This window comes from Phyllobates terribilis, unplaced genomic scaffold, assembly GCF_046119375.1.
Source record: "Phyllobates terribilis strain yellow unplaced genomic scaffold, ASM4611937v1 Scaffold_2__4_contigs__length_985480577, whole genome shotgun sequence".
Taxonomy (NCBI): Eukaryota; Metazoa; Chordata; class Amphibia; order Anura; family Dendrobatidae; genus Phyllobates; species Phyllobates terribilis.
Window position 1 is genome coordinate 679,420,568 of NW_027362762.1, and position 260,102 is coordinate 679,680,669.

Here is a 260,102-nt window from a genome sequence, read left to right on the forward strand (position 1 = left end):
CCTCCACGCTCACTACAAATGACTGAGTTTGGAGTGAACTTATATGTGATCCGTGTGATGGAGAAAACAGAGTTTTAAATACCTGGCCTGTAGGTAAGTCGTTTGAACAGCAAACTGCTGTGAATTGCTTTACTGACACACTAAGGCTGTGTGACCACGATGCGTTTTTTAAGCGTTTCCGCAGCTGCAAAAACGCTGCAGAGATGCTTAAAAAACACAATGTAGAAGGCCTGCCATGTTCCCCAATGATAATCCGCATGTGCTGTGCACATGCTGCGGACATTTCCACTGCGGATTATCATTGCGGAAAAAAACGCAGCATTACCAATTATTTTGCGGAAGTGCTGCGTTTTCACCGCCATTGACTTACATTAGAACGTGCCAATTCCGCAAGACTGCATCTGTACTTGCGTAATTGGCGCGTTCTAATATGCGGATGGTACCCGGGTGTAGAGGAGAGGAGAGTCTCATCCACACCCAGGTACCATTAAAAAAGCTGTAAAAAAAGAATAAAATAAAAAATAAATGTATACTTACCTTCTGGCGGCCCGCGCTGCGCTCCTCCTTGCTTCTCAGCACTTTGCGATGGAATGAAGGACCTGCGCTGACGTCAGAGTCATGTGACGTTGGCAGGTCCTTCACTCTACCGCTGCCGGGACCGAGCGAAGCAAGGCAGCGCGGGCCATCGGAAGGTAAGTATATATTTATTTTTGTATTTTTTGACATTCTCTCGGGTCACAATATATAAATCCATGCTGATTTTATTGTGATTGCTATAAGTGGACTTCACTTGGTTAATTTTTACCATGTGTTGCACCCTGTGTTTACTTTTCGATACTACATTGGCATGTGGAATCATACATTTCACTAAATTTCAAGTTATGCTTGATATTTTCTGCACTATCAGAAATTATGTAAAAAGTAACTATTTTTTTCACAACTTGGCATTACTCAACACGTTTTCAACTTTTAAAAATATTATATGCCAGAATTCTGGCTTGGTGAACCACTGCCTAAGTACTTTGTCCTGGTTTTTCCTTTGGCTTTACACTTCTGCCTCTCCTCATTTGTGCACTTCTCAGCAGCCTTTAATTTTGAGCGATTGCTGGGGTAATCAGGACCCAGTACCCCACCAATCTGCAGGCAGTTAAAAAGCCTTAAAAATATACAGTAACTACCTAGTGAAAAGCTTTACAACTCTTTAAAATAAAGGTGTAAATGGTATGATGCGATGAGCTCCATAAAAAAAAATCCACATTTAAGTAAATGAGTTTATTAGGTTATATATATGTATATTTTTTGAAACAAGTTTACATAAAACTGCAAAGCTAATCAATTTAACTGTAATCTTATTGCATTAAAGCATCTTATAAAGAGTACAAAAAAAATCCTAGCCATTTCGGGTCCTTTGGGGTCTCTTATCTGGTGTTGGACTGGTTTGAACAGCAGCATCTGTTTCCCTTTTCTTAACTTCATTGTCCAATTTCAAGTTTTCAATTTGATGGTAGAGGTACTGCACCTGTAGGTACTTAATCCATTCATCTGGGGTAGATGTGCATAGCCGAGCTTCTTCTTGCAATTCCCAGATTTCGTCACACACAGGTTCTATGAAATAAGAACATCAATGACACCAGTCTGCAATAAACATTGATACATCTTTTCATAGCAGAAATAAATGTTCATTTAATGATGTGAAAGAATTTTTTGTTTTTACCATCTTGCTTTTTTCTCTATTTAACCCTTCATAGTTTTAATTGTTAAAACAGCATTAAAGAATAAATGCTACTATATTTTAAAACAGTTGCCTGAGGCTTACAAAAAGTCTGTAGCTCTTTACATAATTTCTGAAGGTTATGCTATATTGTATGGAAAGGACTCTTTTGTATAAAATAGGAAGACAATATTGAAGAGGAGACTAGGGAAGCCAATGATGTCTCATGTTCAACAGATATCAAAGTAGATCTTAGAATATGGCCCCAATTAATCAAAAGTATTTACAACAGAAATCTTGTGTAAAAAACTTTGATAAGTCACAAAATCTTTGCACAATTATGTGACTTTTGAAGTTTTCATGCCAGTTTTGGCCAGCTCCGCCAAAATGGGTGGAGTCAGGGCGGAATGAGGGCGCGACAGAGAGGGGTGACACCTGCTCATCTAATTCATGGCGTGCTGCAGTGTGCCCTATTCTACATATCTTAAGTAAGCTTGGTTTGGGGTCAGAATTTTTTTTTGGATTCCTATAGAAACTTGTCACTAACGAGTGAAGGGCTAAAGATGAGTGTGTCTATCTATGATCATAAGGTGTTTGAGGTGTTTCTGTTTGATGGCACTTTTATTTTCCCTCTTTTTGGTTAAGGATGCGGTATGTTTGGGGGAGTTTGTGGATACTGATTTACAGTACTTTGTATTGTAATGGACATGTTACACAACTTTCAGAACATCTTTTGCAAAATTAATTGAACATGCATTTTAACCCGGCCCTAAATGGCTGAAAAAAAATGCAAACCTACAAATGCAATACTTTTTTTAATTAAAGATTAAAGATTAAACGTCCTTTTAATTTTTATTTCATAAATCAATAGTAATATATTTTATGGGAGAAATCTGCTTCTCTCTCTGCCAAAACTGATCAGTCATTATCATAATTCTCAATTCTGAGATAAAATCTGTACTCAGTGAAGACAAACTTTCCCATTTTCATGTGTACTATTGATTTATGATATAAAAATTAAAAAACAGTTACTTTTTAAATGATATCTAAACACACTGTACATTAATAATACAGTCAGACATTTTGGAGAAGGGAATTACACAGATGGTAATCAGCAAATCATAAAAAAATGCATAAAAATGGATATCTAAAAATGTGTGCTGTGAGTATACAATGAGCAGTCTACAGACTTGAAGAAGACCTGTCGCCACTTTTTAACATGCTCAGCTGGCTACGTCACGATAAAGTGGCTGAAGACCTGAATAAAATATATAATTTTTTTTTTCGCCCCATCTTTTACAGAGATATTAGCTTGTAAAGTTCATATGCTAATTTGTCTGTCAGCCAAAGAGGTGTTAGAGATTCTTCTCTGGGGGTCGTTTACTTTTTTCCCCTAAATGACCCTGCCCAACAAGCAGCAATATACCGGAAAAAAATGCCCCTATAAAAGCTTAGAGTTTACTTTCTCAATATAATATGGTAAGACTGATATGCCTAACAAGATCAGAATGAGATCACATTATGATTCCCTCTTTCTTATTTTTCAAAGTAGGGAGGTATGCAGTTGGGTTCACAATGCTACAGTGCTCTACGCTAAACACTCCTTCGCAAGCTTACATCTTTATCCCCCAAAAAAGGGATCAATATGTGTCCCTCAATATATCCATTTGCTGCAATGATTCAGAGTTCAAAAAACGTGTTTGCTCTCCATTTGAGCTGCTTGCCTTTATCCGATTTTGCAGAAAAAAAAATATTAAGGGCTTTTGTGTCCCGCAAAAAAAATGATCTTTAGGCTTTTACAGGGTCTATTTCTAAAACCTGGTGCACGAGTTATCCATGTGTTAGATCCAGAAACACTGATGGCATTAGTTCTGGATGTGGCCTGTTGGAATATCAAGTACTAGAGATGATCGAATCTTTTGAAATTCAAATTCGCCAGCTTTGCCTCTTTTTTTCCCCAAATTTAATTTTTGACAAATAACTTTGCCAGGAATCTCAACACTGCAAATCCTCTAATTGTCCTTAAAATAGGTGTATAATTCTTCAGCCCTTGGCCACTTGAGAGGAAAAATAACTGTTTTTTTCTTTCCTAAGCAGTCTTCCGGCGTTCTATGGGCATAAGCATCAAGTGCCTTCTGTGCACAATTCTCATGAAAGTATGAACGGAACCCATAAATCACCAAGTAGGAAAAAAGCCACAACATATACTGTATATCCATCAAATAAAGCAGAAATGTCATGATGATAACCTTTCAATGGACATAGGTTTCTATAGTATACATTACTTATTTAAATTAATTAATTGTTTTTACATGTTGTGCTTGTATTTAATAAAGATGAATTTTTTTAATATACTATACCAGAGAAATCTTTTATATCTAATCGGTTCTTCACTATTTTTGACTCCTGTCAGTTCACTTGACTGCATAAGTTACGCGTTATCACCCGAGTCTATTGTAGGAGTGGTGGAGATGATGTTCTACTCTCTGACGCCCCCAAGTTGTAAAATGTATTTTATATTAATGTATGTTATCTGAGAGTAAACCCTCTGGGGCTGCAGTTTAGCGTAGATAGGGTTAACTGTAACAGCTGACCCAGATTAGGGAGGGGGAACTGAGAGTTAGTGCCAAGTTCAGGAAGTGTCGAGGTCAGTTAGAGAAAGTGTGGAGAAGTGGCTGCTGTGGTCATAGGCAATAGGCTGCTAGGGACAGCGTGAATCTGTTACTTGGGGCAGTGGATTGCCAAAGAACCCTTCCGCGCATATCCGTCTGGTGACCTGGGATCCTCAAGATGGATGTCGAGGTCTTTGGGCGCACTAAGCCTGTGGAGCTGCAGGGAAAGATGGACTCAAACACTCACAGGCGAAAGGTGATAGAATCCGGGTGCACTGTTAATGGTGGAGAAGAATTCCTAGGGCTAGATAAGAGAGCAAGAGGGATGCTTTACCCATACCAAGAACAAGGGCTGAAGTTAAGTCCAGTACATGTGGGAAAGACTGTAACCCGTTGGGCCCTATCCTATATGCCTCGTTGTAATGACCATAAGCTGGCAAGTAAAAGATTGACTGTTTTAACAAATTCATTGTCCCCTGCATTGTTTTCTGCGGAGGTTCTGGAAGCTGAAAGCCTGGAGCTAGTGGAGACCTATGGGCCATAAGTAAGTATGTTGCACCGCACACTCAGCAGCACACCGTGACTGGAACACGTTTTGTCTGTAGGGTGCCTGAGCGAGCGGGAGCAGCAGCTCACCCGTGACTACCTCACTCAGGCACCTTACACTATGGTGGGGTCACTTTCACAATACTAAGACCTCAGAATGTCACACATATATTTTCAGGACAATTAGCACTTGTGCAGTGTTGTGATTTTGGGTGAACTGATTCACTGCAAAATGAATTTTTTACAAAGGTGAATTTGAATTTTAAAAGATCATCTCTATCACACAGGTCAGATATGCACTGTGTATTACAGTACCAGAGTTGGTGATAACTTTTTATGAAACATGATTCACTTGCTGCAGATATTGTCTGCAGTGTAACTTGAGAAGCATTGCGAATTTGACAGATGCCGTTCCTTCATGCAATGGATATGAGCAATATATTTGGCTATTCGTCAGTCACATAGACTTTGACTAATGTAGCAATGTGCATAATCAACCATTGCTTTATTTAAATGGACACACAGGACCTCTAATCTCATGATCTGTGGGGCAAGTGACCAGATACTTATTGTCTATCCTATGGATTAGCAATAAGTGTTGATTTTCCGAAGCCCCTTTAAGAAAAAAAAAACATTATAAAACAACAATGAAAGTGTCCCGAAAAATGTGTTGAAATGCTGTTTAAATTCAGCCTAACTTGCATCATTGTCAATATGCACCAACTACGACACAGCTGACATAGTAGTTTTTTCATGATTTTTGTCTTCACAAGGATTGAAAAGACCATTAAAACCCAACGTCTAGAGCAGTGGTCCCCAAATTTTTTTTACTTTGAGAGCCATATTCAGTTCTGAGAGATTGCTGCGAGCCATGTCCAGTGCACCCATCCACCTCCCACTCTAGTGTCACCCAGAGCTTCCAATACCGGTATAATGACAGGCGAAGCTTTCTCACAGAAAACATCTTGTGCCATTCTCCCTTACAGGCAGTATACTTACATCCAGGGTTTCCCACTTTACGCCCATTCGGAGTTCTCACATGAAGCACTCCCACCACACTATAACATAAAGTTTCCACATCCCTCTAATAGTATCATCCTATCTACAAGTTTACCAAATTTATTCCCACCCCCTGCTAGTATATGTGCATCCAGACCTTCTCGTCTGTGCAGAGCAACTGACAAAAGCCACCATCTGGAGACCTTCTGTTCATAACTGTTTGTTAGACCTGGTGCTAATACACCGAGTTGGCAGATGGCCGAAAACCACACTTCATGGGCCTATGTGCCACATGTAGCTCCTGAGCCACAGGTTGGGGACCACGGATCTTGAGCATGGGGTGTTTTGGGGGCAAAAAACAACATCACTAGGGCCAAAGATGGAAAAACACTCTCACAAACAAAATTGTATTGTTTACATAGAACTTAAAGTGGATCTGTGACTAGCTTTCAAGGTACAAACTAAATACATTATGAAATAGGGTTATACAACCAATCTAGTATGGATTTTTAAAGTAATGCACCAGTCCCATAAAAATCTTAATCTGATCATTGTGTGCACATAGAATATCACTGATGTCGGCAGCACCTCTTGTGTACGGGACGAGGACAATGTGCTGCACAAACAATTATAAAGCTAGCAAGCTTAAAATTAATTTGACCCAAAGATTAAGCATTTTGCTTGTTTGTCATGATGATTTATAGCCTGACAGGCCAATAATCATCCAGAATAAATGCATCCCTTATGTCATTGTCTCATGAAGCAAAAAATAATTCAAAAGATACACAGTAGTTTTCTTTGTTGGTACTTTACCTTTGCACACCGGGGGTTTACCACTCCATGTTCCGTCTGCTTGACATTCTCTGTAATTTCTTTTTGACATCATCGAATATCTTGAATATGAATAACAATAAGAGAAAGTGATCTTAATCACATATTTGATTTAAAGAAAATAGTTTTCTGAAGAAGAAAACACAGGCTCAAATGGGTATTTCCTTCTTGACTATTCATGTCTTCCTGTCTAAATGTGACAGACAGCCTTGAATTATGGAAACTGCCAAGCTGACTGTTATGGAAGTGAATGGGAGTCGCTAAAAATGTTTAGTGCTAAGAGCTAAGCCACTGCCATAAGATCTTATACACGAGTCAGTATTTGGTTAGTATTTAGAATCTGTGTTTGTAACCAAACCCAGGATTGGAATATACAGGGAAAACTATAATTGAAAGATTGACACCTGTTCTGGGTTTTGGAGACGCTCCTGGTTTTGGCATACAAACACTGATGAAATACTGATCAAAAATACTGATGTGAATAAAGCGTAACTCTGTAATCCTGGCCACCTCTGGGACTACTTAATTTATTGATCTCTTTAATAAAAATGGTCTAGGTAAAACTGAACTGTCTAACAGAAAAAACTTGCCTTTTTAGCCATAGCAATCAATCAAATTGCAGAGTTTATTTTTAAAGAACAGTTAAAACAAAAAAGTGATCTTTTGGAAAATTGTGGATAATTAAAGGGATTTTATCACCAGGTTTTTCCTACCCCATTTGATTGCAGCATGATGTTAGGGCAGAGACCATGATTCTGCCAGTGTATCACTTACTGGGCTGCTTTCTCCAGTTTTGATAAAATTACTATTTATCTGCTGCACAAGTACAGATCTACCAGTTCTCTAAATGCTGAATGCTATATGACTCTGCACATACCACCGATTGACAAGTTTCTATGTACACTGTGCATAGGCAGAAATCTGTGGCAGGGGTAAGGTTATACAGAACTCATGAATATGGAGGACTACATGGCAGCAAATTTACTAGTCCTCCAGTGATAATCTCCTGCTGATAAAACAGTTCAGTAAGTGATACATCACTGAAATCAAGGTCTTTGTCTCTATATTATGCTGTTCTCAGACAAGGAGGCAAAAACCTGATGAAAGATCCCCTTTAAATAAGATCATAGCACTCAAGTCTATTACCTGAATATTTATCTGTTCAGATTCTAATGGGACTTTCACCAGTTTGGCCACATTATGGAATAGCGGTTACAGAGTTGAGTCAAACGTAGTTTTTATTTTTCAATTCTTCTCTACATTGCGGATATATTAGCTTGTAAAGTTTAGGTTATACCTTATGTTAAGTCCCTGGGGGTGTTACCAGGGATTTTTCACTGGGAGGTGTGTACTTCTTCTGCTGTATAACATTGCCCAACCAGAAGAAGGCAGCAACACACAGGAGAAAGAAGAACACACCCCTTACAATAGCTTAGAACAGGTTTCTCAATATGAAACATGTAATGAAATAACTGACAGTCTGCTCTCCTCACTGATCTCACTGCAGACTTGTATGTGATTACAAAGTGCAAGTCATACAGCAGAGATGAGTATGATTACATATACCTTTCATCTAACGGCAGCCAGTGTGATGGGAGTGCAACACAGCTGACAGTACTATCAGAGAAGGGTTGCTAAGACATTTTTGCAATGAAGCAAAGCTCAGTTCTCCTGTGCTCCCACCCATTACAACTGGCTGTTGTGAGAGGAAAGCTGCCTTTGGTTGTAATGAAACACAGCTGTGCTCTACTCCTGGCACTTTGTAATCACACCCAGCTCTGCATTGAGATCACTGAGGAGAGCAGACTATCATTGTATTATATGCGATTCATTCAGACATCAATGATTATTCTGGTTTGCAAAAGAACGGTGCAATTTTCATCAGTGTTTGGTCAGTATTTCAGTTTTTACCATGAGTGCTTCATCGGTGATTTTCTCGTATGAGAAAAATAAATAAATAAATAAATTGCAAAGCTTATCCTATATATTACAATGCTAAAACTAGACAGCACTTGGATTACACCTGGATGCCAATGTGTGCTGTCATGGACCCATAAAATTTTATATGTAATTTTAATGCATAACTGAAATAAAAAAACATGTGTCAATAATATTAAAGTGGACACAGTCCACAAAAATATAGGCATGTGAGCAGAACCATAGATAATAGTATGTGAAAACACTAACAGAACATGTATATGATGCACTGAAATGTGAATGAGGCTTTGATGTTATGCTCAAACTGGTGAAAGGACGTAATTAAAGCTGTATAGATGACAAATTAATACAGGTCATAGACTTAAGTTATATGATCTTCTTTAATCCCTTACAAACATAGGACGTACTACACTGTGTGCAGAATTATTAGGCAAGTTGTATTTTAGAGGATTATTTTTATTATTGATCAACAACTACGTTCTCAATCAACCCAAAAGACTCATAAATATCCAAGCTTAATATTTTTGGAAGTTGGAGTGGGCTTTTTTTTTAGATTTGGCTATCTTAGGAGGATATCTGTTTGTGCAGGTAACTATTACTGTGCCGAATTATTAGGCAACTTAATAAAAACCAAATATAATCCCATCTCACTTGTTTATTTTCACCAGGTAAACCAATATCAGTGCACAAAATTTAGAAATAAACATTTCTGACATGCAAAAACAAAAAACAAAAAAATTAGTGATCAATATAGCCACCTTTCTTTATGATGACACTCAACAGCCTTCCATCCATAGATTCTGTTGGTTGCTTGATCTATTATCGATCAACATTGCATGCAGCAGCCACCACAGCCTCCCAGACACTGTTCCGAGAGGTGTACTGTTTTCCCTCCCTGTAGATATCACTTTTATGATGGACCACAGGTTCTCTATGGGGTTCAGATCAGGTGAACAAGGGGGCCAAGTCATTATTTTTTCTTCTTTTAGACCTTTACTGGCCAGCCACACTGTGGAATAGTTGGATGCATGTGATGGAGCATTGTCCTGCATGAAAATCATGTTTTTCTTGACTTCTTCCTGTACCACTGCTTGAAGAAGTTGTCTTCCAGAAACTGGCAGTAGGTCTGGGAGTTGAGCTTCACTCCATCCTCAACCCGAAAAGGTCCCACAAGTTCATCTTTGATGATACCAGCCCATACCAGTACCCCACCTCCACCTTGCTGGCGTCTGAGTCGGAGTGGAGCTCTCTGCCCTTTACTGATCCAGCCTCTGGCCCATCCATCTCTCCCATCAAGAGTCACTCTCATTTCATCAGTCCATAAAACCTTTGAAAAATCAGTCTTAATATATTTCTTGGCCCATTCTTGACATTTTATCTTATGTATCGTGTTCAAAGGTGGTCGTTTTTCAGCCTTCTTTACCTTGGCCATGTCCCTGAGTATCGCACACCTTGTGATTTTTGATACTCCAGTAATGTTGCAGCTCTGAAATATGGCAAAACTGGTGGCGAATGGCATCTTGGCAGCTTCACGCTTGATTTTACTCAATTCATGAGCAGTTATATTGCACCTTTTTGGCCAATACGCTTCTTGCGACCCTGTTGTCTATTTGCCATGAAACGCTTGATTGTTCGGTGATCACGTTTCGAAAGTTTGGAAATTTCAAGACTGCTGCATCTCTCTGCAAGACATCTCACAATTTTGGACTTTTCAGAGCCCGTCAAATCTCTCTTCTGACCCATTTTGCCAAAGGAAAGGAAGTTGCCTAATAATTAAGCACACCTTATATAGGGTGTTGATGTCATTAGTCAACACCCCTCCTCATTACAGAGATGCACATCACCAGATTTACTTAATTGGTAGTTGGCTCTCAAGCCTATGCAGCTTGGAGTAGGACAACATGTATAAAAAGTATCATGTGATCAAAATACTCATTTGCCTAATAATTCTGCAGTGTAGATCTTTCGTAGATGATAAAGGTTGAAGTACTAAACGTGATCATGGGGCATCAATGGGTTGCCATGACAGCCAGGAGACAACTGAAGACCCCGTTGCCTGTCATGGCAGTACTCGTGTGATAACCAGACCGTGAGTTTTGCTATATACAGCAATGCTGTGGCATTACTATATATAGCACAAGCAATCAGACGATCGCAGCTTCAAGTTCCAAAAGTGGACTAAGAAATATAGTAAAAAGTGGAAAAAAAGTTTTAAAAAGTATAAAAAAATAAAAGAATAGAAAAGTTCAAATCACCCCCCTTTCCACTATTAAAAATTAAGAAATTCACTTAAAAAAAATGCACATATTTTGTATCGCTGCGTCTGTAAAAGTCAGATCTAACAAAATATCAAACAAATTAATCCAATCAGTAAACGGCGTAACAAGAAAAAAAATTAAAACATCAGAATAGTGATTCTCCAACAATAAAACAAAAAATATGTATGCTTGGCGTCTGTGAAATCATACTGACTTGGAGAATCATATTGTCAGTTTTTCCTGTAAAATAAAAGCTGTAAATAAATAAACCAAATAACAATTGCGTAATTGCGCTTTTTTTCGCTGTTTTGCCGCACGCTTAATTTTTTCCCATTTTCCAGTACAACAAATTATAAAATGGATGATGTTATTCAAAAGTACAACTTGACCTGCAAAAAATGAACCCTCAAATGGCTTTGTTGACGAAAAAATAAAAAAGTTATGGCTCTTGGAATAAGTGGAGGAAAAAACAAAAAATTGCCCGGTTGGGAAGGGATTGAAAGAAATATGTCACCAAGTTTTGCCACATAATCAGCGAGCAGAATAATGTAGAAAAAAAGACCATGATTCCAGCGATGTGTCAATTACTGGGCTGCTTGCTATCAGTTTGATATCACAGTTTTATCAGCAGGAGATTATCACTATAGGACTGTGTAACCTCTTCACTGATTGGCACCTTTCTGCCTATGCACAGTATACACAGAAAGCTGCCAATCAGTGCTGTGGGGTTGGGGGGGTTATATATAGCTCAGCATTCAGAGAACTGGTAGATCTGCAACACATAAAATAGTGATTTTATCAAAACTGCAGCAAGCAGCCCAGTTACATAGCTGGAATCAGGGTATCTGTCCCTTCTTTACGCTGTTCTCAGATGAGGTAGCAAAATCCTTCCCGTTAACTCTTTTTCTTACTTGAAAAACGTTTCAACTTTGTAAAACAAAGATACAAGACTACTAGCTTTTTTATTTTTTCACTTATTAGGGCTGTTTGTTTGGTAAGCTTTAGTTTTATTGGTACCATTTTGCGATATACGTAATGTTTTGATAACTTTTTATTGTGTTTTTTGTGGAAAGTATAGCAAGACAAATAAACTGGCGTTTCGAGCCTTTTCTCTTTATAAAGATCACCATATGAGTTATACAATATTATATCTTGATAAATCAAACTTTTACAGATGTCACATTAATAAATATGTATTTTATTTTATTTTCTAAATGTCTTTATTTTTAACTGGGAAAAGGTGGGTGATTTGTTTTTTTTAATTTTTTTTAATATTTGTAGAAACTTTATAAACTATAAAGTTTTTTTACTTCTCCTCGGGAACTTGAATCTAAAATTGTTTCATCACTTGTACTTTATACAACAATACTGTAGTATTGCAGTATGATGTCCTAATCACAGTCTCATTTGAAGACCATCCTGAGGCCCCCGACTGCCCTTGAAACCCATTGTGACCCTGCAATCACATTGCAGATGGGAAACTGTGTGCCCAGAATGAAAGCCCAGTGAGAATCATGCAAATTAAATGCTGCTGTCACTGACTGTTAGGCTGCGTGTCCAGTATGCATTTTTCAAGCTTTTTTGCCGTAGAATTTCTGCAGCAAAAATGCTTAAAAAACGCTTGGTAATACGTGCCCCATGGTCCTCAATGATAATCCGCATATGCTGTGCACATGCTGCAGAAATTTCCGCTGCGGATTATTATTGCGGAAAAATACGCAGCATGTCCATTAATGTTGCGGACACGAAGCGTAATTGCCGCCATTGACTTGCATTGAAACGCATAATATCCGTGTCAGTACATTTGTACACACGGATATTATGCGTTTCTATGTGCGGATGGTATCGGGGTTTGGAGAAGATGAGACTCTCCTCCAGACCTGGGTACCATAGAACCTGTTAAAAAAAGAATTTAAAATAAAGATTATACTCACCTTCCGATGTCCTCCCGGTGTTTTCTCCCCTCCGTCTGGTCTGCTGTATGGGCCGCGGTGTTTTGAAGGACCTGCCATGACGTCATTGAGTCATGTGACCTGACACATGACTCAATGACGTCAGCGCAGGTCTTTCACACCACCGCGAGCCGCCCACGACACCGGACGCAGCGGAGAAAACACCGGGAGGACATCGGAAGGTAAGTATAAAATTTATTTTTTATTTTTTACCATTCTTATTCTTTTTTTTTAACTAACTTGGTCACACTACTATAAATCCATGCCGGTTGCATGGATTTATATAGTGTGACCAAGTTGTCAAGCACTTTTCCAAGTGATGCTGAAATAGCTTGGAAAAGCGCTTGATAACCCGCATGCAGAAATGCATGCAAAAATGCTTGACAAACGCTTCTACCTGGCGGGAAAAACGCATGTAAAAACCGCATGCGTTTTTCCTGCCAGGTAGAAGCGGAAAAAATATCCAGCATTTCTGCATCGTGGGCACATAGCCTTAAAGGAAAAAAAAAGGTTTTGGTACACTGTTAGCCAGTTGAAAAAAGATTGCTTGTTCTTGATGAAGAGGCCTAAATAGTCTCGAAAGCTTGCTTTGTAACATCACTTATTTTATTTTTATTAGCCATTAAAAGGTATCATAACTATAAGATTATTATTTTGCTTCTCGAACTGAGAACAATCAATCTTTTGTCACTGACTGGAAACAGTATTTAAGAGGATAACAACACTGATCGGAGCTAACTTCAATCGAAGCTGTTGGAGGTAGATGCCGGCTTAGTAGCAAAGTCAGCATCTTCCTCTGTGAAGGCACAGCTCCTGAGACTGCTCCACACATCCCAATCCACTCCATGATGGAGAATTAGGAGGTGATATGTTGTGATAAGCTGTTGTATTGTTTTACATATATTAATTCTACATTGTAACAGTTTTTGATGCAAAATATTATAAGTTGTCTCCTGTCATGATTTTTTATTAAAAGATCAATAAAAAATTGTGACTTCTCAAACATCAACCTACCCTGGATTACACGTGTAGTTGACTCTTGAACCAAAAAAGAAGTGCTGAGATTGCATCTCTCCGTTATCTATTTTTCCTGGATTGCCACACGATATCGCTGCATGAAAAAAAAAAGTTATTTTTGGACTTTAGTTTTTTCAAAAGACTTTTAGAAAACTTTAGAAAACAGAAAGAAACTTTAGAAAACACAAAATATTTAAGACCCATATACACATTAGACTAATGTGGGCCGAACCTGCCCATAACAATAGGTTTGGCCAACAGACTGATGTGTTTGGGAGTCATTGTCGAGAGAAAATAACGATCCAGCATGTCTAATTTCAGACTGTCGATTGTATTGTTTTCCCGGAGATAAGCCGCTACCACAGACATGTTCTCATAGAGAACACAGGAGCGCAAGGCTGAAGAGCACTCCTGTGTATGGGAGAGATAGCGGCAGGATAACCAATTGGCCGAACCATCGTGTGTCCTTCAGACATCTAATACGTATGGAGAGCCTTCAAGTGTACCTCCAGAGATACTTTCCAATGTGAAACAACATCGGGTGTAAACATGCGCAACTTCAGTATAAACAGTAAAATTGGTGAGGTGACAGCAGAGACCCAGTGATTATCACAGGCGTCGGATTTATTAATTAGAGTCGGATCTGTACAAAAGGCACTCAGCTTTTCAATAAAGAGAACTTGCCACCTCGTCAAAGCTGGCCATTTTTTCTCTTATTTATTCCTGCTTCTTCCCTAATCTTTCCAATATTATATTTTTTTATTCACATACAGTTCCAGGGATATGATCATTTTTATTTAGTGATAATTTTTGTGGTGTTTACCCTGTGAGCAACTCCTCCTTGATAATGACCATAAAAGTTAGTCCTAAATAAAAAGACCTATATCTCTGGTATCACTGGAACTGTATGATAGATTGAAAAGAAAAAAAAGAAGAAGGACAGAAAGAACTGGCAGCCTTTCACCTTGTGAAAGGTCCTTTTTAGCCCCTTCACGACATATGACGTGGCTTTCACAGTAGGATCGCATTGAGGCACGGGAGTCATCAACCCATCAGCGCCCTGCGATCACGTCACAGGAGCACCGATTGGAGCGTGAAACTAAGTGCTCCCCTGCCGACGCGTGTTAAATGCCACTGTCAGAGACTCATAGCAGCATTTAACAGATTAACCGCCATGGACGTAACATACATGCATGTCAAAAGTTGTGAAGGGGTTAACTTAGACAACAAACTAAAATTAATGGAGAAGATGTTTAATAAGAGGTCAATTGCAAAGTTACTTGTTTTTACCAGTACTTTGCAATTTTACCCATTTAGCACAGTAATTTTATTATTTTTTACTTTCAAATTTTACACTTTTCATTTGATGCACAAAAAAAATGTTAACTTTATTCTGCAGGTCACAATTATGCAATACCAAATTTAAATAGTTTTACCTATGCTTTAATACTACGTATTATACAATACATACGCATTTTAAAAAAATATTAATTTAATTTTGTGTTCTTGTATTCTGAGAGTTATAAGTTTAATATTTATTCCATCTATAGAGCTATATTAGGGCTTATTTTTTTTACTTGTAAAGATTTAGTTTTCATTGGTCCTATTTGTGACGTTTTGATCACTTTATTCCATTTTTTTGCTTTTTTTTTGCTTGTTTTTGATTTGTTTTACTACTTTTGCACAAGAAAATCACTTTAAAAATGAGAGCAATGTTTTTTTCATTTTTTTGTGTGCAATGCATGTTTTTGAGTAATAGATGTATAAACCCCAAAATATTACCATTAAAAAATACAGTTTATTTGATCATTTTTATTTCATTTTATGTGAGGTGCCATGAACAAAAATGGAATTTCAGGGAAAGTTTGTGTTTTTTTTTGTGGCACTCACCATGATAAAAATAGATTTTTATACTGGTTATTACAGATATGGTAACACCACATATATTGCTTTTTCAAGTATTTGTATTCTATTATTAGATTAATAAACTTTTTATCAGAAAAATTTGATTTCTTTCATTTTCTCTGCATTTTTTACCACTTAAAAACATTGTTTATTTTATTTATTTTTTTAACAATATTTATTAGTCCCCCGAGGGGACTTGAACATGTGATTCTTTGATCACATAGGTAATGCCATGCACTATTTAAGTATTGTGCATAATCCAGCCTGTGAATGTTATACTGACAGGCTGCCTAATAGATAGTGTGTCTTGCACATCTTGCATCTCCACCAGAGTTTGTAAGAGCTAATCGGTGGGCGTCCCGGTTGTAGATCGATGAATGATGATCTGTCCTATAAATGGGTCATCAATATATTAGGACCAGTCAATCATTTTAATGAACTGTCATACATATTTTCTCTAGACACAGTATAGGGAGAAAGCTGCTAGTCATCAGTGTGGGGAAGGATAAGCTTATAAATAGGACCATTTGCTCGGTTCCTCCCACAGCTAATCAGTGATTTCATAAAAAAATGATTAATGGATTCAGGATCTTTGACACTACTGGATTTGAGTGAAATCATAAAAATCTGTTTGCTTCTTTTGTTTTTTTTTTAGCAGAAATAGAAAATGCAGAAACGGCTTACAAAAAGGATTTCCTTTTTCGGCGGCATTCAATTGAACCTAAAATCATAATGCCCATTTAACAATATGACAGATGGAGAGTCCCATAGTCTGCATTTCTGGGTTTGATAATTTTTAAACGGAACCTGTCATGTCAAAGTAGATATGGGGTTAATCAGCAGGTTGAGAGAGGCGCTGCTCCAGTCACTTTTCAGTACATAATGAGTGCCAGCTGTAACCAAACCCTAGCACTGACTGACAGCCTGCTCAGTAGAACATCAGTGTAGAGATGGCTGTCAGTCGGTGTCGGTGTGTGGTTAAAGCCACCGATCACTATGCACTTAGCGATGTCTGAAGCCGCGCCATCCACTCGTATGTGGATGAAAGTTCATTTTCTCCCTGTAGTTGGGCTTTCAGTGCTTTCAGGGACTGCACAGCCTTAAAATACTATTAACCTGCAGATTATCCCCATATTTGCAGGTTAATAGCGTTTTTGACAGGACAGGTTCCCTTTACCATGTGGGGAAAAGATCAGAATATGAAATTACCCTCATATTATTTTTTATTATATAGATAGTCCACAGTAGTAGAAATATGATTGTAAAATATACTTACCTGTGCAGAATACTTTATACTGTGACCATGTGAGGTTTTCAAGACATGTTATTTTATTATTTGAGCCACTAACGCGACTAAAACCTGGACGACATTTGTACTGTAAGCTATTTCCCATGTCAGCATACTCCGGATTGCTAAAATCTATATCCACTACTGCAAAGGGAAGTTCAGGAGGGAATGTGCAGGCATCTGCAAAAAAAAAGAACTGAACTTGATTTATTATTGTATTCAAAATTCTGCAGATTTACCTTGTGCCGATATATTTCATAATTATTACAGTATTAGTATATTTAACAAACTTAGTTATTACCGAATGTGTTTTTTGCTGTGTTTTTGTACTGCTAAGAGACCAAAAACTTATTTAATAAAGACTATAGCTTATCTCATTATACATTGAACTGTACACAGCTGATCTACAGAATAAAGTGGGTTTGTTACCAGATACAAACTATGTACATAACTAAATACTGTAGATCTCTTAAACTAGATAAGGATGTTGTATTTCCTCTAATAATAGAGGAATAATTCTATAATCCATTATAGAAGTTTATCTCAATCTCTGCGGTACCTCCTCAGTATCCCTCCTGCTGCTGAGATCTCACACTGCTCAGTCCAAGCTGCAGCTGTCAGGCACACTGAGTGGGCAGAGATTGAATACAATTGAACTTATGAAAATTATACAATCAGTGAAATTTTTCAAAATTAAAACAACAGTCTCTTCAGGTCTAAGATCTATTTAATAATGTACAGTATGTAGTTTGTATTGTTAAGTCTGGTGATACATATGCTTTAAAGGGAATCTGTCACCCCCTGGGACTTTTCAGACCTCTAATATAGGCATACAGGTGATAGAAATGTGTATCTATAATTACCTGTATGGCCCATATTAGAGGTCTTGTGGCTGTGAAATTGGTTTTTATTTCTTGTGGCTTATGATGTGTTCCCATCTGGGGGATGGGAAGAAATCCATCCTACTTGTTTAATTAACCCCTTCCTGACATGTGACCTAATAGTACGTTATGGTGACCTGGGCCGATTGGACCAATGACGTACTATTAGGTCATATGGCGATCGCGCCCGCACACAAGCAGTGCTGAGCGATCGCCGCAGGGTGTCAGCTGATAGTACAGGGTGTAAGCTGTGACAATGTGCAGGGAGCATTCCTGCACCGCTCCCTGCACATTAACCCCCTCAATGCTGCGATCGAAGTGAGTCGCAGCATTGCGGGGGTAAGGGGAGGTGATCACCGATACTCACCTCTCCTGCCGGCATCCAACGCCGTCTGCCACGGCTCCCGGATGTTGCCATGATGACCCGATGTCGTCATGACAATATCCGGGTCACCAGACAGCAGGGAGATACTTTAGTCATGCGCAGTGCATGACCAAAGTATCTTCTCCCTCTGCAGCAGTGACAGCCTGTATAGCACAGGGAGCTGCTGCTGCTCTCTATGCTATACAGGCGATCGTAAAATAAAATGTGAAAGTCCCGTAGTGGGACAAGGTGTAAAAGTAAAAAAAGAATCAGAATGTGAAGAAATAAAAAGAAAAAAAGAATGCAAAAAAATAAAAATATATTGCACCCATAAATAAATATTATTGTGGAAAAAAAACAATAAAAGTACCAATATATGGTATTGCCGCGTCCGGAACGACCAAAAAACAAGCCGTCACATGACTCTGTCGACTGAAATATGGAAAAATTATAGCTCTCAAAATATGGCGATGCAAAAACTAGTCTTTGCAAAAAAAAAAAGCTTCTTTTACTGTGTGACAGCTGTCAATAATAAAAACCCGATATGAATATGGTATCTCTGTAATGGCACCGACTCGAAGAATAAAGCAGTCTAATCACTTATACCGCACGAGGAATGGCGTAAAAAATAAACTCTAGGGGTAAGGTTGTGTTAGGGTTAGGGTTGTGCTAGGGTTAGGATTGGGATTTTTTCAAAAGTAAAGAAAAAAAATGATGACAATATGGCGACTAGTGTTGAGCGCAAGTGCTCGCTACTTGAGTTTGCATCGGGTGCTCGGGTATGCACCGAGTATCGCGGGTGCTGTATTGACATGCTCGAGTCTCCTCCCCATATGTTTTGCAGCTGTTATACAGCCAAAAAAACCTTGCGGGGATTGTCTGCCATGCCCGAGCGATCCCTGCATATTGGTTTTTTTTGGGTGTCTAATAACCATGAAACATGCAGGCGGGGACTCGAGCATGTCACTTGAGCACCCGCGATACTTGGTGCATACCTGAGTACTCGATGCAAACTGAAGTAGCGAGCTCTTGCACTCAAGACTAATGACAACTTATTCATTATGATAACCTAATGTTATCAAATTCTGTGTCGTACCTCTGGGTTCAAAATGTTCACTATACCCTTTGATAAAATCCTTGAGGGGGCTAGTTTCCAAAATGGGGACACTTGTGGGGGTTTTTCACTATTTAGGTGCATCAGGGGCTCTACAAACGCAACATGGCGTCTGCTAATTATTCAAGCAAATTTCACATTCAAAAAGTCAAATGCCGCTCCTTCCCTTCCGAGCCCTGCCGTGCGCCCAAACAGTGGTTCTTCCCCACATATGGGGTATCGGCGTGCTTAGGAGGAATTGTACAACAAATTGCATGGTGCAATTTCTCCTGTTACCCTTATGAAAATGCAAAATTGGAGGCTGAAAAACATTTTTGTTGCAAAAATGTGAAAATTTTGTTTCTACGGCTCAATGTTCTAAACTTCTGTGAAGCACCTGGGATTTAAAGGTGCTCACCACACATCTAGATAAGTTCCCTGATGGGTCTAGTTTCCAAACTGGTGTCACTTGTGGGGGGTTTCCACTGTTTAGGCACATCAGGGGCTTTCCAAACGCAACATGGCGTTCACTAATTATTCAAGCAAATTTTACATTCAAAAAGTCAAATGGCGCTCCTTCCCTTCCGAGCCCTGCCGTGCACCCAAACAGTGGTTTGCCCTCACATATGGGGTATTGGCGTACTTTTTCAAAATTTTTGCCAAATTTCCGTTTTTTTCACAAATAAACGCAAGAGTTATCGAAGAAATTTCACCACTATCATGAAGCACAATATGTCACGAAAAAACAATCTCAGAATCAGGGGGATCCGTTGAAGCATTCCAGAGTAATTACCTCATAAAGTGACAGCCATCAGAATTGTAAAAATTGGCCCGGTCAGTAACATGCAAACCACCCTCAGGGGTCAAGGGGTTAAAATATTTCTCCCCTCCCCTGCACATCACAGTGCCCTGTGACGTGCAGTTCCTGTGGCAGGATCCCGCGCCTGCGCACTTCACCTTCTTCCGCAAGGTGCATTTCCCTGCCCGTCTGTGTACAAGTGTAGAGCAGTGATCTAGTGCGAGGGCACCGGGAAGTCAGAGTGACTCGCCGGCGCCTGCGCACAAGTTCCCTGCTCTACAAGGATACACTGACGGGCAGGGAAATGCGCATTGTGGAATAAGGTGAAGTGCGCAGGCGCGGGATCCGGCCCCAGGAATTGCACGTCACTGGGCACTGTAACGTGCAGAGGAGGGGAGAAATATTTTAATTAAACAAGTAGGAGGGATTTCTTCCCATCCTCCAGACGGGAACACATTGTAAGCCACAAGAAATAAAAAGCAATTTCACAGCCACAAGACCTTTAATATGGGCCATACAGGTAGGTATAGATTGACATTTCTATCATCTGTATGCCCATATTAGAGGTCAGATAAGACCCAGGGGGTGACAGATTTCCTTTAAAGGTGTCAAAGTAAATTAAAAAATGGCCTTTTCCATTTTTTTTATTAAACAAGATTTGGTATCATTCTTGTTTTTGGATTGTGCTTTGTATATCATCTTATTCCCATTCAAGTGACTGAGACAGAGCTGAAATAGTAAACCAAGCCCATTTACAAGAGTTCTAAACTAACGTACAAGAGACACAATTTGTACTGAATTGTATCCAGACTATCCATATAACACACACACACACGATGTGAGATATTTTCCTGATAAAAGAGAAGTAAAGTGAAATGTCTCACTTCTACACTGTGGTGCACCAGATGACCATTTTCCTTCATCTGTACAGGATATTAAAGCGCTTCCAACAAGTTGTAATGTATCGCACTTGTATGTCACAGTTTCTCCATACAAATATTCATTTTTCTTAAGGCTGTATGATCCATTTTCGAGATCCTCTGGTGGTGAACATTTTTGGACTGAAAGACAAACCAAGAAAATAGTTAAATTGAAATGCACTCAAAACTTGGAAAATGTCTGCAGTTAACCTAATATCCCACTACACCACTTGCTTAATCTCTTAAAGGGAATCTGTCAGCTGATTTTTGCTATGTTACCTGACAGCAGCATGTTGTATGGACAGAGACCCATATCCAGCGATGTGTCGCTTAATTTACTGGGTACAGTTTTCTGTGCTGTAGCTCTAGCATAGCTTGAAATGCTAAGCTGTGTATAACCCCGCCTACACCATTGATTGGCAGCTTTCAGTGTACACTGTATATTGACAGAAAGCACCCAATTAGTGGTGGAGGTTTGGTTGGACCAGGAAGCACGAGACAACTAGTCCTGTAGTCATAATCTCCTACTGATAAAACACAGATTTTATTGAAACAGTAAAACAAATCCCAGTAATTGACACATAGCTGGAATCAGGGTCTCAGCCCCTACATCATGCTGCTATCAGATTACATAGCAAAAGCCTGCTGACAGTTTCCCTTTAAAGATATGGCCTTGTTTGAGACTTAAATAAGTTCATTACCAAACTACTCCTGGGAGGTAAAGAAAAATTGATACTCCTCTATCGAACCAACAATTATTCTGCGTTCACAGCTCTTTGTCAGCTGGGATCAACATCAGGTAGGGCTTTCACTTGAGCACTGCAACCAATCAGCAGCCACTAACTTCCTGCAGGTTTCACATTTTGTCTAACAGGTAGAAAAGCTGATTTTTTTTCACTTAGACAAAGTGTGATCTCTGTAGTAGTTCCAGCATTCATTTAATATTTTAATGCACAGAATAAATAGTGAATTATTTTTGTTATTTATTATTTTTACATGAGTTATTACAGATACTTTTTATATTTTTTACACAAAAGGAAATATGTCAGCAGGTTTTTACTGTGTAATCTGAGAGCACCATAATATAGGGAAAGAAAGCCTGTTTCAAATGAAGTGTCACTCACTAGCCTGTGTTTTACTGTTTCGATACAATCACTGTTTTATCGTCAGGAGATTATCACTATATGACAAGCTGCCTTGTGCCTTTTAGTCTAAGCACAATCCGCCGCTAATTAAGCCGCAAGCTGTCGCTGTACATTGTACACAGAAAGCTGCTGATCAGTGATGTGAACTGGGATTTTCAGGGTTCAACATTCTGAGCTCTGCTAATTCTGCAACAGAGAAAACTGTGATTCTATCATGACTGCTGCACCCAGTAAACTAGTGATTTATCCCTGGAATAAGGATCTTTGTCCCTATATTATGGTGCTGTTAGATTACTTAGCAAAAACCTACTGGCATATTCTCTTTAAGAGGATTTTTGATTGGGAAAATATTTTGTGTCTTTTCTTTTTTTTTGTTCTTATATATTTTTAGACATTTTATTTTCATTTTTCTCCATTCTTTATTTGCTCCCAAAGGTGACAATATCATGTGATCTCTTGATAGCATGTGTATTGGCAATGCATTATGGCTGTCAGCGTAAATGTTTGGAGTGATCAAAAAGAGAAATATAATGGTGGGAAAACCAGATAAAGTGTGGCATAAAGTGATTGGAAAATTTGCAATGAAGCTGAAGATGTAAGAATAATCGTTGTTTTAATTTTTATTTCATAAATCAATAGTACACATGAAAATGAGCAGCTTTGTCATATATATTATAAGCCGATTTTGCTTCTTTCACTTCCTGGCTTGATTTTTTTACTCTTACTTCATGGGTAAAATATGTAAAATCAGTTTTCAATGAAGAAAGATTTTCCCATTACGGAGATAGGAGATGGCAGTTGGTGCTTTTCAAATTCTAAGGAAAGAAGAGGAACTAGAAGCAGACACAGACATTCTGCTGCAAGTTCTCCTGAAATGATAGTTACATTTCTCCATAGAACTTTATAAGCATCAACTGTCATTTCCTATCTCAGTAATGGGAATATTTGTTTTCATTGAAGACGGATTTTGCCCGTTAATTGAGAAATTTGGGAATGAATGATCAGTCCAGGAGGAGAACATTTTTTTCTTTAAAAAAATATATAACTAAGTATGTTATTTTCACGTGTACTAATGATTTATGAAAGAAAAAAAAGTAAAACAACAGTTACACGTTAAGACAATTGCAATCTGACAGCTGTACTAATAATTAAACCAGACCATCAGATAAACATCTAATTTTGGATTTGCATTGTACTGCCAACAAAGAATAAAATTAACAACTTTTCAGTTGTTTTACAATTCTGTATCCCACCACAGACAGGTATTATGGCTCATGCACATGTCAGATGCTGAACTTTTGTACAAAGGGCTTGATTCATACTTTGGCATTGAAGCCTTTTTTTAAAATGTTTTTTGGCCTTTTTTGTGTCTCTTATTCTTCTTTAAAATTTCACTTTTTTCAAGTCTATTTTATACTTTGTCTGTTTTTTTAATGTTTATCATTGTGGGCAGGGTTTGGGCTTCCCAGATGTTTGTGGTCAATTCATTAATTGGCCACAAATTAAGTCACAACATAACAGGTTGAAGACAAAAATAAATAGTATTTTTGATGTTGCACAAGGACAGTTTCAGTAGAATGTAAAGAGCGGAAACCAGATTGTAAAGAGTTGAGAAGAGAGTGATTTGAGAGATAGCGGACCAGACGGGAATGGACCAAGTGTTCCAGGAGTTTAGAGATGAAGGGAAGGTTGGAGACAGGTCTGTAGTTAGCAGCAAAGTTCTGGTCGAGGGATGGCTTTTTAAGTAATGGATGTATTCTGGCGTGTTTAAATGAGGAGGGAAAGATACCAGATGAGAGGGAGAGATTAAATATTTTTTTTTAGGTGAATGGTGACAGCAGTGGAAAGGGACTGCAGGAGATGTTAAGGAATAAGGTCACTGGTGCAGGTAGTAGGGCAAGAAGATGCAAGGAGCCTGGTCACTTCTTCTTGTGTGACTGGTTCAAAGACAGAAAGTGAGCAAGATGCAGTACAAGAGGGAGGAGAATGCATAACATTAGGGGATTTGGAGAAAATTTCCTGTTAGATATGGTCAACTTTTTCTTTGAAATAGTTGGGCAGACAACCAGCACTGAGGTCGGTGGTGAGGGCCTGCACTCTTGGATTGAGGTAAGAGTGAAAAAGTGTCAAAAGTGTTGTTTAGGATTATTGGATAGAGAGGTGATGAGGGTGTTGAAGTAGGTTTGTTCAGAGAGGTGAAGGGCAGAGTTGTATGTTTTAAGCATAAACTTATAATGAATGAAATCTTCGGCTAGATTGGATTTTCTCTACAGACATTTGGCGGACTTGGAGTACTGCCAGAGAAGACGTGTTTGCAGAGTGTGCCAGGGTTGTCATAGTCTGTGTCGAGTTATTCTATATGTAGGAGGTGCAGCTTCATCCAGGGCACATTGCAGTGTGTCATTATAATATTTCAGTGCAGAATCAGGACATGAGAGGGAGTAAATCGTGGCCAATGATTACAGCAAATTCTTCACAAATTTCTGGGTGTTAATGGCATGTATATTTCTAAATGTGTGGAAAGTAGGGGTGTCCTGAGTGGGGTGACAATTCTTGACAGAGAATGAAAGAAGGTTGTGGTCAGAGAGCGGAGTTAGTAAAGTCATACACTGAGCAGTGCCGAGGGAAAACCAGGTCCAGAGAATTCCCGTCTACATGCTTAGGAGAGATAGTAAGCTGTGAAAGGCTGAAGGAGGACATTAGCGATAAAAGGTGGGAGGCAGATAGGGAAAGCGAATCATCAATGGCGATGTTAAGGTCCCCCATGACGATATTCTCCCTTGATAGCTATGATATTCTCCCTTGATAGCTATGATATTTTCCCTTGACAGCAGTGCTTCAAAGTCCAAAATATTCCATGGCATATGGAGATATGGTACAATAAACCCATAGAGTTGTAAATTTCTAGATTATTGCTCTGTACAGCCTGAATGTATGGAAACTGAGATCTTGTAAACTGCGGTCATACAGTGAGAAGGACTCACTGTGCTGCTGTTTAGGAGTCCTAGGAGCGTGAGTGACAGGTCCACATTTTAATTAATATTTTACCTGTACAAACAGGAAAGGTTCCATTCCATTTTCCATTTGATTCACATTTGATAGAATTACTGGGCGAATCCATTTTATATCTAATGGAAATAAACAAATATAATTATTTAGCATTGTACTGCATTTTGTGGACTATATTGTACAAAGTTATTTGTCACTGCATATGAACAGGACATGAGAAAGCTTTTCATTGCTTCTTATGAGTAACTTTTACTACTTGGATTCTATTGTTTTTGCTTCCTTGATCTAAATAAGTAAATGTTCATCCTTCTATGCCATTATTATTTATTTATTCATTAATTTACAGTACTTATTCTTTGTTATCTATCATTTCTGTGCAAGTCAATTTATAGCACTTAATAGCACTTGGATTTAGATTTTTTCATAATGAGTTTTAACTTCTCTGTATAAATGTCACGGGGATACCGTGACAGAGAGAGGTCAGAAGACCGTGGCATTTGTCTACACATGCGCCTGCACTGGTTGGATCTGCTTTTCCTACCAGTTAAGGTAGTTGTGCAGATTTCACTTGCTCTGTTGTAGCAAGGGTTAAACAGTTCTGTTTGACTCCTAGAACTCTCCTAGAGTTTAAAAGACGTCATGTGCGCATACATTTAGGGTGCTATTACACATGTGATGAAGCCACAGGTACCATATGTGGATAACCGGGATGTCCCTGTACATGCAACTTTAACCCCTTTCCGACATGTGCCGTACATGTACGGCACATGGCGGGTCTCTCGCTTTGGTGCGAGCTCCGGTGATGAGCCCGCACTTTTCTGGGGACATGACAGCTGATCTGTACAGCTGTCATGTGCCCCTAACAGCCGCGGGTGGAATCGCGATCCACCTGTGCCTTTTAACATGTTAAATGTCGCTGTCAATCTCTGACAGCGGAATTTAACATGGCCGCAGCGGAAGTCCCGCCCATTGGCGCCCGTGACACATGGTCGCGGGTCGCTGATGGGTTGGCATGACAACCCGGGGTCTGCAGGATACACCCCAGCGGTTGTCATTGCGGGGAAACTATGAGCACCGCCCAACGGTCGGCACTCATAGCCAGTGAGCATTTCTGCTACACACAGGCGAATGATGCCACTCCAGGAAAATGTTGGGGGTATTTTTGCTGTGGTTGTAGGGGAGGTTCCGCTGCCAGCGTCTCTTACTCTATACTGTGAACAATTAACATCGTACTTCTTTTAAGAACTTCAGAATCCTGAAGCAGTTAAAAGATGTGACAAAAGACTGTACTTTTCACAGTAACGTTGTTTTGACATTGCTGTGTTCATTTTATGGAGTGCTTTTGTGCTACTTTTAGGCGGATTCTTGGCTATGTAATAGCATCTTAAATAAAATCTTTCTATAGAGTAATCCGTTTTGCATCAGATTCTCATCATACTCAATGGAGGAAAAAAAGTAGCCCTTTTTTTTAACAATCAATTTGAATTACTTGACTGCAGCGATGTTAGAGACATTTTAGAATGACTTTAGAAAGTAGTAACTACTTTCACTTTCTATAGAAGATACATGTCAATCTGTATTGAGCTACATAAACCTTACAATTTTGCATTGTAAAACACCATTTAATGACTGCCAATGGGGTCATGGTGTTACACGCATGCCGCTAGATTCAGATAGGGCGAGACGGGTTTCATGAATTCTTTGGAATCCTGGGGGAACCGTTACTCAGGGTGACCATAGGCAGCAGCTTCTCTCAGGCGATAGATTCAATTGCTGACCAGACACATCTGACCAGAGTCTTTTTCAACAGTTTAACAGTGGAATTTAATCCAAAGCACGGCCAGTGCAATTCAGAGATATTACAGCAAGAATCTTCTATACAGTACAATCTGAGTTTCTTGCGCAACCGGCTCCAGTAACAATACAGTAGTTTCTTCACAAGGCACAGTATTACAGTCTCCTCAGTAGCATAATTCAGCATAGATTAGATCTCTTAGCAGCACACTTCTATGCATACACAACCACAGGCTTTTCCTTCACAAGGACACAATAGTACAGAGCATTCTTTATCCTGCATGGAGACGGAGGGGGGGGGGGTTTGATGAGGGAGATGATCCCTATGACACAATTACTTCCAGTACTTATCTTCCTGCCCGATAATAATCTGCATTGTTAGTTCAGGGAGTTTATCTGACCTGTGTTTAGTTTCTCTCCTGATCTGAATCCTGTTCAGTTGCCTTCTGTTGGATCCAGATAACACACCACCACCTCTCTCTTTGGCTTCTGCCAGACTACAATAACAAGTTCTCCCTCAATCCTTCTGGGGCTCTGCTAAAACCCTCCCTGTCTCCTGTAACTGTGTTAACCCCTCTAGTTGCTGGATGCTTTGAAGCCCAACACTTCCTATCTCCTGTGCTTGTGTTATTTATCACAGTTGCTGGATGCTTTGGAAGCAACAGCACTACTTCTGCTTGTCACACTGGGGTGTCATGACAACAGTTGGATAAAAAAAATATAAACTTACCAGCAAAGACCACAATGCAAATCTTGTGCTACTGCAATTTGCCTATAACCTGGCTGTAAAATAGTTGTGTTTTTTTCTAGGTATAGGCCCACTTTTATTGATCAGATAAAAACTTTGTTTTGCTCAGTTTGTATGTCATTATTTGTTGCTATACGTGACATGATGGCAACCCGTTCTTGTCTGCATAACTTTTTCATGTCAATCAGTGCAAATTTATATTGACATGGACAGCATTATGTCATGGCCATAGGAAATGTACAGAAATACCAGTCACAGACATACAGTAGTTCTATAAAAAGCTGGTCCAATTAAACAACAGAGTTTTCCAACTGTTGGAGGAGGTTGGAAAATAAAAGCATTCATCTTTTTTATACTTAGCTAGTTTTCATAACCACAACATTATTCTAATAAATGTTCATTTAAAGGCCACTTAAAATATTAAAATACTCTATACATTGGTGTACAACTCACCCCTTTTCACATTCATAAACTGCTTCAGACTGGAATAAAAAGTCTTTTGCTTTCGGTATCGCGTTCTTTACCGCTTGAGGATGGCCACAAGATCTTCCTGTAAATTATGTTTGTGTTAAGACTGGTGACCAAATATAAGTAAATACTTTTTGATCTACATGTTTAATTTTATATAAATATATGTGGCCACCATTTTTCTGAACCATAAAAAAAGCTGTCAAAGTATAAAATTAAAATATCCAAATATCCTTATACTCCCCTTACTACTCACCTCTCCAGTCCCTCCGATCTTCACTGTCACCGGTCTGGTCTGCGTCACATTTTTATATTGCCGAGGCTCATTTTGAATTAACCAGGTCTCTCACACTAGACTGGGGACTCAGGTTTGATTAGGACCGTGAGGGTTCTATGCATGTGGGTGCCAAGTCATGACACACGCCATGAGATCATAACGCCATGACCCTTGGTTTGCGTTTGTACAAAACCTTCCTAGGCCTCTTCAAACCCAAAGTCCAAGCCCAGTCGCGAATTCAACTCAAGTGGCGGTGATCTAAAGATGAGATGAGGACTACATAGATGACAGTGATGAACGGAGTGGCTGGAGAGGTGAGCGGTGAGGATAAGGATTTTATTATTTTGTATATATTACATTTATTATGCTCTGGGGTTTGTGGAAATCCTGGAGCATAATATGGGATATCAAATTTGTGGAGAATTACTTTTCAAAATAAATTTCCCAGGAAAATCCACACATACAGGTGAATTTGAATACCTGATCCACTCATCTCTAATTATAAGCATAGTGTAACTGACTTTTCTTTGAAGTCCGATGAGCTGTACATTTTGGAGTTCGAGCATGGAGGCCTTTAGCATTTAGTATGTGCTTTACTGTGCAAACAGAAACCTCAGAGCCTTCTGCCACCAACTTTTCATTCAGGTATTTTGCAGTCGCTTCAGAGTTTTTGACCACTTTCATCCTCAATAATAGATTCCTGTTTCTGCCACGTCAAGATACCGTAGCCAGTGTTCCTTTAACTTTCGACTATGCTTTCGACTGTATCTGAACATTAAAAAAGTTTGTATTCTTTTGTATCCTTTTCCTTGTTTGTGCATGACAGTGATCTCTTCTCTTAATTAGAGATGAGCGTTGTTCTACTCGAACTGTTCGCCAATCTCAAATTCGAGCTGTTTTGGGCGGTGTTCGAGCCGTTCGGCCAACACGAACAATTTGAGAAAAATTCGGCTGTTCGAGGTTATGTTCGATAACTGTTCGTGCACCAAAATCATAACTGGATTTTTTCTCAGTAATGATGAAAATTAATGTTAATACGCAGTTTGAGTGTACAGCGGGGTGGGGGGAGGGGCAGGGGATGGATCTCTGCAGGAACAATGAAGATCTCCATTTTTTTTTCTCTTTCCCGCATTTGCAGTGGGGAGGTGCAATCTGTCAGCCTATCAGCAGCGCACACACGGAGCGAAGTGCTTTTTTTCACACAAGCAAGGGCATGTGTCATTGGCAGTGTATGTCACATGTCCTTGCCCTATAAGACCAAGCCATTTTCCCCGTCGCCACCATTTTCTCACTGCTGCAGCTGCGTGTTAGACGGCACCGCTGTTGCTGTGTGCGCTATACCTTGTTAATTTCAAGCCAATTTTCGCACAAATATACAGATAGCTTGGGAGTAGGGAATAGTTGTGATTGCAGTCCTTTTAAGGACTAGGTTACAGCATTTCCTACGACTTTTATCAGGGAGGTCTGTGCTCTTAAATAGATAGGTTGTGGGAGTAAAGACTAATTGTAATTGGAGTCCTTTTCAGGACTAGGTTACATGAGTTCCTATCAGTTTTTGCCAGGCAGGTCTGTGCCAGTGCTGTGCAAGTTTTTTTCACAGCATTTGGCTGAATCTAGCAAAGCTAATCCTTTTTGGCCTATTGCAGAGTGTGTTAGTCAGTGGAGTAGCCTATCTGTGTTGCAAGATATAACACCTGTGTATAGAATACCAATTTTTTTACTGCACCTAGTGAAGTAAAATCTTTTGGGCATAGCATCATTCTATTAGTCCATCTATACTGACCTCCATCAGGTTGCAAACTGAATATAATTTTTTTCTGCATCTAGCTCTGAAAAAATATTTGGGCTTCTAGCAGTGTGTGGGACTTGGTCTATTAGTCCATCTATACTGACCTCCATCAGGTTGCAAATTAAAAATAATTTTTTTCTTCATTTAGCTCTGAAAAAATATTTGGGCTTCTAGCAGTGTGTGGGACTTGTTCTATTAGTCCTTCTATACTGACCTCCAGCAGGTTGCAAATTGAATATAATTTTTTTCTGCATCTAGCTCTGAAAAAATAGTTGGGCTTCTAGCGGTGTGTGGGACTTGGTCTATTAGTCCATCTATACTGACCTCCATCAGGTTGCAAATTCAAAATAATTTTTTTCTGCATCTAGCTCTGAAAAAATATTTGGGCTTCTAGCAGTGTGTGGGACTTGGTCTATTAGTCCATCTATACTGACCTCCATCAGGTTGCAAATTAAAAATAATTTTTTTCTGCATCTAGCTCTGAAAAAATATTTGGGCTTCTAGCAGTGTGTGGGACTTGGTCTATTAGTCCATCTATACTGACCTCCATCAGGTTGCAAATTAAAAATAATTTTTTTCTGCATCTAGCTCTGAAAAAATATTTGGGCTTCTAGCGGTGTGTGGGACTTGGTCTATTAGTCCATCTATACTGACCTCCATCAGGTTGCAAATTAAAAATAATTTTTTTCTGCATCTAGCTCTGAAAAAATATTTGGGCTTCTAGCAGTGTGTGGGACTTGGTCTATTAGTCCATCTATACTGACCTCCATCAGGTTGCAAATTAAAAATAATTTTTTTCTTCATTTAGCTCTGAAAAAATATTTGGGCTTCTAGCAGTGTGTGGGACTTGTTCTATTAGTCCTTCTATACTGACCTCCAGCAGGTTGCAAATTGAATATAATTTTTTTCTGCATCTAGCTCTGAAAAAATAGTTGGGCTTCTAGCGGTGTGTGGGACTTGGTCTATTAGTCCATCTATACTGACCTCCATCAGGTTGCAAATTAAAAATAATTTTTTTCTGCATCTAGCTCTGAAAAAATATTTGGGCTTCTAGCAGTGTGTGGGACTTGGTCTATTAGTCCATCTATACTGACCTCCATCAGGTTGCAAATTAAAAATAATTTTTATCTGCATCTACAGTACCTCTGAAAAAATATTTGGGCTTCTAGCAGTGTGTGGGACTATTTGTATTAGTCCATCTATACTGACCTCCATCAGGTTGCAAACTGAATATAATTTTTTTCTGCATCTAGCTCTGAAAAAATATTTGGGCTTCTAGCAGTGTGTGGGACTTGGTCTATTAGTCCATCTATACTGACCTCCATCAGGTTGCAAATTAAAAATAATTTTTTTCTTCATTTAGCTCTGAAAAAATATTTGGGCTTCTAGCAGTGTGTGGGACTTGTTCTATTAGTCCTTCTATACTGACCTCCAGCAGGTTGCAAATTGAATATAATTTTTTTCTGCATCTAGCTCTGAAAAAATAGTTGGGCTTCTAGCGGTGTGTGGGACTTGGTCTATTAGTCCATCTATACTGACCTCCATCAGGTTGCAAATTAAAAATAATTTTTTTCTGCATCTACCTCTGAAAAAATATTTGGGCTTCTAGCAGTGTGTGGGACTTGGTCTATTAGTCCATCTATACTGACCTCCATCAGGTTGCAAATTAAAAATAATTTTTTTCTGCATCTAGCTCTGAAAAAATATTTGGGCTTCTAGCAGTGTGTGGGACTTGGTCTATTAGTCCATCTATACTGACCTCCATCAGGTTGCAAATTAAAAATAATTTTTTTCTTCATTTAGCTCTGAAAAAATATTTGGGCTTCTAGCAGTGTGTGGGACTTGTTCTATTAGTCCTTCTATACTGACCTCCAGCAGGTTGCAAATTGAATATAATTTTTTTCTGCATCTAGCTCTGAAAAAATAGTTGGGCTTCTAGCGGTGTGTGGGACTTGGTCTATTAGTCCATCTATACTGACCTCCATCAGGTTGCAAATTCAAAATAATTTTTTTCTGCATCTAGCTCTGAAAAAATATTTGGGCTTCTAGCAGTGTGTGGGACTTGGTCTATTAGTCCATCTATACTGACCTCCATCAGGTTGCAAATTAAAAATAATTTTTTTCTGCATCTAGCTCTGAAAAAATATTTGGGCTTCTAGCAGTGTGTGGGACTTGGTCTATTAGTCCATCTATACTGACCTCCATCAGGTTGCAAATTAAAAATAATTTTTTTCTGCATCTAGCTCTGAAAAAATATTTGGGCTTCTAGCGGTGTGTGGGACTTGGTCTATTAGTCCATCTATACTGACCTCCATCAGGTTGCAAATTAAAAATAATTTTTTTCTGCATCTAGCTCTGAAAAAATATTTGGGCTTCTAGCAGTGTGTGGGACTTGGTCTATTAGTCCATCTATACTGACCTCCATCAGGTTGCAAATTAAAAATAATTTTTTTCTTCATTTAGCTCTGAAAAAATATTTGGGCTTCTAGCAGTGTGTGGGACTTGTTCTATTAGTCCTTCTATACTGACCTCCAGCAGGTTGCAAATTGAATATAATTTTTTTCTGCATCTAGCTCTGAAAAAATAGTTGGGCTTCTAGCGGTGTGTGGGACTTGGTCTATTAGTCCATCTATACTGACCTCCATCAGGTTGCAAATTAAAAATAATTTTTTTCTGCATCTAGCTCTGAAAAAATATTTGGGCTTCTAGCAGTGTGTGGGACTTGGTCTATTAGTCCATCTATACTGACCTCCATCAGGTTGCAAATTAAAAATAATTTTTATCTGCATCTACAGTACCTCTGAAAAAATATTTGGGCTTCTAGCAGTGTGTGGGACTATTTGTATTAGTCCATCTATACTGACCTCCATCAGGTTGCAAATTCAAAATAATTTTTTTCTGCATCTAACCCAGCCAATAGTTTTGGCCTAATACCACAGTTTGGCCACTCAGCTCTGCTCGGTTACCATCCATTGTTTTTTTGTGCAAACAACTCCAGAGTTGTGAATTAGTTAACCACCAAAATGAGTGGAAAAAGGCCTGCTGCTGGTGGAAAGGGGAATAGGCATGTTGGGAAGGGGAAAAAAGGTTGTGTCCGTGGGGTAGGTGTTAAAGCAACAGTAACATCTGCAGAAGAAAGACCATCTTCCAGCCAAACTAAAATGTCTACTTCTTTTAGCGGACAATGTGATAAGATCCCTTTCTTACGGCCACGCCAATCGCTACAAATTCCAGATGAGGCACAAAAACAGCAGGTGCTTCAACGGATATCAAGTGCTCCTTTAAGTGGGCTCTCCTCCACATCAACTTCAACATCACAAATACTCCAGTCCTCAAAGGTGTCACCCAAATCGCACTTGCTTCCTCACAGCTCCCAAATCTCCAGCTGACCGTCTGAGTATGAGGTAGAACAGATGGTTGAGTCTGCAGAGCTGTTTACTCATACTATAGCCTGGGAATCAGAGGTCGACTCCAGCGCTTCTGTGAATCCAGACGAGGAAATGATCTGCACTGATGCCCAGAATCTTTATGAGTCGGATCCAGGACCAGACGCAGAAGGTTCTGACCATAATGTAGACCCTCATTCCCAAACTGTAACTCCTGTTGGTGGAGACAATGAGGAAGACGATGATAAGACTCAAATACCTGATTGGAGCGACAACTTTAGTTTTTTGTCAGGGCAGGAACAGGTTGGCTCTGAGGACGACGGGTGTGATAACGCACAGGGTGATGATGATGAGGTCGGAGATCCCACTTACTGTCAACCCACAGTCAGCCAAGAGATGAGGTCAGCAGAGGAGGTGGAGGAAGATGCTAGTGACAACAAGGTCAGGTTGCGCCTTCCTGGACAGAGACGTAGTACTGGAAGCACGTCAACAACTGCATCCTCAAACACAACTCTGCCTCTCACCACAAGTCGTGGTGGCTCTTCAGGTCGCATGGGTGCTAAGCCTTGCATAGCCTGGGCATTTTTTCAGATCGATAAAGATGACCCAACTCGTGTTATCTGTAACATTTGTCAGCAAAAGCTAAGTAGAGACCAAAAAATACATAGTTTGAGTACTTCATGCATGAACCGGCACATGGACATGAAGCATAAGTTGCAGTGGGAAGCTCAGTGTGCTACAATGTGGCCTAGCCGGCCGGGCCAATCACCGTCTGCCATATCTTGTGCATCCGCGGCCTCTTCATCCTCTGTGACTGGGGGGACAGCAGTCACACCTGTTTTGGGGCGCAGACCTGCCACCTCTTTACCCGCAACAGCCAGCGTGATTGGCAGGTCATCATTTTCTTTGGAGGTGGTAACACCAGCTGGTGTTGAGCGCTGTCCGACATCGATAGCACCACCTTTGGATCAAGGCAACCTAACATGTCCGTCTGCATCTTCCTCACAGACCGGCAGTTTGCCGGGGACACCCTTATCAACCCCGTCTAAGCACAATAGCCAGCCCTCGGTCCCTCAGATGTGGACAAGTAAAAGACCATTTCCTCCTAGCCATGAGAAAGCTAAGAGGTTGAATTTCACCATCTGCAAGCTCTTGGCTACAGAAATGCTGCCTTTCCGCCTGGTGGACACAGAGGATTTTCGAGACCTTATGTCCGTCGCAGTGCCCCAGTACCAGATGCCCAGTCGGCACTACTTCTCAAAGAAAGGTGTGCCTGCGCTCCACCAGCATGTCGCACACAACATCACCGCTTCTTTGAGAAACTCTGTGTGTGACAGGGTGCATTTCACCACAGACACTTGGACGAGTAGGCATGGACAGGGGCGTTACATGTCGCTGACTGGGCACTGGGTAACTATGGTGACAGCAGGACAAGGGGCTGCTGTCCAAGTCTTGCCGTCCCCACGAGTTGTGCGTCAATCCTCTTTATGTCAAAGTTCCTCCACTGCTTCTGCCTCCTCAACCTCCTCTCGGTCTTCCACCTGCACCCAAAGCCTGTCTGGTCATGCCACAAGCTTTCTAACTGCGCAGAAGGGATCCTGCACACCTCCTTACTATGCTGGCAGTAGGGCTCAACGTCATCAGGCGGTTTTTACATTGAAATGTCTGGGAAATGTGAGTCACACAGCTGAGGAGTTGTGGTCAGCTCTGGAGAACCAATTTCATGAATGGTTGTCTCCACTGGACCTGAAACCAGGGAAGGCCGTGTGCGACAATGCTGCAAACCTGGGTGCGGCCCTTCGCCGGGGCAATGTCACACACGTGCCTTGTATGGCTCACGTGTTGAACCTGGTTGTCCAGCAATTTTTAGCCCACTATCCCAGACTAGATGGCCTTCTGCAGAGGGCACGGTCGCTGTGTGCTCACTTCCGCCGTTCGCATCCCGCAGCTCAGCGACTTACATCTCTACAGAAGTCGTTGGGCCTGCCACTTCACCGGCTAAAATGCGATGTGCCTACCCGGTGGAATTCAACTCTGCACATGTTGCAGCGACTGTGGCAGCACCGACAAGCCCTGGTGCAATACGTTCTGACGTATAGCCTGGGCCAACGAGATTCAGAGGTGGGGCAAATCACGCTGGAGGAGTGGTCTCAGATCAGGGACCTATGCACCCTTCTGCACAGTTTTGAAATGGCGACGAAGATGTTTAGTGCTGACGATGCCATTATCAGCATGACTATTCCGGTGATTTACATGCTGGAGCACATGTTAAACAGAATTCGGAGTCAGGTGGTGGCACAAGAGGAGGTGGAGGAAGTAGAGGAGGAGGAGTTGTATGCGGAAGGGCTAACATCTGCAAGGTCCAGACGGTCGGCAGCACCAAGGCGGCAGGCATGTGAGGGTGGGGGAGATGGTTTTACCAGGGCGCATGGTAGCAGCCAAACTAGTGAGGAAGGTGCAGGAGCCCAGGAAGAAGTGGAGGACGAACTGATGGAAGACTCATCAGATGAGGGAGACCTTGATCACATTTCTGTTGTGCGAGGTTGGGGGGAGAGGACAGAGGAAGGAAGCATGATTGTTACCTCGCCACCAACACAACAGGGACTTGGTGCTCCTGGATGCGCAACACACATGAGTGCCTTCTTGCTGCACTACCTGCAACATGACCCTCGAATTGTGAGAATTAGAAATAATCCTGACTACTGGGTTGCCACACTGTTAGATCCCCGGTACAAAAGTAAATTTGCAGAAATTATTCCTGCCATAGAAAGGGATGCACGCATGCAGGAGTATCAGCAGAGACTGTTGCAGAATCTTACATGTGCTTTTCCACAAAATACCAGTGGTGCACGTAGTGAATCTCACAGTTCCAACTTGCCAACCGTGGGACCGTCAAGTGTTCAGCACTCAAACCGTAACAGAACCACAGTATCTGCTGGTAACATCAATTTTGCGGAATCATTTCACCACTTTTTTAGCCCATCCTTTGCAAGGCCACAGGAGACAAGAAGTCTGACACATAGTCAACGCCTAGAGACGATGGTACAGGAGTATCTCCAAGTAAACATTGAAGCCACGACTGTGTCACTGGACCCTTGCTCTTTTTGGGCTTCCAATCTGGATAAATGGCCGGAGCTAGCCACTTACGCCTTGGAGATCTTGTCATGCCCCGCAGCCAGCGTTCTGTCTGAACGTGTGTTCAGCGCTGCTGGTGGTGTGCTGACAGATAAGCGCACGCGGCTCTCCACTGATAATGTAGACAGACTCACGTTCATAAAGATGAACAAATCATGGATCCGAAACGACTTTTCTACCCCTGTGTCATCCTGGGGAGAGTAAAAGCTTGATGATTGGTTAAAATCACCCTACCAACCGTTTTAAGCTTTCAAATTACTAATCATGTTTATCTGTATCTTGACTGGAAAATAATTTGGGCTTTGTAGCAGTGTGCAGCACTGATCCTATTAGGCCATCTATACTAAAGCTTCACCAGATTTAAAATTAAAAATAATTTTTAGCTGCATCTAGCCCGGAAAATAATTTTGGGGCTCCGAGATGCGCAAGGCACATAAGTGCCTTCTTGCTGCACTACCTGCAGCATGACCCTCATATTGTCAGAATTCGAAGTAATCATGACTACTGGGTTGCCACACTCTTAGATCCCCCAAACTTTTCGATCAACCTTTTCATTTTAATAAAGACCAAAAAAATGGTCATTTTTGAAATTATAAGCATTAGCAGGTTGTTAGAAACTGAAATCAAACAGTTTTCAACTCAAAACTTTATTCTAGGTGATGTTACATTTTCACATAGGACCCCTTGTTCGAAAGGAGCTTCTGAACTCTCTCGTCCATTGAATTTGTCAGGTTTTGGATGGTTTCTGCTTCAATTGTTTTGCATGAGGACAGAATACCCTCCCAGAGCTGTTGCTTAGATGTGAACTGCCTCCCGCCATCATAGACACTCCTTTTAATGATGCTCCAAAGGTTCTGAATGGGGTAGAGGTCAGGGGAGCATGGGGGTCACACCATAAGTTTGTCCCCTTTTATGCCCATATCAGCCAGAGATGCAGATGTTTTATGTGCAGCATGAGATGGTGCATTATCATGCAGAAAAATGATCTTGCTGTGAAATACACGGTTCTTCTTCTTGAACCATGGCAGGAAGTGCTGTTTGAGAAAATCCACATACATTATGGAGTTCATCTTTAGCGCCTTCAGGGATCCTAAAGGGGCCGACAATCTCTCTCCCCATGATTCCAGCCCAAAACATTACTCCACCTCCTCCTTGTTGGTGCTGTAGCCGTGTTTGCGTGGGGTGTCCATCAACCAGCCATCCTCCACTCCATCCATCTGGACCATCGAGCGCTGCATGGCACTCATCCGTGAACAAAACAGTTTTGAAATCAGTCTTCATGTAATGTTTGGCCCACTGGAGCCGTTTCTGCTTGTGTGAAGTGGATAGAGGAGGTCGACAGGATGGCGCATGCACAGCTGCAAACCTCTGAAGGACCCTGCATCTTGTTGTTCGGGGGACGTTGGAGGCACAAGCAGCTTCAAAAACTTGTCTGCTGCTATGACAAGGCTTTTTTGCCGCTGCTCTTTCAACCTGACGTAATTGCCTGTAGGAAAGAGTCCTCAATTTGCCCTTATCAGCACGCACACGTGTGTACTGTGAATCAGCTACATACTTCTTGATTGCCAAGACACTTCATCCTGATCATCGCACAATGTTGATTGTAGTCATGCCTTGACCTAAACACTCCACAATTTGTTGCTTCTCAGCAGCCGACACATCCTTTTTCTTTCCCATTTTGGCAGAAAATGTAGGCTGCTTAATAATGTGAGAGAGCCTTCTTAAGTAGTCTTGCCTTTCATTGGACACACCTGCCAAACTAATTAGCACAGGTGTCTGCAATTGCTTACAGTGATATAAAGAGCCCTGACACACATCACCATCAATGAGTTTAACTGACAAACAAACAAATTCTTCCCTTATCACTCCTAAACACTTTTTGTATAATAATTTGGAACGCAGTGTACATATGCTTTTCCACAAAACACCAGTGGTTCACGTAGTGAATCTTACAGTTCTAACTTGCCAACCGTGGTCTGTATGGAGTTGTTCAATAAAGGGCCCAAAATTAAGATAACATAGATGGGAGAGGTCTCTATGAATAGGAATTCCTAAGTATTTGATACCCTGTGAGGGCCAGGCAAAGGGAAAGTTGGACTGGATTGAATCCTATATGGATTTGGGGAGGGAGACATCGAGGGCCTCAGACTTCGCTGCATTGATTTTAAAATTTTACCATGTAACAAAGTGATCTATTTCAGCCATAACAGCATGGATGGATATATGTGATTGAGTGATATATACTAGGACATCATCAGCAAATAGAGAGCACTTGTACTCGGTGCCTCCCACCTCAATCCACCTAATATTGGGGTTATGGCGAATTGATGAGAGCAGGTGCTCCGTCACTAGGATGTATAAGAGAGGGGACAGAGGACATCACTGCCTTGTCTCATTGGTGATTGTGAAAGGTGATGAAAATGTTCTGACGCACCCCCTGGGCCTTGGGACACCCGGAGCCGGACCCTTTTTGGTGGATGCTGGTGGTTGTAGTCTTCGTGGCGGCGACCCAGTTCCGTGGCTCAGGGCGGTCAAACCAGTGGCGGAACTATTTATGTGGTTTTCATGTTTAAATGTCCGACTACGCCACCCTTGGATTGCGGTCAGAGTGAACCGCCGCTACAGGGCAGACCACTGAGGCTGGTGTTGTGGGTGCAGCAGAGCGTAGCATAACTCCCCACGGGAGGAGTATAGCCTCAGGGCAGTGTATGCGGAGGATGGGGGTGATGGTGCAGGGCAGCAGCAGTAACGACACGGAGTCAGTGATGCAGTTCAGGGCCTTTACTCACAGTTCTTATTATCCAGACCACGTCTGCAGGTAACGGCTGCCCACGTCGTACTGTGCTCACCAGGTGAGGGGCTCAGACAACTCCCAGATAACTTTGGAGCACTTCACAGGACCCCCTTTGTGTGTCCTTTGTCTGGCCTTTCTTACTAACACTTCTGTCCGGCTGCCTCGGGCCTCCTCTTGGTAAACTTGGCGCCAGTTTCCCTGACCCTATGTGGTGCCTTCCTAGCGGGTGTAGCGAGGGGCTGCGCCACATAAAATGTCAGAGCCTCCGGTTTCTAGCTGAGGGTCGTTTCCTGCCTCCACTAGTTCGGGGACCGGTCTCCCCCTTTGGCCTGACCCCTCCACGCAGGTGGATTCGGGCGTGCGGTGGCGACTCGCCCGTCCGCACCCCTGGGATCCCTTCATTCCTCGTTCCTGGAGCCTTCTCCGCTCCTCTTCCTTCCTTCTCCCTCTTCCAGGCCTGGGCCTCTGTTACTAGGCCCGCCTCCGGAGCAGAGCTCATGCAGAGCCCCTGCTCCCTGCCACTTCTGCTCAGACTTCTCTGCACTGAACTAAGATGGTGCCCACCTTTTATACTCCCTTCTCAATGCACCCAGGAACTGCTTCCTCCCTGCTCCTGCACTACAGGGTTCCCCTTCCTCAGTGTTCCCTCCCCCCACTCCAGCCAGGGACAGGGACTGTCGTGCCCATCTCAGGGGCATATTGGTCGCCCTGCCCCACGGCAATGTGGTGTAATGCATGCAGGTGTCGGGTCCTGATCCACACTCCATCCTTACCTGAGAGTGAGATATCACACCTCTGGGTGAGGTGCAATACGTCTGTAGCAACCGAGCCCTCAGGGTGCTACAGTTCCATTTATCTTCAGCCTAGGTGACGTATTGCGATACAGGGCCGTGATTTTGGCTATAAAAGGGTCCCCTAGACCCCTACCCCAAGCTTTTTAAGAGAATCATATATGGCGTGCCAGGAGACTCTATGGAATGCTTTCTCAGCATCCAACGAGAGTATCTAATTACAAATTTTTAACTGCATCTAGCCCAGGAAATACTTTGTGCCTAGTAGCAGTGTCTGCTAGTGAGCGGATTATCCCGGCTGTTAAGCAAGCTGCACCACCTGTAGTTTAGACACTTAATTTTTTCAAAGGAAATGCTTCGGGACCATGGGATACTTAGTGAAGAGCATCAGGAGGCACCCCAAGGCATAGGGGCTGGGACTGGCAGTAGGATGCCTTGCGGTGGACAGCCGAGCTCGATCCTTATAAAAGCTTTTTAACTGCAGCAGCTTTAGTGGACGCTACTGGAGCTGGAATTACCGCGGCTGCTGGCATGAGACTTGCCCTCCAATAGATCCTTGTAAATGGATTTAAAGTGTATTCATTCAAATTAGAGAGACAATTTAAATTAAAAAGCTTAGAGCTGCCTCCACCACAGGGGGGCTCGCTCGACCCACCAGTGGACAGGCACCAGTATTGGGAGAGGGGGGCTGGCCGTCAGGGTTCACCGCGGCTCTGGCACAAACCCGGCGACACGGAGGTGGCACGGGCAGGAGCGGACTGGCCGTGTCGGCTTCTCACTTTTTGGATTTTAGAAGGGCATGACATGCCTATATCTGTGTCTCCCCCTCCTTTTACTCCTCCACCTCTTTTATTTTCGCATGACTATATGTACTTGTCACTTTTCCATGTGTTAGTTATGTCTTCTGAGCAGTTTGTCAGCTTTTGGACACCTTTGAAGGTGTTTTCTATGTGTTTCTATGTGTTTTTGTTTGCCTGCCATTGGTTTTAACGGTGTTCGAAGGTGTTCGACGAACAGTTCGACGAACAGTTCGGCGAACACACGGGTGTTCGACGAACCGAACCGAACTCGAACACTACGGGGGTGGCTCAACACTACTCTTAATGCCTTTGACCACTCTCTTGCCTTAACCATATTTCTATCATGCAGTCAAACATCACAGTGAACAAGCCTCTAGCCAGTCCAGATATTTGATGTGTTTTAGTCCAAACACACATGATGCAATTAATGAAGCCAATGATTATTTGCTTCAGGAGTATGTAACAAGGCCATATGTATTAACAAGGCTATTGACCGTATTAATGCAGCAGAGAGAGCCACAATGTGCTTTGTCATACATCGTTTTCGGCCTTATTCGCCTAGTTAAGGTTGGCAGCAAGATGTCCAGTAGTCTACTATGTCTTGCTGCCCGCCTTCAATAAACGTATAAAACCTAAAATGATGAATGACAGAGCACACAGTAACTCTGTCTGCATTATTACTGTCAATGAAATAATTCAGTACATATGCCTGATTCCCGTTTTGCAGGAGGTTTGGAAGTAAGCTCCAATAGAGCCATTGAACTTAAAGTAAAACACTATATAAACATAAATAGTTGCTCTTATGAAGAGTTTTATTCAAAGTATTGAATATTCTAGTCGTTTGAAGTATTGTATTTGGAGAAACCACTTATTATATCAGTTATGTTGAGCTATTTACATTGTTCTTGTTTGGTTTATTGCAAACAGCAGAAATTTTGTACATTTTGCAAATAAACCTAATTTGTTACTATATGTTCTACACTAACATTAAAATTGCAACACCAAGAATGAAAAGTCGTGGAATTATGAAAATCACAGGATCGGTAAACATGTTAAATACTGTATAATATGAACTGGTATCACAAACTTGGTGGAACAGAGCCTTGGACAGATATTCAAATTTTAAATACATTTTAGCATTCTTTACAAACTACAAAATAATTAGAATACTTACGAATGCAGAACTCCTTGGTTATATTTGACCATTTGGAGTTTTCCAAACAAGTTATACTATAATTTCTGTACATGGTATTCCAAATATATCCACTTCTACATTTGTACTGTACTTTATTGCCAGCAAGAAAGATTGCAATGGTTTGATATTGGACATCCAATATAGCATAATCAAAGGTAGGTGGGTCTTTACAGATGCCTGGTGAAAAAACAGTAGATTTTCTTATTCAATAAATATTGTATAAATCACTTTTTCATAACTTCTGACAGACTTCATTATTTAAAGGGAACCTGTAACCACAAAAATGTGAAAATTATTTCAGAGAAAATACAATGTATGATTCTAAACCCCTTCAGCAATTCACACATTATAGTAGTTCGTAGTTGTTTAATCTGATGACAGGTTCTTTTCATAGAGAATCTGTCTGCAAGATTTCACCACTCCCCCAAACTATTTATATGTGCATGCAGCACTTTCAAATACAAGTCTAGCAATACCTTTACATGGCCAGTCTGTTCCTTCGTTACTGAGAAATCAGCTTTTGTATTAAATGAGGCTGAATAATTATTTGTTGATTTAAAGCCTCTGTCACTCCAGCTCTATTCCTTCCTCAACGCTGCCTCCTCCTGCTTGACTGACAACTTCTGTGCTGCTTGACTTCAGGCAAAAGAGTTGTCAGTCAAGCAGGAGGAGGCAGCGCTGGGCAGAGTATAGAGCTGGAGTGACAGAGGTTTCAGATATCAAATAGTCCTTCAGCCTCTTTTGAATATCAATTCAAATGCTGATTTCTCACTAGGAAAGGTATATTCCTGTAAAATACAGTTTAAAGAGGACCTTTCACCAAATCTTTCTGTTGAGCTGGGGACAAGAAGTAATAGTAACTGTAGAGTGGAGTAAAACGGGTTTATTTTATTATTTTTTTTTTTTGCCTCTCCATTGCAGAGATATTAGCAATCAAAGTATTTGGCTGCTAATGAGTTAACTAAGTCCAAGTGGTTGTTTTCAGATAGCAAGTCATACACAGGGAAGGAGTACTCAGCCCCAGTGAAAAGCATCTGATAATAACCACTTGGACTTAATTAAAGTTACCTCATTTGGTGACAAATAATTTGATTGCTAACATCAATATTAATAATATAGCAATGGAGAGGCAAAATGGAAAAAAAAAGTTTTATGCTACTCTGCAGCCACTATTATATTGTGTACCTAGTTCAGCTTTTGTATGCTGATATCCATTCAGTGTATCATACTACTTGTACTTTAGTGGGTCTCTTCAATTACGTATATTTATTGTCAGTGTTAAATAGTACGACTGAAAAAAAGACATATTTCATAATTTACCGAATAAGTGCCGAAATACTGCAGAAAATCTGCAACAACAAAAGCTCATTAAGCCACGTGCACATGTTGAGTATTTGGTGAGTTTTTTACCTCAGAATGTGTAAGCCAAAACCAGGAGTGGGTGATAAATCCAGAAGTGGTGACGTGTTTCTATTATACTTTACCTTTGATTGTTTCACTCATGCTTTTGGTTTACAAATGCTGAGGTAAAAAATTCATCAAATACTCAACGTGTGCACATGGCCTAAATACTCGTTGTTGAAACATAGCCTTAGGCCATGTGCACATGTTCAGTATTTTGTGAGGTTTTTTTACGTCAGTATGTGTCAGCCAAAATCAGGTGAGGAACAAATCAGAGGAAAAGTAATAGAAACACGTCACAACTTCTATATTTATCACCCACTCCTGGTTTTGGTTTACAAATACTGAGGTAAAAAATTCACCAAATACTCAACGTGTGAACGTGGCCTAAATACTCATTGTTGAAACGTAGCCTTAGGCCATGTGCACATGTTCAGTATTTGGTGAGGTTTTTTTTACCTCAGTATTTGTAAGCCAAAACCAGGAGTGGAACAATCAGAGGAAAAGTATAATAGAAACACGTCACCACTTCTGGATTTATCACCCACTCCTGGTTTTGGCTTACAAATACTGAGGTTAAAAAACTCACCAAATACTCATCGTGTGCACGTGGCATTAAAGTTATCCAGATGTTGCTCAGAGCACTGTGAGCCATGGCTGTAAGCATGCCCTGGCACTTGTATTTCAGAGCATCAATGTATAATCTACTATCAATCCAAGTACGTGGGCATGCTTACAGCCGCCGCTCTCAGTGTTGTGATCAGTGACTGTAGCCGAGATATCACACCTGTATGACTGAAAACCGGCGGATCCTGGGAGGAATAAAGTTCATTTTCTCCTGGGAGCCACACTTTCACTACTGTGGACGAGCACTTTTCTAATGCTATTTACTTTCAGATTAATCCTGTATCTGCAGGTAAATAGCTTTTGACTATGTGCCCATGGTCAGGAGCAGCTGCGGGTTTGAAGCTGTGTGTCTATGCCCACAGCGTCCAGATGTTACAGCATAGTGGATGGGATTTCTAGAAATCCCATGTCCACTATGTGTCCCTGGGCACCTGTGGATCACCCGCGGAAACTGACATACGGCGCGTCTTTCAGACCCGCAGCATGTCAATTTCTCTTGCAGGTCCCTAGTGGACTTTCCGCATAGATTAACATGTATGAGGAAAGTCCACATGTAAATTTGCATGCAACTAATTTGCATAAAATGAAGGCAGAAGCTGCGCGGATATCCAGCAGCGTCAGGGCCGCAGGCGGCTCCTGATCGTGGGAACATACCCTTATCCTACGTAACAGGTTCCCTTTAACAGCAAGCAATTTAAGGAGTTACTTTGGGACCGGTATGCGTGGGTTCAGATTTTCTACCACAGATTATTCACAGCAAATCCACATCAAAATTAGAGTATTTGCAGCGGATTTCACCTTGTACATTACCAAAGGTGAAATTTGTAATAAAAAACACATGTAGTATAAATTGCCATGCTGCAGATTATCCTGAAGGTGAATTTCTTCTGCAGATTTTTTTTCTGCAACCTGTGAATGGGACTTGGTAAAAATGAAGGCAGTATATAAAAAAGTAAACCTTCTCCAAATTGAGTTCAAATAATAAAATTTCAAAATAATCTGAAATAGTGAGAAAGGGATCTGAAAATCTTCAATAAATATTGATCCTGTTTGTTCAAACTAAGACAAAATAGTAGAAATTTACGTAATATTTTTAAAATTATTTTTATGTATCTACAGTATAAAAAATGAAGCAAGTTTGCAAAAAGTCAATGCTGTATATAATTTTCATCATTTTTATCTTAGATAAAAAAAAAAGTAGTTGCATAGGTATACATGCTGCTACTGGATTTACAAAAATCTCTAATTTTTCACTATTTCTCTATGAGTCTGTTATTAGAAGACATACATTACAGAATTTCATTCATTTACCCAAGGTAAAGCTTTATTTTAGTAATTATGCAGACATCTGTGCAAATCGGTGCAGCATGGGCCATTAATGCATGGACTGGCCGCAGCTCTCCTGACTCGAGCGTGACAGCTTCTTATACTTCTATGAGGCTGTCACCCTCAAGTCAGGAGAGCTGCAGCCAGACAGTGCACTAGCGGCCCGTACTCGCACCGATTTGCACGGACGTCTGCATGATCCATAACTCTCATTATCAATAGGAAACTATCATTACTCAAGTACTTAGTGCTGTGGATTTGTTTTCTAAACTCTTGAATACTTTGAAACAGATCTTCAGCTTAATTTGCTGCCCAATATGAGGGCAGCATATTTCAGTTATAGGTCCGTTCTCCTAGTAGCCCAAAAGGCAATAAAAACATTTGTGCCATTTGACTGGGAGAGGAGAATAAAGAATACAAGTGTTCATTAGGGGAGAAATCTATCCACTCCCCCTAGTCCAAATGTAATTTTATTTAATTAACGTCTGTTTACTTGTATAATACTTTAGTCTTAGTCCTCATTCACACATCAGTTTTTTGCTTATGAGTGCTATCCGTTTTTCACGGAGAGCACTTGTACCTATAATAGTGAAGGAAACATTCACATGGCTGTGATTCTTTGCAGACCAAGCTGTGCAAAATCAATCAGTCATGTTCGATATTGATCCGAGTGTCAGATCAAACTCAGAAATTCCAGCCTATAGGTCCATGAAAAAATCAGACAGCATTCAGATGCCATCCGAGTAGGGTTCAATTTTCATGGATTTCTAGATAGATAGCTCATGCACATGGATTTATAATGGCATTGTGTAGGAGATGTACCACGGGCAGACATATCATTAGTTAAACCTATGATAGGAAGAATATAACTCAAAGTTGCAATCAATAATAGGTGTAATTAAGCATAGCCCAAATAGACACAAGACTATAGATAAACTAAAAAGCCATTTGGGACAATGAGGTAAGAATACCATAATAGATTAAATCCATATCAATTTATTGTATTAGATACCACATGACAAACTATGTTAAAAAGATATGCAAGACATAATAATAAACATAGTTACTAAAAAGGAGAGGCAAGGAAATGTCAGCAGCCTTGAATAATAGATGCAAAGTGCTGGCTCAGAGAACAGAACATATTGAATATATAAGAATATAAAGTGCTAGTGCACATAAAGTGACAAAATGCAAAAAACGAGGGCAGGTGTATTAAGATACGTATAAAAGTATCTAGAAATACACAATATTTCTCACCAAAATGTGCATAAGAAAAAGTTACTGACCCAAATATCATTGGTGCAGCCTGTGTGCTCACAAAGAAGCCCAAGAGATAAGGGGCCCATTTCCACCTCCAAAGTCGGTGGAATTGTACTTTATGATGTACTTTATGATGAGCCATTGGGCCCATATACTGTTCTTGCACAGGAGCCAACTTCTGTCTGTGTCCGCCAGTGAGATATTCATATATTTAGAGATAAGGGTGAGATCTGAACCCATTTTGTGAAATCATGAAATTCCTTCTCAAAGCAAATGTACCCAAAGCAGATATTTACCTTTGCATTCTGGTACCTTATAATTCCATCTTCCATCATTGTTGCAGGTAATTTTATCTTGACCAATAAGCTTATATCCTTCATGACAGCCAAATGATATAGTATCATTGTAAAAGTATTGTTTCTCTTCTGGATCAATCCACCCATTATTTGACCATTCAGGGGCAGAACATGTTTGAACTGGAATAAATCAAATAAATATATATAAATATGTGCAAAAAAAATTATCAATATATAATAATGTATGACATTCTTTATTACTGATGACAAACATATGTGGGTTCAGGTGGCTTAGCCGAGTCATTGGAACCAATTCATTAAGGTTGGTATTATGTATAGCATCACTGGAATAAGATGTCACTTAATGAATTAAGCGTATCTTTCAAGTGCCGTGCACCACAGCCAGAAATATTACTCCAGTCAGGGAATTGGCTATATTTCTGGAGTAGTTTATGTTAAAGTGGCATCAACTGTAGTGAATTTGCTGGGCAGGCTTTCACCAGGCCCCACCCCATCCGAGCTACACCCACTTTGTCGGAGCTGTCCGAGACTGTTGTAAAATGCTATAATTGGAAACATTTTCTTGTTCTATAAAATCATTGTATTTGGTGAAATTGTGTGAAGTCACTTTTATTTTTTGTTGACGTAGCTGTATCAAGGCTTGTTTTATTTGGGACGAGTTGAATTTTTCAATGCCAGCATTCTGAAGTACATCTAACTTATTCCCTAACATGTATTAAAAAGGTTAGCCACTACTTTTTAATTTATGACCTATCTTTAGGATAGTCCATCAATATCTGATCGGTAGAGATGTGACACACGGCACCCCTGCTGATCAGCTACAATCGGCGCTGATGGAAATTCTCGGATGCTGTCGGAATATAGCAGCTCCATCAAAACTATAGTAGGAGTGAATTTGCAGTACCTGGCCTTAGCCACTATAGAAATGACGGAATTGCTGTGGTTCGGCAACTTCCGGCCACAGCTCCATCGATCACATTAATGGCTTATCCTAAGAATAGGCCATCAATAAGAAAAGTAGTGGCCAACCCTTTTAACTCTTTTTTTGGCAAAAAATAGAAAGAAAAAAAAACGGCAGTTGTGTTATTTTTTTATGGTTTAAATTTTTTGTTATTCAATTCCTTCACAAATAAAGAGTTAACTTTATTCTTTTGGTCAGCACGACTATGGCAATAACAAATGTATATAGTTTTATTTATTTTTTATTACTTTTGCACAATAAATACAATGTTTGGAACAAAAAAAATCTGTTGTTTTTGTGTTGGCATATTCGGAAAGCCATATGTTTTACATTTCTCTAATGAATGGAGTGTGTGAGGGCTTATTTTTTTGCTTAAGATGCAGTTTTCAGTGGTTTAATTTTCTGGTAAACATGACTTTTTGATAACTTTTTATTCCATTTTTTTCTGGAGGTGAAATATACAAATCAAATTCTGGATTTTTTAATGTTTTTTTATTAACACTGTTCACAATACAGTATAATTTTTATATTAACTTAATTCTGCAGGTTGATAGGATAATGACAATATAATGACCCAAATATACAGTAGTTTTTATAATTTATCCCTATCACACAAAAAAAATGTTTGTTTTAACCATTTTTCCTGGGGTTTTCCACATTCTAAGACCTATAACTTTTTTTTATTTTTCTGTACACAGAGTCGTATTACGGCTCATTTTTTGTGTGGACAAGCTGTAGTTTTCACTGGTGCAGGCCCTTGATTGATGCTGCATGTGGTTCTGACAACATGAGTCAAATGACAGGTTCCCTTCAATTGTATTTTTATGAATGGGATTTGGAGCTCTGGATCATAAAACCAGCTTTAATATTTAAAATAATACATAAAAAAATCAGCTTACAATTTTGGATGTTAAAATCTGCATTGTTGTAAGAATAAGTATATACTTTAAGATGTTCTATTTTTTTCTTATGAGCAATCTCATATGTTCACTGATTTATAGTATACCTTCGCATTCCGGTATGGGCAAACTCCAAGATTGATTTGACAGGCACTCTCTGTAGCTTACGTTCTTTATCCTGTAGCTAAAATGATAAATAATACTGGGTAAATTCTTTATGCTTCACAAGTAAACTAAAGTGTGGTTCGCAAAGCACCTGGCAGAATCATCTTTCAACAACCATGTGCTTTTTTCGGGTTCTGCCCTCTCCTGGCTCTCCATGTCCTATTTCCCACTCCCTGAGCTTCCTATTTTTCAGTACATTATGAGCAGCTTTGGTACGCTCCCGAGAGATTTGCCAAATCTCCTGTGAATGCAGAGGTCCCCTCTTTTTTCGGAAGCCTTCTGGACATTTCGGTAGAGTTGAACAGATGTTTTGAGTTGTCTGGGCTGCAGAGCAAGGAGCAGCAGTCTCATTCTCTACATAAAGAGGAGTGAGAAGAGAAGCCTGTGCTTACAGTACTAGTATGGGCTCTTATTGAAAAGAAAGAAGCCAGAGCAAAATATGCTGTGGGGCTGGGGAAAAGGACAAAAATGATGCTCTGAGGTGGAAGGAAACGGTAAAAGCAGCAATATCAGAGGCCAGCTAACTACACAGCATGGACAACACTTCAAATAATTTTCATTTGATTCATGCTAAAATTGGCCCACCATTTTACACATTGCGCATTATTACCTTAGAAACAGAAGGCTCACATTATCTCAGGCATTACTGTATGGGCTTCTCCACAAAGCATTGCAGCTATCATATATCATAGTATAGTGCAATCAATCAGAAATGACTATCAGGTTCTGTATAAAAGCCGAGGCAGGAAAAGCAGTGGCAATTTTTTGATGATTTAGAAAAGTGTGAGGATGTCAGTGCTCACATCTCAGCAATAGACACAGGAAATTAAAGCTCTATAATGCTAAGCTGTGAATAAGACAGAGATTGAATTGGTTGGGGAAAGAAAGAGTAAGGAGAAGTGATAACAGCAGCAGGGCTAGTGTACTGTTAGGTCCAGAAATGTTTTGACAGTGAGACAAGTTTTTGGCATTTTAGCTGTTACCAAAACACAGTAAAGATACAGTTATATAATGAATATGGGCTTAAAGTACAGAATCAAAGCTTTAATTTGAAGGCAATTACATCCTGATTGGAATAAGGGTTTAGGAATTACAGTTATTTAACATGTAGCTGCCTCTTTTTAAAGGGACCAAAGGTGATTGGACAATTATTTTAAAAGCTTTTTAATGGACTGCATGTGCTATTCCCTTGTTAATCCATAATAAATTAAACAGGTAAAGGGTCTGAAACTGATATCAGGTGTGGTATTTGGAAACTGTTGCTATGAACCCACAACACACAGTCACAGGAGCTCTCAATGGAAGAGAAACAGACCAACATTATGCTGAAAAAAGAAGAAATCCATCAGAGAGATCGCAGAAATGTTAGGATCGACCAAATCAACAGTTTGGTACATTTTGCAAAAAAAAGAGGACACTGATGAGTTTGGGAACTCAAAAAGATCCTGACATCCACACAAGTCAACAGTGGTGGATGATCGCAGAATCTTTTCCATGACGAAGAAAAACCCCTTCACAACATCCACCCAAGTGTAAGGGGGTGTCCAGAACAGTCATGCGCCTCTTCCCTCCTTATGCACAATGTAATATACTCTGTTTATTATATGTATATGAACATGCATGTGACAGTTGACGAACGTGTTAGCTGCAGGGTTAGTGTAGGTTTAGGTAGGTAAGATTGGGATAGTGCAGAAGGGGGGCACTTTAAGAGAGAAGATCGTTAAACTAGGAAATAGTTAAGGAAGTGGGAGCTGCTCAGTGTGGGAGGAGCAGGACAGTGCAGAGAGGGGGAAGTTCCTGTTTGAGGGCAGTTGTTGAAGGACCAGAGGAACAGTAGGAGCATGGTCGGTCGAGCAGCAGAGAACCGTTGACCTGTAAATCTGACACAGGCTGTCCCATAACGTTCAGGACTTAAGGTCCACAAGAGGTAGAAGTGAGGCTTCCTCCAAAACCTCCCAGAGCAAAGGATCAGATGGACGAGGATTAGTCCAAAGAAGGCTGTGCGGGACTCACAAGGCTGCTCAAGGGTCAAAGCAGCCAACTAAGGAAACGAGATAGCTTGAGATGGACAGACGGACGGACGGTAAACTAAGAACATGTGCTGTGTAAAGAACTATAACCCTGCAACGTAACTGTTCATCTTGTTATGCTCTGCTACGTTGAATGGAAAACTGAAAGTAAAGTTGTTTTTTACAAAAAGGAGTGGATGTCCCTTAATGTGTCTGAAGTGGTTCCTGAAGTGACAGAACCAGAGAAAGCAGAGACCTGCAACCAAAACGTGAGTGACATGCATTATACACACAACCAAGGAGGATCGGGACACTTGTCTTTGTTTGGGAGCCGGGATGAAGGTATACAGTAGTCCCTTGCCATCACAGCCACCCTAGGTCCCTTACACAAGTGAAGAACACTCTCCAGGCAGTAAGTGTTTCAGTATCTAAGTCTACAATAAAGGAAAGACTTCATGAGAGCAAATACAGAGGGTTTACTACATGGTGCAAACCATTAATCAGCCTTAAAAATAGAAAGGCAAGATTAGACTTTGCCAAAAAAACATCAAAATAAGCAAGCCCAGTTTTGAGAAAGCATTCTTTGGACAGATGAAACTAAGATCAGTCTGTACCAGAATGATGGGAAGAAGAAAGTATGGAAAAGGCTTGGAACAGCTCAGTGTGATGACATGGGTATGCATGGCTTCCAAAGGCACTGGGTCACTAGTGTTTATTGATGATGTGACTGAAGACCGAAGCATCCAGATGAATTGTGAAGTGTACAGGACTATACTTTCAGCTCATATTCAGCTAAATACAGCAAGGTTGATTGGACAGCGCTTCACAGCAGAGATGGACAATGACCCAAAACATATTGGGAAAGCAACCCAGAAGATTTTTAAGGCAAAGAAGTGGAATATTCTGCAATAACTAAGTCAATCACCAGATCGCCACCCCATTGAGCATGCATTTCATATGCTTAAGACAAAACTTAAGGCAGAAAGATCCACAAACAAGCAACAACTGAAGTCAGCTGCAGTAAAGGCCTGGCAAAACATCACAAAGAACAAAACCCAGTGTTTGGTGACATCCATGACTTCCAGACTTCAGGCAGTCATTACCTGCAAAGGATTCTCTATACAGTATTAAAAATGAACATTTTATTTTTGGTAAAGTTATTCTGTCCAATTACTTTTCAGTAAATGAAATGAGGAAGCTTTCAAGAAAAATGGTAGCAATTCTGAAGCGTTTCACAGGACATTTTTGTTCAACCCCTTTAATTGAACCTCAAAGACTACACTTTAATTGCATCTCAGTTGTTTTTTTTAAACAGAATCTGTCTGACGCCAAGCAATCCCTGTCTATGTGCTTATTATTCCCCCAAATCCCCGCCTATATGCTTAATTATCATATTCCCCCTCCCCTGCACGTCACAGGGCCCTGTGACAGGCCCTGTTACGTGCACTGTGCTCCCTGACTTCCCGGGCATGCGCAAAGTGCCGCTCACATAGAGCGCGTTTTGCTTCATCCCGGCCCCGTCTGCCTGTGCACTGCGCTGCAGGGTTCTATTGCACAGGCACCGGGACGTGACAGTGACTCCTCAGCGCCTGCGCAATATAGAAACCTGCGGCTTAGTGCACAGGCAGACGGGGCCGGAATGAAGCAAAGCGCGCTCTATGTGAGCGGCGCTTTGCACATGACCGGGAAGTCAGGGAGCACAGTGCATGTCACAAGGCCATGTGACGTGCAGGGGAGGGGGGAATATGATAATTAAGCATTTAGGAGGGGTTTGGGGGAATAATAAGCACATAGGCGGGGATTTCTTAGAGTCCCACAGACGCCAAGCATGTACAAAATAGAATTGATTAAAACTCTTTTCTCTGCAATCAAACCTCTACTATTGGCCAAACAGGTATGTATAGATTTATATTTCTATACCCTGTATGCCCAAGGTAGAGGTCTGATAACTCCAAAGTGGTGACAGATTCCCTTTAAATAAAAATAGTGGCATGCAGAGCCAAAATCACAAGGCTCCAGGGTGTTGTGCTTTCAGTACTGCGGCCGGGCACCTTCATAACGCTATTAACGTGCAGATTAACCCTACTGTATATCTGTAGTTTAATAGCGTTACCCATCCTGACAGATTCCCTTTAACATATGTGATAAAATGTTATTGTATTATTATGTTATATTATTTTTGGGGGTGGGCTCTTTATTTTTTTTTTTATTTTAGTAGATAGATCCATAGACAGGTAGATAGATAGATAGATAGATAGATAGATAGATAGATAGATAGATAGATAGATAGATAGATAGATAGATAAATTTTGTTTCTTTTTTTCACATACAGCGGGTGAAATAAGTATTGAACACGTCACCAATTTTCTAAGTAAATATATTTCTATTGACATGAAATTCTCACCAGACAATATATCCAATCCAAACAGGCAAATGAATCAAACCATAGATGTCCATAAATTAAGTTATGTGTAATAATGAGAAATGATACAGGTAAAATATATTGAACATATGAAGAAAGAGGTGCAAAAAGCCATGGAAGTCATGACACTAGCTGAAATCTATCAGTAATTAGAAAGCAATCCTACCACTTAGTGAAAAATATCAGCTGGTTAAACTGATGGCCTATAAAAAGGTGTCTCATTAACAAGGTGCCACACACATCTTATGATGGGTAAAACCAGTGAGATGTCTCAAAACCTTCACAACCTTATTGTTCCAAAACATACTGATGGCATTTATTACAGAAGAATTTCTAAATTAATCATGGTTCCAGTGAGCATTGTTGGGGCCATAATCCAGAAGTGGAAAGAACATCATTTCACCATAAACCGGCCACGACCAGGTGCTTCCCGCAAGATTTGAGACAGAAAAGTGAAAAGAATTATTAGAAGAGTTGTTTAAGAGCCAAGGACCACCTGCGGAGAGCTACAGAAAGACATGGAATCAGCAGGTAAAAAGAAAAAAATAAGTAATGCACTCAACCTCCAAGGCCTGTATTCACGCTCACAGCGCAAAACTCCATTGCTGTACAAAAAGCATTTTCAGGTGCATTTAAAATGGTCAACAACATTTATACAAGTCTGTGAAAAACTAAGAGAATATAGTCTGGTAAGATGAGACCAAAATTGAACTCTTTGGATGCCATAATACACACCATCTTGGAGGCCAAAAAGCACTGCATGTGACCCCCTAAGAAATATCATAACAACAGTAAGGTTTGGAGATGGGAACATCATGGTGTGGGGCTGTTTTTCAGTATATGGCACTAGTAAACATTATGTAATTGAAGGAAAAATGAATGGACAAATGTACTGAGACATTCTTGAAAAAAATCTGCTGCCATCTACCAGGATGATGAAGATGAAACGAGGGTGGAAATTTTAGCAAGACAATGATCCCAAACACACAGCCAAAGAAACCCTCAGTTGATTTCAGAGAAAGAAAATAAAGCTGCTAGAATGGCCCAGCCAATCACCTGACCTGAATCCAATAGAAAATTTATAGAACGAACTAAAGCTCAGAGTTCATAGAAGGAGCCCACGGAACCTTCAGGATTCGAAGAATATATGTGTCGAAGAATGTGCCAAAATCACACATGAGCAATGGCTGCGACTAGATTCTCCATACAGGAGGCCTCTTGAAGCTGTTATCACCAACAAAGGCTTTTATATGAAGTATTAATTACATTTCAGTAAGCATGTTCATTTTTTTCCCTGTTATTTCTCATTATTACACATAACTGAATTAATGGACATCTATGGTTTGATTTCTTTGCCTGTGTGGATTGGAAAGATACCAGCGATAGATAGATAGATAGATAGATAGATAGATAGATAGATAGATAGATAGATAGATAGATAGATAGATAGATGGCAAATCCTCACAGTGCACAGTGCATATGCTGGGAGCATTCTCAAGTCTGCAATCACACAGAGTGACAGTAGACTTGTCATTCTAGACTGGACACCCCTTTTAAGGGAGTGAGAGGTTGTTTTGTACCTCTCTGGAAAAAGCCACTTCCTCAACTCTACACTCAATAGATCCCTTGATGTCATAATAGCCTTCAGTTGCTAAATCATACACCATCTTTTCAGATTTAATGGTTACAGAGAAAAATCTAGTTTCCATATAGAGAAGAATCAGAAAATTAACAACTGATTCAATTGTTATATTTTTGTAATATTTAAATTTCCAGGTTTTAACTTCATATATTTTGCCCTAGACCATAAAGTAATAAAATTTATTCAAGCCTAGACCACCAGATATTAACCCCATTTAACCCTAGACATCAGGAACATGCACCCCTCATATAAACTAAACTACAAGTAGTAACCAACTCTTTCACACAGAAACCAGGGAATACCCTTTTACTGTATTCTAAATTACCAGAACGATTGAAACAATTAGGAGAGTATTAATTATTATAAAATATCTTTTAGTTTGCCGAAACCTGGCAAACCGGCATATTGTACATGGATCTTTCATTGTGTAACAAAAGGCATCTAAATTTATTAGTTTTACTTACCCAATGTCACAAGTATACATTATACGATTACCAAATGAGAGTAAACCAGAAATAATTCTTCCATTAGGTACAGGTTCTGGTTCTACACATGGTTTTGCTGAATGAGATAAAAAGCAAAAAAATTTCAAAAACAGGATCTAAAACTAATCTACAAGATTGGAATGTAATTACCACAACACATTTATACACTGATTAAATTATATTTATGTGGGGCTTGTGCAAATAATAAACATAATGGGTAATTCATTTATACTCAAGTTTCATACTCATGTCTAAATCAAGAGTACACTTGAGAAAAATGTGATTAATTTATTCAGATGCAGGCCTTTCAATCACTTTGTCGCAACTCTGTCTCTTTATGGAGCAGAAAAGCAAAGATACACAGGCTTAGATATGTTTTATAATATATTAGAGTCCCTACCCAGTTTTTAAGCAAAGAAGGGAGAACGACATAAAAATGTAGAAAGTCACAGATGTGTGCCAAAATTTGAAACTTTTTTAAAGTTGCTAATTATGCACCCTTCTTTTGTACTGTACATATTCTAGGTGTATCGGAATACGCATGGCAAGTGATCACTGTATATACAACCCAATTTATGAGTCTACATTATTTTTGCAAGGAGATGTGCCCTGTTATACTGTAAATATACAAAATTTTGATGATAGATTATCATCTATTTTTAAAATGCCCTTAATTCCAGGGCACTGTACATATGAAAAAGTACTAACAAGAACTTATATTCTACAAGGAACATGAGAAGCAGGTGAGAGAAGAAGCAGTTTATAAGGCAATCTAATTCTAGAAGAGTTTTTGTTGGTTGCAGACATTTCTGAAGAGATGGGAAAGTAAGTTCCAAAGAGTGGTTTGTATGTGGAAATCTTGGAGATACTTGTGTTTGAAAGTCAGACAAAGTCAAACACAGAGGCAGTGGATTTCTGAGACTAGGGAAATTAAAAAGCCAAATAAGTGTAACTGATTGGTTTGGTGGGGTGCTTGACTGAGAAAGTGATGATAATGAATTTAATGTTGAGGGAGAAAAAAAGGAGGTGTTTATTTATTAGAATTCTAGATAGCAGATGTTAAGTGTCCCGGCTGCAGCCCTGGCCCTTGCTCTCTTCTCCAAAGGCCACCATTCTTTACAGTAGTCCATGCTGGGTTTCTCAGTTAACCCAGAAAATTCCTATAACATCATAATCCTAGGCCTTTTAAGACAGGCTTAAGCAGAAGTCAGGCACCTAGGTATTAAATAGCATTGTTCACAGTTGCCTCAAGTCTGTCAGGACATTTCTTCAAATTCACTTGACTCTGCTCCAGCGGTGTGTCTATTGCATCTTCTGCTACTCATGACTTCCATGTTACAGCCAGCTTTATTTCCAAGCTCAGTCCAACTTGGTAGTTGTTGTCCACACCTACCTCCCAGCAAGCAAGTTACCAAACTATTGCAACTATTCCCGGTCCTGTTCACCTCTTGACTCTGCAATCTATGTAACGCATCATTTAAAACAAGTCTCTAGTATGTATATATTTAACTGCTTTCCTGAGGTTAACCGTTTCCTTGCTACAAGCCCCAGTTTGCATACAACTCTGCTATTTACTATTTCCCTCCTGGAAGAAATAGGACTAGTTTTACGTCACTGTTACTCCTATGTTTAACCAAGATATCAGACTGCATTCCAGTGATAATGCTTCCCTCCCAGAAGATACCAGTTTCCTATACAATTGCTGTTGCTGTGTGTATGCGCACACATGGCTGTGTTTCATCTGTGTTACCTGCACCGCTTCTTTGTCTGCAATCGTGCATACCATGCTATCTTGTCCTCACTGATCTATGTTTTACCCATCAAGACCCGATCAGTTGCACCATCACTTATAGTCCTTGCTACTCACCCAGAGCTACAGTTTAATGAATCCACCTCACTAGGTGAACCCATAATAACAGAGAGGTGACATATTTGACACAGAAGAAAATTTTAATGTCTTCATGTAAGCGCAGTGCTGAAAGACACGAGATTCTGTGAGCTGCCCAAGGCCAGAGATGTTAATGAAAACTATAAAAATCCCAGGACAGAGTCTTGAGAATACCAACAGAGGGAGTGAGTGTATAAGTGGATTACATTAACGGTCCGATACATTAAAATTTTTTACTTTTTTCGCCAGAATTTTGCTGTAAAATGCTTTAAAATGTTGCACCATTTTTGTGCAACATGAAGTTGAGCAACAATTTTATGTCAGTCTTGGCAAGCTTTGCCTAAGTGGGCAGAGCTGGGGCAGGACAGGGTGCTACAAAACCCACCTATCTAATTCATCATAATTTACACCGCTTTGATGGTACTGTCTGGCACTGGCACATGCCAGTTGTAAAATGCTCCTAATTTTTTAAGTGGCTTGCCTCTCTTAATTAATTACTGCTTACTCCAGTGGTCCTGTTCATTAAGACTGGAGTACACAATGCCAGGCTTAATGAATCTGGTCCTGTGAGATCTCAGAGAGTCTACCTCCAGAGCTTATTTTAAAGAAAAGGGGGTGTTACCAGTATAAGACATTTAATGGCTGACAGTCAGCTCTCCTGATCTCACTGCAGAGCTATGTGTTATTACAACTAATACAGTACAGCAGTGCTGAACTTTAATTGCAAACACATCTGCAGTTGTAGCTCTCCTCTCAGAGTGGTGTCAGCTCTGATGTACTGCCCATCCCCCCACATTGGCTGCCTGTGAGATGAAAGCTAAAGATGTGTTAATAATCATACTTTTGTCTGTTCTATTCTGGGCACTTTGAAATCACAAAAAAACTCTGCAGAGAGATAAAAAAAAAACTGACTGTCAGTCATTATATGTCTCACACTAGTAATGCCCCCTTTAATTTAAAATAAGTTCTTGAGGCAGATTCTCAGGGATTCTCAAATATCTGAGTCTGATCCATAGATCTGATTCTTAACAGCTAACTTACATATTAAAATAAACGTGGATTTCTCTGGAATAAGACATCGGAACGCAGATATGAGGGTATCATTTTATTCAACTTTTTATGACCTGCATGCCCATGTAGACGGCTTAGGAGGGTTGATCCTGTTGACAGATGCCCTTATAGTTCCAAAGGGGGTACTAGCCAATCTGTTTTATGGTCTCTGGAATATATTCAGACATCTATACATAATGGAGAATGATTATATAAACCCCTTTGGCCATAATGTATATCTCTAACAGACATATAAATCATAGCTGTTCCACCTTCTGGGATATCTAGATACGGGTCGGCCACATGAATGCTTTTTAAAGCATTATCCAGAATTAAATTTAGATCCGCACTACATATTATCTTAACATTAGTGAATAGTAGAGCTAAGAGCGCCACCTGATGTAAAATTCAAGACCAGCTGTAGAGGGATTATGGAAACTCATAATTACATAAGGCAACCAATTAATATGTGCATGTACTGTAAAAATAAATTTCACCCTTGCGAATCTGTCAATGTTTGTGTTGCCTCCAATCAGTAGGTATGTGTAGAATGTTTCACCAATTTCACCCATGGTTTAATTAGATAGTTTGTGATTTCAAAAGTCAAGTGGGTCTCATGAAGACAAATAATTTGTGGGGATAATTTCCGAAGCTGCAAGAATAAAGCCGTTCTCATTTTCAGATTCTCCATCCTCCTGATGTTCCGTCTAACCAATCTCATATTAGCCATTTGACCAGATAAAGAAAGGATTTTAGATCATAGTAATATATACAGTGGTGGCCAAAAGTATTGGCACCCCTGCAATTCTGTCAGAAAATACTCAGTTTCTTCCTGAAAATGATTGCAATCACAAATTCTTTGGTATTATTATCTTCATTTAATTTGTCTTCAATGAAAAAAACACAAAAAGAATTGTCCTAAAGCCAAATTGGATATAATTCCACACCAAACCTAAAAAAGGGGGTAAACAAAAGTATTGGCACTGTTTGAAAAATCATGTGATGCTTCTCTAATTCGTGTACTTAACAGCACCTGTAACTTACCTGTGGCACCTAACAGGTGTTGGCAATAACTAAATCACACTTGCAGCCAGTTAACATGGATTAAAGTTGCCTCAACCTCTGTCCTGTGTCCTTGTGTGTACCACATTGAGCATGGAGAAAAGAAAGAAGACCAAAGAACTGTCTGAGGACTTGAGAAACTAAATTATGAGGAAGCATGAGCAATCTCAAGGCTACAAGTCCATCTCCAAAGACCTGAATGTTCCTGTGTCTTCCGTGCGCAGTGTCATCAAGAAGTTTAAAGCCCATAGCACTGTGGCTAACCTCCCTAGATGTGGACAGAAAAGAAAAATTGATGAGAGATTTCAACGCAAGATTGTGCGGATGGTGGATAAAGAACCTCGACTAACATCCAAACAAGTTCAAGCTGCCCTGCAGTCCGAGGGTACAACAGTGTCAACCCGTCCTATCCGTCAGCGTCTGAATGAAAAGGGACTGTATGGTAGGATATCCAGGAAGACCCCACTTCTTACCCCGAGACATAAAAAAGCCAGGCTGGAGTTTGCCAAAACTTACCTGAGAAAGCCTAAAACGTTTTGGAAGAATGTTCTCTGGTCAGATGAGACAAAAGTCAAGCTTTTTGGGAAAAAGCATCAACATAGAGTGTACAGGAAAAAAAGAGAGGCATTCAAAGAAAAGAACACGGTCCCTACAGTCAAACATGGCGGAGGTTCCCTGATGTTTTGGGGTTGCTTTGATGCCTCTGGCACTGGACTGCTTGACCGTGTGCATGGCATTATGAAGTCTGAAGACTACCAACAAATTTTGCAGCATAATATAGGGCCCAATGTGAGAAAGCTGGGTCTCCCTCAGAGGTCATGGGTCTTCCAGCAGGAAAATGACCCAAAACACACTTCCAAAAGCACTATAAAATGGTTTGAGAGAAAGCACTGGAGACTTCTAAGGTGGCCAGCAATGAGTCCAGACCTGAATCCCATAGAACACCTGTGGAGAGATCTCAAAATGGCAGTTTGGAGAAGGCACCCTTCAAATATCAGGGACCTGGAGCAGTTTGCCAAAGAAGAATGGTCTACAATTCCAGCAGAGCATTGTAAGAAACTCATTGATGGTTACCGGAAGCGGTTGTTCGCTGTTATTTTGGCTAAAGGTTGTGCAACCAAGTATTAGGCTGAGGGTGCCAATATTTTTGTCTGGTCCATTTTTGGAGCTTTGTGTGAAATGATCAATGATTTGATTTTTGCTTCATTCTCTTTTGTGTTTTTTCCTTGCAAGCAAATTAAATGAAGATAATAATACCAAAGAATTTGTGATTGCAATCATTTTCAGGAAGAAATTGAGTATTATCTGACAGAATTGCAGGGGTGCCAATACTTTTGGCCACCACTGTATTTAAAAACATCTTGCTGCACATATATTCAGTCTTTTGAGCTTCTTTTAACTGATTCAGACTTCCAAAGACGTGAAACGGTTAAAAGAAGTGACCTGACATTTCAAGGGAAAAGATACTGGCGTGGCGTGTTCTCAAGCATATTCCTTTTAAAAAACTTGGCAGGTTTGCTTGTGCACATCCGCAGGGTGCACATACCCTAAATCTTTTAATGCACATTTCTGAACATTGAAATAGCAGCACCAAAGAAAAGTTGTGTTATTATGGAAATCGCATGATCGATAGAGATGACAATAATGTAAAAAGGTGAAGAAATGGAAACAAAATTATGAAAACATCTTATTAAGAATCGAGTATGAGAGCCACATGCACAAATAAATGCACTTAGACACCTTTGCATGCTATCAATAAGGATATTAACGATTGCATATTCCGCCACACTGAATGGACTTGGGCAAGCAAATCATCGAGATCTGCTGCTGGCGGTTCCATTTGTATTGCCAATTAATGATGTCCCAGATGTGCTCGATGGTAGACAGGTTCGGCTACGTTACAGGCTATGGGAGCACATTTAGGCCACGTAGGTTGTTCACAGTAGCATAAGCAACAAGCGACCTAGCATTGTCATGTTGAAAACCGGCTCTTGTGACACTTCGGAGAAATAGCTGCATCACTATTTCCACCACCAAATTTATGCAACGCCGAGCTGTTAGTGTACCTGGAATTAGTACTAGAGGGGTCTGGCTACCATACATTATGCCATCCCATGGCATAATCATTGGAGTAGAACTAGTATGACATTCCCTTCTATAAGCCACTTCAAGGTATTGCTCACTAATCTTCAAATGGAGTCCAGAGGCTGGAATGGAAATTTATACTATTCAGCGATGAGTCCCGCTTTTGTCCTGGATGCAATGATAGCGGGAGATTAATTTGGAAACCACATAGACAACGCCATGAAGAGCCCTTCAAGAGCGAATGTCACATAAGTCCTACTCCAAGGTGTGGGGTGGCATAATGTACAATAACTGGACCCCTCCTGTCTTCATTAAAAAGTATACTAACAACTCATTGTTACATTGATTTGGTCATGAAAGCTATGGTACGGCCATTTCTCAAAAGTGTCCCAGGAGCTCTTTTTCAACACAACAATGTCTATTGAAGAATGGAGCCCTACACTTGCCACCAAGGCTGGCCAAGTGCCGGGGCCCTGAGAAGACGCGGGGCCCACTCACCATCGGGCACCCCTGGCGCGATATGGGACCCGTGAGCGGTGCGGTGCCGGTGTCAGCGCCCGCTCCCCCCCGCTTGCTCAGGGCTCCGGCACAATACTTACCTCTCCCGTACCTCTGCAGCAGCTCCAGTCTCTTCCGCGGCTGCTGCACTGTGACGTCTCTGGTCAGAAGGCGCGGTGACGTTTTTTATATGGGGACCAGTATCCTGTATGGAGCGTTATATGGGGATCAGTATTCTGCATGGAGCAATATATGGGGCCCATAATACTGTATGGAGGACTATACTGTCAGGTCTGCACTGTGCGTTGAGAGAATTCGCCGGTTTCTGAGCTATTGTAGAATTTACAATAGATATCGCTCAAGTAATGTAAGAAGGAAAATCTTTGGCATTGTACTATATATACAACCCCTGGCAAAAATTATGGAAACACCGTGCTCGGAGGATGATCATTCAGTTGTTTAATGTTTTTGAAAAAAAGCAGATCACAGACATGGCACAAAACTAAAGTAATTTTTTTCAGACCAAGCAGAGGGAAAAAATTATGGAATCACTCAATTCTGAGGAAAAAATTATGGAATCATGAAAAAGAAACACACAAAAGAACACTCCAATACATCACTAGTATTTTGTTGCACCACCTCTGGCTTTAATAACAGCTTGCAGTCTCTGAGGCATGGACTTAATGAGTGACAAACAGTACTCTTCATCAATCTGGCTCCAACTTTCTCTGATTGCTGTTGTCAGATCAGCTTTGCAGGATGGAGCCTTGTCATGGACCATTTTCTTCAACTTCCACCAACGATTTTCAATTGGATTGAGATCCGGACTATTTGCAGGCCATGACATTGACCATATGTGTCTTCATTCAAGGAATGTTTTCACAGTTTTTGCTCTATAGCAGGATGCATTATCATCTTGAAAAATGATGTCATCATCCCCAAACATCCTTTCAATTGATGGGATAAGAAACCTGTCCAAAATATCAATGTAAACTTGGGCATTTATTGAAGGTGTAATGACAGTCATCTCCCCAGTGCCTTTACCTGACATGCAGCCCCATATCATCAATGACTGTGAAAATTTGCATGTTCTCTTCATGCAGTCATCTTTATAAATCTCATTGGAACGGCACCAAACAAAAGTTCCAGCATCATCACCTTGCCCAATGCAGATTCGCGATTCATCACTGAATATGACTTTCATCCAGTCATCCACAGTCCACGATTGCTTTTCCTTAGCCCATTGTAACCTTGTTTTTTTCTGTTTAGGTATTAATGATGGCTTATGTTTAGCTTTTCTGTAGGTAAATCCCATTTCCTTTAGGCGGTTTCTTACAGTTCGGTCACAGACATTGACTCCAGTTTCCTCCCATTCGTTCCTCATTTGTTATGTTGGGCATTTCCTGTTTTGAAGACACATTGCTTTAAGTTTCCGGTCTTGACGCATTGATGTCTTCCTTGGTTTACCAGTATGTTTGCCTTTAACAACTTTCCCATGTTGTTTGTATTTGGTCCAGATTTTAGGCACAGCTGACTGTGAACATCTTTTGCAACATTGCATGATGATGTACCTTCTTTTAAGAGTTTGATAATCATCTCCTTTGTTTCAATTGACATCTCTAGTGTTGGAGCCATGATTCATGTCAGTCCACTTGGTGCAACAGCTCTCCAAGGTGTGATCACTCCTTTTTAGATGCAGACTAACGAGCGGATCTAATTTGATGCAGGTGTTAGTTTTGGAAATGAAAATTTACAGGGTGATTCCATCATTTTTTCCTCAGAATTGAGTGATTCCATAATTTTTTCCCTCTGCTTGGTCTGAAAAAATGTACCCTTACTGAGTACCACATTTTTAATCTTGATTTTTTAGTGTTTATTAAAGCCCTAAAGTTGCCATTTGAAATTACTTTAATTTTGTGCCATGTCTGTGATCTGCTTTTTTTCAACAACATTAAACAACTGAATGAACATCCTCCGAGCTCGGTGATTCCATAATTTTTGCCAGGGGTTGTATATATTTCTCTGCGGTATCTGTGCATCATGAATCGTATGTGTTAAAGGGGCCCACTGAGGCTCTTTCGCCCAGGGCCCACAAAAACCTGGAGCTGTCCCTGCATGCTGCTGTGAGATGAGAGGTGGCCACACAGGCATGGATATCTGCATTAATTTTTATAGGAGTTCAAAATCGTGCCGAGCAAGCATAAATGTACATGACAGGAAAAACTCTGCATTAAACATACATTTTTTAAACCATTTTTGTATATAATAACAAGTAAAAGTATACATACGTGTACAGAATTCATGGGACGGAGACCACTTAAAACTAGAACATGTGACTGTATCTCCTGCACCAGGAGCAAGCTCATAGCCTTCTTTACATTTATACTTTAGTTGGGTGCCTTCAAGGAATCTTGATTCATTAGTAGGTTCCACTATTTCCGCATATTGGAAGCGAGGCAGAAACGTGCAAGTACCTTAAAGAGAAGTAATAACTAACATGTAAATATGCGGCAATCAATAATGATCAACATTTCCAAACAGGGATAGAGCTGGTAAAATAGATGGCTTCTACATGGATATCTGCCATATAACATTTATTAAATATGTATTTGTAAAATATAGAATATATACTTACCAACACACTTTGGTAGTTCAGGTTCCCATTTGCTACTTTGATTACATTTCACAGTATCAGATCCTATCAATACAAATGGTCTTCTGCAAGCAAACCTCACAGCAGAATTCATATAGTATGGGCCAGAAAATCCTGATGCTTTGGATGCGTTGTCTACATATGGATCAGTACACTGAACAGCTAAGAATAGAAACAAATGGAAGGGTAACATTTAGCACTATGCACTACTGAAGTAATCGTCTGTAAAATCAACCATAAAGCATACAGTACAGACCAAAAGTTTGGACACACCTTCTCATTTAAAGATTTTTCTGTATTTTCATGACTATGAAAATTGTACATTCACACTGAAGGCATCAAAACTATGAATTAATACATGTGGAATTATATACTTAACAAAAAAGTGTGAAACAACTGAAAATATGTCTTATATTCTAGGTTCTTCAAAGTAGCCACCTTTTTGCTTTGATGACTGCTTTGCACACACTTGGAATTCTCTTGATGAGCTTCAAGAGGTAGTCACCGGAAATGGCCTTCCAACAATCTTGAAGGAGTTCCCAGAGATGCTTAGCACTTGTTGGCCCTTTTGCCTTCACTCTGTGGTCCAGCTCACCCCAAACCATCTCGATTGGGTTCAGGTCTGGTGACTGTGGAGGCCAGGTCATTGGGCGTAGCACCCCATCACTCTCCTTCTTGGTCAAATAGCCCTTACACAGCCTGGAGGTGTGTTTGGGGTCATTGTCCTGTTGAAAAATAAATGATGGTCCAACTGAACGCAAACCGGATGGAATAGCATGCCGCTGCAAGATGCTGTGGTAGCCATGTTGGTTCAGTATGCCTTCAATTTTGAATAAATCCCCAACAGTGTCACCAGCAAAGCACCCCCACACCATCACACCTCCTCGTCCATGCTTCACGGTGGGAACCAGGCATGTAGAGTCCATCCGTTCACCTTTTCTGCATCGCACAAAGACACGGTGGTTGGAACCAAAGATCTCAAATTTGGACTCATCAGACCAAAGCACAGATTTCCATTGGTCTAATGTCCATTCCTTGTGTTCTTTAGCCCAAACAAGTCTCTTCTGCTTGTTGCCTGTCCTTAGCAGTGGTTTCCTAGCGGCTATTTTACCATGAAGGCCTGCTGCACAAAGTCTCCTCTTAACAGTTGTTGAAGAGATGTGTCTTCTGCTAGAACTCTGTGTGGCATTGACCTGGTCTCTAATCTGAGCTGCTGTTAACGTGTGATTTCTGAGGTTGGTGACTCGGATAAACTTATCCTCAGAAGCAGAGGTGACTCTTGGTCTTCCTTTCCTGGGTCGGTCCTCATGTGAGCCAGTTTCTTTGTAGCGCTTGATGGTTTTTGCAACTGCACTTGGGGACACTTTCAAAGTTTTCCCAATTTTTCAGACTGACTGACCTTCATTTCTTGAAGTAATGATGGCCACTCGTTTTTCTTTACTTAGCTGCTTTTTTCTTGCCATAATACAAATTCTAACAGTCTATTCAGTAGGACTATCAGCTGTGTATCCACCAGACTTCTGCACAACACAACTGATGGTCCCAACCCCATTTATAAGGCAAGAAATCCCACATATTAAACCTGACAGGGCACACCTGTGAAGTGAAAACCGTTTCCGGTGACTACCTCTTGAAGGTCATCAAGAGAATGCCAAGAGTGTGCAAAGCAGTCATCAAAGCAAAAGGTGGCTACTTTGAAGAACCTAGAACATAAGACATATTTTCAGTTGTTTCACACTTTTTTGTTAAGTATATAATTCCACATGTGTTAATTCATAGTTTTGATGCCTTCAGTGTGAATGTACAATTTTCATAGTCATGAAAATACAGAAAAATCTTTAAATGAGAAGGTGTGTCCAAACTTTTGGTCTGTACTATATATATCACATATACAAAAGTAATATATGCCAGCCAAATATGTATGTTTTTACATTTTCTTGTATAAGTCATATGTGTGTTCCAACAGTCCATTTTCACATTATGTATGTTAATTATCAGTAAAAGGGCAAACAATGGGGTGGGACCTAGAGTGTCTAATGTTTTGAGATCCAAATACAATAAAAAATAGAACCATTGGAAGGCTATATTTTTATCATTGTTCTTACTTTACTTGGCAGGATACCCAATACATTTTGTGACCTTAATGAAAAGAAAGGACATCTCTGGATGCCCACCAGAGTGTTTGGATATCAACTAGGCTTAGAGTTATAAATTTGAACAGCCTTTCTTGAAACCGTATGTACAGCATATATAAAGGTTGATAACATACATCTTAGCATATATGTAAGTTGAAACATCACACAATACCTATGCCTTGACGTGGTTATCTAGCAATCCCAAGTTGAACTTTGTAAAATTATTTTGGATCCGTTAGCTTGTCCACGTTTCCTCATTTTACACACCAACTTCAAGAACTGATTGTTCACTTGCAGCTTAAGTGTTCCATACACAAAAGATAGCTGTCGGCCGAAATATTGGTTAGGGTGATCGTTCGGATGGCAGCTATCTCTCCTAACTCCTTCGTGCTCATCTGAGCGCTCCTATGTTCTCTACAAAAGTGCCGGTGCCAGGCTCCTCTCATGGTTTCTTATCTCTTAAAGAATAAAAAGATTGGCTACCCAAAATTGGACATGCCAGATCTTTATCTCTCTTGGCATCACCTTTTGGGAGAGAGTCTGAAGGCTGCCATAGAAAATAAAATACTAGCTGACACCACCGATATTAGCTGTTTCAGCTGACACTAGTCTAATGTGTGTCTAATGCCTTAAGGTCTCCTACCCCCTGATAGTATGTGTATCAGATTGCCCATTGCTCACAGAGACATAGCAGTGACAACTTTAACAAGAAAGAACCTGTACTTGATTTATTCTTATGTAGACAGTACATCCCTCCCCCTATAATTTTGTTATCTCACAATTTCAGCATTTTCACAGAAGTGAATTGCACCCTGGGCATGATCACCACTAGAGACCTCTTCGGCAAATACAGTGGGTATGGAAAGTATTCAGATCCCTTTAAATTTTTCACTCTTTGTTTCATTGCCGCTATTTGGTAAATTCTAAAAAGTTAATTTTTTTCTCATTAAAGTACACTCTGCACCCCATCTTGACTGAAAAAAAACAGAAATGTAGAAATTTTTGCAAATTTATTAAAAAAGAAAAACTGAAATATCACATGGTCATAAGTATTCAGACGCTTTGTTCAGTATTGAGTGGAAGCACCATTTTGAGCTAGTACAGCCATGAGTCTTCTTGGGAATAATGCAACAAGTTTTTCACACCTGGATTTGGGGATTCTCTGCCATTCTTCCTTGCAGATCCTCTCCAGTTCCATCAGGTTGGATGGTGAATGTTGGTGGACAGCCATTTTCAGGTCTCTCCAGAGATGCTCAATTGGGTTTAGGTCAGGGCTCTAGCTGGGCCAGTCAAGAATGGTCACAGAGTTCTTCTGAAGCCACTCCTTTGTTATTTTAGCTGTGTGCTTAGGGTCATAGTCTTGTTGGAAGGTGAACCTTCGGCCAAGTCTGAGGTCCAGAGCACTCTGGAAGAGGTTTTCATCCAGGATATCTCTGTACTTGGTCGCATTCATGTTTCCTTCAATTGCAACCTGTCGTCCTGTCCCTGCAGCTGAAAAACACCCCCATAGCATGATGCTGCCACCACCATGTTTCACTGTTGGGATTGTATTGTGCAGGTGATGAGCAGTGCCTGGTTTTCTCCACACATACTTCTTAGAATTATCACCAAAAAGTTCTATCTTCGTCTCATCAGACCAGAGAATCTTATTTCTCATAGCCTGGGAGTCCTTCATGTGTTTTTTGTGCAAACTCTATGCAGGCTTTCATATGTCTTGCACTGAGGAGAGGCTTCCGTCTGGCCACTCTGCCATAAAGGCCCGACTGATGGAGGACTGCAGTGATAGTTGACTTTGTGGAACTTTCTCCCATCTCCCTACTGCATTTCTGGAGCTCAGCCACAGTGATCTTGGAGTTCTACTTTACCTCTCTCACCAAGGCTCTTCTTCCACGATTGCTTGGTTTGGCTGGACGGCCAGGTCTAGGAAGACTTCTGGTGGTCCCAAACTTCTTCCATTGAAGGATTATGGAGTCCACTGTGCTCTTAGGAACCTTAAGTAATGCAGAAATTCTTTTGTAGCTTTGGCCAGATCTGTGCCTTGCCACAATTCTGTCTCTGAGATCCTTGGGCAGTTCCTTTGAGCTCATGATTCTCATTTGGTTTGACATGCACTGTGAGCTGTGAGGTCTTATATAGACAGGTGTGTGCCTTTCCAAATCAAGTCTTATCAGTTTAATTAAACACAGCTCGACTCAAATGAAGGAGTAGAACCATCTCAAGGAGGATCACAAGAAAATGGACAGCATGTGACTTAAATATGAGTGTCTGAGCAAAGGGTCTGAATACTTATGACCATGTGATATTTCAGTTTTTCTTTTTTAATAAATTTGCAAAAATTTCTACATTTCTGTTTTTTTTTCAGTGAAGATGGTGTGCTGAGTGTACTTTAATGAGAAAAAAAATTAACTTTTTGGAATTTACCAAATGGCTGCAATGAAACAAAGAGTGGAAAATTTAAAGGGGTCTGAATACTTTCCATACCCACTGTAGGAAAATGTAACCATTAGCATTGCTTTGAGGTCATACACACTAAGGCTACGTTCACATCAGCGTATAATATATCATTCCAAGAAAACTGACTATTTTTAATCTATATTGTCATCGATATGCCATCTCTATGAGATCTATGTAGCATTCGTTTTCATACATTATTAGTACTAGGGTTGTACAAGTAACGTCTTTTTTTCCCCACAAACAGCACTGAGACTTAAAACATGGTCATATGAATGTTCCCAAACACTTCCTTTTAAGTTTTTAATTATTTTTTTTTTTAATAGGCTATAGCGTTTAGGGGGAAACCTTTGGATAGTCATTCATTAATGGGTGATTAGTAAGAGGCTTAAAGATCATTAATATCACATCTCAGACAATTTAGATTAATTTCTAGTTTACCACTGCTCACGTATCTAGATGAAATGGCGTATATATATTGTTTCCTATTCAAAGATGTAAATTATTCTAGATACCATGTTCTAAAACATATCTTACATCTGCACTCCGGGGCATTAGAATTCCACGTTCCGTCCTCTTTACAGAAAAGGGTATGTTCTCCTATAATTTGTAGATTTCCTTTGCATAGATATTTAACAGAATCGAGATAGGAGTAATCCTCCTTGTCTGGATTATAATATCCATTTCTAATATTAGGTGGTGAAGGACAGAACTGCACTGAAAGTGATAAAAGAAAATAATATATGGGTTAAAAGTCAAAGGAAAAGATTTTAGAAACTTAACACTAGAAAGAAGATTGTGTCTTTTTCTGTTCAGTATACAGTACATGTAACACAATTTCCAAGGTGCAGAACACAGTGCAATACATTACATGTTATGTAGAGAACTGAAGTTGCCTTATTTTATCCTTTAACAACGAGATTGAATAATATGAACAATCTTGTGAAAAAGTGTTATTCCCATTTTAGTCATTTTTGTCCTATCCAGAGAAGTGATCAATACCTACAGTATCTCAAGACCTGGTGTCTCCTGTAAATGCAATTCCTATAGAATCGAATGGAGGGAGCTGTTCACGTGCCTGTCCATTCATTCTTGTTTCAATGAGGTGGATGGAGGACCCTCCTTTTCAAGATAGATGTGGTTCTCAAAGGTAGAACCTGAATCTATCAGACCCGTGGATATGTCTTAAATATCTGAAATGGGAAAAGCCCTATAAGTCTCAGGTACATGGCAGAGAATGGTGCACTGTGCCTGTACACAGAGTACTAATAGTTCTGTATGACAAAGTCAGAGGAATATTGGGGCAGAGCAATCAAAGTGTTTAATGCCAGAATTCTGTCTTAAAACACTTTGAATGAACAGTCAGAAAATTTTTGCTGAATGCAGAGTTGCGACTTTTGGTGTTTTCATAATAGTTTGAAGCAGCTCTGCCAAAATGGGCTGAATTGGGGTGGGACAAGAGTGGCACATCCATTAAATTCATGGTAGCATTTTTTTACCTGACTGGCAAGTCATAGATGCACGCCATTAACAAGAAGTGCCAAATTCATTAAGTGGCGTGCGCCTCTTAATGAATTTGCCACATCTTATTCCTGCATGCCCTTCATTGCAAATGGTGTACGAAATGCCAGCCCTAATGATTCAGAGGCCTTTGTATTTGGCAATATGGTGCCTTTTGTCCTCTAGAAACTATGGTTCAAAAGGCATAATACCTCAAAAAATAGTCAAATTGAGCTTATCGTACTTTTCTTCCAGTCAGAAGCAACAGAATCTTATTAATGAGAATCTGTCAGCAGGTTTTTGCTATGTAATCTGAAGACAGCATGAGGCAGGGGTTAAAACACTGAATTCAAAGATGTGTCACTTATTAGGCTGTTTGCTGTTGATGACTTACAATGAAGGTTTTATCACCTGGTGATTATCATAAATGTGACTAGCTGGAGCGTGCTAAGTCATCCAACTCCGCCCCTCCTGTGATAAGCAGCTCACTGTCAATAGATTATGAACATAGGGAGCCTGATGTGGGCGGGGTCAGCTTTTTCAGCTCTGCTTCATGCTGCATCTAAGAACTCTGATTGTGTCAGAATGGCTGTACCCAGTAAACTAAGTGATACATTGCTGGAATCACGGCCTCTTTGCCTACATCATACTGCTCTCAGATGAGGTAGCAAAAACCTGCTGACAGATTCCCTTTAAGCCTGTGCCTGACTTATGAGGCATACCGAGATAGAATTAAAGAATGCGATAGCTGCCATATTACATCTTTGTACAATGGAAATGTTATACAGAGCTGTAATAAGCCTCTGGGAATGAGTGGCTGTGCTATATTAACACATGATGTTTTTAGCTATGGTTGTTGCCTTGGGGTTTTGAAAAGAGAATAGGACTTTTTCCTGTCATTTCTTTCAACAATCCATTGCTGAAGTAGCACAGGGAACACATCATAAAAGAAATCTTAGGTATTGTGACAGATAGCAGACTGCAGATAACCCCATAAGTCAAAGAAAGCAGACATAGGTAACTTATAGTGAAGAGGTCTTTTTTTGTGGTTGGGGGAATTTCAGATAAACCTCTTTAGGCTGGATTCTCGATTGTGATTTACCAAAAATTTTTACATTTTTGGAAAATCGCAGTAAAAAAAGGAAAATATTTAGATTTGAGAGTCCTCAGTGGTTGATACCTTTTAATAGCTAACTGAAAAGATTGTAACAAGTTGCAAGTTTTCGAGACTACTCAGGTCTCTTCATCAGGCTAGTATAACACAAAATCTGAAGAGTCACATATTTACACACAATAAGACACACAAGAAAAAAAAAAAAGAAAAGAAAAAAAATGCAATAGGTAAGACAGGTGATGGAAAACAGAGTTATTATGGAAGAAATAAACAGTTCTGGCTATAAATATTTTAGCAGTTAATAGATAAGGAGTGTGAAGGTTTTATTGTCCTGTGTCCAGTGTTGTGATGGCCTCACAGGTCTGAGAGTCTGAGGGGCACATTCCTTAGTTGATGTAGAATGACATAAATCCATGCGACACATTCATTCCTGCTCTGAAAGTGTTAAAGGTCATCATCAGTTTATATTCTGAGATTCTTCTTTCTCTTAGAGATTTGAAGTTACCTTTTAATACCAGTAATTTCATATCTTCTATGCTGTGATCAGGGGAACAAAAATGCTTGGCTACAGGCAGATCTATTCTTTTTTCTTTTATTGTGTGGCGATGATGATGCATCCTTGTCCTAAGTTCTTGCCCTGTCTCCCCTACATACATATTTTTCTATCTACTGGCTAACACGGTACAAGAATATATATTTTCCCTATAAGTAAAAAAAGGAAAACTCATTGGGTACCCATTGTGTGAACAAGCCCCCCTAATGTGTCTTTATTATGCTAACAAGTATATTTCAAGTATTTCTTGCCGTTTTGAAAATGGCACCTTATACATGTTAGGAATACCTGCTGTGGACGCAATCGCCCTTCTCCGGTTTCCAGACTGCTCCGCTGCTATGTCCGTGCTGGGGTTGGAGCTATCACGCCCTTGGGTGGTGCGACTACACACGGTCGTGCCTCATGTATGGAAATGGTGAGTGATGTGGGAACACGGGACGTCGCGCTTCCCAATTGTTTTGTGGCCCTGGAGACATAGGACGCTGTGTCTCCCGGTTGCAGGACGCTGCCTTGCCTTGTGTTAGCCAATGGTGGGAGTGTGTGCACCCTGCTGTAGAGGTGAGCAGAGAGTGGCTCCCTGGACATGACTGGGGGAATCCATCACCAGATTGTTATTTTTAGATTTGGGCTGCTCCTAATCCAGTTCAGTGGTGTTTGTTCAGCTCCCTTGCATAGTGGTATGGTGAGTGCTTCCTGGTACGGTTCTGGTTGCTTCTCAGAAGTTGCTAAAGGTCTTTTCTGGTTCTTCTTCCAAGCTATGGTCTTGGGGTTTCTCTTTGGTTTACATTTGGGTTTTATGCTGCTACCTTTGGATTTACTCTTGTACCTGACTCTACATCGTCCTCATCACCAGATGCCAGCTATCCCGCGACAGCAGTCTGGGAAGGGCTTTTGCAAGCCCCCCACCCCTTTGGGAATGGGTGAAGAATATCCTGGCCCTTAAGGACTTGCTTAGCAATGGTGGCTTGTGCAATGTGCATCTGTGATTGCGCTCTCGCTGGTCCAGCGTGAGTCACTCCAGAGTAGTTATTCCTGCCCATAACAATGCCATTATAGTTCTCTGCTTTTACTTTTTGATGGACTGCACCGTTTTCTGTGTATCAGTTTTTCTTCCATTTCTTATTTTTCTTATTTGCTATCAAATATTGACAAATTTTCAATTAGATATTACCTGTGCACTCAGGGACAGCATTGCTCCATGTCCCATCTGCCTGACAATCTCTGTAATTTCTTTTTGATGTCATCTTATATCTGAAATAGAAGAAACAAGCGTCTTTATTACAGCTTCATCCAAGTAACGAAGCTAGGCATAAAGTTAACACTTTTTCTACCAAGGAAGTATTTCCAACATCCTTGCAAGATAGCAACCCAGGAGCCAAGGGCATGTGAGATATGTCCTACCATTGGCGATATCTCAGGCTGGATTGCAGCTACAGAGGTGTGATTCAAAATTAGATACGAATCCAACTGGAGAAATCAAAAGTTAAAGTGAGATCTTCGGGTTTCTCCAGCTGACACTTCCAACTCTTGCTTTAACCCAGATATCTCCAGTTGGGTCATGACTACAGTGGCTCAAAATCGCAGATTCAGTATTAGCCTTGGATCAACTCTGTTGTTGTGATTCAGGCTGAGATATAGCCAATTAAAATGCTCACCCCTCAACAGCCAGCATGAAGGAGAAGAGGAGAGGCTGCGTGGGAGCTGACAGGCTGCAGCAGGGACAGGAAAAACATTTTTTTTAATCTATTCCTGTGTATCATACCAGCAAAGTAAAAAAAAAAAGGTTTAGAAAACTAAAAAAAAGCAGGTTAAAAAAATGGAAATAGCTCTTTTTAAGTTCTTTAAAATAGAAAAAAAAACATAATTGGCATCACCATATCTGTAACGACCCAAACTATAACACTAACTTTTCACTAGGCTCTCATAATGAACGCAGTAAAACAAAAAGTTAGAATTCCACTTTTTGTCTGTTCGCCTCAAAAAGAAAATTCTAAAGAGCGATCAAAAAGTCACAAACTCAAGCAATATACCAACTAAAATTACAGTTTAATTACAGCAAAAAACAATCCGGCATACAACCCCGTTGCTTAAAAAATAAAGTTGTGGTTCTCAGAATATGGCAACACAAAAAAAACAAAGAAAAACGCCGGCATCTAAAAGAGGCGGTGTGCACATGGCCTTAGAGTGAATTGAAAATGTAAGCAACCACTCATTGTAAAACTCACCCACGATCACAAGTATATGTTACTCTGGAGCCAAAGTCAAAGTTATCAGCCTGCATTTGACCATTATCCACATCTCCAGGGTTACCACATGTTCTGCCTACACGAAAGAAAGTAATAATCAAAGAAAGTGAACCTCTTGAGTACGCATTGTAGCTTTTGAAGAAAACTGAAATAACAAAAGATTATAACTGTTCTGGTATTATTTCGACAATTCTTGCCTAGTAAAATAACACTAATCTTCTGTTGCTGCCCATACCTGTTCCTACATAATTTAATTTTTAGGTCCAAAATTCAGTGCTATTTCATTTTATAACATATAAAACATAACAATTTTGGCCACCCTCATCCATCTGTAAGGGGAGCTTACTTCATGACGATTTAAGCAGTACCTGATGAATTTCAGCTGTAATTAGGAATACAGAGAATGTTGCAGTGAAAAAATTAAAGTTGGAATAACTGTGGCTGTACTAGCTCAAAAGGGTTCTTCTACTCAATAGTGAGCAAAGGGTCTGAATACTTATCACCATTTGATATTTCAGTTTTTCTTTTTTAATAAATTTGCAAAAATTTCTACGTTTCTTTTCAGTTACGATGGGGTGCAGAGTGTACTTTAATGAGAAAAAAAATGAACTTTTTAGAAATTACCAAATGGCTGCAATGAAGCAAAGAGTGAATAATTTAAAGGGGTCTGAATACTTTCCGTACCCACTGTATTTAAGTTAATAAATGTGACCCACCTTAAAAGGGTTGATCAGTAAAAAATAATACTCACCTGCTAATACCCATCTATATCACCTTCTGGGTTCCTCAACGGTCTCCTTCTCTTCCAGTTGTATAGAATTGTGACCACTGCAGCCAATCACGAGCCAAGTGATTGAATGCAGTGATTTTGCACTTGTGATTTGTGCACCTGTGATTTTGCAGTGTTTTGCACCGATGCTGCTTCTGCCTTTATCATAGGGGTCTACTGCATCCTGCTTGTGCTGGGCAGCCCACTTGATTTAAAATTATGGGCTTCATTAACAGGCTGTAAGCCAGACACTGTGCATCACACCTATCTGTGTGACTGGTGTCCTATGCAAGCCCCATCTGTGTGCATTTGTAATACTACACAGCCATCCCCTCCATGAATTGGTAGGTTAGTGACTGTATGTTGCATCAGTATTTTGCACCTCTGCGGCCCCTTCCTTTATCATGGGGGTCTGCTTTATCCTGCTAGTGCATTGGTAATCTGACCTGGTGTTGGTAAGGCTGGTTTCTTTTCTGTGATGTTTTTTGAATTTATGTCCTTTCATAGAGAAAACTTAGCCACAATTAAACTTACTATAACATATCTATTGAGAATTATAATTGGAAAGCATCATGTAGAAATAGCAAGTGTGATCGGTTGGCTCTTTTCAGACAATTTGGACTGTAAAAGGCGTAGGTTGACTTTTTCCCATTCAACCGTGACAGAAGATGTGATGCACATCTACTACAGTATATGTGCGAGGCCTGACCCTTGTCCTCATGTCCTATTCTGCAGCCAAATGTCAGGTTGTAAGCTTTCTTAACCATAATAGTCAGCTTTCTCTCCTGTGTAGTTAAGTCACTTCACCACATATAAACAGTAGCAAAAATGAAAGACTAATAAATAATGCTGTGTGACTAATAGAGAAAGTATTTACAAAACCAAGTGACCTAACTATATTGAATTGCATCATCGATGCTGAAATGGCAGGTTTCTACTGGTCACTCTGAGATGATGCAATACTGATGGTTCAATAGACTAATGATGATGTAATACTGATGATACACTAAAGAAGATGAATCTATTGTTGCACCAAAGTCTGTCATAAATAATTACTCCTGTATCTTGAAAATTAGACCCAATTTGCAAATTTAAGCATCTTTGTTTTTAGTACCCCAAAAATTGTCAAGTTGAACTGTTTCTTTGACTGAACCAATTTGGCTATAGACAAGCGCTTAATTGATTGCAAATGGGATAACTTACGTTGACAAAATACATTTGGTACAGACCATGTGGCATCATCCATGCATCTTACAAGTGCGCTTCTGCCAGGAATTTTTATATAACCAGGTCGGCAAATATAGACAATTAATGCACCCGTAGGAAACAGGGTTTTTTCCAAATTTTCATCTCTAGGTAGTCCATAATCAAGTCGTGGGGGAGATCCACAGAATGTTGCTAAAGTGAAACAAGTAATTATTAATATGTTTTTCACCTACATTCTAATTTTGGCTCCTAAAGGCCATCATATGGATGTAATAATAGCCAGCCAGTATAATCCAATAGTAGTGACAAACTCAGTCTCTCCAAAGTTTTCCAGTGTCCTCGTAGCAGGGTCCTTTGCCTTATCCACATTTCCATACTGTCTTTCATACACACAAGCAACAAGCCATAGCTCACAAAATTTTGTGTGTCAGTTTTACCTACCATTCAAAGGTCTCCAAGCATGAAACATTTCTAAAACATTCATGTCCTCGCCATTTTTTGCTATGATTATGAAATTTTCAGCAAAATAATTGACAAAACTACTAAAAAGTCTTGTAAATATGTAACTGTATGCTTAAAGGAAATTGGTCGCCAAGCTGATGCTTTCCATTCTGATAGCAGCATAACATAGGAACAGAGACTCTTATTTCAATGATGTGTCACTTACTTGACTCTTTGATGTAGTAAAATCACTGTTTTATAGGCTACAGCTCTGCCAGTTTTCTTAACGATGAGCTATATCTAACCTCACACACGTCACTGATTGACAACTTTCTGCCGACATAGTGTGTAGGTAGCAGAGCTCACAAATATCAAGGATTACATAGCAGAAGCTCGTCATAGAGATAAAACAGTGATCATGTAAAAAATACACAAGATCCCCAGTCGATGTTCCAGCTTTAGAATCAGGGTCTATGCCAACTTTATTTCAATCTCAGATGGGGTAGTATAACCCTGGTGACAGATTCTCTTTAAATTAGACATTGCTCTTGCATGTAATTGTATTAGAATGAGGTAAGAGTCAACGAACAATTTAGAGATAGGTGACAATTTTGACCAAAGAGTAATAACCCATTAGCCCGTTTTGCTGATAATAACAAGTATAATGCCTGTGGTACTGCTGCCAACATCCTGGACGTGATTGCAATAGGTCAATTGTCCTAAGACTGATGAAAAAGGATACACAAGTGATACAGAATTAACATAAGAGTGCAAACTACATTGTCCCACTGTAAACAACCTACAACATGCATGTTAGTGCCCTTACATGCATTCCCCAAGCTCCTATAGGATAGTGATAAGAGAATATTGCAGCTATAATTTGCAATAAAGCAAAAGCAATAAAGCAAAAAAAGCAAAGTAGAGATGTAAAATAGAGAATGGTGGATACAGAAGTACTGTAGTAATTTTCAACAAAGCAGGATAATATCAATGAAGTACAATTACCCCCCCCCCCACCAAAAACATGTGAATTTGTTGTTTGCTTGATTCAAGCAGTATATAAAGGTGATGCAACTAGACACAATTCAAAAAAATCTGAACTATGCCATTTCTTCTGTTGAAAACTGAGTATAGTCTCAGCTCTTGTACCTTATATATCCTCTTTTGTTAAACCTTAAAGACGTCCTTTCACCAAATTCTCCATGTTGAATCAGACATGTGATGTAATAATGGCTGCAGAATATATACGGTATATCTATACACAGTGTGTGTGTGTGTGTGTGTATATATATATATATATATAAATATATATATATATATATATATATATATACACACACACACTACCGTTCAAAAGTTTGGGGTCATTTCGAAATTTCATTATCTTTGAAAAAAAAGCACATTTATTTTCAATGAAGCTAACATTAAATGAATCAGAAATACACTCTATACATTGTTAATGAGGTAAATGACTATTCTAGCTGCAAATGTCTTGTTTTTATTGCAATATCTACACCACTCCAGTGTTTTAATGGTACATTGTGTTTGCTAACTGTGTAAGAAGGCTAATGGATGTTTAGAAAACCCTAGAAAAACCTTGCCCAAGTATGTTAGCCCAGCTGAAAACGGTTTGGCTGATTTGAGAAGCTATAAAATTGACCTTCCTTTGAGCTAGTTGAGAATCTGGAGCATTACATTTGTTTGTTCTATGAAACTCTCAAAATGGCCAGAACAAGAGAACTTTCATGTGAAACTCGACAGTCTATTCTTGTTCTTAGAAATGAAGACTATTCCATGCGAGAAATTGCCAAGAAACTGAAGATTTCCTACAACAGTGTGTACTACTCCCTTCAGAGGAGAGCACAAACAGGCTTTAACCAAAGTAGAAAGAGAAGTGGAAGGCCCTGCTGCACAACTGAGCAACAAGACAAGTACATTAGAGTCTCCAGTTTGAGAAATCGACGCCTCACAGCTCCTCAACTGGCAGCTTCATTAAATAGTACACGCAAAACAACAGTGTCTACGTCTACAGTGAAGAGGTGACTCCGGGATGCTGGCCTTCAGGGCAAAGTGGCAAAGAAAAAGCCATATCTGAGACTGGCTAATAAAATGAAGAGATTAATATGGGCAAAAGAACACAGACATTGGACAGTGGAAGATTGGAAAAAAGTTTTATGGATAGACGAATCAAAGTTTGAGGTGTTTGGATCACACAGAAGAACATTTGTGAGACGCAGAACAACTGAAAAGATGCTGAAAGAGTGCCAGACGCCATCTGTCAAGCATGGTGGAGGTAATGTGATGGTCTGGGGTTGCTTTGGTGCTGGTAAAGTGGGAGATTTGTACAAGGTAAATGGGATTTTGAATAAGGAAGGCTATCACTCCATTTTGCAATGCCATGTCATACCCTGTGGACAGCGCTTGATTGGAGACAATTTCATCCTACAACACGACAATGACCCAAAGCACACCTCCAAATTATGCATGAACTATTTAGGGAAGAAGCAGGCAGCTGGTATTCTATCTGTAATGGAGTGTCCAGCGCAGTCACCAGATCTCAACTCCATTGAGCTTTTGTGGGAGCAGCTTGACCTTATGGTACGCAAAAAGTGCCCATCAAGCCAATCCAGCTTGTGGGAGGGGCTTCAGGAAGCATGGGCAGCTAGAATGCCAAAGGTCTGCAATGCTGTAATTGCTGCGAAGGGAGCATTCTTTGACGAAACCAAAGTTTGAAGGAGAAAATTATTCTTTCTAATAAAAATCATTATTTCTAACCTTGTCAATATCTGGACTATATTTTCTAACCATTTTGCAACTCATTTGATGAATAAAAGTATGAGTTTTCATGGAAAACACAAAATTGTCTGGGTGACCCCAAACTTTTGAACGGTAGTGTACATATATATATATATATATATATATATTTATACACACACACACACACCCCCAGGTGCATCTCACTAAATTAGAATATCATCAAAAAGTTAATTTATTTCAGATCTTAAGTACAAAAAGTGAAACTCATATATTATATAGAGTCATTACAAACAGTGATCTATTTCAAATGTTTATTTCTGTTACTGTTGATGATTATAAATGGATATGAATAGCGGTACCAGAGCGCCAATAACAGGGCAAAAATATTAAAAGGACTGATTTATTAATATACACACAACGCGTTTCGGTGGACACAGCCACCTTCATCAGGTGTCATGACACCTGATGAAGGTGGCTGTGTCCACCGAAACGCGTTGTGTGTATATTAATAAATCAGTCCTTTTAATATTTTTGCCCTGTTATTGGCGCTCTGGTACCGCTATTCATATCCATTTATTGTCCCTTTCCCCCTGTTGGGGTGCGGTAGAGCTGCCTTTAACTTATTGTTCTTTCACCTGTGGGAGGAATTTAATTAGAATCACTACCCTGGTTTTCCAAGCTGCGCTGCCCTAACCCCTCCGGAACGCTGCCGGGGGTGTTGGTGAAGCTGGGCGTCCATCTCGGCGTTACATGCAACTAACCTGACCACGTGATCCACCACCGAGAGATCAGGATCTGTGAACGCCGCTGGAAATAGATGACAGCCACCAACAGAGCGGAGCTTGTGGAGCTTTACACTGGGGTTGTGCAGAGGTGCACAACTTCATAAGGTTAGTAGCCATCCTCACACCCCTCTAACAATTGCAATACTGAGTCACCCATTGCGCCTTGTTCTCTCCTCTCTTTACTGTTGATGATTATGGCTTACAGACAGTGAAAACACAAAAGTTATTATATCAGTAAATTTGAATAATTAACAAAAAACACCTGCAAAGGCTTCCTACGCGTTTAAAAAGGTTCCTTAGTCTGTTTCAGTAGGCACCACAATCATGGGGAAGTCTGCTGACTTGACAGATGTCCAGAAGGTAGTTATTGACACACTAAGTAAATGCAAAGTAAAATTTGGAAATGAAGGTCCCAGAGTCTGGAGGAAGAGTGGAGAGGCCACAATCCAAGCTGCTTAAGGCCTAGTGTGAAGTTTCCACCATCAGTGATGGTTTGGGGAGCCATGTCATCTGCTGGTGTAGGTCCACTGTGTTTTATCAAGACCAAAGTCAGCGCAGCCATCTACCAGGAAATTTTAAAGCACTTTATGCTTCCCTCTGCCGACAAGCTTTTTGGAGATGGAAATTTCATTCTCCAGCAGGACTTGGCACCTGTCCACACGGCCAAAAGTACCAATACCTGGTTTAAAAACAACAGTATCACTGTGCTTGATTGGCCAGCAAACTCGCCTGACCTTAACCCCATAGAGAACCTATGGGGTATTGTCAAGAGGAAGATGAGAGACACCAGACCCAACAATGCAGACAAGCTGAAGGCTGCTATAAAAGCAACCTGGGCTTCCATAACACCTCAGCAATGCCACAGGCTGATCGCCTCCATGCCACGCCGCATTGATGCAGTAATTGATGCAAAAGGAGCCCCGACCAAGTATTGAGTGCATTTACTGAACATACATTTCAGTAGGCCAACATTTCGGATTTTAAAATCATTTTTCAAGCAGTTGTTATAAAGTATTCTAATTTACTGAGATAATGACTTTTGTGTTTTCATTGCCTGTAAGCCATAATCATCAACATTAACAGAAATAAACACATGAAATAGATCACTCTGTTTGCAATGACTCTATATATTAATTTCACTTTTTGTATTGAAGAACTGAAATAAATTAACTTTTTGATGATATTCTAATTTAGTGAGATGCACCTATATATATATATATTATTTTTTAATTTTTCTTTTAATTCCGCCTCTCAATTACAGACTAAATATTTGACACCTAGTAAGTCCAAATGGGCATTATTAGAGGGTTTTCACTGGGCGGGGTGTTTACTTCTTCCCCCTGTAGGACTTTGCCCAACCATACGCAGGCAGCAACAAACCAAAGAAATAGAACATGCCCACAATAGCTAAGAGCAGGTTTCTGAGTGTGTGAGATGTAATGACAGACAACCCTGATCTACTGGCCTAACCTCGTGCATGATTAGAAAGTGCTGGGAGTAGAGCACAGATAACTAATACCTAAACTAGTGCAGGCTGTCATTACATCTCAAACAGAAGCCTTTTCCGAGCTATTGTGGGACGTGTTCTTTTTCTTCTGTGTGTGTCTTCTCCCCCCTGTATGACATTGTCCAATCATAAGTAAGAAGTACATGTCCTTAGTGAAAACTGTCTAATAAGGCCTAGTTAGACGTAATGAAAATCAACTCATAAGTGCCAAATATTTTGATTGCTAATATCTCTGCAACTGAGAAGCCTCATAAAAATATTATTCTGCTCTGCAGCCACTATTACATCATGTGTCCATGTTCAGCTTGAAAAATTTGGTGAAAGGTCCACTTTAAACAAGTGTTTAAATAGCTATTGATTTTTTCCATAAACTAAGAGAAACTTTAAACTGTGTGATGTGTGAGGAGTTTCTTGCATCTTCGGAGGATTTGGATCCAGATATGTCCATTCAAGAATCCTTCATTTCCCTTTTTTCAGCCATTCCATAGTGTAATTGATTGCCTGCTTATGGTTTTTGTTTAAGTATCTTGCATTCTTGCCTCATATTGATCTTTCTGGGATGGCCTAGCTTAGTCTATCTACTTAATAATGATTTTCCTCACAGTGGAGGTCTAGTCATTTGACGATCTTTTAACATTCCTCTTTAGACTCATTGGCATCTATAACCTTCCTGAAGCCCTTAGAGATTTCTTTGTATCCAGGCATGGTGATACTACACATTTTAATGACAAAGGACTAATCAAAAAAAAAATCTGAGTTTTCAATAAGATGGTTGCACCAAGATTCTCCTTAGTGCAGTTCTTATTGTTAGCTCTCTATCTTCTAATTTCAGGCATGTTAGGTAGTGCCAAATGAGTATCATGTATTTGCAAAGTTTACTTGCATTTATTTTCAACAAAGGAAATGGCATATGTGTGATTTTTGTTTAATAAGATATCACATTGTCAATAGCTCAGCATATTGTGTACACTTACATGACCTTTATTTAGTGTCTAAAGAGTAACAGTCATCTTAATTTTTATATCATAAATCAATAGTACACGCATAACTAAGAACATTTGTAATATACAGTACAGACCAAAAGTTTGGATACACCTTCTCATTTAAGGATTTTTCTGTATTTTCATGACTATGAAAATTGTGCATTCACACTGAAGGCATCAAAACTATGAATTAACACATGTGGAATTATATACTTAACAAAAAAGTGTGAAACAACTGAAAATATATCTTATATTCTAGGTTCTTCAAAGTAGCCACCTTTTGCGTTGATGACTGCTTTGCACACTCTTGGCATTCTCTTGATGAACTTCAAGAGGTAGTCACCGGAAATGGTCTTCACTTCACAGGTGTCCCCTGTCAGGTTTAATAAGTGGGATTTCTTGCCTTATAAATGGGGTTGGGACCATCAGTTGTGCTGTGCAGAAGTCTGGTGGATACACAGCTGATAGTCCCACTGAATAGACTGTTAGAATTTGTATTATGGCAAGAAAAAAGCAGCTAAGTAAAGAAAAACGAGTGGCCATCATTACTTTAAGAAATGAAGGTCAGTCAGTGCGAAAAATTTGGAAAACTTTGAAAGTGTCCCAAAGTGCAGTTGCAAAAACCATCAAGCGCTACAAAGAAACTGGCTCACATGAGGACCGCCCTAGGAAAGGAAGACCAAGAGTCACCTCTACTTCTGAGGAGAAGTTTATCCGAGTCACCAGCCTCAGAAATCGCAGGTCAACAGCAGCTCAGATTAGAGACCAGGTCAATGCCACACAGAGTTCTAGCAGCAGACACATCTCTTCAACAACTGTTAAGAGGAGACTTTGTGCAGCAGACCTTCATGGTAAAACAGCTGCTTGGAAACTACTGCTATGGACAGGCAACAAGTAGAAGAGACTTGTTTGGGCTAAAGAACACAAGGAATGGACATTAGACCAGTGGAAATCTGTGCTTTGGACTGATGAGTCAAAATTTGAGATCTTTGGTTCCAACCACCGTGTCTTTGTGCGATGCAGAAAAGGTGAACGGATGGACTCTACATGCCTGGTTCCCACTGTGAAGCATGGAGGAGGAGGTGTGATGGTGTGGGGGTGCTTTGCTGGTGACACTGTTGGCTATTTTTTCAAAATTGAAGGCATACTGAACCAGCATGGCTACCACAGCATCTTGCAGCGGCATGCTATTCCATCCGGTTTGCGTTTAGTTGGACCATCATTTATTTTTCAACAGGACAATGACCCCAAAAAAACCTCCAGGCTGTGCAAGGGCTATTTGACCAAGAAGGAGAGTGATGGGGTGCTACGCCAGATGACCTGACCTCCACAGTCACCACATGTGTTCATTCATAGTTTTGATGCCTTCAGTGTGAATGTACAATTTTCATAGTCATGAAAATACAGAAAAATCTTTAAATGAGAAGGTGTGTCCAAACTTTTGGTCTGTACTGTATCTTATTAGAGAAATGGGAGGTTGGGAGGAGCTAGAGGCAGAGCTTGAACTTAAAACCAATTAAATGCGTTCTTCAATTTTATTTATTTTTTTCATTCCAAAGACTTAGTATGTTAAAATACCAAAATCCATCTTTACTTACCTCATGCTGGTACATCACAACAATGACTCTCTGTCGTTGCCACCAATCGTTGACATGATTGCAGTTGTTTTCTCACGATTACAGCACCTGACAGCTGCAGCCAATCACTGGGCTTAGAAATCTTATTCTGTTTAATTCTGCAAAATCACCATGCTAATGGATCGGCAGCAGCATTCACAAGCTGTAGTAGTGATGTAACCTCTGTACGAGTGCCAGCTTAGACCTGTTATATTTTTACACATACCAAGCCTTTGGAGTAAAACATTTTTTTTAAATAGTATAAAATAGAATTGTAAGCACATTTCATTTATTACATGCTACATGTAAATAATAGGGACCGGTATCTTGTAAATAATAATGTTTTGCTCCAAAACAAAGGTAAACTTACATTTACAAAATAAATCATTTGTAGACCATTTTCCATCCTCACATGTTACGAATTCTCTAGTTCCAGGTACATGTTTATAGCCAGGTTTGCATTTGTAACTCACAATGGCACCGTGCAGGAAATCCACTTGTTTCATATAATCATCTTTGAGTTCTGCAAATGGAATATTTGGGGGAGACCTGCAAATGCCTATTAAGAGAGTTATAAGTTATGAGAAATATCAAAAAGTGCTACTATAAATCACACAGTGTATGAACTATAGGTCAGGCTGGGGTCTTTATCTATTTTTTAGTTATTTATTTGCAGTCGCTGAAACTTTGGAATGAGCTGAGCGATGACTGCTGCTGTTAACACTTTAGATGCTACTGTCAATACCTAGCAGTGGCATTTAGAGGGAGCAGTCATCTGTGGAGCCAGTATCAGCTTCCATCAATCACCCACAACGCCGTCACTGGGTACCAATGTATTAACATGGCAGATAGGGCCTGCTGAAGACCTCAATCACAGCCATTTATGCTCTCCTGTGAAGTTCAGACAATGATAATGCAGTACAATTGCAGGATCAAATTGACTGAGGAGACTAAAAAATAAAGTAAAAAATAATTTTTTTTAGAAAAATATAAAAATTCAAATCACCCCCATTTCCCCTCCCCTCTTATTAAAAATAAAGAACTGAAAAATATATATTTAAAAATAAAACGTATTTGTTAACGCTGCATCTGTTAAAGTCTGTTCTATCAAAATTAATTAACTCAAATGACATTAATTAAATTGTCTCACTTTACTTTTTGGTCACCTCAATTCCCTAAAAATGCAAAAAAAAAGCTATAAAAATGTATGCTCCCCAAATTGGTATCAATAAAAACATCAGTTCATCATGCAAAAAGCAAGCCCTAACACACCTTAATGGATTGAAAAAAAAACAAAAACGGAGAATGACGATACAAAAAAAAGTATACTTTACTGAATTTTTTCAACCCAAAAACCAAAAAAAAAGAAAAAAAACATACAATGAATAATGTAGAAACAAACCCCAAAAAACAATGTGGAATTACATTTATTCACGGGAAGGATATATTGCGCTGTGGGGATAAGAGCCATTTCAATTTTTGCAAAGTAGCAGTGGCAAACAGCCATCTTTGGCTAGAAAGTGGTCTGAAATTAAGTCAACTATGGGTATGTGCACACAAAAGCTATAAGTTTCCAAAGTTAACAAGCGGTTAAATGAAGTGAGCAAATCATTCTTTAGGCATTTTCTGCTCTGAATCACTCTATTATTTATATAAGAAGTCAATGGGAAGGCTCAAAAGATGCCTGGAAGACGCCTTGGTGTCTTATTAAACATTTTGCCAATGTTTTTTCTTGAAAAACTGCTAGCGATTTCTTTATTGCTGAATGGAGTTAAAATGCATTCAGAAAACACTAGTAAAAAAAAAGCACCCCAAAAACGATGGAAAAACACTCAAAAAAATTTCAGCAGTCAAAAATTTTAAAAAAGTGTTCAGGAAATGTCGTCCTCTAGAAAAACACAGCAGGTTTGACCACCTGAAAAAGACGTTGTATGCATATACCCTTATCGGTGGTGAACAATTAGACTAGACCATCTAAAGTTGCATCAAATTTATGATCCTGTATGAGCCACTGTGATAAATGTGGTGTCTAGAATCAATGGAGCAGTTATCATGGTGTCGTGAACCTATTTAACCCAAGAGATGCTGACAGAAAATTCCTTTCAGCAACTGTGACAAAAAGTAAAAATATCTAGTGACATAAAGTGACACATAAATTGTGTGTTGAAATTTAATGGGCTCGATGCGAGAAAGGACTATTTATGCTGTTTGAAAAATTGACAATTTGAAACAAGACTGTATTTCACTTTTTTAAACAAATCTATCAGTAGGATCAACCTAAGTTATCTATATGTCCAAGGCAATTTGCAGACCATAGAAAGCAAATTCTATGGGCATTGAATCCCTATTCTCCACAGCATTGTTACATGCAGTGTGCCATATGCAAACTGTCTGAAGAAGGTCCCTTCGACCGAAATGTCACTGTTATTGGATTGCTTTGCTAATAAATCTGATATTATTTTTCTGCAATTCGGTGAATGTCGGATTCTTTCTTCGCTGAGTATATGGAGTGACATCCTATCCTGGCACCATGACGTATATCCTATTTTTATAAGCATGATGATAGGCAATACCCTAAACTAAAAATGATCTGTTCTCTCATGGATATTACACTTGCAGTTCCAAGCTAGACACTCCTGGAAATAGTCTACAAGGAGGAGGAAAGTGTTCAGATGTCTAAAATGCAAACTGTGAGCACTATTGCAAAGATAAAACAACTGCAGCTTTGTTGTAGAAGGGACTACTTTTATGGTCAAATGCACTGTTGTCCTGAAGCCAGGTGGCCTTAGAAAGTGTTTACCTTGTTCACCTTTCACTGCTGCTAAACCAAAGGAGTGCTATTGGAGGTGTTACCAAGCGGAGAAATGTGCAACTTGTCATGAGTTGCTGGAAAGTGAAATCCCATGGCTTGGCAGGCTAAATCGTATTTAAGAACTATCAAGGATGCATCTAAATATATGGTTTTCCATTAAAATGTGCCCAAAGACTGGTGAATCTGTTCTAATTTTTATTGAGACTGAATTTGGAACTTTGTAGCCTTAACTTGCATCATTGTGTTTGCTATTGGACAGACGACCAATATTTTTTTTCTGTCAACAGAAAAAGAAAGAGAGAAGAGGAGAGAGAAGTGGCAGATCTCTAATGAGTCATTAAGTATTCAGATCATAAAGAAGCAGCCAAATGGCCCAATTCTCTTGACCAGTCATGTAAAAAGTGATCATCCTCTCTACAATTTGCATAGTGTTGTCGTGTGTGTGTGTGTGTGTGTGTGTGTTCAGCTTGCTCTGGGCAAGTAACCCACAATAAGTTTACTTCCAGAATGTAGTAAGAAACTAAAATACCAAAAACAAGTTCAAAATCTTATAAAAAGACTTCCCAGAGTAGATGAGAATATTATAGCTGCAGATATGGCCCCCACCATGGGAAGGTAAGGTTTCCATATACAGTACTTTAGGCAATATAATTTATTAATGCGTACATATTGCCTCGGTCAAGTGAAATCCAAGGATTGTTGTGGGGCAATAGAGCAAACCTCAGTGATGACTATCCAATCAAAACATTGCAGCCTTTTCTATTTTGTAAAAACATTCAAACTTGTTATTTAATAATTGCAAAAATGATATATTTTAGGTCAAAATAACAAAGAGGTATACTTACGGACGCAAACTGTGTCAGAGGACCATGTTCCATCACTTAAACACGTTGCCGTTAAAATATGTCCTGGTGTTGGTGAATAGCCGGTTTGGCAATTCAGTGTGACAGTGGTATCTTTAGAGAAGATAGTTTGTTTCGAGAATTCTTCACTAAGCTCTGCGAATGTAATACTTGGGGGAGAACTGCAAAAGTCTGTGAAATACATAAAAATCTTGTGAAATTTCTAAAAGTTGTAAACTTGTATGAATTCTTCTGCAATATGTTTACTGGAGGCCAGTTTTGATCAAGAGTCTTGATTCAAGACCTTTATAGGAAGAAGGTATGTAAAGGACAAAAAGCTTAAAGGGGTTGTCTCACAACAAGTACATTTTAATTAATAAATTGTGGAATAAAACTAAGTTCCACAACTTAATGTGTTAAAAAAATATTCCTGTGCTGAGCTAATCTTATAAGTATGCCCCTGGTGTGTACTGTGTAATGCATACCTCCCAACTTTTGAAGAACAGAAAGAGGGACAAATTGTGCGGCGCAGCAGGCACGCAGCAGCAAGTTTTGGCCATGCTCTTGGTCACACCCCAATGCACGCCCATTTACCATTTCTTCCTACCCTGGCAGGAGGAGTTGTCAGAGGGGTAGTGACAGTGAGGGAAATTCAGAACATGCCCGAGACTGCAGGGTGTAGACCCAAATCTGGGACTATCCACTGTATCCATTACAGTTGGGACTAGAGATGAGCGGATAGATTCACAGGACTCATTTCCAGTGTCCAGGTCAGTGGTACCAGGCAACTGGACAGCAGGCCACGAATCTCTTGCCTTCCAGCATCCCCGGAGCGGATTTTGATTAACCAGAGCTGGAGCGATGTCATTTGTGCGTCCTGCTCATCTCTAGTTCGGACCTGTGGATTTATTTTTTGTTCATTCATTCACAGTCGTAGTCTCCAGAACTCTTTCATCTTTATGTAGCTTCAAGTGATGGGCGAGCACTATAATGCTTGAGTGCTCGTTCCTCGGGTCGAGCACATTGGAATACTCGGGTGCTCAACCTGAGCAACGAGCCCAATGTAAGTCTATGGGAAACTCGAGCATTTTTCAGTCGGCTCCCCCTGGCGGTCTGCAGAGGGCCTAAAAATTGGCCAAATCGATGGGAACAGTGCTCAAATGGCATGGGAACAGCATGGGGAAGACCCCTGGTAGCATTTCTGACTCCCAGGTCACTGCAGTCAACAATGTTGTCAGAGGTGTTAGGCCACTTTTATGGACTCACAATAAAACATACTAAAACGAAACCAAAATGGATTTTCACATGTAGCGTTTTTGATGCGTTTTTGCACTTTTGCATTGCTTTCAACCGTTACAAATGCATTCACTGGGAAATGTCATTTTAATATTTTACAACCTTATTTGGCCATGTGGTGTGTGAGACGTGATCAGACACATCCTGTTTCATTTATGAAGGAGGGACTCTGAAAGTCACAAAGCCTATTTTTATAGGGCCAACAGGCGGCCCTTATTATTCTTAAAGGGCCAGCAGTCGGCCCTCACTATTCTTAGAGAGCCATCAGCCGGCTAGGCTTTGTTATACCCATTACTAAAGAGTGGGTCTCTTATTCTGTTATTGCGTATGCAGTGAGTGGCAGGGCTGCCCAAAATTTGGACGCACCCCAGTACCCCTTTGAAAATTTGGACGCACCCCAATACCCATTTGAAGAGACTTAGAGAAGGGCCTCCTGAAAACAATGTTCTCATTATTAGGAAGTGGGTTAACCATTGTGTTTGCCTATGCAGTGAATGCAAGGGTTGCCAAAAATTTGAAGGCACTCCAATGCCCCTTGGAAGAGACGTAGAGGGCCTCATGAAAAATGTTCCCATTATTAGGAAATAGGTCTCCCATAGTGTTGGCCTATGCAGTGAATGCAAGGGTTGCCAAAAATTTGTAGGCACTCCAATGCCTTTTGGAAGTGACGAGGAGGAGGGCCTCATTAAAACATGTTCCCATTAGAAAGGAGAGGGTCTGCTATACTTGTAATGCCCATGCACTAAGTGTATGGGCTGACAAACATTTACCCCTGGTGGGTATACATGAACATACTGTATACAATAAAGTTTTACGGGCATCATAAACACACATGCAATACACATGCAAGGATTGTCCGCCACACATTGTAATGCCGCAGCCATGTTGGCTGTGGTATTACAGTGATTGGTTGGCCACACAGCGCCATCAGGTCTATATCAGACCTGGGTCCGCCATGCCCATCACAGTCACTCTGGAATCAGACAGTGTAGGGAGAGCTGCTGCTGAGCTAGGGAGAGATTTGCTTGTTTCTAGTTAGTGTAGGTATACCAGACTATATTTGAGACACATATTCATCTCAACTAACAGTCCTTCTGAGGACTAATCCAGCTGCAGAGACATCAGTGCTAGGCAGGAAGGCAGGGTATATAGCAGACTGCAGTGCACATAGCAAGAGGGTCCATTCCAGTTCTGTCTGCTGCTGGCGCTTTTACAGATATTTGTAGAAATAGGCCCAGGTATCAGGGGCCAGGAATAATTTTTTTTTATTTTAATCCTGATTATTTGCTTAAAAAGCAATCCAGAGAACACCGTTTATCTGCGCCATTTGCTTGTTGGCACTGCAGAATACAGCCAGGTCCTTTCCATATTACAGCGCTAAAAATCCAGCTATTTAAAACTGTGGTTAAAACTGTGATTACACGGATCATATATAATTGCGCTGAAAATATTGCCATTTCTGGTCTCCATTTAAATTTTGTTGCAGTGTGTCAGTGAACTGATTGACACAAGGTCGGCGCTGTTAAAAATAGTTACCTACATGCCAGCTATTTAAAACTGTGGTTTGTCCATCACACGAATCACATATAATTGCGCTGAAAATTCTGCCATTTCTGGCCTCCATTAAAATTTTGTTTCAGTGTGTCAGTGAAGCTATTGACACCAGTTTGCTGTTAAAAATAGTTATCTACAGGCCAGCTATTTAAAACTGTGGTTTGTCTGTCACACAAATCATATATAATTGCGCTGAAAATTCTGCCATTTCTGGCCTCCATTAAAATTTTGTTTCAGTGTGTCAGTGAAGCTATTGACACCAGTTTGCTGTTAAAAATAGTTACCTACAGACCAGCTATTTAAAACTGTGGCTTGTCCGTCACACGAATCACTTATAATTGCGCTGAAAATTCTGCCATTTCTGGCCTCCATTAAAATTTTGTTCCAGTGTGTCAGTGAAGCTATTGACACCAGTTTGCTGTTAAAAATAGTTACCTACAGGTCAGCTATTTAAAACTGTGGTTTGCCCGTCACACGAATCATATATAATTGCGCTGAAAATATTGCCACTTCTGACCTCCATTTAAATTTTGTTGCAGTGTGTCAGTGAACTGATTGACACGAGGTCGGCGCTGTTAAAAATAGTTACCTACAGTCCAGCTATTTAAAACTGTGGTTTGTCCGTCACACGGATCACATATAAGTTTTCTCCAAATTCAGCCATTTGTAGTGAGCATGGATCTGATCCTCCTTCCTCCCACCATACCGAGTGCCCGGAGACAACTGATCCCACACTTGGACACTCCGAAGAGCTGTTCACTTTTCCATTTATAGATTTGGGCCTCTCGCCTGGTCCACTTGAAGCGGGGCAAGAGGAGATCGCATGTAGTGATGCTCAAATATTTGAGCAGCTCCGGTCATAAGAAGGCAACGGTGGGAAAGTGTCACAAGATGTAAAAGATGATGAGACACAATTGACAGAAAGTCAGGAGGAGGACCAGGGTGCGGAAGTAGAAGACGAGGTTGTGGACGATATAGTAACTGACCCAACCTGGCAGGAGGACATGCAGAGCGAGGACAGCAGCACACAGGGGGAGGGAGGCAGAGCACTCCAACAGGCAGGAAGAAGCAGTATGGTGGCCTCAGACAGAAGGCGGGCAACCGTTCCCTGAAACACCAAAACGATAGAAGTTGCCAGTACAACTGTTAGGTCTTCCCGAGTCTGGTTGTTTTTTAAAGACTCTGCCGATAACCCCAAAAAGGCCATTTGCACCACCTGCCAGGCCAGCATCAACAGGGGTAGCAAAACTACCAGCCTGACCACCACCTGCATGATCAGGCACATGGCAGCAAAGCACCTGACTTTGTGGGCGGTATCCCAAGGTCCAGGAACAGTGTCTGCAGGTGACACCACTGCTTATTCCGCTGTTGTGCGTGCAAGCCAATCCTCTGTCCATAGTGCATGCAAAGATGCTTCCTGCCCTGTACCTGTCGTTGCACTCTCTCAACTAGCACCATCAGCAAGCATGTCTTGTCCCAGCGCAGCGTTCAGCTGTCCATACCCCAGTACTTGGAACGCAAGCGCAAATATGCAGCCACACTACTAAATTCCCACATATCGCGACTGCTTCCACTCGAAATGTTGCCTTTTAGGCTCGTGGAGACGGAAGCTTTGTGCAACCTGATGGCGGCAGCCGTCCCTCGGTACTCGGTCCCCAGCCGCCACTATTTCTCCCGGTGTGCCGTCCCCGCATTACACAAGCACGTGTCCCACAACATTAACTGTGCCCTCAACAATGCAGTTACAGGGAAAGTCCACCTAACCACGGACACGTGGACAAGTGCTTGTGGGCAGTGACTGTACATCTCGTTGACGGCACACTGGGTTAACATAGTGGAAGCCGGGACTCAGTCGGACCTTGGGACGAAACACATCCTTACGATGCCAAGGATTGAGGGCTCAAGGTCAATCACGGAAGCTCCCACAGTCTACAGCTCCTGCACCTCATTCTCCTCCTCCTTTTCAGCCTCCATCTCCGAAATTACAACATCAGTCACAAGCTGGAAGCACTGCAGCACTGCCTCGGCCAAGCGGCAACAGGCTGTGCTGAAGCTAATATGCTTAAGTGACAAACCGCGCAATACTGAAGAGTTGGGGATAGCTTTGAAAAAGCAGGCAGATCTGTGGCTGACACAGCTGAACCTACAGCCAGGCATGGTCATGTGTAACAATGGCTGGAACCTGGTGGCGAGGCAAGCTCACACATGTATCATGCCTGGCCCATGTGCTTAACCTCGTGGTTCAGCAGTTTCTCAAAAGCTACCCGAAGCTGCCGGATCTGCTTGTCAAAGTACACCGCCTGTGTGCCCATTTCAGAAAGTCAGCTACAGCTTCCGCCACCCTCGCCGTGCTTCAGCAGCATTTTCAGCTTCCGGCTCACTGACTGGTGTGTGATGTCCCCACGCAACGGAACTCTACACTGCAGATGTTGGGAAGGATTTGTGAGCAGAAGAGGGCAGTTGTTGACTACCAGCATCAACAAGGCCGTCGGTATTCAGTTCAGACTCCACACATAAGACCTCAGGAGTGGACATGGATGTCAGACATCTGTTCCATTCTCCAAATCTTTGAGGTCTCCACCAAGATGGTGAACGGCAATGACGCCATAATTAGCGTCACCATTCCGCTTCTCGGTCTTCTGAAACGCTCTCTGCTCACAATCAAAGAGGATGCATTGCAGGCAGAGCACGATGAGATGGAGCAAGGAACCATACAGAGTGATTATACGCAACCCAGCCTCATCTCATCGCAACGTGGATTGGGTGACAATGAGGAGAAGGAGAAGGAGGAAGAACAGGAGCTAGTTTCATGCGCTATAGACGGTACTACCTGCACAACTGTCATACAGTCTATTCAGCATGGATGGCCTGAGGACAGGGAGCAGGAGGAGAGCATTGTCAGTTGTCCTCTTGGTGAGGACATGGAAGTCTTGCCTGTTAGCAGTCTGGCATGCATGGCTGAGTTTATGCTATGCTGCCTTTCCCGTGACCCTCGCGTTCTCAAAATTTTGGGTGACAGTCATTACTGGTTGGTGACACTTCTAGACCCACACTACAAGGAGAACTTTTTATATCTTATTCCTGAGGCAGACAGGTCTACAAAAATGGGGCAGTACCAGAAGGCCCTTGTTGCGGAACTATTAAAAAAATTTCCATCTGAAAACGCTGGCAGCAGAGGTCACAGTTCGTTGGACAACCAAGGAGTACAGCAGAGAGAAAACACAACTATAATCCAACAGAGGCAGGGGAACACTGTCAAAGTTCTGGGAGCGTTTTCTCAGGCCCTCTCATCGCACAGGCCCAGAGGCGCGGGTACTCTTACAAGGAGTGCACAGTTTGGGAAGGTGCTGAGAGAGTACCTTGCCGACCGTACCAACGTCCTCCGTGATTCCTCTGTGCCTTATAATTATTGGGTATCCAAGCTGGACACATGGAATGAACTGGCTCTTTACACCTTGGAGGTCCTGGCCTGCCCTGCCGCTAGCATTTTATCAGAGCGGGTCTTTAGTGCTGCTGGTGGAATTATAACTGATAAGCGCATCCGCCTGTCAACTGAAAATGCTGACAGGCTGACTCTTATAAAAATGAACAAGGGCTGGATTGGGCCAGACTTCTCAGCACCCCCGAATGATAGTAGCGTAACATAAACTCAAATCCAGTGTCTTTTTTTGGGAGGTGTATTCCCATGCACCATTTCACACCCACACATGGGTATACGCTTCTTGATTTTGGCTTTTTGCTCTTGTCCTCCTCCTTCTCCTCATCCTCATCCTTCACCAAAATATCACCAGGTTGACCATGGTCCATGATGCAACACCCCCATAATTTTTTAAAGGGTGTTTATGATGCCCGTAAAAAAAATTTTATACAGTATGTTCATGTATACCCCCCAGCGGTAAATGTTTGTCAGCCCATACACTTAGTGCATGGGCATTACAAGTATAGGAGGTCCGCTCCTTTCTAATGGGAACATTTTTTTATGAGGCGGTCCTCCACATCTTTTCCAAGGTGCATTGGAGTGCCTCCCAATTTTTGGCAGCCCTTGGATTCACTGCATAGGCCAACATTATGGGAGACCCACTTCCTAATAATGGGAACATTTTTTCATGAGGTCCTCTATGTCTCTTCCAAGGGGCATTGGAATGCCTCCCAATTTTGGGCAGCCCTTGCATTCACTGCATAGGCCAACACTATAGAAGACCCACTTCCTAATAATGGGAACATTGTTTTCAGGAGGCCCTCTGACCTCCACGTCTCTTCCAAGGGGCATTGGAGTGCCTCCAAATTTTTGGCAACCCTTCCATTCACTGCATAGGCCAACACTATGGGAGACCCACTTCCTAATAATGGGAACATTGTTTTCAGGAGGCCCTCTGACCTCCATGTCTCTTCCAAGGAGCATTGGAGTGCCTCCAAATTTTTGGCAACCCTTCCATTCACTGCATAGGCAAACACAATGGGAGACTTACTTCCTAATAATGGGAACATTTTCTTTCAGGAGGCCCTCTACTATGTCTCTTCCAAGGGGCATTGGAGTAGGTCCAAATTTTTGGAAGCCTTTGCATTCACTGCATAGGCAAACAGTATGGGAGACCCACTTCCTAATAATGGGAACATTGTTTTCAAAGGGGTATTGGGGTGTGTCCAAATTTTCAAAGGGGTATTGGGGTGTGTCCAAATTTTGGGCAGACCTGCCACTCACTGCATACGCAATAACAGTATAGGATACCCACTTATTAGTAAAGGGAACAACAAAGCATAGCCTGCTGATAGCTCACTAAGAATAGTGAGGGCCGACTGCTGGCCCTTTAAGAATAATAAAGGCCACCTGATGGCCCTATAAAAATAGGCTTTGTGACTTTCAGAGTCCCTGCTTCAAAAATGAAACAGGATGTGTCTGATCATGTCTCACACAGCACATGGCCAGATAAGGTTGTAAAATGTTAAAATGACATTTCCCGGTGAATGCATTTGTCACGGTTGAAAGCAATGCAAAAGTGCAAAAACGCATCAAAAACGCTATGTGTGAACATAGCCCAAGGTTTGGAGGAGTATATTTGGTTTTGTTTTTTTATTTTGGCTTATATACAAGTCATTACCCTGGAAAGGATGTTCCTTAACATATTTCCCAGGAAAATCCATTTTGGTTTTGTTTTTGTATGTTTTATTGTGAGTCCGTAAAAGTGGCGCAATACCTCTGACAACGTCGTTGACAGCAGTGACCTGGGAGTCAGAAATGCTTCCAGGGGTCTTCCGCATGCTGTTCCCATGTCACTTGAGCAATGTTCCCATCGATTTGGGCAATTTTTAGGCCCCTGCAGACCGCCAGGGGGAGCCGCCTGAAAAATGCTCGAGTTTCCCATAGACTTACATTGGGCTCGTTGCTCGGGTTGAGCACTCGAGCATCCCAATTTGCTCGACCCGAGCATTGAGCACCTGAGCATTTTAGTGCTCGCCCACCACTAGTCATGACGCCACTGCTAAAAAAAAAATCTTTTCACTACAACTGATCTGCTAAATACAGACTTTTCTCTAATCTCCCCTTCATCTCTAAACTCTTGGAACTAACCCCGTATAATCTGCTATCCTTCAGATAACTTGGGTTGTGACCGGTTACAATCTAGTTTCTGCTATTTATACTCTAATGAAATTGCCATTATTAAAGTCTCTAAGGATGTACTACCAGCTAAATCATATGGTCACTAATTTCTACTGCTGCCACTTCATTGTAGAATTTGCTGGTTCTTCTTCCCCTAACTGTTGGGATTTCTCAGGGTCTCTATGCTGATGACACCCAATCATACACTTCTCCTCCTAACATTACCCCCTTACTACTACAAAACACCAGTGATTGTCTGATATCTCTAACATCCTGTCCTCCATATATCTCAAACTGAATATTTCCAAAACCAAACTCCTTGTGTTTCCTACCTCTACTAACCTACCTACACCATGATATGTTTTGCCATATTTCTGAGTGTGGTTCTATCATAACTCTCAAGCAGCACACCCTCTGTCTTGGAGTTATATTTGACTCTGACCTTTTTTTCATTCCCTCACTCACAAGCTCATGTTACCTGCAGTTTAAAAACATCTCCAGAATCCCCCCTTTACATACCTTTGAAACTGCAAAAAATATTACTGTCGATCTCTTTCATTCGCAACTGTACTACTCACTGATGATCGGTCTCCCTCTCCTCTCCCTCCCTAAACTCTTCCCTCTCCAGCCTATCCTGATTGCAACAACCAGGGTCATAGTTTTGTTGAGCTGCTGCACTGATGGCTCTATATTGCGCACTGGTTGCCCATTCATTATAGAAGGCAACACAAACTTATCATACTCACCCAGAGGTGCGCATAAGCAGTGACAGCTTCATTGAAATGAAGCATTTTAAAGCCTTGTTATACCCAGACTGATGAATGCTTGTACTTGATGAACGCATATAATGCATGCAAGCAGTATGTGTCTGATTAATGGAGCAGCAGCAAAGTGAATGCTGCTTCATCGGATGGCACAATGTAGATCTCTAGCTCACATGATTGCATAATGGCTGCTACTAGTCAGCTTGAGAGAGTGCACTTTCTGCATCATACCACATTATAACACAGGACAGCAGAACTGAACTTTGTCTCATTGCTAACAAATATGCTTCAGTAGTTGTCCTCTCACAGGGTTTTCAGCTCTGCTGCAGAGCTGTGTCTAATTACAACTAACATGGTACAGCATAGTTGAATCTTGTATCATTGCAAAAAGATTTGCAGTTATCCTCTCACAGCACGGTCAGCTGTGCTGTACTGCCCTTTACCCACACTGGCTGTGTGAAATGGAAGCTGAAACACTATGAGAGGTCAACTGTTGCTGCAAATGTGTTTGTAATGAGACAAAGTTCAGTTCTGCTGTACTGACTGCTGAGTTATTATCAAATACAGCTCTGCAGTGAGTTCAAGAGAGCAAACTTTCAGTCATTACATGTCTCACACGGGTAACACCTCCTTAAATTAAAAAAAAAAGCACTGGAGACAGATTCTCAGGGAGAACAGTGTCCTGCCCATATATCTTAACAGCTCATTTACATAGTAAGAAAAGCACGGATTTCTATGGAATAAGACATTACATATAATTGTATTCAACTTTCTATGATTCTGACAGATTCCCTTTAAATATAATGGGCCAACCATGCAGCATAAAAAGAAAAGCCTAGTAAAACCAACAGTAAAAGGTAACAACAATTGGCATGGGTTACAGCATTTAGACTTCACAAATAAAAAACTAATCTAGGAAATTGCATAATTCACATGGAGAAAATGTGCAGCTAGAATAAAAGAAAAATTAGTAGAGAATGCAGCACCTGTAAACACACTGTCACTATTTGTCTGCTGTTCCTGTACTCTATCACAAATATCTGTAATGGAAAGAAAAATTGACAATATTAACAATGATTCAATAAAAAGCAACAAGAAATCGGTATGATCACCATTTTAATAGCAGAGACTGCTGTAGTTAATCAATTAAAGGGAAAATGTCAGCATGTTTATGCCATGTAATCTGATAGCAGCGTAACATAGGGCAAGAGAGCTTGTTTCCAACAATGTATCACTTACTGGGCTACTTGATGTAGTTTTGGTCAAAATGCTAAGCTGTTTATAACCCTGCCCACACCCCTGATTGGTAATGTACACTGTACATGGTCAGCGAGATGCTAATCAGTGGTGGAGCTGGATTACACAGTCTGACTGTCTTGCATGTGAGACCTAGTCAGGCAGTGATAATCTCATGCTGCTAAAATACTGATTGTATTGAAACTACAGCACACCGCCTAATAAATGACACATCCTTGGAATTAGGCTTACTTATTTATTTATTTTACTCACTTATATAGCGCCATTAATTCCACAGTGCTTTACATACATGCCCTATAATGTGCTGCTCTCAGATTATATGGCAATAACCTGCTGACATATTCCCTTTACGTAAACAAGAAGTTATATTTAATTTTATGCTAAACATTAATAAAACAAGACAGTAAATTCCTGCACAAATTAAATGTAATTACTTCAATCATAGTATTATATCAATGTATGCATTTTTTAAGGTTGTACATCTTATTTGTTTAAGTGAATAAAGTTGGACAACTCAGATTTTGACCACATACAATCAAACTTTTGACACCACCATACCACTGAAACTGCCAGTTTTAACATGTTAAATTGCACACATCATGGAATAGTAACCGCAAAGCTGAATAGAACATATATCTTATTAATTAATTTTTCATCTCCATTGCGGAGATATTAACTAGTAAAGTTTTGAATCTAATTTATGCTAAAGCCAGGGGTGTGTTAGCAGAGATTCATCTTAAAAAGCTTGAACTTGGGGGAAAAAACATCATCAGAGAAGCGTAGAGCTGTCTTTTTCCTGTGAGGCATGTAATGACACACAACCCTGTTCCCCTCCATGATCTCAGCCCCTATTGAGTAGAGTAGATCATAGCTGTGTGTCAAACTCAAACACACAGAGGGCCAAAATGAAAAACTTGGACAAAGTCGTGGGCCAACCAGTATACAGTATAACGGGGCCCTACACAGTCCTTCATACAGTATAATGGGCCCCACATAGTCCTCCGTACAGAATAATGGGCCCCACAAAGTCCTCCATACAGAATAATGGACCCCACAAAGTCCTCCATACAAAATAATGGCCCCACATAGTCCTCCATACAGTATAATGGCCCCACATAGGGGTGGTGGTTATGGTGTCGCTGGCCAAATAAAACCACCATGTGGGCTAGATTTGGCACATGGGCCAGAGTTTGCCATGTATGGTGTAGAGGGAGGGGGAGTAGAGTAGAGCTGACATTGCCCTGAGATGAAAGTTGTAGGAGGTGTTTATAATGACGCATAGCTCTGCTCTACTCCTCTCGCCTCATACTTACTGCCTTCATATGAAAGCTGCAAGAGGTTTTTGTAACGATATGTGTTCTATTCTGCACAGTGAATACCAGCAGTGAGATCATCAGAGGAGAGCAGGACTGGGTGTCATCCCAGGTCTCACCTGAGGAAGCCTCTGACCTTCTCTTGGGGTGTTATTTTTTCTCCCTGCATGAGGCCTCCTGCTTATGATTGGGCAACTTCATGTAGGGGAAAAAAGTACACGCCCCCAGAGAAGAATTTCTTCTAATGCCCCTTCGGTCGTAGCAAAAATAAGAATCCAAACTTTACTATCTAATATCTCTACAATGGAGATGAGAAATAAAAAATATATATACATATATTTTATTCAGCTCTACAGCCACTATTCCATGATGGAGCCAGTTTAACATGCTAAAACTGGTGAAAGGTCCTTTTTAGCCAAAAGTCATCAAATATCTCTTGTGTTATTGTGCAGGCCCTCTCTTTGATCTCAACATACCTCACAAGTGAACATTTTGTGTTTAACACTTGGACTCTTACCTATCTACACCTTTGTCAAAAGACAGCTTATAAAAGTCATCAAATATCTTGTTAGATGCCAAAGCTACAAAACATAACTCTGTACTTCTCCTTCTAAACCTGTCTCTGCCCTCTTCTTTACAGATATTTTCATCTGCTGGCACTGGTATGGAACAGTTTACTATGAAAATGTTTATCCAATATCCATTTATGAGAATCATACCTGTGCATGGTGCAGGAATCTCTTGTTCAGGACTATCCAAATCTATGAAATCTGAAGCAGCTGGAACTTTATAAATAAGAAATATGGCAGAGATGTTAGATTATATTCTATTTTAGCAATTCTCTTCTTGAATAAGTGAGCTAAAAATATAATTCTTAATTAAAAATACATAAAATATAGCCATTTTTGAACAAGAACGAATTAGTGTAATTACTAGAGATGAGCACTCTTTATCCACTCGTATTGCAAATCACAAAGAGGTTATTTGATGCCAATGAACTTTTGGTTGAAAATTCTGTGAAACTGGCAAATTCCAATTTCAAAAGATCCATTCATCTCTAGAGATTGCACTGTATTTTCTTTGCAAGTTAAAAAAAATATTCAGTCAATTATGATTGACACTGGGACAATTTTTGCAGCTGTTGACTTGAATTCATAGAACCTTAAAATAGGTTTTCCATTTTAAGAAATATGTTTCTCAAAGTACTATGGATTTGCAAAAAGGATTTTTATTGTCTTTCTTAAAGGGAACCTGTCATCTTTGCTATGCAATCTGACAGCAGCATGGTGTAAGGACAGATACTCTGATTCTAGGGATGTCTCATTTACTGGACTGTTTTCTGGATTTTTTATAAAATCTCTGTTTTATCTGCTGCAGATCTATCGTTCTCTGAATGCCGCCACCACTGATTGGCAGCTTTCAGTATACACTGCGCATAGGCAGACAGCTGCCAATCAGTGATGGGGGTGGAGTTATACAGAGTAGGATTACTAAAAAGCAGGAGATAGCCAATCCTCTAGTGATAATCTCCTGCTGATAAAACACTGATTTTATTGAAACAGCACATGAACCATTAAGTGTGGATTGGAATCCACTGGAAGTGGATCACTGCAATCATGCTCTTTGCCTCTACATCCTGCTGCTCTCAGAGTACATAGCAAAAACCTGCTAACAAATTCCCTTTAATATACATATATTTGTTTTCATGTTGTTACACTGACTTTCCCTCTATTGCAATTGGGCCCTTGCAACAGCCACCAGTCATTCCAGTATTTGTGCTTATTTATTATTCCTACTACTAGGTAGATTTGCCCTTTAAAGGGGATACCATTAAACTTGAGGCTGAAGTAGGAAAGCATTTATGAGTTCTTTTCTTAAAGTTCAAAACTCATTTAAAGAAGAAATCTGCCTAGTTCTATAGGTTTTTATTAAAAAAAAAAAAGGAATGGCTAACTAGTGCATGCTACTGGGGGCCAAATGCAATAATTGGAAAGTCAGTGTGACACCTTAATATTAAATAAATCCATATTATGAAAGCCAATAAAAATGCATCATTTCAACTCTTTCTGTAATGAACAGACATCATCAGGTAAGAAAAAAATCTTTATTAATTTGAAACTGATTTGTTATGTTATTAAACTTTTTCCATATTGCATAATCAAATCCCTATAAAAATCGCAATTAAAGAGAAATAGGTCACTACTATTAGTTGTCAGTTACTATAGGCAATATCCACAGGTATCCGTATTATTAGAGGAGGTGTCCTGTGTCTATTAGTAAGATACAACAATGTCATTTGTTAGAGTTTGGAGTTAATATTATTCTACACAAATCATGTTGTAAATTTTTTTTCCCATCATCAATGTTTATCATCAGGGGTCCAAAACCAGATGTTGAGAGTGGCAAAGCAGTGACTGCTGGCATGACCCTCCTACAAACCAGAGAATAATGTTTTGCCTACTGCTCATTGAGCGTGTCCTATCCAGGATAACTTGCTCTGTATTACATGGGCATTCCATTGACTTTCATGGGCACTATGTTTTGAATAATTTATCCTGTCGTGATGCTGCAGGGATATTGCATGGGGACTCTTCTAACAAATATTGTGGAAAGCTAACAATCAAAAAAATGTTGCTTAAAGGGGTTTTCCGCTACACGGTCAACCCCTTCTCAATTGCTTTGTTCCCCGTGTAAAATAATAACAGTTCTACTCACCTCCAGTGTGGGCACCATTCCAGCAGTGTTGGCACTTGCTGGCGTGACACTGTTATGTCTCGTGAACCCTGTGGCCAATTAGCAATGGCTTCACTGTCCCATCCTTCGGACATAACTGACATTAGTTTCCATCAAAAAGGTCATAAACATAAACCACCTCAATGAAGATTTTCAATACCCATAAAAACCTGCATTTACATAAACCAGATTTTTGAAAAGAGGATGTAGAGCAAATAATATTTAAAAATTATTTATTTTTATTACATCAAATTTACAAACTTCAATAAAAACCATAAAAAAGCAGTGGCCTGTTGATCCCATGCAAGAAGTCATCCAATTAATGAATCACAATGTTAATACAGAAAACACTGCACTATTGCACAAGAAAAAAGGGGGAAGGGTGATGTAAACATAAGACCAATAAATATAATATTATAGTGTCAATTACCGCTATACACATAGATAGGTCAAATATTAATCAAATAATTATTGTCCCCATAGAAAATATTATAAATATATAATCCACAATTTTTAGAAATATATATAAGTGCAGAATTTCCATTCAGCAATGTGCTATGGATTGCAAAATTGTCAAAGAGTTCATGAAAATATGACTGATAGAAGTACCAATAAATTGATTACAAGTGTAGAAGTAAGTTTCCATCAGTCAAATTATTAAGTCAGACTATTCCAATTTATCAAGTCTGACTTAATAATTTGACTGATGGAAACTTACTTCTACACTTGTAATCAATTTATTGGTACTTCTATCAGTCATATTTTCATGAACTCTTTGAGAATTTTGCAATCCATAGCACATTGCTGAATGGAAATTCTGCACTTATATATATTTCTAAAAATTGTGGATTATATATTTATAATATTTTCTATGGGGACAATAATTATTTGATTAATATTTGACCTATCTATGTGTATAGCGGTAATTGACACTATAATATTATATTTATTGGTCTTATGTTTACATCACCCTTCCCCCTTTTTTCTTGTGCAATAGTGCAGTGTTTTCTGTATTAACATTGTGATTCATTAATTGGATGACTTCTTGCATGGGATCAACAGGCCACTGCTTTTTTATGGTTTTTTATTGAAGTTTGTAAATTTGATGTACGGTAATAAAAATAAATAATTTTTAAATATTATTTGCTCTACATCCTCTTTTCAAAAATCTGGTTTATGTAAATGCAGGTTTTTATGGGTATTGAATAACTGACATTAGGTAGAAGTGAAAGCTGCAGCTGTTCTCTCACTTCCTCTAGATGTCTGATTTTTTCAGAAGAAGAAGACAGAGAAGTGGCCGCTGATTGGCTGCAGGGCTCACATAACATAAAAAACGTCACATGAGCCCGGGGAGAGGAAATGTCAACATTGTTGGAACGGCAAACGGTGCCCACACCAAAATTGATTATAGCTGTTATTATTTTATAAGGGGAAACATAGTGATTGAAAATAGGTTGGCCAAGTAGTGGGCAACCCTTTTAAAGCTTAAAGGGAATGTAACATACCTGGCGGCGTCCTTGCATGGTGGTCCATCTCCCACTGTGCAAGAGGGCGCACTTGATCTCCTGTCCAGAATGTCTCTCTGGCTTCCCTCCATGCTGTCTGTTTGTGTCTGTTTCTGCTGCTTAAGGGCGGCGCCCGATCACTTCCTGCCTTTTGTACCTGCTGTGGGTCACACCCCTTGTGCGTCCTCAGCCTATTGCTGTCTGTCACTTGGTATATAGCTCAGCAGCTCCCTTCTATCCCCGCCTGAGCATAGTGTTTCATTCAGTGTGTGCTTGCACTCTGAAGGTGCCAGGTCCCGTTCTGTGTTCTCTTGTCTGCCTATCCTGGAGGCTGTATTTCCAGACCTGTCTGAACACGCTCCTAGCCTGTTCCTCTCGCCTTCTAGGGGCTGATTACCTAGACCCGCTCCTGTATCTTGTCTGTCCTGTCTGAACACGCTCCTTGCCTGTTCGTCCTGCCTCTCTGGGGGCCGTATTCCCAGACCCGCTCCTGTATCCCGCTGCAGTGTCGGTCTCCTCCGTACACTCAGTTCCAGTCTGAACTCTCTCCTATCCTTTACCTGTTTTGCCTCTACGTCCGTTCCCTTCCTTTTTCTGCAGAGTCTGAACTCGTACCTAACTCCTGCTTGTTGTCTCTGTACTCCCGTTTGTGAGTTTGTGGTCCACTCGCTACTTCACTGCAAGTACCCTGTGGGTGTCTGGCTCTGCCTTTCCCTTCCTGTCTGTTCCGTGTGAACAGAGCCCTGTCCCCCCTACTCAGCCTAGCCTGCTCTGACTCCTTTGCTCACCGCTCCTGCGGTTCTAGCCTGCTCTGACTCCTTGCTCACTGCTCCGGCAGTCCTGTCCTGCCCTGCTTCTGCCCGCTGCTCCGGCAGTCCTGTCCTGCCCTGCTTCTGCCCGCTGCTCCGGCAGTCCTGTCCTGCCCTGCTTCTGCCCGCTGCTCCGGCAGTCCTGTCCTGCTCTGCTTCTGCCCGCTGCTCCGGCAGTCCTGTCCTGCCCTGCTTCTGCCCGCTGCTCCGGCAGTCCTGTCCTGCCCTGCTTCTGCCCGCTGCTCCGGCAGTCCTGTCCTGCCCTGCTTGTGCTCGCTGCTCCTGCAGCCCCGTCCTGCTCTGTTCTTGCCCACCGCTTCGGGCGTTCCCTCTCTGCTGTGGTTGTCTACCGCATCTGCGGTTCTGTGACCCAGTCTGTACTGGGTCTTAACCTTTCTGTGCTCCAGCCCGTCCTTTCGGCCAGTACCTCCCTGCCTGCATACTCGCCTGTATCCACCCATCTGCATACCTGCCGTGTTTGCTTATATCCACCAGTCTGTGCCAGCCTAACCTGCCTGTTCCTGAGTCCCAGTGTGTACTGGGTCCTATCCTGCCTGTGTTCCTACCTGCTAGTGCCTCCCTGTCTGCACTCTAGCTGTGCTTGCCTGTACCCCTCTACCTGTATTGTTCCTGAGTCCCAGTGTGTACTGGGTCCTATCCCGCCTGTGTTCCTACCTGCTAGTGCCTCCCTGTCTGCACTCTAGCTGCGCTTGCCTTTACCCGCCTGCCTGCATACCAGTCGTGCCTGCCTATACCCTCCAGTCTGTGCGCCAGCCTAACCAGCCTGATCCAGTAATCCCTGTGTGGGTCAACCCCCGTGTCCGGAGTTTGACCTGGAGTAGCACCTGGTCCCTCTGCCCGGTTTCTCCCTGGTGCACTGGCGTCGTATGCCGTCGTGCCATCTTGGTCGGATCGGCCAGATACTTAGTCACGCCCCTCCAGGCACTCTCCGGTTCATGGTCCAGTGGAATCACTACAATCACACGCACACGCCGCTCAGCCCGGGCGTGTGCATAACAGGGAACTTGTCAGGGTTTTAATAATGATACAGCTGTAAAAAATTATCCAGTCTAGCAGCTCTGAGAAATAAGGTTTTGATGCCACATGCAAATGTGCCTGGAAGTGCAATGGCAGTATTTTGATTTACTTCACCATGCCCCCAATGTACTTCCAAACTCATTTGCATGTGGTTTCAAAGCTTCAGTTGTCAATGCTGGCACAGTGGATTACTAGAAAACAGGTATCACTTCTATCACACTTCTAGGTCTTATACAGCCATACCACTAATTTAATTATTACAATAGCTCTGAGAGGTTCCCTTTAACCCCTTAAAGGGATGGAAAAATACCTAGAAAGCACTTTAAAAATACTTTTTGTTAAGCCCTAAGCACTTTTGTAATTAGCTTTATTATTAAACTCCCCACATTTCTCCCTGTCCTGCTATTTCCTATATGTTTTTTTTTCTTTACTTCCTGTGATGTTTCACTTGAGAGGAGTCTCAAATGAGACATAACAGAAGGCTGGGACTGCACTCACTTATCTGCAGTGTCTATCATCTTTCCTGAAACAGGGTGTCATCAAGGGGCGGCGCTGCAGTCAGTTACCACAGCTTCTGTCAACGCCGACCCCTGATGATGTCCTGTTTTGACAGGGGGAGTGTGATGAAGAAGTGACCACATCTTCTGTCTCCAACACCATCATAGTCACTGCTTCTAACACTGCAGTCGCTTTCCATTTAACAAATTATCATCAGGAGGCATTGTTTGAGGGCAGTTATAGAAGGTGTGTGGCAGCACTGCTGTCACTCACCCTGCTGTAGAGAGATGGACAAGATAGACTAAGTAACTGTAAGAAAACACCACCCTTTGCTGGAACAAGCTGAAAATGAAAGTAAACAAAGAATTGTGCTAGCAGGAACTAAATGTTGCTGGCAGATGGGCAGGGAGAAATACTTTGTGGCTGGACCTGATCATGTGACCCAGAGAGTCTCTTGGGTATAAAGGCCCTGTGTGCCAGATTGCAGGGGGCTTTTGGCGCCAAGAGAGCACAGGGTACAGATTTGCACCGGAGAAGATGCTGCAGCCAGAGATTTTGGTGCCAGGCTGCAGAGTGGAGCAGACGTGCTCCAGAGGGACAGCAGAGACCAGCGCGACAGACCTCAGTGCTGCACCAGAGTTGGACATCGCCTGAGAGGCTCCGCACTCCTCACAGAAGGCTCCCCTGAGCCCTGCACATGTTGGTCAGAGTCAGGACCTGCACCCCACACTGAGTAAGTTCCCGGGATCTGACGCCGCCTGTCAAGAGCCGAGGTCAGTACCCGATTCCCCCAAGCGCGAGAGACTACCGTCGACGGTAAAGCCGAGAAGGGCTGAGAGAGGACCGTGACAGGAAAGACACGCCAGCAGAAGCGGAGGAACCGCGCAAGTGAACAGAGCCATTGCTTACAACTCTCACCTACAGTACAGGGGACAGTTAGGATTAGGATCTCAGGTGGGGTGGGGGCTGTGTGGTACATGGGAGGCTAAACGGGATCTGATAGACTTTATCTGGAAGAGACTTGCGGCCTAGCAGGAAGAACCGGTGACCCCAGCTAGGGCCATATAAAGAGAAAGAGAACTCACGTGGTGTCTCCCACGACTGGGTGCATCACACTGTTGCAAAGGACTGTACTGTTATTCACTGAAATATTTCTCATTGCTATTCCAAGTTGTTGATTATTACTCTTGCTACTAACTCCCTTTGTAAAATAGTTGTTATACATATAAAGTGGTTATATCGATTCCTGACTGTTTTCATCTTGTGTCTCTGTGCGTTGCATTCCTGCACCTACATTGCACTGCTTCCATCATTGGACCAAGCCACCTTTGCCTTGATGACCAAGCCCTATTTTCATTTCCTACCTGTGTCACTTTGTATAATCAATCTGGAAAACTTCTACATATCCCAGTTATTCAGAGACAGTTTTTTTCCTGACACATTGTAGTTTATGTTAGTGGTAAATTTTGGTCAATAAAATCTGCATTTATTTATGAAATTATTAGAAATATTGTGAAAATTTTGAAAACTTAGCAAATTTTCAAACTTTGAATTTGTATGCCATTATAGCAAATAATTATACAACATAAAATGGTAAATAAATAGCATTTACAAAGGTGTACTTTACGTCAATATAATTTTTATAGTGATCTTTTATTTTTTAGGATGTTAGAAGAGTTTAAAGTTTAACAGCAAATTTACATTTAAATCAAAAATTACATAATCTATTTTTTTATGGAACCTTACAAGTTTGAAGTGACTTTCAGGGGTTTATTTATTGGAGAACTCCTAAAAGTTAAACCATTTTAAAGACTGCACCCCTCAATGTATTCAAAACTTCTTTAAGTTTGTTAACCATTCAGGTGTTTTGCAGGTGTTAATGCAAAGTGAAATAACAAAATGAAAAATGATATTTTTTCCCACTAAAATATTGCTTTAGCCCTAAATTTTTCATTTTCACAAGAGGTAAGAGGAGAAAACAAATCCCTCAATTTATTATGCTATTACTTCCAAATGCGCCAGTATCCCATATGTGGTCGAAAACTACTGTTTTAGCACATGGCAGGACTCAAAAGAGAAGGAACACCATTGGATTTTGGAAGAGAAATTTTGGCTGGAATAAATTGCAAATGCCATGTCTCATTTACAGAGCCCTCGAGGTGCCAAAATAGCACAGCACTCCCCCCATAAGTAACCACATTTTAAAATCTATATTCCTGATACAATTTATCTAGGGGTGCAGTGATAATTCTGGGCCCACAGGTGCTTCACACAAGTTTATAACATTGTGACGGCTCAGAAGAGGATTTAATAAGGATCCTTCTCTTTAATAGAGATGAGCGGTGTTCGACTAGAACTATTCGCCAATCTCAAATTCGAGCTGTTTTGGGCGGTGTTCGAGTTGTTCGACGAACCTGAACGATTTGCAAAAAAATTCGGCTGTTCGAGGTTATGTTCGATAACTGTTCGTGCACCAAAAGCGTGTCCTGCATGTCTGGCGCTATTTAGAGCACCAATCATGCAGGGATTGTCTGCCACTCACTGTAATGCCACAGCCATGGTGGTTGTGGCATTACAGTGATTGCCCAAATCGATGGGAACAGTGCCAACAGTGAAACATGAAAAGCCGGCAATTCATCAGCGGCATACACCGGTACCCGACAATTTAGAACCGAAAGAATAGAGCTTCACACATAGATTAGATAGATAGAAACATGTCAGTCACACATATAAGAAGCACAGTGACAGTGTTGCTTACTGTACTTGTCATTTAGTGTAAAGGATTTATCAAAAAAAATAATAGTGTTTTCATGCACCGTCTCTTTAAAAAAGCCGGCGGGCAATTCAGCAGCGGTACCCGACAATTTATAACAGACAGAATAGAGCTTCACACATAGATTAGATAGATAGAAACATGTCAGTCACATATATATGAAGTACAGTGACAGTGTTGATTACTGTACTTGTCATTTAGTGTAAAGGATTTATTAAAAAAAATAATAGTGTTTTCATGCACTGTCTCTTTAAAAAAGCCGGCCGGCAATTCAGCATCTGTACCCAACAATTTAGAATAGAAGGAATAGAGAATCACACATAGATTAGGTAGATAGAAACATGTCAGTCACATATATATGAAGTACAGTGACAGTGTTGCTTACTGTACTTGTCATTTAGTATAAAGGATTTATTAAAAAAAATAATAGTGTTTTCATGCACTGTCTCTTTAAAAAAGCCGGCCGGCAATTCAGCATCTGTACCCGACAATTTAGAATAGAAGGAATAGAGAATCACACATAGATTAGATAGATAGAAACAGGTCAGTCACATATATATGAAGTACAGTGACAGTGCTGCTTACTGTACTTGTCATTTAGTGTAAAGGATTTATTAAAAAAAAATAATAGTGTTTTCATGCACCGTCTCTTTAAAAAAGCCGGCCGGCAATTCAGCATCTGTACCCGACAATTTTGAATAGAAGGAATAGAGAATCACACATAGATTAGATAGATAGAAACATGTCAGTCACATATATATGAAGTACAGTGACAGTGTTGATTACTGTACTTATCATTTAGTATTAAAATAAAGGATTTATTTAAAAAAAAATTGGCGTGGGGATCCCCATAATTTTAGGCTCTAGCGGAGGTTAACCAGACGGCTGGGGCAGATGTTTGAAGCCTGGGAAGGGGGTAATACCCACGGAGCTTCCCAGGCTACTAATATCAGCCCCCAGCGGAATACCTAGCCTTTACTAGCTATTAAAATGGGGGACCCCCCAAAAAAATGACGTGGGGTCCCCCCTATTTTAATAGCTAGCAAAGGCTAGGCAGACAGCTGGGGGCTGATATTAATAGCCCAGGAAGGGTTCCATGAATATTGGCCCCCTCCCAGGCTAGAAACACCAGCCGTCAGCCGCCCCAGAAATGGCGCATCCTTAGGATGCGCCAATTCTGGCACTTAGCCTCGCTCTTCCCACTGCCCTGTAGCGGTGGCAGTGGGGTAATAGGGTTGGGGTTGATGTCAGCTTATAATGCCAGCTGACATCAAGCCCAGGTTAGTAATGGAGAGGCGTCTATAAGACACCCCCATTACTAACCCCATAGTCAAAGTTAAAAGAAAACACAAACACCCAGAATAAAGTCCTTTAATTGAAATAAAGACACATTCCTTTATTGTTCTAAATTAAACCATACTTACCGTCACACCCATTTCAGCTGAAGCCAACGATCTCCTGCAATAAAAGAAAAATAATAAAGCAACCTCATCCTTACCTTTCCATGGTTCCCACGACAGCTTCAGCTCTGCTACATCGAGATAACAGGCTGGACCGCAGCAGAACGCTGCCATCCAGCCTGTCATCCCGCAGACACTGAGAAGCGCAGGCATGCTTGCGCTCTGCAGTGTCTGGCTGTGACGGCATCCAGATGAGCCGAGGTCATGTCCAATGAACTCGGCGCACCTCATGCATGTCACTGACAGCGTGGGAGAATTCTCCTGCACTCAGCACTTCAGCGTGAGAATTCTCCCACGCTGTCAGTGACGTACATGAGGTCAGCTGAGTTCATTGGACATGAATGAGCTCACCTCATGCACGTCACTGACAGCGTGGGAGAATTCTCACGCTGTAGCGCTGAGTGCAGGAGAATTTTCCCACGCTGTCAGTGACGTGCATGAGGTGAGCTGAGATCATTGGACATGAATGAGCTCACCTCATGCACGTCACTGACAGCGTGGGAAAATTCTCCTGCACTCAGCGCTTCAGCGTGAGAATTTTCCCACGCTGTCAGTGACGTGCATGAGGTGAGCTCATTCATGTCCAATGAACTCAGCTGACCTCATGTACGTCACTGACAGCGTGGGAGAATTTTCACGCTGAAGTGCTGAGTGCAGGAGAATTCTCCCACGCTGTCAGTGACGTGCATGAGGTGCGCCGAGTTCATTGGACATGAACTTGTCTCATCTTTATGCCGTCACAGCGAGACACTGAGGAGCGCAAGCATGCCTGCGCTTCTCAGTGTCCGCGGGATGACAGGCTGGATGGCAGCGTTCTGCTGCGGTCCAGCCTGTCATCTCGATGTAGCAGAGCTGAAGCTGTCGTGGGAACCATGGAAAGGTAAGGATGAGGTTGCTTAATTATTTTACTTTTATTGCAGAAGACATTGGCTTCAGCTGGAATGGGCGTGACGGTAAGTATGGTTTAATTTAGAACAATAAAGAATTGTGTGTTTATTTCAATTAAAGGACTTTATTCTGGGTGTTGTGTTTTTTTAAATACTTTACTAGAAATTCATGATGGTCATGTCTAATATTGGCGTGACCCCATGAATTTCGGGCTTAGGGCCAGCTGATAATGCCAAGCTGGCCTTAAGCCCTTTATTACCCAGTGAGCCACCGCACCAGGGCCCTGGATGAGTTGGGTACAGCGCCAGAAGATGGCACTTCTATGAACGCGCCATTTTCTGGGGCGGCTGCGGACTGCAATTTGCAGCGGGTGGGGCCCAGAAAGCTTGGGCCTCCCTGCGCTGCGGATTCCAGCTCCCAGCTGCCTAGTTGTACCTGGCTGGGCACAAAAATAGGGCGAAGCCCCACGCATTTTTTTTTTTAATTATTTCATGAAATTCATGGAATAATTAAGAAAAAAAGGGCTTCCCTATATTGTTGTGTCCAACCAGGTACAAATAGGCACCTGGTGGTTGGGGGCAGCCCGTCCCTGCCTGCTGTACCTGACTGGACACAAATATAGGGCGAAGCCCCACGTCAATTTTTTTAAAATTATTTCAGGAAATTCATGAAATAATGAAAAAAAAATTGATGTGGGGCTTCGCCCTATATTTGTGTCCAGTCAGGTACAGCAGGCAGGAACGGGCTGCTCCCAACCACCAGCTGCCTATTTGTACCTAGCCGGACACAACAATATAGGGAAGCCCTTTTTTTCTTAATTATTCCATGAATTTCATGAATTTAAAAAAAAATACGTGGAGCTTCGCCCTATTTTTGTGTCCAGCCAGGTACAACTAGGCAGCTGGGGGCTGGAATCTGCAGCGCAGGGAGGCCCAAGCTTTCTGGGCCCCACCCGCTGCAAATTGCAGTCCGCAGCCGCCCCGGAAAATGGCGCGTTCATAGAAGCGCCATCTTCTGGCGCTGTACCCAACTCATCCAGGGCCCTGGTGCGGTGGCTCACTGGGTAATAAAGGGGTTAAGGCCAGCTTGGCATTATCAGCTGGCCCTAAGCCCGAAATTCATGGGGTCACGCCAATATTAGACATGACCACCATGAATTTCTAGTAAAGTATTTAAAAAAAACACAATACCCAGAAAAAAGTCCTTTAATTGAAATAAACACACAATTCTTTATTGTTCTAAATTAAACCATACTTACCATCACGCCCATTCCAGCTGAAGCCAATGATCTCCTGCAATAAAAGTAAAATAATAAAGCAACATCATCCTTACCTTTCCATGGCTCCCACGACAGCTTCAGCTCTGCTACATCGAGATGACAGGCTGGACCGCAGCAGAACGCTGCCATCCAGCCTGTCATCCCGCAGACACTGAGAAGCGCAGGCTTGCTTGCGCTACTCAGTGTCTGGCTGTGACGGCATCCAGATGAGCCGAGGTCATGTCCAATGAACTCGGCGCACCTCATGCACGTCACTGACAGCGTGGGAAAATTCTCACGCTGAAGCGCTGAGTGCAGGAGAATTTTCCCACGCTGTCAGTGACGTGCATGAGGTGAGCCGAGTTCATTGTCGGCTCATCTGGATGCCGTCACAGTCAGACACTGAGGAGCGCAAGCATGCCTGCGCTTCTCAGTGTCTGCGGGATGACAGGCTGGATGGCAGCGTTCTGCAGGTCCAGCCTGTCATCTCGATGTAGCAGAGCTGAAGCTGTCCTGGGAACCATGGAAAGGTAAGGATGAGGTTGCTTTATTATTTTTCTTTTATTGCAGGAGATCGTTGGCTTCAGCTGGAATGGGCGTGATGGTAAGTATGGTTTAATTTAGAACAATAAAGAATTGTGTCTTTATTTCAATTAAAGGACTTTATTCTGGGTGTTTGTGTTTTTTTTTTAACTTTGACTATGGGGTTAGTAATGGGGTTGTCTTATAGACGCCTCTCCATTACTAACCTGGGCTTGATGTCAGCTGGCATTATAAGCTGACATCAACCCCAACCCTATTACCCCCTGCCACCGCACCAGGGCAGCGTGGAAGAGCGAGGCTAAGTGCCAGAATTGGCGCATCCTATGGATGAGCCATTTCTGGGGCGGCTGACGGCTGGTGTTTCTAGCCTGGGAGGGGGCCAATATTCATGGCTCCCTTCCTGGGCTATTAATATCAGCCCCCAGCTGTCTGCCTAGCCTTTGCTAGCTATTAAATTAGGGGGGACCCTACGTCATTTTTTTGGGGGGGGTCCTCCATTTTAATAGCTAGTAAAGGCTAGGTATTCAGCTGGGGGCTGATATTAGTAGCCTGGGAAGTTCCGTGGGTATTACCCCCTTCCCAGGCTTCAAACATCTGCCCCAGCTGTCTGCTTAACCTCCGCTAGAGACTAAAATTACGGGGAACCCCACGCCAATTTTTTTTAATAATAAATCCTTTATTTTAATACTAAATGACAAGTACAGTAACCAACACTATCACTGTACTTATTATATATGTGACTGACATGTTTCTATCTATCTAATCTATGTGTGAAGCTCTATTCTGTCTGTTATAAATTGTCGGGTACAGATGCTGAATTGCCAGCCGGCTTTTTTAAAGAGACGGTGCATGAAAACACTATTATTTTTTTTAATAAATCCTTTGCAGTAAATGACAAGTACAGTAAGCAACACTGTCACAGTACTTCATATATATGTGACTGACATGTTTCTATCTATCTAATCTATGTGTGAAGCTCTATTCTGTCTGTTATAAATTGTCGGGTACCGCTGCTGAATTGCCGGCCGGCTTTTTTAAAGAGACGGTGCACGAAAACACTATTATATTTTTTAATAAATCCTTTACACTAAATGACAAGTACAGTAAGCAACACTGTCACTGTACTTCATATATATGTGACTGACATGTTTCTATCTATCTAATCTATGTGTGATGCTCTATTCCTTCATGTCTAAATTGTCAGGTACGGGTGTATGCCACTGCTGAATTGCCGGACGGCTTTTTTAAAGAAAGCGTCTTCTGAGCAGTTTGTGAGCTTTTGGACACCTTTGAAGGTGTTTTCTATGTGTTCCTATGTGTTTTTGTTTGCCTGCAATTGGTTTTAACGGTGTTCGACGGTGTTCTAAGGTGTTCGACGAACAGTTCGACGAACAGTTCCTCGAACATCCCGGTGTTCGACGAACCGAACCGAACCCGAACACTACGGGGGTGGCTCAACACTACTCTTTAATAAGGATCTAATTTTTGGAGCACAGATTTTCCTAGAATAGTTTATGGACGCTATTTGCAGAGCACTCGACAAGTCAGAACAGCAGAAAAACCCCAAAGTGACCCAATTTTGGAAATGCACACCTCAATGAATTAATCTATTAATGCTGCAACTGTTTGGTCTCACTGATGTTTTGCAGAAAAAAAGCATGGACTGAATATTGCAGAGTGAAAATTGCAAATATGCCATATTAATACCATTGTGCCCAGCTTGTGATTCTGGAGACATGCACCCTGTAAATTGCTAAGTGAGTTCTTCTCAGTACAGTAATGCCAAACATGTAGATGCTAATTCCAGTTTAGGCATTTTTGGGGCTCAGAAGGGAGGGGGCAATTCAGATTCTGATTGATTTTTTTGGGGGGAGCCATGTTGCTTTTCCAGAACCTTTATGCTACCATTAATGTGAAATCTCCTTATATTTACATTGACAGATGAGGGACATGGGACCTGAGAGGAACTTGTTCTTTTGTGGGTTGATTTGAAGTTTTTATTAGTAATATTTTCAGGTACATCAAATTTTTTGATCACTTTCAGTATAAGTCACGGACACATTTATCCTATACTCTATGTTGAGCGCTTACATCGAATATTCCATCTAAACTCCCCCCAAAAAACCTGATTCAGTCAAAACCCCTAAAACAACTGCTTAATGTAATGAGGTGGAGAGAGTCACTTTGGAGTCTTATCATTTTAGACATGTACAAACCTGTTGTCATGAAACTTTTTTATGCTAAAAATATGCGCCTAAAATAAAGAGACACCATCGTATAAAGGCCGGATGGAGTCAAAAGTGATACTATCTGCCTCATCATAGTGAGTGGTTCTCTTTGAGGTTTCATCTGACTCAAGTGTTTTTTTAGATTAAGGTCACGGCCCCACTATCGGTATTTGGTCCGTATTCGATCAGTATTTTTTCTCGGGAGCGGGAGCCAAAAGCAGGTGAGGAACAATCAGAGAAAAGGTATAATAGAAACAAGTCACCAATTCTGCATTTATCACCCACTCCGGGTTTTGGCTCCCACTCCTGAGATAAAATACTGATGAAATACTGATAGTGGGGCCATGGCCTCAGATGGAAACCCAGATGTAAGTGGTAAGCAGAGAGAACAGGATAAATGTGCCTTATTCTGAATTTTGGGAGGCATAATAAACAAATAAACAACAGTTCAAGTAGTGTTAATATTTTATAATTTTGTTTACCCCGTGTGGTATAAGTAATAAGACGGCTTTCTTCTTCAGGTCACTAGGACGTGTCCAGTATTTGGTCAGTATTTTACCTCAGTATTTGTAAGCCAAAAGCAGGAGTGGGTGAGAAATAGAGAAGTGGTGACTTGTTTCTATTCTACTTTTCCTCTAATGGCTTACAAATACTGATGTCAATACTGACCAAATACTGATAGTGTGATTGTGGCCTAACACCTAGCCTGTTATACTCTGCTAATGGCAGGGCTTACTTAACAGGTCACCATAGCTGGCACACCCCAAGGCAATTATCTGGCTTAATAGTTGCCTTGGTAACCATCAAGACTCCATGATTGTGGAGTAACGATCGTAATTAACCATCTAGATGCCGCTGTCACGATCGACAGTGGCACCATGATCGGTGATGACACCAATGGTAACTGAGGCAAGAGGGTGCATAGCACTCCATGGCACTACCTGACAGCCGACTTTGATAGTCTCTGTGACGTCACTTAGAAAATCATAGTTGGAAAAGCAGACTGATTGGTCAGTCTGTACAGACAGATCAATTATAGCGATTGCCGAGCGGGATCAAATCTTATTGGTCCTGTGTCGGCTAGCTGCATGTCTCCTGTGTAGGTGATAGCAGTTTGTATTAAACTGTCACCATACGTGTAGTGACAGTTTAACTCAATCATGTACAAGTATGGAGGAATGCAGTAAGGCACAACTTCCACCGATGTTTATGTATACGATTTTGCATAAGCTTAAAGAGTAACTCCTATTTTAATTTTAATTTTAGAAATCAATAGTACACATGAAAATAAGCAACTTCATAATATATCTCATAAGAGAAATTTGTTTTCTTCTCCTCCTGATTTTTCAGTTTCAATTCAAGGGTAAAATCTATATTCAGTGAAGACCGATTTTTACATTACTGAGATAGAAGATGGCAGTTGAGGCTTTTAAAATTGTAGGAGCTAGAGGCAGACACTAACATTCTGCTGCAAGTTCTCCTGAAATGACTGCTACATTTTCCCATAGAACTTTATGATCATCAACTGTCATCTCCTATCTCAATAACGGGAGAATCTGTATTCACTGAATAAGTAAGTTAGTTTTAATTAATAATTTGTTTATTTCATGTGTATCATTGATTTGTGAAAAAGAAAGTAAAACAAAGGTTACTCTTTAGGCACTCAAACCTCTTTTTCTGAAGTCTAACATTTACTATAACTCAAAAGCAAATGCTAAAAGTTATTATTTGAAAAAGATAAAAATGTATTAAAAATCATCTGTGCGAATTTCACTATGATTATATTTAATTTAATGTTAAAATTACATACCATGACTTCTGACTGTGAAGTTAGCTAGAAGTAACACCACTATGAGTGTGGAACTTCTCCTGATGAGTCCCAACAACTTCATATTCGAGAGACCTAAAACAGCAAATGTTTATTATTAGTTTTAAAAAATGTTGTATACCTAATTTCCAAAATACGTTTTTTTTACGCAGAACCTAATTGAACTTGGCATTTCCAGATTGTTGAATATTTGTTAACAGTTAGGCCTAATTCAGACATCCATGTTATTCTCGTATGCATAAATATAGTACGTGCGTCATCACTGTTTTTGATCCAAGTGTCATAAGTGTTTGATCAGTTTATCATCAGTGTTTTTCACGTATGGATAAATAAATAAAGCATCATGCAGGGGGAAAAGTCATATAGCTTTCAAAATCCGCAGTCAGTCAGTTCTTTGTATGATTGTACTCAGTGGGAGATACAAAATAATAATCTTGTAGTTAAAGGGGTTCTCTGGTGAAAAATGATAAGTCTGCACTCACTCTGTGTGACTGCTAACTTATGAATACCCCCAGCACAGGCATGGTGCACTGCGTGGATTCGCCGGTATAAGACCCAGTAAGGTATGTATGTGTTAAACATACCCCCGGCCTTTTATTGAGCGAGACCGCGCCGTCTAGTCGGACACGCCCACTGGCCGTCCGCGTCACTAAACAGGTCGTGGCCCAAGTGTATGGAGCGAGGCAGCGCTGAATGGCTACAGTAAATATATCACTTAAACATGAGCCACGTATGGGAGAGTCAGAATTGGAGTCGGGAGTCGGATTTGGAAGTCAGGGAAATTGAGAAGTTGGAGGTTTGGCTTACCGACTCCACAGCCCTGGCTCTAACAGACCCTGTTGTGACTGTAGCCACCATCCAGCCTGCAATGTGACAGTAAAGTGATTGCTTGACAATGCATACAGCTCTCAATCCCGACTAGATTTATTAGGCTGCATTATAAGCCTATATCATAGTTACAGCTTCAGCGTAGGTTTTATTTGAAAGGCAGGAATTCTAAATGCGGTTAGGATCTCAAATATATCCTTATTCCAGACTGAGATTTGCGGAAGTATCCCCACCACACTGCTTTTAAGATAGAATTAGTAATGGAGGAGGAAAATCTGTGATGTGTGATCTTCCTCCACTCCCTGTATAGGACTAGATTTTTGCAGGGTATGTTTTGTTTTAAACACACATAAAAAGCATCAAAGGGCTATTCTTTCCTCCTCCTACCAAAAAACAGGATAACAGAATATGAGACATCTTGCTGATTCATAGGATATTGGCTAACTTGTCGTTCTCAGTGGGTCTGACAACTGGGAACCCCAGTGATCCCAAGATTAGTGTTCTGCAACCCCATTTTGAATGGAGCAGAGGACCATGCTATACCTCCGCTCCATTCATGGTCTATGGGATTGCTGTGGTACAGTGACTCCGCAACGCCTGCGCACTAGACCACTGCAGGGAAAAATGGGGTCGGAAGCAAAAAAAAGCGCTCCTAGCCCTAGAGGAGCTTTTGCGCATGCACGGCATGTGAACCAGAAGAGTGCACAGGGCCTTGTAACGTGCAGGGGGGGGGGGGGGGGGATATGGAAATTAAGTAGATAAGCGGGAATTTCTTAGAGTCCCCTGGAGAGGAAGCGTGTCAAAACTAAATGAATAAAAAACAATTTCAAAGCAAGCAAACCTCTAATATGGGACATACAGGTATGTATAGATTTACATTTCTATAACCTGTATGCCCATATTAGAGGTCTGATAACTCTCAGGGGGTGACAGATTCCCTTTAAGCGCGTAAAAATTTATGCTAATAAAATGCAATTAGCATGCATTTTACTGTAAATTGCTGTTTTGTAGTGATTTTGCAAAATGGAATTTTTGACATTGTGTTGTTACAGGTCAAAAACTTATTTGAAAGGTGTTTCACCTGTAAACACAGTGGTGGTAAAAACGCCTTGCCGAACCATTCAATATGTGGTAAAAATAGTTGCGTTTTTTTTAACCCCTTAATGACCAATAGACGTCTTTTTAATGACCTGTGATATAAGAGACTAGCCCTCCCCGACAGGTGACAATCCTATAACTGTCACCTGTACACTATAGCTGGCAACTTACTGCATCAGCCATGATCAGTGTTGGCACAGACCATGGACATTTAACCCCTTGGATTCTGCTGTCAATAGTGACTACAGAATCTAAATAGTTAACAGAGTGTGGAGGCTCCCTCTTTAACCCCATTGGCACCCTGTGATCATGATTGTGTGGTCCTGATGTTTGCCATGGCAGTTCATGGCCAAATAACGGCCTTAGAGTCTGCGGCTATAGCAGCCTGTTCAGAAGTTATCAAAATTTAGGTGGTAAAAATAAACTTTTTCATTCTTGTCATGCCACTTTTAATTGCTTCCTGAAAAGAACCAGAAGGGTTAATGAACTACCTGAAAGCAATTTTAAATGCGGTGAGGGGTGCAGTTTTTAAAATGGTATCACTTTTGGGTGGCTTCCAATATATATGACCCCCAAAGTCACTTCAAAACTGAACAGGTCCCTATAAAAATAAGTTTTGTAAATTTCCTTGAAAAAATGAAAAATTACTGCTACATTTTTAAACGTTCTAAAACGCTAACAAAATAAAACAACACTTTACAAATGGTGCTGATGTAAAGCAGACACGAGGGAAATGTTATTTACTAATGTTTTTGTGTGCTGTGACTATTGGGATTAAAGGGATAGACATTCAAAATTTGAAAACTGCAATTTTTAAAACATTTTTGTCAAATTTCTGATATTTTTATAAAAAAATGCAAAACATATCAACCTAAATTTATAATTATTATAAAGTATCGTGTGTCACAAAAAACCTGCCTTAAAGTCAATGGGATATGTTGAAGCATTCCAGAGTTATTACTACATAAAGTGACATTGATCAGATTTCAAAAAATTGGTGCCATCACTAAGGGGTTAAATCCATTTTTTTGTACTTAAAGGACCGCTCTGGTAAATTTTTTTAATTTTCCCATGTGCTAGCTGTCATGTATATGAGTGTAATTAGTGTACTAACATGCACACTGGGCCCCCATCAGGGCATTACTGTTCTTACCGCTGTATGGGGCCCGGTGACCAGAAGCAAAAAGGGGGGCCCCACCAGCCTGGGCCCCAATCCCACAGCCCAGGGCTCCCCCCTCTCTTTGCTTCTGCTTACCGGGCCCTTAGGGACAACAGTTCGGCACATGATGAACCCGGCAGATGGAAATGAGAACTGTACCTTTAATCCGCGGCCAGGTGCATCATGGTCCTGGTCATGTGACATGATGCATGCTCATCTTCAATCCAGAGCAGCAGCGTACCACATGTGTTGCGAGGATTGCGGGCGGTAAGGCTGTGTGTATCAGTGTGTGTATATTGCGCTGCTGGAGGAGGGGAGGCTGCTGAGGGGATGCTGGTGAGGAAGGGGAGGCTGAAGGAGGGGAGGCTGGTGAGGGAGGTGAGGCTGAAGGAGGGGGTTGGCTGCTGAGGGGATGCTAGTGAGGGAGGGGAGGCTGCTGAAGGAGGGGAGGCTGCTGAGGGGATGCTGGTGAGGGAGGGGAGGCTTCTGAAGGAGGGGACGCTGCTGAAGGGATGCTGCTGAGGTAGCGGAGGCTGCTGAGGGGATGCTGGTGAGGGAGGGGAGGCTGAAGGAGGGGTTGGCTGCTGAGGGGATGCTGGTGAGGGAGGGGAGGCTGCTGAAGGAGGGGAGGCTGCTGAATGGATGCTGGTGAGGGAGGGGAGGCTTCTGAAGGAGGGGATGCTGCTGAGGGGATGCTGCTGAGGTAGTGGAGGCTGCTGAGGGGATGCTGGTGAGGGAGGGGAGGCTGCTGAAGGAGGGGAGGCTGCTGAGGGGATTCTAATGAGAGGAATAGCTAACTTAAGTCCATGTATTAATTTGTCCACCATTTCAGTACGTGATTGTATGATGCAATCATTCCCTCCCCTCCCACCTTCCAACCCACAACCAAAATTTACACACGTGGTCCAAATTGTTGGTACCCCTCGTTTAATGAAAGAAAGACCCTGACCTAAATCCTATTGAGCATCTTTGGAAAGAGCTGAAACATGCTGTCTGGAAAAGGCAACCTTCAAACACGAGACAACTCGAGTAGTTTGCTCATGATGAGTGGGCCAAAATACCTGTCGAGAGGTGCAGAAGTCTCATTGACAGTTACAGGAATGGTTTGATTGCAGTGATTGCCTCAAAAGGTTGTTCAACAAAATATTAAGTTAAGGGTACCATCATTTCTGTCCAGGTCTATTTCAGGAGTTTATTTTATTTAAAATTCTGTGGAAGCAGGTTTGAAAAGCAATGTCTGACTTTCATTTGTTCATTTTCATATATTTTTAATTTATTATTACTTTTGTCAGATTCAAGTTATTTCTGTGACCATTGTGAGTTTTTCTTTCATTAAACGAGGGGTGCCAACAATTTTGACCACGTGTGTATAAGCTACTGGATGATCCTGAGCGATGCTGCAAAACCAAATGCCGAATTACAACATCAGGCGGCAGCGCTCAGGATTCTCCAGGAGCTTATACATTTTGGTTGGGTAGGGGAGGGAATGATTGATGGAATCTGCAATCAGAAATACAGATTATAAAAAAAAAAATTTACAATCTGGTTACAATTAGTTATAAAAGAATGTATGTGACACATTTCCTTAAAGAAAAATAAATAAAATATACCTAAACTAAGATTATTGGATATTTTTAATACATGTTTATTAGGTCAGATTAGAGTAGGGTCTGGCAAGAAGAATATACCTTGTCCTGGTGGCGGCTTAAAAAATCTTTTGGCCAAAACAAAAGCTGATGGCTAGTGTTGAGCCACCCCCGTAGTGTTCGAGTTCGGTTCGTCGAACACCCGTTTGTTCGCCGAACTGTTCGTCGAACTGTTCGTCGAACACCTTCGAACACCGTTAAAACCAATGGCAGGCAAACAAAAACACATAGAAACACATAGAAAACACCTTCAAAGGTGTCCAAAAGCTGACAAACTGCTCAGAAGACACAACTAACACATGGAAAAGTGACAAGTACATATAGTCATGCGAAAAGAAAAGAGATGGAGGAGTAAAAGGAGGGGGAGACACAGATATAGGCATGTCATGCCCTTCTAAAATCCAAAAAGTGAGAAGCCGACACGGCCAGTCCGCTCCTGCCCGTGCCACCTCCGTGTCGCCGGGTTTGTGCCAGAGCCGCGGTGAACCCTGACGGCCAGCCGCCCTCTCCCAATACTGGTGCCTGTCCGCTGGTGGGTCGAGCGAGCCCCCCTGTGGTGGAGGCAGCTCTAAGCTTTTTAATTTAAATTGTCTCTCTAATTTGAATGAATGCACTTTAAATCCATTTACAAGGATCTATTGGAGGGCAAGTCTCATGCCAGCAGCCGCGTAATTCCAGCTCCAGTAGTGTCCACTAAAGCTGCTGCAGTTAAAAAGCTTTTATAAGGATCGAGCTCGGCTGTCCACCGCAAGGCATCCTACTGCCAGTCCCAGCCCCTATGCCTTGGGGTGCATCCTGATGCTCTTCACTGAGTATCCCGTGGTCCCGAAGCATTTCCTTTGAAAAAATTAAGTGTCCAAACTACAGGTGGTGTAGCTTGCTTAACAGCCGGGATAATCCGCTGACTAGCAGACACTGCTACTAGGCACAAAGTATTTCCTGGGCTAGATGCAGTTAAAAATTTGTAATTAGATACTCTCGTTGGATGCTGAGAAAGCATTCCATAGATTCTCCTGGCACGCCATATATGATTCTCTTAAAAAGCTTGGGGTAGGGGTCTAGGGGACCCTTTTATAGCCAAAATCACGGCCCTGTATCACAATACGTCACCTAGGCTGAAGATAAATGGAACTGTAGCACCCTGAGGGCTCGGTTGCTACAAAGGTATTGCACCTCACCCAGAGGTGTGATATCTCACTCTCAGGTAAGGATGGAGTGTGGATCAGGACCCGACACCTGCATGCATTACACCACATTGCCGTGGGGCAGGGCGACCAATATGCCTCTGAGATGGGCACGACAGTCCCTGTCCCTGGCTGGAGTGGGGGGAGGGAACACTGAGGAAGGGGAACCCTGTAGTGCAGGAGCAGGGAGGAAGCAGTTCCTGGGTGCATTGAGAAGGGAGTATAAAAGGTGGGCACCATCTTAGTTCAGTGCAGAGAAGTCTGAGCAGAAGTGGCAGGGAGCAGGGGCTCTGCATGAGCTCTGCTCCGGAGGCGGGCCTAGTAACAGAGGCCCAGGCCTGGAAGAAGGAGAAGGAAGGAAGAGGAGCGGAGAAGGCTCCAGGAATGAGGAAAGAAGGGATCCCAGGGGTGCGGACGGGCGAGTCGCCACCGCACGCCCGAATCCACCTGCGTGGAGGGGTCAGGCCAAAGGGGGAGACCGGTCCCCGAAACTAGTGGAGGCAGGAAACGACCCTCAGCTAGAAACAGGAGGCTGTGACATTTTATGTGGCGCAGCCCCTCGCTACACCCGCTAGGAAGGCACCACATAGGGTCAGGGAAACTGGCGCCAAGTTTACCAAGAGGAGGCCCGAGGCAGCCGGACAGAAGGGTTGGTAAGAAAGGCCAGACAAAGGACACACAAAGGGGGTCCTGTGAAGCACTCCAAAGTTATCTGGGAGTTGTCTGAGCCCCTCACCTGGTGAGCACAGTACGACGTGGGCAGCCGTTACCTGCAGACGTGGTCTGGATAATAAGAACTGTGAGTAAAGGCCCTGGACTGCATCACTGACTCCGTGTCATTACTGCTGCTGCCCTGCACCATCACCCCCATCCTCCACATACACTGCCCTGAGGCTATACTCCTCCGCTCTGCTGCACCCACAACACCAGCCTCAGCGGTCTGCCCTGGAGCGGCGGTTCACTCTGACCGCAATCCACGGGTGGCGTAGTCGGACATTTAAACATCAAAACCACATAAATAGTTCCGCCACTGGTTTGACCGCCCTGAGCCACGGAACCGGGTTGCCGCCACGGAGACTACAACCACCAGCATCCACCAAAAAGGGTCCGGCTCCGGGTGTCCCAAGGCCCAGGGGGCGCGTCAGAACATTTTCATCACCTTTCACAATCACCAATGGGACAAGGCAGGGATGTTCTCTGTCCCCTCTTTTATACATCCTAGTGACGGAGCACCTGCTCTCATCAATTCGCCATAACCCCAATATTAGGTGGATTGAGGTGGGAGGCACCGAGTACAAGTGCTTTCTATTTGCTGATGATGTCCTAGTATATATCACTCAATCACATATATCCATCCATGCTGTTATGGCTGAAATAGATCACTTTGTTACATGGTCAAATTTTAAAATCAATGCAGCGAAGTCTGAGGCCCTCGATGTCTCCCTCCCCAAATCCATATAGGATTCCATCCAGTCCAACTTTCCCTTTGCCTGGCCCTCACAGGGTATCAAATACTTAGGAATTCCTATTCATAGAGACCTCTCCCATCTATGTTATCTTAATTTTGGGCCCTTTATTGAACAACTCCATACAGACCACGGTTGGCAAGTTAGAACTGTAAGATTCACTACGTGAACCACTGGTGTTTTGTGGAAAAGCACATGTACACTGTGTTCCAAATTATTATGCAAAAAGTGTTTAGGAGTGATAAGGGAAGAATTTGTTTGTTTGTCAGGGCTCATTGATGGTGATGTGTGTCAGGGCTCTTTATATCACTGTAAGCAATTGCAGACACCTGTGCTAATTAGTTTGGCAGGTGTGTCCAATGAAAGGCAAGACTACTTAAGAAGGCTGTCTCACATTATTAAGCAGCCTACATTTTCTGCCAAAATGGGAAAGAAAAAGGATGTGTCGGCTGCTGAGAAGCAACAAATTGTGGAGTGTTTAGGTCAAGGCATGACTACAATCAACATTGTGCGATGATCAGGATGAAGTGTCTTGGCAATCAAGAAGTATGTAGCTGATTCACAGTACACACGTGTGCGTGCTGATAAGGGCAAATTGAGGACTCTTTCCTACAGGCAATTACGTCAGGTTGAAAGAGCAACGGCAAAAAAGCCTTGTCATAGCAGCAGACAAGTTTTTGAAGCTGCTTGTGCCTCCAACGTCCCCCGAACAACAAGATGCAGGGTCCTTCAGAGGTTTGCAGCTGTGCATACGCCATCCTGTCGACCTCCTCTATCCACTTCACACAAGCAGAAACGGCTCCAGTGGGCCAAACATTACATGAAGACTGATTTCAAAACTGTTTTGTTCACGGATGAGTGCCGTGCAGCGCTCGATGGTCCAGATGGATGGAGTGGAGGATGGCTGGTTGATGGACACCCCACGCAAACACGGCTACAGCGCCAACAAGGAGGAGGTGGAGTAATGTTTTGGGCTGGAATCATGGGGAGAGAGATTGTCGGCCCCTTTAGGATCCCTGAAGGCGCTAAAGATGAACTCCATAATGTATGTGGATTTTCTCAAACAGCACTTCCTGCCATGGTTCAAGAAGAAGAACCGTGTATTTCACAGCAAGATCATTTTTCTGCATGATAATGCACCATCTCATGCTGCACATAAAACATCTGCATCTCTGGCTGATATGGGCATAAAAGGGGACAAACTTATGGTGTGACCCCCATGCTCCCCTGACCTCTACCCCATTCAGAACCTTTGGAGCATCATTAAAAGGAGTGTCTATGATGGCGGGAGGCAGTTCACATCTAAGCAACAGCTCTGGGAGGGTATTCTGTCCTCATGCAAAACAATTGAAGCAGAAACCATCCAAAACCTGACAAATTCAATGGACGAGAGAGTTCAGAAGCTCCTTTCGAACAAGGGGTCCTATGTGAAAATGTAACATCACCTAGAATAAAGTTTTGAGTTGAAAACTGTTTGATTTCAGTTTCTAACAACCTGCTAATGCTTATAATTTCAAAAATGACCATTTTTTTGGTCTTTATTAAAATGAAAAGGTTGATCGAAAAGTTTGGGGGATCTAAGAGTGTGGCAACCCAGTAGTCATGATTACTTCGAATTCTGACAATATGAGGGTCATGCTGCAGGTAGTGCAGCAAGAAGGCAATTATGTGTCTTGCGCATCTCGGAGCCCCAAAATTATTTTCCGGGCTAGATGCAGCTAAAAATTATTATTAATTTTAAATCTGGTGAAGCTTTAGTATAGATGGCCTAATAGGATCAGTGCTGCACACTGCTACAAAGCCCAAATTATTTTCCAGTCAAGATACAGATAAACATGATTAGTAATTTTAAATCTGGTGGAGCTTATTATAGATGGCCTAATAGAATCAGTGCTGCACACTGCTACAAAGCCCAAATTATTTTCCAGCCAAGATACAGATAAACATGATTAGTAATTTGAAAGCTTAAAACGGTTGGTAGGGTGATTTTAACCAATCATCAAGCTTTTACTCTCCCCAGGATGACACAGGGGTAGAAAAGTCGTTTCGGATCCATGATTTGTTCATCTTTATGAACGTGAGTCTGTCTACATTATCAGTGGAGAGCCGCGTGCGCTTATCTGTCAGCACACCACTAGCAGCGCTGAACACACGTTCAGACAGAACGCTGGCTGCGGGGCATGACAAGATCTCCAAGGCGTAAGTGGCTAGCTCCGGCCATTTATCCAGATTGGAAGCCCAAAAAGAGCAAAGGTCCAGTGACACAGTCATGGCTTCAATGTTTACTTGGAGATACTCCTGTACCATCGTCTCTAAGCGTTGACTATGTGTCAGACTTCTTGTCTCCTGTGGCCTTGCAAAGGATGGGCTAAAAAAGTGGTGAAATGATTCCGCAAAATTGATGTTACCAGCAGATACTGTGGTTCTGTTACGGTTTGAGTGCTGAACACTTGACGGTCCCACGGTTGGCAAGTTGGAACTGTGAGATTCACTACGTGCACCACTGGTATTTTGTGGAAAAGCACATGTAAGATTCTGCAACAGTCTCTGCTGATACTCCTGCATGCGTGCATCCCTTTCTATGGCAGGAATAATTTCTGCAAATTTACTTTTGTACCGGGGATCTAACAGTGTGGCAACCCAGTAGTCAGGATTATTTCTAATTCTCACAATTCGAGTGTCATGTTGCAGGTAGTGCAGCAAGAAGGCACTCATGTGTGTTGCGCATCCAGGAGCACCAAGTCCCTGTTGTGTTGGTGGCGAGGTAACAATCATGCTTCCTTCCTCTGTCCTCTCCCCCCAACCTCGCACAACAGAAATGTGATCAAGGTCTCCCTCATCTGATGAGTCTTCCATCAGTTCGTCCTCCACTTCTTCCTGGGCTCCTGCACCTTCCTCACTAGTTTGGCTGCTACCATGCGCCCTGGTAAAACCATCTCCCCCACCCTCACATGCCTGCCGCCTTGGTGCTGCCGACCGTCTGGACCTTGCAGATGTTAGCCCTTCCGCATACAACTCCTCCTCCTCTACTTCCTCCACCTCCTCTTGTGCCACCACCTGACTCCGAATTCTGTTTAACATGTGCTCCAGCATGTAAATCACCGGAATAGTCATGCTGATAATGGCATCGTCAGCACTAAACATCTTCGTCGCCATTTCAAAACTGTGCAGAAGGGTGCATAGGTCCCTGATCTGAGACCACTCCTCCAGCGTGATTTGCCCCACCTCTGGATCTCGTTGGCCCAGGCTATACGTCATAACGTATTGCACCAGGGCTTGTCGGTGCTGCTACAGTCGCTGCAACATGTGCAGAGTTGAATTCCACCGGGTAGGCACATCGCATTTTAGCCGGTGAAGTGGCAGGCCCAACGACTTCTGTAGAGATGTAAGTCGCTGAGCTGCGGGATGCGAACGGCGAAAGTGAGCACACAGCGACCGTGCCCTCTGCAGAAGGCCATCTAGTCTGGGATAGTGGGCTAAAAATTGCTGGACAACCAGGTTCAACACGTGAGCCATACAAGGCACGTGTGTGTCTTTGCCCCGGCGAAGGGCCGCACCCAGGTTTGCAGCATTGTCGCACACGGCCTTCCCTGGTTTCAGGTCCAGTGGAGACAACCATTCATGAAATTGGTTCTCCAGAGCAGACCACAACTCCTCAGCTGTGTGACTCACATTTCCCAGACATTTCAATGTAAAAACCGCCTGATGACGTTGAGCCCTACTGCCAGCATAGTAAGGAGGTGTGCAGGATCCCTTCTGCGCAGTTAGAAAGCTTGTGGCATGACCAGACAGGCTTTGGGTGCAGGTGGAAGACCGAGAGGAGGTTGAGGAGGCAGAAGCAGTGGAGGAACTTTGACATAAAGAGGATTGACGCACAACTCGTGGGGACGGCAAGACTTGGACAGCAGCCCCTTGTCCTGCTGTCACCATAGTTACCCAGTGCCCAGTCAGCGACATGTAACGCCCCTGTCCATGCCTACTCGTCCAAGTGTCTGTGGTGAAATGCACCCTGTCACACACAGAGTTTCTCAAAGAAGCGGTGATGTTGTGTGCGACATGCTGGTGGAGCGCAGGCACACCTTTCTTTGAGAAGTAGTGCCGACTGGGCATCTGGTACTGGGGCACTGCGACGGACATAAGGTCTCGAAAATCCTCTGTGTCCACCAGGCGGAAAGGCAGCATTTCTGTAGCCAAGAACTTGCAGATGGTGAAATTCAACCTCTTAGCTTTCTCATGGCTAGGAGGAAATGGTCTTTTACTTGTCCACATCTGAGGACCCGGCAAACTGCCGGTCTGTGAGGAAGATGCAGACGGACATGTTAGGTTGCCTTGATCCAAAGGTGGTGCTATCGATGTCGGACAGCGCTCAACACCAGCTGGTGTTACCACCTCCAAAGAAAATGATGACCTGCCAATCACGCTGGCTGTTGCGGGTAAAGAGGTGGCAGGTCTGCGCCCCAAAACAGGTGTGACTGCTGTCCCCCCAGTCACAGAGGATGAAGAGGCCGCGGATGCACAAGATATGGCAGACGGTGGTTGGCCCGGCCGGCTAGGCCGCATTGTAGCACACTGAGCTTCCCACTGCAACTTATGCTTCATGTCCATGTGCCGGTTCATGCATGAAGTACTCAAACTATGTATTTTTTGGCCTCTACTTAGCTTTTGCTGACAAATGTTACAGATAACACGAGTTGGGTCATCTTTATCGATCTGAAAAAATGCCCAGGCTATGCAAGGCTTAGCACCCATGCGACCTGAAGAGCCACCACGACTTGTGGTGAGAGGCAGAGTTGTGTTTGAGGATGCAGTTGTTGACGTGCTTCCAGTACTACGTCTCTGTCCAGGAAGGCGCAACCTGACCTCGTCGTCACTAGCATCTTCCTCCACCTCCTCTGCTGACCTCATCTCTTGGCTGACTGTGGGTTGACAGTAAGTGGGATCTCCAACCTCATCATCATCACCCTGTGCGTTATCACACACGTCGTCCTCAGAGCCAACCTGTTCCTGCCCTGACAAAAAACTAAAGTTGTCGCTCCAATCAGGTATTTGAGTCTTATCATCGTCTTCCTCATTGTCTCCACCAACAGGAGTTACAGTTTGGGAATGAGGGTCTACATTATGGTCAGAACCTTCTGCGTCTGGTCCTGGATCCGACTCATAAAGATTCTGGGCATCAGTGCAGATCATTTCCTCGTCTGGATTCACAGAAGCGCTGGAGTCGACCTCTGATTCCCAGGCTATAGTATGAGTAAACAGCTCTGCAGACTCAACCATCTGTTCTACCTCATACTCAGACGGGCAGCTGGAGATTTGGGAGCTGTGAGGAAGCAAGTGCGATTGGGGTGACACCTTTGAGGACTGGAGTATTTGTGATGTTGAAGTTGATGTGGAGGAGAGCCCACTTAAAGGAGCACTTGATATCCGTTGAAGAACCTGCTGTTTTTGTGCCTCATCTGGAATTTGTAGCGATTGGCGTGGCCGTAAGAAAGGGATCTTATCACATTGTCCGCTAAAAGAAGTAGACATTTTAGTTTGGCTGGAAGATGGTCTTTCTTCTGCAGATGTTACTGTTGCTTTAACACCTACCCCACGGACACAACCTTTTTTCCCCTTCCCAACACGCCTATTCCCCTTTCCACCAGCAGCAGGCCTTTTTCCACTCATTTTGGTGGTTAACTAATTAACAACTCTGGAGTTGTTTGCACAAAAAAACAATGGATGGGAACCGAGCAGAGCTGAGTGGCCAAACTGTGGTATTAGGCCAAAACTATTGGCTGGGTTAGATGCAGAAAAAAATTATATTCAATTTGCAACCTGATGGAGGTCAGTATAGATGGACTAATAGAGAAAGTCCCACACACTGCTAGAAGGCCAAATATTTTTTCAGAGGTAGATGCAGAAAAAAATATATTCAGTTTGCAACCTGATGGAGGTCAGTATAGATGGACTAATACAACAAGTCCCACACACAGCTAGAAGCCCAATATTTTTTCAGAGGTAGATGCAGAAAAAAATATATTCAGTTTGCAACCTGATGGAGGTCTGTATAGATGGATTAATAGAACAAGTCCCACACACAGCTAGAAGCCCAATATTTTTTCAGAGGTAGATGCAGAAAAAAATATATTCAGTTTGCAACCTGATGGAGGTCAGTATAGATGGACTAATACAACAAGTCCCACACACAGCTAGAAGCCCAATATTTTTTCAGAGGTAGATGCAGGAAAAAATATATTCAGTTTGCAACCTGATGGAGGTCTGTATAGATGGATTAATAGAACAAGTCCCACACACAGCTAGAAGCCCAATATTTTTTCAGAGGTAGATGCAGAAAAAAATATATTCAGTTTGCAACCTGATGGAGGTCTGTATAGATGGATTAATAGAACAAGTCCCACACACAGCTAGAAGCCCAATATTTTTTCAGAGGTAGATGCAGAAAAAAATATATTCAGTTTGCAACCTGATGGAGGTCTGTATAGATGGATTAATAGAACAAGTCCCACACACAGCTAGAAGCCCAATATTTTTTCAGAGGTAGATGAAGAAAAAAATATATGCAGTTTGCAACCTGATGGAGGTCAGTATAGATGGACTAATACAACAAGTCCCACACACAGCTAGAAGCCCAATATTTTTTCAGAGCTAGATGCAGAAAAAAATTATATTCAATTTGCAACCTGATGGAGGTCAGTGTAGATGGACTAATAGAATGATGCTATGCCCAAAAGATTTTACTTCACTAGGTGCAGTAAAAAAATTGGTATTCTATACACAGGTGGTATATCTTGCAACACAGATAGGCTACTCCACTGACTAACACACTCTGCAATAGGCCAAAAAGGATTAGCTTTGCTAGATTCAGCCAAATGCTGTGAAAAAAACTTGCACAGCACTGGCACAGACCTGCTTGGCAAAAACTGATAGGAACTGATGTAACCTAGTCCTGAAAAGGACTCCAATTACAATTAGTCTTTACTCCCACAATCTATCTATTTAAGAGCACAGACCTGACTGATAAAAGTCGTAGGAAATGCTGTAACCTAGTCCTTAAAAGGACTGCAATCACAACTATTCCCTACTCCCAAGCTATCTGTAGATTTGTGCGAAAATTGGCTTGAAATTAACAAGGTATAGCGCACACAGCAACAGCGGTGCCGTCTAACACGCAGCTGCAGCAGTGAGAAAATGGTGGCGACGGGGAAAATGGCTTGGTCTTATAGGGCAAGGACATGTGACATACACTGCCAATGACACATGCCCTTGCTTGTGTGAAAAAAAGCACTTCGCTCCGTGTGTGCGCTGCTGATAGGCTGACAGATTGCACCTCCCCACTGTAAATGCGGGAAAGAGGAAAAAAAATGGAGATCTTCATTGTTCCTGCAGAGATCCATCCCCTGCCCCTCCCCCCACCCCGCTGTACACTCAAACTGCGTATTAACATTAATTTTCATCATTACTGAGAAAAAATCCAGTTATGATTTTGGTGCACGAACAGTTATCGAACATAACTTCGAACAGCCGAATTTTTCTCAAATTGTTCGTGCTCGCCGAACGGCTCGAACACCGCCCAAAACAGCTCGAATTTGAGATTGGCGAACAGTTCGAGTAGAACAACGCTCATCTCTACTGATGGCTATGTATGTGATCTGGTGTTCGATGGGAACTATTAATGTGTGATTGGTGAGGATGTGGTGCAGAAGTGGAGTTTTTCCAAGAGTGGGCGGTGGGACTGTGGAAGTTTCAAGGGGTGGAGGTGGAGCAGGAGTGGAGCCTGGGCGGAGTCTCAAGGGGGCCCGGAAATTTTGACAGTATGAGGCCCTGAAATTCCTAGGGGCAGTCCTGCACGTATCAGCCCCGCTCTGGCACTACATCACCGCAGTAAAATTAATGAAGCACTCCCAATCATTTTTGGGACATTTTCTGCCGAGAACAATGGCAGCCTATGCACACTGAATAATCTTTTACTGATCGTTCAGTATATATCTGAAGCACAGTGTGCCTGTGTAAACAGGATATTAAACGACCGCCGACCGGTGCATATTGTAATGTAATGTGGGTCATAAAAAGTCACACCATATACCCACACCACACAAACTATCATCAATAAAGTTCTCTCTTACAGTCACTACACAGTCCAAACCCGATCTGTAGCGTAAAATATGCTGATCAGTCCTAAATCTAGCAACACCCACTACATGCTACATAAGAATTATCACAAGGTAAGAAAGTCCAATGTGTTACGGTCTGCACAGGGGAATAGTACATTATATACCTACATAACTAGGGGGGAGCAAGCCTTGTGCCTGGGCACACTGAAGACTGTAGGGCAGAGGGACACCAATTGCTATTCTTTTTAACTGACTTCAGCAGTCATATGGCTAACACTGTAACAAGGATTGTTTCAGGGAGTGTCTGCTGCTGGGAATTGGGGTGCATACTGACTTTGCTTGGTACTGGAGAGGGAATAATCTTATTCTTATTTTGGTGTAAGCTGGAGGAAGCATTAAAGTTATGAATACAGTTTAGAGCAGGGGTGAATATAGAAGGGGGCAAGATGAGGTAACTCCTAGGCGGTGGCATTTTGCCACCTCCATTCCCCGGTAATCCCCCAGAGTTGGATTTGGCAGTTCTCCAAGCCGGTTGTCGAACTGACAGCTGGCTAAGAGAACATGTCAGATGCTGGCTCCCTACATTTAATTGCACTCGTGACTTTCGCTGCCGGAACTTCTGGGGTCAGGGTGACGTCAGCAGCATGATTAGGTGACATTGTAGGTTCATGTGATCAATTGTATATAGGGTGGAACTTACATTGCAATTGACCGTTGTACTAAGCTTGGAGCTGTAGTCATGTACTAATGATGGTTCTGGTGATGTATTCACGTACTGATGCTGGTAATGTGTTCCTGCACTGAAAGTGGTTGTGATGCGGTATTACTGTACTGATGGTGGTTTTAATGATGTATTCATGTAACAATGATGGTTCTAATGATGTATTCATGTACTATTCATGGTTCTATTTGTAGCGCTGGCGTCCCTGCCCTCTGCTAGGCAGGGACGCTGCTCCCCTCACCGCTCTGCTGTCAGCGCGCGCTCCGTCCCGGCGTCCTCTCCCCGCTCTGCTGGCAGCGCGCGCTCCGTCCCGGCGTCCTTCTCCTGCTCTGCTCCGTGCCCGGCGTCCTCCTCCCGCTCTGCTCTCAGCGCGCGCTCCTTCCCGGCCCCTGTGCTTAGGGCGCGCGCGCGCGCGCTCCCCTCCTCTTAAAGGGGCCGCGCGCGCCGTCCTAAGGAGTCCCCGGCCAATGGCCGGAGGACTTCATCATATATAAGGCACCTCCTCCAAAATGGAGGTGCCCGAGCAATGTTGTTTGCACCTGTGTCTCACCTGTGCTTCAGCCCTCAGGTCCCGTTGCCAGTTACCTGCCAGTTACCTGCCAGTTTCCTGCCAGTTTCCTGCTAGTTTACCTGCCAGTTACCTGCCTGATTCCTGCCTGAATACTTGTTACCTGTCTGCCAGTCTGAGGTCCGACGGTCTGCCTTACTACTCCTGTCAGTCTGTCTAAAGGACCAGCCTGCCCGCTCACCTGGGAGCGCATATCAGCTACCTGCCTGCTTGCCTGAGGTCCGACGGTCTGCCTTACTACTCCGGTCAGTCTGTCTATGGACCAGCTTGCCCGCTCACCTGGGAGCGCTTCTCCGTTATCTGCCTGCTTGCCAGCCCGGAGGCTCCGTTGTCACGTGCTGTGACCACCAGCTATCTCAGAGACTCTTGCCCGCTCACCTGGGAGCGCATCTCCGTTACCTGCCTGCTTGCCAGCCCGGAGGTCCCGTTGTCACGTGCGGTGACCACCAGCTATTCCAGAGACTCTTGCCCGCTCACCTGGGAGCGCTTCTCCGTTACCTACCTGCCTGCCAGCCCGGAGGTTCCGCCGTCACGTGCCGTGACCACCTGCTATTCCAGAGACTCTCACTTGCTCACCTGGGAGCACACATCTACCATCTGCCTGCTAGCCTACCCGGAGGCTCTGCCATCACAGGTCGTACCTACCCCTTACCCAGAGACTGCCCTGATCACTTGCCGTAACTCCCTGTCCGTTCACCCAGAGACTGCCACCCGCTCCCTTACAAGGGCCGCCCCCTTGTATAGTAGCTCAGAGGTTCCGCCTCCCGGACCCGTTACAGTTTGCTCGGGCCATGGAACCCGGTGGCACCCAAGCTCCCTCGCTCTCGGACCTCTGTCTTGAACTGTCCCGTCAGAAGTCCCAACAGGAGGCCATCCTGGGTCATCTGCGGAATGTTAATACTCGCCTGAACACCCTGTCTGATCCTGCAACTACGGCCAGTACCATGGTATCCTTTTCCGGACCCCGGCTCTCTGCACCTCCTCGCTTCGGAGGCGACTCCGTCCTGGCTCGGGGCTTCATAAATCAGTGCACCCTGCATTTTGAACTATTGTCCCACCAGTTTAACTCCGACCGAGCCAAAATTGCCTTTATCATGTCCCATCTCACCGGGGAGGCCCTGGCCTGGCTAAATCCTCTATGGGAGAGAGGAGATCCCCTGGTGTCCGACTTGCCTGCCTTTCTCATGGCTTTCCGGAAAGCCTTCGACGAACCCGGACGGAGGACCTCATCCGCATCTTCTCTGCTTCGCCTCCGTCAGGGAAGCCTCACCGTGGGCCAATATGCCATACGGTTCCGTACCCTTGCCTCGGAGCTGGCCTGGGATAACGAAGCCCTGGTATCCGTCTTCTGGGAGGGTCTGTCCGGCCGTATTAAAGATGAACTTGCTGGTCGGGACATTCCTACCACTCTCGATGATCTAATAACCCTTGCCACCCGGATTGACCTACGGTTCCAGGAGCGTGCCAAAGAGGTCACCCGTGAGGGAAGGATTCCACGTTTAGCTCCTACTTTCCAGGAACCCGTCATTCCTTCCGTTTCTCCCCAGGTACACTCTCCTGAGCCTATGCAGGTCGACCAGACCAAGATGGTCAAATCCCGTCAGGATTTCCGCCGTGCCGAGGGGAGCTGCTTCTACTGTGGCAGTAAGGAGCATCTGATCCGTGCCTGCCCGGAGAGGTCAGGAGAACGCCTGTATCTAGGTTCACTCAGAGGGGTCGATCTAGACAAAAATAAATCCTCTCCATCCCTGCTGTTGTCAGTCTCAATCATCTGCGGGGAGAATCGTTATTCCGAACTAGCCCAACTTGACTCTGGAGCAGCCGGAAATCTTATTTCACAGTCTCTGGTGGAGAAATTCCGCATCCCCACCAAACCTCTGGCTGTACCCTTGTCTGTTGTTGCCGTGGATGGGGGCCTCTTACCTCGCCCCATCCAATTCATCACCGAATCCATTACTCTGCAGGTGGGAATGCTGCATTCAGAGAGTATCTCCTTTCACGTTCTGCCTGGTCTCCCTCACGCCCTCTTGCTAGGTCTGCCTTGGCTCCAGAGACATGCACCCGTGCTTGACTGGCAAACCGGAGAAGTCCTTCACTGGGGACAGGCCTGTCATAAAACCTGCCTGGTTCCCGTCCATTCCGTCCGTCCCTCTCCTATCCCAGCTAATCTACCTGGACTTCCGATTTCTTATTGGTCTAGTGCTGATGTCTTTGTTAAGGAGGAGGCAGAGACATCACCACCTCATAGACCATGTGACTGCCCCATCGATCCCGCCAGAGTAATGCAGGTGGCTCCCGTGAGTCTAAATTGTCTCCCTCCTGGTAAGACGTTCGTATCGGTACCTGATCGGGAGAGAATCCTACACTGGGGTCATTCGTCTAAACTAGCTGACCACGCCGGTCGGAAAAAGACCCTCCAGCTCATTACCCGACACTACTGGTGGCCTAACCTGCACAAGGATGTTATGGACTTTGTTTCTGCCTGTGTGTCCTGCGCCCGCAACAAAGTTCCGAGACACCTGTCGGCCGGCCGCCTTCTTCCTCTGCCAGTACCTGCTGCCCCCTGGCAGCATTTAGCGATGGACCCTCCTCAATTCCGTCCTGGGGATAAAGTCTGGCTCTCGTCCAAATATGTCCGACTCAAGATCCCTTCCTATAAGTTAGGGTCTCGGTTCATCGGCCCACTGGTGGTCATCGGTCAGATCAACCCGGTAGCCTATAAATTGAAACTCCCGGCCAACTTACGGATCCCTAACTCCTTCCATGTATCTCTCCTCAAACCTGTGGTACTTAACTCTTTTTCTAAGTCTATAGGTACGCCTTCTGCTCTGGTTTCTGCTGAGGACAAGTTTGAGGTAGAGAACATTCTTGCCAGCAAAAGGGTAAGAGGAAAGACCTTTTTCTTGGTAGATTGGAGGGGGTTTGGTCCTGAGGAGAGAACGTGGGAGCCCCGGGAGAATATCCATGCCCCTCTCATCCTAGCTAAATTTCTGTCTGGCCTAAAAAAGGGGGGGCCTAAAGGGGGGGGTACTGTAGCGCTGGCGTCCCTGCCCTCTGCTAGGCAGGGACGCTGCTCCCCTCACCGCTCTGCTGTCAGCGCGCGCTCCGTCCCGGCGTCCTCTCCCCGCTCTGCTGGCAGCGCGCGCTCCGTCCCGGCGTCCTTCTCCTGCTCTGCTCCGTGCCCGGCGTCCTCCTCCCGCTCTGCTCTCAGCGCGCGCTCCTTCCCGGCCCCTGTGCTTAGGGCGCGCGCGCGCGCGCTCCCCTCCTCTTAAAGGGGCCGCGCGCGCCGTCCTAAGGAGTCCCCGGCCAATGGCCGGAGGACTTCATCATATATAAGGCACCTCCTCCAAAATGGAGGTGCCCGAGCAATGTTGTTTGCACCTGTGTCTCACCTGTGCTTCAGCCCTCAGGTCCCGTTGCCAGTTACCTGCCAGTTACCTGCCAGTTTCCTGCCAGTTTCCTGCTAGTTTACCTGCCAGTTACCTGCCTGATTCCTGCCTGAATACTTGTTACCTGTCTGCCAGTCTGAGGTCCGACGGTCTGCCTTACTACTCCTGTCAGTCTGTCTAAAGGACCAGCCTGCCCGCTCACCTGGGAGCGCATATCAGCTACCTGCCTGCTTGCCTGAGGTCCGACGGTCTGCCTTACTACTCCGGTCAGTCTGTCTATGGACCAGCTTGCCCGCTCACCTGGGAGCGCTTCTCCGTTATCTGCCTGCTTGCCAGCCCGGAGGCTCCGTTGTCACGTGCTGTGACCACCAGCTATCTCAGAGACTCTTGCCCGCTCACCTGGGAGCGCATCTCCGTTACCTGCCTGCTTGCCAGCCCGGAGGTCCCGTTGTCACGTGCGGTGACCACCAGCTATTCCAGAGACTCTTGCCCGCTCACCTGGGAGCGCTTCTCCGTTACCTACCTGCCTGCCAGCCCGGAGGTTCCGCCGTCACGTGCCGTGACCACCTGCTATTCCAGAGACTCTCACTTGCTCACCTGGGAGCACACATCTACCATCTGCCTGCTAGCCTACCCGGAGGCTCTGCCATCACAGGTCGTACCTACCCCTTACCCAGAGACTGCCCTGATCACTTGCCGTAACTCCCTGTCCGTTCACCCAGAGACTGCCACCCGCTCCCTTACAAGGGCCGCCCCCTTGTATAGTAGCTCAGAGGTTCCGCCTCCCGGACCCGTTACACTATTAATGTGTTCATGTACTGATGTTGATTCTGGTGATGCATTCATGTACTGATGGAGCTTCTGATGATGTAGTCAAGTACTGATGGTGGTTCTGGTGATGTATTCATGTACTAATAGTGGTTTTGGTGATGTATTTATGTAATTTTGATGTTTCTGGTGATGTATTCATGGATAGATGGGGGTTCTTGTGATATATTTATGTACTGATGATGGTTGTGATGTCGAATTTCTTTACTGTTGGTGGTTTTGGTGTTGTATTATATATTGTTATTGGTTTTGATCTTGTACACATGTACCAATCCATAACTCATAAGGACAGCATGGTGGCTTAGTGGTTAGCACTGTTGCTTTACAGCGCTAGGGTCCCAGCTTTAAAGCCCAACAAGGACAACATCTGAAAAGAGTTTGTATGTTCCTCCCGTGTTTGTGTGGATTTTTTCCAACTATTCAGGTTTCCTTCCAAACCTCAAAGATATACTTGTAGGGAATTTAGCTTGGGAGCTTCAATGGGTACAGTGATACTGATGTCTGTAAAGTGCTGTGGAATTAATGGCGCTATGTAAGTGAGTAAAATAAAGAACTTGTGAGATAACATGATACATGGCTATGTTAATAATGTATTGTGCTGTCTGACAAGTTAAGGTTACTATATCTGTATTTATGTTAGGAGCATTAATTATAAAATTAAACACTGCAGCATGTCAAATCCTAATAGCTTGCAATATACTCATCTTCAGGATTTGACTCTGCTTGCTAATACCAGCGGTCATCACATGACCCACTTATATGCAATTTTCATACTTACAGTCTCATGCCAACTAACTTCTCTTTCTGCTTTTCTCAATGAAGCAGAGGCTGTAGTTTTTTTTACTGAAAATTTAGAGAATTAGGAAGAGCAACTCGTTGGCACATGACTATAACTATGCAAATTACATATGAACTTTTATATGACTACTGCTCAAACTGCTTAAGCTTAAGTATATAGAATGGGGTGCCAAACTGAATTTTTGCCCTCGGTGCAAGAAAACCTATATTCGCCTCTGAGTAACCTTACTATAAGCAAAAAACTTTGCAGATAGAGCTCAATGAAGCAGTTTCACCCAGTATGTACAGGGATCACTCAGGAATAATCATCTGGCTGTATTTGAAAGGATATTTTTAAACGTGCAGGCAGCAAATGTAATGTATGTCAGTATTAGAGATGGGCAAATTCTTTAGAAAATGGATTTTTTGCAATTTGCATTTTGTGAATTAAGCAAAATTGTTGCTATCTGAACCATATAAGGCCAGCAAAGGGTTAAATAAACCTAAAACCTTATACTCACCTCACTGTTCACCTGTTGCCCTTCTATTTGATTAAAAAAGCACAAATGCCATCCCACCACTACAAGGTGTACCCTTTGAGATGGTCCTAACCTTGGTGTTATAGTAGGGCCCTGTCCTGCTCTATCCTTATTCATATTGATGTTGTTTGACACATAGTAAGGTTATAATACTAAACACAGGTTAGGACCGTCCCGATGGGTACACCTTGTCATGGTGGGATGGCTTTTATGCCTTTTTGATCAAAATACCATTTACTATATACCCGGTTGTTTACATACACTCTTACTATTTACTTGTAGTAGGGCATATGCTCATTTTTGGTTTTTTTTCTTTGGTTTTGTTTGTGAAATGACCACAGTGTGAACATACTCTTACACTTTGCACATATACTAGCTTATAGTCAAGCTCAGTTTTCATTTTTTTCTGTTAGAAATTGCAATATAAACAGTATAAACCCAATTACAATACAAACTACTTATTCCTAATCATAGTCAAAAAGTTAAAGTGGTTTTTCCCCATTGGGGACAATGCAGGTAATTAGTGCTAAAAATCATTTTTGAAATTGGGTTTCATTAAAAATATTGCACCTTCTATATATCCTGTGTTGCAAAGTCTATTGGTGGCTGCAGAATGGATTGAGAACCTGCCTGTCAGCCCATTATTGTAAACTTCTTGACTGCCTTTCTTTATCTCCTCTAAGCTTACTTGTATTTATGACCACAGATCACATCAAAGTTGAATGTGCAGGGAAACAAAGAACCTGTAAAGGCCAAAGGTGCAACAATTATAACAAAAACTTAACTGCAAAAATGATTTTTAACCTAAATTGCATGCATTTATGTAAAAAAAATGTACCCCAAAGTAGACAACCCTTTTAATGTTTCTTACATTGACTTGATATAAACTTACGTGTGCTCTGGAGTTGTCAGGTTACAAGTATAATCCCAATGTTTAGTTAAATCTCTGCTTACTACTCACTTCAGAAAGTTCCACCGCACTTGGCTTTCTCAAACAGCAACGTTTTGGAGTTATTGAAATTCAGAGAAATACTAAAAAAAAAATGAAATTATATAAATAAAAGTTTAGAAAATAACTTTAAAAAGGAAAAAATAGTAGAAGAGAAAACAAAACAAACCATACCACAGTATGTTTAGAGCTAAGTGAACACTAATTGCAACGGCAAGGCTTATAAATGGGGGCAAGTAACGGTAAGAAGTGAAGGGCGTGTTAAACTAAATCCATGTGTAAACAAGATGATGTTGAAACACATATTGATCCAGGGATAATTACAAACAAAGCAAAATTCACATGAACACTGACTTTTACTTCCTTTAAATTTCAGCTGAACTCACAATTCATTAACTAGAATGGTACGTGAAAGTGGCCATAGATTGCACAAAAAAATTTAAAAATACATTCTACGGTTTTATGCATTAGAACATAATAAAAAACTGTAGTCCTTAGAAGATCTTAAAATAAAGTAAATGCAGCTTCAACTGAACAACACATGGCAAATGATACTGTCCTCTGTTTAACAAAATCGAGACCAAAATGGAGAAGCAGTGTGTAAAAAATTAAGTACACCCCATGAATCAAATAGCACATTTGGCAGCAATATCCTGAATTAATTGTTATGTATAAGGCTAGAATCATACAACTGTATTTTATTTTGTATTTTATAATAATATAATAACAATATAAATAATAATAAAACATTCAGACAGTTTTTTTCATGAAGATTACATAATGAATGCTCATAACTTACAAAATGAGAGGAAAAATGTTGCTTTTTTGCAAACATACTTCCTCAAAAGCATTACACAAGAATAACTTAAAAGATGACTATTTTTACTTTTAGAAAAGAATCTGATGCCTGTGCATTTTATTTAAAAAGTTCATCATTTTATACTTTCTAGAGAGCTATATGCTATCTCCAGTGTCGTATCTAGGGGTGTGTTGGGGGGGGGCACAGCGATCAAAAGTGCCCTGTTGGGCTGTTTGATGTGGTGATCAAAGGTGTTTTCCAGGCGGATGCATTTTGCCACCGCCTCGAGTGGGATTCTGCCATGCATGCTATGAGCCTGCTGTCAAGCTGACAGCCAACTCAGAGAAGGTGGAAAACACTGGCTCCCAATATTCAATTGTACTGGCTTCTTTCAGGTAAGTATGACAAGAGACCGTAAGGGCAGGAGTGAATGGTGTGAAAAGACAGTATGGGCAGGGAGTGGAGGAAATGTGTTAAGAGACAGTATGTGCGGGTGGGAAGAAAATTATGAAGAGACAGTATGGGCAGTGGGGGGAATATGTGAAGAGACAGTATGGAAGGGAGAGAAATTTCTGAAGAGATAGTATGGGCAGGAGGGGGGAATGTGTGAAGAGAAAGTATGGGCAGGAGTGGAGAAAATGTGTGAGGAGACAGTATGGGCGGAGGGGAGGAAATGTGGGAGGAGATAATATGGGCAAAGGGGGAATGTGTAAGGATATAGTATGGGTGAAGGAAGAATGAGTGAGGAGACTGTATTGGCAAAGGGGCAGGAAATGTGTGAGGAGACATTATGGGCAGGAGGAGAGAAAATGTGTAAAGAGACAGTGTGGGCAGAGGGGGAAATGTGTGAGGAGACAGTATGAGCAGGGGAGGTAGTATGGGCAGAGGGGAGGAAATGTGGGAGGAGATAGTAGGAGCAAAGGGGGAATGTGTAAGGATACAGTATGGGTGCAGGGAGAATGAGTGAGGAGACAGGTTTGGCAATGGGACAGGAAATGTGTGACGAGACATTATGGGCTGGGCAGAAAGAAAGGAAATGTGAGGGTACAGTATGGGTTGAGGGGAATATGTGAGGAGACAGTATGGGAAGGGGGAAAATGTGTGAAGAGTCATCTGCATCAGTGTGCGCGGTGTCTTGAGGCGACCGCAAATGCTGAGGAGCAGAGGATAATGACTCGCTGCAGCGAGTGGGCCCCTGAACTGCGCTGTGCTCACTGAGCAGTGTCCTGTCACTAGGTAAGCTCAGTGCAGTTCAGACACCTGCTCGTGGAAGCAGGGGACAATGATGAGGGCAGCGTTCAGCACCCAACACTTGGGAACAGCGCTAACTATACCGCTGTTTCCGGTACGTGTCACACTGATGACACACGGATGTCATCTGTGTGTCATCAGTGTGCATGGGTGTGGGACGTTTTGCGGCCTGTGCGGCCTGCAAAAAAGGGGACATGTCAGCGTGTTTTGCCCACGGACACACGATCCATGGAAACACACTATGTGCTCAGATGGGTTTAAGTGTGTAAGTGTCTCCAGTACGTGTGACAACTGTCACCACATGTACTGTAGGCAAGGACGTGTGAATGAGGCCTTAGGCAGATTGTCACAGATTTTTCTGCAAAGATTTGTCACAAAACCTGAAGGGTTTCCCAATGGCAGCAAAGTGAATGTGAATCCTGAAGTCTCATGCACACATTGCTTATTTGTGACTTGCAGATTTGGTGCAGATTTAAATCTGTAGCGTGTACATTTTTTCAGCTTTTTTGCTGCAGATTTCACCCATACTAATGAGCAAGAAAAATCTGCAATAAAAATGCAAGTAATCAAGCATCAAAAATGTGTCTGCTATAAGCAGCTTTTTTTTCCTGCCAAGATGTGCAGAAATGGTGCAGAAATGTCTGCACCAAATACTTAACGTGTGCACAGACCCTTATACTTAGTGTACAGACATGAGATTTCATACAGTATACACAGTCAGATATATTTATATACATACGTGTGCATTGTATAGCATCTGAGGTCTGTATAACAGTGTATCATATGCAAGTAATATATTATCCTGTAAGGCTGTGTTCACACGATGCGTATTTCATGCGTTTCCGCGGCGTTTTTGCAGTTGCGTAAACGCCGCGGAAACGCATGAAAAACGCATGGTAGAAGGGAAGCAATGTTCCCCAATGGAAATCCGCATGTGCTGTGCCCATGATGCGGATTTTTCCGCAGCGTTAACGCTGCGGTCAAAAATCCGCAGCATGTCAATTAATTTTGCGGAAACGCGGCGATTTCGCCGCCATTGACTTGCATTAGAACGCGCCAATTCCGCAAGACAGCATTTGTACTTGCGTAATTGGTGCGTTCTAATGTGCGGATGGTACCCGGGTGTGGAGGAGAGGAGAGTCTCATCCACACCCAGGTACCATTAAAAAAGCTGTAAAAAGAAGAATAAAATAAAAAATAAATGTATTCTTACCTTCTGTCGGCCCGCGCAGCGCTCCCGCTTGGTTCCCGGCACTTGCAGTGAGTTGTAGGACCTGCGGTGACGTCAGAGTCATGTGACGGGTCACGTGACGCTGACGTCGGCAGGTCTTTCAATTCAAAGTTGCCGGCAGCCGGGAGAACGGAGTGAGCAGGACAGCGCGGGCCATCGGAGGTAAGTATATACACTCTCTCGGGTCACACTGTATAAATCCATGCTGTTTGCATGGATTTATATAGTGTGACCTAGTTATCAAGCACTTTCCAGGTGATGCTAACATCGCCTGGAAAGCGCTTGTCAATCTGCATGCGGAAACGCATGTGAATCTGCATGTGGATCCGCATGTATTCTGCAGGAAAAACGCATGCACAATCTGCATGCGTTTTTTTCTGCCAGGGAGATGCAGAAATGATGCAGAAATTTTCTGCTTCATTTCTGCATCGTGTGCACATACCCTAAGTGTTATACTTTGTGTAAAAACATCAGATGTTTTATAGAAGATAATACTGTATGTGATCGTGTAATACCTGCTGTCTGTAGTATAGTAAAGGTGCATCTCACTAAATTAGAATATCATCAAAAAGTTTATTTATTTCAGTTCTTCAATACAAAAAGTGAAACTCGTAAGCCATAATCAACATTAACAGAAATAAACACTTGAAATAGATCACTCTGTTTGTAATGACTCTATATAATATGAGTTTCACTTTACTGTGTTTTTTTTACCGTGTACTCGTTTGGCTGATGCTTAGATTGTAACAAGGACAACCACCTTAAGGTCTGTGCACACATTGCATTTGTGCTGCATTCTGCCCACGTTTTTGCGGCCGATACCGCAGAGTTTTACAGCAAAGTGAATGAGATATCTGAAGTCTCATGCACGCCCTGCTTATTTTTTAATAGCAGATTTGAAGTAGTTTCATATCTGCCGCATGTCCGTTCTTTCAGCGTTTTTCACCCATTCCAAGTGGGGAAAAATGCATAAAAAACTGCATCAAAAACGTGTGTGTTTTATGCAGCGTTTTTCCTGCCAATGGACATGTTTTTGGAGCAGAAATGTCTGCAGCAAATACTTAATGTGTGCATATACCCTTAGTTTATGTGTACACATTCAGGATTTGCAACAGAAAATTCTGTTGCAAATCCTGATTTTTTGGCATGGAAAATGCTGCATAAACTACACTTGTTTTTGTTTAGTTTTTTACTTGCATTTTTGTTACGTATTTTTCCCCACTCATTAGTATGGGTGAAAAAAGCTGCAAGAATTGACATGCTGCAAATTTGAATCTGCTGCAAATCTGCTAGTTAAAAATAAGCGAAGTGTGCATTCACTTTGCTGGGACAGCAAAACGCTGCGTATTTTCTCTGCTGGAAAAAATGCATCAAACATGCAACATGTGCAAAAGGCCTTAAACAAAATTTGCACCACTAGCTCAGCCCCTGAAATGGACATCATTGATGACGCTTCATTTCAGGGAGGGGGAAAAGGCTGCGGCAGTGACCACAACCTCTGCTCCCTGATGACGATTTGTTTGAGTATCTGAGATGCTCTGACATGCACTGGGATTCTCAAATGACACTTCATCAAAGAGGAAATAATAGAAAAAAATAAAGCACTTAGAGTAGTGAGGGACAGATAGGGAATTTTTAATCAAAGTATATTAGAAAAAAAAAGATCAGAATATAACATTAAATAGCTAGAGATTTAGGAGTAAAATAAAATTTAGTTTCAGGCCACCCCTTTATTGAATCAGAGGCAATAAGTTCAGGTTGCTAATCATGGGCCACTGCTTTGTGCTTGCCCCCCAGGCCAAGCTTTGCCAGCCAGCCCCTGCCTGCACGTCACAGTGTCCTATGACATGCCTTTGCAGCGCTGTAATCTCACGCCTGCACGTTGAACTGCCTCCTCGATCCTCCCTCCCTCTCTCCCTCCCATGAGTCTCCATGACTCACCGGCGCATGTGCAGAAAATTACATACTAGTGTATTCCGTGATCTTCTGCGCAGGTGCATCACTGCTGGCGATGACCCCTGTGCTCTGCCACAGACTGTAAGCAGAGCCGGACTGACCCGTCCCCCATCTTCCCGGAGACTTACCCTATGAACGGCAGAGTGTTAGCGCGTCACTGACGGCGCCTGCGCAGAAGATCACGGGATACACTAGTCCGTGATCTTCAGCGCAGGCACCCGTGAGTCACGGAGACTCATGGGAGGGAGGATCGTGGAGGTACTTCAACGTGCAGGTGCAAGATTATAATCGCAGAACTAAATCCAGCTCACCACCTGTAGTTCCACACTTGTGGAGCACGGATAGCACATGGGCAGAGCGCAACATCCAATAGAGAAAGCAGAAAAATCCAGCTCAGCTCACAGATAAAGTCCAAAAAAGTGCATTTTATTTTCGAAGGTACATGAAGCAAAGATTAAAATCGTATGATCACAAAAAAGTGAATGCAGGCATTTTTTGACGGGGGAGGGGTGCACTATGATAATAAAGAGAGGAGGTGGGGATTCTTTACAGGCCTGAGACCTGGAGCAATCATTACCATAAAGGTATAATATAAGATTTCAAAACATCAAAACCGTTAATATGAGGCCTACAGATAAGAATAGATTTACATTTCTATCACCTATATGTCCATATTAATAGGTTATATACTCCCACAGGATGACAGACTCCTTTTAATATCTAAGAATATTATATAAACCAGTTTTTAAATGTTAATACATTTTCAGAAATGTGTTCGCATACCTATACGTCACCACTACATAATATTTTTTAATTGTTTATGTGGACACATGCACACTTTTCTGATGAAATGAGTACATTCTTTAAAGGCTATGTTTTTTATTTATTTATTTTTATTTTGTTTAAAAGTTTTACAATGTGAGAATAATACCAATCCTTGTAAAATGCATGCTGTGTACGTACATTTTTCTAGAAATTTCTCTGATTTAATTTCTGCATTCCTTTTCATACAGTGAATGATATCACCTGTCGCTGACGTGATAGATATCGACGGGAGCGGCAACAGCGGGTTAAAAGTGGGTCAGCGGCGTCCAGAAAGCAACCATATACCTACATTGATAGGCTGCATTTTCTGGCCCCTATTTTGGATCTTAGACTGTAAGTTAATGATTTTTTTTACCATTTTCCCTTCTTATTTGCAGCTTATTTATTTGTTACCTTTACCAACAACATGACATATTTTAATTCTCTTGCAGAACTGAATCCAACTTACGCAACAGGGAGACAGCATCAGAGTCAGATGCCGCCCTGTTGGAGCTAGTTGCTGAATCAGGAGAGGATGCTGGACCAGCAGCAGGGCAATCCTCAAATTCTGCCCCAACATCAGCCCCAACATTCTCAACCTCAAAAGCACCATCAACAGCAAGACCAGCAGCTCCACCAGCACCAGCCTTGGAGAAAGTGGAAGGCCTCCGGAGCAGCAGCCATATACTTCCTCTGGATAACTCCCCTGTTGCTGCCCCCATCCTCTGAAGGGTTAGGCCCAAGATGGAGCTCCCCATCATCACCACCAGGCGCGAGGTTGATAGTGGTGTTTTGGATTATCTTGCGCACACGATCAATGATGATGGGGACGAGGCATTTATGCAGAGCCTTTCCAGGTATCTGTGGGAAATGGATAGGCCTGTGCATCTGCATGCAAGAAATGCATTTCATATAATATTGGATGCTTGCAGGAGACCCAATAACCCAGTCTTTGAGTGTCTTGAGGACTGGCACCGCTCAGCTCGACACTGTCTGTGCCCGGCATACGAGGAGGATTGCAACGTGGGCTCCTCCCAAAACGCAACATCACACCAGCCCCCTATTAACCAACCCACACCGCTGGATCTTGACATCAGCCCAATGGGTATGAGCGGATGAGTGGGCGAAGGCATGGTGATTCACCTTGTCCAGGAGGCCAAATGTCTGGTTCCTTTGTGGCTGATAGGCCACAACCTTGGTCTATGCATGACCCTACTGAGGGGGAATATTATTCTGGTCATGCTGGCCAGCACCAGCACCCCCATGAGCCACACACACAGAGGCCACTTTACCCTTACTCATCACAGTCATCTCAATCGCAGATAATGGCCCAAAGCTTATCGCCAACACCATCATCTTGGTCTGGCAACGTTTCTGCCTCCCAGTCAAAGTCTCCAACATACCAGAATTTGTAAAGGGGTATTGCTTTTTTTTCCTGTAAATATTATGTTTAGGTGCTATTTTATTTTTGGTTATATTATTTAGAACAAATGAGAATGTTATTCATATATGAAGAAATATTTTTTGGTTACCCAAAAAAATATTTTATTAAACGTTGGTTTAACCCTAAAGCCATGTTTCCTTATTTCCAACAAATACAAAACATTATTTAAGTTAGTAATATCAAAATAACACATATGTTTATGTTTCACACATGAAAGTACAAGAACAAATAATACTAAATATTATATTCTAAATTATTATTTCATGGAACAATAACTTACGAATCCTGCCATAGTGTTTCACCCTCTAGAGTGATGAAATACAAGGCAAAAAGATCCTGAACTTTAATGGCAGAAGGCTGTCAACGTGTAATGGTGCCAGATGGAGCAAGAAAGGAAAGGGAACATCCTGTTCATTTTCATAATGACATTCAGGCATGCAAGTAAAGTTGTGAAACACTACACATACACCTACTCAACGTGGGTACGCCCGCATCACATGTCTAGTTAATTGAAAGACCTCATCTGCAACAAACACATATGGTGCTGCTTCACCTCTTGAACCCCAATAATACATGGAGGTGGGAGAGCAAGGTCATTATTGAGACGTCGCCGACTCATAGCCAATGCTTTAAATATTCTGGAATCGCCTGTTCGGCATAGGCCCCAATATCAACAATAATAAACATTAAATTACTGTCCACTAAGGCCAATAGTACAACCAAAAAATACTGAATATAATTGAAAAATTGTAAGCTGGAGTTTGGCGGCTTCTTGACCCTGATGTGTTTGCCATCTATAGCCCCTAGGCAGTTTGGAAATTGTGTTTTTTCCAAAAAACAACGTGAGATCTGCTCCCAGTAAAGTTGCTCACGCTCCGGCATAACAACAGAATAGAGTTTCAACCAAATCTGGGCACATGTGTTCTTCACAATTGCTGAGATTCTTGATTTGCCTAGGAGGAATTCCAAATGAAGGGCCACAAATGAACCATCAATAAATAGGAACCTATTATAAAAAAAACAATGAGATTGTATTTAAGAATATTTAACCATCATGCAAACATAATAATAAAATGAAAAGCTAAAAACTAAAAGGGCAAGCAATTTGAAAACGTTAAAAAAAAACAAAAACAACATAATAAAGGCAATATGATATTTGAACAAAATAAGACAAGCATAGTATCAAATTAAGCTTTTGACGCTAAACTTGGTAAAATAAAGTCAAATGCAGACATTTACATACTCTATGTAAAAGAATGGCCACATTGATGCTCTAAGATTGAATACATTTTATTATTGAAAACAATGGAGTAATGTATTTAAATTAAAGCATGGTGATATACTGGTAGGTTATTCCCGGCCTTAGCACCTCCAAAAGATGGTCAAATGTGGATACACTCATGCGAGTGTAGGCATAAAACTTTTGAGGATGCATGCGTATGTGGCGCCCCTGAGGGATCGACCGCCACAGGAATGCTGCACTTCTTTAATGAAGTGTGGTGTTCCTCCTCTGAGGTAAGGCCGGTGTGATGGTAGTGACCTAGCCTTTTGCATCCAACACCACATTCCACCAGAGGGAGCTAGTATGCACTAGTGCTGCTCCCCTGGTTACAGGGAGACTGGGAACACAAAGTGGTAGGAACCAGTTAGTGGGTGTGGGTGGAGGAACCCTAGTAAGTTACACTTCTAATTTCTTATTTAATAGAATGCCATCTTTGATCTTGGTTCATGGGCTGTCAAGCGGTCTAAACTACTGTGTGTAAAGTGACTTCCCTCCGGGAGTGCAGATCCTGTGTGGGCCTGCACCGGTATGGGACACAGCCCTCGTACCCCAATCTATGGGACGAGAGGAAGGTTGCAGACAAGGAATGTCTCAACCCAGCCAAGGACCAGGATCAAGAAGGCCCGGGAGCTTTAGAGTGTGGCTCCCTAGCAAATGGGTCCCGGGGAGGATGCAGACGGAGCGGAGCACGCCACCTGTCCTCGCCTACCTGATCTATTCAGAGGGATTCCGGCTGCGAGAGAGGTACCGGCCCCCGACACCCGACCTCACACTCTACGTCCAGGACGGGAAAGCCCGGTTAGGCCCTGAGGATCCCGCCGGGCCTCGGATAGAGAGGAATTGCCACCCGAGCCCTACACCTGAGAGGAGCTCAGAGGGAGACCCGGCCTATCTACACACGTACAGACGGGAAAGGGTAAAGTCTGTAGTGCAGGAACACTCTGGTGTAGGGATGCTACCTCACACTGGACTTCCACGGAGGTAGTTGGACCCCCGTCCCTGGTGGCCGCAGGACTCCGCGAGGAGCAGGGAGAAGCCTTGCGCTGCTTGAGAGAACTGTGAGTAAAGCCTTGGAAGTTCATCCCTATGGCCTCTGGACTGTTCATTACGCGCCATACCACGCGACGCGGTGCCCTTTCTCCCCGCACTACTAACCCCCCTCTATCCTGCCTTGCCTGCCCTGAGGCCAAGCTCCACCTGTGGGGAGCAGCGAGAACTTTAGCCGCCATGACACCGGGCCTCAGTGGACTGTAGCGGCGCTGGTGGCCCCATCACCAGACACCACAGGTGGCATAGTCGACAATTACCACTCAACCCGGAAAGCCCTAACACCATTTTTCTTGTGACGGCCCTGGGCATGGAACGGGTCTAGGCCACGGCTGCATCCCCCTCAACATCTGACCTGGTTCCGAGTACCCCCACCATCTTCCCAGGGCAGGGCTGCGAGCGTCACACGTAGCTCATCATGCCATAGTGCATGGATCCAGTATCGACGTCGCCTCCTCGGATCTGCAACAATTGGGTTGGGCTCGACATAGTGCTGAGATAAGACCCAGTGGAAAAGAATCCGCTCAGTACTGTTAAAGGTCAGGTTGAAGGTCATGTTTTTTAGCAAAAATACACAAAAAACAGCCTACGGGGGTATTATGAGGGAATATCCAAACAAGTTATATGTGCTCCCAGTGTGGAACATGGGAAAGAGTATAGGTTTCTACACAAGGATTGCTTATGCTTTTTAGTGAAAACACATGGATAAAATTGCATGGCTATCGCATTAAAAACGGATGGCATTCGCAACACATACGCTCAGACCAGGAAAAAAAAAAATATGAAAAAAAACGCGTTGCAATTGCAGAGAAACAAAATCGTATAACACTCATCCGACTCTCCTGCATCAAATCAGACCAATTTTAAAAACGCTAGTGTGTCTCCGGCCTGAGGCTGGAATCACACCAGAGTATAACATCTGATGCGGGAGCATTGGATGCAATATGCTAATGACACTCGGCTCCTGCTCTGCTGTGAGCGTGAGCTGAGTATCAGTACGCTGTGCTCCTATCCTCTCACATATGCAGCACAGGTGCGCAGAATACAGAGAAAGTAATTTCTCCATCTCCTCCATTGCCTGTCTCGGCGTATATCGGATTGCACTGGGATGACATTCAAGTGCAGTCCGATGTTTCACTTGCACCCATATACTTGCATGGGTGTGCATGATCCGATCATCGGAGGCACTCGCAGAATGCTGCGATTTTTTTCTCATGCCAAATGAGCATGAGAAAATAATTGCAGAACTGCACTGCCCCATAGTATAACATTGGGCATCAGCTGTATTATACCCTCGTGTGACCCCAGCCTTAATCTGAATTCAAAGGTTGCTTCTGTTTGTAAATGAAAGTGCGAATCATGTGTTTTGAGATCCACCATTTTTTTAAGAAGAGAAATCTCTGAAATCCTGAAGCATAAACACAAGTGTTTACCTACCAAAGTGTGCGCGTTGTTTAAAATAATTTTTTGAGCTGCTTCATTGCTCCAATAGTCTTATATTAGACGCATTCACATCCCACCTGAATACAGCAGCCAGTAACACATGTTTGCTATTGGGACAGGACTCTACCTAGGTCTCCTTGTCCCATCCTATTCGGTAAAGGCAGATGAACTTTTTTTTTTTAAAGAAAAAAAAATACATAATCCTGAAACTTAAACATAAGTTTTTACCTACTAAAGTGTGTATGTTGTGTGGTAGATTGGCTCAGTCGGCTGCACACAGAGGTAGACACAGGAACATTGTTTCTTTAACTCTTCCACTGGTTTATTATACACATGCAGCATAAACCACTGTCACGCAAGGTGTGGGAAAGACTAAGTGCAACACAAAGGGAAGAGGGAAAGGGAGCCCAGACTCTAGGGAAAGGGGGGAGTGGAGACCTCCTAAGCTGGTCTAGTGTCACCCTGTCTCCACTAACGACCCTATATTGGTTCTTCACCAAAGCTAGGGAAGGGAGGAGATGAGCACTCGTCGATCCCCACTGAACACTAAAGACAACAAGGGAGGACAAACAAGGGGAAATTGCTTAGCTTTAGACGACTCCAGACAAATGCGCACACGTCCTCAAATACCAGAGAGGAAGAAGAACTGCTCTTGCTCAAGCCTTCACAAGTACTAATAAATATCGCCGGCACCTCCCTCTGGCACACAGCAGATATATATACACCCAGGCCAGGGTGTTAATTAGCCAGAGGAAGGTAGCCGCTGGGTCCTAGAGACAGCCTCTAAGAAGGTGTCCGTAATGCCAAACATAGAGATCTCCTGCAACCAACTGCAGGGCGACTGTCTGTCACTTCTGACAACCAGTGCCTCCATTGAAATTTTGTTGCAGTGTGTCAGCGAAGGTATTGACACGGGGTAGCTGTTAAAAATAGTTACCTACAGGCCAGCTATTTAAAACTGTGATTTTCCATCACATGTATCACATATCACTGCAGTTCAAATCCAGCCATTTGTAGTGAACGTGGAAAATATTGTCCTCCATTTAAAATGGGCAAGGCACGTGGCAAGGAACGGGAAAGTGGACGTGATGGTAATGATGGTGCATGCAGAGGATGAGGCCGTGGGCTAGCTGAAATTGTGCCACAAAAAACACCCACATCTTCTCGCTCGACCTTCCTGTCCCAATTAATAAGGGACCGCAGAACACCACAGTTGAACACAGAGCAGTGTGAAAAGGTTATTGGTTGGATAGCAGATAATGCTTCCAGTTACTTAGCCACCACCACCACCCTGTCTTCCACACGGTCAAGTCTCAGTAGCCGTGAGTCTGGACCGCATACTCCTCACCCTGATCCTCCTTCCTCCTAACATGCCGAGTGGCTGGAGACAACTGATCCCATACTTGGACACTCCGAAGAGCTCTACACTTTTCCATTTATAGATTCGGGCCTCTCACCCGGTCCACTTGAAGCGGGGCAAGAGGAGATCGCATGTAGCGATGCCCAAATATTTGAGCAGCCACGGTCACACGAAGGTGACGGTGGGAAAGTGTCCCAAGAGGTGGACGATGATGAGACACAATTTCCAGAGAGTCAGGAGGAGGAACAGAGTGCGGAAGTGGAAGACGAGGAGGTGGATGATATAGTAACTGACCCAACCTGGCAAAGGGACATATAGAACGAGGACAGCAGCACACAGGGGGAGGGAGGCGTAGCACCACAACAGGCAGGAAGAAGCAGTGTGGTGGCCGCAGACAGAAGGCGGGCAACCGTTCTCCATAACATCCACACGACGGAAGTTGCCAGTGCAACTGTTATGTCTTACCGAGTGTGGTTGTTTTTTAAAGACTCTGCCGATAACCCCAAAAAGGCCATTTGCACCACCTGCCAGGCCAGCATCAGCAGGGGTAGCAAAACTACCAGTCTGACCACCACCAGCATGATCAGGCACATGGCACAAAGCACCCGACTAAGTGGGCTGAACCCCAGGGTCCAGGAACAGTGTCTGCGGGTGGCACCACTGCTTTTTCCGCTGTTGTGCGTGCCAGTCAATCCTCTTTCTATGGCGCATGCGAAGATGCTTTCTGCCCTGCACCTGTCAATGCACACTCTCAAGTAGCACCATCAGCAAGCACATCCACGTCCTTGTCCCAGCGCAGCATTCAGTTGTCCCTACCCCAGTCCTTGGAACGCAAGCGCAAATACGCAGCCAATGCCCCGCAGGCCTCACTACTAAATCCACACATTTTGCGAATGCTTGCGCTCGAAATGTTGCCTTTTAGGCTCGTGGAGATGGAAGCTTTGTGCAACCTGATGGCGGCGGCCATCCTTCGGTACTCAGTCCTCAGTCCCCAGTCACCACTATTTCTCCTGGTGTGTCGTCCCCGCATTAGAAGAGCATGTGTCCCATAACATTAGCTATACCCTCAACAACGCAGTTACTCGGAAAGTCCATCTAACCACGGACACGTGGACAAGTGCTTGTGGGCAGGGACGGTACATCTCACTGATGGCACACTGGGTTAACATAGTGGAAGCCGGGACCCAGTCGGACCTTGGGACGGAACACGTCCTCCCGACATTGAGGATTGGAGGACCTGGGTCAATCAGGGTTGCCCCCACATTCTACAGCTTTTGCACCTCTTCCTCCTCCTCTTCAGCATCCATATCCGAAATGACCACATCAGTCACAAGCTGGAAGCACTGCAGCACTGCCTCGGCTAAGCGGCAACAGGCTGTGATGAAGCTAATATGCTTAGGTGACAAACCTAACGCTGAAGAGTTGTGGACAGCTCTGAAAGAGCAGGCAGATCTGTGGCTGACACGGCTGAACCTACAGCTAGGCATGGTCGTGTGTGACAATGGTCGGAACCTGGTGGCGGCTCTGAAAAGAGGCGAGCTCACACACGTACCATGCCTGGCCCATGTGCTTAACCTCGTGGTTCAGTGGTTTCTCAAAACCTACCGGGATCTGTCGGATCTGCTTGTCAAAGTACGCCATCTGTGTGCCCATTTTAGAAAGTCACCTACAGCTGCCACCACCCTTGCAGTGTTTCAGCAGCGTTTGCAGCTTCCAGCTCACTGACTGGTGTGTGATGTCCCCACGCATTGGAACACTACATTGCAGATGTTGGGAAGGATTTGTAAGCAGAAGAGGGCAGTTGTTGACTACCAGCATCAACAAGGCCGTCGGTATTCAGTTCAGACTCCACACATAAGACCTCAGGAGTGGACATGGATGTCAGACATATGTACCATCCTCCAAAACTTTGAGGACTCCTCCAAGATGGTGAGCGGTGATGACACCATAATTAGCGTCACCATCCCGCTTCTCTGTCTTCTGAAATGCTCTCTGCTCACAATCAAAGAGGATGCATTGCAGGCGGAGCACGATGAGATGAAGCAAGGAACCATACAGGGTAACTACACACAGCCCAGCCTCATCTCATCCCAACGTGGATTGGGTGACAATGAGGAAGAGGAGGAGGAGGAGCTTGTTTCATGCACTATAGACGGTACTACCTGCACAATTCTCATACTGTCTGTTCAGCATGGATGGCCTGAGGACAGGGAGGAGGAGGACGAGGAGATCATGGTCAGTCGTCCTCTTGGTGAGGACATGGAAGTCTTGCCTGTTAGCAGTCTGGCACGCATGACTGAGTTTGTTATGCTGCCTTTCCCGTGACCCTCGCGTTCTACAAATTTTGGGTGACAGTCATTATTGGCTGGTGACACTTCTAGACCCACTCTAGAAGGAGAACTTTCTATCTCTTATTCCCAAGGCGGACAGGTCTTCTAAAATGGGGCAGTACCAGAAGGCCCTTGTTGTGGAATTATTAAAAAAAATTCCATCTGAAAACGCTGGCAGCAGAGGTCACAGTTCGTTGGACAACCAAGGAGTACAGGCAAGAGAGACACAACTCCAATCCAGCAGAGGCAGGGTAACACTGTCAAAGTTCTGGGACAGTTTTCTCAGACCCTCCCATCGCACAGGCCCTGAGGAGTGGGGTACTCTCACTGCATAGGCAAACACTATGGGAGACCTACTTCCTAATAATGGGAACATTGTTTTTAGGAGGCTCTCCGACCTCTACATCTCTTGCAAGGGGCATTGGAGTTCCTCCAAATTTTTAGCAGCCGTTGCTTCACTGCATAGGCAAACACTATGGGACACCCACTTCCTAATAATGGGAACATTGTTTTTAGGAGGTTCTCCGACCTCTACATCTCTTCCAAGGGGAATTGGAGTGCCTCCAAATTTTTGGCAGCTTTTGCATTCACTACATAGGCAAACATTGTGGGAGACCCACTTCCTAATAATGGGAACATTTTTTTTACTGAGACCCTCCTCTATGTTTCTTCAAAGGGGTATTGGGTTGCTTCTGAATTTTTGGCAGCCCTTGCAGTCACTGCATATGTTATAACAGTATAGGAGACCCACTCGTTAATAATGGGAACAACAAAGCATAGCCGGCTGATGGCTCTCTAGCAATAACGAGGACCGACTACTACTCCTTTAAGAATAGTAAGGGCCGCCTGATGGCCCTATAAAAATAGGCTTTGTGACTTTCAGAGTCCCTCCATAATAAATGAAACAGGATGTGTCTGATGATTTGTTACACACCACATGGCCAGATAAGGTTGTAAAATGTTAAAATGACATTTCCTGGTGAATGCATTTGTCTTAAAAAATAACGTAAAAAAAAAGTAGGATCTCTCTTTAGTATAAAAACCAGAGTCGCCAATGTAACTGTAGCGTCTGCGTCTCTGCCTCCTGCCGGGCAGAGACGCCGATCCCCTCACCGCTGCGGTCCCGGTCCGGCATCCTCCAGCTCCCCTGCTGCATCTGCCTGGGGTGCGCGCACCACGCGCAGTTTCCCGGGCACTGTTCTTAGGGCAGGTGCGCATGCGTTCCCTCCATCTTAAAGGGGCTGTGTGCGCCGTCCTAAAGAGTCCCTGGCCAATAGCCGGAGGACTGCTCCTATATAAGGCACCTCCTCCAAAAAGGAGGTGTCTGTGCAAGGTTGTTGTTTGTCTTCTAACACTCACCTCAACTCTCAGGTTCCAGTGCCCGCCAGCCTGTCTATCAGTTGTGCCCGCCTGCCTGTCTATCAGACGTGCCCACCTGCCTGTCTATCAGCTGTGCCCGCCTGCCTGTCTATCAGCTGTGCCCGCCTGCCTGTCTATCAGCCGTGCCCGCCTGCTTGTCTACCCACATCACCTGCCTGTCTACCAGCCGTGCTCATCTGCTGTGTCTGTCGCCTTTGGCCATCAGTCCCGTGGGAGTCGCCTGCTCTCACACAAGGTCGGTCCCAGAGTGGCACATGGTTCACCTTCCCGGTTCCTCCCTGGTTCACGGAGTCGACTAAGCCGCCGTGTGGCCAGGGTCGGTCCGGGTAGGCACTTAGTTACGCCCCTCTGGTCCCTCCTTGTATCACAGCACAGAGGTTCCACCACCCGGATCCGTAACAGTAACCTCAATGTAATTACATTGTTCAGCTCCTGCACTTCCTCCTCCATCTCCGAAATGACCACATCAGTCACAAGCTGAAAGCACTGCAGCACTGCCTTGGCCAAGCGGCAACAGGCTGTGCTGAAGATAACATGCTTAATGCTTAGGTGACAAACTGCCCATGTGTGACAATGGGCAGAACCTGGTGATGAAGAAATGACAGCTGGAGTAGATACGGTTTCCCTCTATGCAGTCCTTTCACCGAGCTAAAGAATATGGCTGTGGTGAAATACAACTCCCACTGAGAAGCAGTTTCAAACTGAAAAACATTGGGCCCACCAGAGGATTTGATTCTGAGGGCTCACCTTTCTCCCCCGTTCAAGAGCCCCATAGCTGCTGCAAAGTTTGCGCTATCATGAACTCTCCTGATGGAGAAGCCAGGGCCCACCCGAGGATTCTCTGGTGGGACTGTCCAACCCTGCCGAGAAGCAGTCCTGGCTAAGAAAAGTATGTGGGAAGGTTCCAACAATCCATGGCTCCTTTTTTACTGAGGTAGAAACCCACGCAAACATGGGGAGAACATTCAAAATCCTTGCAGATGTTGTCCTTGCTGGGATTTGAGCCAATGTGCTGCCGTTCACACTCTGATATCTAACAGGCTGGAGAAACTTGCACCTACTGCCACTCTATCTTCAGCTCGTTTTTGAGAAAATAATGTATTTGGGCAGCCACTCAGTCTACCAAATATAATTTATGAGAAGGAAATTAAGGATGGCTTTGCTACTGGTACTGGGGGCAGTGCTAATACCATGGCGTCGTACCATATTTCACTGGAAATATTACAGGCTGGTAGGAGGCAAGCAGATTCCCACAAAAAAGTACCAGCAGTAATGTTCAGGGACCCGTGCTTGTGGAAGGTGGAGACGATATCGGGAGAAATAGAGGCGGCTGGGGACCGAGTATGGACACCCGGCCGCTGCCGGCATTAGGTTGTGAAAAGCTTCCACCTCAACGAGCCTAAAAGGCCACATTTCAAGTGCAAGCAGCTTTAGAGGACTTCCTGGGAGAAATGACAGCTGGAGTAGATCCGGTTTCCCAAAAGTCAGTCCTTTCACCAAGCTAAAAAATATTGTTGTGGTGAAATACAACTCACCGACAAGCTGTGGACTGGCTCCATTCACTTGTCCACGTGTTTATGGTTAGGCGGTCCTTCCCAGTAAGTAAACTGGGGAGGGCACTGGTAATGTTGTAGAACCCGTGCTTGTGGAAGGCGGAGACGACACCCGGACAAATAGTGGTGGCTGGGGAACGAGTATGGACACCCAGTCTCTGCCGCCATAAGGTTGTGGACAGCTTCCGCCTCCACAAGCTTAAAAGGCCACATTTCAAGTGCAAGCGGCTGTCAAAAATTTGGCAGTATAGTATTGCAGCCTGTGGGTGGGTGGGTGGCTGGCTGCATACTTGCACTTGCATTTCAAGGAATGGGGTAGGGACAACTGAATGCTGCACTTGGACAAGGAGGTGGACGGTGATTGTTGCAAGTGTGCAACGACAGGTGCATGGCGGGAGGCATCTTCGCATGTGCCAAGGATCACTTATGATGGGCATACTTTTAGGCAGTGACCTGGGAGTCAGAGATGCTTCCAGGGGTCTTCCCCATGCTGTTCCCATGTCTTTTCAGCACTGTATGCATGTGTCTGATGATGTGTCACACACCACATGGCCAGATAAGGTTGTAAAACGTTAAAATGATATTTCCCAGTGAATGCATTTGTCTTGGTTGAAAGCAATGCAAAAGTGCAAAAACGCATCAAAAACGCTATGTGTGAACATAGCCCAAGGTGTGGAGGAGCATTTTTGTTTTTGTATATTTATTTTGCCTTATATACAACTCATTACCCTGGAAAGGATGTTCCTTAACATATTTCCCAGGAAAATCCATGTTGGTTTCGTTTTTGTATGTTTTATTGTGAGTCCGTAAAAGTGGCGTAATACTCTGACAATGTTGTTGACAGCAGTGACCTGGGAGTCAAAAATGCTTTCAGGGGTCTTCCCCATGCTGTTCCCATGTCATTTGAGCACTGTTCCCATCTATTTGGGCAATTTTTAGGCCCTCTGCAGACCGCCGGTTGGAGCCGTCTGAAAAATGCTCGAGTTTCCCATAGACTTACATTGGGCTCGTCGCTCATCACTAATAAATATGTAAATGATCTAAATTCTTGTCCACTGGACATGGTGTGGTGATCTTGATATAGAGTGATCTTTTTCCTGCTAAATTTGACTAAATTTACTATCTTTCACTGACAATCCTTCATTGGCAGTTGCATACTTGTTTACACACTGATAACTGTTCTTGTGAATACAATCATTTGGAAAGCGACAATAAAATATGCTCAAGAGGTGATAGGTGAAGGATAAAAAATAGGTCACAGTATTATGTCAACATTTTACATTTATATTGAATGTTGATTTTCATTTTGAAACAAAAACATTTACTTATACAAAGAACAGTAATTTTCCTTCTGGCTTTGAACCTGTATCTGTGGCAGGGTGCAGTGTTGCTGAATGTGAGAAAAGGGTTAACCTCAGAGGAAATCTGTTACTTTTCACCATTCTTTGAATGAGCTGAAGGCTATGTGCCCACGTAGCGTTTTACAAGCGTTTATGCTGCGGAATTTCCGCAGCATAAACGCTTGGGTAACGCTTGGTAATCCGCCCCCCATGGTCCCCAATGACAAGCCGCACTTTCAATGCTCATGTTGCGGATTTTTCCGCAGTGTTTATGCTGCGCTCAAAAATCCCCAGCATGTCCATTAATTTGCGGACATGCAGCGTAATCGCCGCCATTGACTTGCATTGAGACGCATATAATCCGTGTCAGTACATTTGTACTCACGGATTATATGCGTTTCTATGTGCGGATGGTACCCAAGTGTGGAGGAGAGAAGACTCTCATCCAGACCTGGGTACCATAGAAAACTGTAAAAAAAGAATTTAAAATAAAAAATAAAGTTTATACTCACCTTCCGATGTCTTCCCGGTGTTTTGTCTGCTCCGTCCGGTGTCTTGCAATGTTCGCGTTGATGTGAAGGACCTGCCATGACGTCACTGAGTCGTGTGACCCATCACATGGCTCAATGACGTCACCGCAGGTCCTTCACACTACCGCAAGCAGTGCAAGACACCGGACGGAGCAAACAAAACACCGGGAAGACATCGGAAGGTGAGTATAAACTTTTTTTTTTTTTTTTTTCACCATTCTTATTCTTTTTTTTAACTAACTTGGTCACACTACCATAAATCCATGCCGGTTGCATGGATTTATATAGTGTGAACAAGTTGTCAAGCACTTTTCCAAGTGATGCTAAAATCGCTTGGAAAAGCGCTTGATAACCCGCATGCGGAAATGTATGCAAAGACGCTTCACAAACGCTTCTACCTGGCGGGAAAATCGCATGTACAATCCGCATGCGTTTTTCCTGCCAGGGAGAAGCGTAAAAAATATGCTTCATTTCCGCAACGTGGGCAAATAGCCTAAGGGTATGTGCCCACAATGCAGATTTTAAGCAGAAATTTCATGAGCGTTTTTTCCTCTTCCTGGCAGAAAAAAACGCATTCAGATTTTACATGCGTTTTTTCTGCCAGTGAGAAGCGTTTTTTAAGCGTTTTCACATGCGTTTTTTCAAGCGCTTTTCCAAGCGATTTTGAGCATCACTTGGAAAAGGGCTTCACAAGTTGGTCACACAATATAAATCCTTGCAACTGGCATGGATTTATATTGTGTGACTGAGATTTCTGCTTAAAATACTGCATCTATAGCAAAAAAAAAAAGAATTATAAAGTAAAAAGTAAAAAAAAATATTCATACACACCTCTCCTGCGGTCAGCTCCCGGTGGCTTCTTCTCTCCTCGGCGTTCCGTGGTGTACCGCGGGCCATCGAGGAGAGAGGTCGCCACCGGGAGCAGACCAGGGGCCACCGGAGAGGTGTGTATGAATATTTTTTTTTTATTTTTTACTTTATAATTCTTTTTTAACTTGCAGATACCATGGTACCCGGGTTGGAGGAGAGTCTCCTCTTCTCCAGAGAGGGGTACCATCCGCGCATTGAACCGCATAACATCCGTGTGTATACATGTATACATGCAGATGTTATGCGGTTCAATGCAAGTCAATGGCGGCGCGAACTCGCATAATAAATGGTTGTGCTGCGGATTTTTCCGCAATGATAATCTGCAGCAGAAATTTACGGATTATCATTGGGAAACATGGCAGACATCTTAACAAGCGATTTTACTGTGTTTCCGTGGCGGAAATACCATGGCGGAAAAGCATTAAATCCGCATCGTGAATACACAGCCCAAGGCTGTGTGCCCAGATAAGTTTTTGTTGCATTTTTGACGCATTATCTTACAGTTCCAGCTAAGGGCTGGGATTTATAGAAATCTGGAGCCCACTGTGTATTTTTTATTCAGCGTAAACTTGGCTGTGGTGCATGTTTCAAATCTGCAACTTGTCAATTTCTCTTGCAGGTATGCTGACTTTTATGTTCAGATTTTTCCCATAGACTTGCATTAGATACAAAAAATCCGCACCCTGCTGACTTTTATGTTCAGATTTTTCCCATAGACTTGCATTAGATACAAAAAATCCGCAATCTACCCTGTCCATTGTAATTTAAATTTGTGATTGAGGATAAGGTAACATTTCCATATAGTTGAAAAGTGGGGCCCTGGAGTTGGTTACTGGTGGGCCCTTGGCTAACCAGTCTGACACTGTCGGGAAGTATCAAAAACTAAGCAGCTTTAAGTGATATAGTGTAGATACACAATAAATGTTTAGATCCAGTGACCACTGACGTCTTGTCCATCCCCCCCATTCCTTAGAAGTTCTTGATAGCGTCATAATGAATTAGGTGGTGGGAGAAGACATTATCAGGGTATTATAATGAATTGGGGGTGCTATCAGGTACTTAGCAAAATTTGGAACTGGGACCCCACCTGCATGTTGGTCAGATGCATGGGCCCTTGTAGCGTTCTAGTTCCTATAAAGACATATCTGTTCGCCCCCTTATAATAATGAGTCACATCCTGGTATAATGTGCACATCCGAGAAAATTGGATCAAACGCACAGTAAAAATGCATCAACAACGTTTTATGAAAGCCAAATACCAGGAAGTATCAAAATCAAAGGATTTTCATTTAAAACATGGCATACCAAAAGGAGACAAAAACCACAGCAGAGAAAATGCAATTAAATGCATGTAAAAAATGCACTAAAAAAACACAATAAAAAAGCACAGGTAACCTAATTTAGTTAGTTGGTGCAGAAGTTCTGCAGAAAATCTGCAACATCACCTATTCCTCATCATAGGAACTAAAGGCCCCGTCACACTTAGCGACGCTGCAGCGATCCCGACAACGATACGACCTGTCAGGGATCGTTGCTGCGTCGCTATGTGGTCGCTGGTGAGCTGTCAAACAGGCAGGCTCACCAACGATCAGGGGAGCAGCGACATCGTGGAAAGAATCTTTCCACGATGTCCTGCTCCTGGTTACCAGCCTACTGAAGCAGGAGCAGGCTGGTAACCATGATAAACAGCGGGTTACTAGGGGCACACGCGCACCTCGTAACCTGCTGTTTATTATGGTTACCACTCTGCTACGGAGAGCGGGAGGTTACAGCTCACTTTAGCAGGCTCGTAACCATGATAAACAGCGGGTTACTAAGTGCGCGTGCGCCCCTAGTAACCCACTGTTTATCATGGTTACCAGCCTGATTGCTGCTCCCGCTGGTCACACACAGTGATGTGTGCTGACCAGCGGGAGGGCAGCGACCAAAAAAAGATCCAGGACATTCTGCAGCGATCAGCGACCTCACAGCAAGGGCCTGATCGCTGCAAAGTGTCACACATAGCGACATCACTGGTGAGGTCGCTGTTGCGTCACCAAAACCGTGACACAGCAGCGATCTCGCTAGCGATCTCGCTATGTGAGACGGGGGCTTAAGCCTTTTGGTCCATCCTGGCCTGAACTTTGCTTGTTTATCTTTGCCTTTTATTGCCTACACTAGTCTTAATTCAGTTGATTAACTGTTTAATGAGTTTATTTAGACCTATATCAAGCACATACTTCCCTACAAATTAATATCTAGCCAAGAGGAAGGAATGAGTGTATCTTAGGCCTCATTCAAACATCCGTGTTGCACTATCCATTATAATCTACGGTACTATTCACATGTCCGTGTTTTTTCATGGACCGTGGGCCCGTGCAAAACTCACAGAGACATGTCTGTTTTTTTGCGGTACCATGAATTAAAAGGGCCAAAACAAGTCTATGAGTCCATGAAAAACAAGTACAGCACACGAATGGCATCAATGTGCAATCCGTGTGTTGTACAGATTTAACATTGAAAAGTATAGGAGAAGATTTGTAATTTATTTATTTATCCATCCGTGAAAAGTACTGATGACACACTGGACACATGGATGACACACTGATGGTGACATCGGACATATGGATGACACACTGATGGTAACATCAGACATATGGATGACACACTGATGGTAACATCGAACATATGGATGACACACTGATGGTAACATCGAACATATGGATGACACACTGATGGTAGCATCGAACATATGGATGACACACTGATGGTAGCATCGGACACATGGATGACACACTGATGGTAACATCGGACACATGGATGACACAGTGATGGTAACATCGGACACATAGATGACACACTGATGATAAAAACGGACACACAGATCATGCACTGATGACACATTGATCCAAGACACAGACTAAGTGCCATGTTTGTCAAAGTGCCCTGGCAGTTTAACATTATTATTATTATTTATTATTATAGCGCCATTTATTCCATGGCGTTTTACATGTGAAAAACGGGTATACATATAAGAACAATTACAATAATCTTGAACAAAACTTGACGGCGACTGGTACAGGAGGAGCGAGGACCCTGCACGCGAGGGCTCACAGTCTACAAGGAATGGGTGAGGAAACAGTAGGTGAGGGCAGAGCTGGCCGTGCAGCGGTATGGTGGAGCGACGGTTACTGGAGGTTGTACTCTTGTCGGAAGAGGTGGGTCTTCAGATTCCTTTTGAAGGTTTCCACGGTAGGCGAGAGCCTGATATGTTGGGGTAGAGAGCTCCAGTGTAGGTGGGATGCACAGGAGAAATCTTGTATACGATTGTGGGAAGAGGAGATAAGAGGGGAGTAGAGAAGGAGATCTTGTGAGGATCGGAGGTTGCGTGTAGGTATGTACCGGGAGACTAAGTCACAGATATATGGAGGAGACAGGTTGTGGATGGTTTTGTATGCCATGGTTAGGGTTTTGAACTGGAGTCTCTGGACAATGAGGAGCCAGTGAAGGGATTGACAGAGAGGAGAGGCCGGGGAATAGCGAGGGGAGAGGTGGATTAGTCAGGCAGCAGAGTTTAGGATAGATTGGAGGGGTGCAAGAGTGTTGGAAGGGAGGCCACAGAGTAGGAGGTTGCAGTAGTCGAGGTGGAAGATGATGAGGGCGTGCACTAGTGTTTTTGCAGATTCTTCGTTGAGGAATGTGTGGAGATATTTTTGAGTTGAAGTCAGCAGGAAGTGGAAAGGGCTTGGATATGTGGTTTGAAGGAGAGATCAGAGTCCAGGGTTACCCCAAGGCAGCGAACTTGCGGGACTAGGGAGAGTGAACAGCCATTGACGTTGAGTTGATAGATAGATCGGGTGGGGGGAGGAAGGAGATGGTGGAAAGATGATGAATTCTGTTTTGTCCATGTTAAGTTTTAAAAATCTAGTAGAGAAGAAGGATGAAATAGCGGACAGACATGGCAGGATTTTGGTTAGTAGGGAGGAGATGTCGGGCCCGGAGAGGTAGATTTGTGGGTCATCAGCATAGAGGTGATACTGAAAGCCATGAGACTCAATGAGCTGTCCCAAGGCAAAGGTGTAGATGGAGAAGAGGAGGGGTCCTAGGACTGAACCTGGGGGGACACCAACAGATAGAGGACGAGATGAGGAGGTGGTGTGTGAGTGAGAGACACTGAATGTCCGGTCTGTTGGGTATGAGGAGATCCAAGATAGAGTCAAGTCTGTGATGCTGAGAGATGAGAGAGTCTGTATTAAGAGGGAATGGTCCACTGTGTCGAAGGCAGATGACAGGTCTAGGAGGAAGAGGACAGAGTAGTGTCACTTGGATTTGGCAGTAAGTAGGCCGTTGGCGACTTTAGTCAGGGCAGTTTCAGTAGAATGGTGCAGTCGGAAGCCAGATTGGAGGCGGTCAAAGAGAGAGCAGGAGGAGAGGTGGGAGGACAGTTCAAAGTGAACATGTTGTTCCAGTAGTTTTGAGGCATAAGGGAGAAGTGATATTGGGCTAGTCAGAGAGGATGGGTCAAGGGAGGGCTTTTTGAGGATGGGTGTGATTGAGGCATGTTTGAAGCATGAGGGGAAGACATCAGTTGTTAGTGACAGGTCGAAAAGGTGGGTTAGGGTTGGGATGAAGATAGTGGTGTGGTTGGGGATGAGGCAGGACGGGATTGGGTCAAGTTCACAGGTGGTGAGGTGTGATTTGGAGAGAAAAGAGGAAAGCTGATCTTCCGTAATGGTGGAGAAGCTGGTTTTGGAGGAGGAGGAGGATTGAGTAGGTGTGAGGAGGGGCTGGGGGGACTTTAGGCAGTGGGCTTCATACAGTCTGATCAGAATGTTAAACTAAGAACCACATGTTCAGTTATACATATTTTTGCCAAGAGGCATTAGATCAAATGTATGATTTTTTGGAGGTGCAGTCTATTCTCCTGTTTTTACATTGCATATTATTTCCCCTTTCTTGGACCAGCACTCCTCCCATTTGGCACAGGCGATTTTAATTAGCAGGAGACAGCAAAGAGGGTCTAACCTATTTTTGCTCTCTCTTGTGAGCTTGGGGAAGGTGAGTAGAAATGCTCCTTTCATGCGGTGTTGGTGCAGTGTGTCGGCCATTGTTGCTGTGGTTTTGTGCTTGTGGGGCGGCGCGGTCTGGAGTCATGGGTGTTGTGAGGCACCAGGCCGCCCGCCCTGTTGGTGCATTGTCGCCGTGGCGCTGGTTGGGGCAGTTCGCCGCTACTTTTAGGCAGGAAATGTTAGGACCCACTAAGAGGTTTGCCGTGATGTGGCAACGGGCTTCATACAGTCTGATCAGAATGCTAAACTAAGAACCTCATGTTCAGTTACATATATTTTTGCCGAGAGGCATTAGATCGAATGTATGATTTTTTGGAGGTGCAGTCCATTCTCCTTTTTTTGCATTGGACTTTAGGCAACATCTTCGGCTGAGAAGAGAGGAGAGGGAGGAGGCGCAGGGGGGCGGAGGAGAGAATTGAAGGTGTTGAATAGTTGTTTCGGGTTGTGAGAGAGGGAGGATATGAGAGATGAGAAGTATGTTTGCTTTGCTGTAGTGAGTGTGGACTTGAAGGTAGTGTGGGACCTTTTCCATCTACGCTCAGCTACCCTGGAGGCCCATCGCAGTTCTTTTGTTAGGCTGGTGTGCCATGGTTGCCTGTTGATTGTGCGAGCTTTGGTATGTGTGAGGGGGCGACCGAATTGAGAGCTGCAGTTGTTGTGGTGTTATATAATGCGGCAGCAGCATCTGCGTCATGTAAGGAACTGATGTCTGTAAGAGGGAGGAGGGATTCAGAGAGTGAGTGTAAGTTAAGGTGTTTGAGGTTTCTTCGAGGGTATGCTAGTTTGTGGAATGGGGATTGTTGCCCTGGAGAGGAGAGGGTGGAGAAAGTAAGTAGGTTGTGATCAGAAAGAGGGAGGGGTGAGTTTAAAGAGGTTAGACAGGGAACAGAGGCGGGTGAAGATGAGGTCCAGAGTGTGGCCATCTTTGTGAGTGGCTGCGGAAGACCATTGAGCGAGGCCGAAGGAGTAAGTGAGGGATAGTAGCTTAGAGGCAGCTGAGAGAGAAGTGTCAATGGGGATGTTGAAGTCGCCCATGATGATAGTGGGGATGTCAGCGTCAAGGAAATTAAGTAGCCAAGTGGTGAAATGGTCTAGGAAGGGGGTGGTTGATCCTGGGGGGTGGTAAATGACAGCCAGTTGGAGGGGGAGTAGATGCGCACACAGTGCACTTCAAAGAGGGGAGAGTAAAGGAGGGTGGCAGTGGGATTTGGGTGAAGGAGTAGTTATCTGGCAGGAGAAAACCAACTCCTCCACCATGCTTGTAAATGGGGTGGGGAGTGTGGGGAACATGGCAGATAAACATGACAGAAGACAAATAAACAAAATGCTAAATATTTATACAAACTTATTTCCAGTTTACTTATGCTGCAAAATGTTTTTCCCAATATCTATTTGCTGCATCTATTTTCTAGCTGCTGCTTTCTTTAAAGTTCCCTGCCTTTTCATACATTAAGGGGCCAATTTATTAAGACAGGCTCACACCACTTAAAGAAGCACTCCTCCCATCAAAGTGTTTATCCTCTTAATATATTGTAATCATCATATTATATAGCACTGTGTACTTAAAATTGCTCATTTTGCCTTTCTACTCAAGTAATTCTTCTGCTTTCCCTTATATCTATTATATCACGATTAAAAACTGACTAACTAATTCCTTCTAACTGCTATATGTAGAAACAAGAGATTAATTTTCTTTGCACAAGTCATAAGTCACTGCAAAAGTCTATGGCAGGGGGGAGGGGCAGAGCAACTGGGTCAGGAGGTGAAGAGGTTAATGAATTCTGGAGGGACAAGATACTTCCTGTTTCTAAAGCAGGGAAAGGCAAAGAATTAGCTGGGTAGAAAGGCAAAATGAGCAATGGTAAATACACAGTGCTTTATAATATGATGACTGCAATATATGAAGAGGATAAAATCTTTGATGGGAGTGCTTCTTTAATGAATTCATCACATCTTCTCAGTGGCGTGCACCTCCGTATTTCTCACCACACTTGCATCTCCAGTCAGGAACTGGAGTAACATTTCTAGTCAAAGTCATATAACTTTTGTCAGATTCAGAAAAGCTGCCTGAGACAAGAATGAAAATGCCAAAAATTTGCAAAATTTTGAGGCAGCTTTGCAGTACACAAAATGTACTTCAAAGTGTTTTACACCAGAAACCTGGCATAAACACTTTGATAAATCGGCCCCAAAGTGCACTCTATCCACATCAGTCCATTTCTCCTACCCTCTCCATGTACGGCTCACATGCTCTATTCACATTCTTAAAACATTCTAATCCATGCTCTCTCATAAACCAATAAATCATATGCTGACTCTCTCTACACTCCTTCTCTTAGCAGCAGAAGACATTGCCTCAAAATTTTGCCGACCTTTTACTGCTACATTTAAAGGAAATCTGTCAGCAGGTTTTTGATGTACTCAGAGGACAGCATGGGGTAGGGCTTAAAACACAAAATTCAATGATGTGTCACTTATCAGGCTGTGTGCTGTTGTTTACTTATGCTGAAGGTTTTATCACTTGGACATTATCATTGCTGTTAATAGCTGGCCCGCGGACACTTGTCCAACTACATCCCCTCCTTTGAGAAGCAGCTCACTTTGAATAAACAATATAAATACAGAGCCTGAAGTAGGTGTTTTTATCAGCTCTGTTTTCTCAGCTCTGCTTCATTCTAGATCTAAGAACTCTGATTGTGTCAGAGCGGCTGCACCCAGTAAACAAAGTGAAATATCATAGGATTCAGGGTCTCTTTGCCTACATCATGCTGCACTCAGATGAGGTAGCAAAAAGCTGCTGACAAATTCCTTTGAACTCATTTTTTGACACACACAGAAACCCTGCTAATCTCATTAACATTCATTGCATGCCTTCTCCTGTCTCCTTGAACTATGCCATCTAGGACTCAGCTACATTCACAAATGGAGATGAACTGATCTGTTTGATTCGGGAAATTTAATTTGCAGCAAATTTATTCTCCATGAATTGAATTACCCTTATTATGCTCTGGGGTATTTTCAGACAAAAAAAAACGAATATTCACCTCACTGCTCACCTCCGCTGCTCACTTGCTCCCTTAGGTCCTGAGCGCCTCTTCTTACTGCCACCATGTGCTGAAACCTTGGACATCTTCACGCTAGGCCAGGACTGCCAGTCGCGACTACTCGACCTTCTGACGAGTATGCACAGAGACCTCCTGGGTCTGTTTATGGCCAGAAGTCCCAGTCTATCGTAAAGAGGTACAAGGTTTCAGTTCACAGCGGCAGTACGTAGGGGTGGCAAGGACCATGCAGGGGAGAGCGAGCAGCAGAGGTGTCCAGAAAAGTGAGTGATGAGTAGAGTTTGTTTTTTTTTTGTTTTCTTAACATTATGCTGGCTGACTGTCATTTTTCTGAATTTGCATAGAGCGAATTTAAAATAATCCCTATTTTGTAGAATACCGATTTTTGTAAACTTCAAGTAGAATTTAATTCCATTTGAAAAAAGTTCCCATCTCTATTCAACACTCCTTTCTTTCAAATTCTCTTATCCTTCTGGCGCTTACTGAAACTCAACGGAGGGAAAAACGCCAGTAGAAAGAGAGAGGTTAAATATTTTAGTTATCTCTCATTTTGACCCTTTATAATCTGGTTTCCATTCTTTACATCCTACAGAAACTAGCATTATTAAGCCTCTAACGATCTACTAACGACTAAATCTAATTGTCACTATGCTGTTCTAATTCTCCTGGATCACCAACTCCTCATCCCTATGCTAAGGCCTCAAGCATACACATATCTCTTTGTTCAACTCCTACCTCTCTGACCACTCCTTGAGTGTCTCTTTTGTCAATTTTTCCTTCTCTTCCTTTCACCTTACTGTTGGTGTTCCTTAGGATTCAGTCATAGGTTCCCTAATCTTTTCTCTTTATACAGCACCGATTGAACAACCCATCAACATATATGTTTATCATTATCATCTTTATACTAATGAAAAAACAACTGTACACATCTTCTTCTCACATCACTCCCGTATTACTACAAAATATTAGTGATTGTCTTTCTGCTGCTTTAACATTATCACCTCCCTGTATTTGAAAATGAATCTTTCCAAAACCAAACTTCTTATGTCTCCTCTCTCTACTGATCGATCTAAACCTGATATTGCAATATTTGTTTATAATTCCACTATTCCTCCCAAGCAGCATGCCAGTTGTCTTATGGTAATATTTGACTGAGATCTTTCCTTCACTTCCTATATCCAATCACTCACTAGCACATGCAATCTGCTCACCAAAAACAACTCCAAAATGTGTCCAATTCTTACCTTTGAAACTGTAAAAACTCATATTGTTCCCCTCATTCATGCTCATCTAAATTACTGCAACTCTCTACTAATCAGCTTTTGTGGCACCCATGTCTATAGCGCCACAAAATGCCTGCATGTGTAATATAATTCATATATTGCCAATTATGGTTACATACACACATTGTTACCCAATTCCTTACTGGAGGATTGTGCACTTTTGCCTAAACCAGGAAGTTGTGCACGATCCCTCAGAGAGGGGAGGAGGTACTTTAGAAGTTGCAGTTTTGGTGAGGAAGATGTAGTGTGACGCCTCTACTCGGAAGCCCTTTTCTTTACCCTGGGAGATGGGGGACTCGGAGTCGGGTCCTGTGATGGAGAGATGGGGTGCAGCCGTGGCCCGGAGCCGACCCGTGCTCAGAGCCGTCACATTAAAAAAAGGATGGTGTGGGCTTATCCGGGTTGAGTGGCTGATTTCGACTACGCCACCTGTGGCACCTGGTGAGAGGCCACCAGCGCTGCCGCAGTCCGCTGAGGCCTGGTGTTAGGGCAGCCGGCGTTGTTACTACTCCCCACAGGCGGAGCAAGGCCTCAGAGCGGAGAGACAAGATGGAGGGGGTAGTAGTCCAGGTGGTCTGTTGCTGCGTAGTGCGGTGTAGTGCAGAATAAAGAGTCCGGAGGCCATACTCACGATAGAGATGGCAGTAGGAAGGCGACTCTCTACTCCACGCGGAGTTCTGCGGTCACCAGAGACGAAGGTGGTCCGACAACCTCCGAGTAAGTCCAGTGTTAAATCAGGACCCCGCAACAGAGTGTTCCTAGACTTCAGACCGGGTCTTCTCCTGTCTGTGTGTGTGTAAATATGCCGGGTCTCCCTCTGAACTCCTCTCAGAAAAAGGGCACTGGTGGCAGCGCCATTCCTTCAGATACCCAATGGGATCCTCAGGGCCTACCCGGGCTTCCCTGACCAGGACGTAGAGTAGCAAGATCAGGTGTCGGGGGCTGGCACCCCTTTTTGCAGCCAGAATCCCTCTAGATCAGCATAGAGAGGACAGGTGGCATACACCGCTCCGTCTGCATCCTCCCTGGTATCCATTTGCTATGGAGCTACACTCTTGAGCTCCGGGCCTTCTTGATTATGGTCCTTGACCGGGTTGAGACATTCATTATCTGCAATTTGCCCCTCGACCCCAAGGCTAAGGTACGAGGGCCGTGTCTCCCTCCGCTGCAGGTCCACACAGGATTCACGCTCAGTGATGAAGATCACCATGAAAATGACAGCCAAAAGACTATGAGCCAAGAGCCAAGATGGCTGTGTATTAAATATCAAATATTAAGTGTCACTGTTATGTGAGTCCTCCACCCTCACCCACTAAATGGTTCCCCTTTCTCTTGGTTCCCCAGTCTCCCTGCAACCAGGAGGGCAGCACCTAGTGCATTCTAGCCCCCTCTGGTGAGAGAAGTGTGGTGTTGGATGTGAAGGAAGGGTCCTGACCATCGCACTTTTCTTACCTCAGAGGAGGAACACTACACTCCATTAGAGAAGTGCAGCATCCCTGTGGCGATCGAACCCTCAGCGGCGCCACAGTAGCATCATGGACTGCCCTGTGCAAGGGAGAGAAGTGTGCTCTCTGCAAGGGCAAGCTGCACAAGTCCGGGCCTCAGTCCTAAGAGCACAGAGACTTCCAGGGTCCATGCTAAACTGAAAGACTGCTCAGTCTTTATGACTGGCAGAAGAGTGTTTTTTCCTAGGGGCTCAGCAGTGCATAGAATCAGGGACACTACTGCAAGAGAAAGTAGGTGTTTTCCACAGGATTCCAGCTGCCTGCTCGCTAGAGAGAATCCAGTAACTGTTTACTTTGGACCCCCGGTGATCCAAGAAATAGTCTACCAGAGGTATACTTAGCAGCAGGAAGGCTACACAACCTCACAGCAGAGAATCTGAACCCCCACCATGCAGGTCTGTTCCAAACCCTGTATGTGAACTGTATCGACGCTTCTGGAACTATTTGCAGAACTCCAGTAAAAGATACAAAATGGTTATTACCCTGTCTCAAGCTGATTATTTCCTGCTGCTCCATTCCTGCTTCAACTCCCCTGGGAGCCAGCCCTGACTGGGAAGGATTAATCATCTGGCACTGCTCATCACCACCTAACTCCCAGGGTCCCTCATTAGTGCCCAGCCATACCAGGCCAAACATCCCAACTGGCGTCACAAACCCTTTTTACTACTTTATTATTAACCCCACAATTGACAAAGACTGCCACGTGTCCCCGGTCGGACCATACCAGCACTCGGACAGCCATGCACCAGTACCGTGACTGCAGTGGCCCGGCCAGGGCAGCACACTTCCCTCTTACTAAACTTTCCCCTCTACAATCTATCCTAAATGCCGCAGCCAGGCTCATAATTCTGTCCAGCTACTACACCAGTGTCTCCATCCTTTACGAGTCATTACCCTGGTTGCCCATCTGCTACAGAATACAACACAAACTTATCACTTTCTCCCACAAAACTGTCCCTAGTTTTGCACTGTCTTACATTTCCTCCCTCATCTCTGTCTACCACAGTACCCTTGCTTTCTGTTCTACTAATGATCTAAGACTAACATTCACCATAATCCAAACTTCCCACTCTCATCTTCAAGACTTTTCTCATGCTGCTCCATTTTACTAAAATGCAGGCAATCTGGTTAAATCCCAGTATCCACAGTTTTAAGCATGCCCTAAAACACATCTATCTAGAGGGGGCCTATCACACCACTGAGCTCCTTCAGAATCTGCTCCCTTTTAATGTTCATACCCACACCGCCAATGCACTAAGTAGCACTTAGCACCTGGACATATACAGAAACTGTCTTGTTCCATTTTCATACAGTTTTACTCAAATATCCTTATTTATTAGAATGATGGCTGGACCATACAATATAGACACTTGTTACCTAGTGTTATATAAATAATTATATATATGCACTGCTCAAAAAAATAAAGGGAACACATCCTAGATCTGAATGAATGAAATATTCTCATTGAATACTTTGTTCTGTACAAAGTTGAATGTGCTGACAACAAAATCACACAAAAATCATCAATGGAAATCAAATTTATTAACCAATGGAGGCCTGGATTTGGAGTCACCTCCCAAATTAAAGTGGAAAAACACACTACAGGCTGATCCAACTTTGATGTAATGTCCTTAAAACAAGTCAAAATGAGGGTCAGTATTGTGTGTGGCCTCCACGTGCCTGTATGACCTCCCTACAACGCCTGGGCATGCTCCTGATGAGGTAGCGGATGGTCTCCTGTGGGATCTCCTCCCAGACCTGGGCTAAAGCATCCGCCAACTCCTGGACAGCCTGTGGTGCAACGTGACGTTGGTGGATGGAGCGAGACATGATGTCCCAGATGTGCTCAATCGGATTCAGGTCTGGGTAACGGGCGGGCCAGTCCATAGCTTGAAAAAATGAGAAAACAAATCCTGAAAATCACATTGTCTGATTTGGAAAGAATTTTTTTTCAACTTTTGGTGGAAAAATTAGTATTTGGTCAATTACAAACAAGCACGATTTCTGGCTCTCACAGACCTGTCTGCAACCTCAAACAGTCACACTCCAAACTCCACTATGACGAAGACCAAAGAGCTGGCGAAGGACACCAGAAACAAAATTGCAGCCCTGCACCAGGCAGGGAAAACTGAATCTGCAATAAGCAAGCAGCTTGGTGTGAAGAAATCAACTGTGGGAGCAATAATTAGAAAATGGAAGACATACAAGACCACTGATAATCTCCCTCGATCTGGGGCTCCACACAAGATCTCACCCCGTGGGGTCAAAATGATCTCAAGAACGGTGAGCAAAAATCCCAGAACCACACAGGGGGGCCTAGTGAATGACCTGCAGAGAGCTGGGACCAACGTTACACAGGCTACCATCAGTAACACACTGCGCCACCAGGGACTCAGATCCTGCAGTGCCAGACATGTCCCCTGCTTAAGCCATTACATGTCCGGGCCCGTCTGAAGTTTTCTAGAGAGCATTTGGATGATCCAGAAGAGTATTGGGAGAATGTCATATAGTCAGGTGAAACCAAAGTAGAACTGTTTGGTAGAAACACAACTAGTCGTATTTGGAGGAGAAAGAATGCTGAGTTGCATCCAAAGAACACCATACCTACTGTGAAGCATAGGAGTGGCAACATCATGCTTTGGGGCTGTTTATCTGCCAAGGGACCAGAACGATGTCACGCAAGGTGTGGGAAAGACTTAGTGCAACACTGAGGGAAGAGTGAAAGGGAGCCCAAGACACTAAGGAAAGGGGGGAGTGGAGACCTCCTAGTCTGATCTAGTGTCACCCTGTCTCAACTATCGACCCTATATTGGTTCTTAACCAATCACCACACGCGTTCTTCGCCCTCTCTTTCCCTGGCGTTAGACTCAGGCTAGGGAAGGGAGGAGATGAGCACTAGTCGATCTCCACTGAACTCTAAAGACAAAAAGGAAGGACAAACAGGGGAAATTGCTTAGCTTTTAGATGACTCGAGACAAATGCGCACACGTCCTCAAACACCAGAGAGGAGGAAGTACTGCTCTTGCTGAAGTCTCACAAGGACTAATGAATATCGCCGGCATCTCCCTCTTGTATGCAGCAGGTATTTATACACACAGACCAGGGAGTTAATTAGCCAGAGGAAGGTAGCCACTGGGTCCTAGAGACAGCCTCTTAGAAAAAGTCTGTAATGCCAAACGTAGAGATCTCCTGCAGCCAACTGCAGGGTGACTGTCTGTCACTTCTGACACACCCGTGACAAAATATTTGTATTATTACCGCAGTAATATAGGATCACGTCTGATGACCTTGGTTTTAGGCTGTGACCTGGGAGTCAGAGATACTTCCAGGGGCCTTCCCCATGCTGTTCCCATGTCTTTTCAGCACTGTATGGATGTTTCTAATCATCTCTCACACACCACATGGCTAGATAAGGTAGTAAAATGTTAAAATGACATTTACCAGTGAATGTATTTTTCACCATTGAAAGCAATGTGTTTCCATGTCACTTCAGCACTGTTCCCATCGATTTGGGCAATTTTTAAGCTCCCTGCAGACCTCCGGGAGAGGACGCCAGAAATATGCTCAAGTTTCCCATTGACTTACATTGGGCTCGTTGCTCAGGTCAAGCACTCGAGCATTCCAATTTGCTCAACCCGAGCAACAAGCACCAGAGCATTTTAGTGCTCGCTCATCACTAATAATGACTTTAAACACGCAAGTCTTTCTAGAAAAGATTTTCTAAAGAAGGACAAAGTTAAACTTTTGGAATGGCCAAGTCAAAGTTCTGACCATAATTTTACAGAAATCTTGTTGAAGGACCTAAAGTAAGCAGTTCATAGGAGAACACCAACTGACATAACAGAGTTGAAGATTTTTTGTAATGAGTTCCTTTAAGCAGGACTAAAAAATTACTGAAAAATGTATATGCACTTATTGCTGTACAAGAGGGTCACACCAGATACAGAAAGCAGGGGTTCACATACTTTTGCCACTTAGATAAGTGATATTGGATTATTTTTCTTATTTAATAAATGACAAAGTCATATTCTTTGTTTTTATTTGATTTGGTTCTTTTTATCTACTTTTAAATTTATGCAGAAATATGGAAAATTCTGAAGGGTTCATAAACACTACTGTTGGCTGAATCATAAGCAAATCAAAGTTAATCAACTTTAATTATCTTACAATTTAGTTTAGATCAGCATTCGGGGGTAGAAAGGATTTGTATCATGGATCCTTGTCAAGTTTAGATAAGAAACTACATTAAAATAGCTCTACATCATAGCAACATTTACGTGTTTTTCTAATGCTGCTGCTATAAACAGGTATTTATCATAGACATGAAAAGGAGATTGGTGTTGTGTTTCACCCGATATAGAGGATTACTGTTCTGGTAACATAATCTGCAGATAATAGTGGCATATTGTACATAGTGCCAATTACAGTTTAGGGTGTGCCACATTTCCCAATACGGAACTGTCTATTTAGAAATAAGACAAAACTACTTAAGTATGCTAAGTTGCCAGTTCAGATAATTCATGCTGAACAACATTCCTTCAATGCACTTGTGGCAAAAAATTAGACAATCTTAGGCCTGTTTCACACATCCTGATATTTCCGGTACTGGAAAAAACGGTACCGGAGATATCTATGTCTGTGTGTCCGTGTGTACCTGTGTGGCAACCGTGTGCCACCCATGTGCTGCATCAGTATCACACGTACTGGTGCCTGGGAATCAGTGGTACAGTTCACACTGTTCCCAAGTGCCGGGTGCTGGAGGCATCTCTCATCATTGTTCCCCGCTTGCGCAGAGATCAGAGCGAGCAGGGGACAATGTTGAGAGGTGTATTCTGCCTCAGCTGTCTACAACAAGTGTAAAAACAAGAATAAAATAAAAAACACATTATACTCACTTTTACACCTAATTCCCTTAAGCCATTGTCCCCTGTAAACAAACCAAAACTAAAAAAACACAAAATCCCCTAACCTGTCCGAAGCTGAAATAATCCAGTGTCCCACACTGTAATCCATCTGTTCGATATTTCTACATCAGCGTGAGAGGTGGCTTGAGGCGACCGCACATGCTGAGGAGCAGAGGAGAATGACTCAATGCAACGAGCGGGACCCTAAACTGCACTGAGCTCTTTTGGATAATACAGGTCTGATATGAAATCAGTTGGCAATATGTGCAGGAGTTCATTTTTAAGGGGTTACTGAGTTACATATGTGAGGGATCATATTATTATGAAGATCATCTCTCTAGCGAAACATGTTTTAAATATATGATGGGTATGTACCAACCAATTGATTGTTTGAGCACTGCTGATAGTGCACTAATTAGATCGCTAATTTGAGAGTAAATGTCACTTTCATTTTTAATTAATAAATAAATAGTACACATGAAAATAAGCTACTTTGTAATATAGTAATGGCCAAAAATGTTGGCACCCTTGAAATTGTTCCAGAAAATAAAGTATTTCTTCCAGAAAATGATTGCAATTCCAAATGTTTCGTTATAAACATGTTTATTTCCTTTGTGTGTATTGGAACAACACAAAAAAAAGCTGAAAAAAAGGCAAATTAGTCTTCATTTCGAACAAAATTGTTGGCACCCTCAACTTAATATTTGGTTGCACACCCTTTGGAATAAATAACTGCAATCAATCGCTTCCTATAACCATCACCAAGCTTCTTACATCACTCAGCTGGAATTTTGGACCATTCTTCTTTTGCAAACTGCTCCAGGTCCCTGATATTTGAAGGGTGCCTTCTCTAAACAGCAATTTTAAGATCTCTCCACAGGTGTTCAAAGGGATTTAGATCCGGATCCATAGCTGGCCACTTCAGAACTCTACTGCTCTTTGTTTCCATCCATTTCTGGATGCTACTTGAAGTATGTTTGGGGCCATTCTCCTGCTAGAAGATGCATGACCTAGAACGCAAACCCAGCTTTCTGACACTGGGCACTACATGGCGACCCAAAATCGGTTGGTAATCTTTAGTAATGAGTGAGCACTAAAATGCTCGGGTACTCGTTGCTCGGGTCGAGCAAATTGGAATACTCGGGTGCTCGACCCGAGCAACGAACCCCATGTAAGTCTATGGGAAACTCGAGCATTTTTCAGGCGGCTCCCCCCGGCGGTCTGCAGAGGGCCTAAAAATTGCCCAAATCGACGGGAACAGTGCTCAAATGGCATGGGAACAGCATGGATAAGACCCCTGGAAGCATTTCTGACTGCCAGGTCACTGCTGTCAACAACGTTGTCAGAGTATTACACCACTTTTACGGACTCACAATAAAGCATACAAAAACAAAACCAAAATGGATTTTCCTGGGAAATATGTTAAGGAACATCCTTTCCAGGGTAATGAATTGTATATAAGGCAACATAAATAGCCAAAAACAAAAATACTCCTCCACAACTTGGGCTATGTTCACACATAGCGTTTTTGATGCGTTTCTGCACTTTTGAATTGCTTTCAACCAAGACAAATGTATTCTCCAGGAAATAGCATTTTAATATTTTACAGCCTTATTTGGCCATGTGGTGTGTAACACATCATCAGACACATGCATACAGTGCTGAAAAGACATGGGAACAGCATGGGGAAGACCTCTGGAAGCATCTCTGACTCCCACATCACTGCCTAAAAGTGTGCCCATCATAAGTGATCCTTGGCGCTTGCGAAGATGCCTCCAGCCATGCACCTGTCGTTGCAGACTTGCAACAATCACCATACACGTCCTTGTCCCACTGCAGCGTTCAGCTGTCCCTACCCCATTCCTTGGAATGCAAGCGCAAGTATGCAGGCAGCCACCCACCCACCCACAGGCTGCAATACTATACTGCCAAATTTTTGACAGCTGCTTGCACTTGAAATGTGGCCTTTTAGGCTCGTGGAGGCGGAAGCTTTTCACAACCTCATGCCGGCGGCGGCCAAGTATCCATACTCGGTCCCCAGCTGCCACTATATTTCCCGGTATTGCCTCCGCCTTTCACAAGCACGGGTCCCACAACATTACCCGTGCCCTCCCCAGTGCACTTACTAGAAAGGACCGCCTAACCACAAACACGTGGACAGGTGAATGTGGCTAGGGGCGGTACGGAGCCAGTCCACAACTTTTTTTGCTAAGAGTTGTATTTAGCTCGGTGAAAGGACTGGCATAGAGGGAAACCGTATCTACCCTGCATGTCATTTCTCCCAGGAAGTCCTGTAATTGAGCTTGTTGCAGAAGCAATGGCAGCCCGTCCAACATCAACTCGCACTTGTCGGTGGTGCTTTGACACACACACATCTTTCTTTGCGCATTTAATTTCTTGAATAGTGTTGAGCCACCCCCGTAGTGTTCGAGTTCGGTTCGGTTCGTCGAACACCCGTGTGTTCGCCGAACTGTTCGTCGAACTGTTCGTCGAACACCTTCGAACACCGTTAAAACCAATGGCAGGCAAACAAAAACACATAGAAACACATAGAAAACACCTTCAAAGGTGTCCAAAAGCTGACAAACTGCTCAGAAGACACAACTAACACATGGAAAAGTGACAAGTACATATAGTCATGCGAAAAGAAAAGAGGTGGAGGAGTAAAAGGAGGGGGAGACACAGATATAGGCATGTCATGCCCTTCTAAAATCCAAAAAGTGAGAAGCCGAGACGGCCAGTCCGCTCCTGCCCGTGCCACCTCCGTGTCGCCGGGTTTGTGCCAGAGCCGCGGTGAACCCTGACGGCCAGCCCCCCTCTCCCAATACTGGTGCCTGTCCGCTGGTGGGTCGAGAGAGCCCCCCTGTGGTGGAGGCAGCTCTAAGCTTTTTAATTTAAATTGTCCCTCTAATTTGAATGAATACACTTTAAATCCATTTACAAGGATCTATTGGAGGGCAAGTCTCATGCCAGCAGCCGCGTAATTCCAGCTCCAGTAGCGTCCACTAAAGCTGCTGCAGTTAAAAAGCTTTTATAAGGATCGAGCTCGGCTGTCCACCGCAAGGCATCCTAGTGCCAGTCCCAGCCCCTATGCCTTGGGGTGCCTCCTGATGCTCTTCACTAAGTATCCCGTGGTCCCGAAGCATTTCCTTTGAAAAAATTAAGTGTCCAAACTACAGGTGGTGTAGCTTGCTTAACAGCCGGGATAATCCGCTGACTAGCAGACACTGCTACTAGGCACAAAGTATTTCCTGGGCTAGATGCAGTTAAAAATTTGTAAGTAGATACTCTCGTTGGATGCTGAGAAAGCATTCCATAGAGTCTCCTGGCACGCCATATATGATTCTCTTAAAAAGCTTGGGGTAGGGGTCTAGGGGACCCTTTTATAGCCAAAATCACGGCCCTGTATCACAATACGTCACCTAGGCTGAAGATAAATGGAACTGTAGCACCGAGGGCTCGGTTGCTACAGACGTATTGCACCTCACCCAGAGGTGTGATATCTCACTCTCAGATAAGGATGGAGTGTGGATCAGGACCCGACACCTGCATGCATTACACCACATTGCCGTGGGGCAGGGCGACCAATATGCCCCTGAGATGGGCACGACAGTCCCTGTCCCTGGCTGGAGTGGGGGGAGGGAACACTGAGGAAGGGGAACCCTGCAGTGCAGGAGCAGGGAGGAAGCAGTTCCTGGGTGCATTGAGAAGGGAGTATAAAAGGTGGGCACCATCTTAGTTCAGTGCAGAGAAGTCTGAGCAGAAGTGGCAGGGAGCAGGGGCTCTGCATGAGCTCTGCTCCGGAGGCGGGCCTAGTAACAGAGGCCCAGGCCTGCAAGAGGGAGAAGGAAGGAAGAGGAGCGGAGAAGGCTCCAGGAACGAGGAATGAAGGGATCCCAGGGGTGCGGACGGGCGAGTCGCCACCGCACGCCCGAATCCACCTGCGTGGAGGGGTCAGGCCAAAGGGGGAGACCGGTCCCCGAACTAGTGGAGGCAGGAAACGACCCTCAGCTAGAAACCGGAGGCTCTGACATTTTATGTGGCGCAGCCCCTTGCTCCACCCGCTAGGAAGGCACCACATAGGGTCAGGGAAACTGGCGCCAAGTTTACCAAGAGGAGGCCCGAGGCAGCCGGACAGAAGTGTTGGTAAGAAAGGCCAGACAAAGGACACACAAAGGGGGTCCTGTGAAGCGCTCCAAAGTTATCTGGGAGTTGTCTGAGCCACTCACCTGGTGAGCACAGTACGACGTGGGCAGCCGTTACCTGCAGACGTGGTCTGGATAATAAGAACTGTGAGTAAAGGCCCTGAACTGCATCACTGACTCCGTGTCGTTACTGCTGCTGCCCTGCACCATCACCCCCATCCTCCGCATACACTGCCCTGAGGCTATACTCCTCCCGTGGGGAGTTATGCTACGCTCTGCTGCACCCACAACACCAGCCTTAGCGGTCTGCCCTGTAGCGGCGGTTCACTCTGACCGCAATCCACGGGTGGCATAGTCGGACATTTAAACATCAAAACCACATAAATAGTTCCGCCACTGGTTTTACCGCCCTGAGCCACGGAACCGGATCACCGCCACGAAGACTACAACCACCAGCATCCACCAAAAAGGGTCCGGCTCCGGGTGTCCCAAGGCCCAGGGGGTGCGTCAGAACATTTTCATCACCTTTCACAATCACCAATGGGACAAGGCAGGGATGTCCTCTGTCCCCTCTCTTATACATCCTAGTGACGGAGCACCTGCTCTCATCAATTCGCCATAACCCCAATATTAGGTGGATTGAGGTGGGAGGCACCGAGTACAAGTGCTCTCTATTTGCTGATGATGTCCTAGTATATATCACTCAATCACATATATCCATCCCTGCTGTTATGGCTGAAATAGATCACTTTGTTACATGGTAAAATTTTAAAATCAATGCAGCGAAGTCTGAGGCCCTCGATGTCTCCCTCCCTAAATCCATATAGGATTCCATCCAGTCCAACTTTCCCTTTGCCTGGCCCTCACAGGGTATCAAATACTTAGGAATTCCTATTCATAGAGACCTCTCCCATCTATGTTATCTTAATTTTGGGCCCTTTATTGAACAATTCCATACAGACCACGGTTGGCAAGTTAGAACTGTAAGATTCACTACGTGAACCACTGGTGTTTTGTGGAAAAGCACATGTACACCGCGTTCCAAATTATTATGCAAAAAGTGTTTAGGAGTGATAAGGGAAGAATTTGTTTGTTTGTCAGTTAAACTCATTGATGGTGATGTGTGTCAGGGCTCTTTATATCACTGTAAGCAATTGCAGACACCTGTGCTAATTAGTTTGGCAGGTGTGTCCAATGAAAGGCAAGACTACTTAAGAAGGCTCTCTCACATTATTAAGCAGCCTACATTTTCTGCCAAAATGGGAAAGAAAAAGGATGTGTCGGCTGCTGAGAAGCAACAAATTGTGGAGTGTTTAGGTCAAGGCATGACTACAATCAACATTGTGCGATGATCAGGATGAAGTGTCTTGGCAATCAAGAAGTATGTAGCTGATTCACAGTACACACGTGTGCGTGCTGATAAGGGCAAATTGAGGACTCTTTCCTGCAGGCAATTACGTCAGGTTGAAAGAGCAGCGGCAAAAAAGCCTTGTCATAGCAGCAGACAAGTTTTTGAAGCTGCTTGTGCCTCCAACGTCCCCCGAACAACAAGATGCAGGGTCCTTCAGAGGTTTGCAGCTGTGCATACGCCATCCTGTCGACCTCCTCTATCCACTTCACACAAGCAGAAACGGCTCCAGTGGGCCAAACATTACATGAAGACTGATTTCAAAACTGTTTTGTTCACGGATGAGTGCCGTGCAGCGCGCGATGGTCCAGATGAATGGAGTGGAGGATGGCTGGTTGATGGACACCCCACGCAAACACGGCTACAGCGCCAACAAGGAGGAGGTGGAGTAATGTTTTGGGCTGGAATCATGGGGAGAGAGATTGTCGGCCCCTTTAGGATCCCTGAAGGCGCTAAAGATGAACTCCATAATGTATGTGGATTTTCTCAAACAGCACTTCCTGCCATGGTTCAAGAAGAAGAACCGTGTATTTCACAGCAAGATCATTTTTCTGCATGATAATGCACCATCTCATGCTGCACATAAAACATCTGCATCTCTGGCTGATATGGGCATAAAAAGGGACAAACTTATGGTGTGACCCCCATGCTCTCCTGACCTCTACCCCATTCAGAACCTTTGGAGCATCATTAAAAGGAGTGTCTATAATGGCGGGAGGCAGTTCACATCTAAGCAACAGCTCTGGGAGGGTATTCTGTCCTCATGCAAAACAATTGAAGCAGAAACCATCCAAAACCTGACAAATTCAATGGACGAGAGAGTTCAGAAGCTCCTTTCGAACAAGGGGTCCTATGTGAAAATGTAACATCACCTAGAATAAAGTTTTGAGTTGAAAACTGTTTGATTTCAGTTTCTAACAACCTGCTAATGCTTATAATTTCAAAAATGACCATTTTTTTGGTCTTTATTAAAATGAAAAGGTTGATCGAAAAGTTTGGGGGATCTAAGAGTGTGGCAACCCAGTAGTCATGATTACTTCGAATTCTGACAATATGAGGGTCATGCTGCAGGTAGTGCAGCAAGAAGGCACTTATGTGTCTTGCGCATCTCGGAGCCCCAAAATTATTTTCCGGGCTAGATGCAGCTAAAAATTATTTTTAATTTTAAATCTGGTGAAGCTTATTATAGATGGCCTAATAGGATCAGTGCTGCACACTGCTACAAAGCCCAAATTATTTTCCAGTCAAGATACAGATAAACATGATTAGTAATTTGAAAGCTTAAAACGGTTGGTAGGGTGATTTTAACCAATCATCAAGCTTTTACTCTCCCCAGGATGACACAGGGGTAGAAAAGTCGTTTCGGATCCATGATTTGTTCATCTTTATGAACGTGAGTCTGTCTACATTATCAGTGGAGAGCCGCGTGCGCTTATCTGTCAGCACACCACCAGCAGCGCTGAACACACGTTCAGACAGAACGCTGGCTGCGGGGCATGACAAGATCTCCAAGGCGTAAGTGGCTAGCTCCGGCCATTTATCCAGATTGGAAGCCCAAAAAGAGCAAGGGTCCAGTGACACAGTCGTGGCTTCAATGTTTACTTGGAGATACTCCTGTACCATCGTCTCTAGGCGTTGACTATGTGTCAGACTTCTTGTCTCCTGTGGCCTTGCAAAGGATGGGCTAAAAAAGTGGTGAAATGATTCCGCAAAATTGATGTTACCAGCAGATACTGTGGTTCTGTTACGGTTTGAGTGCTGAACACTTGACGGTCCCACGGTTGGCAAGTTGGAACTGTGAGATTCACTACGTGCACCACTGGTATTTTGTGGAAAAGCACATGTAAGATTCTGCAACAGTCTCTGCTGATACTCCTGCATGCGTGCATCCCTTTCTATGGCAGGAATAATTTCTGCAAATTTACTTTTGTACCGGGGATCTAACAGTGTGGCAACCCAGTAGTCAGGATTATTTCTAATTCTCACAATTCGAGGGTCATGTTGCAGGTAGTGCAGCAAGAAGGCACTCATGTGTGTTGCGCATCCAGGAGCACCAAGTCCCTGTTGTGTTGGTGGCGAGGTAACAATCATGCTTCCTTCCTCTGTCCTCTCCCCCCAACCTCGCACAACAGAAATGTGATCAAGGTCTCCCTCATCTGATGAGTCTTCCATCAGTTCGTCCTCCACTTCTTCCTGGGCTCCTGCACCTTCCTCACTAGTTTGGCTGCTACCATGCGCCCTGGTTAAACCATCTCCCCCACCCTCACATGCCTGCCGCCTTGGTGCTGCCGACCGTCTGGACCTTGCAGATGTTAGCCCTTCCGCATACAACTCCTCCTCCTCTACTTCCTCCACCTCCTCTTGTGCCACCACCTGACTCCGAATTCTGTTTAACATGTGCTCCAGCATGTAAATCACCGGAATAGTCATGCTGATAATGGCATCGTCAGCACTAAACATCTTCGTCGCCATTTCAAAACTGTGCAGAAGGGTGCATAGGTCCCTGATCTGAGACCACTCCTCCAGCGTGATTTGCCCCACCTCTGAATCTCGTTGGCCCAGGCTATACGTCAGAACGTATTGCACCAGGGCTTGTCGGTGCTGCCACAGTCGCTGCAACATGTGCAGAGTTGAATTCCACCGGGTAGGCACATCGCATTTTAGCCGGTGAAGTGGCAGGCCCAACGACTTCTGTAGAGATGTAAGTCGATGAGCTGCGGGATGCGAACGGCGGAAGTGAGCACACAGCGACCGTGCCCTCTGCAGAAGGCCATCTAGTCTGGGATAGTGGGCTAAAAATTGCTGGACAACCAGGTTCAACACGTGAGCCATACAAGGCACGTGTGTGACATTGCCCCGGCGAAGGGCCGCACCCAGGTTTGCAGCATTGTCGCACACGGCCTTCCCTGGTTTCAGGTCCAGTGGAGACAACCATTCATGAAATTGGTTCTCCAGAGCTGACCACAACTCCTCAGCTGTGTGACTCACATTTCCCAGACATTTCAATGTAAAAACCGCCTGATGACGTTGAGCCCTACTGCCAGCATAGTAAGGAGGTGTGCAGGATCCCTTCTGCGCAGTTAGAAAGCTTGTGGCATGACCAGACAGGCTTTGGGTGCAGGTGGAAGACCGAGAGGAGGTTGAGGAGGCAGAAGCAGTGGAGGAAAAATGACATAAAGAGGATTGACGCACAACTCGTGGGGACAGCAAGACTTGGACAGCAGCCCCTTGTCCTGCTGTCACCATAGTTACCCAGTGCCCAGTCAGCGACATGTAACGCCCCTGTCCATGCCTACTCGTCCAAGTGTCTGTGGTGAAATGCACCCTGTCACACACAGAGTTTCTCAAAGAAGCGGTGATGTTGTGTGCGACATGCTGGTGGAGCGCAGGCACACCTTTCTTTGAGAAGTAGTGCCGACTGGGCATCTGGTACTGGGGCACTGCGACGGACATAAGGTCTCGAAAATCCTCTGTGTCCACCAGGCGGAAAGGCAGCATTTCTGTAGCCAAGAGCTTGCAGATGGTGAAATTCAACCTCTTAGCTTTCTCATGGCTAGGAGGAAATGGTCTTTTACTTGTCCACATCTGAGGGACCGAGGGCTGGCTATTGTGCTTAGACAGGGTTGATAAGGGTGTCCCCGGCAAACTGCCGGTCTGTGAGGAAGATGCAGGCGGACATGTTAGGTTGCCTTGATCCAAAGGTGGTGCTATCGATGTCGGACAGCGCTCAAGACCAGCTGGTGTTACCACCTCCAAAGAAAATGATGACCTGCCAATCACGCTGGCTGTTGCGGGTAAAGAGGTGGCAGGTCTGCGCCCCAAAACAGGTGTGACTGCTGTCCCCCCAGTCACTGAGGATGAAGAGGCCGCGGATGCACAAGATATGGCAGACGGTGGTTGGCCCGGCCGGCTAGACCGCATTGTAGCACACTGAGCTTCCCACTGCAACTTATGCTTCATGTCCATGTGCCGGTTCATGCATGAAGTACTCAAACTATGTATTTTTTGGCCTCTACTTAGCTTTTGCTGACAAATGTTACAGATAACACGAGTTGGGTCATCTTTATCGATCTGAAAAAATGCCCAGGCTATGCAAGGCTTAGCACCCATGCGACCTGAAGAGCCACCACGACTTGTGGTGAGAGGCAGAGTTGTGTTTGAGGATGCAGTTGTTGACGTGCTTCCAGTACTACGTCTCTGTCCAGGAAGGCGCAACCTGACCTCGTCGCCACTAGCATCTTCCTCCACCTCCTCTGCTGACCTCATCTCTTGGCTGACTGTGGGTTGACAGTAAGTGGGATCTCCGACCTCATCATCATCACCCTGTGCGTTATCACACCCGTCGTCCTCAGAGCCAACCTGTTCCTGCCCTGACAAAAAACTAAAGTTGTCGCTCCAATCAGGTATTTGAGTCTTATCATCGTCTTCCTCATTGTCTCCACCAACAGGAGTTACAGTTTGGGAATGAGGGTCTACATTATGGTCAGAACCTTCTGCGTCTGGTCCTGGATCCGACTCATAAAGATTCTGGGCATCAGTGCAGATCATTTCCTCGTCTGGATTCACAGAAGCGCTGGAGTCGACCTCTGATTCCCAGGCTATAGTATGAGTAAACAGCTCTGCAGACTCAACCATCTGTTCTACTTCATACTCAGACGGGCAGCTGGAGATTTGGGAGCTGTGAGGAAGCAAGTGCGATTTGGGTGACACCTTTGAGGACTGGAGTATTTGAGATGTTGAAGTTGATGTGGAGGAGAGCCCACTTAAAGGAGCACTTGATATCCGTTGAAGCACCTGCTGTTTTTGTGCCTCACCTGGAATTTGTAGCGATTGGCGTGGCCGTAAGAAAGGGATCTTATCACATTGTCCGCTAAAAGAAGTAGACATTTTAGTTTGGCTGGAAGATGGTCTTTCTTCTGCACCTACCCCACGGACACAACCTTTTTTCCCCTTCCCAACACGCCTATTCCCCTTTCCACCAGCAGCAGGCCTTTTTCCACTCATTTTGGTGGTTAACTAATTCACAACTCTGGAGTTGTTTGCACAAAAAAACAATGGATGGTAACCGAGCAGAGCTGAGTGGCCAAACTGTGGTATTAGGCCAAAACTATTGGCTGGGTTAGATGCAGAAAAAAATTATTTTTAATTTGCAACCTGATGGAGGTCAGTATAGATGGACTAATAGACCAAGTCCCACACACTGCTAGAAGCCCAAATATTTTTTCAGAGCTAGATGCAGAAAAAAATTATTTTTAATTTGCAACCTGATGGAGGTCAGTATAGATGGACTAATAGACCAAGTCCCACACACTGCTAGAAGCCCAAATATTTTTTCAGAGCTAGATGCAGAAAAAAATTATTTTTAATTTGCAACCTGATGGAGGTCAGTATAGATGGACTAATAGACCAAGTCCCACACACTGCTAGAAGCCCAAATATTTTTTCAGAGCTAGATGCAGAAAAAAATTATTTTTAATTTGCAACCTGATGGAGGTCAGTATAGATGGACTAATAGACCAAGTCCCACACACCGCTAGAAGCCCAAATATTTTTTCAGAGCTAGATGCAGAAAATTTTTTTATTCAATTTGCAACCTGATGGAGGTCAGTATAGATGGACTAATAGACCAAGTCCCACACACTGCTAGAAGCCCAAATATTTTTTCAGAGCTAGATGCAGAAAAAAATTATTTTTAATTTGCAACCTGATGGAGGTCAGTATAGATGGACTAATAGACCAAGTCCCACACACTGCTAGAAGCCCAAATATTTTTTCAGAGCTAGATGCAGAAAAAAATTATTTTTAATTTGCAACCTGATGGAGGTCAGTATAGATGGACTAATAGACCAAGTCCCACACACTGCTAGAAGCCCAAATATTTTTTCAGAGCTAGATGCAGAAAAAAATTATTTTTAATTTGCAACCTGATGGAGGTCAGTATAGATGGACTAATAGACCAAGTCCCACACACTGCTAGAAGCCCAAATATTTTTTCAGAGCTAGATGCAGAAAAAAAATATTTTTAATTTGCAACCTGATGGAGGTCAGTATAGATGGACTAATAGACCAAGTCCCACACACTGCTAGAAGCCCAAATATTTTTTCAGAGCTAGATGCAGAAAAAAATTATTTTTAATTTGCAACCTGATGGAGGTCAGTATAGATGGACTAATAGAACAAGTCCCACACGCTGCTAGAAGCCCAAATATTTTTTCAGAGATAAATGAAGAAAAAAATTATTTTTAATTTGCAACCTGATGGAGGTCAGTATAGATGGACTAATAGACCAAGTCCCACACACTGCTAGAAGCCCAAATATTTTTTCAGAGCTAGATGCAGAAAAAAATTATTTTTAATTTGCAACCTGATGGAGGTCAGTATAGATGGACTAATAGACCAAGTCCCACACACCGCTAGAAGCCCAAATATTTTTTCAGAGCTAGATGCAGAAAAAAATTATATTCAGTTTGCAACCTGATGGAGGTCAGTATAGATGGACTAATAGAATGATGCTATGCCCAAAAGATTTTACTTCACTAGGTGCAGTAAAAAAATTGGTATTCTATACACAGGTGGTATATCTTGCAACACAGATAGGCTACTCCACTGACTAACACACTCTGCAATAGGCCAAAAAGGATTAGCTTTGCTAGATTCAGCCAAATGCTGTGAAAAAAACTTGCACAGCACTGGCACAGACCTGCCTGGCAAAAACTGATAGGAACTGATGTAACCTAGTCCTGAAAAGGACTCCAATTACAATTAGTCTTTACTCCCACAATCTATCTATTTAAGAGCACAGAACTGCCTGATAAAAGTCGTAGGAAATGCTGTAACCTAGTCCTTAAAAGGACTGCAATCACAACTATTCCCTACTCCCAAGCTATCTGTATATTTGTGCGAAAATTGGCTTGAAATTAACAAGGTATATCGCACACAGCAACAGCGGTGCCGTCTAACACGCAGCTGCAGCAGTGAGAAAATGGTGGCGACGGGGAAAATGGCTTGGTCTTATAGGGCAAGGACATGTGACATACACTGCCAATCACACATGCCCTTGCTTGTGTGAAAAAAAGCACTTCGCTCCGTGTGTGCGCTGCTGATAGGCTGACAGATTGCACCTCCCCACTGCAAATGCGAGAAAGAGAAAAAAAAATGGAGATCTTCATTGTTCCTGCAGAGATCCATCCCCTGCCCCTCCCCCCGCCCCGCTGTACACTCAAACTGCGTATTAACATTAATTTTCATCATTACTGAGAAAAAATCCAGTTATGATTTTGGTGCACGAACAGTTATCGAACATAACCTCGAACAGCCGAATTTTTCTCAAATTGTTCGTGTTCGCCGACCGGCTCGAACACCGCCCAAAACAGCTCGAATTTGAGATTGGCGAACAGTTCGAGTAGAACAACGCTCATCTCTATTCTTGAATACAGAGTTGGACAATGGCCTGATCTGTAATGCGTTTTGAGAAATAACATGCATAAGCATGGCTTATCCACATTAAAAAAACAGCCATAGAGTGTCCGGGAACCTTCCCCCACACTTTTTTAAACCAGGGCTGCTTTTCGGGAGGGTTGGACGGGCTCAACAGAGAACGGGAGACTCCTCCGGCGGGCCCTGCCTTCTCCTTCAGGAGAGTTCATAGTGCCGAGGTGAGGCCATGATGATGATAGAGGCCACCATCTGCTTAGTTTTCTTTTACTTGGAATGCAAGTGCAAGTATGCAGCCAGACACCCACCCACAGGTCGCAACACTAAACTACCAGATTTCTGGGCAGCTCTTTGCACTTGAAATCTGGCCTTTTAAGCTCGTGGAGGCGGAAGCTTTTCACAACCTCATGCCGGCGGCGGCCGGGTGTCCATACTCGGTCCCCAGCCGCCACTATATTTCCCGGTATCGCCTCCGCCTTCCACAAGCACGGGTCCCACAACATTACCCGTGCCCTCCCCAGTGCACTTATTGGGAAGGACCGCCTAACCACAAACACGTGGACAGGTGAATGTGGCCAGGGACGGTACGGAGCCAGTCCACAACTTTTTTAGCTGAGAGTTGTATTTAGCTCAGTGAAAGGACTGGCATAGAAGGAAACTGTATCTACCCTGCGTGTCATTTCTCCCAGGAAGTCCTCTAAAGCTGCTTGCACTTGAAATGTGGCCTGAACATTACTGCTGGTACTTTTCTGTGGGAATTTGCTTGCCTCCTACCATCCGGGAATATTTCCAGCAAACTATGGTACGACGCCATGGTATTAGCACTGCCCCCAGTAGCAAAGCCATCCCCAATTTCCTTCTCAGGAATTTTATTTGGTAGACTGAGTGGCTGCCCAAATACATTTTCTCACAAAGGAGCTGAAGATAGAGTGGCAGTAGGTGCAAGTTTCTCCAGCCTGTTAGATATTAGAGGGTGAACGGCAGCACATTGGATCAGTGGTTAGCACTGAAGCCTTGCAGCGCTGGGACCTGGGTTAAAATCCCAGCAAGGATAACATCTGCAAGGACTTTGTATGTTCTCCCCGTGCTTGCGTGTGTTTCCTCCTCAGTAAAAAAGCAGTCATAGAGTGTGCGGGAACCTTCCCACACACTTTTCTTAGCCAGGACTGCTTCTCAGCAGGGTTGGACGGTCCCACTAGAGAATCCTCTGGTGTGCCTTGGCTTCTACCTCAGGAGAGTTCATGATAGTGCTAACTTTGCAACTGCTATGGGGCTCTTGAGCGGGTGAGAAAGGTTAGACCTCAGAATCAAATCCTCTGGTGGGCACAATGTTTTTCAACCTGAAGCAGCTTCTCAGTGGGTCAGTGGGAGTTGTATTTCACCACAGCCATATTCTTTAGCTCGGTGAAAGGGCTGGCATAGAGGGAAACCGTATTTACCCCGGCTGTCATTTCTCCGTCACCAGGTTCCGCCCATTGTCACGCACGACCATGCCGGGCTGTATGTTCAGCGGTGAGAGCCACAGATCAGGCTGCTGTGTTAAAGCTTTCAACCACTCTGCAGCGCTGGGCGGTTTGTCAATTAAGCATTAAGCATGTTATCTTCAGCACAGCCTGTTTCCGCTTGGCCAAGGCAGTGTTGCAGTGCTGTCAGCTTGTGACTGATGTGATCATTTCGGAGATGGAGAGGAGGTGCAGGAGCTAAACAATGTGATTACATTGAGGTCAAATTGGTGACGCTGTTTTTTATACTAAAGAAAGATCCTATTGTTTTGGTTTTTTTTCGTTAATTTTTAAGACAAATGCATTCACTGGGAAATGTCATTTTAACATTTTACAACCTTATCCAGCAATGTAGTGTGTGACACATCATCAGACACATCCTTTTTTATTCATGATGGAGGGACTCTGAAAGTCATAAAGCCTATTTTTCCAGGGACATCAGATGGCCCTTACTATTCTTAAAAGGCCAGCAGTCGGCCATAGCTATTGTTAGACAGCCATCAGCCTGCTATGCTTTGTTGTTCCCATTATTAACAAGTGGGTCTCCTATACTGTTATTGCGTATCCAGTGACTGCAAGGGCTGCCAAAAATTTGGACGCAACCCAATACCCCTTTGAAGAGACATAGAGGAGGGTCTCAGTAAAAAAAATGTTCCCATTATAAAGGAGCGGGTCTCCTATAGTGGTAATGCCCATGCTGTGACTGCAAGGGCTGCCAAAATTTGGGAAAAAACCCACTAAGAATTTAAAGACACATAGAGCAGGGCCACAGTAACAAGGTACGACAAGTTCCCATTAGAAAGGAGAGGGTCTGCTATACAGTTATAGGGTATGCAGTGAGTCCAACAGCTGACCAATTTTAGGAAAAACCCCAATAAGAATTTAAAGACACATAGAGCAGGGCCACAGTAACAAGGTACGACATGTTCCCATTAGAAAGGAGAGGGTCTGCTATACAATTACAGGGTATGCAGTGAGTCCAACGGCTGACAAATTTTAGGAAAAACCCCACTATGAATTTAAAAACACACGGAGCAGGGCCACAGTAACAAGGTACGACATGTTCCCATTAGAAAGGAGAGGGTCTGCTATACAGTTATAGGGTATGCAGTGAGTCCAAGTAGTAGTTTGAACAGCAAACTGGTGTGAATTGCTTCAATGACACACTAAAGGAAATTTTTAATGGAGGCCAGAAATGGCAGTATTTTCTGACAATGTATATGTGATCCGTTTGACGGAGAAAACACAGTTTTAAATAGCTGGATTTCTAGCACTCTAATCTGGAAAGTGCCTGGCTGTATTCTGCAGTGCCAACAAGCAAATGGCGCAGAAAAAATGGTGTTCTCTGGATTGCTTTTTAAGCAAATAATGAGGATTAAGATCCAAAGAAAAGTATTCCTGGCCCCTGAAACCTGGGTCTTTGTATAGAAATATCTAACATCAGCAGAAGGCAGAATTGGAACGGAGCCTCTTGTGCTATATGCACTGCAGTCTGCTATATTACACTGCCTGCCTATACACCCTGCCTGCCTGATATCTCTGCAGATAGATTAGGCCTCAGAAGGACTGTTTGTTAAGATGGATATGTGTAATGTACGGTTTTTCTCCCTACACTACCTAATACACAAGCAAATCTGTCCCTGACGCAGCAGCACCTCTCCCAAAACAAGCAAATGGCGCAGAAAAACGGTGTTCTCTGGATTGCTTTTTAAGCAAATAATGAGGATTAAGATCCAAAGAAAAGTATTCCTGGCCCCTGAGACCTGGGCCTTTGTATAGAAATATCTAACAGCAGCAGAAGGCAGAATTGGAATGGAGCCTCTTGTGCTATATGCACTGCAGTCTGCTATATACACCGCCTGCCTATACACCCTGCCTGCCTGTTATCTCTGCAGATGGATTAGTCCTCAGAAGGACTGTTTGTTAAGATGGATATGTGTAATGTATGGTTTTTCTCCCTACGCTACCTAATACACAATCAAATCTTTCCCTGACACAGCAGCAGCTCTCCCTACACTGTCTGATTCCGGAGTGACTGTGACGAACATGGTGGCGCCAGGTCTGATATAGACCTGATGACACTGTGCAGCCAGCCAATCACTGCAATGCCCACATCCAACATGGCTACGGCATTACAGTGCATGGCAGGCTATCCCTGCATGTTCATTGGCTCTCTAAAGAGGGCCAAACATGCAGGGAGGGGACCCGAGTTCCCGCCCGAGCAACCTGGAAATACTCGCCGAGCATCTCGAGCAGTTAGATGCTCAGGCGGGCACCGAGCAGTAGCGAGCATGCTCGCTCATCACTAGTAATCTTCCGATTTATTGATGCGTTGCACACATTCAGCAGAACAACCCCAAAAAATCTTTGAACCTCCACCATATTTGACTGTAGTTACTGTGTTCTTTTCTTTGTAGGCCCCATTCCTTTTTCAGTAAACATTAGAATTATGTGATTTACCAAAAAGCTCTATTTTGGTCTCAGCTGTCCACAAGATGCTCTCCCAAAAGGATTTTGGCTTACTCACATACATTTTGGCAAACTGCAGTCTAACTTTTTTATATCTCAAAGTCAGCAGTGGGAACCTCCTGGGTCTCATGCCATAGCGTTTCATTTCATTCAAATATCGACGGATAGTTTGCACTGACAGTGATGCAACCTGAGTCTGCAGTACAGCTTGAATTTTTTTGTAACTTGATTGGGGCTGCTTATCCACTATCCGGACTATCCTGCGTTGCAACCTTCCATCACTTTTTCTCTGCCATGCACGTCCTGGGAGATTCGCGACAGTACCATGGGCTGTAAACTTCTTGATTATGTTGCGCACCGTGGACAAAGGAACATCAAGATCTCTGGAGATGAACTTGCAATCTTGAGATTGTTGATATTTTTCAGGTCTAAGGGGTAACGTTTCTCCTTGTGGAGAGTGACATACCGGCTCTGGCATGCCAAGGTAAGGAGGCTTATTCGCCGTGCAATGCTCCTCTGGGAAATTTAATATGCAAATTGCCAGTTCAGAGAGAAAAAGGACTTGAACTCTATAGTGAGTATTGGCAGCAGAAATCCTACAAGTCACAATCGACCCTTACCTTGGCATGCGAGAGCCGGTATGTCACTCTCCACAAAAAGAAGAAACGTTACACCTTAGACCTCACTCCAGAGCCTTGTACCTATCCAAATCAGTTCTCATACTTTGCACTGATGAGGGCCAATAGCCCAAAACACCGTAAATTGAAATTCTGATTTGGCTATTATCCTAAGAAATATTGCAAGACTCGTTAAAGGGTCGATTGTGAGTTGTAGGATTGCTGCTTCCAATAGCTGGCGCTATAGAGTTCAAGTCCTCTTTCTCTCTGAAGAGGCAATTTGAATATTGATATTTTTCAATAATTTGGGTTTTGAAGTCATCAGGCAGATCTCTTCGCTTTCTGTTCCCCATGCTTAGTGTGGCACACACAGACACACAATGCAAAGATTGCGTCAACTTCTCTTTTTATCTGGTTTCAGGTGTGATTTTCATGTTGTCCGCACTTGTTACTTGCCACAGGTGAGTTTGAATGAGCATCACATGCTTGAAACAAAGTTGTTTACCCACCATTTTGTCTAGCCCATTTTTGAGGTTTTGTGTGAAATTATGTCCAATTTGCCTTTTTTTCTGTTTTTTTGTGTTGTTCCAATACAGACAAAGGGAATAAACATATGTATAACAAAACATGTGTAGTAATTTTTTGGGAGAAATATTTCATTTTCTAGAACAATTTCAAGGGTGCCAACACTTTCGGTCTTGAATGCATATCTTATCAGAAAAATTTGCTTCTCTCTCTGCCAGAATTGATCAGTCATTATTAAAATTCTCAATTCTATGTAGATGGGAGAAGGGAGCTACAGGCAGAGCTCCTCCCCCCTCCCCTTCCTTTTATCTAGATAGAATCTTATCAGTAGGTACTGCCATCTCCTATCTCAGTAATGGGAAACAGATTTTACCTCAGAATTGAGAATTTTGATAATCACTCATCAATGTTGGCACAGAAAGAAGTAGAGTTTTCTAATAATATATATTACAAAATTGCTTATATTCATGTGTACTATTAATTACAGAAATTAAAATTAAAATGATGGTTACACTTTAACTGAATATCTCCATCTCTCTGGAGTCTGGATATTACGGTTCCAGTGCCGCAAAAACATATGGTCTAAAGGGGCATTTACACTGCAAGATAATTGTGAATGAGGGTTGTTAAAAGTGCTCGTTTCATGATTATCTTGCCGTGTAAACAGGCTGCCGACTTCCCAACGAACGAGCCAAAGGCTTATTCATTGGGTGAAATAACCTTTTGTGCAGCATAAAAGTTCATTGTCCTCGGCGATACATCATCCTGTGTAAACAATACTCTTGCTGCCAAGAATTACAGAAGACGATGCGCAGTGAGTGATCTAGTATAGATCATTCAGTGCATATCATTTACTTTGGTCAAACAATCGCAGATTGGTAAAAGTTTACCGATTGGATGTCGTATCGTGCCGCTGTTCAATCCTTGTAAATGGACCTTAAGTTACGGGACAGGATGACTGGCAGGATCAGATGTGCATCACGTTGGAGGCCGGTAGTTTCTCATAAATGTTCAGAGTCCATATTGCCATGAACGACTCATATCGTGGCCACCAGTCATCATCATCATACATTGTCATCAGTAGCGTAGCTACTGAGGGGAGGTAGAGGGTGCTGTTGTCCGGTGCCCTGCGCTCTGAGGGGCTCACCGCGTGCTACACCACTTTTAACTGTATTGGCGAGCGCAGCGCGTTGATACATTTAAACTCTGCGGCAGGGCAAGATACAATCCAGCAGGAAGATACAATCCAGCGCCGGCACCGGACCCCCCACATGTCATTGCAACTTCAACTGCGGGTACAGTTCAAAACCAATGATGAAGGAGGGAGTATCAGCTGACGCTTCCTTCCTATCATTCTTATTCAGCGTCTGACATCTCAGCGCAGCGGGCGCGATGATGTCACTTCATGGTGCCCGCTATGCTGAGATTCAGAACGCTCGCTGCAGAGACTGGAGCAGTGGGGGGCGAGGAGTAGTGTGGTGGCCATAATACTGTATGGAGGACTATTTGGTGCATTAAACTATATGGACTATGGGGTGGATTACACTATTTAGACTATGGGGTGCATTATACTATATGGACTATGGGGTGCATTATATTATGGGGACTATGGGGGCTGCATTATACTATATGGACTATAGGGTACATTATACTATGTAGACTATGGGATGCATTATACTGTATGGACTAAGGGGTGCATTATACTATTCAGAGTTCTATGGGGTGCATTATACTATACAAAGAACTCTGGGACGCATTATACTGTATGGACTATGGGGTGCATTATACTATACAGAGGACTATGGAGTACATTTTACTGTAGGGACTATGGGGTATATTATGCTGTATGGACTATGGGATGCATTATATTATATGGACTATGGGGTGAATTATACTATCCAGAGGACTATGGGGTGCATTATACGGTATCGACTATGGGGTGCATTATACTGTATGGAGAACTATGTGGTGCATTATACTATACAGAGGACTATGGACTGTGCAGTATACTGTATGGGCTATGGGGAGGGTATTATACTGTATGGAGGACTATGGGCTGTGCATTATACTATATGGAGGACTATGGGGAGTGCATTATACTGTATTGGACTATGGAGTACATTATACTGTATGGAGGACTATTGGGTGCATTGTACTGTGTGCAAGCAATTATACAGTGTGAAGGTTTGTTTTGGTCCATCATACTGTGTAGAGGGCTGTGTGGGAGCCATTATACTGTGTGAAGCTAATATATTGTATATAGGAGCATTATACTGCATGGATGTCTGTGTGGGGGTCACAGTTGGGGGATCATACTGTGTTGGGGGTCACCATACTTTTCCTTAGGATAGGTCATCAATGTCTGATCGTTGGGGTCCACCACTCGCCACCCCCATCAATCAGTTGTTCTCGGTGTCGGCAGTGGCAGCCACTGGCCAGAGACGCTGATTTGTGGAGCTGCTCCGTCTTCTGATAGTGGCAGCGGCAGGGTACTGCACATGCGTCTCCTATCGATTTGAATAGCAGAAGGATGTGCAGTACCCTCCTGGGGCCACTACCTGGAGACAGAGCAGCTCCACAATTGAGTGGTTCCGGCCGCCACTGACACTGCAAACAGCTGATGGGTGGAGTGGCAGGTGTTGGACCCCAACCGATCAGACATTGATGACCTATTCTAAGGATAGGTTATCAATGATAAAATAGTGGACAGCCTTTTTAAGTTAGTCATATTCATTTCAATTCTAGTGGATTTGTGAGTATCGTAAATCTTTGTGCAGCGATAGATTTCACCATTAGAGGAACAAATAGAAAGATTTCATCATTAATTCAACAATAATTCTGCTTTTCAAATAAAGGTCATACCATGTGAGCTATTTACACTGGAGTGATCTGCTTACCGGTAATTCAAGAAATCATTGACATTGCAGACCGACATGTGTTGAGACAGAGCAAAAAAAAAAGCAGGAACAGCTTAAAATAGTCTGATCAGCAGAAAACTATTGGCACACCAATTGTTTTTTTTTTCAATGCCCAAGAAGGAAGTCAAAGGCTATGTGCCCACGTTGCGGACCTGAAGCATATTTTTTACGCTTCTCCCTGGCGGGAAAATCGCATGCGGATATTACATGCGGTTTTCCCGCCAGGTAGAAGCGTTTGTGAGGCGTCTTTGCATGCATTTCCGCATGCGGGTTATCAAGCACTTCTCCAAGCATCACTTGGAAAAGTGCTTGACAACTTGTTCAGAATGGTAAAAAATAAAAAAATAAACTTTATACTCACCTTCTGATGCATCCTCTGCCCCGTCTGGAGTCTTGAGCGGCTCACGCTGTTGTGTGCAGGACCTGCGGTGACGTCATTGAGTCATGTGGTGGGTCACATGACTCAATGACGTGGCAGGTCCTTCAGACAACAGCGCGACGGAGGGAAAACATCAGAAGATAAGTATAAACTTTATTTTATTCTTTTTTTTACAGGTTCTTTGGTACCCAGGTCTGGATGAGAGTCTCCTCTCATCCAGACTTGGGTACCATCCGCACATTGATTCCGCTGCGCTTCCGCAAAATTAATGAACATGCTGCGGATTTTTGACTGCAGCATATACGCTGCGGAAAAATCCGCAGCATGGGCATTGACATTGCGGAATGCCATTGGGGACCATGGGGTGCGGATATACATGCGTTTTTCAAGCGTTTACGCTGCGGAAATTCCGCAGCATATACGCTTGAAAAACGCTACGTGGGCACACAGCCTTAGGACACAGCACAGAGCTTGTTGAGGAGTTTTTTCTTATCAAGTAATCATTATTGTTTTTTTTTATAGGAGGGGGATGCAAATAACACAAAAAGGATATATTTATATATATATATATAGAGTACAGACCAAATGTTTGGACACACCTTCTCATTTAAAGATTTTTCTGTATTTTCATGACTATGAATATTGTACATTCACACTGAAGGCATCAGAACTATCAATTACCACATGTGGAATTATATACTTAACAAAAAAGTGTGAAACAACTGAAAATATGTCTTAGATTCTAGGTTCTTCAAAGTAGCCACCTTTTGCTTTGATGACTGCTTTGCACATTCTTGGCATTCTCTTGATGAGCTTCAAGAGGTAGTCACCGGAAATGGTTTTCACTTCACTGGTGTGCCCTGTCAGGTTTAATAAGTGGGATTTCTTGCCTTATAAATGGGGTTGGGACCATCCGTTGTGTTGTGCAGAAGTCTGGTGGATACACAGCTGATAGTCCTACTGAATAGATTGTTAGAATTTGTATTATGGCAAGAAAAAAGCAGCTAAGTAAAGAAAAACAAGTGGCTATCATTACTTTAAGAAACGAAGGTCAGTCAGTGAGAAAAATTGGGCAAACTTTGAAAGTGTCCCCAAGTGCAGTTGCAAAACCCATCAAGCGCTACAAAGAAACTGGCTCACATGAGGACCGCCCCAGGAAAGGAAGACCAAGAGTCACCTCTGCTTCTGAGGATAAGTTTATCCGAGTCACCAGCATCAGAAATCGCAGGTTAACAGCAGCTCAGATTAGAGACCAGGTCAATGCCACACAGAGTTCTAGCAGCAGACACATCTCTTCAACAACTGTTAAGAGGAGACTTTGTGCAGCAGGCCTTCATGGTAAAATAGCTGCTACTCTACACGCCTGGTTCCCACCGTGAAGCATAGAGGAGGAGGTGTGATGGTGTGGGGGTGCTTTGCTGGTGACACTGTTGGGGATTTATTCAAAATTGAAGGCATACTGAACCAGCATAGCTACCACAGCATATGTCAGCGGCATGCTATTCCATCCGGTTTGCGTTTAGTTGGACCATCATTTATTTTTCAACAGGACAATGACCCCAAACAAACCTCCAGGCTGTGTAAGGGCTATTTGAACAAGAAGGAGAGTGATGGGGTGCTACGCCAGATGACCTGGCCTCCACAGTCACCAGACCAATCTCAATCGAGATGGTTTGGGGTGAGCTGGACCGCAGAGTGAAGGCAAAAAGGCCAACAAGTGCTAAGCATCTCTGGGAACTCCTTCAAGATTGTTGGAAGACCATTTCCGGTGACTACCTCTTGAAGCTCATCAAGAGAATGCCAAGAGTGTGCAAAGCAGTCATCAAAGCAAAAGGTGGCTACTTTGAAGAACCTAGAATATAAGACATATTTTCAGTTGTTTCACACTTTTTTGTTAAGTATAGAATTCCACATGTGTTAATTCATAGTTTTGATGCCTTCAGTGTGAATGTACTATTTTCATAATCATGAAAATACAGAAAAATCTTTAATGAGATGGTGTGTGCAAACTTTTGGTCTGTACTGTATATATATATATATATATATATATATATATATATATATATATATATTATTCTATCAACACTAAACAAGACAAAAAGGTAGAGGATGAAAAAGGAAGGGTTAGGTACTGTATAGGATGAGGATGAGGGATCAAAGGGACAAAGGGACATAGGGGTTATTTAACTAATTAAAATAGGTCAACCAAACTATGTGCACTCTATATAGGTTTACATAAGGTGTGTAATTCATTTTTAACAAAAATAATATTCAATAAGGTTTCTGATACTTATATTACATTAATTCCTAAAGGGACTCTTAGTGGGATATTAAGTGTTCCATAATGACCAATGTGATTCACATTTACGCATAGTATTGTTCCTGATAGCGGATGATAGCTCAATAGTGGGCCTCCTCAAACAAAAAACATCTAAAAAATCGCTCATAAAAATGCTTGAAAGACTCTAATGTAAAGCCTCTTAGCAGCGCATGGCAGGAAGCCGAGAGGTCTAGACATACAGGAGAAATCTCTTAACCGAACAGCATAAATCTTGCTAATCCAGCTGGTTTACCCTACCAACCACAGTCGAAAACCTCTTACCTCACTCTGCTGCAACGGGAGAAACCCAGTGAGCATGCTATTGTGTCACTGCACCTAAGGCATACTCATAAGCCCAAAGCCATGGCCTATTCTTGTGAGCCATCATCCCTCACCAACCTGGAAGTTGCCTACAGCGCTCATCAGCAACAGGACTCGGAGAGACGGTGAGGCTTTTGGGAGGTTGAAGAATTTCTGTACTGTCCAGCCGTTCAACAGTGAATATCTATTTATTCAGGAATAAAGATAACACAGCTTACAATCGGTATTTCTTATAGCTTAGAATCTTGTCTGTCAGCTTGCAAAGTGAAAGTAAAATGTGCATCAGCAATAGAGATGAGCAAATATGTTCGAAAAACGATAGCCAATTTAAAAAATTGCCACAAATATGGCACATTCGGATTCGTGATTGGACACATAAGCATTTTTTCTTAAAATCTGCAAAAATAGGTAAAATTCTGTAAAAGTACGGGAAATTATTGCGTTGCCACTAAAGCATTTTTAGCACTTTGGCTAGGATAGTGGTGGTGGTGTATGATGAGCGGGGTGGACATGTTTGATGAGGAGGGGCTGGGGAGAGCTCAGAGGAGCAGAGTGCTTGTAATTTTTTTCCCTAATTTTATGTGTCCAAATTGCGGCTAGCCAATCAGAGTGCAGGACTAATCCACAATGTCCAGACACAAAAACTTGTGCCATTGGCTGCTGAAATCACATGTCCCTCCCTATATAAAGAGCGGACATGTTGTTTTATCGCCATTTTGTCATTATCACAGGTCACAGAGGCTGCTGCTGATGCTGCTCCTGGAATCAGTAGAGATTTTGGCTAGTTAACTAGGCGGTTGCTTCTAAGTCAGATAGTTTAGGTAGCTAGTGTCCTGTTTGGCTGTGAAATTGACCTTCCAGCAGATTTTTTTTTCTTGTGCCATTAGTGAAGTCCAGACAAAGACAGAAGGGCACATTTTATAGAAGTCTGTTGTGCACTGTTTCTATTGTGCTCCATGCATGAGTACACCTTTAAAAATCTATTTTTCACCTTGTCATTTTTTGGCGGTGAAAATCAGCTGTGTGGAGAGTAAAAAAAAAACTATTTTATCAGTTACTAACAAAAGTAAAAAAAAAATTTTTCTGTGACAAACGTGATACAGTACGCCATATCTCACCTTGTAATTTTTTGGCGGTGAAATTCAACTGTGTGCAGAGTAAAAAAAAACTATTATTTTCAGTTGCTAACAAGCGTAAAAATATATTTTTTTTTCTATGATAAACGTGATACAGTACGCCATATGTCAACTTCTCATTTGTGGTGGTGAAATTCAGCTGTGTGCAGAGTGAAAAAAAACTTTTTTTCAGTTGCTAAGAAGAGTAAAAAATATATTTTTTTTTCGGTGACTAATGTGATGCAGCACTCCATAGCCCACCTTGTCATTTTGTGATGGTGAAATTCAGCTGTATTCAGAGCTCATGCAGAGTAAAAAAATCTATTTTTTTTCTGTGACTAAAGTGATACAGCAGGCTAGATCTGAGATTGAAATTTCTTGGAGCATATATTCTATTGAATACAGGCCTCATCCACAGTAAAAAAAAAAATACTTTCTTCTGTTTCTAATAGTGATGAGCAAGCCTAAAATGCTCGAGTACTCGTTGTTCGGGTCGAGCAAATTGGAATGCTCACGTGCTCGGACCGAGTAACGAGACCATTGTTAGTCTATGGGAAACTCAAGCATTTTTACGGCGGCTCCCCCCAGCAATTTGCAGAGGGCCTAAAAATTGCCCAATTCGATGGGAACAGTGCTCATTTGACATGGGATCAGCATGGGGAAGATCCCTGGAAGCATTTCAGACGCCCAGGTCACTGCTGTCAACAATGTTGTCAGAGGTATTATGCCGCTTTTAAGGACTCACAATAAAACATGCAAAAACTAAACCAAATGGATTTTCCTGGAAAAAATGTTAAGGAACATCCTTTCCAGGGTAATGACTTGTATATAAGGCAAAATAAATAACCAAATACAAAAATGCTCCTCCACACCTTGGGCTCTGTTCACATGTAGCGTTTTTGATGCGTTTTTGCACTTTTGCATTGCTTTCAACCAAGACAAATGCATTCACTGGGAAATGTAATTTTAACATTTTACCACCTTATCTGGCCATGTGGTGTGTGACACATCATCAGACACATGCATACAGTGCTGAAAAGACATGGGAACAGCAAGGGGATGACCCATGGACGCATCTCTGACTCCCAGGTCACTGCCTAAAAGTGTGCCCATCACAAGTGATCCTTGGCACATGTGAAATTGCCTCTGTCGTTGCAGACTGGCAACAATCACCATCCACGTTCTTGTCCCAGCGCAGCGTTCAGTTGTCCCTACCCCATTCCTTGGAATGCAAGCGCAAGTATGCAGCCAGCCACCCACCCACAGGCTGCAATACTATACTGCCAAATTTTTGACAGCTGTTTGCACTTGAAATGTGGCCTTTTAGGCTTGTGGAGGCGGAAGCTTTTCACAACCTCATGGTGGCGGCCAGGTGTCCATACTCAGTCCCCAGCTGCCACTATTTTTCCCGGTATTGTCTCCGCCTTCCACAAGCGCGGGTCCCAGAACATTATCCGTGCCCTCCCCAGTGCATTTACTGGGAAGGACCACCTAACCACAAACACGTGGACAAGTGAATGTGGCCAGGGATGGTACAGAGCCAGTCCACAGCTTGTCGGTGAGTTGTAATTCACCACAGCCATATTTTTTAGCTCGGTGAAAGGACTGACTTGGGAAACCGTATCTACTCCAGCTGTCATTTCTCCCAGGAAGTCCTCTAATGCAGCTTGTCGCATAAGCAATGGCAGCCCGTCCAACTTCAGCTCACACTTGTCGGTGGTGCTTCGACACACAAACATCTTTCTTTACCCTTTAATTTCATGACTATAGAGTTGGGCAATAGCCTGATTTGCAATGCGGTTTCAGAAATAACATGCAATTAAGCACGTCCAATCCACATTAAAAAAAGCAGCCATAGAGTGTCTGGGAACCTTCCCACATACTTTTCTTAGCCAGGGCTGCTTCTCGGCAGGGTTGGATGGGCCCACCAGAGAACCGGAGACTCCTCTGATGGGCCCTGGCTTCTCCATCAGAAGAATTTATAGTGCCGAGGTGAGGCCATGATGATGATAGAGGCCACCATATGCTTAGTTTTCTGTTACTTGGAATGCAAGCGCAAGTATGCAGCCAGCCACCACCCACAGGCTGCAATAGTAAACTGCCAGATTTCTGGGCAGCTGCTTGCACTTGAAATGTGGCCTTTTAGGCTCATGGAGGTGGAAGCTTTTCACAACCTCATGGCTGCGGCCAGGTGTCCATACTCGGTTCCCAGCCGCCACTATTTGTCCCGGTGTTGTCTCCGCCTTCCACAAGCACAGGTCCTACAACATTACCCGTGCCCTCCCCAGTGCACTTACTGGGAAGGACCACCTAACCACAAACACGTGGACAAGTGAATGTGGCCAGGGACGGTACAGAGCCAGTTCACATCTTGTCGGTGAGCTGTATTTCACCACAGCCATATTTTTTAGCTAGGTGAAAGGACTGAATTGGGAAACCGTATTTACTCCAGCTGTCATTTCTCCCAGGAAGTCCTCTAATGTAGCTTGTCACATAAGCAATGGTAGCCCGTCCAACATCAGCTTTCACTTGTCGGTGGTGCTTCAACACACAAACATCTTTCTTTGCCCTTTAATTTCATGACTACAGAGTTGGGCAATGGCCTAATCTGCAATGCGGTTTCAGAAATAACATGCATACTTTTCTTAGCCAGGGCTGCTTCTCGGTAGGGTTGGACGGGCCCACCAGTGAATATTGGAGACTCCTCCAGTGGGCCCTGGCTTCTCCATCGGGAGCGTTCATAGTGCCGAGGTGAGGCCATGATGATGATAGAGGCCACCATCTGCTTGGTTTTCTGTTACTTGGAACGCAAGCGCAAGTATGCAGCCAGACACCCACCCACCCACAGGCTGCAATACTATACTGCCAAATTTTTTACAGCTGCTTGCACTTGAAATGTGGCCTTTTAGGCTCGTGGAGGCGGAAGCTTTTCACAACCTCATGGCGGAGGTGGCGGCGGCCGGGTGTTTATACTTGGTCCCCAGCTGCCACTATTTCTCCCGGTATCGTCTCCGCCTTCCACAAGCAAGGGTCCCTGAACATGACTGCTGGTACTTTTCTGTGGGAATCTGCTTGTCTCCTACCAGCCTGTAATATTTCCAGTGAGCTATGGTACAACGCCATGGTATTAGCACTGCCCCCAGTACCAGTAGCAAAGCCATCCCCAATTTCCTTCTCAGGAATTCTATTTGGTAGGCTGAGTGGCTGCCCAAATACATTAGTTTCTCACAAAGGAGCTGAAGATAGAGTGTCAGTAAGTGCAAGTTTCTCCAGCCTGTTAGATATCAGAGGGTGAACGGCAGCACATTGGTTCAGTGGTTAGCACTGAAGCCTTGCAGGGCTGGGATCCTGGGCTCAAATCCCAGCAAGGACAACATCTGCAAGGATTTTGTATGTTCTCCCCGTGTTTTCGTGGATTTCCACCTCAGTAAAAAAGGAGCCATAGAGTGTCCGGGAACCTTCCCACACACTTTTCTTAGCCAGGACTGCTTATTGGCAGGGTTGGACGGTCCCACCAGAAAATCCTCAGGTGGGCCCTGGCTTCTCCATCAGGAGAGTTCATGATAGCGCAAACTTTGCAGCAGCTATGGTTCTCTTGAGCCGGGAGCCCTCAGAATCAAATCCTCTGGTGGGTCCAATGTTTTTCAGTTTGAAACTGCTTCTCAGTGGGAGTTGTATTTCACCAGAGCCATATTCTTTAGCTCGGTGAAAGGACTGGCATAGAGGGAAACCGTATCTATTCCTGCTATCATTTCTCTGTTGCAAGTTTTGCCCATTGTCACACATGACCATGATCATGCCTGGCTGTATGTTCAGCGGTGAGAGCCACAGATTAGGCTACTGTGTTACAGCTTTCAACAACTCTGAAGCGGTGGGTGGTTTGTCACCTAAGCATGTTATCTTCAGCACAGCCTGTTGCCGCTTGGCCAAGGCAGTGCTGCAGTGCTTTCAGCTTGTGACTGATGTGGTCATTTCGGAGATGGAGGCCAAACTGGAAGAGGGGGTGCAGGAGCTGAACAATGTGATTACATTGAGGTTACCTTGGCGAGTCTGGTTTTTATACTAAACAAATATCCTACTGTCTTTTTATTTTTTTATATATATTTATTTTTACGTTATTTTTTAAGACAAATGCATTCACCAGGAAATGTCATTTTAACATTTTACAACCTTATCTGGCCATGTGGTGTGTGACACATCATCAGACACATCCTGTTTTATTTATGATGGAGGGACTCTGAAAGTTACAAAGCCTATTTTTATAGATCATCAGGCGGCACTTACTATTTGTGAACGGCCAGAAGTCTGCCCTCGCTATTGTTAGAGAGCCATCAACCGGCTATGCTTTGTTGTTTCCATTATTAACAAATGGGTCTCCTATACTGTTATTGCGTATGCAGTGACTGCAAGGGCTGCCAAAAATTTGGACGCAACCCAATACCCTTTGAAAAACCCCACTAACAATTTAATGACACATAGGGCAGGGTCACAGTAACGGCATGTTTCCATTAGAAAGGAGCGGGTCTGCTATTCAGTTATAGGGTATGAAGTGAGTCCAACGGCTACCAGAATTTAGGAAAAACCCCAATAACAATTTAAAGACACATAGAGGTGGGCCTCAGTAACGACATATTCCCATTAGAAAGGAGCAGGTCTCCCAAGCTGTTTGCCTATGCAGTGACTGCAATGGCTGTCAAAAATTTGGAGTCACTCCAATGCCCCTTGCAAAAGACGTAGAGGTTGAAGGGCCTCTTGAAAAAAATTCTCCCATTATTAGGAAGTGGGTCTCCCATACTGTTTGCCTATCCACTGAAGCAACGGCTGCCAAAAATTTGGAAGAACTCCAATACCCCTTGCAAGAGACGAAGAGGTTGGGGGTCCTCCTGAAAACAATGTTCCCATTATTAGGAAGTGGGTCTCCCATACTGTTTGCCTATGCACTGAAGCAACGGCTGCCAAAAATTTGGAGGAACTCCAATGCCCTTTGCAAGAGACATAGATATTTTGATATGGTACATATGGTGGTGACATGGTGGTGGAGGTTGAGGATGAGGAGACAGAGGAGGACAAGAGCAAATAGACAAAATCAGAAAGCATATACCCATGTCTGGGTGTGAAGACAGAAGTGCATGGGAATGGAGTTAGACCTCCCCAAAAAAAGACACTGTATTTGAGTTTATGTGTTACACTGCTATAATTCGAAGGTGTTGAGAAGTCTGGCCCAATCCAGCCCTTGTTCATTTTTATAAGAGTCAGCCTGTCAGCATTTTCAGTTGACAGGCAGATGCGCCTATTGGTTATAATTCCACCAGCGGCACTAAAAATCCGCTCTGACAAAACGCTAGCGGCAGGGCAGGCCAGGATCTCCAAGGCGTAGAGAGTCAGTTCATGCCAAGTGTCCAGCTTGGATACCCAATAATTCTAAGGCACAGAGGAATTACGGAGGATGTTGATCTTCCGAAACCCGAAACTTTGCCCTCCTTGTGAAAGTACCCTGCGCCATTATTAGGAAGTGGGTCTCTCATAGTGTTTGCCTATACAGTGAGATTACCCCACTCCTCAGGGCCTGTGCGATGGGAGGGTCTGAGAAAACTGTCCCTGAACTTTGACAGTGTTCCCCTGCCTCTGCTGGATTGCATTTGACTCGCCCCCAGGGCCATGGGGTGCTCGGCAGCCGGGCCTTATGGCTGCTTGCAGGGGATATCATGGTGGCTGGCCCAGTCCGTGACCCAGGGCGGTCAGTGCAATAAGGGGGGTATTTATAGGGGATTTGTCGTGACGCCACCTGTGGTGTCTGATGAGGATTACCAGTGCAGCAACAGTCCTCTGAGGCAGATGATAGGGCAGCTAGAGATGGAATGGCTCCGCACAGGTGGAGCAGGCCTCAGGGCAGTGTAAATGAATGGAGGTGCGCTGGGCGTAGTAGTGCAGGGAGGGAAATGGCACCGGCGAAAGAAAGGGACGGAGGCAGTACAGTGCAGTCGTCCAAGATTTACTCACAGTTCTTAGACAGTCCACAGGTGCACTGTACTGGTGCAAGCCTCCCGCGTCGCACTGCCTTCACCGGGCAGGGGTTCAGTCCTTCCTCAGGCAGCTCGGGTGTACCTGGCGGAACCCCACTTTCTTATGTACCTCTCTAGACTGACTTCACGCTGGGTCTTACTCCCTCCTGCCCTGCGCTTCCCACTGTGAATCCTGTTCGGGTGCTGCGAGGTCCCCCCTGTCCGTCGGAGTTGCACAGACCTGCTTGACCTTACTAGGATTGGAGCGGGGGTTTGGCTTCTGGCTATAGAAGTCAGAAGCCTCCGGTTTTTCCAGCCGAGGCTTGAAGCTGCACTACTGGGCCAGGGGCCAGTCCCCTTCTTGCGGCCTAGATCCTCCTGACACCTGGCAGGTTCGGGGTGTACAGGTGCCGCCTGCACTCGCCGTACCCCCTAGGATCCCTTCTGCAGAACGGAACTTACTCTGTGCTCCCCTCCTGGGCCTCTGAGACCAGGCCCTGCTTGGGGAGCAGAGCTCCTACAGAGACTCTGCTCCCAGACTGTTCCTCTGAACTGTACTGTCCTGAACTGCCACCCTAAGATGGCTTCCCTTTTTATATCTTTACTGTATGAGTGCTCCCCTAAACTACTTCCTCCACCCACACCCACTACTGGTTCTCACTACCTTTGGGTTCCCCCCACCCCAGCCAGGGTCAGGGCTCAGCAGAAAACTACATTGCATCTTGCCCCTCCTGCTGGCCTGGGGTAGTGTAGTGTTGGATGTAGGTGTTGTGGTCCCGTGCAGCACTCCCTCCTTACCTGAGTGTAGGGAGGCACCACACCTCTGAGTGAGGTGCAGTACCTCTGTGGCGACTGAACCCTCAGGAGTGCCACAAATTTGTGTCTCTCGCCTGTACTCCTTGGATGTCCAACGAACTGTGACCACTGCCACCAGCGTTTTCAGATGGGAATTTTTAAAATAATTCTGCAACAAGGGCCTTCTCGTACTGCACTATTTTATTAGGCCTGTCCTGCAAGGGAATAAGAGACATAAACTTTCCCTGTAGCAAAGGTCTAGAAGCGTCACCAACCAGTAATGACTGTCACCCAAAATTTGGACAACGCGAGGGTCACGGGAAAGGCAGCGTAACATAAACTCAGCCATGTGTGCCAGACTGAAAAGAGGCAAGACTTCCGTGTCCTCACCAAGAGGACGACTGACCATTCTCTCCTCCTCATCCTTCTCCTCTTCCCTGTCCTCAGGCCATCCACGCTGAACAGACGGTATGACAGTTGTGCAGGTAGTACCGTCTATAGCGCAGGAAACTAGCTCCTGTTCTTTCTCCTCCTCCTCTTCCTCATTGTCGCCCAATCCACATTGGGGTGAGATGAGGCTGGGCTGTATGTAATTACCCTGTATGATTCCTTGCTCCATCTCATCGTGCTCCGCCTGCAATGCATCCTTTTTAATTGAGAGCAGAGAGCATTTCAGAAGACAGAGAAGCAGGATGGTGACGCTAATTATGGCATCATCGCCACTCACCATCTTGGTGGAGTCCTCAAAGTTTTGGAGGATGGTACATATGTCTGACATCCATTTCCACTCCTGAGGTTTTATGTGTGGAGTCTGACCTGAATACCGACGGCCTTGTTGATGTTGGTAGTCAACAACTGCCCTCTTCTGCTCACAAATCCTTCCCAACATCTGCAATGTAGAGTTCCAATGCGTGGGGACATCGCAGACCAGTCAGTGAGCTGGAAGCTGCAAAAGGTGCTGAAGCACGGCAAGGACGGTGGAAGCTGTAGCTGACTTTCTAAAATGGGCACACAGGCGGTGTACTTTAACAAGTAGATACAGCAGATCCGGGAAGGTTTTGAGAAACCGCTGAACCACAAGGTTAAGCACATGAGCCAGGCATGGTACGTGTGTGAGCTCGACTCGCCTCAGAGCTGTCACCAGATTTCGGCCATTGTCACACACGACCATGCCTGGCTGTAGGGTCAGCGGTGTCAGCCACAGATCTACCTGCTCTTTCAGTGCTGTCCACAACTCTTCAGCCTTGTGTGGTTCGTCACCTAAGCATATTAGCTTCAGCACAGCCAGTTGCAGCTTTGCCCAGGCAGTGCTGCAGTGCTTCCAGCTTGCGACTGATGTGGTCATTGCGATGATGGATGCTGAAGAGGAGGAGGAGAAGGTTCAGGAGCTGTAGAATGTGGGGGCAACCCTGATTGCCCCAGGGCCCGCAATCCTCGGCGTCGGGAGGACGTGTTCCGTCCCAAGGTCCGACTGGGTCCCGGCTTCCACTATATTAACCCAGTGTGCCGTCAGCGAGATGTACCGTCCCTGCCCACAAGCACTAGTCCACGTGTCCGTGGTTAGGTGGACTATCCCAGTAACTGCATTGTTGAGGGCACGTCTAATATTGTGGGACACATGCTTGTGTAATGCGGGGACGGCACACTGAGAGAAATAGTGGCGGCTGTGGACCGAGTACCGAGGGACAGACTCCGCCATCAGGTTGCGGAAAGCTTCCGTCTCCACGAGCCTAAAAAGCAACATTTCAAGCGCATGCATTCGCGAAATGTGTGAATTTAGTAGTGTGGCCTGTGGGGCGCTACCTGCATATTTGCGCTTGCGTTCCCAGGTTTGGGGTAGGGACAACTGAACGCTGCGCTGGGACAAGGACGTGCAAGTGCTTGCTGATGGTGCTACTTGAGAGTGTGCAATGACAGGTGCAGGGCGGAAGGCATCATCGCATGCGCCATAGACAGGGGATTGGCATGCATGCACAACAGCGGCAGAAGCAGTGGTGTCACCCGCAGACACTGTTGCTGGACCTTGAGGTTCGGCCCACTTAGTCGGGTGCTTTGCTGCCATGTGTCTGATCATGCTGGTGGTGGTCAGGCTGGTAGTTTTGCTACCCCTGCTGATGCTGGCCTGGAAGGTGGTGCAAATGGCCTTTTTGGGGTTATCTGCTGAGTCTAATAACCCCAAAATAACCAGACTCGGGAAGATCTAACAGTTGTATTGGCAACTTCCGTCGTGTTGGGGTTGCGAGGTACGCTTTCCCGCCTTGTGTCTGCGGCCACCACACTGCTTCTTCCTGCCTGTTGTGGTGCTATGCCTCCCTCCCCCTGGATCAGTTACTATATCATCCACCACCTAGTCTTCCACTTCCGCACCCTGGTACTCCTCCTGACTTTCTGGCAATTGTGTCTCATCATCATCATCATCCACCTCTTGCGACAGTAATTGCACTTTACCACCATCGACTTCGTGTGACCGTGGCTGCTCCAATATTTGGGCATCCCTACACGTATTTGGGCCGTGGGGCACTCGGATCCGGGCAATAGGGGAACGATGGGGGTAGTAGTGGCTACCCGGTTCCGTGGCTCAGGGTGGTCAGACCAGTGGTAGTCTGCGACGCGCTGCTGGTGTGTCCGACTACGCCACCCGTGGATTGCGGTCAGTGCGGACCGCCGCTGCCAGGTAGACCGCTGGGGCTGATGATGTATGCAGCTGGGATAGTGTAACTCCCCACGGGAAGAGTGCGGCCCCAGGGCAGTATAATGGAAGATGGGGGTGATGGTGTAGGGCGTCCCAGTACCGTTAGTGCTGGAGGAGCAAGGAGCACACAGACAACAGGTTGCAGTCCAGGGTCTTTACTAGAACAGGTGAACTGACCCACAAACAGTCCCGGCTAGGAGGGGACCTGGATGTCTGAGTGCAATTGGGAAATTGGCCCTGGTCAGGGTGAGGGTGTAGGCCTACCGTGCTCTCTGCGCTCCTTCTGGCTATCTCCTCCTGGTAGCGTAACAGCCCACGGTCCCGAGCTCACCGTGTCCTCTCGCCCGTATGGTATGCAACGTGGGTTCCTTTCTACTCCCGGCCTGGTACGGCTCTGCTGGTCCCTTCTGCTGTGGCAGAGCCTCCGGGCTTCTTAGGCCAAGGAACGTACAGTCCCCTGCGGACTGGTTATCTGCTGTAGGACGTGGAATCCTCACAGCCTCAGACACCAAAGTCTGGTAAATTAGGTTCTTTATCTGCCAGGACAGGCGTACTTCATCTCTTGTCCCTGGCTTGTGGCTCTCCTACTGCCACACGTCCTCTTAAGCTACAATACAACTGTCCCTCACTGCTCTGGGACACCTCTCAATCCTGAGACAGGTCGTCCAGTTCTCCCTAACCCTGCCCCCAGTTCCAGCTTTTATAGGGGCAGCCTGCTCCCCCTACTGGCCTGTGACAGGAGGTATTGCATGCTAATGTTCCCCTGACCAGAGAACCTCCCCCTTGCTCTCAGACACAGCTTTATTATATTTGTGGCATCCAGGCCAGGGTGACACATATTCTCCTCTTGACTCACTTGAAGCTGACCGGGCGAGAGGCCCGAATCTACAAATGGAAAAGTGAACAGCTCTTCTGAGTGTCCAAGTGTGGGATCAGTTCTCTTCGGGCACTTGGCATGGTGGGAGGAAGGAGGAACAGGGTGAGAAATATGCGGTCCAGACTCAGGGCTACTGAGACTTGACCGTGTGGAGACAGGGTGGCAGTGGTGGTGGCCAAGTGACTGGAAGCATTATCTGCTATCCAACCAATAACCTTTTCACACTGTGTTCAATAGTGGTGCTCTGCGGTCCCCTAGTAATTGGGACAGGAAGGTCGAGCGAAAAGATGTGGGTCTTTGTAATGGCACAATTTTTCCTTGCCCATGGCCACGTCCTCAGCCTCTGCATGCACCATCACCATCACGTCAACTTTCCCGTCCCTTGCCACGCACCTTGCCCATTTTAAATGGAGGACAATATTTTCCATGTTCACGAGAAATGGCTGATTTTGGAACGCAGTTATATGTGATATGTCTGACAGAGAACCACGGCTTTAAATTGTAGGCCTGTAATTTACTAATATTATTCTACACGGAGATCTAGTGTGAATAGCGTCACCGACACACTGCAACGGAATGAAAATGGAAGAAATGTATGATTTTTGAAGTCTTTTCGGTGATATGTCTAACAGAGAACCACGGCTTTAAATTGTAGGCCTGTAATTTACTTATATTAAGCTACACGGAGACCTAGTGTGAATTGCTTCACCGACACACTGCAACGGAATGAAAATGGAAGAAATATATGATTTTAGAAGTCTTTTCGGTGATATATCTGACAGAGAACCCCGGCTTTAAATTGTAGGCCTGTAATTTACTAATATTATTCTACACGGAGATCTAGTGTGAATAGCGTCACCGACACACTGCAACGGAATGAAAATAGAAGAAATGAATGATTTTTGAAGTCTTTTTGGTGATATGTCTGACAGAGAACCACGGCTTTAAATTGTAGGCCTGTAATTTACTAATATTATTCTACACGGAGACCTAGTGTGAATAGCGTCACCGACACACTGCAACAGAATGGAAAAGGAGGCCAAGGTTTTCCACATTCAGTTAAAATTTCTGCATTTTTAGCGCTGTAATATGGAACAGATCTGGCTGTATTCTGCAGTGAGCAGAAAAATGGTGTTCTCTGGATTGCTTTTTAAGCAAATAACCAGGATTAAGATAAAAAAAATTGCCCTGGCCCCTGATATCTGGGGCTGTCTAGAAATATCTGTAATTATTACAACAGCAGCAGGAACGTTCAATAGACCCTATTGTGACGTATTATACACTGCATGCATTCTGCCACATACCCTGACTGCCTAAGGCTATGTGCCCACAATGCAGAATTGAAGCAGAAATTTTCCGCAGCATTTGTGCATGTCCTTGCCAGTAAAAACGCATGTGGATTTAAGCGTTTTTGAAGCGTTTTAACATGCGGATTTGCCATGCGTTTTTCAAATGCATTGTGTAGGCAAATCTGCATGCGGATTATCATTGGGGACCATGGGGCACGTATTACCAAGCGTTTTTAAAGCCTTTCAGCAGCCGAAATTCCACAGCAAAAATGCTTGAAAAATGCATAGTGGGCACGCAGCCTTACTCCTGCCTAGCACTGATTATATGCAGATGGATTAGTCTTCAAAATGACTGTTGGTTCAGATGGATATTTACATATATGTTGTGGAATACCTATACTAACTATGAACAAGCAAATCTCTCCCTGAAACAGCAGCAGCAACTCTCCCTACTCTGCCTGATTCTGGGGAAGACTTTGACGAGCATGGCGGTGCCCGGTCTTATATACACCTGATGAATCACTGTAATGCCCACAACCAACATGGCTACGGCATTACGGTGCGTGGCAGGCAATATAAAGAGCACCAAACATGCAGGGAGGGGACCCGAGTTCCCGCCCGAGCAACCCGGAAATACTCATTGAGCGTCGAGCTCGTCGAGTACAGTGATGCTCGGGTGAGTACTGAGTAGTGACGAGCGCGTTCGCTCATCACTAGTTACTAACATAATTAAGTAAGGGAGATGTCAGTTTAAAATTGTTTGGAGCATATCTTCTATGTTATACAGGCCTCATCCACACTAAAAAAAATACTTTATTCTTGCTCTGTATGATTCCAACTAGTTTCACCAGATACAAAAGATCTTTCATAAGCTACCTTATTCAGACTGCTAAGAATATCATTCCTCGTCACTGGAAAAGTACTTCACCTACTCTGGAGGAGTGGTTCTGTGAAATAGCCCTTCTAAATAGGATGGAACATTTGATTGCCCAATCCCTCACTGACTGTGATAGATACTGTGAGACTTGGAGACACTGTATTGAATTCCAGGAATCTGATGCCTATCGTCTTACATCAGACTGATGTGACCCACCCTTTTCTCCGGTGCATTTCTTCTCTGTACGTAATATGCTCCGCGTTGGTTCGCGCCTGGCTGCACATTGTATGGTTTCCATTGGATTTTAATAACTTCATAATTGTAATACTGAAGGCTTAAAATGTTCCCTTCCCTTCTTTTTCTTCCTATAACTTGATGTTTTATTGGACTTTATACTTACAGTTGTGCTCAAAAGTTTACATACCCCGGCAGAATTTTTGCTATCTTGGCCTTGTTTCAGAGAGTATGAATAACAAAAAAACTTTTTCTCCACTCATGGTTATTGGTTGGGTGAAGCCATTTATTGTCAAACTACTGTATTTTCTCTTTTTAAATCTTAATGACAACCAAAAACATCCAAATGACCCTGATATAAAGTTCACATACCCCAGTTCTTAATATTATGTATTGCCCCCTCTAACATCAATGACAGCTTGAAGTCTTTTGTGGTAGTTGTGGATGAGGTTCTTTATTTTCTCAGATGGTAAAGCTGCCCATTCTTCTTGGCAAAAAGCCTCCAGATCCTGTAAATTCCTGGGCTGTCTAGCATGAACTGCGCGCTTAAGATTTCCCCAGAGTGGTTCAATGATATTGAGGTCAGGGGACTGAGATGGCCACTCCAAAACCTTCACTTTGTTCTGCTGTAGCCAATGACAGGTCGACTTGGCCTTGTGTTTTGGATCGTTGTCATGTTGGAACGTCCAAGTACGTCCCATGCGCAGCTTCCGGGCTGATGAGTGCAAATTTGCCTCTAGTATTTGCTGTTAACGTGCTGCATTCATCTTTCCTTCAACTTTTACTAATTTTCCTGGCAGTTGTGGCTGAAATTTTTGTTGGTCTAACTGACCTTGGTTTGATTTTTACAGAGCCCCTGATTTTCCATTTGTTAATCACAGTCTGAACGTTGCTGACTGGCATTATCAATTCCTTGGGTATGTTTTTGTATCCCTTTCCTGTGTTATACAGTTCAACTACCTTTTCCCATATAGCCTTTGACAATTCTTTTGCTTTCCCCATGACTCACAATCCAGAAATGTCAGTGGCTGGATGAAAGATACAAGAGTCTGTCTGGATCACAGACACTCACTTAGCTTTTATGCACACACACTGATTATAAGCAAACAGGTCACAGGTGAAGATGTTACCTTTAGTAGCCATTCAAACAAATTTATGTCAAACTCTGTGCATGTTATTAGGCCAAAATCAAAAGGGTATGTGAACTTTTGATCAGGGTCATTTGGATGTTTTTGGTTGTCATTAAGATTTACAAGAAACAGATGGAGGAGGAAGAGGTGATGGGCGAGCAACTGTCAGGAGATGAAGAGGATAATCATCCCCTCTCTGTTGTTCGTGGTTGGCAGGAAAGGATGGAGGAAACAAGCATCAGTTACCCAGCCACCAACACACATGGGCTTGGACCTCATGGAAGAGCCTGGCATATGAGTGACTTCTTGCTGCACTATCTGCAGCATGAACCCCATATAGTTATGATTAGAAATAGTGCTGACTGGGTTGCCACTCTGTTAGATCCACGTTATAAGAGTAAATTTTGCCAGATGCTTCCCGCCCTGGAAAGGGACCCGCGAATGCTGGAATATCGAAACAAGCTTTTACACAACCTTAAAAGAGGTTTTCCCCAAAACAGCAGTGAGGCACACAGTGTGCATTGCAACTCTACATTTCCACCCTCCGTCATGTCAATTCTTCAACGCCAAAATATTAGCAGCAGCAGCAGCAGTGTAAGTGGCAAAAGCAATTTCTGTGAGTCCTTTCACACATTTTTTAGACAAGTTTGTGCACCAGCACAGCAGAGTACAAGTCTGACACGTGGTTAACGACTGGAGAGGATGGTGCAGGAGCATATAGAATTCAATATTAGGGAAATATCATCTGGGAGGGTTTGGACCCTTTGATATTTTGGTCTTCAAAAATGGATGAGTAGCCTTAGCTCGTCTGTCATGCCTTGGAGGTTTTATAATGCCCGGTATCCGGCATTCTCTCAGAACGTGTCTTCAGCGCTGCTGGTGGTGTCCTGACGGATAATCGCAGCCGGCTGTTCCCTGAAAGTGTATATTGCCTAACTTTCATCAAGATGCACAAGTCATGGATCTCCAAGGACTTTTGCACCCAGTTGCAGACTGTACAGACTAGGCAATGTTGTAGTTTTTAGTGTGCTGCATTGATCTTGCGTAATTGCAGTATGTGATATTTTTAGCGTGGCTTCTGTGCCTGTTCTAGCTGCTGCTGCTGCAGGTGTTAGCACAAATTTTTGGAAATGTGAACACTCCTGGTTGGGTCTCCATCTGCTGGGTTGGCTGTAGTGGAAGAGGTGTCGGTCCCCATTATACTATTTCTACTCTGGTGAAATTGATGCCACTTTTGTAGTGTCTGTCCCTTATTTTTTTTAAATTTGAAGACTCCTGATTGGGTCTCCATCTACTGGGCTGGCTTTGGGGAAGCCCAGTCGGTCTCAATTATACTAGTTCTACCTAGTGAAATTGATGCCACTTTGGTGGTGTCCGTGGTGAAATACAACTGTTACCGAGAAGCAGCCCTGGCTAAGAAAAGCCTGTGTGAAGGTTCACGGACACTCTATGGCTGCTTTTTTACTGTGGACTGGCTCCAGCAATCTGTAAGTCAGGTTTGACAGACAGTCATACAGGATCCAGCTGTAGAAGGTCGCTGCGTTTGGCCTTGCAAACATCTTCCTGATCCTTTCATTATTCTGCTTTCTCTAGGACCCAGCAGTGATCTTCACCTTGCTTGGGGATTATACTTTTAGGACCCAGCGGTGATCCTCACCTTCTGCTGCTAATTACCACACCCTTGCTGGATCCTTAAATGCACTCAGTTTCTCCACAGAGTTGCTGGTGATAGAGTTTCCTCTTCTATTCAGGCCTGGAATTCTAGTAGTCAGCTAGAATTTCCTTGGAGTTCCTTTGTGGATTGTAGCCATGTTTTCTCCGGTGTCATCTTAAAGCTAAGCGTATTCCCTTGTATGTTTCTCTGGTTTGTACTTTTGTTTGCAGTGGGGCTGACTATTGCTTACCCATTCCCCTAGCTACCTAGGGCCTAGTTCTTGGGTCAGCTAGGGCTAAAGTATCCTGCTCGGCGATAGGTGCGGAACCTGTGTAGGGTCAATAGGAGAGTCAGGGTGTCGTTAGATCTGCTTAGGGGTCTCCACTCTCCCTTTCCCTAGTTATAGGGCTCCCTACCCTTTTTCTGTTGTTATATGCTGGGTTCTCCTCATACCTAGCGTGACACTAAACAACAGGTCATGCTGGAAAAACTTGCACCTACTGCAACTCAGTGTCTTCAGCTCCTTTGTGAGAAACTAATGTTTGGGTAGCCAGTCTACCAAATGAAATTCCTGAGATATGGAAATTGTTGATGGCTTCGCTTCTGGTACTGGTTGCTAATACAATCCATGGTGTGCCATAATTCACTGGCTATTCCTGGCTGGTTGGAGACCAGCTCATTCCCACAGAAAAGCACCAACATGCTAAGGAGATGGTGGCCTCTATCATCATGAAGGAGTTAGCTCGTTGTGTAGGAGACCGACCACTGTTGCTGTCTACCTTGTGAACATTGTGTTGAAGCTTGCAAGGATTAAGAGGTTACATTGGCGAGTCTGGTTTTTATACTAAAGATCCTGCTGTATTTTTATCATTTTAAGTGATCACATACAGACCATGGTTTCTGCAGCAGCACATCCAGGCCTTGGTGTCTAGTGGTTTAGTTCTCCATCCCCTGGTGTGTAGTAGTTTAGTTCTCCATCCCTAGCTGTTTAGTAGTTTAGTTTTCCAACCCCTGTTGTCTATTAGTTTAGTTCTCCGTGTTCTGGTGTGTATTTGTTTAGTTCTAAAATGCTAGCTGTTTAGCAAATTAGTTTTCCAATCTCTGTTGTCTATTAGTTTAGCTCTCCATGTTCTGGTGTGTATTTATTTCATTCTCCAACCCAGTAAGCGAGATGTAATGCCCCTGGCCATGCTTGCTTGTCCAGGTGTCAGTGTTGAAATGCACCCTGTCAGTATATTTAACATTTGGTGAGCCGCCAGTCCTGTTTTTTGTGTTTTCAAGTGGATTTATTCTCCTTGAACAAGGGAGGGAGAAGAGGAGAGTTTTGCTGAACACCTGTTGTCCAAGTGTCAGGAAATCCACTAACTTCAAGAATCAGAAAAAACCTACATGACGGAGATCTAAGATGTGCCAGATGAATTGAAGTGCTACAAGTATGAGACGAGCTGAGGATAAGACGTGCTGATCGCCAAAGCCCAGAGTAAAGGACAAGCTGAGAAAGTTAAGACAAAATGGATATTATAAATTCTTTTACTAAGCAAAGTAAACTTAAATTTAAGGTTATTGACGAGACTGACTTAGATGTTTTGTGGCTTAGCTTTTATGGAGAATGTGAATTGGAGAATTTAAAGTTAGATTCTAAGCTGATATCCTTTCATCGAGAAAAAGAGAAGTTGAAAAATATTTTACAGTTGGTTGACGTAGTTCATAAGTTTGTGTCAGAGAAGTCTAACGTTTGTGTAGAAATAGTGTCAAAGGATACTAGTGATGTTACTGATTCTGACTGTAATGTGGAAATTGAACAAGATGTGAGACACGTGTCTGTGAAAAAGAGACTGACATGGGAACAGCCCAACGAGGAACTGACATATTAGGTGATGTGGGCGGAGACATGATTGACGTAGGACGAACTGACATACAAAGACCATTAAAAATGGCTACAGAGGCCCAACTCCAAATTAAAGTTAGGAAAAATTTGTTAAAATTATACAAACTCATGCCAAAATATGATGTCAAAATCCAGGAATTCAGAAATATTTGAGAGCTTTGCAGATAAGTTTGATTTAACCAATGAGGAGAGGAATCAATTATTTAAAATGTGGATTCCTGTGACATTTTCCAGACGTTCCTCCTCACATGTGCGCAAACCTCATCATCAACTACAAAAAATGTCTGACTGCTGTGCTTGCCAGCAAGGGTATTGCCACCAAGTATTAAGTGTTGTTTGCCAGAGGAATCAAATACTTATTTCTCACTGCAAAATGCAAATAAATGTATCTAATTTATACAATGTGATTTTCTTGATTTGTTTTTGGATATTCTATCTCTCAATGTTAAAATTAACCGACCCTTAAAATTATAGACTGTTCATGTCTTTGTCAGTGGGCAAACTTACAAAAACACCAAGGGATCAAATACTTATTTCCCCCACTGTATAAGTATTCATACCTTGGTATGTTGAATGTATGGTTTGAACAGATCTTTAGGACCGTCCTAAAGGTCGAAACGTTGGTCTGTTTTTCATTACTTTGGGCTCACGCCCTGTCTTGTGTAACAAGGGGCATATGTAAATAAAATTTAAAACTCTTTCAAGCATAATTATTGGAGTGCCGAAGTTTTCTTGATACAGAGTATACATATTTTTTCTTCTGAGCACCCACTACAAAACAGTGAGCGACCCCTCATTCTTTTGTTACCATAACATGAATCCACATCATTATGCTATTGAATACATATAACAATAACCTGATATTGATATTATTATTTTTATTAGTATTATTATGGACATTAAAGAAGTTGTTCACAAATTTTTATTATCCCCCCCAATATATCTCTCTGGGGCCCCTGAGGGTTTTTGTAATTACCTTGTGTTGCAGATACTGCCTGTGAGCGGCGTTACCATGGGCCACTCACAGGCATCACGTGACCTGCCACTGATGTCACGTCAAGTGAGGCGTGACATCAGTGACGAGGTCCCCACGTCACACCCAGCACCCACCCCGCGCTTTCCCAATGAATGGGGAGAAGGAGAGCGCGGTGGATGCCGGGTGTGACGCAGGGATAACCCCGTCCACAACCCAGCATCCACCGGTGGAATGCAGAAGAGAGACCCCCGGCTGTATCCGGAACCATGACGTGACATCAGTGGATGTCAGAGCCGGCTGCAGCCGGGGGTCACGTGATGCCTGTGAGCGGCCAGTGATAGCGCCGCTTACAGGCAGTAACTGCACCGCAAGATAATTAAACAACCACTTAGGGACCCCAGGGGAATACATTGGGGGGTATAAAATGTAGTGAACAACCCCTTTAAATTATATTGCCAAGGAAGAAGAAAAAAAGAAAGATGATCCTGCTATCCTACTGATGAACCTATCTACTTTCAGTTGATGTCTGTCATCCTCAAAAGGGGGAATAGTTAAATATTAATTATGGTTATTCATTTTTTATTCTTAATTCTGAAGCACATAGATTGCACGTGGTAGGTATTTAGCTGACACCACAATGTGCTATTCTTGTATTTTTAGCTCAGTGTAAGCTAGTGAAATATATGAAGAACAGGTGCTATGAGGGGCTTATATAACCCCTGTAAGACATAGGGAGGGGCTCTCTTCCCATTCCATACAGCTCAGTCCAAGGATCCCGATGCTGGGGAAACAGCTGACAGGGCCAGACACATGGTCCATCCTGACATATGCTTGAACGAACTACCATTCAGGATTCAAGAAAAGATGGACATTCGTGAACCAATGACTTTGTAACTATTTCACCTACTTTATGTAACTGCTGCAATTATTCTTTTTAATGGACAACGCAAGAATAAACCTCTACATTTTTTTTATAAGAATATTGTGCCACGTTTTCTTGAAGACTCGCATCTGATAAGAAGTCCTCTATAAAAAAATATACGGAAATAAGTATATTTAACACCCACACTCAGTTGGAGAGTTGTGACGCGGGGGAAAACAAGGGTAATTGGGGTGCTACCTCTGAAGACTGTACTGTGTGTGATGGAAAAGGATTAGAGGCCACTTGATGCAATGCTTGTCAACTACTAGAGCACATGTTCTTTCTGGCCCTCATCACAGACTTGGCCTTATCTTGGACCTCTTCATACCTAACCAACCGGACATTCAGTGTCTCCCAGTTCAGTTCTAGGACCCCTGCTATTCTCCATCTACACTTTCGACCAGGGACAGCTCATATTCTCACGGCTTTCAGTATCACCTCTATGCTGATGACACAGATCTACCTCTCTGGATCTGATATCACCTCCTTACTAACCAGAATCTCGCAATGTGTGTCTGCTATATCATTTTTCTTCTCTGCTAGATTTGTAAAACTTAACATGGATAAAGCTGAATTCATCATCTTTCCACCATTTCATTCATCCCCCCCAACTGACCTATCCATCAAAGTCAATGGCTGCCCACTCTCCCAGTAGCGCAAGCTTGACTCTGATCTGTCCTTCAAATGTCATATCCAAGCCCTTTCCTCTTGCTGTTGACTCCAACTCCAAAATATCTTTGGGAGCCGCACATTCCTCAACCATGCATCTACAAAAACACCAGTGCACGCCCTCATCATCTCCTGCCTCGACTACTGCAAGCTCCTGCTCTGTGGCCTCCCTTCTACCACGCTCGCACCCCTACAATCTATCCTAAATTGTGCTGGCCGACTAATCCACCTGTCATTCCGCTATTCCCCAGCTTCTCCCCTCTGTCAATCACTGCGCTGGCTCCCCGGAGACTCCAGTTTAAAAGCCTAACTTTGGCATACCATGCCTTCCAAAACCTGTCTCTCCCATACATCTCCATACATCTGTGACCTAGTCTCCTGTACTTACCTGCGTGCAATCTCCCATGCTTCCAAGATCTCCTTCTCTACTTCCCTCTTATCTCTTCTTGCCACAATCGCGTACAAGATTTGTCCCGTGCAAGATTTGTTCCCGTGGAACTCTCTACCCCAACACATCAGACTATTGCCTACCGTGGAAACCTTCAAAAAGAAGCTGAAGACCCACTTCTTCCGACAAGCATACAATCTACAGTAACCCTCGCTCCACCATACCGCGGCACGACCAGCTGTACCCTCACCTACTGTATCCTCACCCATCCCTTGTAGATTGTTTGTGCGCCCTCGTGGGCAGGGTCCTCTCTCCTCTTGTACCAGTCAGTGACCTCTTTTCACATGTAAAGCGCCATGGAATAAATGGCGCTATAATAATAAATAATAATAATTATACTACTTGTACTCTGGGTCAATTGATGGCACTTTTCTGGTGTCTGCCCCTAATTTGATGTGTTTTGGCAGCTTTTGAGCCCGTTTGAAGGGGTTGTGTATGTGTTTGGTGTTGCCTCCATTTGAATCCAATGCCGTTTAGATATGTTCAGCGGATATTCGACAAATAAATCAGCGAATATTGCAAAATCAGCAATCGTAATCCGAACCGAATATTGAAAAATTCGCTTATTTCTAGTCAGCTGCACATACACAGACTGAGTGAACAAGAATGTCCCATTTTTTTTTTTTTTTTAACAGTGCTTTACTGACAATATAACACTATTGCTGGAGACAGAAACTCATGCACTATTAAACAGTAGTAAATAGTCGTTGATGCTATATATGCAATAATAAACTTTATTCCAACACGGAGGGATAGGACCCAGTACGGCAAAGACAAGTGCACTACTATCAGACACAGAGCTTCCTTCTTCCCAATGGTCTACCCACATATTCTTCACAGAGGGACTGCAGGTGCCAGTGAAGATCCCATACGTGCTCCTTCTACTACCTTTCTCCGCTGAAAGTAGCCATCTTGCGGACAACTTGGCGTGGCATGCCCGAAGACCGTTGTGGTGGCCCCACAAGAAGACACCTACGTCTCTTATTCTATTTTTAAGGCACATCTCCCATAGACTGCTCCCCCAGTAACCCCAAATAACCATCATAAGGGATGAAGGAGGAAAAGAGCAAAACCTTCCAGTTTATTACTACACAATTCATATAACCAGCCACTAAATCTATAATTCTTTACTGACATCTGGTGCCGGTTTACAGAGATGCATAAGGCTTTTCATAAATAATTGTAACACACACACTTTTTCCCCCAAAGGTTGCTTTGAGTTGTAAAAAGGGCCTCCTCCTACAGCAGACCATTAACTAACACAAAGGTCCGCAGTTTTTGTGTGCAACAACTTTTTAAAGGTGTAGCTTCCACCGGCCTCGCTGACTACAGCTAAGGCACATTACAACTCATAGCCTTTAAACAGGCAGCATTACGCTTAATGTGAAAAAAAGCTGGCTCAGATATAAAACCGTAATGTGATGGAGTGAAAACACACACTACTAGCGCCACATGGGCCCAGACATCTGACATGGACTCTTATCTATACACTTATGTTTTGGGATGCCCGGAAAATGCAGAGACTATGGCATAAAATCTTCAGCATCAACTAGTCATCTTGTAGACTCGCAATGTAGGCCATTGGTTGGTTCTTCATCGGTTGGTTACATTGGACAAAACTAGTCCTTTTTTGGCTAAAGTGGCACCAATTCACCAGTCAGTACATGGGGAGTTGCAAAACGACCTTAGGATACTCCATGTATGACTAGGAGCAATATCTACACAGAAGCCACTTTGTCATCCTCATTTTTGGGCATGACAGAGCAGTGTGAAAAGGTTATTGGTTGGATAGCAGATAATGCTTCCAGTCACTTAGCCACCACCACCACCCTGTCTTCCACATGGTCAAGTCTCAGTAGCCATGAGCCTGGACTGCATATTCCTCACCCTGATCCTCATTCCTCCCACTATGCCGAGTGCCCAGAGACAACTGATCCCATACTTGGACACTCAGAAGAGCTGTTCACTTTTCCATTTATAGATTCAGGCCTCTCACCCAGTCCACTTGAAGCGGGGCAAGAGGAGGTCGCATGTAGCGATGCCCAAATATTTGAGAAGCCACGGTCACACGAAGGCGATGGTAGGAAACTGTCACAAGAGGTGGTGATGATGAGACACAATTGCCAGAAAGTCAGGAGGAGGACCAGGGTGCGGAAGTGAAAGATGAGGTGGTGGACGATGAAGTCACTGACCCAACCTGGCAAGATGACATGCAGAGCGAGGACAGCAACACATAGATGGAGGGAGGCGTAGCACCACAACAGGCAAGAGCAAGCAATGTGGTGGCCGCAGACAGAAGGCTGGCAACCGCTCCCTGTAACATCAACTTGACGTAAGATGCCAGTACAACTGTTAGGTCTTCCCGAGTCTGGTTGTTTTTTAAAGCTCTGCTGATAACCCCAAAAAGGCCATTTGCACCACCTACAGGTCTGCATCAGCAGGGTTTGCAAAACTAGCAGCCTGACCAACACCAGCATGATCAGGCACATGTAAGCAAAGCACCCGACTAAGTAGGCCGAACCCCAGAGTCCAGCAACAGTGTCTGCGGGTGACACAACTGCCTGTTCCGCTGTTGTGCGGGCATGCCAATCCCCTGTCCATGGCACATGCCAAGATGCCCCCCGCCCTGCACCTGTCATTGAACACTCTCAACTAGCACCATCAGCAAGCACGTCTACATCCTTGTCCCAGCGCAGCATTCAGTTGTCCCTACCCCAGTCCTTGGAATGCAAGCACAAATACACAGCTAATGCCCCACAGGCCACACAACTAAATTGACACATTTCGCGAATGCTTGCTCTCGAAATGTTGCCTTTTATGCTCGTGGAGACGGAAGCTTTCCGCAACCTGATGGCGGTGGCCGTCCCTCGGTACTCGGTCCTCAGCCGCCACTATTTCTCCCAGTGTGCCGTCCCCGCATTACACAAGCACGCGTCCCACACCATTAGCCGTACCCTCAACAATGCAGTTACTGGGAAAGTTTGGGAAGATGGTGAGGGAGTACCTTGCCGACCGTACCAACGTCCTCCGTGATTCCACTGTGCCTTATTATTATTGTGTATCCAAGCTGGACACGTGGCATGAACTGGCTCTTTACGCCTTGGAGGTACTGGCCTGCCCTACCGCTAGCGTTTTGTCAGTGAGGGTTTTTAGCGCTGCCAGTGGAATTATAACTGATAGGCGCATTCGCCAGTCAACTGAAAATGCTGACAGACTGACTCTTATAAAAATGAACAAGGGCTGGATTGGGCCAGACTTCTCAACACCACCAAATGATAGCTTCGTAACATAAACTCAAATACAGTGTCTTTTTTTGGGGAGGTCTAACTCTATTTCCATGCACCTTTGTCTTCACACCCAGACATGGGTATATGCTTCCTGATTTTGTCTATTTGCTCTTGTCCTCCTTCTCTGCATCCTCATCCTCCACTACCATATCACCACCATATGTACCATATCAACATATCTACGTCTCTTGCAAGGGGCATTGGAGTACCTCCAAATTTTTGGCAGCCGTTGCCTCACTGTATAGGCAAACAGTATGTGAGACCCACCTCCTATTAATGGGAACATTGTTTTTAGAAGGTTTTCTGACCTCTACGTCTCTTGCAAGGGGAATTGGAGTTCCTCCAAATTTTGGGCAGCCGTTGCTTCACTGCATAGGCAACCACTATGGGAGACCCACTTCCTAATAATGGGAACATTGTTTTTAGGAGGCTCTCTGACATCTACATCTCTTGCAAGGGCATTGGAGTTCCTCTAAATTTTTGGCAGCCGTTGCTTCACTGCATAGGCAAACATTATGGGAGATCCACTTCCTAATATTGGGAACATTGTTTTAAGGAGGCTCTTTGACCTCTACGTCTCTTTCAAGGGTCATTAGAGTTCCTCCAAATTTTTGGCAGCCATTGCTTCACTGAATAGGCAAACACTATGGGAGACCCACTTCCTAATAATGGGAACATTGTTTTTAGGAGGCTCTCTGACCTCTACGTCTCTTGCAAGGGGCATTGGAGTTCCTTCAAATTTTTGGCAGCCGTTGCTTCACTGCATAGGCAAACAGTATGGGCGACCCACTTCCTAATAATGGGAACATTGTTTGTAGAAGGCTCTCTGACCTCTACGTCTCTTGCAAGGGGCATATGAGTGCCTCCAAATTTTTGGCAGCCCTTGCAGTCACTGCATACGCAATAACAGTATAGGAGACCAACTCGTTAATAATGGGAACAACAAAGCATAGCAGTCTGATCGCTCTCTAACAATAGTGAGGGCCAACTGCTGGCCCTTTAAGAATAGTAAGGGCCACCTGATGGCCCTATAAAAATAGACTTTGTCACTTTCAGAGTCCCTCCATCATAAATGAAGCAGGATGTGTCTGATGATGTGTCACACACCACATGGCCAGATAAGGTTGTAAAATGTTAAAATGACATTTCCTGGTGAATGCATTTGTCTTAAAAAATAACATAAAAAAAAAACACAGTAGTATCTTTCTTGGGTATAAAAAACAGAGTCATCAATGTATCCTCAATGTAATCACATTATTCAGCTCCTGCACCTCCTCCTCCAGTTCGGCCTCCATCTCCGAAAGACCACATCAGTCACAAGCTGAAAGCACTGCAGCACTGTCTTGGCCAAGCGGCAACAGGCTGTGCTGAATATAACATGCTTAATGCTTAGGTGACAAACCACCCACCGCTGAAGAGTTTTTGAAAGCTGTAACACAGCAGCCTGATCTGTGGCTCTCACCACTGAACAGACAGCCAAGCATGGTCGTGTGTGACAATGGCCGGAACCTGGTGATGGAGAAATGACAGCCGGAGTAGATGCGGTTTCCCAAAAGTCAGTCCTTTCACCAAGCTAAAAAATATAGCTGTGGTGAAATACAACTCACCGACAAGCTGTGGACTGGCTCCGTACCGTCCCTGGCCACATTCACTTGTCCACGTGTTTGTGGTTAGGCGGTCCTTCCCAGTAAGTGCACTGGGGAGGGCATGGGTAATGTTGTGGGACCCATGCTTGTGAAAGGCGGGGACGACACCGGGAGAAATAGTGGAGGCTGGGGACCGAGTATGGATACCCCATTGCCGCCACCATAAGATTGTGGACAGCTTCCGCCTCCACGAGCCTAAAAGACCACACTTCAAGTGCAAGCAGATTTAGAGGACTTCCTGGGAGAAATGACAGCTGGAGTAGATATGGTTTCCCAAGTCCTTTCACCAAGCTAAAGAATATGGCTGTGGTGACATACAACTCTCAGAAAAAAAGCTGTGGACTGGCTCCGTACCATCCCTGGCCACATTCACTTGACCACATGTTTGTGGTTAGGCGGTCCTTCCCAGTAAGTGCACTGGGGAGGGCACGGGTAATGTTGTGGGACCCATACTTGTGAAAGGTGGAGACGACACCGGGAGACATAGTGGCGGCTGGGGACCGAGTATGGACACCCGGCCGTCGCCGGCATGAGGTTGTGGACAGCTTCCACCTCCACGAGCCATATTTTAAGTGCAAGCAACTTTAGAGAACTTCCTGGGAGAAATGACAGCTGGAGTAGATACAGTTTCCAAATTCCTTTCACCAAGATAAAGAATATGGCTGTGGTGAAATACAACTTACCGACAAGCTGTGGACTGGCTACGTACCGTCCCTGGCCACATTCACTGGTCCACGTGTTTGTGGTTAGGTGGTCCTTCCCAGTAAGTAAACTGGGGAGGGCACGGGTAATGTTGTATGACAGATGCTTGTGGAAGGCGGAGATGACACCGGGTCAAATAGTGGCGGCTGGGGACACCCGGACGCCGCCGCCATAAGGTTGTAGATAGCTTCTGCCTTTTCGAGCCTAAAAGGCCATATTTCAAGTGCAAGCAGCTGTCAAAAATTTGGCAGTATAGTATTGCACCCTGTGGGTGGTTGGGTGGCTACATACTTGCGCTTGCATTCCAAGGAATGGGGTAGGGACAACTGAACGCTGTGCTGGCACAAGGACGTGCACGGTGATTGTTGCAAGTCTGCAACGACAGGTGCATGGCGGGAGGCATCTTCGTATGCTCCAAGGATCACTTATGATGGGCACACTTTTAGGCAGTGACCTGGGAGTCAGAAATGCTTCCAGGGGTCTTCTCCATGCTGTTCCCATGTATTTTCAGCACTGTATGTATGTGTCTGATGATGTCTCACACACCACATGGCCAGAAAAGGTTGTAAAATGATAAAATTACATTTCCCAGTGAATGCATTTGGCTTGATTGAAAGCAATGCAAAAGTGCAAAAACGTACGTGTGAACATAGCCCAAGGTGTGGAGAAGCATTTTTGTTTTTGGTTATTTATTTTGCCTTATATACAAGTCATTACCCTGGAAAGGATGTTCTTTAACATATTTCCCAGGAAAATCCATTTTGGTTTCGTTTTTGCATGTTTTATTGTCCTATAAAAGTAGCGTAATACCTCTGACAACGTTGTTGACAGCAGTGACCTGGGAGTCAGAAATGCTTCCAGGGGTTTTCACCATGCTATTCCCATGTCATTTGAGCACTGTTCCCGTCGATTTGGGCAATTTTTAGGCCCTCTGCAGACCGCCGGGGGGAGCCGCCAGAAAAATGCTCGAGTTTCCCATAGACTTACATTGGGCTCGTTACTCGGACCGAGCACTCGAGCATTCCAATTTGCTCGACCCGAGCAACGAGTACCCGAGCATTCATTTTAGTACTTTCTCATCACTAATACCTACACTAACTAATAAACAAGCAAATCTCTCCCTAGCTCAGCAGCACCTCTCCCTACACTGCCTGTTTCTGGGGTAGACTGTGACGAGCATGGCGGCGCCAGGTCTTATATAGATCTGATGACGCTGTGCGGCCAACCAATCACTGTAATGCCACAATCAACATGGCTACGGCGTTACAGTGTGTGGCAGGCAATCCCTGCATGATCATTGGCGCTCTAAAGAGCGCCAAACATGCAGGGAGGGGACTTGAGCTCCCGCCTGAGCAACCAGGAAATACTCACAGAGTGCTGAGCATCTCGAGCAGTGAGATGCTCGGGCGAGTACCAAGCAGTGGTGAGCGCATTCGCTCATCAATAGTAAGCACCTCTTACATGACATTGCTGATGCGTTTAAAAATTTCTACTCTTCCCTGTATTCTCTGGACTCAGCTAACCCTGACACACAAAATGCACACTTTAGGTCGCGCATTCAAATGTATATAAAAGGCTATAAAAGGTTTGCTATTTCTATCCAAAACTGACAGATTCTCTCGAACTGCCCTTAATTGAAGGGGAATTAAGAACAGCTATAAAAGAGTCCAAATCAGGGAAGGCCCCTGGCCTGGATGGCTTCTCTTTACCTTATTACAAACTGTTCTAGGAATATCTTTCCTCATATCTTATCTTGAGTTTCAATGCAATATCTAGAGGCTCATCCTTCTCAGGAGACTTCCTACAGGCCCATATATTAGCTATCCACAAGGAGGGGAAGGACCTATCCCAGTGTGTGAGTTACAGACCGATCTCACTAATCCATGTGGATATTAAGTGAAAATGCTTGCATCCAGGTTATCTCTGCTTTTAACGAACATTATCCACCCAGACCAGGTGGGTTTTATGAGGGGCAGAGAGGCCAGGGACAATAAAACCAAGGCGCTAAACCTCATTCACAGAGCCAGGATTAAATCTCAGCCCCTTATGCTTTTGCCTACAGATGGGGAAAAGGCCTTTGATAGGGTAAACTGGACATTCATGAACAAGACACTACATAGCCTGGGTTTAAAATCTAATATAAAGGTGGTTATCTGCTTTATACACAAAACCGACTGCCAGCATAAAAGTAAATGGGGTCCTGTCACAGGAGTTTGCTATACAAAATGGCCTCTGATTTTAATACTCACTCTGGAACTCTTCCTCAGGAAAGTCCGATCCAACACTAACATTATGGGTCCTTCCATTCGTGGCTCGCCTTATAACACTGCGGCTTAAGCAGATGATCTACTTTTTTTCATTAACAACCTGACTACTTCTCTTCCAAACTTAATGGCAGAATTCAGTACATACAATGGCCTATCAAACTTTAAAATGTTTCTTTATAAATCAGAGGCCTTAAATATCAATACATCTCCTTCCATTTTAGCGCTCCTGAAAACAGTCTTTAGTTTCAAATGGGCTAATTCAGCTATAAAATACTTAGGTAATGTAATGCACACGCCCGGACTGACTGGCGTGTGCGTGTTTAGTGGTTCCACTGTGCCATGAACCGGAGAGTGCCTGGAGGGGCGTAACTAAGTATCTGCCCGATCCGACCAAGGTCGCACGACGGCATATGACGCCAGTGCACCAGGGAGGAACCGAGCAGAGGGACCAGGGTCTACTCCAGGTCAGACTCCGGACACGGCTGTTGACCCACACCGGGGAATACAGGAACAGGCAGACTAGAGCGCAGGCTGGGTAGGGTCCAGTACAGACTGGGAGACAAATTCGGAACCGCAGATGCGGTAATCAAACAGAGTAAAGCGAAACCGCAGGTGCGGTAGTCAAGACCGAGCAGAGCAGAATCGCAGACACGGTAGACAAGGCAGAGCAGAGCAGAACCGCAGACGCGGTAGACAAGGCTGAGCAGAGCGAAACCGCATACGCGGTAGACAAAGCTGAGCAAAGCGAAACCGCAGATGCGGTGGACAGGGCTGAGCAAAGCGAAACTGCAGACGCGGTGGACAGGGCTGAGCATAGCGAAGCCACAGACGCAGTGGACAGGGCTGAGCAAAGCGAAACCGCAGACGCGGTGGACAGGGCTGAGCAAAGCAAAACCGCAGACGCGGTGGACAGGGCAGAGCACAGCGAAACCGCAGACGCGGTGGACAGGGCTGAGCAAAGCGAAACCGCAGACGCGGTAGACAGGGCTGAGCACAGCGAAACCACAGACGCAGTGAACAGGGTTGAGCAAAGCGAAACCGCAGACGCGGTGGACAGGGCTAAGCAAAGCGAAACCGCAGATGCGGTGGACAGGGCTGAGCAAAGCGAAACTGCAGACGCGGTTGACAGAGATGAGCAAAGCGAAACCGCAGACGCGGTGGACAGGGATGAGCAAAGCGAAACCGCAGACGTGGTAGACAAAGCTGAGCAAAGCGAAACCGCAGACGCGGTGGACAGGGCTGAGCAAAGCGAAACCGCAGACGCGGTGGACAGGGCTGAGCAAAGCGAAACCACAGACGAGGTGGACAGGGCTGAGCAAAGCGAAACCGCAGACGCGATGGACAGGGCTGAGCAAAGCGAAACCGCAGACGCGGTGGACAGGGCTGAGCAAAGCGAAACCGCAGACGCAGTGGACAGGGCTGAGCAAAGCGAAACCGCAGACGCGGTGGACAGGGTTGAGCAAAGCGAAACCGCAGACGCGGTGGACAGGGTTGAGCAAAGCGAAACCGCAGACGCGGTGGGCAGGGCTAAGCAAAGCGAAACCGCAGACGCGGTGGACAGGGCTGAGCAAAGCGAAACCGCAGACGCGGTTGGCAGGGATGAGCAAAGCGAAACCGCAGACGCGGTGGACAGGGATGAGCAAAGCGAAACCGCAGACGTGGTAGACAAAGCTGAGCAAAGCGAAACCGCAGACGCGGTGGACAGGGCTGAGCAAAGCGAAACCGCAGACGCGGTGGACAGGGCTGAGCAAAGCGAAACCGCAGACGCGTTGGACAGTGCTGAGCAAAGCGAAACCGCAGACGCGATGGACAGGGCTGAGCAAAGCGAAACCGCAGACGCGGTGGACAGGGCTGAGCAAAGCGAAACCGCAGACGCGGTGGAAAGGGCTGAGCAAAGCGAAACCGCAGACGCGGTGGACAGGGCTGAGCAAAGCGAAACCGCAGACGCGGTGGACAGGGCTGAGCAGGCAAGAACCGCCGAAGCGGCAAGCAAGGCAGAGCGGAGGGGACAGGGCTCTGTTCACACGGAACAGACTGGAAGGGAAAGGCAGAACCAGGTACACACAGGATACTTGCAATGAAGTAGCGAGTAGACTCCAAACTCACAAACGGGAGTACAGAGACAATGAGTAGGAGATAGGTACGGAATCAGATTCTGCAAGAAAAGGGAAGGTACGGACATGAAGAAAAACAGGTAACAGGCTAGGAGAGTATACAGACAAGAACAGGCAAGATACAGGAACAGGTCTAGGTATGCGGCCCCTAGAAGGCGGAAAGAACAGGCTAGGAGCGTGTTCACACTGGCCCGGAAACACAGCCTCCAGGATAGGCAGAAGACAACAGGCTAGAGAGCGTGTACAGACTGCAGGTTAGAGTACACAGGTAGGACACAGTACAGACACGGGAACAGACACTGCAAGACAGGTAACATACACAGGACCTGGCATGTCAGAGACAAGAAGCCAACTGACAGGGCAAGATGCTCAGGCATGGGTTAATTGGAGCAGCTGGTTTAAATACCAGGTGACCGACAGCAATAGGCTGAGGACGCACAAGGGGTGTGCCTGCAGCAGGTACAAAAAGCAGGAAGTGATCGGGCGCCGCCCTTAAGCAGCAGAAACAGAAGCAAACAGACAGCATGAAGGGAAGCCAGAGAGACATTCTGGATTGGAGATCAAGTGCGCGCTCTTGCACAGTGGGAGATGGACCACTATGCAAGGACGCCGCCAGGTATGTTACAGGTATATTATTACCGAGGGATATAAGCTCGACACACTCTCTCAATTTCCCTAAACTTGTCAGATCTGTACAGGAGGACTGCTCAGAATGGTCGATTAATGCCTTTACGTGGTTTGGTAGAAGTGCAATCTTTAAAATGAACAATGTTTTTTTGTGGAACAAGATGTTTTCATTGATACCATTATTATTTACATTCGTCTTTTTGATTGCGTTTTATTGCACTTTTTGTTCAACGGTATGATAAAGCATAGTTTTTGCTTCGTTTTTCATTTATTTTTTTAACGGTATTCACTGAAAGGGTTAACTAGTGGGACAGTTTTATAGGTTGGGTTGTTCCGGATACCAAATGTGTTTTTTTGTTTTCACATAAATAAATGTATAGATTGGATTAACGTTTTTTTTTTTTTTTTGTTCTTTATTTTGTGATTTTTTAAAATATTTTTTAAACTTTTTAACAATGTCTCAGGATGGGACATTAGCTTCAAACTGACAGAGCAGAGCATTAGATCAGCGTCTGACATGTAGGGAAGAGGCGTGTCAGCTTGTGCTCTGAGCATGCCAGGCCACCGTCCCTGGGTGAACCTGCTGCCACCATGGAGACCATCAGCACAGAGGGAGCTCACTCCTTCTGCGATGTCCCATGATAATAGTAGAAGTAATAATAGTAGTGTTGAGGGAGGGCAGTACTGACCCTTCACGTTTAACCAAGTGAGTGTCAAATTATTATGTTACAAGGTTGATTGCGCAATCCAATAGAAAACCAGACGGAGGCAAAGCTCTGTATGGGGGGGATTCAAGAATCTCTAATCTCGCTTATTTCTACTTAGCATTTTATATTGTTTTGAGTTTATCAATGGCCAATCACCTACAGCCATACTACAAGCTTGAACCAATGTTAGTACAATTATTACGGAAATACACATATGGTCATATTATCGTTAGTTCGGTACATGGTGGAAAGTTACAAGGTTATACGTCCCGGCTCAGACTAGCTAGATAACAGGAACAGGGTGTCTCATAGAATGTTCCTGAGAGAAAAGGTTAGTGTGGGAAAGTTGCATGTGAATCAAAAGGAAAGAAGGAAAGAATGTATGTTATGCAAAGAGTATAATAACATGGTTTTGAAGCAAGCAGACAAAATGGAGTTGCCATAGCATGAATATCAATATGTCCTTTACAGTAGTAGTAGTAGCAGCAGCAGCAGCATCGCTTGCCTTTGGCGGTTAGTAGGTCATTGGTGACTTTAGTCAGGGCAGTTTCAGTGGAGTGATGTGGAAGGAAGCTAGATTGTAAGCGTTCGAAGAAGGAGCATGAAAAGTGGGAGGACCTATGGATGTGTTGTTCCAGTAGTTTGGAGGAATAGGGGAGAAGTGATATGGGATGATAGCTAGACAGAGGATGAGTCATGGCAGGGCTTTTTGAGGATGGGTGTGATTGAGGCATGTTTGAAGCATGAGGGGGTTCACCGCAAGTTGCTAGTGATAGGTTAAAGAGATGGGTTAGGGTTGGGATAAATACTGTGGTGAGGTTTGGGATGAGGTGGGATGGGATTGGGTTGAGTGCACAGGTGGTGAGTAGAGCGGAAAGATGATATTCTGTAATGGTGGACAATCTGGTTGGAGAATTATGGAAGCGCCTATTTTCTTTAGGTACTGCCGGGTTTGAGAGGGCTCAGAAGAAGAGTTTACACCAGTGATGAGCGAGCATGCTCACTACTTCTTGGTGCTCGCCCAAGCATCTCACTGATCGAGATGCTCGGCGCTCGCTGAGTATTTCTGGGTTGCACGGGCGGGAACTCGGGTCCCCTCCCTGCATGTTTAGCGCTCTTTAGAGAGCCAATGAACATGCAGGGATTGCCTGTCATGCACTGTAATGCCGTAGCCATGTTTGTTGTGGGCATTACAGTGAGTGGCTGGCCGCACAGCGTCATCAGGTCTATATCAGACCTGGCGCCGCCATGCTCATCACAGTCACTCCGGATCAGAAAGTGTAGGGAGAGCAGCTGCTGTGTCAGGGAGAGATTTGATCGTGTATTAGGTAGTGTAGGGAGAAAAACGTACGTTACACATATCCATCTTAACAAACAGTCCTTCTGAGGACTAATCCATCTGCAGAGATATCAGGCAGGCAGGGTGTATAGGCAGGCGGTGTATATAGCAGACTGCAGTGCATATAGCACAAGAGGCTCCATTCCAATTCTGCCTTCTGCTGCTGTTAGATATTTCTATACAAAAGCCCAGGTCTCAGGGGCCAGGAATACTTTTCTTTGGATCTTAATCCTCATAATTTGCTTAAAAAGCAATCCAGAGAACACCGTTTTTCTGCGCCATTTGCTTGTTTTGGGAGAGGTGCTGCTGCGTCAGGGACAGATTTGCTTGTGTATTAGGTAGTGTAGGGAGAAAAACCGTACATTACACATATCCATCTTAAGAAACAGTCCTTCTGAGGACTAATCTATCTGCAGAGATATCAGGCAGGCAGGGTGTATAGGCAGGCAGTGTGTATAGCAGACTGCAGTGCATATAGCACAAGAGGCTCCATTCCAATTCTGCCTTCTGCTGCTGTTAGATATTTCTATACAAAGGCCCAGGTCTCAGGGGCCAGGAATACTTTTCTTTGGATCTTAATCCTCATTATTTGCTTAAAAAGCAATCCAGAGAACACCATTTTTTCTGCGCCATTTGCTTGTTGGCACTGCAGAATACAGCCAGGTCCTTTCCATATTAGAGCGCTAGAAATCCAGCTATTTAAAATTGTGTTTTCTCCGTCAAACGGATCACATATACATTGTCAGAAAATACTGCCACTTCTGGCCTCCATTAAAAATTTCCTTTAGTGTGTCATTGAAGAAATTTACCGCAGTTTGCTGTTCGAACTACTTACCTACAGGCCAGGTATTTAAAACTGTGTTTTCTCCGTCAAACAGATCACACATATGTTGTCAGAAAATACTACCATTTCTGGCCTCTATTAAAATTTTCCTTTAGTGTGTCATTGAAGCAATTCACACCAGTTTGCTGTTCAAACTACTTACCTACAGGCCAGGTATATAAAATCGTGTTTTCTCCGTCAAACGGATCACATATACGTTGTCAGAAAATACTGCCATTTCTGGCCTCCATTAAAAATTTCTCGCGGTGTGCCGTCCCCGCGTTACACAAGCACGTGTCCCAAAACGTTAGCCGTGCTCTCAACAACGCAGTTACCGGTAAAGTCCACTTAACCACGGACACGTGGACAAGTGCTTGTGGGCAGGGACGGTACATCTCGCTGACGGCACACTGGTTTAACATAGTGGAAGCCGGGATCCAGTCGGACCTTGGGACGGAACACGTCCTCCCAACGCCAAGGATTGCGGGCCCTAGGTCAATCAGGGTTGCCCCCATGGTATACAGCTCCTGCACCTCATCCTCCTCAGCCTCCTCTTCCTCTTCAACCTCCATCTCCGAAATGACCACATCAGTCACAAGCTGGAAGGACTGCAGCACTGCCTCGGTCAAGCGGCAACAGGCTGTGCTGAAGCTAATATGCTTAGCTGAAAAACCGCACAATGCTGAAGAGTTGTGGACAGCTCTGAAAGAGCAGGCAGATCTGTGGCTCACACCGCTGAACCTACAGCCAGACATGATCGTGTGTGACAATGGCCGGTACCTGGTGGCGGCTCTGAGGAGAGGCGAGCTCACACACGTACCATGCCTGGCCCATGTGCTTAACCTCGTGGTTCAGCGGTTTCTCAAATCCTACCCGGAGCTGCCGGATCTGCTTGTTAAAGTACGCCGCCTGTGTGCACATTTTAGAAAGTCAGCTACAGCTTCCGCCGCCCTTGCAGTGTTTCAGCAGCGTTTGCTGCTTCCGGCTCACAGACTGGTGTGTGATGTCCCCACGTGTTGGAACTCTACACTGCAGATGTTGGGAAGGATTTGTGAGCAGAAGAGGGCAGTTGTTGAGTACCAGCATCAACAAGGCCGTCGGTATTCCGTTCAGACTCCACACATAAGACCTCAGGAGTGGACATGGATGTCAGACATATGTACCATCCTCCAAAACTTTGAGGACTCCACCAAGATGGTGAGCGGCGATGACGCCATAATAAGCGTCACCATCCCGCTTCTCTGTCTTCTGAAACGCTCTCTGCTCACAATCAAAGAGGATGCATTGCAGGAGCACGATGAGATGGAGCAAGGAACCATACAGGGTGATTACACACAGCCAAACCTCATCTCATCTCATGGATTGGGTGACAATGAGGTAGAGGAGGAGGAGGAGGAAGGAGAGGAGCTAGTTTCATGCACTATAGACGGTACTACCTGCACAGCTGTCATACCGTCTGTTCAGCGTGGATGGCCAGAGGACAGAGAGGTGGAGGAGGAGGAGAGCATGGTCAGTCATCCTCTTGGTGAGGACACGGAAGTCTTGCCTGTTAGTAGTCTGGCACGCATGGCTGAGTTTATGTTACTCTGCCTTTCCCATGACCCTCGCTTTCTCAAAATTTTGGGTGACAGTCATTACTGATTGGAGACACTTCTAGACCCACGCTACAAGGAGAACTTTATATCTCTTATTCCTGAGGCGGACAGGTCTACAAAAATGAGGCAGTACCAGAAGGCCCTTGTTGTAGAACTATTAAAAAAAGGCAGGGGAACACTGTCAAAGTTCTAGGAGAGTTCTCTCAGACTCTCCCATCGCACAGGCCCTGAGGCGCAGGGTACTCTCACAAGGAGTGCAAAGTTTGGGAAGATGCTGAGGGAGTACCTTGCCGACCATACCAACGTCCTCCGTGATTCCTTTGTGCCTTATAATTATTGGGTATCCAAGCTGGATATGTGGAATGAACTGGCTCTCTATGCCTTGGAGGTCCTGGCCTGCCCTGCCACCAGCGTTTTATCAGAGCGGGTTTTTAGTAGTGTTGAGCCACCCCCGTTGTGTTTGGGTTCGGTTCGGTTCGTCGAACACCGGTATGTTCGTCGAACTGTTCGTCGAACTGTTCGTCGGACACCGTCGAACACCTTTAAAACCAATGGCAGGCAAACAAAAACACATAGAAACACATAGAAAACACCTTCAAAGGTGTCCAAAACCTGACAAACTGCTCAGAAGACACAACTAACACATGGAAAAGTGACAAGTAAATATAGTCATGCGAAAAGAAAGAGGTGGAGGAGTAAAAGGAGGGGGAGACACAGATATAGGCATGTCATGCCCTTCTACAACCAAAAAAGTGCGAAGCCGACACAGCCAGTCCGTTCCTGCCCGCGCGACCTCCGTGTCACCGGGTTTGTGCCAGAGCTGCGGTGGACCCTGACGGCCAGCCCCCTTCTCCCAATACTGGTGCCTGTCCGCTGGTGGGTCGAGCGACCCCCCCCCCCCCCGCGGTGGAGGCAGGTCTAAGCTCTGTAATTTAAATTGTCTCTCTAATTTGAATGAGTACACTTTAAATCCTTTTACAAGGATCTATTGGAGGGCAAGTCTGATGCCAGCAGCCGCGGTACTTCCAGCTCCAGTAGCGTCCACTAAAGCTGCTGCAGTCAAAAAGCTTTTATAAGGATCAAGCTTGGCAGTCCACCGCAAGGCGTCCTACCGCCAGTCCCAGCCCCTGTGCCTTGGGGTGCCTCCCCCGATGCTCTTCACTGAGTGTCCCGGGGACCCAAAGCATTTCCTTTGAAAAAATTAAGTGTCCAAACTACAGGTGGTGTAGCTTGCTTAACAGCTGGGATAATCCACTGACTAGCAGACACTGCTACTAGGCCCAAAGTATTGCCTGGGCTAGATGCAGTTAAAAATTTGTAATTAGATCTACAGGCGGTGGCTACTCCGCTACCTAGCAGACACTGAAGCATTGCAGCAGACCTCTGATTCCCAGGCTATAGTATGAGTAAACAGCTCTTCAGACTCAACCATCTGTGTTACCCCAAGCTATAGTGTATGTACTTTCTTACGGTTAAAAGGGGGGTAGAGACCCGACCCACCTGGAATTGACGATGCCAACGTCATGTAAAACACAGCAAGGGGACTCAAAAAAGAGTCTCCATTTTTTCAAAAAATTGTGGCACAGACACCACTTAAGTGGCATCAATTGTCCCAGAGTTGCTTAAAATGGTTGGTGAGGTGATTTTCCAAAATCCTAAAGCTTTTAGTCTCCCCAGGATGACACAGGTGGGGCAGATGGTGGTTGGACCGGCCCGCTAACCAATGGTGCACAAGCTTATGGCCTCCGTATTGGGCAGAACAAGTGCTGACGAAAAAACAGTCCTGGAACTGTTTCCAATAGTGGTAGCAATAGAAATATGGGGCACGCGCCTGGCTAACAAAAATATACGCTTCATAACAAAAAACACCAGCCTAGCACACTTCATTAATAATATGGCATCATCGTCTCTCCCAGTGCTAGGCCTACTATGCCGGCTAGCATTCCTGTGCCTAAAACACAATGTATGGGTCCGCGCTAGCCACGATGCTGAGGGGTCTAACGCTGCTGCTAACGCTTTATCACAATTCAATTGGCAGATTTTCACAGAGCTCCTCCCCAACGCCCACCCATCGGGCAACAGTTGCCCAGCCTCCCTATGGGATCTAGTAGCGAATAGTTGATGCCATTAATCAGAGCGTCAGTTGCCCCGTCGATGTGGCAAGCATACGGTAAGGCATGGGAAGAGTGGACACGACTAGTAGCAGGCTGACGGGTTGACCAATGTGAACAAGCCAGATTACAAGTCACCATAGAATTTCTCCACCAGCTAATGATGTGGGGCATATCAGGGGCGTCAGCGCAGCGGTGGCTGACCGGAGTAGCATTTCACTTCCAACTACTGAATTGGGGAGATGTGACAAAGAGATTCATCATCAGACAATCCATAAATGGGTGGAAAAGGGGTCAGCCAAGTCAGGAGTGTAGACGTCCCGTCCCGTGTCACTAAAACTGATTTCTCACATCATATCCCTAACACCATTAACATGACACTCACAATTCGAAGCAACACTACTGTCTACTGCATTTGCAATCGCCTTCTTCGGGGCGCTATGCATAAGCGAATTAGTCCCTCAATCCAAAATCACCACCAGTGGAGGCTTATTACACCAGGACGTAGTCATAGCCAATAATGCAATACGTCTACGCATACGCAAATCGAAAACGGTTCCAGCGAGCAGGGGCACTTGGGTACGTCTACAACCCACAAACGGTACGCTGAGTCGGGTAACAATAGTAAAAACATATATAACCATCAGATCACAAAGTAATTTCTTCCTATCACACATTGATGGAACGCCATTATCAAGATACCAGTTCCAAGCTATATTTAATAAATGCCTAACATCGGCAGGGAACCACCCCAAAGATTATGGGACACATTCATTACGCATAGGCACGGCCACGGAAGCAGCAAGAGCAGGACTGTCAGAAACGGAAGTTCAGAGGATAGGGAGATGGCGATCCACGTGTTTGGCGAGATACATAGGACCGGACTTGTTATCAAAACGTGGTTTGTTTCTTTTACAGGTGACGCTAAGCCAACAGTGTGGTTGATAGGCCACTCGTATATATATTGTGCAGAAAAAAGGGCGAACGTCCACCCAGGCAGGAGGAAATTTGAGTTTCATAACACATATTTCAACTGGAGAGGTATTAGAGGCCTGCAATGGCCACAGGTACTAATAGAGGTAATCAAGGTAGGGAGAGAGGCAAGAGGTCTGGTCATCTTAGTTATACAGGCCAGGGGAAACGACATAGGTTATCACAATAGCGCATAACTAATGGCAATAATGAAACTAGACACTGAGCGCTTCAGAGAATTTTTCACAAAAATAACTATAGTATGGTCAGAGATTGTGCCGAGAGCGGTATGGCAAGGTGCCCGAGACATCACGGCCATTGAACGGACAAGGCGGCTAATAAGTATTTGGATGGCAAAATTTATAAGAGACAGAGGCGGTGTAGTGATACGACACCGACAACTGGAAGGAGATAAAGCAGGCCTCATACAGCCCGACGGTGTTCACTTAATGGATACTGGACTGGACATATTCCTGTCAGGACTCCAGGACGGAGTGGAACAAGCGTTAAGAGTGATGGATGGGGGATAGAGTGCTGCATACGAGTACGCAGAATCCTCCGTGGCCTGGAAATAGAAAGGACATGTTGGAGAGTTACACTTGTTGGCCAACTTGCCGGTGTGGAGACACAGGGCATGCTGCAACAAGCTGAATTATTTTAGAAATAAAATGCCTTTCTAATGTCATGAGTATAAACAGTTAATAAAGCTGTGACCGATCCTCACCCATCCAGTTGTAAGAGTTACATGATTGTATTGTCAATGAAAGGGGGGCGGTAGGGGGGCTGAGCATCTGGGTTTGGTTGGGGGTCCCCACAGTCTGCCTAGGCTAGATGCAGTTAAAAATTATTATTAGATACACAGGCGGTGCAGCTTGCTTCACAGCTGGGCTACTACGCTGACTAGCAGACACTGAAGCTTTGGAGCAGACCTCTGAGTAAACAGCTCTTCAGACTCAACCATCTGTGTTACCCCAAGCCATAGTGTATGTAGTTTCTTATGGTTAAAGGGGGGGGGGGGGGAGACCCAACCCATCTGTAATTGATGATGCCAACGTCACGTAAAACTCAGCAAGGGGACTCCAAAAAGAGTCTCCATTTTTTCCAAAAATTTGTGACACAGACGCCACTTAAGTGGCATCAATTGCCCCAGAGTTGCTTAAAACGGTTGGTGAGGTGATTTTACCAAATCCTCAAGCTTTTACTCCCCCCCCGGATGACACAAGGGTAGAAAAGTCCTTGCGGATCCATGATTTGTTCATCTTTATGAATGTGAGTCTGTCTACATTCTCAGTGGACAGCCGCGTGCGCTTATCTGTCAGCACACCACCAGCAGCGCTGAACACACGTTCAGAGAGAACGCTGGCTGCGGGGCACGACAAGATCTCCAAGGCGTGAGTGGCGAGCTCAGGCCATTTTTCCAGATTGGAAGCCCAAAATGAGCAAGGGTCCAGTGACACAGTCATGGCTTCGATGTTCACTTGGAGATACTCCTGTACCATCGTCTCTAGGTGTTGACTATGTGTCCTCCTCTACTTCCTCCACCTCCTCTTGTCCCAGCACCTGACTCCGAATTCTGTTTAACGTGTGCTCCAGCATGTAAATCACCGGAATAGTCATGCTGAAAATGGCATCGTCAGCACTGAACATCTTCGTCGCCATTTCAAAACTGTGCAGAAGGGTGCATAGGTCCCTGATCTGAGACCACTCCTCCAGCGTGATTTTCCCCACCTCTGGATCTCTTTGGCCCAGGCTATACGTCACAACGTATTGCACCAGGGCTTGTTGGTGCTGCCACAGTCGCTGCAACTTGTGCAGAGTTGAATTCCACCGTGTCGGCACATCGCATTTCAGCCGGTGAAGTGGCAGGCCCAACGACTTCTGTAGAGATGTAAGTCACTGAGCTGCGGGATGCGAACGGCGGAAGTGAGCACACAGCGACCGTGCCCTCTGCAGAAGGCCATCTAGTCCAGGATAGTGGGCTAAAAATTGCTGGACAACCAGGTTCAACACGTGAGCCATACAAGGCACGTGTGTGACATTGCCCCAGCAAAGGGCCGCACCCAGGTTTGCAGCATTGTCGCTCACGGCCTTCCCTGGTTGCAGGTCCAGTGGAGACAACCATTCATGAAACTGGTTCTCCAGAGCTGACCACAACTCCTCAGCTGTGTGACTCATATTTCCCAGACATTTCAAAGTAAAAACCGCCTGATGACGTTGAGCCCTGCTGCCAGCATAGTAAGGAGGTGTGCAGGATTCCTTCTGCGCAGTTAGAAAGCGGGTGGCATTACCAGACAGGCTTTGGGTGCAGGTGGAGGACCGAGAGGAGGTTGAGGAGGCAGAAGCAGTGGAGGAACTTCGAGATAAAGAGGATTGACGCACAACTCGTGGGGATGGCAAGACTTGGACAGCAGCCCCTTGTCCTGCTGTCACCATAGTTACCCAGTGCCCAGTCAGCGACATGTAACGCCCCTGTCCATGCCTACTCATCCAAGTGTTTGTGGTGAAATGCACCCTGTCACACACAGAGTTTCTCAAAGAAGCGGTGATGTTTTGTGCGACATGCTGGTGGAGCGCAGGCACACCTTTCTTTGAGAAGTAGTGCTGACTGGGCATCTTGTACTGGGGCACTGCGGGGGACATAAGGTCTCGAAAATCCTCTGTGTCCACCAGGCGGAAAGGCAGCATTTCTGTAGCCAAGAGCTTGCAGATGGTGAAATTCAACCTCTTAGCTTTCTCATGGCTAGGAGGAAATGGTCTTTTACTTGTCCACATGTGAGGGACCGAGGGCTGGCTGTTGTGCTTAGACGGGGTTGAGTAGGGTGTCCCCGGCAAACTGACGGTCTGTGAGGAAGATGCAGGCGGACATGTTAGGTTGCCTTGATCCAAAGGTGGTGCTCTCAATGTCGGAGAGCGCTCAACACTAGCTGGTGTTTCCACTTCCAAATAAAATGATGACCTGCCAATCACGCTGGCTGTTGCGGGTAAAGAGGTGGCAGGTCTGCGCCCCAAAACATGTGTGACTGCTGTCCCCCCAGTCACAGAGGATGAAGAGGCCGCGGATACACAAGATGGGGCAGACGGTGGTTGGCCCGGCCCGCTAGGCCGCATTGTAGCACAGTGAGCTTCCCACTGCAACTTATGCTTCATATCCATGTGACGGTTCATGCATGAAGTACTCAAACTATGGATTTTTTGGCCTCTACTTAGCTTTTGGTGACAAATGTTACAGATAACACGAGTTGGGTCATCCTTATCGATCTGAAAAAATGCCCAGGCTATGCAAGGCTTAGAGTTCATGCGACCTGAAGAGCCCCCACGACTTGTGGTCAGAGGCAGAGTTGTGTTTGAGGATGCAGTTGTTGATGTGCTTCCAGTACTACGTCTCTGTCCAGGAAGGCGCAACCTAACCTCGTTGTCACTAGCATCCTCCTCCACCTCCTCTGCTGACCTCATTGACTGGCTGACTGTGGGTTGACAGTAAGTGGGATCTCCAACCTTGTCATCATCACCCTGTGTGTTCTCACACCCGTTGTCCTCAGAGCCAACCTCTTCCTGCCCTGACCAAAAACTCAAGTTGTCGCTCCAATCAGGTATTTGAGTCTCATCATCGTCTTCATCATTGTCTCCACCAACAGGAGTTACAGTTTGGGAACGAGGGTCTACATTATGCTCAGAACCTTCTTCATCTGGTCCTGGATCCGACTCATAAAGATTCTGGGCATCAGTGCAGATCATTTCCTCGTCTGGATTCACAGAAGCTCTGGAGCAGACCTCTGATTCCCAGGCTATAGTATGAGTAAACAGCTCTGCAGACTCAACCATCTGTGCTACCCCATACTCAGACGGGCAGCTGGAGACTTGGGAGCTGTGAGGAAGCAAGTGCGATTGGGGTGACACCTCTGAGGACTGGAGTATTTGTGATGTCGAAGTTGAGGTGGAGGAGAGCCCTCTTAAAGGAGCACTTGATATCCGTTGAAGCACCTGCTGTTTTTGTGCCTCATCTGGAATTTGTAGCGATGGGATCGGATCACATTGTCCACGAAAAGAAGTAGACATCTTAGTTTGGCTGGAAGATGGTCTTTCTTCTGCAGATGTTACTGTTGCTATAACACCTACCCCACGGACACAACCTTTTTTTCCCTTCCCAACACGCCTATTCCTCTTTCCACAAGCAGCAGGCCTTTTGCCACTCATTTTGGTGGTTAACTAATTGACAACTCTGTAGTTGTTTGCACAAAAAACGATGGATGAAAACCGAGCAGAGCTGAGTGGCCATACTGTGGTACTAGCCCAAAAGGATTGGCTGGGTTAGAAGCTGTAAAACAATTTTATTACATACACAGGTGGTGGAGCTTGGTATAGATGGCCTAATAGAATGAGTACCACACACTGCTACAGGCCAAAAATTATTTTCTGGGCTAGATGCAGCTAAAATTATTATTAATTTCAAAGCTGGTGGAGCTTGGTATAGATGGCCTAATACAATGAGTACCACAGACTGCTACTATGCCCAAAATTATTTTCCGGGCTAGATGCAGCTAAAAATTATTATTAATTTCAAAGCTGGTGGAGCTTCGTATAGATGGCCTAATACAATGAGTACCACACACTGCTACTATGCCCAAAATTATTTTCCGGGCTAGATGCAGCTAAAAATTATTATTAATTTCAAAGCTGGTTGAGCTTAGTATAGAAGGCCTAATACAATGAGTACCACACACTGCTACTATGCCCAAAATTATTTTCAGGGCTAGATGCAGCTAAAAATTATTATTAATTTCAAAGCTGGTGGAGCTTAGTATAGATGGCCTAATAGAATGAGTACCACACACTGCTACTATGCCCAAAATTATTTTCTGGGCTAGATGCAGCAAAAAATTATTATTAATTTCAAAGCTGGTGGAGCTTAGTATAGATGGCCTAATAGAATGAGTACCACACACTGCTACATGCCCAAAATTATTTTCCGGGCTAGATGCAGCTAAAAATTATTATTAATTTCAAAGCTGGTGGAGCTTAGTATAGATGGCCTAATAGATTGAGTACCACACATTGCTACAGGCCCAAAATTATTTTCCGGGCTAGATGCAGCCAAAAATTATTATTAATTTCAAAGCTGGTGGAGCTTGGTATAGATGGCCTAATACAATGAGTACCACACACTGCTACTATGCCCAAAATTATTTTCCAGGCTAGATGCACCTAAAAATTATTATTAATTTCAAAGCTGGTGGAGCTTGGTATAGATGGCCTAATACAATGAGTACCACACACTGCTACTATGGCCAAAATTATTTTCTGGGCTAGATGCAGCTAAAAATTATTATTAATTTCAAAGCTGGTGGAGCTTAGTATAGATGGCCTAATAGAATGAGTACCACACACTGCTACAGGCCCAAAATTATTTTCCGGGCTAGATGCAGCTAAATATTATTATTAATTTCAAAGCTGGTGGAGCTTGGTATAGATGGCCTAATACAATGAGTAACGCACACTGCTACTATGCCCAAAAGGTTTTACATGGCTAGGTGCAGTAAAAAATTCGTATTACATGCACAGGTGGTGTAGCTTGCAACACAGATAGGCTACTCCACTGACCAACAGACACTGCAAGAGGCCCAAAAGGATTTGCTTAGCTAGATTTAGCCAAATGCTGTGAAAAACACTTTCACAGCACTAAAACAGACCTGCCTGGCAAAAAGTCCTAGGAAATGCTGTAACCTAGCCCTCAAAAGGGCTGCAATTACAACTAGTCCCTACTCCCAACCTATCTGTCTATTTAAGAGCAAATTCGCTTGCAATTCAACCAGTTAGAAAGTATAGCGCCCACAGCAGCAGCGGTGCCGTCTAACACTCAGATGCAGCAGTGAGAAAATGGTGGCGACGTGGAAAATGGAGATCTTCATTATTTCTGCAGAGATCCATCCCATGCCCCTCCCCCCGCCCACTGTACACTCAAACTGTGTATTAACATTGATTAACAGCATTACTGTGAAAAAATCCAGTTACGATTTTGGTGCACGAACAGTTATCGAACATAACCTAGAACAGCCGGATTTTTTTCAAATCGTTCGTGTTCGTCGAACAGCTCGAACACCGCCCAAAACAGCTCGAATTTGAGATTGGCGAACAGTTTGAGTCGAACAACGCTCATCTCTAGTTTTTAGTGCCGCTGGTGGAATTATAACTGATAAGCGCATCCGCCTGTCAACTGAAAATGCTGACAGGCTGACTCTTATAAAAATGAACAAGGGCTGGATTGGGCCAGACTTCTCAACACCACCGAATGATAGCAGCGTAACATAAACTCAAATCCAGTGTCTTTTCTTGGGAGGTGTATTCCCATGCACCTTTTCACACCCACACATGGGAATACTCTTCCTGATTTTGTCTATTTGCTCTTGCCTTCCTCCTTCTCCTCATCCTCCACCACCATATTACCAGGGTGACCGTGGTCCATGATGCAACACCCACATAATTTTTTTAAAGGGTGTTTATGATGCCCGTGAAAATTTTTTTTTATACAGTATGTCCATGTATACCCCCCAGGGGTAAATGTTTGTCAGCCCATACACTTGGTGCATGGGCATTACAAGTATAGGAGGCCCGCTCCTTTCTAAAGGGAACATTTTTTTATGAGGCTATCCTCCACGTCTCTTCCAAGGGGCATTGAAGTGCCTCCAAATTTTTGGCAGCCATTGCATTCACTGCATAGGCCAACACCATGGGAGACTCTCTCCTTTCTAATGGGAATTTGTCGTTACTGTGGCCCTGCTCTGTGTGTCTTTAAATTCTTAGTGGTGTTTTTCCTAAAATTGGTCAGCCGTTAGACTCACTGTATACCCTATAACTGTATAGCAGACCCTTTCCTTTCTAATGGGAACATGCCGTACCATGATACTGTGGCCCTGCTCCATGTGTCTTTAAATTCTTAGTGGGATTTTTCCTAAAATTGGTCAGCCGTTGGACTCACTGCATACCCTATAACTGTATAGCAGACCCTCTCCTTTCTAATGGGAACATGTCATACCTTGTTACTGTGGCCCTGTTCTATGTATCCTTAAATTCGTAGTGGGGTTTTTCCCAAATTTTTGGCAGCCCTTGCAGTCACAGCATGGGCACTATCACTATAGGAGACAGGCTCCTTTATAATGGGAACATTTTTTTTTACTGAGACCCTCCTCTATGTCTCTTCAAAGGGGTATTGGGTTGCATCCAAATTTTTGGCAGCCCTTGCAGTCACTGGATACGCAATAACAGTATAGGAGACCCACTTGTTAATAATGGGAACAACAAAGCATAGCCGGCTGATGGCTCTCAGACAATAGCTACGTCCGACTGCTGGCCTTTTAAGAATAGTAAGGGCTGTCTGATGTCCCTGTAAAAATAGGCTTTATGACTTTCAGAGTCCCTCCATCATAAATAAAAAAGGATGTGCCTGATGATGTGTCACACACCACATTGCAAGATAAGGTTGTAAAATGTTAAAATGACATTTGCCGGTGAATGCATTTGTCATAAAAAATAACGTAAAAAAAACAAAACAATAGGATCTTTCTTTAGTACAAAAAACAGCGTCACCAATTTAACCTCAATGTAATCACATTGTTCAGCTCATGCACCTCCTCCTCCATCTTCGAAATGATCACATCAGTCACAAGCTGACAGCACTCCAGCACTGCCTTGGCCAAGCGGCAACAGGCTGTGCTGAAGATAACATGCTTAATGCTTAATTGACAAACCGCCCAGCGCTGCAGAGTTGCTGAAAGTTGTAACACAGCAGCCTGATCTGTGGCGCTCACCGCTGAACATACAGCCAGGCATGGTCGTGTGTTACAATGGGCGGAACCTGGTGACGGAGAAATGACAGCCGGGGTAGATACGGTTTCCCTCTATGCCAGCCCTTTCACCGAGCTAAAGAATATGGCTGTGGTGAAATACATCTCCCACTGAGAAGCTGTTTCAGATTGAAAAACATTGTGCCCACCAGAGGATTTGATTCTGAGGGCTAACCTTTCTCACCCGCTCAAGGGCCCCATAGCAGCTGGAAAGTTAGTGCTATCATGAACTCTCCTGAGGTAGAAGCCAAGGCACACCAGAGAATTCACTGGTGGGACCGTCCAACCCTGCTGAGAAGCAGTCCTGCCTAAGAAAAGTGTGTGGGAAGGTTTCCGGACACTCTATGGCTGCTTTTTTACTGAGGAGGAAACACACGTAAACACGGGGAGAACATACAAAGGCCTTGCGGATGTTGTCCTTGCTGGGATTTGAACCCAGGATCCCAGCGCTGCAAGGCTTCAGTGCTAACCACTGATCCAATGTGCTGCCGTTCACCCTCTGATATCTAACAGGCTGGAGAAACTTGCACCTGCTGCCACTCTATCTTCAGCTCCTTTGTGAGAAAATGTATTTGGGCAGCCACTCAGTCTACCAAATAAAATTCCTGAGAAGGAAATCGGGGATGGCTTCGCTACTGGTACTGGGGGCAGTGCTAATACCATGGCGTCGTACCATAGTTTGCTGGAAATATTCCAGGCTGGTAGGAGGCAAACAAATTCCCACAGAAAAGTACCAGCAGTAATGTTCAGGCCACATTTCAACTGCAAGCAGCTTTACAGGACTTCCTGGGAGAAATGACACGCAGGGTAGATACAGTTTCCCTCTAGCCAGTCCTTTCACCGAGCTAAATACAACTCTCAGCCAAAAAAGTTGTGGACTGGCTCCGTACCGTCCCTGGCCACGTGTTTGTGGTTAGGCGGTCCTTCCCAGTAAGTGCACTGGGGAGGGCACGGGTAATGTTGTGGGACCCGTGCTTGCGGAAGGCGGAGGCGATACCGGGAAATATAGTGGCGGCTGGGGACCGAGTATGGACACCCGGCCGCCGCCGGCATGTGGTTGTGAAAAGCTTCCGCCTCCACGAGCTTAAAAGACCATATTTCAAGTGCAAAGAGCTGCCCATAAATCTGGCAGTTTAGTGTTGCAGCCTCTGGGTGGCTGGCTGCATACTTGCACTTGCATTCCAAGTAACAGAAAACTAAGCAGATGGTGGCCTCTATCATCATCATGGCCTCACCTCGGCACTATGAACTCTCCTGAAGGAGAAGCCAGGGCCCACCGGAGGAGTCTCCGGTTCTCTGGTGGGCCCGTCCAACCCTGCCAAAAAGCAGCCCTGGCTAAGAAAAGTGTGGGGGAAGGTTCCCGGACACTTTATGGCTGCTTTTTTAATGTAGATCAGCCATGCTTTTGCATGTTACTTCTCAAAACGCATTACAGATCAGGCCATTGTCCAACTCCGTATTCAAGAAATTAAATGCGCAAAGAAAGATGTGTGTGTGTCAAAGCACCACCGACAAGTGCGAGTTGATGTTGGACGGGCTGCCATTGCTTCTGCAACAAGATCAATTACAGGACTTCCTGGGAGAAATGACACGCAGGGTAGATACGGTTTCCCTCTATGCCAGTCCTTTCACCGAGCTAAATACAACCCTTGGCAAAAAAAGTTGTGGACTGGCTCCGTACCGTTCCTGGCCACATTCACCTGTCCACATGTTTGTGGTTAGGCGGTCCTTCCCAGTAAGTGCACTGGGGAGGGCACGGGTAATGTTGTGGGACCCGTGCTTGCGGAAGGCGGAGGTGATACCAGGAAATATAGTGGCGGCTGGGGACCGAGTATGGACACTCAGCCGCCGCTGGTATGAGGTTGTGAAAAGCTTCTGCCTCCACGAGCCTAAAAGGCCACATTTCAAGTGCAAGCAGCTGTCAAAAATTTGGCAGTATAGTATTGCAGCCTGTGGGTGGGTGGGTGGCTGCCTGCATACTTGCGCTTGCATTCCAAGGAATGGGGTAGGGACAACTGAACGCTGCACTGGGACAAGGACATGGACGGTAATTGTTGCAAGTCTGCAACGACAGGTGCATGGCGGGAGGCATCTTCGCATGCGCCAAGGATCAATTATGATGGGCACACTTTTAGGCAGTAACCTGGGAGTCAGAGATGCATCCAGAGGTCTTCCCCATGCTGTTCCCATGTCTTTTCAGCACTGTATGCATGTGTCGGATGATGTGTCACACACCACATGGCCAGATAAGCTTGTAAAATGTTAAAATGACATTTTCTGATGAATGCATTTGTCTTGGTTGAAAGCAATTCAAAAGTGCAAAAACGCATCAAAAACGCTACGTGTGAACAGAGCCCAAGTTGTGGAGTATTTTTGTTTTTGGTTATTTATTTTGCCTTATATACAAGTCATTACCCTGTGTAATGCAGCGGCTTGCAGCATTACTGTAATGGTCCAGGGTGTGTTCTGGCTGACCATGTACCTCTCCCTCAGAAGGACTGATCACATGACTGTGACATCATTACAGGTCCTGTGTGCACTGAAGGACTGATTACATGACTGTGACATCATTACAGGTCCTGGGTGCACTGAAGGATATATAAATCCTGGTGCTTTGGAAACAGGGTGTGAAAGGCGTGAGGCCTTTTCCCTGTGTGTGGGACACCGTTAGCCTGGAGAGGCTCAGTGAGGCCTAGAGAGGCCTGGTAAAGCCTGGAGAAGTCCTGAAAGGCAAAGGCTGGATCCTTGTGTGTAAGAGATGCCAGTAGCCTTGGAGGGCAAGAGGCTTGGTAGACAAGAGTCCTGGAAGGCAGAGGCTGCATCCCTGTGTGTGTAAGAGATGCCAGTAGTCTTGGAAGGTACGAGGGCTGGAGACCCCCATCTGGGAAGCTGTAAAGCCACAGCTGTGGCAGAACAAATCTGATGGAAACCGCTAGACTCGGCAAAAGGTAAAAGCAGTGCGTTATATGGACATTGATATAGTTACCTTGCTGAAATCTGTAACTGGAGCCAAGTGGGCCTGTCTTCCACTTGAAAGGCTCTTGGATGTTATGTGTGTAAACATGCCGGCGAGCCACTGAGATGGACTGTGTGATAAGCAGTTATGAAGTGTAATAAAATGCTGGATTTCATGTTACTGGAAAATGTTGCATGTGTGCTTTAATTGGCGGGGTTACGAAAATTGTCCTCACACTCAAACCTGGTTTGCTGTGCCTCGGCGGGGTCACGAAGATTAAAGCATCTGGCTGTAACTCGGCGGGGTTACGAAAATTGTCCTCGCACTCAAACCTGGTTTGCTGTGGCTCGGCGGGGCCACGAAAATTTTCCGGGGAGAGTGGTGTGAAGTGTCTAGTGTGAATAGTGTACCGCGATGGCTGTGAACGGAGCAGCAAATGAAACTGAAGCTATTGAGCAAATAAAGTGCCGGTTAAAACTGCAGCAGGTATTTGAGAAACGTCTACAGGACATGGTGCAGGAACGGCAGGAGCTGTTGGCACGGTATAGAATGGCGGCATTGGACCATTCTGTGAACTCTCCGGGGGCGCCAGTATTGTCCCAGAGTGCCCGGGGAGGCGGTAAGAGATGTTGTGAACTGGGTCCTAAGACTATTGCTGATTTTTTTTTGTAAAAATCCCCCTACAGGTGTGGGTGTCCAAAATGGGGTGGAGTCTCAAAAGGGGCGGAGTCTCAAAAGAGCATGGGGTATAGAAAACCAAAATTTGTTACTAGTTGTGGGTTGGTACCGCCTAAAAATGACAATTTGACCGTTGATAACAGGGTAGCTCCAGTAGAAGGGGTTGACGTCAAAGTGGGAGGTGACCTGTAAGTCCTCAACACCATGGGGAGTGACACAGACCCCGTAGCTGACGGTGACACGACGAAAGTAGAAAGAGAGTTCAGTCAGGAGGGGCTAGACGAGGGGAGAAAGTCCCCCTCTCGTCGTCGACGGTGCAAGGGCCACAAAGAGGTTGCTCCTGTAGTCTTTGCTGAAAGTGAAAATAAAGAAAATGTAATACTGTGTGCCTTTGTTCCAAGTGTGGATCCTCCTTTAGAGGCAGAAGAGGAGGTGACGTTGCCAGTAGCTAACTCCGGTACAGTACTGAGACAGAAGGATCAGGATCTGACAGCCCTGAAAGAGGAGGTGGCCAATCGTGACCAAGAGCTGGAGCCTATCAGGCAGCAGTGTCAGAGTGACGTGCAGCAACTATGGGAAAACCTGGAGAATGTGTCCTCAGACCAGTGGAGCCTGGAGTCTGAACAGCAGAAAATATACCAGGTTGTGAGGAACTTACAGCGAGAACTGGAGGGAAGCAGCGAGGAAGTTAACCAATGGAAGGAAATGTTCTAGGAAATTAAGGAGGACCGCCGCAAAACCAAGGAGGAGGTTTTTCAATTGGAGATTGACAAAGCGGAGTGTGAAGATGAGTTGTGCGAGGTGAAAGATCATTTAACCCTGGAACAATAAGAGCTGTACCAAGTGAAGAAAGAGCTGTGTGAATCCAAGAAGGAGTATGGTGAACTCAGTGGGGAACTGTAACAAATTAAGAGAGACTATGAGGATCTCCTCAAGGTTAAGGAAAAACTAGAGGATGATAAGGCGGATGCAGACCACATGCGCCAAGTGGTTGAGACCACTCTGCAGGACACCAGTGATGAAAATGATGATCTCCGCAGAAAGACCCTAGGTCTAGAAACTCAGGTGAAGGAGCTGCAGATGTTCTGTGATAATCTCCAGAGGGCAGAGACGTGCCTTAAGGAAAGAATCAGCAAGATGGAAGCTGAGCGGAAAAAGATGGAGGAGTCTATCGGAGAAGCCACAGACCAGGGCCAGGAGTTGGCCACTGGAGATGGGAGGTATGAAACAGATACCTCCTCGAATAATACGAGCTCGGGTGATTCGGTGGATGTAAGAGCCGAGATCAAGGAGCTCAAGGAGTCGCTACAAGCCCATTTGAAGCTTGAGAGACTGGCTGTTGAGAGTCGAGTGGGTGCATTGGAGACAGAGAGGTCTGACAGAACTCTACTGTTAAAGGAGCAGTTGAAGCAGGAAGAGCTTCAGACAAGGGCTGCTGAGAGGCAGTAGCTGAGCTAGAGGAAGAAGTTTTTGAGCTCAAAGGTCGCCTAGCAAAGTATCACTCAGTGAACGAGGCCTCCTTGGAGAAGGAAAAGGGCAAACAAGTTGCACTTACTCCTTTATACCATGAGAAGGTGGACCTGAGGAGAGCTAAGAGAGTGTTAACAGAAGATAAATATGAAATGGAAGTGGTAGCTGTGAGTCAGCTCAGGGGAAGCATACAGGGTGAAGAAGCTGAAAGTCAGTTGTCCTTGAAACCTGAGCTGGTTGATCGTCTGGAAACCACTGGTGAGATAGAAACGTCTCGGTACAAGTGCCTCATAGATGTACCTGAGGATTTGAGAGAAGAATGCACCAGTTAGTCCGTGCATGAAGAGTTTAAGAAAGCCGTGGGAGCCTGTAAGGTGTACTCGACCTCAGAAGCTAAACAGCTGTTGGTCCTGTCCACAACCGAAGTCACAGTGAAGAGGGTGGCTATCCTAAGTGACATGCACTGGCGATGTATTCGCACAAAGCGGTTTGTCCGGTTGAAGACGGAACCAGCCATTAGACAACTGGAGCTTATGAGAAAAGCTCAAAGTCTGCGTGAGGAGGTCATCCAGGTGCCTCATGCTCTGGTAGGAAAGCTCATTGGGAGAAATGGCCGAGTGATGCAGATGATGGTAAAGAAGTCTGGTGTGATGAAAGTAAGCAGTCCACGTGATCGACAGGACTGGATACCAGATGAAGACGGCATGGTGTCATTCTCTGCTGTAGGAACGGAAGAAAGTCTTGCATATATACGCATGCTGATGGAGTACTGAGTGACCTACCTGCGATAGGTAGAACAGTTGAATCTCGCTAGGCTGCGAGTGGAAAGACAGAATCGCCTGAGCAGCAGAAGATGGCAGCCGTCTAGAAATTGTGAGACCAGACAGAGAAAGGGCCCTTCAAATAATAGAACAGCTACAGTAGAAGTTAGAGACTTTCCAAGATGTCCTGAGGATAGTGGGCGTGGGTTTAGAGGTAGTGAGACCTCCAGTAACTCAGGTCTGAGTGGCCCATACAAACGACCCAATAGAGTACGGGACAGTACGGAGTTAAACCGGACCTTAGATACCAGGGCATGTGAATCACACTGCTGGACTGACCACTGGGAGCAGGGGAGGTCTGACAAGGTTACGACTGACCGCTGGGAGCAGGGGAGGTCTGACAAGGTTACGAAGTCAGTGACAATGACAGATGGTAGGTCCCTAAGGAATGGGCTAATGTCGATGACTAATGTTCCAGGGGCTGAGCAGCGCAATTGTCAAGTACTTGGTCTCTGTGCGAACTGTGGGTTATAATGTGATTGTGTATATTATGTGTTCAATCCCACAAGTTTGAACAGAGGGGGGGGATATGTAATGCAGCGGCTTGTGGCATTACTGTAATGGTTCAGGGTGTGTTCTGGCTGACCATGTACCTCTCCCTCAGAAGGACTGATCATATGACTGTGACATCATTACAGGTCCTGTGTGCACTGAAGGACTGATCACATGATTGTGACATCATTACAGGTCCTGGGCGCACTGAAGAAAGTATAAATCCTGGTCCTTTTGAAACAGGGTGTGAAAGGCGTGAGGCCTGTTCCCTGTGTGTGGGACACCGTTAGCCTGGAGAGGCTTAGTGAGGCCTAGAGAGGTCTGGTGAAGTCCTGAAAGGCAGAGGCTGGATCATTGTGTGTAAGAGATGCCAGTAGCCTTGGAGGCCAAGAGGCTTGGAAGACAAGAGTCCTGGAAGGCAGAGGCTGCATCCCTGTGTGTGTAAGAGATGCCAGTAGCCTTGGAAGGTACGAAGGCTGGAGACCACCATCTGGGAAGCCGTAAAGCCACAGCTGTGGCAGAACAAATCTGATGGAAACCGCTAGACCCGGCAAAAGGTAAAAGCGGTGCGTTATATGGACATTGATATAGTTACCTTGCTGAAAGCTGTAACTGGAGCCAAGTGGGCCTGTCTGCCACTTGAAAGGCTCTTGGATGTTAGGTGTGTAAACATGCCGGCGAGCCACTGAGATGGACTGTGTGATAAGCAGTTATGAAGTGTAATAAACTGCTGGATTTCATGTTACTGGAAAACGTTGCATGTGTGCTTTAATTGACCCGGTGAAGCGAGTGTCCCCCAGCGTGTTGAATAGTGCTGCCTTACACCTGGAAAGGATGTTCCTTAACATATTTCCCAGGAAAATCCATTTTGGTTTAGTTTTTGTATGTTTAATTGGGAGTCCATAAAAGTGGTGTAATACTCTGACCATGTTGCGGACAGCAGTGATCTGGGAGTCAGAGATGCTTCCAGGGTTCTTTCCCATGCTGTTCCCATGTCATTTGAGCAATGTTTCCATCTATTTGGGCAATTTTTAGGCCCTCTGCAGACCGCCGGGGGGAGCCGCCTGAAAAATGCTCGAGTTTCCCATAGACTTGCATTGGGCTCGTTGCTCGGGTCGAGCACCCGAGTATTCCAATTTGCTCGACCCGAGCAACGAGTACCCGAGCATTTTAGTGCTTGCTCATCACTAGTTTAGACCTTTGGTGGTCAGCAACGTGACTTGAAAAGTGGATAATTAATACAACATTCAACAAATTGTCAGAGATGAAAGGGAAAGAAACAAGTTCTTAGTCGAGAAAGGGGAGTTATGAGTTAGAGAATGAGAACGGTCTTGATATGTAAGCTTCATATCAGGCTCAAATAATGTGATTGAGATGGGGAACCAGTGACTGCCACTTTCTTGGGATTACCACCATTTATAGAGGTATTTGAAGGAACTGAAGTAATGAAGGAGAGAGTGTCAGGAGCTCCCAGTCACTGTGGAAAACAAGGGCTTATAGTTTGATAAATGCAACCGGAATAAAAGTCAGCACTCCGTCCTCCAGGATGAACTCATGTTCTTTATTAGTGTTGAGCGAGTATGTTCTATTAACCCTTTCGCCGAGTATGCTCGGGCCGAGCTCCGAGTATTTATAGCTGCTCGGTGATATGGTTGAATCGCTCCCGTGTGCATGATTTGCAACTGTTTGACAGCTTTATTACATGTGAGGAATGTCTATTTCTTACACATTCCTCACATGTAATAAAGCTGTCAAACAGTTGCAAATCATGCACACAGGAGCGATTCAACCATATCACCGAGCAGCTGTAAATACTCGGAGCTCGGCCTGAGCATACTCGGAACAGAACATACTCACTCAACACTATTCTTTATTCAAAAATCATGCTCATACACATTTAAAAATACCTTTTAGAACATCTTCTTACGCATTTTGGAATGAAATTCCTTAATCATAAACCTTTTCTTCAGTTGCATTTATCTTCAATGCCTGATCAGGCTGTGTAACACCTGACATGTTAAGGATGCTGTTCTGTGGACTTGTAGTTAGAGGTTCTCTGTTTGAGTTCACTTGGGAGTCTGCCATGAATTGATTCTTACAAAAATTTGTGAGGAGTCCATGTCATCATTGTGAGACAATTTGGAATAGTGGTGTGTTTTAGGCCCAGAGAATTGTAGGCTTTTTAGAGGTCAGAAAGTATATAAATGGCATATTGGTTATTTTGACGGCGGAAGTCAAGGACGACCTTTACAAGAATTTCACATCCTGAAGTTTGTCCACCAGAGGTTTTAACTCTATACATTAGGCAAGCATTAAAGCATAGCAGAAAGACCATTATATAAAAAAATGTATGTATTATTTTAGCTTTTTTGAAGAAGTTGGGCATAGTTTTTAACAGTAGGCGGCATCACAGCACTGTCAGAGTTCAGTTGATGCTTTGCAGTTGAATCTCTATAGGTATTTTATAATGAGCAAATAATAACCAGTAGATAAATATTCAGGGATCTAGCTAATAGGTGCAGGCGTTGCCGCTGCACCTGGATCCTGGAGCCCATGGGACCCAATGATTACTTTGATCCATATTAGAAGACCAATTTTAATAGAGACCCATGATAGCTGAGGGCCCTGTTGGAGATTTTGCATAGAGGCCCATGTGCTTCAAGTTACGCCACTGCAAATATTGTTACTGTATATGCAAGTGTCAGTCTGAGTTTGCAATGACTCCTAGAAGAAATATCACATTTAGCAGCTAAGAGTAGATTTCAGTTTAATACAAATTGGAGTCGTTCAGACAAGTATGTTTGGTCATTGTGTTGTGCAAAACAGACGGCAAACTAACCCAATAATGACTAAAGTAACCATTGTACCAGTGCAGTGCGATCTTGCATATGGATTGGTGTTCAGTGTGAAAAAAAAAAAAAGATCAGTCTGCGCACATTGTTTACTTTGGTCTTCCTGTGTAAACAGGCATGTAAAAGACCACCGATCGGCAAATGTTTACCATCAGTGGTCCTAGCGTGCCGCTTATCGGTCCATGTAAACTGACCCTACTCTCGCCAGTCTGGAATTTACCTCCTCATAGAAGCTGATCAGATTACTTTGGCAGGACCGATCCCTAATGTTGCTGTTAGGTCATGAGGTTATTTTTAGTTAAATACTCCAAAAGTAGATTCTCTTAGAAAACCCTCAAATATTTTGAGGCTCAGCTAGCCCTAGAGTCTCCAATGCACTCCTTCCAAGACCATCTTCATCACCTCCCCACCCTCAACAGAGCCCCGACAAAGATGGCTCCAGCTTACCCACCACATCTCTGCCCGTCATCTGAATGCATTCACTAGGAATACACTAAAGCTTCCCATACACACACATTAGACTTGTCAGCTGAACCCGAAGACTATCCAATGTGTATGGGGGGCCACAGACAACTGATTGTTGGGGGATTTAAGGATTTGGCTTGTCAGATTACAGCAGCCAATCCTATTGTTCTTTCAGAGGTAAGCGACTGCCAGAAATGTATGATGGCGGCTCTCTCAGAGAAAACACAAGCACTCGTGTGTGTGGGAGAGCCGGCCCAAATGGATACCAGCTGAACGATTGGTCCAAGCATCCTTCGGCTGACAAACATTTCATGTGTATGGCAGGTTTTAGACTTTGCAGTGTGAGAGGAAATAAATTCTATGATATGGATCAATCAATTGCTGTTATTATAGGCCACCCAGAGTGGAGCATGTGCATAGTAATAAGGCGATGCCCTCCCTCCAGCAGAGCCAGACACATGATGGTAAATGTGTGCACTAGGCCATGTTCACACTATCAGTAATTGGTCAGTATTTTAACTCAGTATTTGTAAGCCAAAATCAGGAGTGGGACAATCAGTGGAAAAGTATAATAGAAACCAGTCACCACTTCTGTATTTATCACCCACTCCTGGTTTTGGTTTACAGATACTGAGGTAAGAAATTCACCAAATACTCAACGTGGGCACATGGCCTTAGAGGACTATATTAAAGGAAGAGAAGGAATCAACATGACAGATACCATTTATGACATTTATTTATGGATTTCGCAATAAAAAATAAAGTTCACTTTAGTAAAATATTAGCTTTATTA

General features: G+C 43.8%; 1 protein-coding gene across 3 annotated transcripts; it reads right to left on the reverse strand.

Annotated features, from left to right (window-relative positions):
* Positions 1–1,257: 1,257 nt before the first annotated feature.
* On the reverse strand, positions 1,258–141,783 carry LOC141224013 (C4b-binding protein alpha chain-like). 3 transcript variants are annotated; one of them, XM_073666870.1, is made up of 24 exons: positions 141,694–141,783; positions 141,463–141,602; positions 118,239–118,331; positions 101,415–101,480; positions 99,112–99,165; positions 88,916–89,104; positions 85,629–85,817; positions 77,167–77,361; positions 75,174–75,270; positions 74,120–74,199; positions 70,319–70,498; positions 65,178–65,357; positions 64,831–65,016; positions 55,939–56,035; positions 49,344–49,420; positions 47,356–47,535; positions 42,425–42,622; positions 28,264–28,360; positions 25,308–25,387; positions 21,079–21,255; positions 17,046–17,237; positions 13,862–13,958; positions 6,682–6,761; positions 1,258–1,605 (listed from the first exon to the last, which is right to left on the reverse strand). In XM_073666870.1, the coding sequence occupies exons 3-24, from the start codon at positions 118,318–118,320 to the stop codon at positions 1,391–1,393; spliced, it is 2,988 nt and encodes a 995-aa protein (XP_073522971.1). In that variant the 5' UTR covers positions 118,321–118,331; positions 141,463–141,602; positions 141,694–141,783; the 3' UTR covers positions 1,258–1,390. The 3 variants fall into 3 exon arrangements, with proteins under 3 accessions (XP_073522971.1, XP_073522972.1, XP_073522973.1); XM_073666871.1 differs by having other exon boundaries at positions 141,532–141,602; positions 141,694–141,770; XM_073666872.1 differs by lacking the exon at positions 88,916–89,104.
* Positions 141,784–260,102: the final 118,319 nt, after the last annotated feature.

Coding starts and splice junctions, on each gene's coding strand:
- LOC141224013 (XM_073666870.1), bottom strand. CDS start 118,320: ATGAAGTTGTTGGGACTCATCAGGAGAAGTTCCACACTCATAGTGGTG. Junction 65,358..70,318: donor TAATGCCCCGGAGTGCAGAT/GTAAGATATGTT, acceptor TTCTATTCTTAG/CTGTTCAGTGTACTGATCCA. Junction 47,536..49,343: donor GCCCATACCGGAATGCGAAG/GTATACTATAAA, acceptor GATTTATTCCAG/TTCAAACATGTTCTGCCCCT.